This window comes from Cupressus sempervirens, chromosome 11 (genome assembly GCF_028749045.1).
Source record: "Cupressus sempervirens isolate cs-2001-9-10 chromosome 11, ASM2874904v1, whole genome shotgun sequence".
Taxonomy (NCBI): domain Eukaryota; kingdom Viridiplantae; phylum Streptophyta; class Pinopsida; order Cupressales; family Cupressaceae; genus Cupressus; species Cupressus sempervirens.
Genome location: NC_143128.1, coordinates 182,313,939 through 182,602,296, shown reverse-complemented (window position 1 = coordinate 182,602,296; position 288,358 = coordinate 182,313,939). Strand labels below are relative to the sequence as shown.

General features: G+C 35.3%; 1 protein-coding gene across 1 annotated transcript; it reads left to right on the top strand.

Moving 5' to 3' along the window:
* The first annotated feature begins 138,987 nt into the window (after positions 1–138,987).
* AIR9 (Outer arm dynein light chain 1 protein) lies at positions 138,988–270,167 on the top strand. Its single transcript, XM_089808599.1, has 39 exons — positions 138,988–139,380; positions 139,479–139,528; positions 139,918–141,645; positions 142,076–142,147; positions 178,140–178,205; positions 178,511–178,582; positions 178,706–178,771; positions 178,929–178,991; positions 179,090–179,155; positions 179,470–179,569; positions 179,878–179,979; positions 204,465–204,697; positions 204,824–204,938; positions 208,720–208,840; positions 208,919–209,094; positions 209,573–209,708; positions 223,523–223,623; positions 223,723–223,770; positions 230,898–231,085; positions 231,315–231,432; positions 232,931–233,058; positions 233,190–233,358; positions 233,494–233,612; positions 233,758–233,926; positions 236,204–236,288; positions 236,404–236,477; positions 254,777–254,896; positions 255,020–255,215; positions 255,379–255,500; positions 255,619–255,826; positions 255,937–256,010; positions 256,252–256,390; positions 256,494–256,672; positions 257,370–257,525; positions 258,800–258,931; positions 260,611–260,669; positions 260,775–260,807; positions 261,002–261,139; positions 269,513–270,167. Exons 3-39 carry the CDS (start codon positions 140,617–140,619, stop codon positions 269,681–269,683), a joined length of 5,343 nt encoding a protein of 1,780 aa, XP_089664725.1. The 5' UTR covers positions 138,988–139,380; positions 139,479–139,528; positions 139,918–140,616; the 3' UTR covers positions 269,684–270,167.
* Positions 270,168–288,358: the final 18,191 nt, after the last annotated feature.

Genomic DNA, 288,358 nt, shown 5'->3' with positions numbered 1-288,358 from the left:
AAACTTAGATGAACAATTGGTAGGATTTAAAGCTTATCCCAGATTTTACATGACATCATATTTGGTGTACTTATTGGAGGAAAGAACAACTGACTATATAGGACTGTACAAGAAGGGGAGCATGCAAGATGCCAATGCTTGGCCCTGTATATGAGCAATGTTAGTATGCTAATAGAAACCAAATTTAAATAAAGCTTCTACAAACTAAACAAAATTCATAAACTTCAAGATAGACTAAGATGAGCTCTCAATTGAGAATATGAGCCATTAATGGACTCTCTCAATAAGAAGCTCTCTTGTTGAGTAGCTTTATCTAAATGGATAGGATGTATGCTCAATATGCTTCCAAAGGCTTCAATGGATGATTGTGGATTTTTGGTATGGATAGATGGCTTTAGTATGGATTTGGCTCTCAAAATAACATTATAACTTTACTTCATGGATTGTGTTATTTTGCAAAGGGGAAGGATCAAATTTATAGGCAAGAGGCTTAAGGGTTTGAGGGCTAAGATGCAAGGATGGGAAAAAGCTTATGGAGGGCTCAGATTGCATGAGAGGAGAGCACATGGATTGTGCTTCCTTATAGCCAATCAAGGAGTGACACATGTCACATGGTGAGAGGATGGAGGAAAGGGGAAGGATGAGTCAACAAAGGAGGCTCAAGGGATAAAATCTTCATAAAGACCCTCATAATGACTTGTAAGAGCAATAAAAGGGCTTGTAAGAGTCATTTATGACCTAGTGGACTTCATAAAGTTTTATGGTTGAGATATTTTGAGGGTGATGAGAGCAATTTTGATTTGGACTTGATTAGGAAAGTTTTAAGCTTGTTTAGGCTTGTGCAAATGATTAGAGGATGGATTAGGATGGTTTAGGATTAGCTTAGGGATAGGCAAGTGGATGGCATTTAATGAGGGTGGGTGAAGGAGGAGATATTTGTTAACTTTGGCTTGGGTTAGTAAGTTTTTAACCCATGTTTAGGGAATGTGACAAGGTTAGGAGGGGATTAGGATTAGGTTTAAAGACATCTTCTAGAAGAGTCTAGATTTTGGATGAGGATAAAGACTTTCTAGAATAGTCTAGAATTTCCTAGGATGAGGATGAAGACTTTCTAGAAGAGTCTAGAACTTCTTAGGATGAGGATAAATTAGATTTTTAGGAAATAAATAAAGTTTTATTTATTTCAAGGGTTTGGGTTGAGGAGATATTTATTAAAACTTTTTTAATAAACATGAGGATTAATATTTAATTTTAATTAAATATTTTGAGTTGGGGTTAGGGGTAGGAAATGATGAGATTATCCTTTAATCGAAATTAAAGAAGGATTAGAAGATTTTGGAAGAGGTTATTGGTCATAAGGAAATTGGCCAAGTTTTGGGCAAAAAATAATTTTTTTATTTATTTTAGGATTTTTGGTCAATTTATTAATTAAATAATTAATAAATAAGGAAATAATGTTTAAATAAGATTTAAACATTTTTGGGAGGGATTCCTTAATTAAATATTTTTAATTAAGATAAAGGGATTTAATGGCATAAAAATTAATTAATTAATTAATGATGATGTCATCAGGACTTTTTCAGAAAATAAAAATACTTTATTTTCTAAAGGTTTTTAGGTGTCTACATTTTGCCCCTCTTTGATGTGATGCCGCAAGTGGCATGGCATCAAAGATAAGAAAATAAGATGCCCAAGGCTAGAGCAGAAGAGGAGAGAATGGACTGTGAGATGCCCCCTCAAGAAGGTAGCGAGGAGAGAAAGCGAGGCTCGATGGCTTCTTGAAAAGTACAAGAATCCGAGATGAGAAAGGAGACTCAAATTGGCAAAGAGAAGGGGTTGAATTAGCTCAAACTCTCACTATGGGAGAATGATAAAGGGAGAATCAGATGCACAAGAGGAAGCAAGCTTAAGACCTTAGGGAAGGTGGAGGATGAAGGAGCAGGGCGCTATAAAAAGGAATCCAGGATAGGGAGATGGATGAGGGGATTATAAAGCTGATGCAACAGGATTTCAAAGAGTCAGATTAGTGGAAGATGGGTTTCGGAGATCCCTAGGACTAGGATTGTGGATCTCGAAAGGTGAGGCTTGGTGGATTGATTTGGATTGGTGGATCCCTAAGACTAGGATTCTGGAACCCTAAAGCTAAAGGTGAGGAGTGATTCAAAGAGATATTGATGCATAAGCTAGGGTAGGAGAGACGGATGCTGGATGTGGATGGGGGATAATGGAGATGAAGGAAACCCATTGAAGCTTTTTGAGCGGGGGGATACTTCAAAGAGAAGTACCACCATGTAGTTGAGCACTAGATTTGCTATAGGACTGTTGGTTAATTGCCAAGGTTACCAAGAACATCAAGGCCTTTTCACCAACCGTCCAAAGGATTGACAAACTAACTCAAAACAAACACGCAAGGATTGCCCCAACATCACACATGAATCCTAGAGGAAGCAGCGTGGAAACGACATTGGAGAACCCACAAGCAGAAAAAAAAAACAAACGAAAGACCTGATCAAGACCTTACGCTCTAATTGCCCCATTCGCAACATACCATGATATGGAAGATCGTGGCAACCTTGAGGAGGGAACAAGGAGATTGCTTGGAAAAGATACTTCAAGACCCAAAAGGGAAGATCCCAAATCAAAAGAAAGTGAAAATCCAAAAGAGAACAGTTTGCCAACGAGATGGGTAGGACGAGGTACTAACGGACCAAGATCAGACATGAGGAAAGCTATATCCTGCAAGGACCTATCGGAGAGCACCTAAGCTGGTGGATTTGGATAAGTGATGCGTCTGGAAAGCTGAACTAAGAAAGATAACACTTTGGTGATAGGAAATCTAGCTAAAGGATGCATTGGAATATCTAACCAAGATGTGCGATGGGTGCAAGATGCTGATCAAGGACGAACTGACATGAACGCTGGATAGATGCAATGGTACTAAGCTAAAGAGGATGTACAAGCTGACAGACCAAGATATTTACAAGTGAGCTAATCAAGATATGGTACAAGCTAACAAACCAAGATAGTTACAAGCAGGCAAAAGCTCAGGATGATAGGATAGCGGGATGGTTCAATGTTGTGCAAGATGCGAAAGCTAAGGGTGGGGTGATAGCAAAAGATATGGATTTGGCAGGATGCATCCAATGATGATGAGAGATTTTGTGACCAAGGATAGCTAGAGGAGCAGGATGAGATGGCTGGATAGGATGGTAGATAGCTAGGATTATGATGGATATAAAGAGATGACATTGGGTTTGCATGAGGATAGCCTAGAGCTAGATACCAATGACAAGGGAGGATGGACAAGACAAGATCTCCAAGGAATATAGTGCCCCCAATCAGAAGATAACATGCGGAAGGTCTTATGATGGATGTGATAGGATTGAAGCTAGGATGGAAAAGCTGAAGGCGCTGGGGAGATGGATGATAACTAGGATGATGGGGTGAGGTTGCAGAAGATAAGTGGATAGTGATAGATAAAAGCTGGAGGATGAAAGATAGGCGGATAGTGATAGATAAAAGCTGGAGGATGAAAGATAGGTGGATAAATTGGAAGATGGAGCTGGATGGTAAGATGTGACCAAAAGCATGAGGATGATCAACTAAGCTGGGATGGCGAGATTACGCATGACACTTGTTTGCCAAGTTTTCATCATGGTACTTGTCCAAGGCGCTTGATTGCCAAGTTTTCACCAGTGGACGCTTTATTTTTCTTTTCTTTTTTGACTTTTTGACTTTGGACTTAGCTAGAATGATTTTGACTTTCTTCAGCTATTTTGGCTTTTTTGGGATTTTTCACTGGCTGTTGGAATGTTCAATTTTGTTGCTAGCTGTTGGTACACCGGATGTGTGATTTATGCAATAGATCAGATTAGATGGGATTGATGGTAGGAGATGGAGGGATGAAAATTCTGGAAAGGAGCATGAGATGGGGATGCTTGCAAGAGCAACATTGGCACATGTTGGGACGGGTGTGAAAAGAGCATATGGGGGATAGATGGTAGATGCAGGCGTGATGGAGGATTTGTGGAAGCGTGCTTGGGGATATAGGCACCCAAGATGGAGTTAGGAGATGGGGGACATGAGTCACTAGATGGGGGATTAGCAATGGTGGATGCCATTATGCATTGGGTTTCAACTTTTTTCTTGGGGATCCACATGGTTTTGGATTTTCTTTTCATAGGCTTTTGCATTGTTTTGCATTCTTTGATTGGATTTTGCCTTTTTGGAGTATGTCTTTTAGAATAGACATATGATTGCCTAGGATGTGGATTTTTAGCTTTATGCATTTTGAAGTTGGCATTCACATTGCTGTGGTAACCTTTGGGAAGATGGTTAGGTGAAGCTTTGTGAGATGGAGAGGATATGAAAGAGCATGTAGGGGGATGATGATGGATGATGTGCCCTGATATGTGCCTTTGTTGATCTTGCATAGGAATGGATGGAATAGGATTTTTATGATGGCTAATAGGAGGATGGAGGATGGTAGATTTTGGGACATAGGGACCCAAAATGGATTTAGCGGATGAAGGGAGGATATGGTAGGTTGTTTTGGGTTGCAAAGATGGTGGAGGGGGGATGACATAAGATTTCTTGAAGGAGTGATGGGAGGCTGGCATGGTGGGCTTGGAGATAGGCTTGGTTTGGGGGTGTGGTGTACCAACACCTTTAGATGGTGAGCCTTTGGATACATATCCAAGACCATGAAATTCTAGATTTTTTTTTGCAATAATAGGCTCTCTGATTCCTTGCTCTTGTGGTCCTAAACCTTGACCTTGATAATGCCATCGATTGAGCATTTGAACAAGCTGAGGAAACTTTTTGCTTGCAGAAAATGGTAGAAGTGATTTATTAGGTGTATTGCAATGGGGAGATACTATTCTTAATTCTTCTGCTGAGAGAGGGCCACCGTGGATGAATGTAAGTGAACCAAGAGGGTAGATTATAGATGGCAGAATAGCTTGGATAGGTGGTAAGATGGAAGCATGGAGCGGGGGAGATGGAAGGATAGGATCTTGATGTAGCTGGTGGGATGACAAGATATCTTGTAGTGGAGGAGATATGGCTCGAGGTTTTGGAGATGGAGGAGATGGTGACTGCACTATGGATGGAAGACATGGTATGATGATATCTTCATTTATGCTTTGGGGGATGTCAACATGCTTTTGGGCAGGATCTTGATAGGATTGGTTTGGAGTGGATGGTGCGATAGGAGGTGAAGGGATGGATTCTTCAAATGCAGTGGATGGATAGATGGGAGATTCAGTAGTGGAGATGGGTGAGTAGAATATGGATGCATAAGGGTCATTACGAGAGATTTGGGAAATGCTTGGAGGCGATGTGGATAGGATTTGGAGGGATTTGATAGGTGGTGGGATTTTGATGCTTGCGGGAAGTGGAAGGATTTTAAGAAATTTGATGGATGGTATGGGGATGATAGCTATGGGAGATGGAGGTGATATTATAGATGGGGAAGCTTCATCACTGACTACTTCACATGGTTGGATTAGATGACATTGCTTATCGACTATTGGAGGCAACTTTTCTTGTATTTCCTCTAGGAGATTCCTTGGAGACTCGTGTGTCGAAGGTGGAGGTGGATTGATAGGAATAGCTAGTGTGATGGGGGTGGAAGATTGGAAGCTTGGTTGATGGGGTGATGGAGGGGAAGCTGGAATATCAGATGGCATGACTAGATAGTTTGGAATAACTCTTGGATTTTGGGGGATGCTTGGGGGAATGTTTCTAAGGCTTTCAATATACCCGTCATAGTCAAAAAGATTTTCATCATCATTGGAATAGGAGGTGGCGGGAGCAAGGACAATGCGACCAAACACATCATGATAGGATTGGTACTTCATGCTTTGATGATGAGTTTGATGGGGATGGGGTCTTGCATATGGATGAACACAAAAGCTCATGGTTGGATTTGGATTAAGCATAGATTTTGGATTGGCTGATGAAAGATTTCCTAGGGAGAGTCAAAGATGCATGACAGACCTAAGGAGGATTGGCTGGAGATTTTTGGCTTTCCTGTGGATGGAAGACTTCAAGGGCATGTTGTCAAAAGGTGATAGTTTTGCTTTCCTATGCGCTATATTTGGTGGTGGCTGTGTTAACTCAAGGATAGACTAATGATCCTATGGGCATGACACGAGATTGACCACTTGTGGATCCCAACCTTTAGCTCAAGGTGATGAGGGATACAAGTGACAAAGCTGGATTACCCTAGACAATGCTCTGTCAAAGGGATAACCTTGGTGAGATTGGTTGATTGGTAGGATTGATTGGATAGCAAAATCTAGCAAAGTGACAACAACTCTTTAAAGGCTTGGGTAATTTTGGATTGGGTTGCTAGCTGGCTGGGGGGATGATTTGGATGGACTTTGGATTTGGGATTGTTCTAAGGCAAAGAACTAGATAGATTTGGTTGCATCGGGGGAGCTTGGATGATTTTCTGATAAGGCAGTGACTACGCTAAGTATGCCCTAAGCTAGGATTGACCAAGTTTGGCAAACATTCATTCAACAAATAAAAGATCAAGCAATAGATAGAAACAACCAGATAGAAGTTTTTGATTCTCAGAAAGTGATACTTGCGCCAAGGAGTGTGTATGTTCTACAAATGTTTCGATCAGTCACCTCAAACACATTAACATCCTAGATGGTTGTCTACAAGGTTGACAGTTGGTTTAGCTAAGGAGTCCTCGATATACCCAAGGTACGTGAGGCCCAAATCCGTAGATGAGACCAAAAATATGTCACATAGCCGAGAGGAGCGGTAACCCACTTCTCCTCTTTCACTTCTCAAGGGTATAAAGTTCCTTGAGGCTTAGCCCGAGTGACAACATCTTGATCCCAAGAGAGGTGTCTTTCGATTCACCTCCCAATTCTTATACTCCGCCAGAATGCTGGAGTTGAGGTCATCCAAGGGGTGATGAAATCCCCAAGCAGGCCTTCTAAAAAGAAACAAGGTTTTGGATCCTAATCTTATGCACCCAAGATGGCCTCGAAAGACGACAAGGGGAGAGAAGACTTGGATGACCTTGGGCTAAAAAACACGCTTGTTCTTTTACCAACTGACTCTTATGTGTGCTAATTTAGACTTTGCAAGCACTCATGTTTAAGAGACAATGTTCAATTCCAACTTGAAGCGCCAACAAAAGTAAATCGATCGAAGAATGCAAACAATAAGAAGAGTTAGGGTCAACAAAAGCAAACTCGCGTGCCCAGAGGCCCTCCACGTCAAGTATCGATTAATTTTCTTTAAGGCATTCAAGATTGAGTGTGAGTTTGTTTTAAGCCCAAAGCAAAGATGTGTGAGACTCGATTTGTCAAGCGCGCGCCCGGAGGCCCTCCACATCAAGAGTTTGTTCAATTTTAATGTCCAAATGAAGTGTTAGCGAGACTAATGAGCATTCAAGAAATTTTCTAACTTAGAAAAACCACTAAAAACCCAAGTGAGTGGAGTTTAATTTGCGTGGATCACTTAACACCCTCTTAGGTGGACCCATCCCCATAGATGGCGCTGAAATTGCAACCAATGGTCAAATTGATGGGTGATTAAAGAGGGTGAGTCCAACGACAAACTCACTCAAAGCAGTTTTATTTGTTTTTATAACTTAGAAGATTTCAAAAATGTGGATTCTTTTTATGCCCCAAAAGATGATTATTTGAGCTATGGCATTCAAGATTGGATTTGTTTTTTTAATCATGCATTCATAAAAAAAAAACCTTGATTTTAATCCATGGCACTCAAGAGTGATTTTAGCAACATGCATTCAAAGACAAGTGATTAAACATTCAAGTTTTTTCCTTTGAGCATTCAAGATTGAGATTTTGTGTGTTGTTTTAAGAACTTTGAAGTGCTTTGTTTTAACCTTAGATCATTCAAGATTGTTTTGGACTCAAAAGTGAAAATGAATCTTTGGACTTTGCTTTTCATTCAAGATTTTGTGTTCTAGTTTGCATGTTTTAAGCCCAAAAATGATATTCCTAGATTGTTTTGATGCATAAAAAAACTAAGAAACATTCAATATTTTGCAACAAGACATTTGTTTGGAACAAATAACAAATCTTTTTAGGACAATTTTGGCAACCATTTAGGACTCTTAGTTTTCATGAGATTTTTAAAAGAACTTTAACATATTTGCAAAAGAGGTTCATTTTATCCTTGATTGATGCTTTGAGTCTGATTTAGATTTTAGTGTGCACTTAGTGTTGATTTTGAACCTTTTGAAATGGAAACTTGAAGTTCTTTTTAAATTCCCAAAAATTAAGTGTTCCTAACTTTGCATGAATGCATCTAAAACCTTGATGTTGCAAGGATGCAAATGATTGGATTGGTTTAGTTTCACTTTAAAAGATTTTTTCTTTTTTGCAAATTTTTAATTTTTTAATGGATTTAAGTATGATTTGGGGGTTCATTTTAAGCACTAAAAAGAAGTGTGTATGATTTTGCTTCCTTAAAAAAAAATGGCCAAGATCTCCCACAAGAAGAAGAAGAAGAAGTAGATGGAATAAGAAGAACATAGACAAGAAGAGGAAGAAGAATTCCAAGTGCTTTGTCCACCTATAAGCTTGAAAAATCTGCAAATACTATGAGATAGACTATGAGTTCCTTTGTCTTCTTCATGCTCATGTGGACCTACAAAACCAATTTATACAATCCTACCAATCACAAAAACAAGCAAAATTAGCCAAAATCAGCAAATGACATACAAAACTTGACTAAAAAAGCTAATGAAGATGACCCATGCGGGGTCCCACCGGGCGTGCCAAAATGTATATGAGCAATGTTAGTATGCTAATAGAAACCAAATTTAAATAAAGCTTCTACAAACTAAACAAAATTCATAAACTTCAAGATAGACTAAGATGAGATCTCAATTGAGAATATGAGCCATTAATGGACTCTCTCAATAAGAAGCTCTCTTGTTGAGTAGCTTTATCTAAATGGATAGGATGTATGCTCAATATGCTTCCAAAGGCTTCAATGGATGATTGTGGATTTTTGGTATGGATAGATGGCTTTAGTATGGATTTGGCTCTCAAAATAACATTATAACTTTACTTCATGGATTGTGTTATTTTGCAAAGGGGAAGGATCCAATTTATAGGCAAGAGGCTTGAGGGTTTGAGGGCTAAGATGCAAGGATGGGAAAAAGCTTATGGAGGGCTCAGATTGCATGAGAGGAGAGCACATGGATTGTGCTTCTTTATAGCCAATCAAGGAGTGACACATGTCACATGGTGAGAGGATGGAGGAAAGGGGAAGGATGAGTCAACAAAGGAGGCTCAAGGGATAAAATCTTCATAAAGACCCTCATAATGACTTGTAAGAGCAATAAAAGGGCTTGTAAGAGTCATTTATGACCTAGTGGACTTCATAAAGTTTTATGGTTGAGATATTTTGAGGGTGATGAGAGCAATTTCGACTTGGACTTGATTAGGAAAGTTTTAAGCTTTTTTAGGCTTGTGCAAATGATTAGAGGATGGATTAGGATGGTTTAAGATTAGCTTAGGGATAGGCAAGTGGATGGCATTTAATGAGGGTGGGTGAAGGAGGAGATATTTGTTAACCTTGGCTTGGGTTAGTAAGTTTTTAACCCATGTTTAGGGAATGTGACAAGGTTAGGAGGGGATTAGGATTAGGTTTAAAGACATCTTCTAGAAGAGTCTAGATTTTGGATGAGGATAAAGACTTTCTAGAATAGTCTAGAATTTCCTAGGATGAGGATGAAGACTTTCTAGAAGAGTCTAGAACTTCTTAGGATGAGGATAAATTAGATTTTTAGGAAATAAATAAAGTTTTATTTATTTCAAGGGTTTGGGTTGAGGAGATATTTATTAAAACTTTTTTAATAAACATGAGGATTAATATTTAATTTTAATTAAATATTTTGAGTTGGGGTTAGGGGTAGGAAATGATGAGATTAGCCTTTAATCGAAATTAAAGAAGGATTAGAAGATTTTGGAAGAGGTTATTGGTCATAAGGAAATTGGCCAAGTTTTGGGCAAAAAATAAATTTTTTATTTATTTTAGGATTTTTGGTCAATTTATTAATTAAATAATTAATAAATAAGGAAATAATGTTTAAATAAGATTTAAACATTTTTGGGAGGGATTCCTTAATTAAATATTTTTAATTAAGATAAAGGGATTTAATGGCATAAAAATTAATTAATTAATTAATGATGATGTCATCAGGACTTTTTCAGAAAATAAAAATACTTTATTTTCTAAAGGTTTTTAGGTGTCTACAGGCCCTATGTAGTATACCCCGAATTGGTGAAGAAGAATCTCTCAGATTAGAGAAAGGAATACTCGATAGTAAATGATACCTTCATTTTTGCAATCATCTAATTCATAGAGGGTGATTATGCTAAGAGGATGTCAGTAGAGGCAGCAACAAGGATTGAAGAAATCAGTGCCTACTACATCTAGTTCAAGGCATTCAATTACATAAGGGTAGCTGGTACAATGGTGAATCCAAAGAAACTCCTAAGATATCCATCGGCCATCGGATAGGCTCATCTTATTGGACATTATGAGACAACTCACATCTACATATGACAAAGTGAGAAAACAACAAAAGAAGACATGGGTTACTATAGGTGCATTTTAAGTAAAGTAGAAGTAGGATATCATGACTTTTGATTTAGAGTGGGATCAATACCCCTTGAAATATTACAACTCCCCTCATCCCTATTTTGATAATATTGGCAAAGTTTGACATTTGGCAAGAAAGCAGTTTGTGTACAAAGATGTCATTAAAGATCATTAGATGAACATAATAGATGACTATGATATTTGAATTAGGGATTATTGTATGATGACTCTATATCTGGCATGAAGCGCCTTAAAGATAAAGCTCCTACTCAAGGTTGTTCAACAAGACACTCAAGATGTCTTGGATCCCTTGTATGATAGAGACAAGATATATGACATGCTAATTATGAATGTGGAGATTGATGGGGATAAAAATATAGATATAAGTCACAAGGCAAGGCATATAATCCAATTGATAAGAGAATGGAACAAGAAGCCCTTTAAACTAGATCCAATTCCACAGATTGTCACCTTTCAAGCCACAACATGCTCAGTTAAGGGTAAAGGTCCAAAAGTTGTAATATTAACTTTCCTTGCATAATCTCCAGTAAGGTCAAAAATGGTATATCAACATGATAGGGATGTTAGCTACTTTAGAGTAGATAAAGGAAAGAACAAGAGGAAAATACATTCCCTAAATAAAGTTGAGCCCAAAGCTAAAGAACCTCAAAAAGAAGAGGTAGCTCAAGCCCAAGATATAGCCCAAGCACCTGAGGGTGAAGAGCCTCAAAATAAAGAAGCAACTCTAGCTCAAGATACTATACAAGTGCCACTACCTGAAAAAGAATAGGAATAGGAACCAAAGTAGGAAGCACAAGAGGTGTCACCACCTACTCAAGAGGAAGAAGTCTTGCCTTCAGTTGCTAAGAAAGCTAGGGTTGAACCTATGGTGAGAAGGACAAGAAGGAAAAAGATACAAAATAAGGTTATTCTTATTCCCTTAGTGCTTGAAACCATCCCTAAGGCAGATGGTGAAGAAGAAGAAGAAGATAATCTCCCTTTGATTCAAAGGACTTGGTTAGCCAAGGCTACAATAGAAGAGAGAAGAAGAAGCTCTCCTATAATGTTGCCATCTATTCCCAAGGAACCTATTCAAGTTACCATTTTTTAAGATGAGCAACAATAGTGGATTGATGAGTAGGAAGAGCAAGAAACAAATGTCTTCAACATATTTAATTTTGACTTTATGCCTATAGGAACTAAAATGTTGGGTGATAAGATGTGAGATGCACCTACAAACCAACCTTTGGGAGAGGATTGGAACCAAATGCTAGCTTGATCACAAGGATTTCTAGGTACATCACCCACATCATTTTAGGACTTTTCATTCTTAGACAAAGGTTCAACCACTCCTCTTCTTCCTATAAATGAAGAACAAGAACAAGTAGTACATGGAGAAGAGCCAGAAAAAAGGCCATTTGATGAAGTATTAGAGGAGGGGTAGATACATGAAGAACCTCATCAAAATTCTAACGATACAAAGGCAAGAACTGGGGCTACAATAAATACAAAGACTCTGAATGTAGATATCTCTCAGAAGGAGAAGACTTTGGAAAGGAGTGATAAGGGAAAAGGGTTTGCAAATAAAACTCCCTCTTCATCTAAATACATATCTCCTATGGGCACTACACCATCTTGGTTAAAGAGGGAAGTTATGGTTAGACAAAAGAGGCAACTAAACCTGAATAAAGAGGAGAGTGGGGATGAGCTAGTGGAAGCCATCAAGAAGCTTAAGCCACCTATGAGTAATGTGCAACCACTAGCTTTTGTAATGAAGAACTCTAATTAGGATTTATTTGCACATGTTTTCATCCCTCCACCACATTCTGAAATTAAGGATTTGACTCCTAATGACTACCAGATCAAGGACGTTCTCTTAGGAAAGCCCACACTAGACACTGCTAAAGTTTTGATTACTATGGGCATAAAGGAGGTTTTTAAGTAGGTGGATAGATATGAGTTAGAATTGGTAACATTGAGGAAGAAAAATGGGCTCTTGAGAGGCTATTTAAATGAAGTTGTGCACCCCATTGACCTAGATAACCCAGAGATCACTCTTGCTGCAAAATTAGAGAGGAAAGATAAAGAAAGTGTACAGTTAGATTCATTTTTGCGTACATGTTATAAATTGCGTGATAATTTTGAAGATAAAGGTGTACAAATTATACAAGCTAATTTGAACCTATTACACCATGTTCAAGCTAATACAAATAAATTGGTATCCATAGTGGACCAGGATTTTGGGTTGATGGATGAGGTACATACCTGGGGAGAAGACCTTCAAGAATTTCAAACAATAAAAGGTCAAAGGTATCATACACTCACAAAGGTGTATACAGTGGATGAGATTGATAAACTGGAAGATTGGATTGTAAAGATAGCTGCTAGGAATAAGGTAATGGAAGAATTCCATGAAGATATTAAGAATTTGAAAGATCAAACACAAGAGGAGATTTTGAAAGCTAAGAAATATTATAGCGATGCCTGCCCTAATAGTTTTGAAGATGAGTCAAGCACTAAATTCATTCCAGTAAAATTAGTCATTCAAAAGTTTTGACAAACCTCTAAATATTTTTTGTCAAAAGAAGATATCAGACAATCATTTAAGATTGAAGAGGTAATGTTGGATTTAGACACTAAACTAGATAATTTTGTGGATATTTGTAGGGAGATTAGTAACTACTGATAAATAGCTAAAGATAAGTATAAAGAATTTGATTTTTTGGAAGCTTCTCAAGTGATGGAGATTATAAAGAAATTCAAGAGTAAACATCCAGACATAGCTCTAGTATAAAGGGCAAGAAAACCCAAAAGCTAGAAATTCAATTTTGACACTTGGGAAAATTTTGGATTTTGAACCTACCACCAAGGTGTACTATTTTAGAGGTGCATTATTAGTTAACTACTAGTTCCAAATTTAGAGCTTTCCATGCACCAAAAATGCATTTTGATGGAAGTTCAACTCCCAAAAATGTCTAGAGAAGGTTAAGTTTCCATTTTTAGAGTCTCCAATGACTCTCAGATCCTCTTATAGCTTCCCTCTTCTTATCTACTACTTCTTTCTTTTTTTTTAGACATGTAAAGGCTCATGCACCCATTAATTAATATAAACAAAGGTGAAGTCCTACTTAGCACCATTTAGAGAGTCAATTTGTACATAATTAGATTTGTTTTATTAGTTTAGAAGCATATGTTTGCATTAAGATATCTCTCACTCTCAACACAAATTGAGAAGATGATTTCTTATAAATTCAAGAATGTCACATGTATTCCAGGTCATTATTTTGATGCAGTAATATATGCTATTGGTGCTCTCATTCTAATTGTACTTATTCTTGTTGGAGTGTGTTATTTTTTGTGGATTCTTGTTCATGATAACAATGGAGCCAATAGTTTTGTTGTATTGATTTGATTGTACGATCTTTTAGTTTTGATGTTTTTCGTATGTTGACAAATTTCACTGATGTACCAAGTTAGAGAAGAGATCACCCTATTTTTCCTAGATAGCTTCTTGTCTCACATGAGCACACTTTTTGTGGCCTTGCAATTTGATGAGAAGTGAAACATCTTTCAATTTTTACTAAGTTCCCATCGATGATTGCATCAGTGGATTTGATGAAGCATTGTTCCTATTTTCATTGGTTTCCTAGCTAATCTTTTCAATGATTTAACTCACAGATGTTTTCTTATTGTGGTTTATGTCCATTAGGAATTTCTCTTTCATGTTATTTTCTTACATCTATCGTTACCTTATCTTTGTTATTTTCTTTATTAACCCTTGGTTAAATTAGGAATTCATAGAGTTGCATTTTTAAATTGCATTAATTTAAAAATAATAATTACCAAAAATATATCTCTTTCGTGGTTAATTTTGAAATAGCAAGTAGATTGAAATCTTATTCAGAATTAGTTAGAACTAGCAAAGGCCTCCCTATGAACAAATAGACTTATCTTTAATTGAGCAGATTCTAATAAGTCGCAAGATTACCTAGAACCTTGGAGTTGATCTCAGATTATCTTTTCAAGAGAGGAGTTTGAAAGGATTCTTGTTGTTAAGCATCATGTAAAATGACAGCTCAAGAGGACCATGCAAGGGTAGTTGTGTTAAGTTTGGTAATGATGGACCATGTCTTGTGAAAGGTAAAGGATTAATGCAATTTTTTGATAAGATCAAATGCAATAATATTTATTAAGTTGAAGAGCTTAACCATAACTTGTTAAGTATTTCACAGATAAGCAAATTAGGATACAAAGTTGAGTTCCATCATAGAAATGTCAAGATATTTGATGTTGATGGTGAACTAATTGGAAATGGTGATCAAACAAGAGGTAACTTGTTCTATCTAAATTTATGTGATGAGAAATGTGTGTTTGCATAATATTAGGATACATGGTTATGACACAAGAGGTTATGTTATGTAAATTTTGACAATTTGGTTAGTATTAGCAAAATGAAAAGAGTAAAAGGATTGTCAAAACTGAAGAAACCTAATAATCCTATGTGTAAACAATGTTAATTGGAAAAAATGACAAAGTCTAGTTTCAAGAGTGAGACATATTCATCTAAAGATAATTTGGAATTGGTTCTTACTGACCTTTGTGGACCTATTGGTTTACAAAGCTATTGAGGAGACAAATATTCATCCTATTTGTTGATGACTACTCTAGAATGATGAATGCAATGTTTCTTAAGGAAAAATCTGATGCTTTTTAGGTTTTTAAGTGGTATTTGGCTAGAGCTGAAAAGGAGATAGGAAAGAGTTTGAAGTTCTTGAGATATGATAGAGGTGGAGAATTAATTTTTGTTGAATTTAACATATTCTACAATGATAGAGGAATAAAAAGGTAGATGTCAGCACCTAGGACCCCTCCTCAAAATGGAATAGCTAAAAGGAGAAATTGATCAATCTTGGAATGTGCTAGAACACTGATGATGGAGAATTTTTTATTATAGAAATATTGGAGAGAAGTTGTAAGTACAATAGTTTATACTTTGAATGGAGTGCAAGTCAAGAAAGGTACTAATGTTACACCTTTTGAATTGTGGTATGAATATGCACCTAATGCAAAGCATTTTAAAGTTTCTGGTATCAAATTCTATATACTAAAGGATAATAGAAATGGAAAACTTGATGTTAAAAGTGATGAAGGCATATTCCTAGGTTTTTCCACTAAGAGAAAAGCTTTTACATGTTTGAACTCTAACATTAACAAAGTTGTGGAAAGGGCAAATGTGAAAGTTGATGAATATGCAAGAGATAATGAAGTTGAATGGAAGATAGAACCTGAATACTATAGTACATTCATATATGTGAATGAAGGTGATCGCAACACCCCACCTAAGAAAGAGAACAAAGCTGCAAATAAACAAAAAATTGAGAATGTTGAGCCATAATAGCAAGTTGTTGAGCAGTAGACTATGGGTGTCAAGTAATAGAAAAATGATGCTAAGTCATAGATAGAAGGAGCCAGACATTAGGAAGATAATGTTGAGCAAGCTAAACATGAACTTAAACCTAAACCTGAAAGAAAAAATGAGCTTGAAATCACTTTTCAAGATGAACCTATAGAAGAAGAAAGAAGTAAAGAATCTATACTAGAGAAATATGTGAGAAGACATCATGCACCTAAGAAAATCATTGGAGATAAAGAATCTAGTGTTATGATAAGGAAAATACTCAGAAGTGAGACATGTTTACTTAGTGAGTTTGAACCTAAGTTAGTAAAGGATGATTTGGAGACTAAATTCAAGAAATTAATGAAGAAAATGAGTAGATTGAAAAGAACAAAATATAGACACTGGTACCTAGATTGAAAGACAAAAATATTATTTGAATAAAGTGGGTATTCAAGAACAAGCTGAATGGAAAAGGTGAAGTCACAAGGAACAAGGCTAGACTAGTATGCAAAGGATATGTACAAGAAGAAGGAATTAACTATGGGGGAACATTTTACTTTGTTACAAGACTAGGAGTTAGAACACTACTTGCATATTATTCTTATAAAGGGTTTAAGGTATACCAAATGGATGTCAAATCTATATTTCTAAATGGAATACTTAAAGAAGAAGTATACATAGAGTAGCCATAAGGATTTTTTGACCCCAGTAAGAAGAATATGGTATTAAGTTGCACAAGGCTCTATATAGTTTGAAATAAGCCCCTAGAGCATTGTATGAAAGACTACATAATTATTTGGTAAAGATTGATTTTTCTAGAACTAATGAGAACAACAATCTATACTTGAATACTAGCAATAAAAATGAGGTACTATAATCTGAAATATTTGTTGATGATATCATATTTTGAGGCAAGGAAGCATTATGAAAACCATTTGCAGATAAGATGAAGGAATTTTAAATGTCTATGTTTGGTGAGATCAAATTATTTTTTGGTTTATAAGTATATCAAATGAAGCACCTTATCTTCATTACTCAATCTAAATACATCAAGGAGATACTGAAAACTTTTAGAATGGAAGATTCAAGACTAGTTAGTATACCTATAGCCACTGGAAATAAGTTATCAAAGAATGATGATTCTATTGATGTGAACTAGACATTGTATAGATCAATGATTGGAAAACTACAATATGTTACTAATAGTTGACTAGATATTGCATTATTAGTTGGGATAGTTACAAGATTTTTTGCAAGTCCAAGAAAAACCACATGATGGCAGTAAAAATGATACTGGGATAGCTGAAAGGAACAAAAGACTATGGATTGTATAATAAGAAGAATGATAATTTTGAACTAAAGGTGTTCATTGATTCTGATTAGCAGGAAATGTTGATGACAAAAAAAGTAAAAGTGGAGGAGCATTATTTCTAAGAAAGATACTAGTTTCTTAGACAAGAAACAAGCATAACAACATTTCTCAATCAATAGTTGAAGTTGAGTATGTAGCAACAACAATGAATTGTTCAAATATCATATGGATAAAGCAATTGTTGAAAGGTATGAAGGAAGAGATCACTGATCTAGCTATTATCTATTGTGGTAATACTTGTGCTATAAACATATCAAAGAATCTTGTAATACACGCAAAGACTAAGCATATTATTATCAAGTATTATTACTTGAGAGAGCTAGTTCAAGACAAAGAAGTGAGATTGGAGTATGTGAACACTAAGGAGAAAATAGATGATATTTTCACTAAATCTTTACCTAAGGAGGCTCATTAATAGCTAAGAGGTAAATTAGGGGTGGTTCCCCTAAATAGGGCTACTTAAGTTGAAATGGTACTTTTCATTAAATGGGTTGATCGAATTATTTAATAAGTTGATGTAGATAGTCCTATGTTAGGAATTGCCTAAGGTAGTAGTTGAGAAAGAAGGATAAAATCATGTTATAGGTCATATTTAGATGACAAATGAGGAATTTAGTACTAACATGAAGATATCTACATGAAAAGATGTATGAGATAGATAAAATGTCTTTGGTATTGTTGTCAAAGAGGGAGAAGATGTAATTTAGTTACCTATGTAGTAATTAGTAAGAGGGATAATGTATGAAAGGTGTTGCTAGCAATACAAAAGAATCTACTGATTTCATGATCTGATATGATAAAGAGAGCTTATGAGTCGATAATGAAACTAAAAGAAAAATATTGTTGGACATAGAGATGTGAATCAAAGTGAAACTAAGGATATTAATGAAGATCTGAAACTATACAAAGAGGGAGTTTTCTCGATGTAGCACATATTTTGGATTTCATGGTAACTAGAGGTGTTTCCATCAATGCAAAGAGAGAGATTGTTGGAAATTTCAATTGAAACAATTGTTATGTTGTCATTTATGTCAAACCTTATTAGCAAGACAATTTTCTATCTAATTTGAGTGTCATATCTAGATGATTGATAAACAGGATTTGAGAAGTTGGTCATAACAAATACACCTAGAGGAAAGGTTAAGTTATGAGATGAAACTACAAATGGGCAAGACTTTGAAAAGATAAAGTGATTGTTTAATCATATTACAAGTAAAGAAGACAGTTATGTTGAATCCTTGAAGAAGTGGTCAAATATTGGCCAAATGCATAGGCTTGACCAAGAAATAAGATTAAGGAACTTGTAATATATGTCAAATGATGCTAGTATCAACCGAGCATCAATATAAGCTAAGAAGAAGTAGTGTTGAAAAGGAATTAGTATTGAGTGAGTATCAATATATGTGTCAATATAAAAGGTTAGTAGTGACTGAATAACCTAGTGATGATCGAGTGTTAGAAAATAGTGTTGGCCAAGGGACATCATTTTAACAATTTGTGAGAAATCATAATTTCCAACTGACAGAGTTAGTTTCTTGGAATATGTAAAGTGTGTTGAAGATAAGGATGGATGACCCAAAACATTTAAATCAAGGGAACCCATGTTTGCATGTTTCTATGCAAGGACTCAAGGAGAAATTTGGAAAAGTTTCTAGAAGATGAATAAGAAGGTGGATAGATTCATTGTATTTGTCAAATATGATCATAACTCTAAGATCTGCAGTGGTGTTTAAATGGCAAAAGATCAAAATTACCTATTTAAGGAGGTAAAAGGGCTAACCTAGTAAGGTTGGAGTAGTTGTTGATGCTATTGATTGGAAAACTTAAGCAAAAGGCTAAGAAGAGTTGAGAAGAGGTGAAGTGTGATTGCTTGAAGGATTTCCAAGAGAGTCAGAGGCTAAGATGACAATGAAGGCCATTCAGTGAATCGATATTTGAACTAAACTAAGATCTAAAATTGCAAAGTGAGTTATATTTGGCAGATCAAAACTTGTTGTTACTTTCTAGCCATTGTATCAGTGTTGAAATCCTTTAATCAAGGTTGAACTAATAGTCATATGTAAATCCTTTAATAAAGGTGGCATCCTAATGGAATGTTCTAAAGTCCTCTAATGGCCACACCTAATATGGTGATTAAATCCTTTAACAAGGTCATATTTAATAGTGTGTTTTGTAACATTTAACAAGGTTGGCTCCTAATAGAGCTCACTTTAGAAGACTAAAAAGATTGATGACATGTTAGTGGTGTTTTTTTCCAAATTAGGTTACCATGTTAAATCGTAATGTCAAACTAGTGTGTATGTTATCTATGATGATTTATTGCTAATGTTTACATTCTACAAGTATGTTATATTTAGGATAGTAGATTGCTAGTTTACATTACTAAAGTTCTACTATAGAGGTCAAGCTAACAGATGATCAGATCTAAAGTAGTTTAAGTGTTTATTTGTTCAATTGATACATTTGGACCTTGGATAATTGATTCACCCCACCCCCCCCCCCCCCCCCCCCAACCTTCTCAATATTCTAAACATTCTAATATAGTAAAATATGAAAGATGAATATACACATCCTATAAGAGGAGTGGAAACTATTGTTGTGTGGAGCCTAATCAGACTCAGAGGTTTATTTGGTGCAGTCTCCCCCTAGATTATTTTCATGGAAGTAGACTCTTGTACTCATATTCAAATAGAGTACCATGAAGAAGTCTCAAATGAAAACCAAGATGATTTTAAGAATAAGAGGAAGCATCAAAAGGAAAATCATGATGTAGGGCACCCCCTTTTTTTTTTTTGTAGTTGTTAAGGGTTATTTAAGAGGTTTTGTGTGTTTAATAAGATCCAATGGTCCTTGTAATTCAACTAGTCCTCATATGTTTGTAAAAGAGCCAAAATTGCTCATTAGGTCCTAGAGTTGTCAAAAGTTTCTCAATAGGTCAAAATTTGATAGGGTGGGAAGCTAAGGTACTTGGGTAACTATTAGGTCCTAGGAATCCTAACTAGGGTCCTGGAATAGTCCTAGATGGACCCATTTGATCAAAAGATGTAAAGAGCAAAAGTTGCTCAAAAGTTGCAAAGTTGCTCAAAAATTTGCTTGAGCAACTTTTGCCTCGATTATTTGAGCATGGGACTCATATTTTGGAAGTTTAGAATGTTTCCATTCAAATTACACATGAGTGAGCCTATTGTATAGACAATTTACTATGGTTTCCATCATTTTTGAAAAGTTTAATGCCCTAGAATGGTTGTGTACAAATTGGGATAGATGATCTGACTTCTAATTTTATTATAGTAGTTTTTTATCTTTCTTTTAAATATACAAACTTGGTCTAAAGTTAAAAGGTTGGTGAGTTGTGGAAGTTTTATTAGTGACTAGTCTGTGATTTCCATTCATAGGGTTGTTGTCACATTAATGGCTCCTGACCTAATCATCCATGGTGAAAATTTTTTGAAACTTTGTGGGATGATAGATTAGAGTCTGTACATATGGTTTTTTATTTCCTTTGCATTTTTTTGAATATTTTTCAAGTTATGAAGTGATGCCCTAGGTTGACTACTAGGAGTAGGTGAGCTAGGATAGTGTGAAGATATTATTGCATAGCACACCCATGATCAGACTTGGCCAATCCACTATCATGTTTAGAGGCCCTAGGAAGTTATCTTGATATAACAAGTGGTTGAAATGGTTGTTTTCAATTTTGAAAGGATCTAGAGGTTTTTTGGAGAAAATTGGTCGAGAGGCCTAAAAGATAGCCTAGAAACTAGGGCTCGAGGGTGAACATGGTCGTGAGTGTTTTGAGGTTCTGTGAATTTGGATTCTAAAATTTCTAGGTGATATATTTTCAAAATCATAAGGTCCTTCATGGGGCTATTTGGAAGAATTCTGAGAAATGAAATAAAGCAGTGTTACAAGACCTAAAGTAAATAGGCCTAATTAGCCCTATTTGAAGATAGTGAGTTTTAATGGTTGTTGATGTGACTAGAGGTGTTTGGCTAGGTCAAGAAGGATATGAATGGTATCTACATTTTTAGTAGAAACCAAGGAAGTAAGAGAGACATATCCTGAGCAAGGGTTAGGGTTTTGACAGAAGGAAGGGCTAGTAGGATTAGTGCCTTAATAAGGGAGATTAAATCTACACCAACCCAACTATACATAGGAAGCAAGTTGGGGTAAGAATCTTGGATGCTAAGATTGGTCGAAAGATCAATAAAATAGGAGTCACTAGATGGTTCAAGGATTAATCCTTAATTAGGAGTGGTTAAGTGTTAGAGCCCTAATCCCTCTGCATTAGAGTGGTATCAGAGCCAACTTTCAATTCGGTGTATGTTATACATGGAAGATAACCAAGAGGTTGACAATATTCCACCCAAGGCAATGAGAAAGGGTGTCATAGTGGATTTGGTCAAGGATCTATTGGCCAAGGCTAATCAAGCAGAGACAAAAAGTAAAAAGAAAATCATGGAATGGGGAGATGAGAGTGAGGAAGAAGATAAAATTCTAACAAGGGAGACATTTAATAATGGAAAGGATCTAGAGATGGAGAAGGAGAAAAGGGTATACTTGGATGCCTTTAAGTCTCTCAAAAAAGAAAGTATGGAGCATATTCCTTACTACATTGGTAGCTTGAATGGAGAGGAATTGTTAGATTAGTTGGAGGCCATAGCTAATTAGTTTGATTACAAAAAAGTATAAGAGGAGAAAAGGGTCAACTATGCCAAGGCTAGACTCAAGGAATCAACATTAGTTTGGTGGAATATGATGCAAGATGATAAAATAGTAGTAGGGAAGAAGAAGATAATATCTTGGGATAGGATGAAGATTAGGTTGAGGGAATGATTCCTACCACAGACTATGAGATATAGATATATTAGAAGTTGTGGAACCTAAGGAAAAGGGATCTCATAGTGAGTGCTTACATTGAAGAGTTCAACAAACTAAGCCTAAGAGAAACAAGACAAGAAGAGGAAGTGGAAAGAGTGGAAAGGTACCTCAATGGTCTAATACAAGGGATTCAAGATGAGATTATCATGATGGCTCTTGACAGTATACATAAGTAATTTTAGCTAGCCTTAAGGGAAGAAGAGAAGGCTAGGAGAATACATGATTCACAACAAACGGGCAAAGGTAATAGAGGTTTTAGAGGTAGGGGAAAATTTGGCAGAGGACCAGGACCTAGTAGGCCTAAAGAGACTCAAACAAATGACACCAATGGAGGTAATCATAACAAGGGCACATTATAGAGAGGGGAATATAGAGGAAGAGGACCACCTAGAGGTAGGTTTCAGTCCTAAGGTAGAGGCAATTAAATATTCACTGGTAGGTGTTATAATTGCAATCAAGTAGGTCACACCATGGGCAGATTTCCTAAGAAGGGTTCCACCTCATCCATGGGGGAAAGGAGAACACAATTAGTACAAGAAAATGACACCCAAAGTGTCACATCACCTATTTCCAAAGTTGGACTAGTATTGGATGGTGAGAATTTAATGTTGAGAAAGACTTTGTTGAAGGTCCCTAGTGTAGTAGAACCACCTTAGAGAAAGTGCTTGTTTAAGACCACTTGTAGGTCACATGGGAAGATCTGTAGAGTGATAGTGGACTCTAGTTCCACTAAAAATATAGTATCAATAGAGATGGTAGATAAATTGAACCTCAAGAGGGTACCCCACACCACTCCCTATAAGGTGTCTTGGTTGAACAAAGGACCAACAAATAGTGGTGGATGAACAAACATTTGTGGAGTTTGAAATAAGGGAATATAAGGACAAGGTGTTATGTGACATAATTCATATGGATTCTTGTCATCTCTTAGGTTGTCCATGGTGGTATGATTTGAAGGCTATACATGATGGGGAGAAGAATAGTTATGTGATCACCAAGTAGGGCAAGAAGTTTCAGATGGACCCTTTGACTGAACGTAAGGAAGAGAAACATGTGGGGACAAGTGTAATTTTATTGAGTGGAAAGGAGTTCCTAAAGGCTATGAAGAAGGAGAAAGGAGTTTGTTATGCAATAGTGGTAAGACATAGGGAAGAAACTAAGGAGTTTGTTATGCAATAGTGGTAAGACATAGGGAAGAAACTAAGCAGAATGTCCATGTACCTCAAGAAGTGATGCAGTTGTTGAAGTACCATGAAATAGTGGACAATGGGCTACCTAGTGCATTACCACCTATGAGAGAGGTAAAGCATCAAATAGACTTGATACCAGTAGCAAATATACCTAACAAGGTAGCCTACAAGATGACTCCAAATCAGAATGTTGAAATTGCAAAATAAATACAAGATTTGTTGGAAAAAGGCCTTATAAGGAATATCTTAACCCCTTGTGGTGTACCAACTTTCCTTGTACCTAAGAAAGATGGCAAATGGAGAATGTGTATTGACTCTAGAGCAATGCCCCAGATTGAGGACTTTCTGGATAAGTTGGGAGGATCTTGCTACTTCTCTAAGGTGGATTTGGAATCAAGGTATCACCAAATTAAAGTTAGGCATGGTGATGAATGGAAGACAAACTTTAAGACAAATGAAGGGTTGTATGAGTGGCTAGTAATGCCCTTTGGCTTGATAAATTCACTAAGTACCTTCATGAGGCTGATGAATGTAGTGCTAGAAGACTTCATAGGTAATTTTTTAATTATGTATTTGGATGACATTTTGATTTTTAGCAGGTCCAAAGAGGAGCATATGAAGAACTTGGAGATGGAATTGAGGAGGCTACATCAAGAGAAGTTGATTATTAATCAAGAAAAGTGTGAGTTTCTAAAAACTAAACGAGTATATCTTAGGTTTTTTGTTTCCAATGGGGGTATTAAGATGGATACTGATAAGTTCAAGTCTATATTGGACTAACCAACACATAAATGTATAGGAGATGTTAGGATTTTTCATGGGTTGGCATCCTACTATACTAATTTTTTGAGAGGGTTCAGTCATATATGTGCACCCATACTTAACACTATCAAAGGAGGTATAAAATGTTAGTTCAAGTGGACAGAGGTAGAAAATAAGGGGTTTGAACTATTAAAAAAAGGATTGCAACCTTACCTACCCTAAGGTTTCTAAACTTCAATCATCTCTTTGTTGTAGAGTGCGATGCCCATAAACTAGCCATTGGGGTAGTACTTGTAGACACCTAAAAACCTTTAGAAAATAAAGTACTTTTATTTTTTGAAAAATTCATGATGACATCGTCATTTATTAATTAATTAATTATTTAATTTATTTATTTATTTTTATGCCATTAAATCCCTTTATCTTAATTAAAAATATTTAATTAAGGAATCCCTCCCAAAAATGTTTAAATCTTATTTAAACATTATTTCCTTATTTATTAATTATTTAATTAATAAATTGACCAAAAAATCCAAAATAAATAAAAAATTTATTTTTTGCCCAAAACTTGGCCAATTTCCTTAAGACCACTAACCTCTTCCGAAATCTGCTAATCCTTCTTTAAATTTGATTAAAGGCTAATCCCATCATTTCCTACCCCTAATCCCAACTCAAAATATTTAATTAAGATTAAATATTAATCCTCATGTTTATTAAAAAAGTTTTAATAAATATCTCCTCAACCCAAACCCTTGAAATAAATAAAACTTTATTTATTTCCTAAAAATATAATTTATCCTCATCCTAAGAAGTTCTAGACTCTTCCAGAAAGTCTTCATCCTCATCCTAGGAAGTTCTAGACTATTCTAGAAAGTCTTTATCCTCATCCAAAGTCTAGACTCTCCTAGAAGATGTCTTTAAACCTAATCCTAATCCCCTCCTAACCTTGTCACATTCCCTAAACATGGGTTAAAACTTACTAACCCAAGCCAAAGTTAACAAATATCTCCTCCTTCACCCACCCTCATTAAATGCCATCAACTTGCCTATCCCTAAGCTAATCCTAAACCATCCTAATTCATCCTCTAATCATTTTCACAATCCTAAGAAAGCTTAAAACCCTCCTAAACAAGCCCAAGTCGAAATTGCTCTCATCTCCCTCAAAATATCTCAACCATAAAACTTTATGAAGTCCACTAGGCCATAAATGACTCTTCCAAGCCCTTTTATTGCTCTTACAAGTCATTATGAGGGTCTTTATGAAGATTTTATCCCTTGAGCCTCCTTTGTTGACTCATCCTTCCCCTTTCCTCCATCCTCTCACCCTGTGACATGTGTCACTCCCTGATTGGTTGTAAGGAAGCACAATCCATGTGCTCTCTTCTCATGCAATCTGAGCCCTCCATGAGCTTTTTCCCATCCTTGCATCTTAGCCCTCAATCCCTCAAGCCTCTTGCCTATAAATTGAATCCTTCCCCTTTGCAAAACAACACAATCCATGAAGTAAAGTCATAATTCCATTTTAAGAAGCCATTTTACATCAAAGCCATACACTCACACCCAAATTCCAACTCCATTTGAAGCCCTTTTTGAAGCATAAGCTTGAGCATACATCCTATCTATTTAGACAAAGCTACTCAACAAGAGAGATTCTCATTGAGAGAGCCCATTAATGGCTCATATTCTCAATTGAGAGCTCATCTTAGTCTATCTTGAAGTTTATGAATTTTGTTTAGTTTGTAGAAGCTTTATTTAAATTTAGTTTCTATTAGCATACTAACATTGCTCATATACAGTACTAAGTCAACAAGGACACCCTATAGCATTCTTTTTTGAAAAGTTGAATGAGGAAAAACAAAGATACTCCACTTATGACCTTGATTTATATGCAATAGTCCAAGCCTTGAAAAAGTGCAGACACTACCTCCTACTAAGGGAATTTGTAGTGTATATAGACAATCATGCCCTTAGCTTCTTGAATAGGTAGGAGAAGTTAAATCAGAGACACCTCAAGTGGTTGAAATAATTTTAGGCATTTCCCTTTGTGATCAAGCACAAGAAAGGTGTGAGAAACAAAGTTGTAGATGCTCTCAATAGGGGAGTACTAGCTATACAGGAGATACAATTGCGTAGTGTGGGAATGGATTATCTAAGAGACCTCTACAAAGGGGATAAAGACTTCAAAGACACCTATGAGGTATGTGAAAAATTTAATCAAGGTTTTAGAGTTGATTTATTGATTACATATTGCAGGAAGCTTTTCTATTTAAAGGACACTTATTGTGTATTCCCCAATGTTCCATGAGGGAGAATATAATCAAAGAAAAGCATCAAGGTAGTTTAGAGGGACATTTTGGGGTAGAAAGGACACTTGAACAAGTCACTAGGTAATATCATTGGACCAAGTTGTAGTCTAATGTAAGGAGGTTTGTGGAGAAATGTCAATTGTGTTAAAGGGACAAGGGACATAGTAGCCATGCAAGGTTATATCAACTCCTAACTATACCACAAAGGCCATGGGAGTGTTTGAGTATGGATTTTGTTTTAGGACTCCCTAAAAATACCTAGAGGTCAAGAAACTATATTTTTTATTGTGGATCATTTTATAAAAATGGCACACTCCATCCCTTGCAAGAAAAAAATTGATGCTTCACATATTATAGCTATCCTATTCTTCAGGGATATAGTGAGAATCCATGGGTTGCCACTCAACATAGTGAGTGATAGGGACGAAAAATTTGTAGGTCACTTTAGGAGGACCCTTTGGAACATGCTAGGGATAAATTTGTCTTTTTCTTTAGTTTACCACCCTTAGTCTGATTGGAAAACTGAGGTAGTGAACAGGTCTTTGGGAAATCCATTAAGGTGTTTGACCAAGCAGCATGGTCAATCATGGGATCAAATAAAGGGAAGGAAAAAATATGCCTATAATGACTCCATTAATAGGAGTACTAGAAAGATCCCATTTTAAATAGTTTATGGGACTCACCCGAGAGGCATTTTGTAGTTGAGGGATCTTAGTCTACATGACAAGAGGAGTGCTCAAGGAGAGTCCTTTGCAGAACAGATGAAAGAGCTTCATGAACAAGTTAGAAGGACTTTGCAACACCAACTAAAAAAGTACAAAACTAGAGAAGATTAAAAAAAAAAAGAGGAGGGATCTATAGTTTAAGGTGGGAGATTCGGTGCTTGCCTACCTTAGGAAGGAGAGATTACCCAAGGGGAAGCCAACTAAGCTACTGATGAAGAACATAAGACCTCTGAAAATCTTACATAAGTTTGGGAACAAAACCTATTAAGTGTAACTTAATCCTGACTGAGGGATCTCACCCATTTTTAATGTGTGTGGTCTATTTCCTTATAAAGGCACTCATTCTGATACTAGTCAACACACCATTGTAGACTTGGAGGTAACTGATTAAGTTCAAGACTTGTCCAATCCCCAACCTTTGCAATTTGATGGCATAGTGGACTCCAAGGTGATTAAGAAGACTAGGAAGGGAACCTACAAGACCTATTTGGTGAAATGGAGGGGACTACAAGATGTTGAAGCCACTTGGATGACTGAGGCAGATATTCTAAAGCATGGGGTCACCATTGAAGATCTCCTAACTCAAGGGACTCAAGTTATTTGTCCCAAGGGAATATGTTGTATGGCACACCCTTATTTTTTGGTTTTTTGAGTTTTTAAGGGTTAGTTCAGATTTTTTGTGTGTTTAATAAGTTCTAATGGTCCTTAGAATTCAATTAGTCCCAATATGTTTGTAAAAGAGCCAAAATTGCTCATTAGGTCCTAGAGTTGTCAAAAGTTGCTCAATGGGTCAAAATTTTCTAGGGATGGGCAACTGAGGTATTAGAGTAACTAATATGTCCTAGGGATCATAACTAGGGTCCTATAATAGTTGCAGATAGACCCATTTGATTAAAAGATGTAAAGAGAAAAAATTGCTCAAAAGTTGCAAAGATGCTTAAGCAACTTTTGCAATTTTTGAAAAAAGTTTCAAATGATATTTTGGGAAGTTGTAACCACCTGTGCTAGGTATTTTAGCATGGGAAGCATATTTTGGAAGGTTAGAATGTTTCTAGTTAGATTACACACATGTAAGCCTATTATACGGACAATTTATTGTGTTTTCATTATTTCTACATAGTTTAATGCCCTAGTATAGATGTGTATGAATTGGGATAGATGATCTTACTTCTAGTCTTTGTAGAGTATTGTTTCATATTTATTTTTCATATGCAAAATTACTCTAAAGTTACAAGGTTGGTGAATTGTGGAAGTGTTATTGGTGACTAGTTTGTGCTTTCCATTCACAGGGCTGATGTCACATTAATGGCTCTAACCTAGTCATCCATAGTGGAAAATGTTTGAAACCTTGTGCGATGATAGGTTAGACTCTGTACATATGGATTTTTCTTTCCTTTTCATTTTTCTAACTAGTTTTCAAGCTATTAAGTGATGCCCTAGGATGACTTCTGGGAGTAGGTGAGCTAGGACAGTCTGAAGATGTTATTATGGAGCACACACATGATCAAACTAGGCCAATCCAATGGCATGTTTAGAATCCCTAGGAATTTACTTTGATAGAACAAGTGATTGGAAAGGTTTATTTGAAGTTTGAAAGGATTTGAAGGTCTTTTGGTGAAACTAGTCCAAAGGCCTAAAAGATAGCCTAGAAACTAGGGCTCGAGGGTGAACAGGGTTGTGGGTGTTTTGAGGTTCTTTAAATTTGGATTCTAGAAGTGTTAGGTGATAGATTTTAGAATCCTAAGGTATTTCATGGGGATATTTGGAATAATTTGGATAAATAGAATACAACAGTGTTACTAGACCTAAAGCAAATAGGCCTAATTAGCCCTATTTGAAGATAGTGAGTTTTAATGGTTGTTGATGTGACCAAACGTGTTAGGATAGGTCAAGAAGGATATGAAGGGTATCTAAAACTTTAGTAGAAACCAAGGAAGTGAGAGAGAAATATCCCAAGAAAGGGTTAGGGTTTTGAAGGAAGGAAGGACTAGTAGGACTAGTGCCTTAATAAGGGAGATTAAGTCTACACCGACCCAACTATACCTAGGAGGCAAGTTGAGGTAAGAGTCTTGGAGGCTTAGATTGGTGGAAAGATCAAGAAAATAGGATCCATTAGATGGTTTAAAAATTAGATTCTTAATTAGGAGTGGTTAAGTATTAGAGCCCTAGTCCCTCTACATCAAATCAAAACCTCAACAAAAGGAAATAACCATATTGGGTTGGAAGTGTGATTGATTAAAAAAGTGCCTCAAGATGTTGCTTCAGTTTGGAATTAGCCATGAATTCTTGGTTAAGAAGGAAACAAACTTTAGTAGCACAAAATTCTATAGAAGAAGAATACATTGCATCCTTTGTGGGAGCTAGAGAAGTAGTATGACTTAGAAAGTTGATTATGGGACTATTTGGTTAAGAATTGAAGCCAACCATTATCTACTGTGACAATCAAAGTTGTATCAAGCTCTCAAAAAATCCTGTGTTCCATAATTGATCCAAGCATATAGAGATTCTTTATCACTATGTGAGGGATATGGTTGAAAGGAATGCAATATAGATGTATTATAATAGTGCAAGTGATCAAACAACTAACATTCTCACCAAACCTCTCTCTAGAGTTAAAGTGGAGCACTTCATAAAGGAACTTGGTATGGTTTAAAAGTGATTTATTGAGACTAAGTCTCAAAAGTGTATTATTTGTGCTATTATATATTTATATATTTTTAAATGCGTTTAATGTGTAAACTCTTTTGTCATATGTGTGATTCAATGACATTATGGTCCCCCTGTGTACATTACTAAAAGGTGATGGTCTTTCTGATAATGTGCATTTGTATTCAATATTGTAAGGTGGTGACTTTACTATGTTCTATCATGAAGAATATCATGTTGGCTCGACATTCATGGAAAAGTATTGATAAATAACATTTCTTGGACTTATTGATAGATATCATGCTAACTTGATATCAATTGTATATCAATATGTTCTTTGTGATATAATCACAATGGGTATTATGTGGCATGATATCTATGGACATGTCATGATATGTTATGGCATACATCACATACCATAAGAAGGATATATAAATTTTAAATGAATTGAAGTTTTATATATTCCTTGATATCACGTGTTGGGTGATATATAAACTTGTTTGCACTTAGTTATCTTCCCTAGCCAAGAGGGAGTGTTAAATTATGGTAGTGTCAGTTAGAATTCAAGGACGAGCCTAGAAATTATATGAATGTGCATTTATATTAGTTGACCATGTGAATTGATATGAATACATATACGTGAACATATCAAAATATTCTTTCCATCAGCAAAATCATCCTTGTAATTAGCATTATTTTTCATATCATTCTAAGTCTAAAATTTGAATAATCTCTCTTGAATCCAACACTATTATTTTGCTAAATTGATCAAGAATTGATCAAATTTGTGGTCCTTAATTTGTACATATCAGTGACTATTTATATATCTAATAACACTAAATTAATATATATGCTTATTTGGTAAACTATAAATACTTGATTAGTATCTAGGTTTTTGGAAATAACAAATCAGCATGTCTCTTTAAATTGAATAGACATGTTCACCCTTGTTATGAACATTAGTGGGTGTGTATATATGAACAAAGTCAAAAGATAAGAACCGTCAAAATAAATAAATAGTTCTATCTCTACATATCATGCTCCAAATTATACCAGTAATAAAATCATTAAGACCTACCTTTCAAATCTAAATATTTATTTGGTGCATATACATTATAAATTGTATTCATTTGCAAACAAAGTAGAACATATTAGTAATATGAAAATAAGTAATATCACAGCCTGATATAAGTTTACTAGTAATTTACAATATGACCTATTAAATTGATTTTCAAAGCTTCTTCAAGTTCGATATCTTGGTTATTTTTTATGGGATTTTCATATGATTGTTTAATAATATAGTGATATGTGTTAATACTATATTATCATAATACTATATTGTTAAATAAGGTTAGTATTGTTATTATTTTCTTTGTTTCCTTTCAAGGGAAAGTTTGGTATATAATGATTGTTAATTAATAAATCTTGTAAACTAGTTAATAATTATTAAACTCGTTCAGAAGGAAAATAATTAATAGTTATTTTTAAGTGTGGATAAGATGTCTTCATAGGTTGAGGACTTATTCTCAAGAATTTGAATTAGTTTGTAGCCAAGAGGAGAGTATATAAGGGAGTTAGAGAAGACCTACGGTCAAATTTGAGTTTCCCCTAAGGTTTGGAAGGCAATTATGATCAGTTGGAGGGCTTTTAGGAGTAGTTTTGATGAGTCATAGGGTTGTTAGTGATTTGGAGAGGATTTTTCATACATTTCACTTTATTTTGGGAGAGTGGTGTGGCCTATTTTTTGGGTCATTTTTTTTGCATTTGACTCCAATTGGTTGAGAGATGTCTTTAATGAGTTCATGCTTTCGGAAAAGAATATACTTAGTGATTTTGTTCAATCCTAGATCTTTACTATTTTGAGTATTGTAGCTCACTTGTTGTAGATATGGTTATATATATTGAGAGCCATAGTTTTACATTCAAACCTTCTCATAAATTGCAAGGATAGTGAACTTAGCACATGATTGATAGAGACTGTAAGTAAAATTTATTTTTACCTTTCATTTTATCTCATAGGATTACCTTCTTTTTTTATTTTTAAGTGTGTTGTTATAGGTTATTGTTAGCCCCAATATATATTATAATTGACAGTGGAAGATTATTAGTTGATCATGTTATGAATGTATGCAGAAGAGGCATGTCAGTTGTTATATTGTCATTGATGTCAAAGTCCTAGTTGGCTAGACATTATGCTAACTCGAGAAAGTACCATATCATTAGATTGATGAAGAGGATTTGAAGAAAGTATGATGAAGTGAGAATTTATATGTAAGGTATTCGATGGGTATTTGAAGGACCTAGACAATGATTATGTAATATTAGTTTGATTATTTTACAATCATGTATTATTGAGAATTATTTAAGATTACAAGCTTAAATGAGTCACAAGGTAAATGAAGGGAGACGGTAGTCACTGAGTGACTACAATATTTCCTAAGTGATTGTAAAGAAGAAGAAAGAACACAATATTGCCCAAGAAAGTTGGTATTAACTGAGTTATATGTTGCCTAAGTAAATGTAATGTTTACTAAGTAACAACTAGATGAACAAGTTTGAGAAATTGGAATTTGAGGTCAATTTTTGTTAGAAATTTAGAAAGTTTGAGAAGGTATAATTCAAGATTCAAAGTTTGTTGCAAGATCTATGATGGATAAAGTTCAAGAAGGATCTAACAAAGGAAAATGAAGAAGAATAAGGATAAACACAAAGTTCTATGTAAAGTTATATTTTCTATGTGTCTAAATTCTTTGTAAAAAGGAATTTAGTTGTAAATCTAAGACTGATGATTTAGATTAAGTGGAAAAAGATGGAAGGATATAGAAGAATTGTGGAATCTATTTAAGGAGGATAATGAGAGATTCTAGGTTGTTGAGTTGATAAAGAGTTTTTGTTGGTTCAAAGAGGTTGATAATTTCATTATGATGTTGTTCATGAGTTGATAAAGTCAAACAAGATCTGATTGATAGATGTAGTGAAGAGAAAAGTTGTTGAAGGAGAAGAAATGTTGAGCCAAGTAAACCAAGAAGAGAATAGAGAAGATAAGAAGAGTTTGTGGTAGAAAAAATCAATCAAGTGAGTAAAAGAGAGAGAAAGAGAAAAGATTTGATGCAGGAGCATCCTAGGTTGCCTTATTATTCTACTCATTTTTGTTCATTCTGCAAGTTGTTGCCTAGCAAATCCTTCATCTGCCTAGCAATCCTTCATGTGACTAGTAGTTCCTTCATGTGCCTAGCAGTCCTTCATGTGCCTAGCAATTCCTTCATGTGCCTAGCAATCCTTCATGTGACTATTAGTCCTTCATGTGCCTAGCAGTTCCTTCATGTGTCGAGCAATTTCTTCATGTGCCTAGCAATCCTTCATGTGTCGAGTTACTATAGCAATTCCTTCATGTGCCAAGTTACCCAGTGTATTTTGAGTGACTCTTCATGTTTTGAGTTACCAAGTGTATGTTGAGTGTTTCTTCATGTGCTAAGTTACCTAGTGTATACCGATTGTCAGCATTTGGAAGTGATTTATGCGAGCTAACTTGCGACATTTATTTTTTATCGTGACATTTATGTTAAGATGTTTTCTTGGGATGTGTCTAAACTATTGTTGGGTCAGCGCTCCTCTTATGTAATGTTCTAGAATAATCTGTAAGCCATTTTGGCAAGTATATATAGAGTGTTTAGGCTTAGAGTTAGGCACATTTTTGGGGAACAAATGGCAGAGTAGAACTGAAAGTGCAAATTTGCAGTTGGTTCTTTGAATGTGAATGTATTTGTAATTGGCCATAACTTAGAAGGCCTTACAGTTGGGCATGTATGAAAATATTTTGATAAATCAATAAAATTATTTCTCTCTACTTCCTCCTTTGGTTGTTGTTCCTTGTGTTTGCTTCCATTTTGTTCACTCTTGCAAGGTGGTTTGGATAGTTGGGTAAGCCTTTGGCCCTAGTTATTCATCCTTGCCTTTGGCCCTAGTTATTCAATTTTTTTCCTATGTCAGTTGGTATCAAAGCTTGAGGTTCATCCTTGTGGAGATTGGATTGCGTAGAACCTTGATTTATATTTGGTTGTAGGGTTACAGATCTGTGGATTTGACCTATAACTTGTAGAGGGTTATGATCTTATAGGAACTTGATTTGTTAAGATGGTTCATGGTAGAAGAAATTTCGATGATGGTATATTGGATCAATTGAGACAAATTGTAGCTAGATTAGATGCTATGGAGACAACCTAGAAGAGAGGAGCACATCTTGATGATGTGAGTGATGATGAAGCAGTAGCACCAATCCATAATCCAAAACCTAAAGAAGATCAAGATGAGGAAAGATTGTTGTGAGTGTTGTCTAGGGAAAATTCAAACCCTGTAGAAGTTGTTCCTTATGATGGAAAATTGGATACCAATGTTGTTTAGGATTGGATCTTTGATATGGAGAAGTTCTTTGAGTATGAAAACACTCCTGATAATAGAAAGGTGAAGATTGCAGTCACTAGGTTGAAAGGTCATGCATCACTATGGTGGGAACATTTTCAAACTAATAGACAAAGGAGAGGAAAGGAAAAGATCATAACTTGGCCAAAGATGGTGAATAAGGTAAAGAAAAAATTCCTCCCTATTGATTACCAAGTTAGCTTGTTGAGAAAGATGCAAAATTTGAAACAAAAAGACATGACTATGAAAGAATATACCAAGGAATTCTATAGATTGGACATCAGATCTGGACATGTGGATGATGATGTTGAGAAAATTGCAAGGTGCATTAATGGATTGAGATTTAGAATTCAAGATGAAATAAGTTTTGTGAAGTTGGAAAGTGTAGAAGAAGCATATCAATATGCCTTGAAATTTGAGGAGATCTTGACAAAGAAGCGTGAACAAAGACAAAGAGGTAGAGGTGGTAGATTCTAGAGACGAAGAGGTAGATCTTATGGAGAAAGTGGCAAATTTGATAGTTCTATGCAAGATAAAGGTAAATCTAAATGGAAGAATGATGAAAAAGGTAAGACTGAATAGAAAAGCGGTAATTCTGACCAAGGAGGCACTAATTCTTACCGAGGAAGAGGTAATTCTTCTTCTAGAGGTGGATTTCATGGTAATTGTTTTAGATGTGGTAAAGAGGGACATAGATCTTTTGAATGTAGATCCTTTAAAAGTAGGCAAGGTAACAAAAATGTTGTGATTCAAGGAGATGATGAGGGTTCACCAAGTAGACCTGAGACTAGAGAAAATCTAATGGTGAGAGGAACCTTATGTAATAAGGGAAGTGATGAGGAACCTATTTTAAGGAGAAGTCTTTTCAAGACAAGATGTAAGATGGCTGGAAAATGCTATAAAGTGATCATTGATAGTGAAAGTTCTACAAATTTGGCATCAAAAGAGCTAGTTACCAAGTTGCAATTGCAAGACTGAAACATCTCAAACCTTATCATGTTTCATGGATCAAAGATGAGCATAAGATATTGGTAAGTGAGCATTGCCTTGTGAAGTTCAAAATTGAACATTACTTTGATGAAGTTTTCTGTGATATTATGCCCATGGATTGTTGTCATATTTTTTTGGGTAGACCTTGGCAATATGATAGATATGTTGTACATGATGGAAGATTGAATCAACATACTCTTTGGGTAAATGGGAAGAAACAAACATTGCTGCCTTTGATTGAAAGTCTAGATAAGGTTAGTTGCACTACAATAAAATTTTGCATGGTTAATGGGAAATAATTTGAAAAGGAAGTGAAGAAGAATCAAGTCTATTTTTCCATAGTTCCCAGAGGACCGAATGTTTGTAGTGATGACCAAGTAGCAGAAGCTAGTAATGAGTGAGTGACAGCAAATAGTGATAGCCAATACCAATAGAAATTACAGAATTGTTGAATGAGTATAAAGACATTATTGTTTATGATATTCATAAAGGTTTACCTCTAGTAATAAGTATAAGTCATTATATGGATCTAATTCCGGAAGCTAGTTTGCCAAACAAAGTGCCATATAGACTAACACCTACAAAGAATGAGGAACTTAATAGCCAAGTGCATGAGTTGTTGCAGAAAGGTTTGATAAAAGAAACCTTGAGTCCATGTGTTGTACCTACTATATTAGTACCTAAAAAGAATGGAGAATGGAGAATGTGTACTAATTCCAGAGCCATTAACAAGATAAAAGTGAAATATAGGTTTCCTATGCCAAGGATGATGACATAATGGATTGCTTGAGTGGAGCAAAGTATTTTACCAAGATTGATTTGAAGAGTGGCTATCATCATATTAGAATTAGAGAAGGTGATGAATGGAAGACTACTTTCAAGACAAAATATGGTTTGTATGAATGGTTGGTTATGCCTTTTTGTTTGACTAATGTACCTAGTACTTTCATGAGGTTGATGAATGAAGTTCTGAAAAGATTTTTGGGTAAGCTTGTGATTGTTTATTTGGATGATATTCTGATATTTAGTAAGACTAAGGAAGAACATCTTGAGCATATTAGACAATCATTGCAAAGATTAAAAGAGGAAAAGTTCCTAATTAATTGAAAAGGTGTTCTTTTATGCAAAAGGAGATTGTTTATTTGGAAGTTGTGATTTTAGCTAATGGATTGAAGATGGATCCTAAGAAGGTTAAAGCAATTTTGGAATGTCCTACACCTAAGAATTTGGGTGAGGTAAGATCATTTCATGGTTTGGCTAGTTTTTATAGAAAGTTTATAAAGAATTTCAGTGTTGTTTGTAATGCTATGATTGAGACAATGAGGGGAGATAAAAAGGAATTCAAGTGGACACATGGAGCTGATAAGAGTTTTGAGACTTTGAAACAAAAGGTTGTTTAATTACTTGTATTGGATTTGATTAATTTCAACAAAGTATTTCAAGTTGAATGTGATGCAAGTGGTAATGCAATAGGAGTTTTATTAAGTCAAGAAGGTAAACTCGTTGCTTTCTTAGTGAAAATTTAAATGATTCTAAAAGGAAATATTCTATATATGATCAAGAATTTTATGCTATTGTTCAAGTTTTGAAGAAGTGGAGACATTATATGATTCCTAAGGAGTTTGTGTTGTATGTTGATCATAAAGCTTTACAATACTTGGGAAGTCAACATAAATTGAATCAGAGACATATGAAGTGGGTTGAGTACTTAAAAAGTTTCACATTTTTTATCAAGCATAAGAGAGGACTTACTAATAAAGTTGTTGATGCATTGAGTAGAAGACATTCTCTGTTGACTAAAATGAAGGTTGAAGTTCTTGGTTTTGATGAAATGAAAGAGTTGTATGATGCTAATCTTGATTTTTCTGAGGCATGGAGAGATTGCAAAGCACCAAATCTGATAGATCACATAAGTAAGTATGATGAATATTTCATTCAAGAAGGTATGATGTTCAAAGGCATTCAGCTGTGTATTCCTAGAAATTCTATGAGGTTGAATCTGATTAAGGAAAAGCATAGTGGTGGATTAGCTGGACATTTTGGAATTGATAAGACATTGAGTTTGTTGAAAGAGAAGTATTATTAGCCATAAATGTATAAGGATGTTCAGAAATTTCTAAAGAGTTGTGGAATTTGTCGAGTTGCAAAAGGGGTGAGTCAAAATAACAGTTTGTATACACCTATTACTGTTCCTAAAAAAACCTTGGAGTGACATTAGATTTTGTTCTTGGATTACCTAAGACAGTGAAGGGATATGATTCCATATTTGTTGTAGTGGATAGATTTTCTAAGATGGTACATTTTATACCATGTAAGAAGACATCAGATGTTGAGCATGTTGCTAAAATTTTCTTTAAAGAGATTGTGAGATTGCATGGATTACCAAGAAGTATTATTTCTGACAAAGATAGTAAGTTTGTTGGTTACTTTTGGAAGACTTTGTGGAAGAAGATGGGTACTGAATTAAAGTTTAGTTCTGCATTCCATCCACAAATAGATGGATAGACAAAGTTTTTGAATAGAAGCTTGGGCAATTTGCTAACATGTTTAATTGGGAATAAGCCAAGTAATTGGGAGATGGTATTGGCACAAGCTGAATTTGCATATAATAATTCTATGAATAGGAGTACAGGGAAGACACCTTTTGAGATTATTACTAGAATGCATCCTAGAGGTGTATCAAATTTGAGACATGTTGTTGGTAAAGAAAAGAGAAGCACTGCAAGAGAAAATTTTGTTGATTTTATGGAGTCTTTGCATAAGGAAGTGAAGTTGAGGTTGGAACAAAGTAATCAGAAATATAAAGAGAATGTTGATCATTTTAGAAGACATCATGATTTTCAAGTTGGTGATGAGGTGATGGTTCATCTAAAGAAAGGAAGATTCCCAATTGGAACATATAGTAAGATGAAGATGAAAAAATTTGGACCTTGTAAGATCTTGAAGAAGTTTGACAATAGTAATGCTTATGAAGTTGAGTCACCTAATGACATGGATATATCTCCTATATTCAATATTGCTAATTTGTATAAGTATCATGAGTTAGAGGATGAATTTTTTTGTATTAGATGATTATCCTAAGAAGCAAATTGAAGAAGTTGAACAGATATTGGATCAAAGAGTTGGCAAGAGCACAAGAGGAAAAGATTACTGTGAATATTTGGTGAAGTGGAAGAACAGACCTATTGAAGGTGCTTCATGGATCTCTCAATTTGAGTTGGATTCAACTCAAGTTGTGACATCTCAATGATTTTAGAGAATCATTTCTTTCAACCCCAGTTGTTTGATGCAGGAGCATCCTGGGTTGCCTTGTTATCCTACTCATTTTTGTTCATTCTACAAGTTGGTGCCTGGAAAATTCTTCATATGCCTAGTACTCCTTCATGTGCCTAGCAGTTCCTTCATGTTCCTAGCAGTCCTTCATGTGCCTAGTAGTTCCTTCATGTGCCTAATAGTCCTTCATGTGCCTAGCAGTCCTTCATGTGCCAAGTTACCCAGTGTATGCAGAGTGACTCTTCATATGCCAAGTTACCTAGTGTATGCCGAGTGACTCTTCATGTTCCAAGTTACCCAATGTATGTCGAGTGTTTCTTCATGTGCTGATTTACCCAGTGTATTCTGTGTCAGTATTTGGATGTGATTTATGCAAGCCAACTTGCAGGATTTATTTTTGATCTTGACATTTATGTTAAGATCTTTTCTTGGGACATGTCCAGACCGTTGTTGGGTCAGCCCTCTTCTTATGTAATATTCTAGAATAATTTGTAAGTTATTTTGGCAAGTGTATATAGAGTGTTTAGGCTTTGAGTTAGGAAATTTTTTGGGATTAGATGGCAGAGCATAACTAAAAGTGCAAATTTGTAGGTGGATCTTTGAATGTGAATGTATTTGTAATTGGTTGTAAACCAGAAGGCCTTACAGCTAAGCATGTATGAAGATATTTTGATGAATCAATAAAAGTATTTCACTCTTCTTCCTCCTTTGGTTGTTGTTCCTTGTGTTTGCTTCCGTTGTGTTAACTCTTGTAGGGTGGTTTAGATAGTTGGGTGAGCCTTTGGCCCTAGTTATTCATCCTTTGCCTACATCAAAGATAGAGAAAGAGAAAGAATAGAGATCTGAACAAGTAAAGGCAATTGCTATTCTTAATAGACTAGTTTGCACTATTACTGTTTAACCATTGTAAAAAAAAATATCAGAAGCACCAAGTAGACCTAACAAGTCTATGAAATATTATATGGTAACATTGATTAGTGGTGTTTGTAAGTCCTTTAAATCAGGCCACTCTTTTTAGTCCTAGATAGGGAGTGATAAGGTCTAGATGATCTTTTGGTGAAATTCACTAACAAGGTCACTTTAACAAAGTATATGTAACCTTTAACAAGGTAGTATCCTAATAGAGATCACTTCAAAATAGTGAAGTTTTTGGGTTTTCGGTCCCAGACAGTTTTTCCCTTAAAAGGGTTTCCACATTAAAAATCTTGGTGTTAATTGTTTAAATGTTATTTGCATTGCAAGTTGACTTACATGTTTTTACAATTTACTACAACTTGGTAATAACTAAGTTATCACTAGGTAATAATTAGAAATTTACTAACAGTCAAGAATATAAGGAACAGTTTGATAACAGTTTGGATTAAAGTTTTTGAAAGAAATGATTAAAGGCTCTACCAAGTGATTGGATGTATTTAATTTATTATTTCTTATGTTTATGTTTCTTTATTGGTGTTGATATGTTTGAAGGGAATATGAGATAACTGGACATAACTGATTCACCCCCACCCCCATTTGAGTTATCTAACAATTTGGTATTAGAGAAAGAGTGCTTGAAGAAAGAAGTTTAAAGAAGCATGAACTAGATATCAAGATGTATAAGAGAGAGCAACTAAAGATGAACAAGAATAACTTTTCCTCATTGCAAGACTAAATGAAGCTACATCTATCAAGTATTGGAGATAATGTCACACACTAGTAGTAAAATGAATAAGTTACACATGTTGGTCCCCTATCTATGGATAAAATGAATAAAAAGAGGAATCATAATAGTATGATGATTGATATTGAATTTTCTCTTAATGATGTTGAACTTGATCATGTCAAGAACTATGTCAATGTAAAGAAAATCTGGGATAAATTGAAGCTTGTCTATGGAGGAGATGACACTGTAAGAAGAGCTAAAGTTGAAAGATTGAGAGGTAAGTATGGTGATATGATAATGAAAGAAGGAGATAATGTTGCACAATATGTAAACTAAATCAAAGATGTTGTAAGTGCAATTAGAGTTGTTGGAGGTGCCATCTTAGATTATGAAATTATAAATAAAGTCTTGAAAACTCTTTTGCCTATTTATGCTATCAAAGTTTCTACTATTCAAGAAGTAAGGGCTATGCCTCTAAATGATCTTAGACTTGATGGTCTAGTTGGTTGGTTGACTACATTTAAGTTGAGCAATTATAATAATAGTATGGTTATAATGGGAAATTCTTTTAAATCTTCACTAACCATCACCAATCCAAGGAAAGAGAATAAAACCAAAGAAGAAAGTGAATCTAAAAATGAAGATGATTTGGATGATATTGAAGCATTTCTTGCAAGAAGGCTATCAAGAGGAAAAGGAAAATACAAAGGTGAACTTCCCTTGATCTATTTCAAATGTAATGAGGTTGGTCAATTTGCTACTAAATGTCCTAATCGAGGTAAATTTGATAGAAATAGTAGAAATGACAAGAAAATTTACAAGTATAGGAAGACTAGGGATTAAAAAGATAAAGGAAAGAAGTCATGCTACATTACTGAAGAAGAGCATACTGAGACAAGTTCTAATGATGACAAGGGAGTAGTTGAAATTTTCTTTTTGCAATCAAGGAAGAGCCAAATGGTGAAAGGTATGAGAATGAAATCAACCTTATTTCACATGTTACTAAGAATGACTCATGGATTATTAATAGTGGTTATTCCCATCATATGACTGGTGATCTAAGTAATTTTGAAAATTTTGAAGAAATTAATGATGGTGGAACTGTTAAAATTGGTACTAATGTTTTATACTTGGTAAAATGTAAAGGATCACTAATGTTGAATGATAAAATTAGACGTGATGATGCATATTGTGTCCAAGGACTTCATTATAATCTTTTGAGTGTTGCTTAGTTGAATAACTTGGGTCATAAGCTAGAATTTCAGAAAATGAATGTCAAGATCTTGATGATAAAGGTAATCTAAATGGAATAGGAGTGCAAACTAAAGGTAAATTATTATACCTTTATCCTACAATTAATACATGTTTTTTTTCTAGAAACAAGGATGTGTGGTTATGGTATAAAAAGTTATGTCATGTTAACTTTCAAAAAATGGTAAAAATTAGTGGAAAGAAAAGAGTAAGAGGCTTGCAAAATCTACAAAAAATTGAAAAATACTATGTGTAAAGAATGTCATCTCGGTAAGATGACAAAGTCAAGTTTTTTTTAGAAAGATGCATATGTCCAATGATATTATATAATTAGTGCATACTAATTTATGTGGTATAATTGGAGTTGACAATTGCTATAGTGATAGATACCTTATATCATTTATGGATGACTATTCAAGGATGATGATTATAAAGTTCATGAAAGTGAAATCACATGTTTTTGATATGTTTAAGTGGTGCAAAGAAAGAGTTGAAAAGGAAAATGGTAAACCTTTGAAATTTCTAAGATCCAATGAAGGAGGTGCATTTATGTATGTTGAATTCACTAACTTTTATGCTGAGAATGGTATAAAAAGATAGTTATTTGCATTGAAGAGACCACAAAAGAATGACATTGTTGAAAGGAGAAATAGGTCTATCATGGATTGTGCAAGGAGACCGATGATTGAGAAGGAGGTCTCTCTGGTATTCTAAAGAGAATTAATCACTATTGTTGTTTACACTCTTAACCAAGTTCAAATGAAGAAAGGAACAAATAGGATACCCTACGAGTTGTGGTATGGTCATACACTGAATGTAAGCTATTTCAAAATATTTAGAAGTAGATGTTATATTCACAAGGATCAATGCTAGGAATGGTAAACTTGATGTTGGATTTTCATCTAAGATAAAATATTACAAATGTTTGAACAAGGTTACTAACAAGATGATTGAAAGTGTGAATGCAAGATTTGATGAGTTTTCACAGAGAAATTATTTGAAAAGAAAGAAAGAACCTAAAGATTATAATAAGTTTGTTTATACCTATGTAGATGCACCAAATACTCTACCTGAGTTATAGCACAAGCCTACCGAGCATCAAATAGTAGCACCCGAGTATCAAACAATGGTTACTAAGCCTTAGACAATTATACCCAAGCACCAGATAATATGACTTGAATAGGAAGATGATGTCATGACCCCACATTTAAGGATATATGCATATTTGAATAACATATTATATAATGATAATAATTAAGAATAATAATAAATATTATAATTACATTATAAACCAATGAAGATTATAATTATCACATTTGAATATATATAATATTGATAATTGATTAATAAACTAATCAATCTAATATTATATATATAAATAATAATACATGAATTAATATAAATGATAATACAATATGGTATTATATTTGCATAATATGTTATAATAACACACAAATATTATATAACATATTTAATGATATCAAATACCCTATAAAAATATATCAATTATTCAATTTACATAACTATGATTACAAAGCACATTTAAATCCTTATTGAGTAAAATTATATTAAAAAAATAAATATATACACTATCATCAGTTATCCACAAAGGATAAATATATATCCTACTTAATCATTTGATGATAAATATAAAATTATATTATCATTATGATATTACATTTAAATATAATTTAATAAACATTTATATACTTAAAACTAACCCATACCTATCATCTAGTTATTAACAAGATATTAATGTTCTTAGCTGTGTTTTCTGGGTAGATTGTGTTACAATTTTTGCATCTACCCAAAAAACACAGCTAAGAATTCTAATGGATTGTGGAAAACTACTATCTACAAGATATTAATGCGCAAAACCATTTTGCATTAGGTCAAACATATTATCAAGTCAACCACCACTCATGCAAGGGTCACGTCACATCGAGTATGGAGGCATATGTATAAATGGATTTAATGTGGAGCGATGAAAAAGGAGGGTAGAACGCAGACTATCTTATTAATTCAATCTCCCATAACCCAAGTGTAGTGAATCCATCGAGGACTCCACCTCCTTTCATCAAGTTTGGACAGACACAGGACGGGGACACTGCAGATTCACCATCACTGTAAAGAAGGAAGAACATATTAAATTCGTTGATAAGTGAATGGAATTGGGTCAACGTTAAGGTGTGAAGGTCATAAAATATTTTGCTCGGCATCAGGAGGTGGGCATGGGGAAGAACGAACCAATCCTCAGTCAACTGTACTCGGAACAATACAGAGCAGCATCAGACTTGTAAGTGCTTGCAGCGCCAATGTACATGAGCATCTTAGTCAATTAAGTGCAACTTTGTGCATGACAGGGCCGGTACCAAGACTTTATTAAACAAACACATTGGATCTTCAAAATTGTCAACGATCATATGCAAAAGGGATTAGCACCTTGAAGTATATACATAAATAAAGATTAGGAAGGAGTTATTATTCATTAAGGAAAGAATATTACAGTTAATTTATCAAAAGAGATACAATTATTAATAAGAGAGATATATAGAATTGATATACGATTAGGGGAGATTTCCAATTATATATATATCTTATTTCACATACAAATTATCAATACGTATATTTCAAGAGTAAATCAAAAGATAAATTTAATAGATTTCTAACTATAAACAATATTAAGAACAATTGAAAGACGTCCAAAAATGAAAAAAAAAAGAGGGTCATTACAATTGGTATCGGAGCATGATCTTGCCATCCTAAAAATGACAAGAGGAGCAAAGATGAGTGAGCAATTATCTAATGAAATTAGAAATGTTATGGAACAGACAAACCAAACCCTAGCAGAACAAATAGAAAGATCAAATCAAGCCTTGCAAAACATGGGAAATTCCATAAACAATCTAAGAAACAATAATGCTAGTAGAAGAGACGTAAGTTCAAACCACTCAGAAAATAATGGAGCTTCATCATCTCAAGTGCCTAAACCCCCTTTCTTACCTTAGGAGGACCCCTCGATGGAAGGAGAGGGACGAACAACCAATAATGCTATCGATAATGCAAGAGCTTATGCTAGTCTTGAGCCATACATCAAAGAGCTAGTAACATTTAGAGAATTCTATGAAGCCAACAAGCAAGAAATGTCCAGGAGAGGAAGAAGACCACAAAATCAAGATCTTAAAAGCAACGTAAATAAAGTAACACTCCAAAATTTTGATTGATCAGAAAAACCACTGCACGCGCTTGACTACAAAAATTGAACACTTATCTTACCCTTAGCCCAATGACAGAAGAGGATGCACTTCAATTGCAATCCTTCACTTAGAAGGCATGGCACATGGTTGGTGGCATCATGGCCTTGTTACTCAAGGACACCAAAATGTTACTTCTTATGAAGAATTCTCTCAAAAACTCATTAAAAGGTTTTATAGAAAGCACCCTCAAGAAGACTTTAGAAAGCTAACTCAAATCAAGCAATAAGGATTAGTTGAAGGTTATATAACCGAATTCCAAAAACTCTCAGTCAGAGTTACAGGAGTAGATGATGACAAACTCACTTACTTGTTCGTGGAAGGATTAAAAGATTCACTAAGAGGGTTGGTTAGTGCTCTTAGACCAACATCTTTGGATGATGCCATTGAAACAGCTTTGAGATTAGAAATTTCATCATCAAGTTGTAGACCTTCAAACAACCATAGCAAACCATTCCATGGTACAAGTGAAAAGCATAAGCAAGAAACCCCAAAAAGAAAATGTTTTCACTGTGGTGAGGACTTTGAAAAGGGTCACCTTTGCCAAGATGAGAAAGCTCAAAAACAACGAGAAGACTTAAGAAGGAAGAATTTATGCTTCAAATGCAAGGAATCATGGGAACTAGGACATAAATGTGGGAAGAAAAACCAAGTTCATAGAATAGAGGAAATACTCAACCCAAAATTAGAAGGGATAACACCGAAGAAGATGAGATATGATCAAGGGAACAGATGGAGCTTCGAGGAAGTTCAACCATAGTAAAATATGAAAGTGTAAATTTTCTTAATTATTGCACTCATAAAAATGTAAAGTTGATTATTTTTTTAAAAATGATTTAGGGATTTCAAGTAGCTTTCCTATGGAATCTACAATCAAGGAAGTCTATAAGACACCTTATTGTAGTACTAGTTAAGGGAAAGACTATATAGAAACCCTATTGTATATAACTTTCCTATGGGGTCTGCAATTAAGGGAGGTCTGTCAAGACACCTTATTGTAGTATCAGTTAAGGGAAAGGCCATATTTAACTTTCCTATGGGGTCTGCAATTAAGGGAGGTCTGTCAAGACACCTTATTGTAGTATCAGTTAATGGAAAGGCCATATTTAACTTTCCTATGGTGTCTACAATTAAAGGAGGTTTGTTAAGACACTTTATTGTAGTATCAGTTAAGGGAAAGACCATATTTAACTTTCCTATGGGATCTGCAATTAAGGGAGGTCTGTCAAGACACCTTATTGTAGTATCAGTTAAGGGAAAGGCCATATTTAACTTTCCTATGGGGTCTACAATTAAGGGAGGTCTATCAAGACACCTTATTTTAGTATCAGTTAAGGGAAAGGCCACATTTAACTTTCCTATGGAGTTTGCAATTAAGGAAGGTCTGTAAAGACACCTTATTGTAGTACTAGTTAAGGGAAAGACTATAAGGGCATCTATCCTTCTTATGGAGTCTACAATTAGGGAAGAGCTACTATGATACCCTATTGTAGTACTAGTTAAGGGGAAGATAGTAAGGAAACCCTACCACTTTCCTATGGAGTCTGCAATCAGGGGAGAACACTCTATTGTAGTACTAGTTAAGGGGAAGATAGTAAGGGCACCCTACCAACTTTCCTATGGAGTCTGCAATCAAGGGAGAGTAGTTAGGACACCCTTTTGTAGTGCTAGTTAAGGGAAAGATAGTAATGGCTCCTTTTTAGAAGAACCTTTCTAGCCAAACAAGCAATCTGCTAAGTAGACCACCTCGTGTGGATGCCTAACACCTACCACCGAGGCCAAGGGGGCCCAAGTTCCACTCTTGGTCTTATCATGGATTTGGCTTGGATTAACTTATTATCATTCAAATTTCTTTGAAGTTTATATATATGCATGTACTGATGCTTATTTTGTGGTTGCAGGGTTTACAAGCCTAATGAAGAAGTATAGTCATTGTGCATTATTAATTTTAGGATCTAATCAAGGTTATGTATGATTTGTCTACATCGTGTCTACTTCGTGTCTTCATGCATCAATGTGTATGCTTCGTGTTTTCTTCGTGTCTTCATACATTCATATGTATACTTTGCATTCAAATGCATACTACATGTGTGACTCTTTATAGAATAGAATGAAGTAATCTATAAGTAAAAATTTGAATGGGATCTAGTAGTCAATTTTGTTATATAAGGTGAAACAAATATGAAAATGATTATTGCTTAAGGACAAGAAAATTCGAGAGGGGTGAACTTGTCATGACCCCACATTTAAGGATATATGCATATTTGAATAACATATTATATAATGATAATAATTAAGAATAATAATAAATATTATAATTACATTATAAACCAATGAAGATTATAATTATCACATTTGAATATATATAATATTGACAATTGATTAATAAACTAATCAATATAATATTATATATATAAATAATAATACATGAATTAATATAAATGATAATACAATATGGTATTATATTTGCATAATATGTTATAATAACACACAAATATTATATAACATATTTAATGATATCAAATACCCTATAAAAATATATCAATTATTCAATATACATAACTATGATTACAAAGCACATTTAAATCCTTACTGAGTAAAATTATATAAAATAAATAAATATATACACTATCATCAGTTATCCACAAAGGATAAATATGTATCCTACTTAATCATTTGATGATAAATACAAAATTATATTATCATTATGATATTACATTTAAATATAATTCAATAAACATTTATATACTTAAAACTAACCCATACCTATCACCTAGTTATTAACAAGATATTAATGTGCAAAACCATTTTGCATTAGGTCAAACATATTATCAAGTCAACCATTGCTCATGCAAGGGTCACGTCACATCAAGTATGGAGGCATATGTATAAAGGGATTTAATGTGGAGCGATGAAAAAGGAGGGTAGAATGCAGAATATCTTATTAATTCAATCTCTCATAACCCAAGTGTAGTGAATCCACTGAGGACTCCACCTCATTTCATCAGGTTTGGACAGACACAGGACAGGGACACTGCAGATTCACCATCACTGTGAAGAAGGAAGAACATATTAAATTCACTGATAAGTGGATGGAATCGGGTCAATGTTAAGGTGTGAAGGTCATAACGTATTTCGCTTGGCGTCAAGAGGTGGGCACAGGGAAGAAGGAACCAATCCTCAGTCAACTATACTCGGGACAATACAGAGCAGCATCAGACTTGTAAGTGCTTGCAATGCCAATGTACATGAGCATCTTAGTCAGTTAAGTGCAACTTTGTGCATGACAGGGCCGGTACCAAGACTTTATTAAACAAACGCATTGGATCTTCAAAATTGTCAATGATCATATACAAAAGGGATTAGCACCTTGAAGTATATACATAAATAAAGATTAGGAAGGAGTTATTATTCATTAAGGAAAGAATATTACAGTTAATTTATCAAAGGAGATACAATTATTAATAAGAGAGATATATAGAATTGATATACGATTAGGGGAGATTTCCAATTATAAATATATCTTATTTCACATACAAATTATCAATACGTATATTTCAAGAGTAAATCAAAAGACGAATTTAATAGATTTCTAACTATAAACAATATTAAGAACAATTGAAGGATGTCCAAAAACAAAACAAAAAAGAGGATCATTACAGATGAACCCTTACTGAGTGAATAGAATGCTAAGAATTAGAGAATTGAAACCTATATTGACAAAATATGTGAGAAAGAACCATTCACCTAAAAAAATAAATGGAGATAGTTGTTTTGGAGTACAAACAAGAAGCAAACTAAGAGAAGGTACATGTTTAATAGAAAATTTTGAGTCTAGATTAGTTAAAGTTGCATTGGATGATGAATATTAAATTAATACATTGAATGAAGAGATTGATCAAACTAAAAAGAATAATACATGGACACATGTACCAAGACCAATTGATAAGAATGTGATTAGAAAAAAGTGAATTCCTTGAAACAAGTTAAATGAGAATGGAGAAGTGGTGAGAAATAAAGCTAGATTGGTCTACAAAGGTTATCCACTATTGTAAAATATAATTGGAATAATTGTCATATTTCCATTGATGTCAAACCTTACTAATGAAGATAGTTACTACCTTAGTAGAGTTTCATAGCATTTGATTAATGAAGAGGATTTGAAAAGAAGAGATAACAATAAGACCTAGTGGAAAGTTTAAGTTATGTGGAACTATAATAGGCACTTGATTAGTTGGCACATTAGAAAGATAATGTGTCATTTAATCATTACACTAATTGGAGAAGATAGTTGTGATGAAATCTAAGAGAGATGATCAAAGGAAGACTAATTGCATAGGCTAAATAGAGCAACAAAGTAGAAGATTAAGGAACTTATAGTTGAAGTCAAGTTGTGGTAATGTCAATCGAGTGACAGTAGAAGATGAGAAAATATAGTGTTGATTGAGTATCATAAAAGAAAAGGTATGCCAAGAAAGATATTTAGTATTGAATGAGGTGTGTAGTTGTTGGAATTACAATAGGAAAGGTAAACTCTAAGAGGGGGTTGAATTAGTGCTTTAAACTTTAACCCATAAAAATATTCACCACACATCCATCTCACATATTCAATAAATAAACTAAAATACCATGTAAAGCATATACATCTAAAGTATGTAAACAAGTAAGCATTCACACATATATGACACAAGATATGATTACCCAAAAACCCTCCAATGAGAAGGTAAAACTGGGGTGGGGATGACACCCACAAATCTTCGCTATTGTAGTAATAAAGTGTATCTAATGAAAGTTACAATGTTTGATCATGAAACATGATCTACCCTATGAAAGGCCTACCCTATTAAAGGCTTACAAAGACTGTTCGGTCTTACCCTATTAAAGGATTTCAACACCCCATTAGAAGTGTGCCTAGTTAAAGGACTTCAACTTACAATTAAGTAAGCACCTTGTCAGAGGATTTCAATACAGCCTATTAGGACTACTTTATTAAGACATTTAACTAATTCACCTATTAGAATGTCTCAGCAATGATTTAGTAATTAGCACTCTATTGCTTGATGTCAGATCACCTATATACTGATGTGTACTTGATCCTTCTTGATCAAATGTCTCTCTATTGTTCATTGTTTCCTTCCCCTCTTCTCCTTTAATAGATTTCATAGTGTAATTCAAATCATAATTCCTTTGTCACCATGAATGTCCTATTTCTGCATGCAAACTTTCCTTCTCTCTCCTTGATCATTCAGTTATTCCCTCATTACAAGTTTAGGGTTTGTCCTCCTTAAGAAGACCTAAGTGGCTTAGGGTTAGGTATGAATCAATGGTTGTGATTCATCCACATTGCCTCTTAAAACTTCCCTTTACTTAATTGGATGCATATAATACATAGGGATTCCCACTTAGGATTCATCCTTATCAACAAAATATCATAATTCGATCCTTAAGTCAGCCCATAAATGGTTTAGATAGTAGTTTGTGCCAATCCAAACAACTATAACAAAACTATGTTACTTAGCATCTAAAGTCCCTAGTGATTGGCACTAACTATGACTTTAATACTATCACTCGATATCTAAATGACTCAGCATGCACTACTTGCTTGGCTCTTGAATCACTCGGCACATACTGTCTGCTTGGCACTTGAGTGACTCAGTATATGAGTGACTTGGCACTCACTATTTACTCGGCATGCTCTAACTTATATGGTGTGTTCAACATATGTTACTTGTTTGACATGAACTAAGTGACTTAAGTGTATAGACACTCACTTATCAAAACCAATCTGAGATTAACAAGTGATGACTGAGGTTGAGGAACATAGTATTAACTAAGTTTCATCATTCAATAGTTTTTGAAAGAATTCATATTCCCATCTAACATGGTTGAATTTTTGGATTAGTCAAAGCATGTAAAGGATAAGGATTGATGACCTAGAGAATTTATTGCATGATAAATCATGTTTGAGCATTTCAAGGCATGGACTTAAAGAGAAGTTTTGAGAAGTATCTAGAAGGAGAAGTAGGAAATGAAATGATGGAAGGATTTGATAAATCTAACCTAACCCTAAGATCAATGGTAATGTTTAAATGGAAAAATAGCATAGCTACCTATTTAAGGAGCCATAAGGGTTAACCTAGAGAGGTTAGCAGTTGTTGGTTCTATTAATTAGAAAACTTGAGTAGAAGTTTATAAAGAGAAGAGAAGAAGTGAAGAGTGTTTATGTAAAGGGTTTCCAAGAAAATCAATGATGGAGGTATTAATGGAGGCCAGTTAGTGGATCAGCAAATGAGCTATATTGTGATTTGTATTTGCAAAGTGAGTTGTATTTTTTAGATCAACCTTTTGTTACTTTCTAACCATTATATTAGTTAAAATCCTTTAATTAAGGTTGACCTAACAGTCATTTTTAAATCCTTTAATCAAGGTGACATTCTAATGAAATATTCTTAAGCCCTCTAACTAGGTCACTCCTAATAGGGTGATTAAATCCTTTAATAGGGTCACACCTAACAGTGTGTATTGTAAGATTTAATAGGGTTGGTTCTTAACTAAGCTCTCTTTAGAAGAGTGAAAATTCGGTACCATCTTAATCATGATTTTTCCAAAAAATTGGGTTTTCACATTAAATCCTAGTGTTATACTTGTGTGAATTTTGTTTGAGATGTTTTATTGTTTAATATTTTACATTCTACAAATCAATTACTATTGAACCAGTGAACTACACATTATTGTTACTATTAAGATTATATAGAGACCAAGTGGATTAATGAATTAATTTGAGTTGAAAAAAGTGATTAAATTTTTATTTGGAACATCTGGACCTAAGGATAACTGATTCACCCCCCCCCCCCCCCCTCCAGTTATTCTAAAACCATTCTAACAATTACCACTAGAGCTTGTGGTGCTTGTCAAGAAGGCTTGAAGGGACTTAAAGCTAAAGATCAAGATGCTTAGAAAGGAGCTATCCAAGTTGAACAAGGATAACTCCCTTGCATGGAAAAGGTTGATGAAGTTGCACATTGTTGGAATTGGAGACTCGACAATATGCTTCCTAGAACATAACTACATAGTAGTACTGGCACCTATGATAGCCGAGGAGATAAAGAAGAAGCAAGAACATAATCATGCAATGTTGGAGATTATGTCTTCCCTAAGTTACTAAGAGTTTGATGATATAAATGAATGCACTACTGCAAAGCAAATATGGGACAAACTAGTAAAGATCCATGGTAGAGACAAGAATTTACTAAGACCTAAGTCAGAAAGATTGAGAGGCAAGTTTGATGATATGAAGATGAAAGAAGTTGGGAACATTGTGCAATACTATGGCTGAATCAAAGAAGTGGTGAGTATAATTAGAGGAGTTGAAGGAAAAATTAGTGATGAAACTGTGATCGGCAAGGTACTAAGAACCCTACTTCCTATTTATGCTATTAGAGTTTCTCCAATACAAGAACCAAGTTGTTTTTCTGGTAATTATCTGACCTTAGTTTTCTTGTGAGGCTTACTACCTTTGAATTGTCAAATTTTGATAATTTTACTATTGCTACCATTGAATCTAATTTCAATTCACAATTAGTTCCACATAAGTCTAAGAAGAAGAAGGGAAAGTATGAGGATAGTGATAGTGAATCATCTAATGATGTCTTGAGGATCTTGAAGCATTAATGGCTAGAAGGCTACCAAGAGGCAAAGGAAAATTCAAAGGTAAACTTCCTATAATCTTTTTTTCATGCAATAAAGTTGGTCATATTGTTGCAAGATGTCTTGAAAGGGATGGTAGGGATGAAAGGAAAGACAAAAAGTGTCAAGGAAGAAGAGATGGAAGAGACAACAAAGGATACAAAGACTACAGAGGAAAAGATAATTAATCTTGTTACATTTTTGAAGAAGAGATTGATAGTGATCCTGATAGTCATGATGAAGAAGTTGTTTATGTTACAATGAAAGATGATTCTAATGAAGATGATAGAATTTTACTTATTCCATTTTTGAGCAAAGGGGATAGATGGATAATTGATAGTGGTTGATTAGATCACATGGCTAGGGATAAACTTAAGTTTAAAACCTTAGAAAACTATAAAGAAAGTTGTGTTAAATTTGGTAATGATGCATCATGTCTTGTGAAAGATAAAGGATCAATAAGATTGATTAATAAGATCAAATATGATAATGCTTATTGGGTTGAAGGACTAAATTACAATATTTTGAGTGTTGCATAGTTGAACAGTTCAGGTTACATAGTTGAGTTTCAACACAAGAAGGCTGAGATCTATGATGGTTCTAGAGAACTTATTAGAAGTGAAGAACAAACAAGAGGTGACTTTTTCTACCTAGATTTATCTTATGATACATTCTTGTTTTCACAATATGAAGACATTCGGCTATGGAATAAGAGGTTATATCATGTGAATTTTGATAATTTGTAAGAATTAGTAAGATGAAAAGAGTAAGAGGATTACCAAGATTCAAGAAACCTAATAATGTAATTTATAAGAAATGTCAATTGGGTAAAATGACAAAGTCTAGTTTCAAGAGCAAGACCTATGCATCTAATGATATATTGGAGTTGGTTCATACTGACCTTTGTTGACCTATTGGAGTGCAAGCTATTGTAGCGATAAATATTTTATTTTATTTGTTGATGATTACTCTAGAATTACGAGTATGATGTTTCTAAAAGAAAAATATAATGCATTTTAATTATTTAAGTGGTATTTGGCTATAGTTGAAAAGGGAATAGGAAAAATATTGAAGTTTCTGAGATATGAAAGAGGAGGTGAATTAATATATAAAGAATTCAACATATTCAGGAATGATAGATGAATCAAGAGATAGATGTCAGCATTGGGGACCCTTCTACAGAATGTTATAGCTGAAAAAAAGGAATAGATCAATCATGGACTATGCTAGGACATTAATGATGGAGAAGAATATTTCATAAAAGTAATAGATAGAAGTTGTAAGTATAGTTGTTTATACTTTGAACTGAGTACAAGTCAAGAAAGGAACAAATTTTGCACCTTTTGAGTTATGGTATGGATATGCACCTAATGTAAAGTAAAAAGTATTTGGAAGAAAATGTTATCTATTGAAACACAATAGACATATAAAACTTGATACTAAAATTAATGAAGGCATATTCTTAGGATACTCCACTAAAATAATAGTGTATCATTGTTTTAATTCTAACACTAACAAAGTTGTGGAAAGTGTAAATATTAGAGTTGATCAATATGCAAAGAAAAATGAAGTTGAATGCAAGAAAGAACCTAGAGACTATAGGAATTTTGTATATGTCTATGAAGGAAAGTCTAGTACCCTACCTAAGCCTAAAAAGAAAGTTGCTAAGTAGCAATAATCAGTAAATGTTGAGTCGTAACAACAGATTATTGAGCATCAGGCAATTGGAGTTGAGCATTAGGAAATGATTGTTGAACAACTAGAAGAAGAAGTTGAGATATATGAAGTGCTACCTGTAGTGAATCTACAAGATGAACCCAAAGAGAAACAACAAGAAGTAAGAAGACCAAAGCCTACCCTAGAAAAGTATGTAAGAAGAAATCATGCATCAGATCAAATCATTAGAGACAAAGATTTAGGAGCTATGACAAGAAAAAGACTAAGGAATGATACATGCTTATTGTGTGAGTATGAGCCTAGATCAATCAAGGATACACTTGAGAATGAAGATTAGATTGCAGCAATAAATGAAGAGATTGAGAAAAATGAAAAGAACAAGATATGGACACTAGTACCCAGACCAAAGTATAAGAATGTTATTGGTACAAAGTGGGTATCTAGAAACAAATTGAATGAGAAAGGTGAAGTCACGAGAAATAAAGAAAGACTAGTTTGCAAGGGATATACACAAGAAGAAGGAATAGACTATGGGGAGACATTTTCCCCAGTTGCAAGATAAGGAGTGAGAAATTTATTTGCATATGCCACTTTCAAAGGATTCAAAGTGTACCAAATTGATGTCAAATCTACATTTTTTAATGGAATACTAGAGGAAGAAGTCTAGATTGAACAACTTGAAGGATTTGTTTATCCAAGCAAGAGTAATATGGTATTAAACTATACAAAGAACTATATGGATTGAAATAAGCCTCTAGAGCATGGTATGAAAGGTTACACACATATCTGGTGAAGATTTCTTTTTCAAGGACTAATGACAATAGTAATCTATACTTGAAGACTGAAGCTGGAAAAGGGATACTGTTAGCTAAAATATTTGTGGATGATATCATATTTGGAGGAAAATATTCATTATGAAAATCATTTGCTAATGAAATGAAGAAAGGTTTTGAGATGTATGTGTTTGGAGAGATCAAATTCTTTGTTGGTTTGCAAGTATATCAAATGAAGAAAGGCATATACATTACACAATCAAAGAGGAGATATTGAAGACCTTTGGAATGAAAGACTCAAGACTCATTAGTACACCTATGGTTACTAGACATAAACTTTCAAAGAGTGATCATACTACATATGTGAGTCAAACCTTATATAGATCAATAATTGAAAAGTCGCAATATGTTGTTTATAGTAAGTCAAATATTGCACTAGCAGTTGGGATTGTTGCTAGATTTTTTGCAACTCCAAAAGAGAATAATATAATGGTTGTAAAAAGAATATTGAGATATCTAAAAGGAAGAGAGGATTATGTTTTGTATTACAAGAAAAATGAGAAGTTTGAATTGAAAGTCTACACGTGTCATTTGGGAAGGAAATGTTGATGAGAAAAAGTACAAGTGGTGGAGATTTCTTTCTATGAAAGAGATTGGTTTCATGGACAAGCAAAAAATTGAACTGCATTTTTCAATCTACATCAAAAGCTTAATATGTAGCAACAACAGTTCATTAGTCTAACATAGTTTGGATCAAGAAATTATTAAAAGGGATGAAGGAAGAGATCATTGAACTAGTTGTCATACTTTTTGATTATACAAGTGTTATAAACATATCTAAGAACCATGTGATTCACACCAAGATCAAGTACACTTTATCAAGTATAATTACTTGAGAGATTTGGTACAAGACAAAGAAGTAAGATTGGAGTATGTGAATACAAAGAAAATGATTGTTGAAAAATTCACAAAAGGACTACCTAAGGATGCTCATAAATACCTAAGAGGTAAATTGGGAATCATTCCCTTAGCTGAAGCTACCTAAGCTAAGATGGATCTCTACATCAAATATTTTGATCAAGAATATCATACAATTTGATGTAGAAGGTCACACTTTAGGAATTTCCTAAAGCTTGTGAGAAGATTATGAGGAGTTTGAGATGCAAAGGTGACAAAGTTATAGTCATAAGAAATATGATAGAGGAAGAATCTAGTTCAGAGAGATGACATAGAGTTATCTACATGATAAAGATGCATGAGATATATTAAGTTGTCTTTGGCATTGTTGTCAAAGAGGGAGAGTTTATGTAGTTACCATGGGAAGCATGAGTAAAGGGAGAAGTTATACATGAAAGAGGGAGAGTGTATCAGCAGTTACATATACTAAACAATAAAATATCTATCCAAGAGGGAGTTGACATTTATATATCAGAGCTACAAAGGTGAGAATCTGAACGAAACTAAAAGATGAAATCAGGGAGATTATTGGGTCATGGGATAAGAATCATAATGAAACTAAGGATATTAATGAAGATTTATTACCAAACATAGAGGGAGTTGAAAGAATCAAATCAAGTGGATACTTGAATGACTTTTTAGGTTATATGGAAACTTGAGGTGTTGCCATCAATGTCAAAGAGGGAGATTGTTGGAAACTACAATTGGAATAATTGTTATGTCGTTTGATGTTAAACCTTATTGGTGAGACAAATTCTACCTTAATAGAGTGTCATATCATTTTATTAATAAAGAAGATTTGAAAAGAAGAGATAATAAGAAAACCTAGTGGAAAGGTTGATTTATGTGGAACTACAATGGGCACTTGATTAGTTGGCACATTGGCAAGATAATGTGTTGTTTAACCATTACACTAAGTGGAGAAGATAGTTGTGTTAAAGTCTAGAAGACATGACTAAAGGAAGACCAAATTCATAAGCTAAAACAAGTAATAGAGTAGAAGATTAAGGAACTTATACTTGAATTCAAGTTGTGCTATTATTGACCAAGTGATAGTAGAAGCCAAGCAAATATAGTGTTGACTGAGTATCAAAAAAGATAGAGTATGCCAAGAAAGACAGATAGTATTGACCAAGTTGTATTGTGATGACTTAAGTCGAGGAATATTGTATTGACTAAGTGTCAGCATTTGATAGTTTGTGAAGGAATTTAGATTCCCAGCCAACACGGTTCAATTTGTAGATTAGTCAAAGTGCATGAAGGATAAGAATTGATGACCTAGAGAATTTAATGCATGATAAATCATGTTTGAGTGTTCCTAGGTATGAGTTCATAGAGAAGTTTTGAGAAGTATCTAGAATGAGAAGGAGGAAATGAAACTATAGCAAGATTTGATGAATTTGACCTAACCCTAAGATCAACAGTGATGTTTAAATAGAAAAATATCATAGCTACCTATTTAAGGAGGCATAAGGATTAATCTAGAGAGGTTTAGCAATTGTTGATTCTATTGATTGGTGAACTGAGCAGAAGGTTGTAAAGATAAGATAAGAGGTGAATTGTCATTAATTTAATGGTTTTGGAGAAAATTAGTAATGGAGATGTTAATGGAGGTCGGTTAGTGGATCAACAAATGAGCTAAATTGTGATATGTATTTGTAAAGTGAGCTGTATTTATTAGATCAACCTATTATTACTTTCTAACCATTTTATCAATTAAAATCCTTTAATTAAGGTTGACCTAATAGTCATTTGTAAATCCTTTAATCAAGGTGACATTCTAATGGAATGTTCTAAAGCCCTCTAATCAGGTCACTCCTACCAGGGTGATTAAATCCTTTAACAAGGTCACACCTAACAGTGTGTATTGTAACCTTTAATAGTGTTGGCTCTTAATTGAGATGCTTTATTGTTTAATATTTTATATTCTACAAGTTGGTTACTATTGAACCACTAGACTACATGTCATTTTTATTGTTAAGATGATATAAAGACCAAGTGGATTAATGAATAAATTTGAGTTGATAAAAGTGGTTAAAATTTCATCTAGAACATTTGAACCTAATGATAAATGATTCAACCCCCCTCTTAGTTATTATAAAATCATTTTAACAATGCACAAGAAGAAGGAATTGACTATGGTGAGAATTTTGCACCTATTGCAAGATTGGAAGGTGTAAGAACTACATTAGCTTATACTACAATTAGGAAATTTAAGGTATATCAAATGGATGTTAAATCTGCATTTCTGAATAGAATACTTGAAGAGGAAGTATACATTGAACAACTAAAGGATCTATTGAAACTAGAAAGGACATGGTCTACAAGTTTAGCAAAACATTGTATGGATTGAAACAAGCCTAAGGAGCATGGTATGAAAGGTTAAACTCTTATCCTATTAAGATAGAATTTTCTAGAATGGGTGAAAATAGTAATCTGTGTTTGAAAAATGAAACACAAGACATGGTGTTGATTGCTAAAATATATGTTGATGATATAATACTTGGGGGAAATTATATGTTGAGTAATTAATTTTCTGATCAAATGAGTACTAAATTTGAAATATCAAGGTTTGGAGATATTTTAAAAAAATCATTCGATTACAAGTCTGTTAAACACCATGAAGCATTTATGTTACTCAATCCAATTATGTAAAGGAAATATTGAAAACATTTGAGATGGATGAGTCTAAACTAGTTGGTACACCTATGGTGTTTAGAGTAAAATTGTCAAAGGAAGACACTACTAGTGAAGTTTATCAAACACAATACAAATCTATGATTGGAAAGCTAAAATATGGTGTACATAGTAGACCAGATATTACACTAGTTGTTGGAATTTTTGCAAGGTTTTCATCTAATCCAATGGAAACACATATGACTGTTGTGAAAAGGATATTTAGATATCTCAAAGGAACTAAAGATTATGGCCTATGGTACAAACAAGAGGATGACATTAATCTTAAAGTCTACAAGATATTGATTGGGCAAGAAATGTTGATGACAGAAAAAGCACAAGTGAAGGAGATTTATTTTTAGGAGAAAACTTGATTACATGGATAAGAAAGAAAAAAAATTGTATATCACAGTCTACTGCTGAAGTTGAATATGTTATTGTTGAAATCAATTGTTCAAATATTGTATGAATTAAACAATTGTTGGAAGGAATGCAAGAAGAATTAATCGAGCCTATCACTATTTGTTGTGATAACACAAATGCTACAAATATTTCAAAAAACCAAGTGATGCATGTAAAGACAAAGCACATATCTATCAAGTATCATTACTTGAGGGAGAAAGTATAAGAAAAGAAAGTGAGGCTTGAGTATGTAAAGCCTAAAGAATAAATTGTTGAGATATTTACCAAGCCTTTGCCTAAGGATGATTTTGAGTATCTAAGAGGTAAACTAGGGGTCCTATGCCTATCCAAAATTTACTAGGTGAAGGTACAAGGTACATAAATTCATGGATAATTTCAAATATCTTTTTGGAGTTGATGCAGAAGTGTTCACACTTTAGGAGCATTTCTGAAGTTGTGAAGTTAACAGTGATGAATCTGATGTAATCTATACATGCAAGGTATAAAGGTAACTACAAGGTTTTATAAGTTTCGTGATGAAATTTATAATGACCTTTGGCATTTTTGTCAAAGGGAGAGAATATAGTAAATGTGAGAAGTATATAAATGAAGGAGAAACAGTGAGAAAAAAATGAAGAGAGAAAAGATAAGCAAAATAGAAGGAGAGAATAATGCTACAGAGATGGAGATGGCAGAAGACTGAACCTAAAATAAGAGATCATAATCAAAGGGGGGGTAATGTTGAAAGAAGTTGAAGTTTTTTGCTGATGAAGTTATAGACTTAGTACTAGTTTGAAGAACCAAAATTGAAAAGTTGTATTGTTGACAATGCATACATTTAATTATCTTATGTAATGTTTTGTAATGTAAAATCTTATGTTATATTTTGCCAACAATGCCAAAGGGGGATATTGTTAGCCCTAACTAATATTGTAATTGATAGTGGGAGATTTTTAGGTGATGATGCTATAATGTATGTAAAAGAGTCATATCAGTTGTTATATTGTCGTTGATGTGAAAGCCTTAGTTGTCTAGACATTATGCTAACTTGGGAAAGTACCATATCATTAGATTGATGAAAGTATGATGAAGTCAGAGTTTATATGTAAGGTATTCAATGGCTACTTGAGTTATTTGGAAAATGATTATGTAATATTGTTGTAATTATTTTACAATCATGTATTGTTGAGAAGTATTGAGGATTACAAGATTAACAGAGTTCACAAGGTTCATGAAGGGAGACTATATTCATCGAGTGACTAAAGTATTTCCTAAGGGATTTCTAATAAGGAGGAAGAATGAAGTACTATCCAAGAAAGTTAGTATTAATTGAGTTATATGTTACCAAGTAAATATAATGTTTATCGATAATTATGTGTTCAAAGAATGAGTGACAAGAAGAAGAGATGGCGATGAACAACGAAGCTTGGAGTGCGTTGCAGGAAAATGGCGTGCACCTATTGTGCTAGGGAACGTAGGCCTGACCTATGTTCTTCCCTGGTCCCTAAGGTCGGTCCTCTGGTGTGAGGGTTGCTATGTGCTACAGTTTGGGTGCACATTTCTACACTAAATCTTCTTTTTTTTGGTCATGGGTGAGTGCATGTAGCTGCTTTGGCCTTTGTTGCATCTGTGGGTAGGGTCGGTGGTGGTGAGGGGTTAAGGGGATTTTTCGCTATCTTTCCCTCTTCCTTTGCTTAATCGAGGTTGGGGTGAATGGGGGATTTCAGTGTCACCTCTCCCCTGCCTTCTGGTGGAGAGTTGGAGATGGGTGAGCCAGCTTTAGGGTTGCGTGCAAGTAGTATGGCTCAGAAGGGTAAACCCCAATTAGGGGAAGGAGAAACCTCCTCAAATGGGAGGTTTCGATTACAAAAAACTAATGGATGTTTGCAAAAAATTGAGGTCCAACCAATCTTGGTTATTAAACCTGAACGGATTTTAGAGGATGTCGAGTATTGGAGCAATCATGCTCTTATTTGCAAATTTTTGGGCCTTCGCCTTTCACTGCCTGTGTTAGATTCCTAGGCTCGTCATGTGTGGAACCCAAAGGGAGATATGGAGATTTTGTTAGTGACTAACAATTACTTTATGGTCATTTTCTCATGCATGTTGGATAGGAATAAGGCCTTTGAAGGTGGCCCTTATTTATTTAACCAGGTGGGGCTATTCATCAAGCCTTGGCACATGGACTTTAACTCTGTCGAGGAAATCCCCTCTCGGGTCCTAGTATGGGTTCGCTTGCTGAGACTTCCTTTGGAATTCTAGAGGGAAGACATTCTTCACTCAATCGCTATGCTTCTTGGAAAACCTGTGGGAGTGACTACACAGACTCAAGATCGAAAGGTAATTTCTTTTGCTCATATTTGTGTAGAAGTTGATTTAAATAATCCATTGCTAGATTCTACAGAGATATGTTTGGGTTCTTTTTCCTAGATTCAACAGTTGGATTACGAGATCCTACCATTTAGATGCAAAATTTGCCATGAATATGGGCATCTTCTTTGCAAATTCCCCAGGTACAAGAACCCTTCTTTGGATGCTCCTGGTACCCCTAGAGAGGATAAGGGAAAGGCCAAGGTATCTAATGGACCCATTGATAGTGAGGGATTTACTCAGATTAAATCCCATAATAAGGGCAAAGGTAAGAAGAGAACTTGGACAGAGAGGCAGACTGATGGCACATTTAACAGGTTTGAGGCTCTTAGAGATATGGTCCAAGAGGAAGGCATCCCGGTTGAGCTCTCTTCTGAGGCCAAAGGTCAACATGAGAATCAAGAAGGAGATATGCAGAGAGAGGATCAGATTCTAGTTGTAGGGGACCTATAAGTCGAGCAATTGGATATTGATTTGCCCCCTCTCATTCAGGATATCAGGGATCTTTGTGGATCACAGGATTTGCAGGGACCAGTCTTGGTAGCCACTGACTCCCGTAGGTCTAAGGGGACATCAGACTTTGCAAAAAGTAATAAGGCTCCTATTGTTTTAGGCATTCAGCAAAAACCCTTCAAGAAGGGGCCTTTAGACAAACCAGTTAAAAGTGGTAGAAAGACTGATCAAAAGAAAGTGAAGATAATGGGGGAAATTTTGGTCGAGTCTAGGTCTGTGAAACCTATTGATTCTCATTTTTCTCAACCCCATAAATGATTGTACTATCATGGAATGTAAGGGGGTTGAACAGCATCCCTAGAAAAAAGGTTGTTCGCAGATTAATTGAGTCTCAGTCTCCTTATATGGTCTTCATTCAAGAAACTAAACTTTCATTGGATGGATTGGCTAATTGTGTTGCATATATCTAGCCTCAGGGCTCTTCGCAGGGGGTGGTTGTCACGAATAGTTCAAGAGGGATGACGTGCTTATGGGACCCAAGGAAAGTCTCCCCATTATGGTGGATCTCCAGTTGGTCTTCCATTTCTTTGGTTGCCACTAGCTTTGAGAATGGAGAAAGATGCTTCTTATCCAAAATTTATGCTCCTATAGAATTTCCAGGTAAATCCTGGTTATGGACTCATATTAGATTCATCAGATCTCTGGAACCTTATCTCCCATGGATTATGGCAGGAGATTTTAATGCAGTTATTAGCCTGGAGGAAAAAAGAGGAGGGTTAGCTAGGCTGGACCAATCCTCAAATTTGCTCAGAGATATGATTGGCTCATTGCTTCTCATTGATGTGGAGCTATTTAATGCTATATTTACTTGGAATAATTGCAGATGTGGGGGTGAGGCTATCTCGGACAGGCTTGACAAATTTTTGGTTTCTTGTTATTGGATGGACAACAAGTGGATCATCAGTTCTAAGATTCTTGACTGGAGGGGATCGAATCATTGGCCCATTAAGCTTTGCATCACTTCATACAAAGTCACCAAGAATCCCTCTTTCAAATCCTAGCTGATGTGGCTCAGAGACTTGTCTTTACCTAATCTTATGGTGGATTGGTGGTATGAGGGGATGCCAAATCATGGTACAACCATGTATACTTTTAGTAAGAGGCTTCAACATGTGAAATATAGGCTTAAGAGATGGAATAAATAGTGCTTTGGGTATCTACATGTCCAAAAGACTACTGCTCAAACCAAGCTTGATAAGATTACCAGTCAAATTTGGGACCAAGGGTTGAATTCTAAGATGAATGAAGTAGAGTCCCTAGCTCTTAAGGAGTTGTAAGAATGGGAGCTTCAGGATGAGATTTTATGGAAACAAAAATCTCATATTGACTGGCTCCCAGAAGGGGATAGGAACACTACCTTTTTCCACAACTCTGTCAAGGCACAAAGGCATGGGAACTCTATCTCCTCTCTTGTCTTAGAGGATGGTATTCAAATTTTTTCTTGTGAAGATATTTCTAGGGAAGCAGTCAATTACTTCTCTGATCTTTTTTCTAGAGAGGATCCTTGTGCTGGGATTGAAGAGCATGATATATTGGATTGTATCCCTCACCTAGTCTCTATAGAGATGAATTCCGCCCTCTTAAGACCTATCTTGCTTCCAGAAGTGGAGAAAATTGTGTTTAATATGAAGAAAGGTAAGGCCCCTGGTCCAGACAGGTTTTTGATTGAGTTTATCCAAGAGTTCTAGGAGATAATAAAATATGATCTCCTAGATGTGGTCCAAGAATCATACAGGAATAAACAGATGCTGAAGTTTTTTAATTCTACCTTCTTGGCTCTCATACCTAAGAAGGAAGGGGCTAACTGACTAGATCAATTCAAGCCTATAGCATTATGCAATGTTGTCTACAAGATCATCACCAAATTGATTGTTGAGAGGCTCAAGCCATTTCTTGGTTTTTTGATCTCTGCTAAACAGGGTGGCTTTGTGGATGGAAGACAAATTTTGGATGGAATTGTGATAGCAATGGAGGCGGTCCTCTCTATGGCTACTTCTAAGGAGAAAGCTATGTTCATTAAATTGGACATGGCCAAGGCTTACGATTGAGTGAGTAGGGAGTTCTTATACAAAATTATTTTGACTTTTGGGTTTGCCGTGGAGTGGGTCAAATGGGCTCTTAGCTATGTGACATCACCCTCCTACTCAGTTCTCATTAATGGAGAGCCTTCAGAGCTATTTGGTGCCTCTCAGGAACTTCGGCAAGGTGACCCCCTTTCTCCCTACTTGTTCATTATCACGGCAAAATGTCTTGGCAGATTTTTAAAAGCTCAAGTGTGGCAGGGTTTTATCCAAGGTTGGATTTGGATAGGAACCGTCCTTCATATTCTCATCTTCAGTTTGTGGATGATACCGAATTGATGGGCATGGCTAGAATCACTAAGGCAGTGAATATTAGGAAAGCTTTGGAAATCTATCTGAAAGCCTCAAGACAGAGAATTAATGACGAAAAGTCTTCTATTTATTTCGTTAATACTCCTTAGCTTATTTAGAACAAGATTGCATGAATTCTTAGATTCCAAATTGGTTCCCTTCCTCTAATGTATCTTGGGGTTCCTTTGGTCTTAGGTGCTCAACGGATGGCTTACTGGCAAGTGATTTTGGATAAATTCAGGAGTAAGGTTAGTCACTGGACCTATAGATGGTTATCTTCAGCTAGGAGAGTGGTGCTGCTAAAGACTGTTGTATTCAAGTTCCCCCGTCTAATTTTGTGAGGGAATTTGATGCCTTATCTTGTCAATTCCTTTGGTCTGGTAGCCTTCTATCCTTGAAGTGGAGCCTGGTCAAGTGGGAGTATGTGTGTGGGCTGAAACATGCAGGTGGCCTTGGGCTTCACTCAATGGCTCTTGTTGTCATGGCCTTGCTTGCCAAATTATATTGGCGATGGTGTAACAATCTAGATCAAGATTGGGCTAAGACTCTTTCCCATAAGTACTTTCCTAGTGTGGATTGCTCTGAGGTGCCACGTCTTCCTTTGGTGGGTAAAGGCTCCTATATTTGGGATACTCTTAAGAAGGGAGCCCAACTAGTTAAGGAGGGGCTCTTTTGGATTTGTAATAGGGGCTCAGATACTTTGTTCTGGCAGGACTCATGGGATGGCTATCCCCCCATTCTTTCCAGTTGTCCCCAGCTTCTCCCCCTTTCCCAAACTTTCATTGATGCAAGTTGGCTTAAGGTGGAACATTTTAAGATTGTTAGGTGCTTGAGGCAGGTTGAGATGACTTTCTGGAAGGATTCTAAAGAGTGGCCAATGGGTGGCTCTGATGAGGATCAAGCCCTTCTCTCTAGAGTTCTAGAGGATAGGTTTTGCAGCTCTCTCAATGGGAGGGATAGCTTGTCTTAGAGTCCTAGTCCAAAAGGTAAATTTACAGTGGCTCAAGGCTATGCTATTCTTTACAGGAACTTACATGGTCTGGTTGAAGTGAACTGGTGGAAGAAGGTTTGGAATAGCTTTTCACGGCCCAAGTGTAACTTTTTCTTATGGTCATTGGCTCAGAAGAAATGTCTCACTTGGGAGAATCTTCGCAAACAAGGTTTTCAGGGACCTTCAGTTTGCGTTCTATGTATGCACAATGAAGAGTGTGTCTCCCACTTGTTTTTTCTCTGCCATTTTTCAAGAGAGTTATGGCATAGATGGTGGGAGGCTTAGTTTCATGGTTGTATTCATGCTTCTTCTGTTATTGAGTTCTGGGAAAGTTTGGGCAGACCTCTAGTGAAGACCTCCTTACAAATTGCTTGGTTGGTGGGTCCGATCTTCATTCATTGGAACCTCTGGCTAGAAAGGAATCACAGAATCTTTTGCAATTCCAAATTAGGAAGTTTCCAATTGTGGAAGTTGATTCTTAATAAGCTCCAACAGATAATCTATGCAAAGTGTGATATGTCTATTAATATAGATCCTTGGGATCAAGTTATTGTAAAGAATTTGAACCTGAGTGATAACTGGAGAGGATGTACTCCCAGTAAAAGACCAAGCCATGGTAAGCAACCGATGTGTTAGGATGGGAGGTGGTCTCCTCCCCTAACTGGATTCTTGAAGATCAATATAGATAGGTCTTCTCGAGGGAACCCGGGTCATGCTGGTATTGGGGCTATTGGTAGAGGTAATGATGGTGGTGCAATTTTTCTCCTCTTTGTTTATATGGGTCAACATTCTAATAATCTAATGGAGGCCCTAGCTATTAAAGTTGCTATTGAGTGTGGATGTTCATTAGGGTGGCAGAATATCATCTGCGAGTCTAACTCTCAGATTATTGTGGATATGCTAAATAACCAGAGGTTGGAAGATGTTAGTTGGCAACTTGCCTCTCTGGCTAGACAAATTCTTGGTATATGTAGTTCCTTGGACTCGGTCTCCTTTTGTCATATCCCTCACGAATGGAATAGAGTGGCAGATTGTCTAGCAAAGTGGGCTTCAGAGAAGGTGGAAAGATGAGTTATTAATGGTAGGGATGAGCTACCTTCTGAGTATTGTGAGATCATTGATCAGATGTTATTAGAGGACAGGAATATGTAATGCCTTTTTGGGCTTTGGCCTTTTCCCTATAACTTTTCTTTGAGTGAATAAATTTTTACCCCTCTTTTTCAATATATATATATATATATATATATATATATATATATAATGTTTATTGAGTAACAGCCAGATGGGCAATTTTGAGAAATTGGAATTTGAGGCCAATTTTTGTTGGAAATTTGGAAAGTTCAAGAAGGTCTAATGCGAGAGTCAAAGTTTGTTGCAAGAAATACAATAGAGAAAATTCAAGAAGGATCTAACAAAGGAAATTGAAGAAGGATAAGGATGGACACAAAGTTCTATGTAAAGTTATATTTTCTATGTGTCTAAATTCATTATAAGAAGGAATTTAGTTGTAAACCTAAGAATTGAAGATTCTGATTCAACATCAAAAGATGGAAGGATCTAGAAGCATTGTAAAATTTATCTAACAAGGAGGATGAGACAGTTTAGGATGCTAAATTGATAAAGAGTTGTTGGTTCAAAGAGGTTGATAATTTCATGGTGATGTTGTTCATGAGTTGATGAAGTCAAACAAGATCCAATTGAAGGATACTGTGAAGAGAAAATTTGTTGAAGGAGAAGTGTTGACCCAAGTGAACCAAGAAGATCAAAGAGAAGATAAGAAAAAGAGTTGAGTAAAAGACTAAGAAAGAGAAAGAATAGAGATCTAAACAAGAAAAGGTAGTTATTGTTCTTAATATACCACTTTACACTATTATTATTTAACCATTGTAGCAAAAAACTTAGAAGCAACAAGTGGACCTACCAGGTCTGTGAAATCCTATGTGGTAACATTGATTAGCGATGTTTGTAAGTCCTTTAAACCAAGCCACTCTTTTTAGTCCTAGATAGGAAGTGATAAGGTCTAGATGATCTTTTGTAAATACTCTAACAATGACACTTTAACAAAGTGTATGTAACCTTTAACAAGGTAATCTCCTAATAGAGATCACTTCAGAAGAGTGAAAGTTTTGGGTTGCCCGTCCTAGGTGGTTTTCCTTTTAACAAGATTTCCACGTTAAAAATATTGGTGTTAATTGTGTGAATGTTATTTGTGTTTCAAGTTATTTTACATGTTTTTATAGTTTAATAAAACTTGGCAATAACTAAGTTATCACTAGGCAATAGTTAAAATTTATTGGCAGTCAGTAACACAAGGAATAGTTTGATAACAGTTTGGATTAAAGTGTTTGAAAGAAATGATTAAATACTCTACCAAGTGATTGGATGTATTGAAGTTATTGTTGTTTATTTTTTGACTTTTTTGGTGTTGAAATGTTTGAAGGGACTATGAGATATTTGGACATAATTGATTCACACCCCCCCCCCACTAGTTACCTAACAGTTATAGATAGAGTTGGGAGAATTAATTTTAACCTAACAGTTATAGATAGAGTTGGGAGAATTAATTTTAACTTGCTATAGTGAAGAGTTTATTTCTTCCTCTCTTATTTCACGAAATTTAGACATGTTTGGAAAATATTTATGGATGGACATGAAGTTGTGATTAGTGTCATTTCTAGATGCATGTGAGGGTTATTCAATTAATTATTGGTTTTTGCAACTTTAAGTCTTGGTTTATCACCTCCTATAGGAATAAGTTTCAGTTCAAGCTATTTGAAGTTAAATTTTACTTCTTACCCTTTCCCTTCTAAAAGTTTTATTTTTAGGTGATGCTTAAGGAATTTAGCCTTCTTTAGATGTTTATTTCAGTTATAGGTTACCCACGGCCTTTAAATAATCCCATGTTTCTCCAAATTATGTCTACTTTGTAAAGATTAGCATAGGGTAAAAATATGGGAGATAATAATATTTGGCATGCCCAGTGGGACCAACCAAGATATTTTTCTATATTCTCCAACATTCATGAAAATTCTACTTTTATACCTCTTCACCAACCCTATCAACAAGCTAAGTATGTTAACCACCCTCTCACTATTGTTGAAATATCATGGCAATGTACTTATCAACAACCATAAGAGAATTCATAGATTCCTTTCTATCATGTTCCAAACATTATCTTGGATGATATTCTAAAAAAATTTAAAAATAATTGATAGTTGTGGAAAAAGACTAAGAGTATAACATGTTGCAAGAGGGGATTTCTTATCAAGCTCAAATTCTTTAGCAAGAGGTGGAGGCCCAAAGATTTTCACATGATTTACTTTCCAATTATGTTATAGATAAGGAGGAGAAAATAGGGATATTGATAGAACAAGTACAAGATCTTGAATCTCAATTAGTTACTTGTAACCTAAGGCATCCTGCAATTCAAGAGGTTTCTAAGCTCAAGATTCCAATTTTACAAAATTATAAGCCTCTAATAGATTTGGGAAATTTTTTATGAGATATCATGATTGAACATGAACACCTGGATTTCATTCCCCATCTCATGAAAATTCTACTTTAATACCTCCTCACCAACCCTATCAATAAGCTACATATGTTAACCACCCTCTTGCTCTTGTTGAAATATCATGAAAACATGCTTATCAACAACCACAAGAGAATTCATAGATTCTTTACTAGCATGTTCCAAACATTATCTTTGATGATATTCTATAAAAAATTGAGAACAAATAATGGTTGTAGAAAAAGACTAAGAGTATAGCATGTTGCAAGAGGGGATTTCTTATCAAGCTTAGGTTCATTAGCGAGAGGTGGAGGCCCAAAGATGTGCACATGATTTACTTTCCAACTATGTTATAGATAAGGAGGATTAAATTGAGATATTGATAGAACAAGTACAAGAACTTGAATCTCAAATAGTTTCTTGTGTCCTAAGGCATCCTAAAATTTAGGAGGTTTTCAAGCCTGAGATTCCAATTTTTTATAATTATAAGCCTCTAATAGATTTGGGACAATGTTTATGAGAGATAATGATTGAAAATGAGAAATAGAACCAGTTATTAAATTCTCAAAATATAGTTTAACTAAGATATGAGGGTATTCAACTATCGTTGAAGCCTTCATGGACCATGTATCTTGGTTATCAGATGCCAAATCTTATGAATGTTACTAAAATTAGGATTGTTCAAGATCATAAAATAGGAAAAGAGGTTGTTTTTTATTCATAATCGGTAGAACAAGTAGAAAAGGTTCAAGGGAAAATCCATCTAAGTCAAGAAGAATCAAGCATGTTTACTGAACTTCCTACATATATTGAGAATGATGGTGAAGATACCTAATTGGCTACAGGAGAGGATAATGAGGAGGAAAAAAGGATCATGGTTTTCTTTGAAGAACTACCTTCTTTTTTTGAGAAGGATGAGGAGAGATGTTATTTCAACCACATTAATGCAATAACAAAATTTTAATGAGATGGAAGCTGACCAGGGCCTTGATGATTATTTTGATAGTATTATAAAAGTTTTCTATGAAAACCTTGAAGTTGAAAATTTAGAGTATATGCCTATCAAATAAGGCATTAATTTTTATAGTGTTTTTCCTAATGATTATGAACATGAACACTAGTTGGAGCCATTTCTCAAGAACATTTAGTGGTTTGATAGTTGTGAAGAGATTCTAATTGTCTTAATAGAAGAAGAGGATCCTTTGACTATAGAGGAAGAGTTTATATGGTTATTAATCATGCTTGGTTGCCATTATGAATTACGAACAAAGAGAAACACCATAGACACGATAATAAGCTCTAAATTTGTGCTTTCAAGAGGCTTCCCAATCATGTATTTGGCCCAGTTCAAGAAAAGTAAAGAGGCATCATTCATACTAGAACTTAAACATGAATATTCCAATGAAGAAGATCAAATGCAAAATGCTGATTTAGTTCAAGATGATGATACTTTCAATCAGTAACGAGAAGTAAGTCCCAATATTTTCATTCCTTGGGAAATTCTACAAAAAATGATTAAATGTTTCTCATTTCCCCATACTATAGTATTGGCCTTTAAGCATGTTTATCATTTCAATTTTAGGAAGAAAGGAAACTATTTTAGATGACTAGTGAATGGATTTTTTTATCATCTTTTTTCTATTGGTTAGGCTAGGGTAGATTTGTTGTCTATCTATCCATAAGTGTTCTCAAGAATAGTTACTTAGTTTTAGTAATTGTTTTCCCATTTTTCAATAAGTTTTCTAACTCCGAGGTCTTTATGCATTACAGAGAAGAGTTTTAATACTATCAATATGATAAGAGTCATGCTTTGAAGTAGTTCTAGTGTCTGCAACCATAGTACAATTATTGCTCTATGATATGCATACATGTGTGATATGTGATGATAAATTTTTGCTATTACGCACTACAAAGCATACACATATACACAACCATTAAGGAAAGGTTATCCTACATCTATAGACCAAGTTTCAAGATTTAGTTATGTTCCCATATCTGAATACATGCCCAATGGACTATTTTGGGCTACTAGTCTTGATATCTAGTATGCAAACACCATTGCATCTTACTAGAATGCTACCTAGTTTTGACCCTATAGGATCAATCAAGTAGATATTTTTGTTATTAAGGAGAGGTACATTCAAAACCACTAATACTACAAGCCTTTTTCCAATACATTCATTGATGTGATGCATGTAAATATTTAATTTTATGAAGGAAAGAGAAAAAAAGATGAAATTAAAATCATACATTAGCCAAACTCTTTTATGAAAATGTAAATTTTTATTCATCAAGTGTTATGTTGCTCCACACAAGATGTAAAACTAGGTAAAAAAAGATAATAATAAAATTTGTGTATGAATTTCAAAGCTTAAATATATATGTGTGAAGAATATAAAAGCATGATAGAAGAATAGGCCAATCATTACCTAAATGACTAACAGTTACATTGGTTGTCTTGGTCATATGTGTCCTCACTATTTCAAATGTCTCACAGTCCTTTTCTTCTTTCCATTTCTAGATTCCTAAATATGACAAAAAAAAAGAGGGGGGTTAAATCAAATAGATCTAAGATATGGCCAACATATCCTCCTACCATACCTCACCCATGTATTCAAACCATAAATCCCAAAAATAAGATTGATTACTAACTACTTAGTGACATAGAGTATGCCAATGAGCTAGCAAAGGAAGAACAAAGTTCAATGAACATATGATAGCAAGCCATTCATGAAGTTAGAAGCAATAACTTTGGAAGAAAAAATTATTATAAGGATCATAGAAGGTCAAGATGGTGACCATATACAAAATTAGTGGATTCTTAGTATGTTGAAGCTAAGAGATGGGCAATATTACTTGACCCTGGACTATTAGGAAAATATTCTTACAGGTGATTCAAAGTCATGCTCATGAAATTCATCAACATGTTGATAGTTAAAGTTTTATACTAATGAAGCTTATGTTTCTTATTATCAATGTAGTAAAAGAATGTCAATCTCAAGGGAATTGTTAAGAACAAAAAATAGTCACACTTGTAAGAATAAACAAAACAAATAGGGCATTTCCAAAAAATAGCTTCCCATTATCCTTAACAATGACATGAAAAACATAGCCATAGCTATGAGCAAAGGAATTAAAAGAATTTATGTTTCTCTTTCCATAGTTTTATAAAAATCTTTCAAAGTACAAGTGAAAAAATGAGATGGACAAGAAAATCTCATGGTTTTTACAAATTAAAAGGAAACTCTTCCAGCTTCAAATAAAAATGATAGAGAAACCAAGCAAGAATTCACCAGGATTACATCTTGCAACCTAAATAAAGAACAACAATCAAAATAAACTAGTTTGAACTTCATTTCAACATCGATGGCAACTAGAAGGGTTTCTCGAAACCTCAAATATTTTTCTCCAAATTTTCAAATTAAAAATGAACACATTTTTGGGTATTGGGTTATAATATGCCCTATTAAAATGATTTTCAAACCCTCTTCAAGTCTTATACCTTAAACCTTGGTTATTTTTTGTGGGATTTTCATGACTTTGTTTAATGATATAGTGATATGTGTTAATAACATATAATTATCATATTACTATATTATTAAATAAAGTTAGTATTGCTATTATTTTCTTTGTTTCCTTTCAAGGACAAGTATGGTCATTTAATGATTGTTAATTGATAAATCTTGTAAAGAAGTTAATAATTGCTAAACTCATTCAAATGGAAAATAATCTATAGCTCTTTTTAAGTATGGATAAGATGTATTTGTGAGCTAAGGACTTATTATTGGGAAGTTGAATTAATTTGTGAATAAGAGGAGGGTATATAGAGGAGTTAGAGAAGCCTTAGGGTCAAATTTGACTTTACCATAAGGGTTGGAAGGAACTTATGATCACTTGAAGTTCTTTTAGAACTATTTTTTATGAGTCATAGTTGTTAGTGATTTAGACATAATTTTTCATGCATTTGACTTCAATTTGGGAGAGAGGAGTGGCCTATTTTTGGGGCTATTTTCTTACATATTGTCCAAGCCAGTTGAGAGATATATTTAGTATTTTTTTCACTCACTTTGTAGTGAGTTCATACTTTTGGTAAAGAAGACACTTAGTGATTTTTGTTCAATCCTTGGTCTTTATTGTTTTTATTATTAAATCTTAATTTTTACATATGTAGTTATATATTTTGGGAGCCATTATTTTACATTCAAACCTTCTCATACATTGTAGAGATAGTGTATTTAGCACATGATTGATAGAAATTGTTAGTGAAAGTAATTTTTTTATTTCATTTCTATCTCATAGAAGTACCTTCTCTATGGTTTATAGGTTTTTTATTGTAGCTCATAGATAGATTAAGGAGAATTCATTTTGATTTGTTACAGTGGAGAGTTAATTTATTCCTCTCTTATTTCATGAGTTTTTAGGCCCTTTTTTGAAATATTTATTACATGCATGAAATTGTTATTAGTATTATTTCTAGATGTATGGTGAATTATCCAAATAATTACTGATTTTTGCAACTTTAAGTTTCCTAGATCACCTCATGTGGCAATAGGTTGCAGGTCAAGTTATTTTAAGTTTGAGTTTACTTCTTACCCTTTCCCTTCTAAAATTTTTTGTTTTAGTGATAATTAAGGAATCCAACCTTTTTTGGACATTTATTCTAGTTATAGGTTACCTACAACCTTGAAATAATCCCATGGTTCTCCAAATTGTGTCTATTTTTTTGAAAATTAGCATAGGGTGAAAATATTTGAGATAACAATAAATAAGATTCAATTCAATTTTTTACTACTAATAAAGGTCTCAGTGGCATGTGTTGTCTAGTGTAGAGCCTAATCAGTCCCCAAGTGGGAGATTATTAGTTTTTGGTGGCTAATTAAGGAAGTATTGTACATACTTCATAATTCTTTGGGGTTTTGGGCCGACATGTAATAATTAATTATAACCCTAAAATGGTGAAAATACTTGTATAAAAGTGCTCAGGGTTTGATATATTTTATGATGTGTAATGAAAAATTGCTTCTTGTAGTGGTATTGAGTTGTAAGGGATTACAGATTGTAATCAGGTTGTAATCATTGAATCGGACTTGCTATTTGGTGGACATAGCCCAAGGGTTTGGGTGAACCATGTTAAATCTTGGTGTCTTGTGTTCTCTTCTATGCAATCTATTATTTTCTGATATTGTTTATATTTGCATGTAATTGTTATTTCTATCTAAGGTTAATACTAACAACCTAGAGGAATTAACTTGGGAACTAATAATTCCTCCTAATAAGGTTTACATTGGGAAGAAAATATCCCTCAAAGTTAGGAAGATGTTGATTGATCTGTTAAAAAGGCACAAATATATTTTTATTTGGTCATATGATGACTAGAAGGCATACAAAGAAGACCTATTTCATTATGTTATTCCACTGAAGGAAATTGCTAAGATATTTAGATAGAAGTAGAGACCCATCAACCCAAGCCTTGCACCCAAAATATATGAGAAATTGCTGAGTCTTAGAGATGCTAGAGTCACCAAGCCTATTAGACACTCATTGTGGGGTATCAAATTGAATACCAATCAAAAAAAAAATGGAGATATAAGAGTATGTGTAGATTTTAGTTTCTCTTCTTTAAAGGGTGATTATAGATTTCCTAACATGGATTTAACTAGATTGAGTTTATGTCTATGATGGATAGTTTTTCTATATATAATCAAGTGGTTTTGAAAGAATCGAACAATATAAATATTCTTTCACCCCACCATGAGGTACTTATGTGAATAGAAAAATGCCTTTTGGACCAACAAATGTAAGGGAAACTTTTTAAAGGGTTGTGGATGTATCCTTCATAGAATTTATTGATGATTTCCTTGTGATTTATCAAGATGACATTACTTCATACTCAAGGGAATATAAACATTGTGAGCATCTGGAGAAGTTTTTTGTTAGAGATCTGGAGAAGGAAATGTTCTTTTTGAGTAACTAATGCAAACTTTATTGGACAATTAGTTTTCAAAAAAGGAGTTTTTGGTCCCTAAATCACGTTGTCTATTAGTTTCAAGAACTTATTCATTTACAAGGTAGGATTATTCAGTCATCACTATGATTGAGTCATCCTATATAGGCCAAGCTAAGGAGTGAAGACTTGCAAATATTTCAAGTTATGTGCCAAGAAATTATTATTGTCAAGTGAGATGATGGTCATTGAGTATTCCAATGATTGCCAAGTTTTTCAAGGATAGTATTTGACATCGAGTGGTATAGAGGTCAAGTAATTAAATTTATGTTGAGCATAATTAAGGCTGAGGGAAAGCATGAAGGAATAGTTTATGCCAACAGTCAGTGTTATGTAAGTGTCAAGTAACATAGCTTAACATTTTGGTTTAGAATGGCACGAAATATTATGTTAACCATTTTTATAAAGTGGGAAGCATGTTTTGAAGATCGAGGAGGTAATCAAGGAGGTGATTATGCATTCAAAGGAAGATCAATAATCCTTAAATGAGGCAATCCATCAATCAAAAAAATGCAAGGACTAAGCGGCAAAAGGGTTGATTCTAGATTGTTGATTTGGATCTAGAATGTTTACCTAAAAATTTATTTAAGGAGGATCTATAACCTAATTCATGTTTATGAGAGTGTGTGTATGAAGATTTTGATTGTATGAAAAGTTTTAGAGGTGAATCAAAGTGTTAAGACAATACAGACCAAGTAGTGCAATGAAGAGTTTTGAGCAAAGACAGAGAAGATCTATCATAGTAAGGTGATATTATATTGCATAGAGGATATTTTTTTATCAAGCATTGAAGTGCTAACTAAGGATAGGGTACTAAACATTATAACATGTGTTTTAGGGTTTAAATCTCTTAATAAAGTAGCTTTAACAAGATTATGTAAATATCCTAATTGAATATGCATTAGTTGTAATGTAATAATACTTTAACTAAGGTAGAACCCAACGGTTATTTTAGCCTTTAACAGGGTAGAGCCCTCACAAGGTAGATCATTAGAAGTGATCAAATCATTGTAGCTTTAACATGCACAACTTTATTGCTGCAATAGTGAAGATTTTGTGGGTGTCATCCCCACCATAGTTTTACCTTCACCTTGGAGGGTTTTTGCATTACCAAATCCATGTGTTAATGTGTTATGTATTTATGAAGTTACATTCATGCAGTTAGAAGGTAAATCTAATATTATGTTTATGTAAATTTTTATATTGATGTAAGAGGAATATTTAAATGAGAATTTATGTGATAATAGAAAATATGTTTCATGTTTGAAGTGAAAGAAGTTTTATACATCCTGATTCAACCACCACCCTCCCCTCTAGCATTTCAATTTTCCTATGATTTCCAACAATTGGTATCAAAGCAATGTACTCTTGGTAGAAGTATAACCACTTGAGAGTTTAAGATCTTGAAGATGGAAGCCTACAAACTGGGAAAGATCATTAAGAATCAGAAGACTGGTGCTCAATTTACTTATGAAAAAGTCAAGGATACAAAGGAGACATTAAGGAAATCCTTGGAAAGAAGGAAACATATGGCAATACTACAAAATGACACCCAATACAAAGAAGATATTGTTGAAGAACTATTTAATGAAGCAAGTTCTAGTGAATCTAATGCAATAATGGTAGATCTATTCGAGAGAAATAAAATTCTAAATGAGGAAGTTAGATCATTGAAAGAGAACGTGCAATTCAAGCAGTACAGCTATGTGAAGTGGCTAAACAAAAGAAAAAGGATGAGGAAGATAAAGCAAAGGCTAAAGATGACAAGGGAATGGATGATGAAGATAAGAGATAGTTGGTTAAAAGACTTGATGAAAGGATCAATGAAGTGTAGAAGCTGACCCATATTCAGTTTGATATGCTTAATCAGTTACTAAGTGCAAATGATGAGATTGCAAGAAAAGATCTAGAGATTACAAATCTGAAATCTAAGAATGGTAGGCTGACAAATGAGTTGAAATCTAAAAATGAATTTGTTGAGAGGTTGAAAAAACCTAAAGAGGCAATGAGATACCTTAATGAATAGATGAATGCACCAAGGAGACCTTTTGACAACTCTAGACTAGGCTATGTTGAGTTCCTATCAAGTGTCAGGCAAGGAGAATCATCAAAACAAGGAGAATAAAGGAGTGTGAATAAAAATTCAAAGAACAAGAAGCCCACATGCTATCACTATAGAAAACTGGGCCATACAATAATTGTTTGTAGGAGCGAGATTGGTAAGCCAAACTCTAAACCTAAATTCAATGGTTATTATTTCACTTGCAACAAACAAGGTCATCAAGTGCATGAGTGTAGATAAAAAATCAATAAAGAGCCAACAACTTCTAGGTTTGAAGGTTACTATTACACATTTTAGAAGTATGGTCATAAGGCACAAGATTTCATATCTAAAGAAAAGAATAATTGGACACCTAAAGGTTAAGGCAAAGTACCTAAGTAACATAATACCATAAATTTGTGTTGGAAATTTTTTTAGTGAGTTGAGTGGCTTTATTAGGCATTGATAGATTGGTATTTTGGGGAAATGAAAACCCCACTCTAACAAGTGGTATTAGAGTTTGATCACAAGTTTCAATCCTTAGACCCTCAAGTAACATTAAGGGGGAGATTATTGGAAATTTTTTTAGTACTCCCCTTGAGATTTGTAATAAGGGCTTAACCACTTCATGTGTACTATAAGTTGAGTAGTTTTATTGGGCATTGATAGATTGGTCTTTTGGTGCAACAAAAACCCCAATCTAACAATTTAGATTACAATACTTGGGTAAATTGTCAATATTGTGGAAAGTATGGACACATTGTAGCAAATTGTGCTAGGATACATCTTAGAGGAATATTTGGTAATTGGAAAATATTTTGGACAAGTATGCTTCAACTGTCAGAAGATTGGTCATCTAAGCAAGGATTGTATGAACCGAGTGTAAGGGTTTCATAATAGATGAAGATAATCACACCACTGTCTTTCTCAAGGGTATCATATCTATTCTGAAGACTACCTATTCCATCAAGAAATACACTTGAATTGCCAACCCAAGGACATAAGACTTGAAATGGGTCAGCACAATATGTGCACCAAGTTCCTTTAAGAGTTTTAACACCTATGTTGCAAGTAAGTAAAACGCACGAAAGGAATCTATACTACTATGATAGAATAGAAAACACACTTGAACTTAACAATAGATAACTGTAGAAAGCTTTGAAAAATGAATTCTAAAATAGTTTACAACTCTAAACATCCACTATGATCATTTTTTGCAAGTGTTGCAAGAACTTTCACAGTAACAATGTTGTAGGACTAATAAACTAAATCTATCTTAAAAATAAGAAATTGCAAGGAATGAATCTACTCCACCTAAATCTATTCCACCTCCCAAGTGGGACCCCTTGTTGGCTTCAACTAACTAAGAACACAATAGGTATTCCAAAATCACTCTTTCATTAAAATCCTTCTTTGATTACATTAACTGAATAATTCATGAAGAACAAAAAAAGAGTAACTTTTGAATCTTAAACCAACATTGTTTTCTTTCTCATTTTCCATCCTACTAAGGCAATCCAAAAATCCATTATATAGAGGATTGGATACTTATTAAAAGCATGACATAAAATTCTTGAACAAACATTTCCATAAAAGAAGGTGAAAGATCAACCATAACATAGAGTATTTATTAAGCAACAAAATAACAGCTTGTAGGAAATATAGCAAGTCAGGTCTTTCTAGATTTTTTGGAACAGTAACTCCTCTGCAACCACGGCTTATCTGTAGAAACTAAACTGCACTTCCCTTGCCATGATCAATCTCCATCATCTTCTTCCTTTAATGCAATAGTGACCACCCTTTTGCACTGCTCTTCACTTCCTGAAAGTTAGAAACATCTAGAACACGTATGCAAGATAACATCACTACTCTTATTCAGATATTATAACATAGCTTTAAATATTTATATGAAATATTGCATTCTATGTATAATATTAAGAAAAGTATGTCATACACGCTACCCATAGGTTTAATAACTTTTATTTGTCTATGGCATGAGTTCACAAGATATTTAAACAAATGTTTTTAGACAAAGCACACAAAGAGTAAGTCTAAACTATAAAAACTATATCAAAATTGAGATATTAAATTGCCTATCATCTGCCCCCCACTATTCAAATGCTTGTCCTCAAGCGTTATACTTCTTTTCCATAGCTCTAAAATCTCCCACTGTAGTTTTCCCTTGCTTCCTACTTTTGAAAGTATAGAAGAATCCTCTGGTATGCTTCCATGTTCACCCAAGTGTTCCTCAACCAATGGATCCATTCTGGTAGCATTATTATCATAAAGAGGCCAAAGAAGTGTAGGAGGCTGAAAATTCAATGGAATCCATAAATCCTATCTGATTTTTCTTCCCAATTGTAGATCTTAGCCACCCTATTAACAACTGCCTCATAATTGACAGGGCTATGTGGTTCTGTCATTTTAAAGGCTTCTGGAAATCAGTTCCAAAGCCCTGCAATAGCTCATTGTTGTGTAAAGTTTGGAAGTGTTTGGTACTCTCTATACACCTTTTCTCTTTCTCCAAACACTTTCTCTTTGATCTCTAGTTTCAATCTTCCACAGGTTAATCTGAACTAGTCTCTTAGAAGATCATTAGGCTTACGTGAGTCAGCCCGTAGTGGTAATGGTTCAGATTTCTCAAGATCTCTATAGGTATCCAACTATCTAGGACATTAAAGCTCTGAGGTGAACATCTCTTATGTAAAGTAGAGGATTCCAGTCTGTCTCATGTGGAATTATGAAATTATGTAAATAAAGTTCACACAACAAATTCTTCTGTCATTAAGGAAAAGTTTGATACACATTGTAGAAATCTTTGGCATTTTTAAATTCACAATCAACATCCCTTATTTTCATCATTAGTTGAAATAGAAGAAACTATTCCTTTAAACAAACGGAATACACCCTGGGTGGTGGCCTACAAGTCATCATCTGGTCAGCTAACTTTAAAGCTTTATTCATTTGTTGTTTCTATTTCTCAAGCTACTCTTTTACTGACTCAATTTCCTCATCTATATCAAATATTACTTTCGACATTTGGTTCCTTTCTTGCTTTCACAAGGCCTTTTGAAAAATGAAATGATTGTACAAACCAAATAATATAGATTGAACTATTGATGAAGGGAATTCCTAATCCATAGATTTCTTCTTTTTCTCCTTAGCAACTTGCTGAAAGAAATGGGTACACCAAAAGGATCTATAAGGTATAAGAGAAACATTAGAATATTTAGGGATTGGTGGCATGGTAGCTTGATCATTGTTAGGGGCTTTTTCTAGGATAGCAGTGGGGTTCAATTCACACATTTCCTTACTCCCTTATGGCATTTCATTAACAGGCTCATTTTCATTTGTTTCTATATTTTGGGGTTCCATTTGCACAGGAGTCATCTGGAATATTCTCAACTACTGATTTTGTATGAGATTTTGAAATTGGGGAATTTAGGTTTTTAGTGGAAATTGGGGATACTCAACCTTGCATACAAGGGCTTCTATGCATAGGAACCTCTTTAGCTTCGACCATTTTGTGGGTCCACTTTGGTTTAGGCATGACTAGGGTAGACGTTGCAAGAGTGGTTGTTGCTGCAAGAATATACCTTTTTCTCTTTATTACTTTAACAGAAAGGTTTTAGGCTTCCTTTTCAAGATTATGGCTCTCTTTACCAACCTTATGCTTGCCTTTTTCTCTTGAAGAGCTAGGTAAATCACCTTCTGAAATAGGCTCAACAGGTTTATCAGAAGAGGGTAATGCTGGTTCTTTTTCTATTTTAGTTGGATTTTGACTAGGCTCTGCTATTACTTCCTCATTTTCTAAATTTTGTGGAACAGGGTTGGCTTGAGGCTACAAGGTTTTAAATTCAACAAAGTTTGCCCATGACATAGGGGAGGAATCCCTAGAGATCTTTCAACTAAAAGTTTGATGAGGGCATAATGAGAAATAGAATTTGCATTTCCTTTATGAGTTTTGTCATCACTAATACACAACATATTATAAAGGAAATTGGGGACATTGACTTAAATATTATTCTTATACAACTAAGCAACTTAAAATGGTGAGCATGCAATTTTGAAAACCTTCCTTCACAGGTCAAATACCTGACGATATGGGTTACCAATTATGGATATGGAGCTAGAAGAGAGAGTTTTTTACACCCTTGCTTTGAAATGTCTAGTTAAGGGTCACCTAGCCGAAAGAACTATGCCCATGATAACTTGGCATCATGTTCATTCGGATAATGCTCCCCATGTGTTGGTAGTCCTATGACTTTTTTTATCCTCTCCTCAGTAGAAATCACTCTTAATCCCCATACTGTGGCTTCCCCTTCATCAAATGTTCTCATAAACTCCATTTCTACTTCTTCATTAAGCTCAGTTAACTACAGGAAGTAGCCAAGCCATCCACAAGCATGAAATCATTGGACTACTACGTCTGCAAGTAAAATACTATAAACAACAAGCTCATACCTTCACAACTATCCTCCCATCTTCAAAATGCTTAGTCTAAAAATTTTCTATTCTCACCACCATGGTAAATTGTATCCCCTTGAACACTTTTGCAAATACCCTCTTCTCAAAATTTCAAATTGATTTTTCTGAGAAATGTCAATACCTTATTCTCTTAACAAGACTTCGTTAGTTTGGCATGTAAAATAATGATGCAATTAATTATGAAGGACATCAAGTTTTAACTGGAAGTGCTTTCATAATAAATCATAGTCCTTTTTCAGTCATGTCAATCACAAAAAATCTTTCCCAAAATTGTAATGAAAAGGTATGACAAATACAAAAAGATTTTTTTAACAAAACTAAAATTAGACCACCACCAAAGTACAACCCATAATATGGACATGACTAAGGTAATTTGGAGATGACATTTGGAAATTAATACACATTCTCAACTCCCCACTAAATTTTGATAAGTAACCACTCTTAAAAAATTTGGCATAGGAATGAAAGATTGGCTTAAGGCTTAAACAATACATTTAATGTAGTATTATATATAAATATTGAAACTAATGTGCTAAAAATGAATAAAGAGTGAACAAATGTTGTACCTAAAATTTGAGAGCATACTTCTTCATGCAAACTGATGAGGTGGCAAAGTCTAATGACCGCAGAAATGGTGTTGATGGTATGGTTTATTGAAAGAAGTAAAAATAGAATTGATGGGTGACGTGGAGTGTGAGTGGATGATAGATAAAGAAATGAGATGAGTTGACATGAAGAAAAGAGAAAAAATGAATGAAAGAATAGATCTTGTATTAGATGAGGTTTTATTATGAGTGCTTAATGAGGGTTTGTCATGGTATGGTTGTAGGAAAAAGGTTTTCACCTTCTGTTGTAGGAACTATGTCCGCTGGGAAACTATTTAGTTGGAATTGCTATAGGAACTCATCTTTGGTCTATGGTTTATGATCGAGCCGCAACCTATGGTTGTTTACAAGTAATTTGAACTGGACAATATCAATGGTTGTCAGTTGGATTACTCCATTGTCGAATACATACTGAATTTCATAAGGCCCTAGCCACTCAGTCTGCAACTTCCATGGATTCTCTTTGAAACAAGAATCATATAGGAGAGCCTAATCTCCCACTTGGAATTGTTTATTATTGATATTTGCATCATGCCACTTCTTTCATTGTTGTTGAACGATCTCTATTTTTTCCAATGTTGTCTTTCGCATTTCATCTAGTGAGTTCAAGTGTAGAAGTTTCTCTTGTTGTGCTACAAGAAGACTAATGTTTAATTCCAAGGTAGTACATAGGGTTTTATGTTCAAATCCAATAGGCAACATTTTTGGTTTTCTATACACAAGTTCAAATGGAGTAAATCCAGTTTTTTTCTTCCATGTAGTTTGGTATGCCCATATAGCTTCAGTTAACTTGCTGCTCCAATCCTTCCTATGTATTTATATTGTCTTGGTCAAAATGGCTTCAATTTCTTTGTTGGTGACCTCTACTTGCCCATTTGCCTAAGGGTGATAAGGACTAGATTTCCAGTGCCTTATGTTGTATTCTTTCATAACTTCAGTGATCAAGTTTGATGTGAACTAAGTGCCTTGATCAATGAAAAGTTCTGTGGGAACTCCATAGCATGTGAATATTTCTTCATATAAGAATTCAGCTACTTTCTCATCTCTTGCATTTCTCATTGCCTTGACCTCCACCCATTTAGTTAAATAATCTGTGCATACTAAGATGTAGCATTTTCCATTTGATGGTGGGTCAATTGGACCTATAAAGTCCATAACCCACTTGTCAAAGGGTGTTACAATAATATGTGGATTGAGCGGCATCTCATCTAACTTGGTTGGTCGGCCCATCCTCTAGCATTTGTCACACTTGGTGGTACAATTTTTTGCATCCTTATGTAATGTTGGCTAATAATATCCAGTAGTAAGTACCTTGAGTGTTGTTCTTTTTCCTACAAAATGGCCTCCACATGGTTCATCGTGATAGGCATGCCGTATGTCATATATCTCATCCTCTCTGACAAATCTTCTCATGACCTGATTGGGTCTAGTTTAGAAGAGATTGTTATCTATCCATGAATAATAAAAACTTTTTTCTACTAGCTTCCTTCTATCCTTGTGAGAGAAGTGTGGGGGCATTCTATTTGGAGCAAGATAGTTTGCTATGTCTGAATAACATGGTGTATGAGTTGTTATATGGAACAAGTGCTCATCTAGAAAGGTATCTTCAATTAGAGTCAGATCTTCATTAGCAATGTGCAATCTAGAAAAATAATCAGCAACTATGTTGGACTTGCCTACCTTATCAACAATGGTAATATCAAACTCCTACAACAACAAGAGCCATCTTGCCAATCTACCCGTTACAGCAGGTTTGTTCATTAAGTACCTTATAGCTTATTGGTCAATATGAACAAAAATAGGATATCCAGTTACATAATGTCTAAATTTATTCAATGCATAGACTACAGCTAAAAGTTCTTTCTCAATTACTATGTAATTCAATTTAGGACCATGGAGGCTTTTACTAATATAGTAGATGGCATTTTCAAGATTAGCAAGCTTTTGTCCTAATACAACACCTACATCATAGTCTGATGCATCAATATGGATATGAAATGGAATTGACCAATCAAGTCCCTTCAAAATTGGTGTCGTAGTGAAGAGTTTCTTAAGCTACAGGAAGGCTTCATGACATGCGGGTGTCTAATTGCATTCAACTTCTTCAGTCAACAGTGTATACAAAGGACTAGCTATTTTACTGAAATCTTTAATGAAATTCTTACAATAGCTAGCATGACCTAAAAATATTTTAAATCCTTTGGTTTGTAGGTATGGGCAATGTTATAATTACCTCTATCTTAGCTAAATCCACTTGTATTCCTGCAGTTGATATAAAATGACCAAGTACCATTCCTTCCTGCATGAGCATGAAACATTTCTCACTATTGAGGGATAGATTGTGTTCTTTGCACCATACAAAAACCTTTTCTAGATTCATCAAGGCTTTCTCAAAGGTGACTCCAAACATTTTGAAATCATCTATATATATTTCCATGCAATCATGTGAGATATCAGCAAAAATGTTGATCGCAACTTTTAGAAATGTTGCGGGAGCATTACACAAGCCAAATGGCAAGATAGAATATGCAAAAGTACCCCATGGGCATGTAAATGTGGTTTTATCTTGATCTTCAAGAGCTATACTTATCTGATTATAACCACTATACCCATCAAGAAAAGAAAAGTATTTCTTACTAGCCAGAGTGTCCAGAACTCGATCAATGAAGGGTAAAGGAAAGTGATCCTTCTTGGTTGCCTTATTCAATTCTCTATAATCTACACAAATCCACCATTTTCCTCCCTTTTTAGGTACTATAACTAGAGGTGAGACCCATCTACTATCAAATATAGGGTATATAAAACTAACATCAAGCAACTTTTTCAGTTTAGTTTTAACTATTTCTCTAAGTGTTGGATTAATCCTCCTCTAGGGTTGACAAAGTGGCATGCACCCTTCATTGATATATATATTCTATGAGTGCATAATGTAGGACTTAACCCTTTCATTACCCCATAGTCCCATGCAAAATCCTTTTCATGTTTTTGAAGCTCTATTAACTATTTCATTTGTTTGAGAGGTAGTTTGTGATTGTCATGGAGATTATGACCTTTTGACAACTCAACAGTAGTTGTGAGATCGACCATAGCAGCTTCAGAGATTGGACTTGTATCTAGTTCACATGGTAAAAGTTGATGGATAATTTTTGGATTCTTAGGCAAAAAATAATTCTCATTAAATTCCACATATGTAGTTAGTTCCAACACAAAACTATTAGATACATCTTTTTCTACTACACAAGTATTATTAAGAATACTCTAGATTACTGAATCCTCCTACTATAGCTTTAGAAAATATTGTCAATGTAACATCATAAGTTGCGTTATAGAGTTTAACTCTTCTTCTCCATCCTCTAAATCTGGCCATATGGATGTACTTAAATTTACTTGTGGTTGTGCTGGGGGATACATGTCAAATTATTTTTTTACCTGTCCATCTGATATGGTCATACTCCCTGGCCTACAACTTATATTTGCATCAGCTATAGCTAACCATGGTCATCCTAGAATAGCAAGGTAACTAGATAAATTAACTTTTGGGGACAGAATCATGAAATCTGTAGGGTACTCTAGAGAGTATAGGGTTACTACTATGTCTTCTATCATCCCATTAGGAGTGACAGTAGAACTATCTGCAAGCTACAGAATTGTTGGGGTAGCTCTTAACCCTTCTATATTTATCTTTTTCATAGTATCCTTAGTCATAATATTTATAGCAGCACCAAAATCAATCAAAGCATTTTTAACAAACTGGCCATTTATAATCATATTCATAACTGGACTTCCTGGATTAGAATATTTAGGAATAATCAACTTTCCTAACATAATATCAGCCAATTGTCCTACAACATGAACTATGGTTGGGTCTATTTTCTTTCTCCCTAGCTTTTTTAGACAGGCTTTTCTAATGGCTTTTCCATAAATTGGAACATCTTTAATGGCTTGGAATAAAGGAATTTGCACATGCATGTTCTTTAGTTTGAGTTTGAGTTGAGATAGTTAAATTGGTTGGGTCAACCATTTATGGCTAAGAAGTTGCAAGTTCTGATGCTAGAGGAGTATCTAGTATTTTAGTTATGAGAGGTGGTTTAGGCATCGGTAGGGTCGTACCAGATCTCAAATGTATATCTACAACATTTAGAGCATAAGCAGGGTATTGTTGAGCATCAGCAGAGTACATGGGTTGTTCTGGTTGTTGCTTATTTGAATTTGGCTAAGCTTGTGTAGGCAAGTGAGTCTACTTTTGAGGTCTAGAACTTGTAGGTGGTGGCATTAGTGCACATTGTTGGACCGGAGGTGGTAATTGTGGATTACCAGTATTTTGGTTAGGCCATTGCTAAGGTCCTTTCCATTGGTTTGTAGGGTGTCCTTTCCATTGGTTTGTAGGGTGCCAATTCCCTAGGGGTGGTTGCCATTAGTTCTACTAATTCTACCATTGATTATTTTGTTGGTTAACCCACTGGTTGTTTTTTTGGTTTGGCTAGGAAGGTTGGAAGTTTTGAGGCCATTGAGGTTGTTGTGGATTATTTTGCCAAGCATTATTCCAATTAGGTTGACTATATTGTGGAGGACCTTAGGTACTACAGTTTTGCCATTGATTACCATATAGATTTGAATTTTGTAAAGGGTCTTGAGGCATAACTTGACGTGAGGCCCATGGTCGGTGCTGAGTGTATACGAGGATCAGTAATGCAAAGAACACTAAATATCAAATCAAAAGTATTCACAAAACTAAATAAATGTAACTTCAAGATAGACTAATATGAGCTCTTAATTGAGAATATGAGCCATTAATGGGCTCTCTCAATGAGAAGCTCTTTTGTTGAGTAGCTTTATCTAATTAGATAGGATGTATGCTTGATTCTCCAAAGGCTTCAATGGTATTCTTGATGGATTTTGGCTTGGGTGAATGGATTTGATGTAAAATGGCTTCTCAAAAATGGCATTATGGCTTTACTTCATGATCAAAATGGCATTACTTTGTTACTATGGGTGATTGTGTTAAAATGGCTTGCGAGAGGATTCCTTAAATAGGCAAAGGGCTTAAGGGATCAAGGGCTAGGATGCAAGGATGGGAGAAAGTTTATGGAAGATTTAGATTGAATGAGAGGAGAGCACATGGATTGTGCTTCCTTACAGCCAATCAGGGAGTGACACATGTCACAAGGCCATTGGTTAGAGCAAGAGGGGTTGAGGGGTCAAAAAAGGAGGCTCAAAGCTCATAAAGACCCTCATAATGGTTTGTAAGAGCAATAAATGGACTTGTAAGAGTCATTTATGGCTTTGTGGGCTTCATAAAGTTTTATGGTTGAGATATTTGTGAGAGAGTTGAGATATTTTGACTTGGGTTGGATTAAGAAAGTCTTAAGCTTGACTTAGGAATGTGCAAATGATTAAGGCTTGAATTAGGCTTGGGTTAAGATTAGATTAGGCTTGTTAGAGATAGGCAAGTGGATGACTTTTAATGAGGGTGGGTGAAGGAGGAGATATTTGTTGGCTTTGGCTTGGGTTAGCAAGTCTTAACCCATGTTTAGGGAATGTGACAAGGTTAGGGGGGGATTAGGATTAGGGTCAAAGATAAGGATTGACATCTTCTAGAAGAGTCTAGGCTTTGGATGAGGATGAAGACTTTCTAGAAGAGTCTAGAACTTCCTAGGATGAGGATAAATAGGGTTTTTAGGAAATAAATAAAGTTTTATTTATTTCAAGGGTTTGGGTTGAGGAGATATTTATTAAAATATTTTTAATAAACATGAGGATTAATATTTAATCTTAATTAAATATTTTGAGTTGGAATTAGGGGTAGGAAATGATGGGATTAGCCTTTAACCAAAATTAAAGGATTAGAAGATTTTGGAAGAGGTTAGTGGTCTTAAGGAAATTGGCCAAGTTTTGGGCAAAAAATAAATAAATTATTTATTTTGAGATTTTTGGTCAATTTATTAATTAAATAATTAATAAATAAGGAAATAATGTTTAAATAAGATTTAAACATTTTTGGGAGGGATTCTTTAATTAAATATTTTTAATTAAGATAAAGGGATTTAATGGCATAAAAATTAATTAATTAATGATGATGTCATTAGGGACTTTTTCATAAAATAAAAATACTTTATTTTCTAAAGGATTTTTAGGTGTCTACACTGAGAAATGAAGAATACTTGCTCATCCTCTCCTTCTATCTTGGTGTACTTAGTTGGAAGATGTCGGTTCTTCACACTAGAGACCAATTTGCATTACAATCTTTCTTTTGCTTTCAACAATGTGGAAAGTACTTAGCTAATTGTACTTTAGCCTCTAAATGCTCCTTCTTTGTAGTCATTATGTCAAGATGTGTAGTGACATCATTTATGATGTCCTGCTTGAAATCTGAGAGTAGATTAGATATCTTGAGCTTTGAAATATAGTGACTAATTCCTTTAGTGACTATGGACCGGTGTCCTCTGCCTTTCTTCATAGTTGACCTTGAGTAGTTAAGACATATTTTCTTGAGGTCATCCCAAGAAGATTGATATACGTCAACACAAGCCATTAGGTCTAGTGCTTCTCAATAATTATCATTCACCCCTCTCAAGAAGCCTAGCTTTTGTGTATCCTTTGCCAATACATGCTGGGGGTTCTTCTGTAGCGTATAAAAGAAATGTGAAACATAGTCCTCCAATGTTTCATCCTCCTTTTGTGATATTCTAAACATATCATCTCCTCTTGAATCATTTGTCTTGAAATACTCTTTGTATTTCTCTAGAAATAGAGTTTCAATTTCATCCTAGGTACCTGCTGCATTGGCTCCTAAACCCATGAACCATCGTAAAGTTGATTCTTTCAATGTTGTTGGAAACAACTTAAGCTTATGGGCATCAATATTATATTCAAAGCTATGACAAAGTATGTCAAACTCAAACGAGAAAGTATCAGGATCTTTAGTTGCAAGGCCATAGAACTTTGGAAGAGTAGTTGCAGGTATATTTTTGAGATTAGCATTAGTTATGAGGCTTGGGAGAGGAAATAGAAAAGTAGGTTGTGTCATTATTGGAGGTATTTGATTATGGGGTTGCTATTGAAAAGGAACACTAGCTACTAGATTGTTAACAACAGGTGGATTTGGACCAACACTATCAAGAAAGCTGGCCAAAATTTTAGAAAAAGGTTGAAGACCAATTGTATCCAAGGGTTCTGCTCTAGAGGAAGATCCTGTAGGAAAAATAGGGCTTGCATCCTCAAAAGGAAACTCAACTTCTTCTTTAATTTCTTCATTCAAATTAATAGACTCCCATGGAAGAAATCTCCCATATTCATCTCGTTGTCTTCCTCTTTGATGCATGCAATTGAATTAGTGACTTGTTAATCAAGCCCACGACTGTGCAATTTTTAGCTAACAAACTAATTTGAAAATAAAGGACTCATAAAGGTTCCTAGTTTGACACCATCCCTAGCAATGAGGCCAAAAATGTAAGGGTTTCATAATAGATGAAGATAATCACACCATTGTCTTTCTCAAGGATACTATATTTGTTCTGAAGACTACCTATTCCATCATGAAATAAAATTGAATTGTCAATCCAAGGATGTAAGGCTTGAAATGGGTCAGCACAGTATGTGCACTAAGTTCCTTTAAGAGTCTTAACACTTATGCTACAGGAATGTAAAATGGATGAAAAGAATCTATACTACTATGAAAATATAGAAAACACACTCAAACTTAACAATAGATAACTATAGAGATCTTTGGAAAATGAATTATAAACTAGTTAACAAATCTAAACATCCACCATGATTATTTTCCACAAGTGCTACAGGAACTTTCACAGTAAAAATGCTATAGAAATAATATAGTAAATCTATCTTAAAAATAGGAAATTGTATGGAATGAATCTACTCTACCTAAATCTATTCCACCTCCCAAGTGGGCCCCCTTGGTTGGCTTCAACTAACTAAGAACACAATAGGTATTCAAAAATCACTCTCTCATTAAAATCCTTCTTTGATTACATTAACTGAATAATTCATGAAGAACAGAAAAAGAGTATCTTCTTAATCTTAAACTAGCATTATTTTCTTTCTCATTTTCCATCCCACTAAGATGATTCAAAAATCCATTATATAGAGGATTGGATGCTTACTAAAAACATGACATAAAAGTCTTGAACAAACATTGCCAGAAAAGAAGGCGGAAGATCAACCATAACATAGTGTATTTAATAATCAACAAAATAACAGCTCACAGGAAATATAGCAAATCAAGTCTTCTTGGATTTTCTAGAATAGTAACACCTCTACAAGTGTGGCTTATCCATAGGAACTAAACTACACTTCCCTTGCCATGATCGGTCCCCATCATCTTCTTCCTTTAATGCAATAATCATCACCCTTTTGTGCTACTCTTCACTTCCTGAAACTTAGAAACATTCAGAACACATATGCAAGATAACATTCCTACTCTTATTCAGATATTAGAACATAGCTTAAAATATTTATATGAAATATTGCATTCTATGTATAATATTAAGCAAAGTATGTCATACACGCTACCCATAGGTTTAATAAGATCTAATTATCTCTGGCATAAGTTCACAAGGTATTTAAACAAATGTTTTGGAAATGTTTTTAGACAAAGCACACAAAGAGTAAGTCTAAACTCTAAAAACTATATCAAAATTGAGACATTAAATTGCCTCATCATCGAGTACCAACACCAAGTGTTGAAGTAAATAATGGAAAGGAAAAGTTCAATTCTCAAGAAATAAGGAATGAAATGAATCAAACATGGAGAAAGGAGTTAGATGGAGGCAGTAGTGCAAATGGAGAAGTTGTGATCACCAAATACAATAGATTAGGTGACTCCCCCACCTTAAACTAGATGATAAGGTACATATGGAACTATGTTTCAAATTGATAGATCATACATTAGTTCCTCATATTGTATGCATGTAAGTTTGAATCCACATGATAGATGCACAACGAAAAATCTAATGTTTCAAAAGAGAAGTGACTTTTGGTACCCAATTGAAAATTTGGTAGAGACAGAGTATCAAGTTTGAAAGTTAGGATGAACCGAGTCTTGATAGTGACTAAGGGAAGTTGAAGGATGTGCGTGTGTCGAGTTTCATTGAGTAAGCTAAGACAATTGTTATGCACTCAATTTAAACCTAATAAATGTATGGAGCATTTATGTTCGAAATGATTGAAAAGATCATGAGGAAAGTTGTTGGAATGATCATATGGAACTGGTAAAGAATGTTCTCAATCATTGTTTTGTCATTGATGTCAAACTTGCTACTTGCAGGAATGACAATTGCTTTAGTGATCCAAATACTATCAATGAGTTGATTGACAAGAAGGAGGCAAACAATAAGATGTAACTAGAACACCAAGAGAAAGGTTGAAGCTATGATGTTTTAATGAAGTACAAGGATCATTCAAGCCATTGATGAAATAAGTGTGTTGATGACATACTATAAGACACAGAGAATGGGCACACTAAAACATATCAAAGATGTAAGGTTTTAGCTAAGTCTTTTGTAAAGCCCAACCAAGATCATTAGAGAGAGGGAGCCGAGCAAAGCTAGTAGGTGTCGAACAAATTCCTAGTTGAAGCTGAGCAAGTAAACTTCAGATGCTGAGCAAGTTAAACTTCAGATGCTGAGTGATACAGAGTTTATCAAGTGTTGAGTGATATCAAGTGCCAAGAAAATACAAGTTCCAAGTGATATCAAGTGTCGAGCAAATACAAGTGTCGAGCAGATATAAGTGTCGAGTAACACAAAGGTGTCGAGCACCAGTAAAACCAACAGTGCCGAGTAACACAGAGGTGTCGAGCACCAGTAAATCAATAATGCCAAGTTGCTGCATTATTTTGAAAATTGAAGAGATCTAAGCCGACAAGGTTGTTATCTAGAAGTTTGTGAATTAAATGGAAGCTGGTGGCACAGAACACCATATAGAACGTTTTTTAAAGATATAACTGACGAAGTTTTTGGATAAGAGCAAGATATGGGGTAGATATATTGTATCCTACCTAATCCATTAGAAACCCTAAAATTGGAGAGGGAGAATCGAGCGGCAAAGGCAAATTAGATTTCTATTTAAGGATTCATAAGTTCATGAAGGAGAGAGAGAGAGGCGATCAAGCATGAAAGCATAAAATGTTGAAGGAGATGCTAAGGAGGAAAGAGAGCATAGTTACTTTGTTTCAATAAGAAGACCTCAGATATGGATGCATTGGTATGATGAGTAAGAAGACTTAAGAAGACGAAGCTTGAGAGAAAGACAAGCAGTCAAAGCTGAAGTGATTGAAGCCAAGCAAAAGATTGAACTGAAAGTGTGATTTGAAATTTGCAAAGTATGTTGTAAGTTGTATCAGATCAAAAAGCCATTATCGTTACTCTCTAGCAATTGTAACAATTATTTTAAATCCTATGGACTTAGGTTGGTTTAATAGCCATGAGATAAATCCTTTAATAGGGTGACATTCCAAGTGAATGTTCTAAAGTCCTTTAACCAGGCCCGTTCCTAACAATTTGGTGAAATCCTCTAATAAGGTCACATTTAACAGTGTGTTGTAAGCCTTTAACAGGGCAGGCTTTTAACAGGGCATCACTTTAGAAGAGTGAAAATCAAGTAGCATGTTACTGGTGGTTTTTTCCAAATTGGGTTTCCACGTAAATCATTGTGTCGTGTGTTGATCTTGCATGTTTTATCTCTGCATGTTCATTTACTATAACTTGCTAATATGGTTGATTTAAGTTTGGATGGATGAAAAGTGTATGGATTCATTAAAAGTAGTAAAAAAGTATTATTAGGGCATTTTGACCTTGAATAATTGATTCCCCCCCCCCCCCCCTCTCTTAGTTATTCTAAAGAATTCTAACAATTTAATGGAGACTTAATTTGACTATTTGAACTTATATAGCAGATTTTGAAGCTCATTTCAACTCACCAAGTTTTTGAATTTATAAAGCGAAGAACTTAGGAAATTGCAAAGATAATTTGTGTAAAGTTTCAAAGAGATTAAATTTCATATTGTTGGCTTAACAAGTAAGTTATACAAATTTATTTGAGCTAATTTGTGAAGTTGTTTGATTTAGAAACCCTAGATTGTGAAGATGGCATCATCTATATCTGCTAGTGAGAGAATGAGGCATTAAGGGTAGAAATGCATAGATTTTTCATAATGATGTATGTCCTCTACTAAAGTTTAAGGCATACCCAAACATTGCATTAATAGGAGATTCTTTAGGGGCATTGTTTGCAATTACACCTATAGTGATCATGGTACACGATGTTAGGTCGTGTTATAAGTGCAAGATTGGAGAGATCAGAGATTTTGAGCTAAGAAATGCCTACGATAAGTTATGTGAAAATGGAAAATTGAAAGATGAGAACAAGGTCATGACCAAGAAAGGGTTAACTCTTGCCCTATAATTTCCAAATATAATTAAGGTTGAATGGATAAAGATTGTGTTGAACTAAATACATGACATGAAATTGTGGTTGGAGGATGGACCAGTCAAAATCACAAAGTCAATCATTCATCACGTGACTAGGTACCCTACTTTGGACAAAGTAAAGACCATTTGATGTCAAGGTAGAGATGTAATTGAAAACCTTGAAAAGGAAAAATGGAAAGGTAGAGGCATGTTGATCAACACCATAGAAGGCTCTATGATCAAGTTTTTTGTTCAAGTTATTGTGCACAAATTTTATCAAATGAGTTGACTGAACAATTGTGTTGTGTGTAGCTATTGACATGGGCTACAAACTTTTCAAGAAGGATCATAGTTATGATCTAGTGGAGTTTCAACTAATCCAACTAGCAGAGGACCTAGGAGCAATAAGCAAGGTGAAGAATACATCATGTAAGTTTGATTCTCTCATTTTATGCATATTCTTATATGTACAAAATTAATTTCCCACTATTGGATATGTAGTTTGTGATAACAAGAGACCAGTAACCGAGTAGGTAAATAAGTTTATCAATAAGATAGGAGATAGTTTTGAAACCATAATGGATGGTTATTTTGAGGATTTCAATTAGAAAATGAATAACATATTTATAATCCCTAAGTCAATCATGGATTAATATTATGATCATATATTTTTTATTGTGGATATTGATTGCACATGTGTTCAAGATGTAATACCTAGAGTGGCATGGCTAAGACCTCTACACTATGAGCTAAATATGATGAGGTTTCAACTACCATCATAGAAGTATTATCTAAAGAAATTGGCAAGAATGTCAAACCCTTTGGCACATACGAGGCAGCTAAGATAAAAATAATGGTGCAAAAAAAGGTTCCCAAAATGGATAGAAAAAGAAAGAAAATGATTCAAGATTTAGAAGGTAAGCTTGGAGAAGCACCACTACAGATGATAGAGGGTAAAGGTGAAGCCCTCAATAGTGAAGAAGGAGATGAAGGTGATGAAGACAAAGAACATGAAGGTAAAGGAAAAGAACTAGTTGTTGTCGAGCCCAAGATAATCAAAGCTGAGGAGATTGTTGCGTTTGAGCCTAAGGTGAAGAAAAAATTGAAAAAGGTGGCTACCCAACCCACAACTACACCTCAAAGGATCACTAGGAAAAGATATAAGACAGAAAGTCCTAAATTTATCAAGCCACTAAAGAAAGGAATTGTAAAGATCACAAGGCCAATCAAGGGAAAAATTTCTAGGAAGAGGACATCAGATGCAACAAGGGCCGAGAAAATCTAGCAAAAGAAGAACTCGAGAAGAAAATTGGTAGTCAAACTAATGATGATGAGGATGAGGATGAGGCATAATAGATCGAGTCTAATGACTTGAGTCAACCCCAAATTTTTCCAAGAGCCTCAAGATATTAACAAGGTATGTGAAAACTTGAGAATTTTATCAAGTTTAGTGAGATTTAAGTATATTAAATATGAAAGTTTGGAAAAGATTGATAAAAAAAAGGTTGAACAAGTTGTTATTGACATGATGGTGAATTTTAAAGTATGCATCAATAGAACTACGTTAGGGTTTACTTGAAGAGTTATCTAATAAGATAGATGTTAAATGGAAATGTGCATTAACTATAGAAAGATAAATGAGAGAAGCTACAATAGCCCAAGTGATGCCTGATTTAGGAAAACAACACATGCCAACAGCTATAAAGGATTATGCTAATAAGATTGTTTCAAAGAGAAGGGCATATAAGATTTTAGAAAGTAAAATAGAAGTTGGACATGAGACTAAGACAATAAGCAAGAATTTTTTTGGTCTTATGCCTACAAATAAGGAGAAAGAAGACAAGGACGAGAAGGATGCTAGGGAATTAGAGTTAGAAAATAAGGAAGACACCTATGATGATGTCAAACGGTTGTTTGAAACAATATATAAGATGGCACAAGAGAGAAAAAAGAAGATAGAGGTAGTCACTATAGAAGATGAAACTCCAAATAATACATTGTTAGATGTGACTACTACTGAACAAGAGTAAGAAAAGACTAAGTTAACCAAGGAAGAAAAGGAGTAAGCTCCCAAATCAATTAAAGATGCATTGTGTTGGCTTGGTTTTCACCAAGTAGAAATCCTTAAAATTCTTTGTGAAAATCTGATTTGTCCCATATAAGCAATTAGGGTTAGAATTATCTTGACAAATTGTACCTTGAGAAAATCCATCATTTTTTATACCCCAAAATGAGTCATGCCCTAGGTTCCTTTTTTTAAAATGTTTTTCAACCACACATTTTCAAATTAAGGTGGGAAATTTCAAAAGCCCTAATATCTTTTTTTTTAATTTCTTATTCTAAGGTTTTCTATGGTCTTTTCAAAAAAAAAGTGTGAATTTATTGTTCTTCCCTAGCTCGTAACTCAATTTCAACCCGAAGTTATGTTTTGGTTATCCTACACCTTGCATTTTCCTAGTTCGTAACCTTTAGGGTGAGTTACTATTTTAGCTATTGATTTCCTTCAAGATCAATGGGTGTCACATTCTCGCAGATTAAAGATGCAAAGATTTTAACAAAAGAAAGAACGCGACAAAATGACACCTATCCTTGTGGGTCCCCAACACATGAAATGAGAAGAAATATCCCCAACCATTGATTAGAATAAAGATCAAGGGCTCTCATGTTTTCACAAATTCAAGATACAAGCAGTTTAAAAGTGCAACAATGTGACAAACTAACAAGCGTCCTTGTGGGCCCATTCTACATTTCAAAATAGCTTGAACAAAGTGCATCTTTACATCCGTTGATTCAAATGGAGATCAAAAATTATATTAATTTTTCAAAATTGAAGTACTCAAGTTTTAACCAAAGTGAGGTTGTGACATGTTGACACGTGGAATTTGTGGGACTAGACTAAGCTATGAGTTGCCAAAGGTTTTTGTCATCAAATGCTACAACCTGGCGTGTATTGATTTGCTTTATGTAATAGGTGTGGCAAGTATTAATGTTCTTTCCCAGCTGTCAAATCTTCAGTTGATCAATGGTTATCACATTCTTGCAATATAAAGTTGTTCAAGATTTAGCTAAAGAAAGAATGTGAGAAGTCGCCATGTATCCATGTGGACCACACTTTTCATATAGTTGTGGGTAGAAAATCTTGACCATCTGTTGCTTAAAGATCAAGGGTTGTCATATTCTCTCATAATGAAGATACAAGGTTGTTAGCCCAAGTGAGAATGTGAGGAGGTGATGCATGTCTCAAAGGGCCAAGCTCTTGATAGGAATAGGAATAATAGAAAGGAGTTTTCTTGACCGTAAGATTTTAAATAATCAACAATGTTCATATTCTTGCATAATAAAAGTGCTTGAGATTTAGCTAAAGAAAGAATACGAGGTGTCGACATGTGTCCAACTTGCCAAAAGCAGATACAATTGTTAAGTTTGAATCATGACCATAGGATTATACCCAGATCAACGACAAGCTAGCTCGATGATGAATGTGTTTTGTGTGTTTTGGTAAGGTGAAAAGGTAGAGAAGTATGCTCTTTTCACTTTTGGGAAAATTAGAAACTTGGACCCTTGAATCTGAACAAAATCTGAGTCAACCTTTATCGGGCCTACCAGAGTGATCCAACCTTCAGGAATGACCTAAGTGATCTTACACCTTTTTCTACTGATTTCAACTCAATGTAATAAAGAAGCTTTTTAGAGTGAAAGACTCCAAAGCCATGTTAATTTCTTCCTCATGATTCTTGATATCACATATCATGAGGAGGCTCTATCTATTGTACTGAGTGACATTGCTCCTAGTCTTGCTAGCCTTCTGTGTGCACCTTTAGATGTTGGTGTGGTTGAGAGGCCTTAACCTCACTCACAAAGCCACTAGGGATTAATGTAAATGAAAGCCTATTAAAAACTTGTGGTCAGTTACTACCTAGGTCACCTCCGAAAGGGGGCATAATCTTACACAAGGAGGGGGAAGAATCTCTCTTGTAGATCCTCACCATAGGCATGTACCTGGACATTAGAAGGTGGTATATGACATTGGGCCCTATCTCAAGGGTAACCTTTGACCATTTATATTATTGAGTCCTTGTAATACACCAAAAATATGGGCACCTTCTCATGGGATGACATGACTATTTAAGGTGAACACATGCATATAAGATGTGAGACAAAGGTTTTGCTTCCTCTACCATTTTCAAGTATAGGGATAAAGTGTTCTTTTTTAGTCAAAATTTGTCCAAACTATCCAAAACAAAAGGTCAAGACTCCCTCATCCCTTTGAGTTACTTTTTCCTTGGTTGGATTGTTTACAACTATTGCTTGTATCTCCCTATCTATTTTTCTTACAAATGAGTCTAAAGAATCAACTGTTATACTTGCAAATCATTCAAAACTATGTCAATCTGAAAATAATGTTTGAACTTGTCTAAAAACTAGAAATGTTGTCTAAAACTTTTCTAAAACTTGTCAAAACTTATCAAAATTTGGTCCAAACTAAGAAGTGTGTCCTTTACTCACCTAGTTTGTTACAAAATTTCACACAAGCCAAGACCTCAGGATCTTGCAGTCTCCATTTTCTCACACCACTCTCTATACTTGTTCGCATGGGAAGCTCTATTTTCTTGCATGAGCTTGTGCAAGAACACTATCAAAATAGGTCCAAATTTGGTTAAATTGTTCAGTTTTTCACTTCCTCGAGTAGTTTTCTACAAGCCTTCACACAAGACAAGAATTTGGGATTTATTGTTCCCTTTCCTCATGTTGGTCTCTATACTTCCTCGCATGGGTCTACTTGGATCCTTGTAAGAGATTTTGTCCTAAAACTGTTAAAAATTGTTTAAATATGTCTACCAAGTCCATTTTCTCACCTTAGAAGGCATTTACTCTTATGATTAGTGTTATTTACTTTCCCCAAAGAGCATTTCTTCATGCAAGCCTATCAGAAATTATCACAAATAATGAGCTTTTCTCAGCTTCTTCATCAAAACTTTGTCCATATATGGGATTTATTTAGGTACACCACTATGCTTCTCTATTTACAATAGTCAAGAAATTAAACAAAATTCTTGGTTGAATACTTGTGATCCACGTACAAACTAGTCTTGTCACTATGTTGTCTCATTTGTTCTACTATATTGTCATACCTTACATCACAATAGTCAATCTCTCAATTGTTCTAGCCACTTCTCTAACTACTCGTACTCTAGTATACCTTATGTTTACTATCACTTACCTACTTTGAGATGAATTCCTAAGTGTGGTCCTTGTTTAAAATTGGTAATATGTCATTGTTTATGATTGTTGCAACTAGGAGTGGAAACATGTTTCATTCCCATTGACCTAGAAGAGGTAGAGGTAGAGGTAGGAATCATGGTAGAGGTTCTTCCCAGTTCTATACATAGTCTGACTATAGTGGAGGACCCTCACGATCTCCTTCACCTGCTACATTTGAGGAAGGATCACATTGATCTCTATCCCCTATTGGTCCACCTTATGTCAAATGCGTCTTTTAAATAAACTTACAAGTTAGGAATCCACTATCTCAAGAAAATCTAGACACTGATAGGTCATCTCGTGAACCTAATTTTGATAACACAAACATGACACCTACATCTTCAAACAAAAATATTGAACCTTTATACAAGTGACCTATACATTTTAGACAGATTGAAAACTTGGATACTAATAAGATGGCAGACCAAGCCCAAGAAACTGGTGAAAATGTAAGGAGAGAAAACATAAATAAATTTCAAAGAACACAAAAAGTTCAAGAGTCATCACACCTACACAAACAACTATGGGCCTACACAAACAAAAATGGTGTTATTAAATAAATACCCCTAGAAGACAGAAAAATGTCACAAAGAAAAAAACTTCCAAAAGATGATGGAAATCTTACTCAATGATGAGAAAGAGAAATGTTTTCTTGAAAAGGAGCTAAGCTACCTCAAGACTACAATGTTGAAACTATTGTCATGAGAGAAGAGGAATCTAAAACCTCTAAATAAAAAAAACAACTCCAAGCCATGCAAGAGAAATTGGCACAAATAATGAAAGAAAAAGACAAACCTTCTAAATAATACACACTAGATGTTATTTGTCCATTTTCTTTTGACAAGAATGTGTACATGCCTCCTTTTCCTATAGGAGTTGAGTTGCCTAAATATAACAAGTACATAGGTACATTTGATCCCTAAGATCACTTGAGGGAGTTTGGTTCCTTGTCGATGGACTTCATACATGATCAAACATAAATCGTGCACTTATTCTAACGTAGTCTGGGTGGTTCTCATGATTACCTACTAGAATCATAACTTTTGATGAGATTTCCAACATGTCCATACAATAGTACTCGCATAACATCCAACATCTAGTTAACATAAGAGATATTTGTAACCTCAAATAGAGAGTTGGAGAATATTTCTTAACATTCCTCCAAAGATGGAGACAACTATATACCAAATACTCACATAAAATACCAAAAATTGAGAAACATAACATATTCATGGATAACCTCTTACCTGATTTTGGATACAGTCTACAACTTCAAGGTCCACATATCTTCAAATAAATGATCACACAAGTTATCCGCATAGAGGAATTTATGGTTAAGAAAGGTGAGTTAACCCTTCAAAAAGACACCAAACAAGGGCCCAACTCTAGCAAAGACAAGTCCAAGTACATTAACAAAAGCTAAGATATGGTACATGATGGAGTGGTAGACAATATCACTCCTAAGGCTCATAAGAAAGCTTTAAATCTCACAAATAGCATACATGCATCCAAAGCCACTGAGAAGGCTACTACAAACAATAGAACATTTGAAAACAATGTTAAGAACACATCTTGGATTTCTAGACCCAACATGAATACACACCTCTGGGTGAACCTCTTGAAGTAGTCTACAAGACTCTTCTTCATAATTAGATTCTCACTCCTATGGACAATTCTCATCCATATGATCCACAACCAAAACCTACATGGTGGAATGAAAATGCATACTATGAATATCATCAAAACAAAGGTCATAAAGCCAATAACTATATTAATCTGAGACATAAGATCCAAGACCTCATTGATGGTGGTGACATAGTTGTGGGAGGACATAACGAAAACTTACATCATTGATTTTTTTAAAGAACCATTTCCTCCATATGAAAAAGGAGAAAGCTCAAAACCAAAAAACAACAACAAGGTCAACTACAAATATACCAGTGATGACAATGTAATCAATATGGTTGAACCTTTAGACCCTAAATATTATGATGTAATCATAATCAAATGGGAAAGTGATAATGTAAAACCCAAAACTCCATTAGAGGTGCTACATCTTTCAAATCTGATCAAGAACAATCATAGTTTTGTGCTAATGTTGTCATACAATCCCATGCTAAGATAGTGCTCAAAGGTCCTATGCCTTCTGCTCCTAAAACTGAATGACATAAAGATAAGTTTTTTGTTGGTCCAACCAACAAGAAAACAAAACTTGCAACATCTTCTACTGCAAACTATAACATACTCGAACAACTACAACATACTAATACTTAGATAACTATTTTTAAACTACTTAAAATTTCACCTGCTCATAAGTAGATTCTTGACAAAGCTCTTGTTGAGGTGAGTGTTCCTAACAATCTTGATCTCGAACAATTTCAATCCATGGTAGGTCACTTGACTTCACCTCACTATATATCTTTCTCTGAAGAAGACAATCATCCTTTGAGTCATCCTCACAATCAACCACTGCATATCGAAGTCATGATTCATCATAAACACATCCGTCATGTGCTTATAGACAATGGTGCTAGTCTTAATAATTGTTTTGCTTCTTTTCTTATACAACTGGGTTACAATGAAGAGTCTATTGATTCTCACAAAAAGATTACCATTAGAGCATATGATGAGGTAGAATGAAAATTCAAAGGTCTTGTTGTGTTACCTCTCCAAGTAGGACCTATAGAATGAGATGTTATCTTTTAGGTCCTTGATATTCCTCTAGCATACAACATATTGTTAGGAAGGCCTTGGATTCATGAAATGCAAGTAATACCTTTGACATACTAGCAATACGTGAAGCTCCCATTCCAAGGATTTGAGGTCACTATACTTGCCAACACTAATTACACAAGTAACATGCTCATGTTTGCTGAAAGTTTTGTTCCTACCAATAGAGAGTCTATTGACAATCATGTCAATGAGCTCAAAGAAATGGAGAAGACTCTTAAGCTAAAAGAAACTGAAATGGGAGAATATTAAATTGAACTAGTTTTGTCTCTAACATCTCTTCCTGAATCTCCCTGTCATTATTGGAGACCATCTGAAATGAAGAGACCATTTGTTGTATCACCTAAGACTATATTCAATGGTGCCTATGTATAAGCCACTATATCTTTAGAAGATGAAGATGAAAATAAGGCCATTGTTGCTTAGCTATACAAAGAAGAGGTTCCAGCTGATTTCACAGTCCAATCTCATGAGATAACTCCAAAAAAATATGGACAAGGCCTTAAATTGATAAATAGCTTAACTAAAAAGGTAATGGCTCTATAGGATGCAACAACAAAGGACTGATAGATCTAATCTAAGCAACATATAGACAACCTCGTGACACTGTGAGTCTAGGCTTCAAGAAAGTTCCCTTACATTTGGGGATCGAACAATCCATTTGAACATGAGTATCACACTGAGTCTAATAATCAAGCAGAAAGTTATGATGATGAGGATACCTTTCCTTATTCTATTACATTGGATCTTTCAACATTCTTTGCAGAGCCTGATGACTTTGTACCATGTGTCAGTACTATTGAAATTGATAGTGATTCTACTAAGAATAATATTGATACTTTTCTAACTCAAAAGGAATGGGGTGAGTCTAGTCATGCTCTTATTGTTGAGAGATTTGGTCAAAAGCAAGATGTACTAAAAGAAAACCCATGAGTGTTGGGGAATACTTTAATTTGATTCCATGTAGCACTGGTTCTCAAGAGTGTGAATTTGATTGCCTCTCAGATTCAACTTTCGATAAGGATGTCAAAAAAGTTCACGCATATAAAAACCAAATCAATGTAGGAGAGCAGTCTAGGGTTTGGTCTAATGAGTCTGATCCTACTAATTTTGACGTGTCTTCGATTGATGGCATTAGGACTCAAAGGAATTCAAACATGCCTCTAGACAAAATCATTCTAAGTCTTGACTTACTTGTCCACACATTTTATGATTATGCTATGAACACAATTGAACTCACCACTTCTCTTTCACTCACTTATCCTGAGCTAATAGATTGGAACTCAAACACTACATCTAGCAAAGTCCCCACATTCCAAAAATGACTACGCTCTGGCTTGCTATCTACACATTGAATCGATAATATCTTCCACCAATGAGCACAATGTCAACATGATTGAAGCTAACATCAAATATGTTATTCATACAATCAAAAGAAAAAAGAATAAGCGCTCTAATGGTGAAAAGCACATTGTGATAGTATTAGAGCCAAAAATAGTAAAAAGAAAAAACGTATCAAAAAGTGAAAAAATCTCTTAAACACCTAAGAATGAGATATTTGATGCACTTCCAAGTCACTTTTAGGAGTGATAATCAATGTTGGTAAAACCAACAAAACTAATAAATCTGGGTACTGAGGAACATTCACATATCATACATCTTGCACAATCATTATCTGTTGAGGAAAAAGAAGAATTCACTACTTTCTTCGAGGAAAAGAAGATCAACTTTGCATGGACATACTCTAATATGCTAGGTTTATATCCTAATATTATTATGCATCATTTTTTCATCACACCAAGGGTGAAACTTGTTAAACAAAAACTCAAAAAGATACACCCTCATGTGGCACTTCTTGTTAAAGCTAAATTGGAAAAACTATTGAAAGTTGGTTTCATTCATGCCATTGATTATGTTGAATGGATATTAAATACAGTTTCAATCTCAAAACATGACAAATATATCAAAGTATGCACTAATTTATGGAATCTCAACAAAGCATGCCCCTAGGATGATTTTCCACTACCTAACATTGAAATGATAGTGGACATGATGACTAGGTATAAAATGTAATCACTAATGGATGGTTTCTCTAGATATAACCAAATCAAGATTGTGCCAGAAGATTAAGAGAAGATAACCTTCACCTATGTGTGGGGGACCTTTTGCTAGAATGTAATGTCATTTGGCTTAAAGAATGCTAGTGCAACATATCAATGTGCAATCACAACAATATTCCATGATATGATGCACACAAAAATAGAAGACTATGTTGATGATACTCTAGCTAAGAGTATGTAAAGAAGTACTCATCTATAATATTTGGAACCTATCTTAGATCGCATGGAAAAAATTAGTCTCAAACTAAATCCTAATAAGTGTTCTTTTGGTGTCACATCAGGGAAACTACTAGGGTACATTGTGCCTACAAAGGGTATAGAAGTGGATTCCAAAAGATTCAAGTTATAATGTCAATGCCTCCACCTTGAAACATCACCCAAATGAGAGGGCTATAGGGAAGACTTTAGTCTATTCATCGGTTTATATCACAATTAGCAGATAAATCACAAACCTTCACTACAACTTTGCATAAGGGTGTGAAGTACAACTGGAACATAGATTATGATCAAAGATTAACACAGATCAAGCAATATCTTGCTAATCTGTATACTGATGCCTCTCATTCATGGGAAGCCACTCATTTTGTACATCTCTACAACAAACTCATCTCTAGGTATCTTACTGGCTTAAGAAGATAACAACAATAAGGAGTGAGTTATTTATTACCTCAGTCCTACATTGATCTCATATGAGATGAATTACAACATCATCAAGAAGGCTTTCTTGGAAGTTTTTTTTGCTTCTCAAAAGTTGAGACACTACATGCTTTCTCATACTACAATATTGATTGCAAAGATTGATATATTAAAGTATTTTCTTGGCAAAGATACTCTGGCAAGAAGGTTGGCAAAATGCATTATGCTCCTGAGTGAGTTTGACATTGAGTACGTAGAACACAAATCCATCAAGGGACAAGCAATCATTTATTAATTAGTAGAAGTAGTGTTGCAAAATCACCAACCACTAAATGTTGAATTTCTTGACGAGTCTATTCTACTACTGACATGCCAAACATGGGTTATGTTCTTTGACAGATCATTCACACAAAAAGGATCTAGTGTTGGACTTTTATCGATCACTCCACAAATATATTCTTCACCCAAGGCATACAAGATTCTTTTACCTTGTATAAACAAGATTGTCGAATATGAAGCCTTAATCATTAATGAGATGAAATTTTTTGTTGAATGGAGGGTAGACGAACTGAACATCTTTGGTAATTCACAATTGGTGATCAACCAGGTTAATGATATCTATCAGATAAAAGATGAAAAACTAATGCCTTACAAGATAATGGTTGATGATCTAAAAAAATACATTGCACATGTTACTTTCTATCATATTCCTTGAGCAGATAATAAGGAAGCTGATGTAATGGCTAGCTAGCTTCTATGTTACAAATGCCAGAAAATGACTTTTGACAAGAGTTCATGTTGGAGACATTATCCTACCCTGCCTATAACTCACTTGAACCTTGAATGATTTGTTTTGATATAGGATATGATTCATCTCGCTACCACCATATATACTCCTACTTACATGACCAAATTGTTTCAGATACTCTGACCTAGAATGAGAAATGCCACCTTATCTTAAATGTTTAACAGTATGTCATCATCGCTAACGACTTATTTAGGAGAGGTCTCAACAGTACACTCCTTAGGTGTCTAGAACCTGAAGTGTCAAAACATGCTTTAATTGAGGTCCATGAAGGCATTTGTGGATCACACTCAAATGGCCTAACACTAGCTTGCAAACTTATTAGATTTGGTTACTATTGGCCAGAAATGAAGAAAGAGACAATCAAATATGCCAAGTATTGCAAGAAATGCCAACTCCATGACAATCTGATTCATGCTCCATTTAGGGAGCTAATCTCATTCATCACACTTTGGCCATTCCACCAATGGGCCTTTGATTTGGTGGGTCAGATTCCTCCTTCCTCCTCAAATGGACACAAGTTCATCATAACATCTACAAACTACTTCAAAAAGTGGGCAGAGGCAGTACCTCGAGCTGAGGCTAATGAAAAAATTGTAGCTATGTTTATCTCAACTACATCATTTGTAGGTATGGTGTACCATCATCAATTGTTACTAACAATGGAGGAAAATTCAAAAACAAAGATCTGAAAGAGTTATGTTTAAAGTTCAAAAGCATGCAACATTGGTCTTCCACCTACTACCCCAAGGGTAACAAACAAGTGAAAGCATCCAATAAGGCTATTCTCAAAATCCTACATCGCACAATTAACAAATCTAGAAGGGACGGGCACCTTCAAATCAATATGACACTATGGGCCTATAGAACAAGTATCAAAACTCCTACTAGAATAATGCCCTTTTCTTTAGTATATGGAGCAGATGTTGTGCTTCTAATTGAAGTCAAGATTCCTACTATGTGAGTCTCTTCGAAGGGCCTCATTACTAACGATGACTATAGAATATCTCCACTACAAGAGCTAGAATTACTGCATGAATGTCAAAAAGTGGTATTCGATCATCTACAACCTTACGAAAAGAGGATGTCTAAGACTACAACAAGAAACTTAAACCACAACACTTCTATGTGGGTGACCTCAATTTGAGGGAGAACCCTAAGAATCAACATTGGGTACGTAAGGGAAAGTTTGAGCCAAATTGACTTGGTCCATACATCGTCAATGTAGTGTTTGGATCAGGCACTTATATGAGGAGAACTACTCAAGAAGCCAATCAACACCCTTCATTTGAAAAGGTTCTACACTGATATGATTTGAAGCTCATTGTACATATCAAAATGTCCCGAAAAAAGTCTAAAACTCGAAAAATGTCCAAAAAAAAATATTATCTTGGTGAAAACCTAGCTGTTGGAAATATGATTGAAAAGCTCATTGTTGTTGAAGATCAACAAGGGAGATTGTTGTAAAAGAATGTTTTCAATCATTGTTTTGCCATTGATGTCAAACCTACTATTTGTAGGGATGATATTTGCTTATAAGATCCAAGCACTATCACTTAGTTGATTAATGAAGAGGATTTATCAACGAGATGTAACAAGAGCACCTAAAGGAAAGGTTGAGTTATGATGTTGTAATGAAGTGCAAGGATCAGTTAAGGTAATGGTTAAGTAATTTATTGATGACATACTCAAAGATATAGAGGTTGGTCACACTTAGATACATTGGAAGAAGAAGTTGTAACAAGGTTGATTGCAAAGCTTTAACTAAGATCATCGGTAGGTGTCAAGCAAATTCTTAGTAGATGTTGAGTAACAAACATTTCTAGTATGTGCCAAGCGATCTTCAAGTTCCGAGTGAAGATCAAGTGTTGAGCATCAAAAAAAATTCAGTTGGTGCCAACCATCAAGACAAACATAGTTGATGCTGAGTAACACAATATGTGTTGAGCACTAGTATTTCAATAATGCCAAGCTACTGCGTTATTTCAAATGATGAAGATTCACCAAATCTAAGCTGACATAGTGGTTGAATTGAATTTCATGAACGAGTTGGAAGATAAGGATGATGAGTTGTTGGCACAAAATCTTATGTAAACCATTTTTGGGCGAATTCTAAAGGATTATTCAAGAAGTTTCTAGAGGAAATCGAATATGGGTTAGATACAATGAATCCTACCTAATCCATGCGAGTTGAAATTGAAAAATGGAACAATCGAGCGAGAAAAGGAACTCCAAGAATTCTATTTAAGAAGTTATAAACCAAAAAGCAAAGAGCTGCTGATATTGTTGTTGTTGAAGTGCCAAATCTGCAAAGTGGTTGAAAGGGTGTCAAGAAGGAGACATCTAGGAGAAGGAAGAGCACAAAGGCTCTGCTTCTACGATTGGTCATGAAGAGATGATTGCACTGGTACATTGAGTATGAAGACTCAAGGAGACAAAGTTTGAAAGAAAAGGCAAGCTATTAAGAGTTACAAAGATTGAAGGCCAGGCAAGGGCATGAGCTGAGAAGTGATCTGAGATCTGCAAGATAAGTTGCATGTTGTACTAAGGTCAAGATTTTTCTAATACTCTCTAGCAATTATATTAGATCTGAAAATCCTATGGACTTAGGTTGGCCTAACAACCATTTGTAAATCCTTTAATAGGGTGGTATTCCAAGTGAATGTTCTAAAGTCCTCTAACCAAGACCATTTCTAACAAGGTGGTTAAATCCTCTACCAAGGTCACATTTAATAGTGTGTTGTAAGCCTTTAACAGGGCAGGCCTTTCACAGGGCATCACTTCAGAAGGGTGAAAATTGAGTAGCATGTTATTGGTGGTTTTTCCCAAATTGGGTTTCCACATAAATCACTATGTCATGTGTTGATTTCTTGTGTGTTATACTTGCATGTTGACTTATAGTAACTTGTTGATTAGTAAAGTTAAAGCTTGGATGAATGAATGGTTGAATTGGTTCACTACACTTAGTGAAAAGTTTGAATAGAACATTTGGACCTTGAATAACTTATTCACCCACCACACCCCCCCCCCCCCAGTTATTATAAGCAATTCTAACACTAACAATAGGCACCTTGATAATACCAAAAATTTGAAAAATTTAAAATTTAAAAAAAAAAAAAAAAAAGTATAAAAAAGAAAAAGAAATCTGCCATTGATGAAAACTTGGTAAACAAGCATCATGGTAGCAAAAATAGAATCTCTACCAAGAAGGTGAAAACCTGATAAATAGGTGCCTCTTGTTTCAAATGCTCCATCTTGTAGCACATCTTTTGGCTTCTATAGAATTGCTTTCCTACTTTCAATTCTTCATTTTCCTGCTTTAGTTTACTACTTTTGCTCATGCATACACTCTCAATTATCTTCAAGATGCTACTCGTACCTGCATGGGTTGAAATTGATCATATTCTATGGGAAACACCCTATGATTTTAGAGGATCTCTTTTGTATCAGTTACTAGTTGTCCTGACTATTTTTGTCTATTGTCACTTAGTCTACTGATGAGATTCCTCTTGAAGAAGAACTATTTTGTATCACTCACTAGTTGTCCTAACTATGTATGTCTATTGTCTCTTAGTTTACTGGTGAAATTTCTCTCGAAGAAAACCTCTCTAACATCAGTCACTAGTTTTCGTAATTGTGTATGTCTACTATTTTCCATCTATTGAAGAGATTTCCAATGAATGTTCTAAAATTCAACATTCGACATCAACCCTCTGATGCTAAAACTGTTTGAGCTATGTCAAGCTTTTCTTTATGTATTTTTCTTTCACTTTGTCATTCCCCTTTGAACAAATTTGGGATTTCTAATTTTACTAGAGGAGTAAGGACTAGGGGCATGATTTTTTCTTTATTTTTATATTTTTTGGTTTCATCCTAATATCTGAAGGATCCATATAAAAGGGGTGTCCACTATAAGAGTCCATATATTGTATTGGATGACCATGTGTACCTTGACTCATTTTATATGGAAAATTTGGTGACATTGGTTCTTATCCTTGACTGTTTGAGTGAATTTTGTATGCTACAGTAAAACACTAATATGTGTCTTGTAAAGTGAATGTACGGGTCACTGTGAGTATGCTTTGCACAGTTTTGTTTCATGCTAAGAATACAAAGTCATTGTGGATATAATGCATACCAATTACTTAGCATGAGAAGGATGTCTCATGTGTCTAGTTTTCTTGTACATAAGAAACATTATGGTCATCCTAGCATTTATTCTCTAATGCTTATGTTTGCTTGCTAAATTAATAGGAAAAGATGTTCTAGTCATTCTTGCTTCTTGTGCCTTAACGCTTACATCTTATGCTAACAAAACTATTACTATTGTCATATTCATATTCTCATGATTGTAATGTGAAGTAAGGGTTGTATGATATTTGGTGGCCTTAAAAAAATTCTCTATGATGAAAACTATATCTTATGAGTTCAATAACCAATCCTAGGGTTTGCATCTAGCATAGGACTATATTTCATACTACACTTGCATTATAGCATGATCTCGATTACTTATTTAATTACATTCCTCAACTTGAGAGGTAGAAGACTTCTTACATGTATCTTGTTTCATCTCGACTACAAAAGCATTCGACCCCACAATTGATCTATATGAATCTGAAGAAGCAATGGTCATGAGCAACAAATGTGAAACCTGCATGGGATGTTAGTATGTATCCATTTTTGCATTATCACAACATTCATTTATATTTCAACATAGTCAAATCATGTCATACACATACATCACATATCTATATCTAATCCATCACATATGCATCCTACATCACATCTCATCTATGTTATGCATGCATACATCATAAAGGAACAAAATGTGACACATGTAATGATATCAAAAGAGAGCTCTCATATAGATATATATGTATGTGTGTGTGTATTATATATGTACATATATAATACATATACATACACACACATGTATATATATATATATATATATATATCAAATGATTCAAAATGTGACATGATACAAAAGGGTGCTACTCGAGTACTATAAAAAACAATGTCTCAAAATGATACAAAAAAGTGAGATGATGACACATCTCATACACATGATCTACATCAAAAATGTCAAAGGAGAGTGAGATAAATGCAACCTTCCCCATCATCCCCTAGGGGGGAGAAGGAGGAGAAGCATTTGCTCTAGCAAATGGTCGAGCACCCTCTAATGCTCTAGCATACTCGAAGAAGTGGGGCACCTACTCTGCAGCCTCTAGTACCACTCAAGGTATGAAACATAATATTATGTTGCCCGTGTTGTCTGTGTGTGGTCCTCATCGCATTTTCCCTCCACCTCATCTCAGAGCTCCCAAATCTCTCGATCACACTCTGCCAAGTGTGCATCCCACACTACCACCTAAATCTACATCTCTCCTAGCTATCATTGTGCTATCCTCACTCTATCTTGAGATCTTCACAGAGCATCCTATCTTTGTGCTAACATATCTCCACCCTGTGGTCCAAGAGTAGGTTGATCCTAGATTCCTCATCACCATCCCCTGCTCTCCTTACTCTACCTACTATGGAAATTGATCCTCCACCCTCTTCCTCTGCGAATTGCCACCAATGGAACCCAAGATTCCTATATATGGTATATTCGCGTATTCATGAAACTTTAATGTAGAGTGCAAATAAAATGACAATGAACTAGACTAAACCCAAGAAATCATTGTCAAAATGTAAACTCTACGAATGTCTCATGTTTCCCTGACTACAACTACTAAGAATGCTCTCAGACTAGCATCTCAATGATAGTTCTAGAATGAGATTATGATTGAAATGCAGATCTACTAGTATGCATACAAGATCTAAGATGAAAATGCAAATTATATGCGAGTAACAACTCTTAGAATACTATCAAAATGGACATGCAATGAGCTAAACATGTGTTAAAATGATACTAAATAACATGAAAACAAAGCTAAAATGCTATCAAACTGACATAAACTTGCTAGAATAACAATGCTCATATGCTCAATATGACAACTCTAAATATGCCTATAATGCAGATGTCTAAAACTTGGGTCCTTTTGCTCTTGAGTTCTCCTTCTATTTATAGGATTTTAGAAGGGGTTGAGGTAAGAATCTGGGTTTTACCTTTGACTAGTGAACGGATGTGAAATTGAAAGCATCTCATAAGAGATAAGAGGAAGAGTCCAAAAGACTTGATTTTGAGGATAAATAAGGATTTTTCCAATTCTTTTAAATGTAAAAGGAGGATTTTCATTTTTGTGAAGATAAATGGATTTATTGATTTAATAAAGTTCCATTTATTTTCAAAATTTTGTCTTTTTCCTTCTCCCTTTTGAATTTCATTTTATGATTTTGAATTATTTTTCTCCTCTTTTTGAAGTTGGTTTAGGTCTTATTAATTTGATAGATGATTTAATCGATTAATGACCTGATGTAATCCTTAATATAAAAATTTGTTATGTTCCTCTCAATTTGAGTTGTTAGATCGATATTTGTGGTGTTTTAAGTCTTTGCCAATTTTGGGTGTCTACAAATGCCCCTCTTTGAGCATTCTACGGTGTTTTAAGTCTTTGCCCTTTTGGGTGTCTACAAAAGATTGTCTTGATTTTCTGATTTTAGGCCAAATTTTGATGATAGAATGTTTGTTCAATGATATTTTGATGTTTCACAGGTTGATATGATGTCTGGTTGTCATTGATTTTGTTATCTAATTGCCATTGATTTTGTTGATTGATGTTGTGATGTTTCTACTTAGATACTGTAGTTTTGGTTGATTTAATGTTTGGAATTTTGGCTAGGGTAGAACATTTTTTATCTTTCAAAAAAATTTGATGCCACGATTTAGATGCCCCAGTTTGATATGGATATTTTGCCCCCTTAGAAATGAAATTGGAAAAGAAATGAATGTGCAAAAATATATGAAAATTCCAATTTTATTTCTAAAATGTGAATAATTGAGATATTAAGATGACCAACTTGGTTTAAAACAATACCCAATTCATGAAAGTGAGCAAAAAAAGGTACAATGTTGGGTAAATAGAGCAAAAAGGTGATATAAATGCTCCTAAGGAGGGTTAAATAGGTTAGAAGGCCTTTTACCGTTGTCATTTCACACTCCACTTTGACATTTGGCAATTTGGAGCTCTAAGCTAGCAAGGATGGTGGTTCCTTTACGAGAGCATAGATTCAAGAGGGGTTATAGGTACGAGCGTCCAGCTGACTACAATGCCCTGATAAGTCATCGAGATCCTCCATTGTTAAGATTTTTGCATGTGTACCTTTTTTTTTTGAATTTTGCACAAATTGTTGTGGTAAATGTGGTAGTTTAGCCTTTTTAGGACATTTACAATTTCTTTTAGCACATTTGAAATATTATAGCGCTTTCAAATGATGTTTTAGTGCATACAATTAACAATTCAGTGCATATGAAACCTTAGCATAGGAGAAAAATAGCACATTCATTAGGAAAATAACACACATGTAGCCTTAAATAGCACATCCAGATATTTAGGCACATTTGTTCTATTTTGTAGCGCATATGCATTATGTTTTAATGTTTTTGTTTCAAATAGCACTTAGGCATTGTCAAATAGCACATATGAGCATAGGGATAGCACTTAGCCATCCTATAGTGCATCCGATATATAGAATAGCACTCTTGAGGCTTGCTATAACACATGTGGCAATTTTAGCACTTCCATTGTGTTTTGGAGTGCATTTGTCCCATGAAATAATGCAAATTGATTTTGAAGTGCATGTACTTGTTAAAATGGTGCTAATGAGGGCTTGAAGGGAAAAAATTGACTGTGAAGCCCTGATTTAGCATAAGATGATGCAAAATACTAGATTTTAGGTCTATTGGGTAGTGATTTGTCACAAACAAACAAAAAATAGCAATCAGGTAGCTGAAAAGTGATGTCATAGGATCAATTTGACAAAAGTGAGATAAAGAATGATGCCCCAGTTCAAGATACATAGTAGGGAAACAAACATGTCCAACTTAGGATAGAGAAGGATAATGTAACAAGTCCAAGATAAAACTAGTAGCAGATTAGTTAGATATTGAGAGTAGATTCATGTAGGATGATCACTTAGGATGAAAATTGACATTGTTGTTTGTTTGATGAAAATAGGTACATGAGCAAAAGCTCATGGTGTGAGGATTATATCCATGGCCCCTAGAGGCAATAGGTAGATTGTCAGTCGAGGAATGGCAGGTGATTGACAGATGTGGGTTCAACTATTTGTTATAGATGCCCCAGTTTCGAGTGAACATAGGGCTATTGATAGTTGTGGTCCAACGATGGCACTCAGACCACAACAACTTTCATTTGCCTATGGGTGAGATGATTGTGATGTTGAAGGATGTGTACCAATTGTTGTGGATCTCGACAATGGGAGATTTAGTGTACTACGATTAGATCGCAAATGGTACTGCCTTTAGAGATTTACTTGGAGATGACATCATTGGGGATGATAGCGTGTCATGGTTCTAGATGCTGCAGTATGAGCCATTGTCAGCAGTTTTGGCTGGATTGATAGGAGGGTTTTTGTTGCCAGACTGACGAGGGTGAGGATGCCTAGTTGGATGGGGCTGGTTGATATAGGATATGATTGATCAGCCATGGAATGGGAAAGTTGCATTTTGGCCCACTCCCACCTGCACTAGGATCTATCCTCATCTAACAAGGTGGAATAAGGACCTGTGTGTCCATTTGTCGGGGCCCTGCTACTATTGTTGTTGCACTACTTATATGGGTGCTACCATACCTACGAGATCCATAAAATCATGGAAAATGATGACTAGAAAAATGCTCCCTATACTCAAAGTCATCCATTTATTTGTAATCATAAGCAAGTAATCCCAATGGGTAAGTGTTAGGCTCCACACATCTATCATAGATTGCCTAAGATCTAACCTCATCGACCAACCCTTCTTCAACTCCTTGATGAAGCGGGCATATGCACAGTACTCATGTGAAATGTTCTGAGGGTGGCCATACTGCCTCCATGCCTGTGTCAATGGGAATATCTTGATCACCTAAATAGATCAACCAATCAACAGTTGTGAGGCAAACATGTAGCCCAATTGTGCCAGGCATCATCCCAAGCCTCTACTTCCCTTAAGGTCTCCATACTACTGACACTAGATCATCTAGTTGAGATCTCCACTGCTTAGTCTTATCCATCATGGGTTGGGTCATTTGTCCCATGCCCACACCTATAACACATAAATACCGATCGCCATGCTCTTCACCTCTTTATAAGAGATCTCATGCATCTCATGGAACATATGTGCCAACATACACTAACCCCATCTAAAATGAGCAAGTTGTTTTATCATCCTTTGTAATATGCAGCCCCATCCACACTCTAACCTGGTATAGCATCAGGTAACAACCAAGGAAAGCATCCAATACCACTACCAATCTATGGGTTGCACCATATTGTTATACTAGCTCCTCTAGGGGATGGCTCTACCCATGATGATGTCATCCTAAAATATAGCTCTCAATGTCAACGTAATAGGACTCGGTTGTGTATCATACTCAATATGAGGACCATGGAATGGGATTCGTTGAATCCTGTAGATGTGCTCTAGTGTGATCATCATCTCCCTAGGTGGTAGGTGGTAGGTGTTCATCTCTTAATGGAAATGCTCCACTAGTTCTATCAATAATCTGTGATTCACCTAAATGCCATGGATATCACATAAATGAGTGAGACCCAATAGGTCGATATGCATCAACTCTATGACATCCAACTATCTCACTAAGGCCCCAATGGTCAGATAATGTGATTAGAGACCAACATCTGGGAAATCCACCTATAACCATGCAAACAACATGATGATATTAGTACTCCATGCTATCCAAATCTATTCAAAATAATGCACTGCTACTATAACATGCATCCTACAATTTCCTACGATGTTGTCTGATATACTAATACAATGAAAATCTACTCCTAGATATACATATTCTACCCTCTATTTTGAGGCGAGAAAACAATTTTAAGAAATTTGATGTCGAGTTTCGTGGTAGTAAGTAGACTAACACATGCGATACTTGGCTCTCGTGTGAGCTTTTGCATAGCCTCGAGCGATATACCCTTTGTTCAAGGGCCGACAAAACACATGTTTAAAAACATATAAAATGACAAAATTTTGACCAAAATGCATCAAACTCCTATTCAAAAAGAGTTTTATCACTGCTTACAGGTGGTCCATAGTCTATCAGTCGATTGTGTCTCTTGGATTGCTTGAATCGATGAGAACTCATGGGGACCACCATTTTCACCTTAGAGCTCATTCTCTAGAAAAGATAAATGATTTGAAAATGATCCTTTAGAGCCTTATATAAGTTTTGACCTAGTTTGCCAAAGTGCTTAAATTGGTGTGAAAATCACCCCTTGGCTAATTGAACCGCTTTGAACTCATTTTCAGGATTGAAATCAAAATTTGACACACTTGAACAACTTAAAATTGCATTTTAAATTTTTGGGGCCGATGCGATCAAATTCTTGTGCAGTCTATCTTTCTAATACAATACAAATCTTAGAACAACGTCAACTCAACATTTGCTTAAAAGTTTCAACTTTTTCATCAAAGTCAACTTTGGTCAACCAAGGTCAAATGGAACTTTGAATCACTTTGAATCGACTCAAAATCTTGTACGCACTCTTTTGATCTATTCTACATTCTTCTAAACCTCTGATCATGTCAAAATCTTCAAATCTACTAACAACCCTTCATCATTGTTATGATGTGTTATCTTTGGATTTCGCTCCTAAGGAGGCAAGATGATTACATCGTTGAATCAATCAAATCTTGCTTCAACCTAATATGAACTTAATGCCCTCAATGCTAGAGGCATCTCATCACTAGGGGTATCTTTGTTCCCTCTATATGAAATCATGTGATATTTATCTTATTTACCGATCAACTGATCAAACTTATAATATTACTTATCATAGCTCGATGGACAAGTATTTGGGTGTCTTGTCTAGACTAATGAGGGTTAAGTCTCATTCTAAGGATAATCCTACAACTCGTGATAGGTCTTGTTATCTCTTTTATGGACCAGTATTAAGGTGTTCTATCTAGATGCTAGAGGATTAAGCTTCATTCTGAAGATAATCCTAAGCTTTCTTTCAATTATTGTTTAATGGACAAGTATCGAGGCATTGTAACCTTGACTCCGGAGGATTAAGCCTCATTCTAGGGACAATCCTATGAATCATAATTGATCTTGTCATATTTTAATGGATAGGTATCAAAGAATTCTAACCCTTACTCCCAAGGATTGAGTCCTGTTCTAGGAATGATCCTATGAATCATGACAATCTTTATTCCCTTGGACCGGTATTTAGGTGTTCTATCTGGACTCTGAACTATTAAGCTTCATTCTGGAGATAACCCTAATAAATCTCATCAATTGGTTTTCATATCATCAATCTTGTAACCCATCTTAGTTCTTATTCTATGCTTTAGACTTTCAACTTCTTTGAATCAATGCGCTGCTCATAGAATAATTCAAAGAGGGACAAATGTAATACCTCAAAATTGACACATTGACATTATGAACCAATTTTGGTGCATCAATTCCTTGATCAATTAAGTCCTATTGAACAAGGAATTTCTTAGTTTGATTGTCTTTACTTGACCTAAGTGTCAAATGCAGAAAACCCCTAATCTGCATTAATCACATACTTTATTTAATTTCTAATTATCAACTAAAATTGGCTAAATTAATCTTTTGATCAAATTAATTTAATTACAAGGTCCTAGCACTTTAATTAAATTAAATTCACCCCCTTTAGCTAATACACATAAAAATGGAATTAAATATATTTGATCTAATTAAATACCCTCACTCCAATTGTGAATTTAATTATTCAATTAATTAGAATATTTAGTTATGAGGTCATATTTAATTGAATAAATCAACATTCCTTCCTAATTCATCTCATTCAACTCCTTCAAAAATGGAAGACTCAATTTCTCCTCTAATATAAACCATTCATCTGGTTTGATCGTGATCGTTGATTGGTTCTGAGATTCTATAAAAGAGACCCTTTGCCTCTCATTTAAAGAGGATTTACCTCTCATTTGAAGAGGATGCAATTGACGAGTATCGAAATGTTGCTGAATTGAGCACTCAAGCATATTTGCACTCACAACTCCATTGCTTTCATACACTTTTTCATATAGATTATAATGCATCCATTTAGAGTTATTTCCTTATCTCAATATTAGATTAATTCATATCTTTTCATATAAAATCTAAAAAAATAGATTAATCTTGCATTTGTAGTCATTTAAATCCTTCATTCTTTCTGGTTTGGTTACTAAACTCTCAATTTTGAGAGTGCATAGGAAAACCTCCTTTAATTAGAAGGCAACAGATTGCCTTGTGTAGATATTCAAGATGAGTAATATCATGTTCATTGCTAGATGAACCTGACAAATAATGATCATGTTGAAGTGTGTGGTTAATTCGAAGGCCCATACTTAACACTCACAGTTATATAGTATGGTTTGGGTGTTATTGTGGCTTCTTTGTTGGGGTTTTATGGAGGAGATATTACTTGGCACAGTTTGCATCTAGAGGTATGTGTGGAAGGACATGATACAAGTTATGATTTGTATGGTTTCTCTTTGATCTTGGTTATTTTCCTAGATGTTCAGTTTCACTTACATTAGATTGGTTGGAGATTGTGATCACCGGTTTGTGTTCGTGTAATTCATGTGAGAGATGACATGGTCATATATTTATCTCTTTCCTCTATTGGTTGTGGAGAACTTGGGATATTATTGGAGACTTCTTATGTGAATTGTTATTACAAGTTATTGGTTTTGCATTTTGGATGTCCTTGATACCACATGGATTCACTTCTATGAGATATTGTGAGAACATTGATTATAGATTTAACATTTTCTTTTGCAATTGGATCTTCTTGGTGTATAAGTAGCAAGTATTGATCTTGAGACTTGTGATTCCATGTTATAGATTGGATATGTTGATGATATGAGATTCACTTGGCATACCTTTGGAGGTATGGATAGTTGTATGGGTTGGCACTTGTTGTAGGTGTTATTTCAACTACGGATACATGTGATTACCTTTGAATTAGATTTTTTGTGCTTGGAATTTCAGTTGGTACAGGATTTTATGATTCTTATGTGATAGGTTGGGTGGCTTTCTCTTTGGATGGACTCTATGTATGTCTAGTAGTGGCATAATAGGAGGTGGGATCATTCATGTGAGATGTTGGATACTTTTATTTTGTTGTACGTACCACGATAGAACAGATGGTGTACTTTGATCTATGATGGTGGATGTGCTAGGAGAGATTGTTCCCTTTTTCATTTATGTGGCTATTGGTTGACCTTATGCAATCTATACAACAACTAGGAGATTGTTGAGATAATTGGTGTTGTGCACATTGCATAATATTGTTATATTTTATTATTTTATTTTATAATATATTGTTGCACCTATGAGCAACTAGATGGACATGCAACATGTAGAGATTCTCATGGGATATTCTTGTTGAGTTGTATTGGCATATTGTGCTAATACTTATTGTAATTATTTAATATTGGGGAAAATAATTAAATGCCCAATATTAAATCTGGGTCAATGGGGGTTTAGTAGCACATGGTTTTAGCACATCATTTGTGTAATACCACTTGGTGGTTTTGTGGGAGCTTGGTACTATAAAAACAACCACAAGGGTAGTTGTAGAGGCAAGGAAAAAAGGAAAAAAGAAAAGAAGGGAATGTTGAGCAAGACAAGGTGAGACAGGTTAGCCAAGGGAGCATTTGTGAAGGTTAAAAGCATGACATGGGATGTGTGTATTCATGTTTGTTCACATGGATTGCTTGGTTGTGGCTATGGCTTGTATTGCAATGGTGTTTTTTTGAATAATACATGGTGATGAATGCTTTTGGAGGCTGGGTTTTTACCCTTGATGAGGGTTTCTTAGGGTATATTTTATGTCATATTTTTGTGGGTATGTTGTTTATTCTCTTGCATGTGAATTTGAAGTGCTTATTTATTTCAAATTTATTATGGGTATGTTGAAATGGTAATATTTTTGGTTGTGAGTTTCCTTACAGGAAGGATATGCATTGGGCCAAGATGGATGGTCAAATTATTTCCAGGATTTTGCTTAAATTTGAGAAGGTATATGATAGAATTGAATGGAGATTTGTGCTTTAAATGTTGAAGGATTTCGGGTTTCCACCTCACATCTATAATTAGGTCAAGGACTCTTCAACAATCATTGAAGTTGATGGTGAACTATCAAACCTTATCCCTCTGATAAGGTCCAATTGATGGAGATGCCCCTTGGCACCTTCTCTCTTTTTAATTTTTTTATGCTTTATCCTATATTCTAAAGAGCTCTAAAATTTCCCCTCTCTCTAAAGGCATGACCCTTCCCAATAATCAATATCTCTTGATTGATCAATTTGCTGATGATATTGCTCTATTTATTGAATTGAATGATAATACTCTAAATAGGTTATAATTGTTTTTCCTAACCTTAGGTGCTAAAATTACTCTAAATAAGTCTACCATAATGGGATTGCTTGGCACTCCTCCAAATTGGCTCAAAAATAGAGGGTGGCAATAGCAGGTCCCTGACACCATTGTGAGATATTTGAGTATTCCCTTTGCTTTAAATCCTTCAAATAAGGAAATATAGAATTATATTTTCAAATAGATTGAAAAGAAACGTCTAAAAAGACAATCTTGTAAGCTATCCATTTTTGATATTTTTTTTCAAAAAGTGTTCTCCTTACATGTTGCCTATTATGCTTCCACTTGTTTTTTATCCAATTACCAAAATAATAAGTTGGATTATTTTTAAAGAGAATTCATATGGTCAAATGGTATGGATAGTAGGAAGAGACACAATGTAAAATGAGAATGGTGTTTCTCTCCAAAAAATATTGGGGGGTGGGTGGGTCTTAAGGATCTAAAAATGCAAGGAATTGCCCTTAATTCTAAATGGGTAATCGATGTTTTAAATGGTAATGAGACCTAGATGATATTGAAGAGAAATAATATAATCATGCCGTATATAAAAAGGGACAAAAATTGGAAGAACACTTCATTATTGGACATTATGTTTGGGAATTTTGAAATCAAAGTTTTTGGGTCCAATGAATTTTCTACTGTCTGGAAGGCAAGGTGTCAAGTCAGACCATTGAATTGCACATAATTTGTTGTTGGAATAAATCCTTCATATGTTATGCTAGATATATCTATTTGATGGGGCATTTATCTAAACAATAAACCCCTTGCATTAACTCAATACTATTCGACTAAAAGATGACACAATATGGACATTTCTCTTATCCAAGATATGGTGATTAACAAGTGACTAGAGTCTGGGGATGAACTCAATTCTAAATATAATATTCCTAATTCACCAAAAATACATAAACTCTCATTTCTAAATCAATGGTTGTATCCTTCTATAATAAACAATGAATTCCCAATTGTGTCTTGATCAAGTAAAGGGGATAAATGACAATGGTTTGAGTAGTTGTTCCCGTAAGCAAATTTATAATATGCTTAAACATAACGAAGATATTATTATTAGAATCAATCAAGCCCAAGGCTTTAATTGGTTGAACTCTACTTTGACTTTTTCTTTGAATTATTTTGGTACTCTCATGTTGAGCCTAAGATAGTTTACTTTAGATGTATATTACTTATTAGAAAACTTGCTATTGGGTTTGTTCTCTCTTCTTGTGGTCTACAACCTATTTCTCGCTCTTTATGAAACTGTCATGAAATGTTTGAACGCCTTTTTTTAACTACACTTTTTCTAGAAGGATATGATCTATATTTTTTGGGCATCCCATTACGTGGAATAACAAAAGTGTTACATCTTGGCATAAATACTTGTTGGCTCTATACCTAAATTTGATTTAAAGTTGAATAGATTTTGGTTTGTGCTGACATATGAAATTTTGTGAGTCATTTGCAAGTAGATGAAAGGGGATATTTCCCAAAATAAAAAGTGGGAATTTATCAAGTTTAACTTTAAACTCACATGTCACAACCCTGATGAAATCTTTGAAGATAGATTCTTATCTATTCTTAGAGATGGAGCTATGATAATTTTCAAAAATATATACACATGAGTATACCCTGATGGAGGGAAACTAGATTAAGGCTATTAACATGCTAGCCTTGCAACTCAAGAGGATAAAGATAACTCAAAAATCAATGATCTAACAACACAAGATACTAATAGCACCATATAAGAAGAAAACAAGAATGAGACTGCCAATACTTAGAGAAGTCATTTTGATGGTTGGGACAATGCAGAAGGATAAGACTATGTTGATGGTTGGCATAATGATGATGGACGGAATAATGTTGATAATGTAATCCACAATGATGATGGATATAATTAAATGCAAAAAAAGTCTTATAGTCTCACTTTAAAAAAAAAAAAAAAAAAACTCTAAATATGTAATATGTCTATGGCTCTCTAAGTGTCAACACAATATAGTATGTATCATTAACTTCTCTCTATTATATTGTACTTCTTTTCATGTTGATAAACTATCTCAATAAAAATAAAAATAAAAATATTTCTTATAGGTAAAGGGGAATTACAATGGAAGAACCTTAATGATTGACTATAACAAGGCAACAATGGTGCAATGGTGGATGGCTTCATATATTGAATTGTGTAGGGTTTTGACAATAAGTTGACAAGGATTTAACAAAGTAATGTAATAGATAAAATCAAACATGTTTTCTATCCAACTTAAATGATCGAAAAAAGGGTATTGAGAAGGGTCTTTGTTCAAGTGTAAGAGATGATGTAGTGGTGGCAAGGAATGGTAGGGGATGGAAGAAATCTTGAAAAATATTTCAAACTTGTGTGAGTTTATTTCGATCAATAGAGATTCAACTTTCAATAGATTGGAAAAAAAAATCTAGCAGCCCAAACCTTAAAAAGTTGTGGTGAATGATTCTAGACTGGAAAGAAAAAATATTTTGTATGTTAGAGCTTCCTCGTTATTAGTCAACACTAAAAAATTATTTAATCCATTTCTTTCTTAAAAGAGAGGGCTTTTATTTTGAAATAGATGGGTGATTGGCCATCTCTGAGTGAAGTTAGAAAATTGTGTGAGGATTAATGAGGGAGAAATTACATTCTAAAAGTTATGGCTAGTGGGTTTTTTTGGCGACCCATTCCTCTAAACATGATAATAAATGGATTCTTAATGGAGGTCTTTACTCAATAAGTGAAAACGGGTTCTATGTTAGAAGATGGACCCCAAACTTTGATCCCTTTAAAGATAAGATCAAAGAACTTCCTTTTTGTATTGAGCTCCATTATTTGTCACATGAATATTGGGATATGGAGTCACTTAATATGATAGGTGGTAGTTTGGGAACTTTTGTTTTATTAGAGGAAGCAATAGATAAAAAATATTTCTTTGTCCACCCAAGGGCCATGGTTAAAATGCAAGAATGTTACCAAATCCCTAATTATAAAGTGTTGGGTTTTGATAGGGATGAAGGGAGACAACCCTGTGCAATAGATAAGGGAGACAAGGATGAACTCATTGAAACTGATAGAAATAGAGAATATTTAGATAAAGGTAAAGGTTTATAAATCAATAGAATGATTGACGAGATCATTAAAAGCATTGAAAATCATGGTGAAAAAGGGGTAATGAACTCTCTCCTTTCAGAGGAGCCAATGTCGTTAGAATCACCGTTGTCATTACACCAAAAGATCAAGCTATCAATGAATGCCACAAAAACTAGAGACAAGGATCAACGGGAGGTGGTTAAGAACATGTCACGAATTCATCAATCTATGCTAAATGATACCTTCACTAAGAGGGACAGAGGCACCAACCTCCCAACAATCCCCCTGCTTTAGCATGACTTGGGGGATTTGAACTTGTAACCCAACACTCTAATACCACTTGTGGGAATCACCATTATCGTTGCACCAAAAGCTCAAGTTGTTAGTAAACATCACAACAACTAGAGACAAGGATCCACAAGAGGTAGTTAAGAACGTATCACAAATCCATCAGTTTATGTTGAATGATACCTTCACCTAGAGGGACAAAGGCACCAACCTCCCAACAAATGTTTGCAATTTTTTGAGAGACACCAGTCATGTGTTACGTGACTGGGTGAGTGACCAGATGAAGGATATTATAAAAATCTTTTCTCTAGAAGGAAATGATAGATTTGTGACCCAAGAAGATTTTAGCTCTTAAGTTATGATTTAGAGACACCCTTCTCTTTATCCTAGGAAGTAAATGACACTGGGCCCAAGGATCAAATAAATGTAGATGATCCAAAGGATAATGATATCCTAGAAACTTTAGAAAATTTTAATAAGAATTATGGTCAATAAATCCAATCCTATAATGAAGGGGCTTCAAAAGAGACCTTTTTAAAAAACAGTCATTCATGATGCATTTTAAACAACTAACTCTATCTTGGATGAAGGTGGACATCAACCGTGGTTTGTCAAGGGTGTAAAACCAATAGAAAATTTGAATCCATCCTTCATAGTGATATTTGTGTGTCCTCTCCTGTAAAGGAATGTAATGTTAGTGATGCAAAACCTATTTTCAAGGATATCAAAATATCTCCAATCAAGAATTTGGAAAACTTGTTTGAGAGTGTTAGGAACAATGGAGTCAATATGGTTGGTGTAGAGTTTCATTATGGGTTCCAAGAGGATCTAGTATCTTTTACATGACTTTTAGCCTTATGATGCAATACAAGGATGGTGAATCCACAAAGGAGATGACCAAACCCCCAACTAAGAGTCACATAACAAAAAGAGAATAGATATTTAGCTTAAAATAACTCCTTTATTAATATAAGATCCAATTAAATGAAATGAGCATAAAACATGTCCATTTATAAGGCCTTCCTGGTCACAACCAATACAAATACTCTAAATACAAACCAACTTTATCAGCAAGCCTCTTTAAGACAATCATTTTATTCCTTCTATATCTCTCCCCTTTCAAGATACATCTTACATTACATAAATAACCAACATGATATTAAAGTCAGCTCAAAGATCATAATTTCCTAAAATAGGAAACATGTTGCAAAATGTTGGTTTGACCCCTTAAATTAAATGAGAAAACACATAATTAACCAAAAGAGAATTAGCGACCTTGGATATAGGTTTGTACATGATGCAAACCCACATGAAAACATATGAATCCTTGCAATCAAAGATGATCATTGCATAGGAAAATTACCATGCATTGCCTGATGAGCCAATGAAGAGCATGTCACCTAATAAAATGAATTAGATCCCCATGTACATAAAACATAAAGATTTTTGACCTTGGGAAGATGATCTATGATAGGTCATCATTGAGATACCAAACCCACACAAACTGAAACATGTGATCACATTATCACACCCACGAACACGTAGGTTGAAATGGGAAATAGGAAATATAACAAACTTTTTGGGGTTCATGCAAGATTACTAGCAACCCAAGGGTTCTCTTGCACTAGACACCTAAGGTGTTGTATAAGGACTTTATGAAGATATGATATGATTTAGAACATAAATCCCATGTTCATTCGTAACCCATATATATTCAATATAAAAAAATAACTGAATTCTTCCCAACCTTACTATTGCAACACATTCATTTTAAGTCAACAACAAATCTGTTGCAGCTATTATAATCAAACAAATTACTTCTATCAAAAACTTTTAAGTGATCATTACCAACAATCTTATTCTCTTCAACTTTTTAATTTAACATAGAATTAGGCAACTACTGCAAACAAATATCATATTGATTGGCATTTGTAACTATCTTATCCATAGGTTTTGCAAAATTTGGATTAAGTCTTAGCAATACTCAAGTCCTTTGTATTACTTCCTTCTTCATCCTTAAAAGGAATTAGAATAAACTTTTTGACATAATTCTTAATAGTAATAATGTTCCTTCTATAATCATCCATGGCTCCTTTGCCATATTGCAAAGGTTTACAAAGTAAATACGTGACAAGCACTCATGTTAATCACATAACACAAAATTTCATCCTTGTAAGGTCCAATATTGAAATTGACCAAATATTTTTATCTAACCTATACCTAATGATCATCTTGAAACCAACTAACCCCATGAGGACATGGATGTTTAAATCTCTTTAATCCAAGTCTTAGTACCATTTATTTTTAGACAAGGTCATTAGTACTATCATCATTCCATGATGAATTTACAATATTTTCCTACTGACTTGCAAATAGTTATAAATAAGTTTATCCTCTGAATTAATTATGATTTATGTTTAGCCAACACGATGCTTCTAATAATAAGATAATATCCAGTACCTTATGAAGCCATATCAATTTTAGGTTCCTTCACACTTTGATCTTCTTGTGCTAGTAGGTTCCAGCTTATCAAAACCTCTTCAAGGACACTTAAAAGCTTGATGTCCCTCATTTTTGCACTTTAAATGAATACCCTCGAATATGTTATTGTTAAACCTCTTTCTTGGAACTTTTTTGACGAAGTTCAATTGCAATCATTTATTTCCCTTTATCCAAATCAATCGATTGTTTATCACTACCATCAAGGTTGCCTTGTTTTCCATTTAACTCATCTTCTACCTTTAGAGCATACTAATAAGCATCTTCAATTGAAATAATCCTCAACATGCTTAACTCATCTTGAATATTAGGTCCCAAACCATTTACATACCTCACAACCCTTTTCCTAGAAAACTTGCAATGTCTAGATCTGATTCACATCTTGCAAAACTCCTCAGCATACTCTTTAATTGATAAGTCCTTTTGCCTCAAATTCCACAACTTTTTGGATAGCTCAAATTCATAGTTCTTAGTTATAAACTTAGCTTTAAGTCTAGATATTGTAACTTTTCATCTACTATTCTTAAGTTCATCGTTATCCTCTCTATCTTTTTATAATCTTTTCCACCACAATGCAATGCGACCCTTCAACTTAGTTGTGCTAACTTGACCCTTTGTAGGTCTCTAACATTGTCTAGCTCAAAATAGTCTTCAAGTTCATTAATCCAATCAATCAAATCCTCTAGATGCAATGTACTAGAGAAATTAGAAACTTCTATTCTACGACTCTTATAAACTTATGCTATAACTCGAAATAATCTTTCCTCCTTTGCCAAAATCTCTATTTCATGTGCTTCAATATCTTCAACAACTTTTTTAGACTCATCCATTGTCTCAAGAGTCCTTCTCAATCCATTCAAGACATTACGAATCTCAATTCTCATTTTAGCTTTGAATTCCTCTAACCTCCTAGGATTCATCCTTCTAGGTAACATACTTAATCAATTCCTTGGTACAACTACCCCAACTTCAATGATCTATTTCCCACACTTCCAATTTGCCACAAATTCAATATTCAATTCACTAACATGAACAATAACAACTCTATTAGGCCTGTAACTAGTTCAATAGTCTGCCTTATGCAAGTCTTTTATGATTGTAAGCCAACACCATGATCTTCTACCACATAACTAAGATATTCAAAGCTTGACAAATCACTAATTCAAGATCTAACCTTGCTCTAGTAACATTTGATGTAGTACAAGGTTGGTGAATCCCCAAAGGAGATGACCAGACACTAAACTAAGAGTCATAGAATAGTCCTTCATCAATAGAAGATCCCATTGCATCAAATGAACATTAAACATGTCAAGTTGTAAGGCCTACCTGGTTACGAACAATACAAATACTCTAAATATAGACTAACTCTATCAAAATTCCTTTTCTTGATGATCTTCTTCTTCCTTATATCTCTCTCTCTCCTTTCAAGATACATATTATATTACATAAATAGCCATCATGACACACGTGTCAACTCAAAGATCATAAATTTATAAAACATAAGATGTGTTACAAAATATAGGACTTACCCCTTAAATTAAATGAGCAAAAACATAATTAAGCATAAGAGTATTAGTGACCTCATACCCATGCATGATCCACAAACCCACATGAAAAGCCACAAATCATCACAATCAAAGACAATCATCTTGTAAGAAAATTACCACACATCGCTTGATGAGCCAATGAAAAACATGTCGCCCACAGAAATGAATTAGATTTGCTTACACAAAACATAAAGATACACAACCTTGGGAAGATGATCTATGATAGGTCCTTGTTGAGAAACCAAACCCGCATAATTTGGAACATGTGATCAAATGATCACATCCATGACCACCCATACTGGAACATGAAAACATGAAATACAACAACTATTTTTCATTGATGCAAGATTGCCAATGACCCAAGGATGATCTCGCATCACTTTATAGGGATTTCTTAATCATTGTTCTTATGTTTCCTTCTAATTAATACTCTACAAAACTAAATTGTGAAATTTAAATAATAATTTCTATCAGACTTCGTAGTTGTATTGAACATCTTTATCTTCATTTGTTATTCTCCAATCCTACCATATCTTGATTTGATATCCCAAGACACATTCCTAAAGAATTTCTATAAATGTACATAAAAAATAACAAATGGTTTTTTTTGTTTTTTTTTTGTAGTAAAATGTTTAGTAAGTGATATACGTGGTCTTTGAAAGGTATTTACTCACAATCAAGAGTTTATTCCTATCAAATCCACCCATTCAAAAGTGTCATTTCTAGTTAGTAAATAAACACAATTTTTAATTATTACATTTTAGATAATCTTATCCCACAAACATGAGTGGAATGTATTACCCACACTAAGTGCAATTTCTAATATTTCCCACTTCAAGCAAAATATAAATGTTTATTATATGGTATGCTCCATAAATGTGTCTTTTATAAAAAATAGATATTGAAGGGATCTCACTCTTGAAGTAAATAAGTATTTACTATTTACACTTACTTAAGTTTACTTAGGTTAATGCATTATTTATTTATTTTGCATTATTTTATTTGTGAGACACTTAGGAGCATGTGCACTCTTGTGAGTTGTCATGATGACATCACAGGAATTCGCACCTCTTTTAAGCACATGTTATCTACAACACAGGAATCTTCTACACAGCTATGACACTTTTTCATTCTTATCCATTCATCTAGAATGTTGGATAAGGTGCTTAGTTGTCTTATCTCCTGGTTGTTTCTAGAGACATTCTAGGTGCTTCCTGAGAGGCCTTTATATACAGGCACTCCTAGTGTGTTTGAATATCACATTCTAAACAGAGCAATGTATTCGGACATACTCTGATTAATTGATCATATCCATTTTTGGTCTACTATGTGCTTGTGTTTGAGTTCTTAGTTCCTGGGTGAATTTTTCCCTTAGGCAAATTCTTACACTCACTATTAGCTAAAGCAATCAATATAGAAGAAATTCTTTTTTTTCTTCCAAGTTTTGACTTAGGTTACCTATTTTATGCTTGTCAAAGAATTTGTTGTCTTAAAGTGTGTATTCTATAAAGTTATTTTTATCGTAAAATTTTTTAAGATCTTTTATTATTATTTTAGATTCAATAGTATTTGTGAAAAATATATCTTATATTGTACACACAATTTCCTACAAGGAACCAAGCATACGGGGTAAAGTTTGAATCACCTTACTCTATTATAGTAACACAAATCCTCTTAAATTTATAAATAAAGATTATTTCTAACACTCACGTACCTTTTTTTACTTATCATAATTACTATATCTCTTTAAATTATAACCATTGCCCAACATCATTATTTTCACCTAGTATCCTCCTCCTCTTGACAATTTGTATTTGAAGAGTCAAAGGACCATCCTGAAAGAACTTATACATAAATAAATGTGTATACCAAGCAACTAATTATATATTTTAAAAAAAGATGTCCTTGTAAGTGACTCAAGTGGTCCTCGAAAGTTTCTTATCATAATCACTTACCTATTCCTAATTAATAAGTATATTGGAAACGATATTTATATGTAGTAAATTAATTTAAAAAATTGTTACTCTTTTTCAATAATCTTCATTGCATACTTACCTAAAGGGGAATACATTACCCTAATCAACACAAGGGTAAAATCCAATTCTTCAAGTGTGGATTAAACAAAGTGCCTAATATTAATGGTATAACATATCGTTATTTATCTTGTAAGAAGTGGATTCTTATTAAAGGGATCTCACTAGATCTTTCTAACTATAAAGATTTGTATAGAAGAAATCATTTACCATAATGTCAAGGTTCATACTGAGTTAAAGGTTTCATGTTCAAATGTTAAGACGAATATTTCTTAACATATTTATCATTTTGAGGTGGTACATTGCATTGCATGCCACATTTCCCTTCCCCTTCAACTCCTTTCTCCATCTCTTTTTACTCTCCTTGGGTTTGTGACATACTATCTTTTCTACTTGTGAGCTCTTTATCATCTCAACAATGGAACACAAAGTGTGATTCAAAGTTTGCTGACAGAAGAATAATTACACGTAATCAAATCTATAAACAATGAAAAGAATAATAAACTAGTTTTACAAGAAATTTCTCTTGTTTTAGTAATTTGTAATATAAGTTACTTTTATCTTTGAAAGGACAAAGATCTCTATATTCCTTGTTGAGATTTAATCATGTCTTTTTAAAGATGTTTCTTCTATCTGGATTGAGGGTAATCCATCTTGTCGAGCCAAGGATTAAAGGACACCCATTCTACCAAACTCGGTCAAGGCATGATCTTAGTCTCATCCCTTTTTTACTTCAAAGCCTTTTATTCAATAAGACTATATCCTTGATGGGCTCATTAAGAACCTTTCAATGTCACTAGAAACTAAGGACCCATTGACTTTACATATATAAGATAAAGATTTTGTTATAAAAGCTTTGTACTTATCTTTGAATTACATTTGATTGGAGTACATACACTACATTCATTATAGTTTACACAAGTGCACCAACCCTCCAAGAGCAATATAAGTTATATTATCATTATTCAACATTTTTATATTGAATAACCTTGTATTAGCTTTGATATGCTCTCACTAGCAATTTGTTGATGACTCTATTATTATGGGAGAAGCCTCGGTTAGAAATGCAAGAAATCTCAAAAAAGTCTTGGAGGATTATGGGAAAGCTTCTGGACAAACTATTAATTGGAGCAAAAGTGTGATATACTTTATTAATGTTAATGAGCCTAGGAAAAATAAAATTAAAAAGATTATTGGCTGTGAGATTGGCTCTCTCCTTGGTTCCTATTTGGGGTTACCTCTAGGTTTGGACCCGCCTGATAGCTTTTGGAGTTCTTTGATTGACGAAATTCACATGAAACTTGCTGGCTAGAAAGGCTCCCTCCTTAGCCAGGCTAGAAAGGTTATTGTTCTGAAATCTATCGTCCAAAGTGTCCCACTTTATGGTTTGAGTGTTTTCAAAATTCCAAAGAAGTTTGCTTTGGCTATTGAAAAAATTCTGAAGATCTTTTTGTGGACAGGTATGGAGATTAAAAAAGGTTACCTTTGATTGCTTGGGAGAAAGTTTGTGTGCCCCTTAATAAGAGTGGGCTTGGTTTGAGAAGAGTTACAACTATGAATGAATTTTTATTGGCCAAACTTTTATGGAGATGGCACAAAGAGGAAGGGGAATGGAAGAATATTTGGGCTGACAACACAATAGGGTTAACATTGATTTTAATCAATTCCTTCATAATGATTTGGGGCAAGGGGAATCCATGATCTGGAAAAATGCTCATAAATTCAAACACGTAATAAGGAAAGGGGTCAGATGGAAGGTGGGCAATGGAAGAACAATTCTTTTTGGGAAGGTACTTGGATTTTGGATCATCCACTTTGTGAGGATCCAATGTGGAATAATTATATGGAGCAGTGCAAGAATATTTTTGTTATTTCTGTGGTGGATTATTGGAGAAATGAGATGTGGGTGGACCTCAATAGGGTGAATGAAAACATGGTTAACCTTAATAAGAGTCTAAATGCTGTCTTTTTAAGTCAAAAGGAGGATGAACTTATATGGAAGCCTGATCCCAGTGGAATTTTCTCTATTTCCTCAGCCTATGCTAACTATTTTGATATGCATCAAGTACCTTGTTGGGCTAAGGCTTGGGCGAAAGATTTAACACCTAAAATGAATATTTTCTTTTGGATTCTTTTGCATGATAAGATCTTGACTTTAGACAATTTACAGAAGAAAGGATTCATCATTATTAATAGGTGTGTTCTCTGCGAGAATGATTGTGAATTGATCAACCATATTACTTAGCATTGCCCTTTTACCCAAATGCTATGGGATAAGGTGTGTAACTTGCTGAATATGGTTTGGGTCTTTCCAACCACTATTCAAATGTTATTTTCTAGCTGGAAACCCCCTTCCAAGAATGTTTTGATTTTGAGACTGTGGGATGTTATTCTTCATCATCTTCGTTGGGGCATTTGGAAGGCGTGCAATGACAGGGTCTTTAGATGTGTGGAATCCAGTGCAGATCAATTTTTTTACAAAATAAAGGCTCTAATTATAGAGAATATCAAAGCTATTGGTTATGGACAATAACCTCACAATGATTGGGAAGATAGGATGATCTAAAATGGAACCTTGGGAGCTTGTGTAGGACAAGCAGGTTCCTAATCCGAGGGATAATGTTAGATGGGATAGCCCACCGGTGGATTGGTTCAAGCTAAAATTTGATGGGGCCTCTAAAGGGAACCCAAACATTGTTGGCTGTGGATTTGTTATTAGGAACTCTTATGGTGAAAAAGTGGGATGTATGGCTATTCCTATTGGGTGTCAAACTAATCATGTGACTGAAGCTTGTGCCACACTTCGTGGTCTTATTTATGCTAAGAGTCTGAATTTGAGGAAGGTTTGGGTGGAAGGAAACTCTCTCAATATCATTAACTGTCTTAATAATATTACTAAATCTTCATGGACTATTAGCAATATTATTCTCCAGGCTAGTAATATTATCAAATCTTTCGATATATGTATTGTTACCCATAACTTTAGGGAAGCTAACCGTGCTGCTGATTAGGCTGCTAACATGGCATGCTTAAGTGAGAAAAAAGTTATTTGGGATAATAATGATCCATTACTTGCTAATGGTTGCCAATTTATCAATTATGATAAAATGATGTATAGGCAAAAATGTTTTAATAATGATTATGTCAGAGATTTGTAATTATGTGTTTATCACAATTGAGTTATGGTGGGTGATGATTTTTCGAATGCTAAGCTTTATTTCACATGGATTATGGGTTGTCATTTCCAATATTTCCTTCGAATGCGAATTTCATTCTGGTGATAGTGTGTATAGGGTTTTAAAGAGAAAGCTCTCCATCGACATTACAAGGAAGAATATGGGAGGTAAAAGGAAGAGAGTGGAACCTGTAAGTTGTAAGGAATGGATGAAGAAAGAGGAGGTTTGGGACATTTTAAGGCACAAATTTTTTACTGGATTTATGGAAAGGCTCAAAGGTAACAATCCTGTCATAACACATCAATTCATAAAAATATAGCGAGACAGATCTATTTTGGTTGGAAACCAGAGAATGGAGGTGACTAAAGAGGTAATTGCAGAAGCCATGGGGTTGGATATGGATGTCATTAACTTCTATCGTGATAGGAAGTTGTTAGACATGGCTATTGATGAATTCGTGGAGTCAGAAAAAGAGCGAAGCCAACTGGTGAAAATTGGTAACTCATATTACAACCCTGCTTCTGTTTCTCGACCTCAGAGATTTGTATTGTTTGTTATAATGGAATACCTTACTCTGGATGGCTGATTTACAAAGCTCTATGGTTATCATTTTATGTTAGTTAATCACTTTAGGCATGATGTTAGGATCAATTTCCCCTTTTACTTGAGGCAATCTTTGAGTTTCTCTATCTAAGCTATACAAAATGATCCGAATGGGGAACACGTGTGTCATGAGGATCTTATGGTTCTCATAATGAATGTTTTGAAATAAAAAAAGGCTAATAAACCTAGGGGCAATTTGAAGGCAATGAAATATGATACAGAGGGCAGTCTCCCAGAGAAAGGTTATGATTTAGACACTAAAGATGATGTAGAGGGAAGTAATAAGAATTTGAAAGGGGGTATTAGGAGTAGTCTTTAGAAGAAGAAGAATATTGTTGTAGGGAGTGACTTTGACTGTGAAAGTGATTTTGTTGAGGAAATGGTGAGAGATTATAAGAAGAGAAGCAGAGGTAAGGGTAAGGGCATTAAGGGTAATATTGATGATATGACTTTGTCTCCATCAGATGATGAACTTCTTCCCTACATAATGGAGAGGAAGCAAAAATCTATGAGATTGCAAGAGGAGAAGACCCATAATACTATGAAGAATGCAGTGCTGGAAAGAGAGGATTATGGGGATTAGGAGCAAAATTTGGATTTTGACAGGGCTGAGGGAGAGATTGGCTCTACCAAAGGCTTGTTAGGAAATCCTGGGTCCATTCTGAAGGAGATTGGCATTCTAAAACAACAAATGCAGTTAATTGGGAAGGAGGTTGAGCAGGTAAGCAATCTGGCCAAAGGGGAGTGCACTTTGGGTCAACATATTGACTGACTTTCTGAGGTAATTGGTAATGCTGAAGAGGTTAAAAAACTTATGAGCAAGATTCCACAGATTGAAGCTAATAATAGGGTGTTGGAGAAGGCCAATAGTGATAATCAGAAGAAGTTGACTAGACTGGAGACCAAGCTGAACAATATTGAAAAGATGATCAAGCAAATGGTAGATAATAATAGTAATTCCTTAAAAACCATGGCAGATAATATGAGTAGTCTCCTTAAAAAGCTTGAGCAAGAAAAAGGATAGGATTCCCCTTCTGTGGTTGATAACCAAGGTCCTAGCAAACGTACTCGGGCTCACCCCAAGAAGAATGAGGATATGAACAAGATTGAAGAGGTGAAGGCCACTGCAGAGAATATGCACATTCTAGCAAACTAGGCTGTTGACCTGATAAATACTATATAGTTGTTCGGGTGCTAGTCTTTTGCTATCTTTTTGTTGTTCTTTTTAACTTTGTTTTTGGCTGGCCTCCTGTTTCTATGTTTCTCTCTACTCTGTTAAGAGGTCTATTTTATTTTGATCTTTTCTTTAAACTATGTTGCTAGCTTTAGGCTTTTCTTTCATAACTCTCATTGTTTTGTAAAAGGTTTCAGGTCCTTTAAAACCTATTTTAACTTAATCAAAACCTTGTATCAAAAGTGTTGAATATTATCGACATTGCAAAAACTCATTTTCATATTCCTAAAATAAGGTGATAGTGTATTTTTGATAAGCATTAAAAAAATACATGCTAGAAAACATTTTTATTGGCACAATATAGAGATTTTTAGGGTCGAAGTTTTTAGTAAGATTTATAATTTATCATTAGAAAGAACACAATATTTCAACATCAAATGATCACACTTTGATTGTTATGGAGGGGATGAGTATAAATATTTTTAATACCAACATAATATATCCTCTTCAATTTTTAGCATCAACAAGTTGAATCAATTTCATGATTTGTCATTAAAAGAAGATGCCATCACATAAAATATCAAATAATCTCTTCATAAAATAATTAAAGAAATGGTGATAAAAATCTCTACGCAAATACAACTAGGGCTATTCTCCTCACAAAATGATACAATGTTAAAAACACAAGACAACATAACACTTTTGCATTTTTATAATACCATGGAAGTAGGTCATAAGAATCAAACCGTTATACATATTTGGTTAATATTGATATCACTTCAATGTTTGTAGCTATTGTGAATATGGTAGAATTGGATAAACACTACATTTCCACTTTATGCAGGAGGCTCTTTAAACAAGACTATCTAAATTTTTTGGAAAAAGTTTGAGTCAATATTAGTGAAGACCATTCCATTCCTAAGCCTTGCAATTATGATATCAATCTAAATAGTAAGAAGATTGTCCCATTATATCCTATTATTACAACTCTGAATCCTCAAAGACTCAAGAAATGACTACTGACAGTGAGAAGAACTCTAGATTTTTTGTTTTATTTCTTACATGTTTGCTATCCTTTGTGCATTGACTAGATCAATCACTTCATTGAAGTCAATTAGGTAGGAGTTTGGGAAAATTAAGACAATATTAGTTTGGAATTGTTGAAACCTCGTGACTGTTACGATGATATCTCTGACTCAGGCAGAGCTTCGTCTCCTTAATTCTGGCTTATTACTTGATAATTTAGGGCCCGTTTGTTTGTTAGAATAGGAATAGGAAATGTATTATCTATTTCATACCCCAAATCAGAATAGGGAATAGGCAAACATATTCCAATTTTGCCCCTAAAATGAGCATATGTCCATTCCAAAAAATAGTTGTTATTGGAATAGGCCATTCCTATTACCAATCTGATTTTAAAAATAAAATTTTAAAAAATGGTTAATTTTTTTAAATTTTTTTTTTTTTTCAACATTTTTTCTTAATAAATTTTTATTATTATATCTATTTGTTAAAAAAATAATAATAATTTATAATTCTCATTAACTTCAATGAATAAAATAAAAATGAAAATAAATGGACCATTTACCATTATTGAAAAAATTAACCAAAAAATAATAAATTAAAATAACAAAATTAAAGGGAAATATTATTAAAAATAGAAAACTTAACCTTATTCTTATTCCATTTTTGTATAACCAAACAATGGATTAACATATTCCTAATCGAATTCCAAGTGAATCAACAAGATTGGAATTGCCCTTTTCTATTCCCATTCCCCATTTCCATTCCCATTCTATTTTTCTATTCTAATTTTCAATTCCTATGCCAGAAAACAAATGAGCCTTAGATATTCATTGGACTAAGTTGGTTTGTAACTCTCAGAAGTAAAATATGCTTTCTATTAACAATAAGACATTTGTGTTAGAGTTTCCTTTCTGTATATGTACTGATTTCTTGAATTTCTATTATTAGATTGTAGGATATTTTTAGATGACAGCACAATATCCTCAATATCCTGAATAAATTATCCTTAAATTAGTAAAGGGTGAAATTATCATATTGTAAAGTGAATATGCAAAATAAATCCATCCCAATTGTTCTAACTTACATTTATTGATAGTTTAGGGCTAATCTTTACAATCATTTATTTGTTGGATTTATAATTAATAATTCCTTTCCCAAGGCTTAATGATTTTATCGACAAATTAGATGTGTCTAGAATAGTTAAAGCTATCTAATACAATAGAAGGTTTTGAACAAAAAATTATTTACAAAACCAAAGTTTGATAAGAGATGAATTCGAGTGAATCACTACTCGTGAAACATGGGTCAATGAGTTTGACTCAAAAACTACATAGTCAAATCCTGATAACAATATCACAATTTGACTTACTGTGGAAAACATCTCCTCCTTATCAATCGATGAGCTTAAGGGGCTTTCTAGTGAATGATTCATAAAACACAACACTTGGTGAAAGTTTTGCAAATGAGTTGCAAGAAGAGTGGGTTTAGCCATGGAGGAAACTTCGTAATTAAGCACACTCAAATAGGAGTAGTACTGAGATGGATGACCGGTGCTTCAACTATGTGAGCATCGCCTAGATCCAATGAGTGCTAAGTATTCCATTTATTGTCATGAGAGATGGATTCATGTGAATCAATACTCATGAAACATGGGTTAATGAGGTTGACTCAAAAATTACACAATTAAATCCTGATAACAATATCACATTTTGATTTGTTGTGAAAAGTATCTCCCACTCATCAATAAAATATTTGTAAAAGAAGAATGCAAATCAATATGTAAAATAACCAAACAAGGTATTTATTCGTTGAGTAGAGATGAAAAGTATTAATATGAGCTTCAACTTTTTAGCTATCAAAATACTAAAAAATAAAAATAATCAAACCACAATGAAAATCATGAAAAAAAAGGCATTTACTTGGTGTAAATTGTTATAAAATTGTTAATTTATTAATATGATAGATTAAAATAAAAATATAAAATAATTATTGTTAGTATACTGCTTATATATATATATATATATATATATATATATATATATATATATACATTTCTCTTCCTTTTAATTCATTGTTTTGAACACAAAATTATAAAAAATAAAATGTTTGATTGTTTGATTGCTTAATTTATCTTTTGTTGATGGGATTGACATTTAAAACATATAATAATATAACATTCATCATTTTATAAAATTATTTTTAAATGAATTTATTAATAATTATAAATAATTACAAATATATATCAAATATTAGCATCTACAAAATTGAATCAACCTAAAAACTTATTCAATTAGCAGAAAAAATTGTAATTGGTTGATAGATTTAATTCTATAATTCATAGTATTAATAAGCTATATTAAATTGGGGCGGGGGCCCTAGCTCGGTTGGCTAAATCTTCCCTGTTGCAGGGGGTTGGTCACGGGTTCTAGTCTCCCCCGTCCTCGTGGTACCGGTGGGCGTGTCGCGCCAGCGCTACAGGTCACATTAAAAAGTTTACCAGGCGCACTACAGTTTATAGGGGGGTCATGTTGCACCGATTCCTACAGTCTAAAAAAAAAAAATATATATATTAAATTGATAGCAAATATTTTGCAAAAGTAATATTATAATTAAATTTATTACATATTTTAAAAAATTCATCACAATGCCAAAGGGTTGTAGCTCAATTCGTTGGGCACAATTGGTGAGGATGATGGTACGATTGACATTGCCATCCACCAAGGTTTAAACTCCCGGAGGTGCGTTTGGGCCAGGTTCGACCCCTGGGTGACTTTGACAGACTGAATCCCCCTGCACGTGGTTGCTTAGCCAAAGGACAACTTTTGGTTTAGATATACGCTTACTCATAATGTTGTAATCAGCTATGTAATGGCAGAGATGCCGATATCTATGTACTCCGGTTGTTTCCATAAAAAAAAAAAAAAAAAATCATCACAAAACTATATAGAGTATTTATATATAATTTATAAGTTTATTTTAATGAAAAAGTTGATTTTTAAAAAAAATTAATTTAAGTTTATTTATTATTCATTTATTATTATTGTTAAGATTAATTATTATTATGTGTTAATCTAGATAGACCTTCTCTAGAGGAGACTACTATTTACCTATTCGTTGGCTCTTGTTATTTAATATTTTACTATGTATTATGTTTTATCATTATATTTTTTAACATATACACATAGATTTACTACTAATGTATTATTTCACTAACAATGTTTTTCCTAAATTATTTACTACTACTTTGTGACACAACAAGTAGAAATTAATGACTTCTTCCAAATACACTTCTAAATATGAATGAATGTTGAATGAAAGATTTTAATGAAGTCTATGAGACCAAAGCAATCTAAGGGTCTCGTCTCTTAATCTTGATTAAATGGTCTCTTTTTTTGTAAATTTTGATAGTCACATTTAGGTGTTTCTTTTCTTCAAATATATAGTTCAAATTATCTTCCTCTAAAATCTTTGTATACTAGAATATAATGTAGCACACTTGAAATACAACTAAATTTTAGACTTATCCAAAAGTTGGAAGAAAATGTTTGAAATTTATTTTCGTTTTAAAAGGAAGCCCTAATCTAGGCTTAAAAAGAGCAAAAACGTGGATGAATGGCCACACTAGCGTTCCACTTTCCAAATACACTTTTAAATATGAATGAATGTTGAATGAAAGATTTTAATAATGTCTGTGAGACCAAAGTAATCTATGGGCCTCATCTCTTAATCTTGATTAAATGGTCTCTTTGTTTGTGAATTTTGATAGTCACATTTAGGTGTTTCTTTTATATAGTTCAAATTGTCTTCCTCTAAAATCTTTGTATACCAGAATCTAATGTAGCACACTTAAAACACAGCTAAATTTAGACTTATCCAAAAGTTGGAAAAAAATATTTTAGAATTTATTTCCGTTTTAAAAGGAAGCCCTAATCTAAGCTTAGAAAGAGCAAAAACGTGGATGAATGGCCACGCCAGTTTTCAGTGCTAACTTTGTCGGGACTTATTAAATCCTAAATCTCGCTGCCGCTCCAGCTAATTTATAGGAGACCCGAAAAATAAGTACAGCTAAATCCCAGATGTCTGCTTTGGATTCCAAAAGGCCGTTTCCCTCCAATTTAACTACTACTTTAGGCTTTTTCAGCTAAGCCCACGGTCACATTAACGCGACCTCACCAGCTGACCAAACAACCGACCGGTAAACTAATTGAATTACAATCTGATAAGCCTAACTACCAGACATCAGTCTTCAGCTTTAATACACCCGGCATTATTTTCACTGCATCCCGCGCAGGCCCATTTTGGCTTAGCGGGGGATAAATTCTCACGGGCAGTGGTCACATTGTGACCGGGGCCTCAGATGTCGAAGGTATTTTGTTGACAGGTAACTGTAGACAGTCGTAGCAAGAACAATAGTAGATAGATGTAGCCCAGGCTCTGTAAGGTACAAGACACCACATACATTGCTTGCTATTTTTGCACCTTTTCTAACAAACAAACCCCACAGAAATCCTACTATTTGAGCTCTGGAAATTCTTGCTTTGGCTATCAGATCCATGGATCTCGGCACATTCTCATCACATTCTGCTGCATTTTGAGCATTCTCTTCAAAATAAGCTCCTTTGGGGCCCAATCGCGGTATCTAAGTCTGCGGTAAGGTATCTGGCTTGTTTGTACCAGTTTAGAGTCGTTTGGCGGTTTGTTTTTTTTCACTGCATTATGCTGATTTCGTGTTGTTGCTGTTTCGACAGCGGGCGGAACTTATATGAAAGGTTTACAGGGAGTTTTCTGCAACTTTGCGGTAAGTTGATGTTCTACTCAGATTTTGAGTTTTTGAAAATGAATTTCACAACAGTCCGAGTTTAAAATTGCCGTTTTGGGATCTGGAAAGAGGCTTTTGATTTAGCCTTTTACGGTACTCATGATTTGTATAGTGATTTGGCGGTTTGAATGCGGATACGGAGTGTTCTGAGCTTTGAATTTGTGATTTTAGATCTGTCTATGATCGTTTTTCATCAATCTAACGGCATTCTTTGTTTCTGAAGTGATATCAAGAGTTTGAATACGTTTCTTGACAGCCATCTGAACTTAAAACCTTGACTTTTTGATCTGATTAATACTGTCTTGGGCAATATTAGATCATTTTGATACTCTGTACTGATCTAGAGCTTCTGATTGTGTTTTCCGCAGCATTCGGAGTTTGTCGTGTGAAATTTTGTATTGTAAACGGTGCATTTTCAGCAATCCCTTCTTCAGTTGCAGTAAGGAGCCTTGTTATTTTGGATCTCGTCATTACGCAGAATAATCAAAAGCCGTCTTTGACGTCTAGGCGAAATTTTTATCTGGAATCGAGCTCCAACTCAAGAATTTTGTAGTGCTCATGTCTGTAAATCACGAGCGCGAAGCTTCAAAATTGTACAACATAATCCGATCATCAAGCTCCGAGATATTTGAAATCATTTTGAGCATCTTGCAACTCATCAGGCTTCCGGATAAGCTATATTCAGCATTGTGATCTGTCTTGGGTTTAGAGCTTTAAATCGAGGCATTACCAGCGCCTTCCCTTTTAAATCCTGAGCTTAAGCTCGAAGACAATTCTATTTACGGTACTTCTAGTCTCAAGAAGTGCTGAAGGTCAAATATTTACATTGTTTACAGCATTCCGTTCTGAGATTCCGTTGGAGTTGGGAGCTCCTGGAAGATATTGTTATTCACGGAAGACTTCGTCTTACACTTTGGAGCGCAAACATTTAGATCATTTACATCATTTCGACATTTGAGCTTCTGTTGTAGTTAGAAGCTCCTAACATTTGAAGACTTTTACAGCATGGAGTAGAATTAAGAGGTTATTAAAAATAATTTCCTGTTAGCACAACTCGGCTCGGCAAAATGGACGATCCTAATGCTTCAGGTGTTCGTGAAAATCTCCCAGCAGGAAACGAGGACAAAGAGAAGCAGGACTTGTGTTCTGATCTCTCAGGTGGTGCCAACTCAGTGAAATCTCTTGCAGCTGGAAAACCGCGGAAAATAGCCCCCAAACCCTCAAATGCTGCCCCGAAAAGCCTGAAAACCAGTACGCCTGTGTCAAAACTCTCCACTCCCTCAAAGACACCGGTCATATTGCGAGGATCCACGAACAAATCTGCAGCTATAAGCCCTGGCACACGATGCTCACCAACCACAGAAGCCAAAACCAAGAAGATTGATAACAATGGAAAATTAATGGAAAATGGCACCATTTCAAGCTCGAAAACTGCAGTTGTATCAAATTCTGTTAAGAGACGGAATAGCTTGGGGGCATCCACACCAGGAATTGCAGAACGGCGGTCAAGCATTGGCGCTCCTATTGGTAGTACTACTCCCCGGCAGCGTCTCATGTCTACTCCCGGAAAGCCAAGTATGTTAAATGTTGAAACTCGCCGAGCTTCTCTGTCAAGTGTTTCTGCCCGCCCAGTCATGAATTCTACTCCCACAGAGCTCAGAAAACCCTCTCTAGGTTCCAAGACTTCTCCTTCCACCACTTCTTCAATATCTCCTACAACTGTCGGGCCCACGAAGTCTGCAACACCACCAGCTAGATCTTTGAAGTCAACAGAGGCTGGTCGCCACACTAAACCATCTGTTGTTTCCTCTCGTGGCACAGTGTCTCCTAGTTTGTCCGGCGCCACGAAAAAGAAGACTGCTGCTTCATCTCTGATAGAAGCTAGAACGCGAACTTCAACCTCTTTGGATGGAGGAATTAACAGCGCGAGAAAACCGGCGTCGTCTCTTGTTAGCGGCACAAAGAATGCATCTTCATCTCTGTCTACGGACAGAATATCAAGCCTTTCCAACCGCCGAAAATCATTGACTCCAGATAGTAAGGATTCTCGGCTCATCCCTCTTCCGCAAGTTGAAGTCAAGGCTGGAGATGATGTGGTATGTATGGTTTCTTAATTATTATTATATTTTTAACTATGGACAGTTATTTGTTCGGTTCGAACGATGCTGAATTGTAAGTGGTTTACTGCACAACATTCTATTTCCTAGTGGAAGCTGGTGTGCAGCCGATTTTTTTGTTTCATAAAATCCATTCATAGATTCAATACTATATAAAGAAAATACAGATTCCATTTGTTTTGAGAATTATCCTTTCCAGAGAAGTTTTGCGCAGGATCCCAAGGTCATCATGTCTGTTGAGCCTGAAATGTCAATCATCTAATCTCAAATGTAGTATTCTTCATGAGTACGGGACTTGAAATGTCAAATGAATAATTGTAAATGCAGCCACTTCAAAAGCTTCTTTAAAAATGAAGTCAAACAATGGAAACTAGAAAAATTAATTGTACATGTTCTGCTTATGCCACAGAGGTTAGATTTGCGTGGTCAGAAAGTACGCAGCCTTGACTCCAGCGTGCTGAATTTATCCCCAAATTTAGAGGTAACCATTAAATTTCTGCCTGCTTTACGGGATTCATGTTTTTTGGATTCAATTTATAGTTCATGGCTGATGTTCTTTGGTACCTATAGATGTCGCTTTTTAATTTTTCCTTCAGATCCGGGGCCTATAGTTTTTCATTATAGACTGGTGGAAATGGTCTTCTGTATTTAAATGTGTAATGAATTAATATTTAATTTGCTGAATAAAATGACTAATCATAAACCTGAAGCATATGCACGTGTGCACTATTGCAAGATTTTTGGTTATATAGAGGCAGAAACAACACAAAAGCATAAACCGGAGACATCACAATCTTCTAGCGTGTAGCCCCTAACACAAAATCTCCTTTAGACTGTACATTTTGCATCCTTATATAATTATATTGTAGACGGTTCAACTATCAGGCCACATGCTCTGGCCGTCTGAGGTTTGACGTTGGTTATGATTTAGGCATGGTTAGGCCATTTAATTTAATGTGTCTAATGTGGTGTTTGAGCTATTTTGACATGGATATAAATTATTAAGTTATAAACTAGACAAAAGACTCGAAGCACAACAGTCAGTATATTGGTATTTATAAGCAGGAAACATACTATAAAAGCAGAACATTTTTTTCGGTTTAAAAATTGTTGTTCATTTTCTTATGAAAGGGGCATTTAGCTTTTTGGTTTTTGCTGAATTTGTTCTAAATTCCAACCACAATTATTTTTCCACGAATAGAAATGATTGTGGAGTAGTTTTTTCGTAATTGTACTTCAATGCAGAGGTTTACTCGTTTGTGATGTTTCTAATTGATGAGAAAGAGAGTTGTAGACTTAAAAACCTCAGGCTAATGTGACTAATAAATTTGTTGAATTAAAATGATCAGCTTCCAATTCAAGTTTCAGAACAGTGGAAGTTGCATTTTCTGCAAAATAATGCAAATTGGGTGAAAAGTAATTTGCATTTCTACAGTTTTTTGAAAGTATGTCTCAGTTCAATTTGTTTGCTTGTCACAGGAAGCTTTCTGTGGGGTTTTGGTTTGCCTTTTGGGAACACAAATTTAACCAGTTTATTTACACCTTTAGTTCAAATATGTTTCAATTCATCATCACATTTTTTAACTGTCAATTAGAATTTTTTTTATGGTTAATGAGCCGAAGCTGAGATTAATTATTATTATTTGTTAAGCACAAGTAGTCTCGAGCGCAAGATGTCACAGATAAGAGGCTCACAACTTTATTATTGTGCTCTAGGTTGTTGCCTGTCAACGAGACATTTGTTACACCTCTTGTCTGGATGGTTATATATTCACTGCTCGTGCAGCATTAATTGAAGTTACTTGGGTGTTGGAGATGTTTATATTATTAACCAAAATAGATGTAAATTGAATAACACAAGATCTTTCGATACTTAGTTTTTTACTGGTATAGGTACCTACTAGCAAGACTGGTTCTCCTAGTTCATACAGACACATGCAACTATGAGATATACACACCATAAATTTAGGCACATTTTTGTAAACAACATATTATCTTGGAGACTTGAAGAAACCTGTTGTAGAAAATCACTTGAATCCCTTGAGTTTGTGGCTCCAAGGATCAGCTGATAGAATATTGCATTGCAAGGAGAAAGCTAATTCATATTCAACGATTTCATCTAGATCGAAATGGGAGACTCATCAAACAAGGAAGAGATGTCTTGTAGAAACATGCCTCAATAAGGTGAATATAGAAGACATAATATTTTTTGCAAAGAATCACCAGAAGCTCTCGAAGAAGCAACTCTAATTTAGCAACAAGTACATGAGAGATGTCCTTAATTGCAGGTGAGATATAAGGAGGAGAAGAGGCATTCGTAGTAGTATCATCTATATGAAAGATTCTCCAAGAAAGCATCACTTTAAGATGAAAAACTGAGGTATCCATATAGCTGCTAAATGAAGGTCCAAGCAGATAAAGGGCACTTTTTCTCCAGCTGATGCAAAATAAACTTGAAAAATAGTAAAACATATTAGTTCGTAGACCATGCCATTGTTGATAAACCCCACACACTTTTGTTCAGTCGCTTGGCTTAAGAAAAGTCCAATGGGATAAGGTCTGTACCACTTTAAGATGAAAAACTGAGGTATCCATATAGCTGCTAAATGAAGGTCCAAGCAGCTAAAGGGCACTTTTTCTCAAGCTGATGCAAAATAAACTTAAAAAATAGTAATACATATTAGTTCGTAGACCATGCCATTGTTGATAAACCCCACACACTTTTGTTTACAGGGACTTGGCTCAAGAAATGTCCAATGGGATAAGGTCTGTAAATCTTGCAAAATGTAATTATCTTACATTCCTTGATTTTAGGACAAATAGACTTTGAATTTATGTTGACAGTACAATGATGGAATTTAATGCTAAATCTATAATGACCCCTTGATTACAAAATGTTTGCATATAAGGCCCCCAAGACTAGTACATGAAATGGACATTTTATAAGTTGAGTCTGATCATCAACAACCCTCAAATTGTTCAATTTAAATACCCCAGTAATTGATACAAAACCCCCTAGTGAGCACAAAGTTGACACTTTATTTAAATGGTAATTGATTGTTGTATTTACAATGGAGAAGAAAGTTCCATTTAAAGGACTTACAATGATGATTTTCCTATATGAAATAATTGCAAACTGAAACAAGATAAAAATAGCTAATTGTAGAATGGTTATCAATGCACATTATAGAGAACAATATAGTATGGATTCAATTGTACCAAAATGACATTCATTACTAGTACTAGAATACCAAAATGGTGAGGAAATGTTATTACTTTATTGATTACCAAAAAGTATGAGTACACCATCCATATTCCAAAGTTCTTATATAATGGTCGATTGGATGGGAAAGCCAACGGACACATTCCCTCGCTTCCTAACTATACCCAAACCCAACAAAGCTTAACTTGTTCTAATTACAACATTACTTTATTACGTACTACATTTATCCCCCCAAGAAAGAAAAAAAGTAGTTTTCCCGATGACTACCCGACAAAACTAGAAAGAAAATCAGACTTCAAGAAGTAGGTTGTGAAGACATCCGTGGAATCAAGGCTCATTCACGGAGGCGTAGGAGGTCCCATTCAGCAGCCTTCTACTTGGCACAAACTCCTTGTAATACACGCAATGCATCCATCTTTTTTGCCTTTGCTATTGCTAATTTCTCTTCCAAGGCAGCTTTTTCAACCCTCCACTTTTCTTCTAGAGCAGCCTTTTCTACCTTCTACTCCCTTGCCACTCGTCTAGTCTATTCCTTTTCTTGCTGAAGTTCCAAGCATGTCCTTCTAAATGCAACCTTCATTTCTGCAAGTGTGTGCATGAGGGGTGATTGTTCCTTTGCTAGAGGTATAGTGTATTGGGCTGTCCAATTTTCAACTAATTCCTCCTACCTGTACCCACTCTGCTGAAATAGAACCCAATCTGTATGGCATTTCCCCTTCATGAATGCTACTAAGGATTCCGCTGCTCTGACTATTGCCTCCAGGTTACAACTCTTAGCCTATTGTATAATTTCCTTGGTAGTATGTTCCATAACCTGTAACTCTTTGACAAATCTTTCTACTCTGTCTTCCAATGAGAGTGTTTTGGCAAGTCCCACTTGCTCATTTTGCATTTTTGTTACCTTTTCCCCTTCTATCTCCAAGGGGGCCAGCAAGAGTGGAGGTACCATCCCCACTTCTTCAAGCAATTTATCTACCTCCTTTAGTATCATATCCTCAACTAATGTATCCTTCTTAACTTGTGTATCTTCATCTTCAATTCTAGGTTCTCCCCCGTGCTTCTCATTTTGTGCATCCATTTTTCCTACAGCCATCCTCTCCCCATTAATGCATCATACCCTTTCTTCTCTAGGGTAATCATGTAATATCCCCATTTCCAAGATAAATTTAAATAATAATAGAATTAAAATAAGATTAAATAAACAAACAAATAAATCTTAATTATGATAGTAATAATAATTGTGTTGACGAAGTCAAAGAAATACTAATAACATCTTATAAGAATATTAGTATCCAAATAATTATTTAATAAATAATTATATTATATGATAAAATATATCATATATGTCAATTATATAGTTATAATTGAATAATATACTATCAATAATCAAGATTGTAAAAAATACATAGTTATATGTTATAATATTATTATATTAAATGATAATTAATAAGACTATGAATAGTCACAACCATTCATTTCTATGCTATATATATATAGGAAAATGGATGGAAAAAGGGGAGGAATATCATATTACAAAGAATATTTTTTATATTACACTTGGATGTAGAGAGAATAAAAAGAAGAGCATGAAAATCATCCTTTCAAAACCGATTGAATCAGAGGGTGTGAAGAGAACATATCAACAGTTGAAGGAAGAATACAAATTAACTCATCATTGACTCGGCAAATAAATACATGAGCAGATATTTACCATGAGTAATGAATCACTAACTATGTGGCCTTGTGAAATCATTGTCATTTGGCAGAAGAGAAGTTGTTGATGGAAAAAGGATGATCAACATACTCTATCTTCACCGTGAATCATCTTGTGAGAATATGTAAGGTATAATTTGCAGCTACAATGGAGGAATCATCTGATTGGAGAAGAGGGAATCAAATAATTATCCTAGAATACCTAGTCAGCAATTTTGGCCATGTTCAAACAACAACATTTGGGGAGAAAGACTAGAACATGAACGTAACATCAACTTAGACTAGATACACAGAGTTATATAAATAAATAAATACAATCTGTTTGGTATACTTATCTATTTTCTATATGGGAAGAATCAAAGAATAATTAATAAGAAGATATATAGAAGGCATGAGAATAATATACAATCCTTATCACACCTATACAACCGGTTAGCACAAACTCATCACATAAAAATAGAGATTAGATTGGAGGCGGCATAGAACATTGCGGAGGAAGCAACAACGAATAAGGGAGATGACCAGAGGGCTCTGGAGGTATTCTGGCCAGAGGAAACAACTTAAATTAGTTAATCATTCCTAGTAGTAAACAACTATTTTGGAGAATAATGTGATTGTAGAAAAAGTATCAACATCGAACCAACAATTCTTATTTTCTAGTGATACCTATATCTCTTGAAGCGGAGCAACATCCAATCTTGAATCATTGGAGCGAGGACACATGATATCTATCAATGATTTGGACAGAAAGAAGAACTTTGCATAATAGTGTGTAACTAGATTAGAATTATGTGGTCTCTATAAATAGATAAACACTCAAGTTATATAATCACCCAGTCATTGAGGATTATAAGGAAAGATTGCAAAGGATCATATCTGCCTTGTATGCCTGCAAATGATATTTTGAATATAGAATTACAATCTCAAGTCAAGGAAGAGTTCAAGATAATATTATTATAGTATAATGTCACAATTGAGAAATCTATCATTATCATCTTGTATCCTCAATACCAAATATCATAGTTCATAGAAAGAATAATTTTTTTTTGGACAATAATATTGTTGGTAAATAATTGAGGATGAAGGATAAGCTCCACAAATACTTAAAAGATATAATTCTTCAAGTCAAGCTATTGACAAGAAAGGAGTATTTTATATTCCGATTGATGGAATCAGTCCCAAATCTCATAAGCTTGGACAAGGGGACATTACAAATCACCACAAGTCCAAGAAGAATTGTTGTGTACCAATTACTACCTTTTGTCCCATCAGAGTTCCTATCGGCTTGATTCCATGTTGGTCTACACCCATTAGTTGGAATGTGGGTGGCCAGAGTGTAGGTCTCCCCATTGCCTTCCAAGTCTCCTCAAGTAGGACGTTCATGTCCGAACCTCCATTGACGATAGTATATGATAGTTCACATCCCATTATCTCCATTTTGTACCACTGTAGGTGTCCTTCCCATTCCTATGGTGAATAGGGTGTTAGTTTCTTTTCCTTCTTGTGCTTCCTCTTTCTTCTCCTTTTTGGAGGGTACTCCTTTGATACTTGCTCCTTGTGTTATTGCTACCCACAATTGAGTTGGCGTTTCTAATATATCCACAATTTTCACGGAAACAGTTGTCTCCAGTACTTTTTTTATGATGTTGGGTACATGCTGGGTGGGTGGGAGTTTGGCAATACTTGCTTTTCCTTCCTTTGCCATGTTACCTCGAATGTCCTGTTTGGGTTTTCCAAATCTTTCTTTCTTCGTAGCTACATCAGGATATGTAATTTTCTTGGCTTGCATTCTTGTGATGGCCAATACCTCGCTTCTTGTTTTTGCAATGTCCAACATGTTCACCCCTTTTTGTCTAAGGCAATTGACATCCTCATGATTTCCTGGTCCACATCATTTACACAACATTCCTCTATTCTATCCACCATTTTGGCAATCCCGAGCAAAATGCCCCCACTTGTTGCATTGCCTACATTGAATCATGGGCTTCCTTTGGAATCGTATTTGATTGCTCTCCTGCGTGTGTTATTATTGCTGTTGTTATTGCTTCCTTCCCTATTGTTTCTATACCCTCCAGGTGAGGCTTTCGTAATTGTGTTTCGTGAAGGGGTGGAAGGCAGTGTGGATTGTTCTCCTTGGGCAAAGAATACTTGCGCATTCTGTACCTTCAGATTGTAGGGACAATCTTTAATTGTGTGGCCCAACACTAGACAAATGTCACAAAATGCTTTGTGTGGACATGTTCCTTTTGTGTGTCCTTCCTTTTTGCAATCCGTACACCACAGCTCCCTCTCCTCTCTTTTCTCCTCCTTAACTTCCTGTTGGTTCTTCAATAGCCTCATCATGTCGTTCGTCAAGGCTTGGATGGTTTTAGATTCATCCCCGCTCTCCTATGAACTTTCACTCCCACTTCTATGTCTCTTGTCTTTGGAAGTTTTGTTCTCACTCTCTATATCCATTGCGTGGGTGCAAGCATCAATAAAGGATGATGGTGGTTTATCTTCATTTTTCTTCTTAAGGGCAGAGTTAACCCTTTGATAAACCACCTCTTTTTTAATTCGTTGGCAGGTTTGTTGTCAAGCTATATGCTCTAACAAATTCATTTTTCCCTTGCTGTCTATTATAAGTTTTTGTGGCTATCTCGTCATTGTCCTGTAGAAGTCTAAATTCCTAATCAAAAGCGATATAGAGGTTCTTCCATGCGATCTTCTTCGCAACCTCCAAGTCTGTATCCCAATCAATAGCTTTACCTCTTAGTGTGGTAGGGAATGCTTTTAACCATTCATTCGCATCATTTTCTCCATTAGCCTACCATATGGTTATACATGTTTTACAATGACGTGCGAGGTCCTCAGATCCTTCCCCTTTAAATATATGGAGTTTTTGTTTGTCTAACACCATTCTTCTTCCGCTCTTCCCTCCTACTGGGACTCTCCCGTCGGGATGCTCCCTCCTACCAGGACGATCCCTCCTGCCAGGACGCTTCCTCCTGTCGGGCTAGATTCTTGGGTTTCTGGTCCACTAATAAATCCTTCCCCTTGTGATTCTCCTTCTGTCTGGTTGGAGCTTTGTTCCTATTCATGATCTCTTTGTGCAGGGGTTTCAGGATTCTTCCACCCTTCTTTCTCGATGCTTTCGAAAAAGCCAAGTTGGCTATACCTTCTATTGTGTTTTCAATCAACTTTTCTTCGATTTGATTTGCACTTTGAGAGTGGTTCACCAATCCCCTTAAGTGGCGACGTCTTTTACATATGTTGTGTACAACCAAGGAAAGGGGTATGGTAGAGTCAGATGAATTGTAATCCTTGGGTAACCATCTTTGGTCTTCTTCCCTATAATGAATTCATGAGAAAATAAAATGTATTTTACTCTTGTATTCAATACACATTGCCATTTGTATTATTATTTCATTTATTTAATTAATCAGGTAGAGAAGTAAGCATTTGGCATCATTGCCTTAAAAGGAATTAAGTTAGAATTTTGTGATTCATGCCCTTGGACCCCAATAAAGGCAAGAAGAGGCCACAAGGTGGTCAAGACCAAGTGAGCTTTAAGGATCCTAGAACAAAGAGAACACATAAGAAGATTTGTTTTTTTTTTTTTTTTTAGATTGCAGGAATCGGTGCAACACGACCCCCCTATAAACTACAGTGCGCTTGGTAAACTTTTTAACGTGACCGGTAGCATTGGCGCGACACGCCCACCGGTACCACGAGGACGGGGGAGACTAGAACTTGTGACCAACCCCTTGCAACAGGGAAGATTTAGCCAACCGAGCTAGGGCCCCCGCCCCTGGAACACATAAGAAGATTATAAGAAATTGCAAGAAACTATTTGCTCCTTGATGAATTGTACCTCGCCAACCAAGAAAAACAATTATCCATACAAATGACATTAGACGAGGAGTACGAAGAAGGAATTCGTGAACTTATGAACACTCCACCACATTGAAAATCTTCCCATCTCAAGGCAACATACAATTGGAGGATTTTAATTGAAGACCCTTGGACAAAGGAAGTACAAGAACAATTAGAGCTTGAAATTACTTGAAGTGTTGGGGACTCTGGAGGTGGACATATAGAGGATGCATGCATGGTCAAGAGTGCATAGAAAGCATCAAAATATAGCAATTGAAACAATCCACCCAGGTCCAACATACAATGGAGTAATCGGATGAGAAAGATGATGACTCCTTTGACAAGTTCAAATGTGGAACAATATGCTGAATTTCATAGGAAATAGGTTACTAGATCTTATGAGGCACCAGAAGATGTGCAAGACTATTTGGGTAGCAAGTGGTCAGGTTGACAAGAAGTATTGGTTGAGACTGTTCCTTGTCGATGCTCTCTTTGTGTGGGGGTTTCAGGATTCTTCCACACTTCCTTCGTTCCCAATGTTTCAGAAATAGCCAAGTTGGCTATACCTTCTATGGTGTTTTCAATCTACCTTTCTTCGATTTGATTTGTACTTTGAGAGTGGTTCACCAATCCCCTTAAGTGGTGACGTCTTTCCTCTTGTTGGTGGAGATGTAAAGTCCGCAGGGTGGCTTCCCACTCAGTTTCTTCTTCTGGCACTCGCTTGGGATATTTATTTGGAAGAAGGGGCATGAATTGTTTTAGCGTCTGGTTATTTTCCTTGGATTGTCACACTCCTCCAGTTCTCATGAACTTCTTTCGGCGAACTGATGGAGCACTTGTTGTCTTCTTTGCTCTCTTTTTGTTCCGACTCTTTCTTCCTCTATGCATACCAAATTTCTTGCCAATAGCTGAGGAATTTGTCCAAGTAGATCGTACATCACTGGTGATATGAAAGGTTCATCTCTCTAGAACCGCCCTCTCTCTCTCTCTCTCTCTCTCTCTCTCTCTCTCGCTTCCCTTTGCATGTACTTGGTCAACTGGAATTTCTTAGGCCACCACCGGATCTCATGTCGCCTTATCTTCTCTTCTTATTTCCTCCTCTTCTTCGTCACTTTTTGTTACTTGTATTCATGCTAGGAATGGTCTTCCCCTCACTCCATCCTATGTAGTCAATGACCTCTAGGTCCAGACTTTAGGCAGTGATGCCAAAATATAGAACAATATGAATGCACAATATAGAGAACAATATAGCATGGATTCAATTGTACCAACATGACATTCATTGCTAGTACCAGAATACCAAAATGGCGAGGAAATGTTGTTACTTTATTGATTACCAAAAAGCATGAGTACATCATCCATATGCCAAAGTTCTTATATAATGGTTGGTTGGTTGGGGAAACCAACAGACACATCCCCTCGCTTCCTAACTACCCAAACCCTACAAAGCTTAACTAGTTCTAATTTTAACATTATTTTATTACATACTACACTAACTAAAGTACATTAAGTAACCATTAAATAAGAAATATACCAATTTTATGCTAATACCTTTCCTTAATACTCATTCTATCAACTACACCAAGTCATGCCCTAAATTTTACAAACTTGTTAGGGCTTAGAGACTTGGTGAGGATATTTGGAATCTAGTTCTTAGTTGGAACATATTGCAATATCATAGTTCCATATTCAAATAGCATAGTTACATGTTTGGTTCACTCATGGAGGATTGGATTCTTGGTAAGTTTAACACCCCTTGATTGTCACAAAACAAGTGTAAAGGTCTTGCTTGAGACATTTTCATGTTAGAAGGCATCCTTTGTTGCCATACAATCTGACATGTTGCTTTAACAATTACCCAATAGTTAGCTTTGGTTGAGGAAAGAGCTACCACTTGCTGCTTCTTACTAGTCCATGTGATTGCACTTGTACCAAGGCTAAAGATATACCCAAAAGTAGACTTCTTGTCAAGAACAAAACCTGCCCAATCAAAGCCTGTAATACCAATCAACCAAGGATCTTTGCTTCTTTTGTAAATCATGCCAAAGTTTGGTGTCCCTTTCACATATCTCAGTGTTGGACCAACCGCCAACGTTCTCCTTCGGGATTCATGACATGGCTTAACTGCCTTCTATGTTCTATAGACCTAGTGGTTGTATCGGGCATTGAAGGTCAATCTTTTGGCGCAACCACAACCCGAGCTTGTAACAAGTGGTATCAGAGCTTGGTCAAAGGGTCAAATCTCTTTGGCAAACGTTGAGGGGGGGATTGTTGGACTAACCACCACCATTCCCCTTCGGTAGTTGTAACATGACTTAATTGCCTCTTGTGCTCTATAAGTTTAGTGGTTGTATCGAGCATTGAGTGGTCGATCTTTTGGTGCAAACCTAGCTTGGAACACTCAATACACGCTTTGTTGCAGTTAAATATTCTACAATAGGGGCTATCATGATCACAACAAACTTTGAAGCGAAATATGTAGCTCACAACAAACTTAGATTAAGTCTAGTGGCTATAAGATAGATGAGGCTGCTTACTACTTGCTTGAAAGATGACTCATTCACCACAAATGAATTTGATTTGGCTGATAGTTTCATCCCTTTCTCCATAGGTGTAAATGAAGGCTTGCAATTAGCCATCCTAAACTTGTCTAGCAAACTCTGTTAATTCTGTGACTTGCAATCATACTGATCTGATACCAGATCAGTCTGATCTGATATAGCATGATAAATACTAATCTAAAGTCATTGCATTATCTTCTTAAGGATATCGACGCCAATCCTTGTATGTTAGTTTAAATCTAACTAAAATTCCTTTGATTTAGTTCGTGGTTAAACTTGTTAATTACATGGAAAGTCACTGACTTCTAGACATTCGACAAAGAAGACTTTGGAAGGGACATGTCCTTTCATGTCCCTTGATTTCTATATTAAGGGTATGGTTGAAGTCTAAGAGCACACAAGAAAACAATAAAGTTTGCTCCTTAGTCAATACTGCCCGAATACAACTTGCAGAAGGAAAAGATAGTTCCAGATTTATATTTCTATATTCATTCAAGGTAGTACTTTGAAGTTATCTACCGCAAGATCAAAGGAGGCATAGGAGGTATAATCTAAGTTTGATTAAGTCAAAATAATTTGTAAAAACTTTACATGGTATCAAAGCTCTGGTAGTCGAACCTAGGCTTTGCAATTAAGTAATCAGACCTTATATATATCTAGCATCATTCTCCTATCTTCAATGGCATACACAATCAGACTTGAAGATAGGTTTGATGGGAAAGAACACTTTGATGCCTGAAAATTCATAATCATGATGATTCTTGAAGAAAATGATGTAAAACAATTTGTTGATTTAATGTTGAATCTCATAAAACTATTTGGAGTAAAGGAAATAGAAAAGCCATTCAAATCATATTAGATAGAGTGAAAAATGATATTGTACTTATGCTAACGAAACATTCGACAACATTTGATATGATGAATGCATTACTAAATGCATATGAGGTCAACAATGCAACCAGAGTTCTCGCATTGAAAAGGCAACTAAATCACATACAAATAAAGAAAGGAGAATCAATGAATTCTTACTTCCTAAGGGTTGCCAGCCTAAGAGATGAACTTTCAAGTATAGGAACCATCATTAGTGACACAGAATTAACACTGATGGCTATTGATGGATTACCAGATTCATGGGAAACTTTTGCAGAAAGAGTAAGTGCCAGAGATAAACATCCTAACTTCAATAGACTTAAGGGAGATTGTCTTCAAGAAGAATCCAAAAAACTAAAGAACGAAGGGAAATTGAAAATAGAAGATGATGAACTTCATGTTCTTAATACAAACTCCTATAAGGGCAAGAAGAAACATTTCAAGAAGAAAAGGGGAAATCAGAAAAATGACAAACCTAAGAAAGATCTATCCAAAATAAAGTGTTTTAGATGTGAAAAGTTTGGACACTACAGATCTAATTGTCCTGAAAATTCTAAACAACAAATGAACTGTACAAATGTCACTAGGGAAGAAGATAACTATGACCTTGAGAATCGTGTATTGTATTCATCACTATTAGATGAAGTCTCAAATAAAGCATGGGTGGTTAATAGTGGATCATCTAAACATATTATAGGATACAAAGAAGCACTAGAGTCTATATCAGAAAAGGTGAATGGCGAAGTCACCATCGGTGATAGTTTAGCACACTCCGTTAAAGGAATTGGAAATTGCACCTTAAAACTAAAATCAAGAAATTCTCTTCTTCTCAAAGGAGTACTCTTTGTACCAGGAATAAAAAGAAGTCTAATCTCAGTTACAACACTTGAAGATGATGGACATAATGTTGCATTCATGGACGGTATAGTAATAACCTGGGCAAAGAACTTCTCAATTAAGAAAGCGAAGTTGATTGGTTAGAGAAAAGGGTATTTGTAGGAATTAAATTCAGAACCTAGTCGACTTATTCAAGCTTTAATTCATGAAGTTGCAGACATAAATGAAATATGACACAGAAGGTTAGGACATCTAAATTTCAAAACCTTATCAACTATGGAAAAGAGGGTTACTGGTTTACCTAAACTAAATAAAGACCACTCAAGCATATGCAAAGGGTGTGCTCTGGGTAAGAACACCAGAAGTCCATTTCATGATAGCACTAGAAAAACCAATAATGTTTTGGAATTAATTCATTCAGAGTTATGTGGACCTACGTCTATTCCTTCTCTTGGAGAATTGTGGTAATATATTTTGTTCATAGATGACTTCTCTAGGAAAACATGTTTTTACTTCTTAAAGTGCAAAGAATCAAAAGAACTCCTAAAGAGATTTAAAGAATTCAAAACATTAATTGAAAACTTATTAGGACAAAAAATTAAAACCCTTAGAACTGATAATGGAGGGGAATTCACCTTAGATTTGTTTAAAAGATTTTGTAAAGAAACAGGATTAAGAGGGAGTATAACATTCCTTATAATCTATAACAAAACGGGGTAGCAGAAAGAAAGAATAGGACAATTATAGAAGCTGTTAGAGCTATGATATTTTATTAGAATTTAGAATATTTTCTTTGGGCAGAAGCCTCTTGTATTGCTGTTTATATTCAAAATAGAAGCCCTCACTCCTACCTTAGAGATAAAACTCCTAAATAAGTCTTTACTAAAATTAAACCCAATATAAGTCATCTTAGGATTTTTGGGTGCCTTGTATATATCCATATTCCTAAAGAAAAGAGAAATAAGTTTGAACCCTTCGGAAGAAAGGTGCTTTTGTAGGGTATAGTGAAACATCTAAAGCATATAGGATTTTCATACTTGGACAGAAAAATATTGAACTTAGTAGGGATGTTATTTTTGAAGAAGATCTAGCATTCAAAAGAGCTCAAAGTTTTGAAGAACCCTCTCCTTTACTTAGTTTTGAAACAAATACTGAGTGTGAGTCTCAGAGGGAGAACATGGAAGAAATTGAAGATGAAATTCAAAACCTAAATCTTGGAGAAACTCAGAATTAAAAGAAAAGACCACTTTGGGCCATTAAAATAGTCGAGGAAGCACAAGACTTTGCTGCAACTTTTGGAACAGTTAGAGAAAGCAAAAAACCCAAATTTTTTTCTAGTTATACAACAAACATGAATGATTTGTCCAAAATAGAACCAATCAATCCTTCAAATGCTATTAAACACACAGCTTGGAAAGAGGTTATGGTAGAAGAATACCAATCTATTATGAAGAATGATGTTTGTGAAATTGTTCCAAAACCTAAAGGAAAATCTTTTGTTTCTTCCAAGTGGATATTTAAAATAAAGCATGCTACTGACGATAGCATTGAGAAATATAAAGCCAGATTTATAGTCAGAGGATTCTCTTAGAAAGAAAGGATTGATTATGAAGAAACTTTTGCTTCTGTTGCTAGATATACCTCTGTAAGAGCAGTTCTAGCCATTGTAGTATCAAAGGGATGGAATGTACATCAGATGGATGTGAAAACAACATTACTAAATGGAAAGATTACAGAAGAAGTATACTTGGAGCAACTTGAAGGATTTGAAACTCACGATCCTAACGTTTTTTTTTGCAGACTCAAGAAAGCTCTCAATGGGCTTAAGCAGGCTCCAAGGGCTTGGTATGAAAGAATTGATAAATATCTCACCGGCTTAGGATTCTCTAAAAAATGAAGCCGATCCAAAATTATATTATAAAAGGGATAAAGATGATATGGTAATTCTGATATTTTATGTTAATGGTTTACTAATAACAGGTGATGATCATCTCATAGATCAATGCAAGAAAGATTGAAATAGAGAATTCGAGATGAAAGACTTGGGACTCCTTCATTACTTCCTAGGATTGGAAGTGCGACATAATTTAGACAGCATTATACTTAATCAAGGGAAGTATACATAAGATATTTTGAAGAGATTTGGAATGTGGAATTGTAAGTCTATGTCTTCTCCAATGGAGACTAATCTATATAAACTTAAAGAAGCAGCAATAGAATCACCTTTCATAGATTCTACTCTTTACAGATAGATGATTGGGTCTCTTATGTACTTGGTAAATACAAGACTTGATATTTTCTATGTTGTTTATGCCTTAAGTCAGTTTATGTGTGAGCCAAAGGAGATTCACCTAGTTGCAGTAAAACACATTATGAGATTCTTACAAGGCACTCTTAATCTTGGGCTCACATATGAAGAAGTTAACTTAGATTTACATGGATTCACTGACTTAGATTGGGGTGGAAGTGTTAAAGACAAAAAAGGTACTTCAGGATGTTATTTCAATTTAGGATGAGCAATGATATTTTGGATATGCAGAAAACAGTCTTCAGTAGCACAAAGCTCCATAGAAGCCGAATACATTGCAGCAACAATGGCCTCCCGAGAAGCAGTTTGGTTGAGGAAGTTACTTGTGGGATTATTTGGTCAACTCATGAATCCTACAATTATTCATTGTGATAATCAGAGTTCCATCAAGCTTTTGGTGAATCTAGTTTTTCATGATAGGTCCAAGCATATTGAAATTCCTTACCATAATGTAAGAGATGGTAGATAGGAATATTGTAAAATTAGAATACATTTGCATTGTAGATCAGACAACAGACATTCTCACCAAACCTCTCTTTAGAGTGAAGATAGATCACTTCAAGAAAAGACTTGGTATGGTTGAATTGTAATCCATTTGTATTCTTTAAATTATTAATAAAGTAGTTTCAATGTCAGGCTATTGATTGTTATGGGCTCCACCATTTGTATTCATTATTTAAGAGGTGACAATCTTTGAGATAATGAATACTTGTATAAAAGACATTATGAGAGATGACGATCTCTTAAATAATCTGCTAAACAATAGAGTTCTACTGTAGGATCTAGATGAGTTCAAGATGACATTGTGATGTAGACATTGCTATGTTTATAAGTCACAATTTGGATAAAGGAAGAATTTTATTATTCTTCGAAGTTTGTCTTGTGTTCTGGTAGATCTTAACTTAGGATCATGTTGTGATATAGGAATACCAGTATCTATGAGTCACAACTTGGATAAATGAAGAACTTAATTATTCTTCAGATTTATCCTCTATATTGTATTCTTTGCAAATACTGTTATTACTAGTAGCAGTGATTTGTCATATCACAGGTTTAGTAATATGACATTGTATCATGTGTTCTATGATAACACATGCTAAGAAGATTTAGATAGATATAGAGTATCAATTCTTGCTTGTTCATCTTCATTGATGTTGCTAGTCAGTATGATTAACAAGTTAAGAGGGAGTGTTAATTTTGTAACTTGCAATCATACTAATCTGATAACAGATTGGTTTGATCTCATATAGCATGATAAATACTAATCTAAAGTCATTGCATTATCCTCTTAAGGATATCGGCGCCAAACCTTGTATGTTAATTTAAATCTAACTAAAACTCCTTTGATTTAGTTTGTGGTTAAACTTGTTAATTACATGGAAAGTTGTCGACTTCTAGAGATTAGGCAAAGAAGACTTTGGAAGGGACATGTCGTTTCTAAGGACACGTCCCTTGATTTCTATATTTATTAAGGGTATGGTTGAAGTCTAATAGCACACAAGAGAACAATAAAGTCTGCTCCTTAGTCAATACTACCCGAATACAACTTGCAGGAGGAAAAGATAGTTCTAGATTTATATTTCTATATTCATTCAAGACAATACTTTGAAGTTATCTACAACAAGATCAAAGGAGGCATAGGAGGTATAATCTAAGTTTGATTAAGTCAAAAGAATTTGTAGAAACTTTACAAACTCTTGGCATACTTCGATTGAGAAAGGAAAATGTTTCCACCTGTCTACCAAACCTCTACACCGAGACAATAATGCCAAAGTTCAAAATCCATCATATCAAATGCTTGACACACATTCAATTTGATCTGCTCGAGTAACTTTGCCCAATTACTAGTACTAATAACATCATCAGCATAGATGACAAGAAAAATAATATCATTGTAAGTTCTTTAGACATACAAGTTTGGATTTGAAGGATTTTATGAAAATTTCTATGCAGCCAACTAGACATCAATTTTGATGCACCAAGTCTCGTGGGTGTTAATTTCAGATCCAAAATATTATAAATGCAATAATCAGAACCTTTAACATCAAAGCACAACAAAATGAGAAACAATTGTACCTTGGGAAAACTCTCCTACTTGTGGGTGTTAAATTTAGAACTAGAATATTATAAATGTGATAATCAGAGCCTTTAATTGTCATGCTCAAAATACGGGGCACAAACACACGATTTCTTTTTTTTTTAAAAGGTTAATCGCACTATCAAGTTTGATATGATTGTTTTCACAAGTTAAGGCATACGTACATGAAAGACAACAACAGGTTCCCCTAACATAACTTTAAGATTACTTCTCGATTTTGAAAATAACATGTAGGAAAAGATCGTTTAATTAAACTTTCATTATTAGATCGAATAATTAAATTAAACAATCTATTATCAATTAATTAAAAGATTCAATACACTATCATCTTTACTTATAAACTATTGATGAACAAAACATTTGAATCATTCCGATAACATCTTAAATAAATACAGATCTGATTATTTTGACATATTAAAAACTAACTAAATTCAATATATGATATACTAATAATAATTATAATTACTATCATTAAAATAAGTAGAATTATTAACATCACTAAATAACTCATATTTAAAAACATATAATTAACTTTTAACTAATACTTAAATCAATATTTAAACACACACTAACACACACTAACACACACTAGCACCTAAACTAAAACTAAAATTATAGTGGAGTAAACTTTATTACTAACACTACTTTTAAAAAAATTTCATCCTCAACTACATTAATAAAAAAAAAAAGAACCAAAACTAAAATTAACAAAATTAAAAATATACTAACTACTGTAATGCCCAGCCAAGGGATCTAAAGAATTGACCTAAAATTTCACTAAGTTTGGTAGCATTTTTTTTAAAATTTTAAAAGCATGAAAGCTAAACCATTTACAACATTCACGCAATAGCGAAAGCAATAGCAAACATTCAACTGAAAATAAACATAAACATACACTACAGGTTACATTCTTAAGGATCTCTTAATGTTGAATCATATCTAAATTAACTATTATTAATGAATCCATGTAATACTACATCCACATAAAATAATAATGAAAAGTCCATTGTTCATAATTTACATTTCCGAATGCTCAATCATCCACTGCACATGTCACAGGGTATGAAAGGCTTAAAAGAATATACATCTGTGAAAATAAAGTACATCATCATCCTAATTCTAATCCATGATGCAACAAAGTAAATGAAACCAAATACCATACATGATACATCATCATAGAAGATATAAACATCCATCGTAAAAGATAACCATATATCATAAAATACAATTAACTAAGTGCACGGTTCCTCCCAACCGTAAATAGTATCATTAGACCATCGTGGGTCCTAGCCATCCTTCCGTGCGTAACATCCCAAATCACCGAAGAGATCATCGGTAGTATCATAGTAGGAATGTCACTCTTAAAACATACTACATCATATGCAGAAAGTAATCTAACATGCAAAGTAAAGCATAAGATAAAATCATCTAACATATGCAAATCATCAATGTGAGGATACATGTCCACCATCATAATCCATGAAGACAGATGCCAACAAAGAATCCATCAGCCACGGTGTCTCAGACGGATCTCAAATGATAAGAGTGGAAAGCACTACCACCCGACCGTGTGGAACCTAAATGGTCCACTCCTGCTGCGTTGAGGAGATAATCTCAAGTCTCAAAAACAGGATATCAAATCACATAGCACAAACACCTTCTAAGTCCAGGAATCCTAAAAGTATACTAACTCAAAAGTTCCAATCACAAACCGACATCTAATCCTAGAGGCACAACAATAAGTACACCACCAGAGGTACACAAAATTTACAGAGGAGACTCAGGCTACATACTAGGGATTGTCATCACATGGCTACTTGAATTACCCTGGACTGGTCTCTCATTAGACCCTGGACCCTCAAGCGTTGAGTTACTTTGGACTGGTTACTCTGAACTACAGACCCTCAACGTGGCACATGTGGAAACCAAAAAGCCCTCTCAAGAAGACGAGGCACTCATCCCATTCCCATCCTTAGTTTATACAAGCACTCAAGGCATGGGTGGATCAAATATCTCTAACTTATCTTTTTAGTGTGTTTCCCCCCATAAATTTTAATTACTAGATTATCACTTATTACATAACTTGCATTAGGTTACCCTGGTACTGACCACTTTGGGTCCCGAACCCTTATGCAAGCCACTCCCACAGTCATGTACCTAGACAACCTCTCCTAAGCACATAAATCCACAGTTGTGTCCCATACCACAACACTCATAAAGATCAAACTCGGTTCCTTAACAGGCAACTTGATAATAAGATGGTTCTCCCATCCAAGAACACATAAAAGCTCCACAAAATAAACCTCATAAATATAATCTCCAATATGAATCACAATATCCATTGGTTCTCAACAAGCAACCAAAAGGTATCTCAAAGTAATATTGAATGAAAACTCCAAAATGGTTGAGTCAAAACATGTCACAACATGACATCATCAAGAAATAAATCAACACTTTAGTCCCATCATGGCGATTGGAAAGTAATCCAAGGATAATTGATCGATGACTCAAAAATGCTTAAGTCAAGTGTCTCAGATACATATAACTCAGCTTCACTCAAGAAGACTGATGAGCAATAACAATCAGTAAATACAAACATCTTATAGAGCATACCATCACATAACTATGGTTGGGTTTTAAAAAATCAAGACCAAATAACATCAACATGCCTTCACATTCGCATAACTCCCAAGCCTCTGGTAAACATTCTAACTGGTCAACACTCTAGGACCACCCAAACCCCAAACATGGATAGCATAAAGAACAAGATACAAACACATATTTTAGTTTATTTTTGCAATCACATGGTTAAGCCAAATATGAGGTTTCAGTTTTTGTTTCAAGTATACTTCAATTATATAAGATTCTACGTTTAATTTCCAACTCAACCTTTTTTTTTTTTTTTTTTGAATAAAACATAGAATTATCCCTTCATTATTTTAAAACAATTTTCTAAAATAGTCAAAGATAATTATTAACTTACTTAAATCATTGAACTAGTTCCTATTAACTTTTAGATAAAATCATTCACATTATTCAAAACATAATACTTATCAACTTTCTAATAATTAGTTTACAATTTTCTTTAAACACTTCAAGGACAATAATCCTCATTGATTTCAAGTAAATCAATCTCATTAATAATTCAATTATTTAATTCCACTTATTAATATCTCTTTTCTTTTAATTTTCCCTCATTTAAAAATTCATTTACTTAAATTGACTAATAATTAATTACACTCCTACTGTTAACTAATCTTAATTTAATTTAATTTAATTAGATTAGATAATAAATCATACAAAACTAATGCATATTAATAAGATTCTACTTTTATTCGAACCCAAAACCAAATCAATTTCTAAATCTTGATTATAAATTTCTTAGATCTATGTTGGTTTAGTTTTTAATTCGTTCCATGCTTTGATAGATTATTTTTATGAAGTTTAAGCACAAAGAACTCTTGGTTATGGGAAAATGGTGGAATGACTGTCATTGAATAAAACAGTCCTAGTATGAGGGCCATATCTCCCTAATGAACTTTTGGATTGAGCCGAATTTGAAATATGTTGGAGAGGGCCAAGTTGCGCCAAATCTGACCAGAGCGATCGAATAAATTTGGTCTAGATAAAAAGTTATGAATGTCTGAGTTCGGGTCTATGTAAGGGGCAGCGACAGGGCAGTTTGTGATGAATTTCTTTTATAAATAAAACTAGGGTTTCCTAATGTTTCTTTGCAACCAAATAAAAATTAACATACATATTTAGATTCCAATTTCAAGATTGAAGATTCATTCATGGAGTATATTCAAACACATAACAGACATGATGAAGACAGGAAGAGAAAGAGTGCAAATGGAATATGCTAATTTGCTATGCCTCAAAAGTCCATAAAAAAATTCCTTCCTTCTCCAACATTTGCCATTCCTCCCAGAATCAACCAACCGAAACCCCCAAGTGACTAGAAGTGCTTGTAGAAGCATATGAGCATGAAGAAGCACATGAGGATCTCGAATGCATGTAAGCTTTTTTTTGTACATATACACTAGGAGAGTCTCTATTTAAAGCCCTCTAAGATGCATCTAGAATGTCTCTAGAAACAATTAGAAGATAAGTCTTCTCCAACCTTCTAGATAAGTCATAAGGTTGTAGACACCATGTGCTCAAATAATATGCAAACTTCTAAGTGTAGACAACTTGTGCATACTTAGAGTGCAAACTTCTGTGTTGTCTACATGACAACTCTCGAGAATTTGCAAACTCCTATGTGAACAAGTATTAAAATAATGCACATTATTTAATATAATATTTACTTTATTCTTTCCAATTTAATTTATTTATTTATTAAATCTCATGCACTAACTTTAATAATTCCACTTGTTTTTATCTTAATATATTTATATTTTAATCACATGAAATCTAAATTTTTTTAATAATTTTAATATATTTTCCACTTTTAAATTCATTTCCAAAACTTAATTGCTAAAATATTTATTAACTTAAATAAATATTATCACATTCCAACTTTAAAATTATAACTTTTATCTCCAAATTTAATTATTTTATTTAATTAATTTTTTAATTAATTAAATAAAATAAATATTAAAATGCCATATTAATTTTTCATTAAAGTAAACCATTAATTAAATCTTTTAATTAGGCTTAATTAATAGAAAATACATCAAAGACTTATAAAATAAAATACGAAAACCCACTATAGCAAAACACATACAAAATCAAACCAAAAGGGTCAATATCACGAATTACATCATCTGACGCATTCAGAGGGTACTCAACTCAGATACTTGTCTTAATTTCCAATTAGAACAAATGGCTTAAAGGGTTGGGATTTGGACTTGAGAATTTATCTCCCCTCTCTTACCATTGAGATAATGCGATAGGGTACGCTCATTCTGGCAATTCAGGGAAGTCGATACTCGGTACTTGCAACTTGCATAAAAACCATGCATGTACAAGCACAATATATACTAAACTAAACAGATAATGGCAAGAAGTGGTTCATCGTGTAGAGCCCAACTAGCAGGTGACTACGACTCTCTTCCTTAACCACATCAGAAACGCCATCCAAGAACAAACACACACACCATACACATGCAAGTATGGGGTAAGTATCCATAAGAAAACACATGTGATAATAAACCATCTAATCTAATCATCATCAATAATTGAAAGCAATGTAATAATCATCATGCATACATGAAATGTAGAGTCTAAGTAATCTCTTCACATATCAATTGAATCCATAGCACAAAATTTGATAGTCTCAAAACAATGCTGCTTACCATCAACATAAAACTAGCCCTAAAAGAGTTCGACAATGATAAGAAAAATGCGACCTAGGGGCAGGCACTACAACTACTTTAGCTAATACTAATTTCTAACTTTGCAAATTACTAACTAAACTAATTTATTAAATCTTAAAACAAATTCATAATTAAAACATTCAATGGGAAAATTACTAACTAAATTTTTTTTATCCAATCTAAAAACTTTTATTTTAAACTACTTACTAATCTAAACTAAGTTATAACTAAAAATATTTACTAACACTAATAAACAAAAATACTAATCCTATCATTACTAACTTTACAAGCTAACAATAACCCTACTAATCAACTCCCTACCTACACGTGGGAAGCACTTCCCAAGACTTGGGTGACTTTCCAAGTGGGAAGACCCAGCGTGTGACCCAAGGCTGCCCACCTAAAACTTGCAGAAAATTGCATGAAGGAGGATGGTGGTAAAAAAAGTAAAGGTGGATAAAGTTTTTTAAACAGAACTATTACCTTGCATGGGCTTTAAAGCCACTTCCACTTGCATCTATCTTGTCAAACACGTGGGTGAGTGTGGGCTACATTTTGCATGGGGTACAAGGTTAAGTCTTTATTAACACCTAACTTTGGTTACAAACTCAAACTTCCCTTCTATCCCCATTCGCTAGTACACTGTCCTGATAGACCCCCACTTAATAGCACTGACCATAGCCTTTTTCCTAAGGACATTTGAAATCATGCGCCCACTTAAGAGGGAAGTGTGAATGTTTAAAAGTTAGTTAGGTGACTTAGGATATTTAAGGGATCCCTTTTTTTTTGCATTGTCTAATCTTTTTTTTTTGTTGTTTGATTAATTAATTAATATTTATACAAAGTATATGGATTTTTTAATAGAGAATCTTCCAAAGCATATTCTCTGTTTCAAGGGGGATTTTTTTTTCTTTCTCTCATACAAAATTTAGAGAGTTTTTACTCTTTGGGGGCAAATTTTTTTTTCAAGTCCTTATTTATGCTAAGTACGGATTTTACAAGCAATTTTTTTTTAATTTTATAACAAGGGGGTATATTTTTTTTGAATGGGTTTAAAACATAGAGTTCGCTAGTTTGTTTTCACAATAATGTAAGAGCAATTTTATCTCCTATTGAGCACGAAAACGAATCAAGTTCCCAACATAACATAATTTTTGCCTAAACATATTTGCACTTGAAATTTGCATAATTGAACATCATTATTTTATCTCATTTTTGATATACATACATATAACTGAGAATATGAAAATCTCATAAGCAATGATATTACTCAATCATTATTTTATTGACCACCTGATTCAAGGGCTCCACCGGGAAAGAACCAGGAAGAAAACCCGACGTCATTGCCACTTCAACAATAAGTTAAAATACATTTTACACAAGATTTCAATCCCGAGGAGAAATCTCCTCAACATAACTGAATTCAATAACAAGTTGAAATTTCTTTCTTGGCCCTTAACAAGGGATCCATTTCGAATTCTGCAATACATCACGGTGATCGTGGAGAGAAAGAAAACTGACTAGGAGACAACCAATCATAACATGAAGACAAAATCAAACATTCACTCCCATCCCGGGTTTTCACAACAAGTTCGACATTGAACCAAACTTGGGAGAAGGTGGATTTTTCCAACAGGAGATGTCAGACACGACACCAAACCAGGTGCCCTATCGGGGCTATAACTCAAGAACTTTCGTTCTTCCATTCTTACATTCCAAAACTCATACGTGGTTTGTGCTGACGAGTAGGGGCCCATAAAGACTTTCTCTCTCTCTCTCTGAGAAGAGACTCTACACTGTTGGAGTCCAACTGAAGACCTTCCCCCATACATGGCCACTTTTGCCCTATTTGAGGGTGAGTAATGCCAATACACCCATACAATCCCTTTGAAAATTCAAAACAAAACACAAGGTCAAGACATCTAAGAAAACCAATTTTAAATCCCTCCCAACATACTCAACACACACACAAACATACATAAGCAATAAAATTGAAACATGAAACACAACACGATAAAAAAAGGTGAAGTATTCCTACCTTCAAAAATCAGGTTATGGCAAATGAACAAGTTTGAGATGAGCTTGCTTTCCTCTCTTTCTCCTTCAATTCTGAAAATCCCTCTAAAACTAGAGGTTGGGTGAACAACCCAAACCCGTTCAAAATTTCCTCTAAATAAGATCCTAAACTCAACCACCTCTAAAAACAATAACTCCCCCCCCACTTGCCCAAAAGTTCTAGAGGCTTCTAACACAACTAGACCTAAAGCTAACCTCAAGGTGGAGTTAAAAGTCATCTAACTCATGATGGAAACAATCAATTTTCGCAACAAAGCAAAAATTGGGTTTTGGAGTGACCATAAAAGTCAACAAAAGGGGCTTGGAGGGTACCCATACACCTTGGGTACTTAGATTTCATGATTTTAGGCCTTAGGGATTAATTTGGGACCTAACAAATGCTAGGAATTTTTAGGAATTATTAACAACCTTCTAAAAAGCAGATTAAACACTAATCCAGATTAGGGGTAATTAATCTCGATTATAAGTTGATTAGCAATAACGTCACTAACTTAGTCCGACTTAGATTTTAAGGTTACTTGGTTAACCCTACTAGCATTCAGGAATGCATATACAATTCATGAGTGTTAAGCAACACTATAAAAACATTGTTACGAAACATTAACATTCACTAATTACAAAATGATACATTCATACATCTCATGACACAAATAAAATACAAACAACGTGGTTTCCACAAATGGCACATAGGGTTCAGTTTCGTTTCTCCATTAGGTTTGTCAGCTAAGATATCCTACACACTCATTGCACACATCAGTAGCTCAAGAAAATCTTATGCACATATGTATATAACGTATTAGGGAAATTTCATAAATTGAAATTCATCTTTCAAATAATTAGTTGTTTATCTCCTTCTACTCATATTCTCAATCATTAAGATTGCATAATCAAAGTGTTAATTCTGCATTCACTTACTTCATCAAAATACATGTTCATAAAACATTAAATGATGAAATCAAATATCTGAAAGTACAACATCACACAACATGAAATAACATAATATGTCGAGATACGAGTATCAAAATAATAATGTATCACTATGCTACGATGGGTCGGGGCAAGGCCTCACATTAACATCCAAGCACAAGAAAACTATGCACAATTTGACCCTGAGAAATCTCTCCTACTCGAGGGAAAAACCCAATTGCACCCAAAAGATGATGCCTTTATATATATCTCAAAACATTGCAATATAGTCGCTTATGTTTGAAGTCTTTACATTTTTCAATCAATAAGCCCGACTATAGAAATATCTCCTCACAATCTCTGATATGTCAAACTGATTACAAGGAATAAATCATACATAAAACCAAGATGATCATACACATATCATATCTCTTTCACCATAATATATATATTTTCTGGGAGTAGATGAAAACATTACTCTCAACACTCAACACTCCGCACAAACAACTCTTGATAGATCTAAAGACAAGCAACTCTCAATCATAAGTAAAAAGCAAAAATAATGATCGTGTAGAGAGATTGGAAAAACTTGCACTTCTCAATATAAATAAAATAAGCAACAAAATAAACAATGTCCCATATTATGAATGGTTGCCCATATATTCCTCACAATGTTGGTTCCAAAGACACCTAGTATTTGAAAAGCATGAACCAATATTCCACAAAGTAGAATATAAGACAAAGAAATATGAATTGTTGCAACTCAGTGCCAAGTAAATCCTTGATACCGAGTCACATTGATGCTATGTCATCTCATAGGTAGTGCAAAGTTATCCGTTTTCAGCATAGAATAGAACAAGATTGTAGACGTTGAGCACTTCGACATGCGATGACAGTTTTAGTAAGAAGGAGCTCTCTTAAATCTGCCTTAAATATTAAAAGGGGGCCTCTTGAGGCCATAAAGAGCCTTGGCCAGTTTGCATACTTGGTGCTCTTTGCTTGCAACTTTGAAACCAAGATGTTGCGACATATAGACCTCTTCCTTTAGATCACTATTGAGTAAGGCACTCTTCATGTCCATTTTATGTATTGTCCAACCATTGTGTTGCAATGGCTAGAACCAATCAAATGGTTCTAATCTTTGTTGTAGGAGCAAAGGTTTGCTCATAGTCGATGCCTTCTTTTTGCTAGAAGCCCTTAGCTACTAATTCTTAGCTGCTAATTGAGCCTTGTACTATTGAAGAGTTCCATTAGCTTTGTACTTTGCTTTATAGACCTATTTGCAACTGATTGGCTTCTTTTATGATTGGAGATTTTACAAAATCCAAGTGTTGTTTTTTGTAAAGACTAATACTCAAATTCCATAGCCTTTTCCCTTTCAAGTATTCCATTTGCCTCTGAATAAGTTTGGGGCTCATAAGCACTATGGGTGTTGCCCATAAGAGAAAAATTGATTGTGTTCTTGTTCTTGCCTCTATATGATCTACCCTCAATAAGCTCATCATCATGAACATCGTTGATAAACTTTTCCCACTGCTTAGGCTAGAGAGCATACCCATCTTCCAATTTAGGATGACTATCAGGGCTTGGGCTGCTTAGAATGAAATCATATGGATGCTGATTTAGGTTATTCCTAGGGAAATGTTGCGGTAGAAAGAATGTCATGCCTAGGAGATTACACTAGTCCAAGTTTAGAATCTTTAGAGTCCCTCTCTTCAAGTGAAGTAAATGCAAGCCTAATATGCAAATTTCTTTTCTTTGTAGGCTAATCTTTAAGGTTTCAGATAGAAGAGAGCATAAGGGCCCCACCTTTTTCATTAAAAACTTCTCTACTGAATGTGGGATGGTCAATACTGACATCAATCAACCAATATGCCTTATGATTCTAATTATTGGAATTGAGTTTGCTACTCTTTGAATTTGGAATGCAAGCATATGTTTTTGAACCAAAAACCTTCAGATGAATAATATTTGGCCTCCTCCCAGACCATGCTTCCTCTAGGGTCTTCATCTTTATAGCTTGTGTGGAAGATCAATTCAGAAGTTATACATTAGTATACATTGCCTTTGTTAATGTTTTAGACCAAGAATGAAAATAAGCAGCAAAATATCGAAAAAAAAGCAATAATGAACACTAAGACAACAATTTATCTTGGGGAAGTCCTCTTAACTTGAGGGGAGAAAGCCAACCACACAGTAAAATCATTTTTTATTGAATAATCAGAAGTCCGAAATACTATATGCCCACACACAAGGGTCAAAACTGAGGTCATATTCAGAACCACAAGATGTCAATGTATAACACATATGAATTACTTGTGAAGAACATATAAAATTGCCTTGACCCTTCATTATCTTGCCTTTACAAAGTGAAGACCCCTTTGTTGCCTTGACCTTTCACTGTCTTGACTCTTCAATGTCCACAAGAAACACTGAACTGAAAGAAAACAGTTTTGAAACCATTCAATTGGTTCTATTTGATCCACATCCTAGAAAGAGCCCAATTATGTGGAAAAGTGGACTGGACCTACAACCTAATAACTGTCATTGATTTATAATTAAAGAAGTCATGACAGCCCCTCAAATTATTTTTCCCTAAAAGAAATTGTGAAGCTGAATATTTGTTTTTCGAGATTGTCTTTCTCAATGGTAATTCCATTTATGTCTTGAGATTCTCCTTCTCCATGAACATTTCGTCCTGTCAATCTGGTGATTGTTACTGCAGCTTTGAAAGATATCTTCAGGGCTGTCCCCTAGAGATACATGCCATTGAAATTATGTACCATGATATAATTTTGTAATGGTTGTAATGTTTTACTGTTTCTATATGGAGAAACTGTATTGAATATCTCACAACTCCATTGATGAGAGGCAAGTAATGGCCTTGCATCCACACAAAATTTAACATCGCTTGCCTCATTCGCTATAATTTTGGTGATATTAGAAGCCAAAATTAGTACAGAAATGAGAAACGATATTTTGTCTTGAGCAGTCAGACTGCTGCGAAATGAAGATCACTAGGGTTTTCTCTCAAGTACACTAGGAAATGAATCTTAATACCTCTGCTGTTATCGCAAGGAACTTGTTACTAAATTTGACTGTTGCTTTAACCTTGCCCATAAACATTGAGAAAAATCTTAGTCATAAGTTCAACCTTAAAAAATCCTTTATATTTTGCAAAATTGATTCCCAGATATGGAAGCCTAAGCTTCTACCTTAAATACAAGATATTTTCATTTAAACAAAACAACATTGGTTCCTTGTCATGGAAAGATGGTACTAGATCAAACTAAGTTGCTTGGGGCACCTTTCTTTGTTGAACGCTCTTTACTAAAGGTGTCTCCAACAAAATCTTTTGTAAGAAAATGTTATAGCAAAATCTTCATTTCCAACCTCATATCCACGAGAATTCTCTCTAGGTTTTGGACCATTCCTCAGCTGACTTTTTCTAATCCTTCCATAGATTCTTCTTAGCAATTTCCTCAATTCACAACTGCCACTTTCGTTTGTTAAAGTTGTAGCTTCAGTCGGATTGATTCGATCTGATATTCATTATTATTATTGTTAATCACCATTTCATATATATACTTATCCATGTTAATAATAATATATATATATATATATATATATATATATATATATATATATATATTATATATATATATATATATATATATATATATATATATATATATATATATATATAATATAATAATATATTATATATATGGTTATTTACATTACTAATATAAATAATATCTTTAACTAGTATTGATTAACCGTAGAGACATGTCTCTTAATAAGCCTTCAAATTGCATTCGGAAAACAATCAATACAATGGCAATTGTTAGTACAAGTGCAGTGATCTTAGAAAACATGGTATCAGAGCAAGATTGCGAATGTAAGAAAGTGATTAATGAAATGGATCTTAGACGACAGTAATATCAATCATTGAATAACAATGGTGAAAATTCACGATAGAAGTAATTGCAGAGATTCGTGTGCAGACAACACCTAGCAAAACTAATGTTGCATACATGATGAGGAAATTATATTGCTAGATTGGTGCTCTACTTAGGAGAGACTACAGATCTATGATACTTGTGATATCTGGTTATAGGGATGTAGATATATTGGGAAAATTTTGTAGTCAATACGCAGTGAGGATAAACATCAAATATCAAGAGACATTAGACATCACAAAGAAGAAAAGTCCAAACAAGGCGGACCCATTGCTAATCTAACAGAATTGTAAGAAGGGACTAATTAGCAACGAATACCAAAGATGATCTGTACCCATTGGTGAAGTCGAGGAGTAAAATGATAGGGTTATTTCCACGTTTGCATACACGGTGGGGAACATAAAATACGTAGTGCGTGCAAATGCTTTCACTGTTCGACTGCTGATGTGGAACCAAAGTAGATTTAACTTAAATATTATTGTTCCTTTTATGTTATCATGAAAGGATTCAAATCGTTTATAATGGAATAGACTGGAAAAGGCAAACCATCAACCCATTCGTAATCAAGGGAAGACAACCAATGGATGGGCAGTATAAAATATTAAAGGGCATTTAAACATAAATAAGTTTGAATGCCATCATTTACAGACAGAATGAACCAGAGTCAATCACCATTTAAGAAGACGTACGATCTGATTGGAGAGGACGACATTAAAATAAGGGAAGGAGTTAAGTTGCCGAACCCTAAAAGGAAGAATGAGAATTAAAATTTACTTCATACAAAACCTCCATCTCGTAAATCAATATCATTCCGTGCCTAGTTCATGTGTCACATTAAAAAGGACCTACACAAACGTCATCAAATAGAATCAAAGATCCCACGTCAACAAGAAAAGGTAATAACATAAAATCCATACGCATCATGCTTTATATAAGAAGAATATATAATTTTCACAAGATAGTTAAAGCTCATGCAAAAGCACCAAATAAGGAGGATAAAACTTGAAACTAAAGGGATTGCATAAGAAGAGGTGATTAGGAAAGACATGTTAGTCGCTCCGTAGATACAACTTGCAGTATGTCTAAAGGTAGTGATTAGACATTGATGAGTTTGAATTTACCTAAGGGCATCCACAAAGGGAAAGACTCGGGTGGTAATCCCATGTAAGGAGGTGAGACAGATGCTATTGAAAGATACTTGAAAGAGGTAAGTACAAGTCACAGGTATGTGAGGGACCCACCTATTAAGGTACTTTAATGTGATTTTAATATTAAGACTATGAATATAAATGCAAAGGTCTTGTTATATTCTAATACAGTGTAATATTAAATAAATATATGAGAGAATCAGATAATATAATTTATATTGGATATTGTGATTATTTAAATATATATTTATATAATATTAGAGCTTTATGAATTCTCATTTTATAAATGTGAAATTCTTTTCTCAAAATTATATTATAAGAGCTATGTTCCTTGATCTTTTCTTTCGAGAATGTTATTGTAGGAAGAGCGAGATTGAGATTTAGGGGGAGCCATGACATTTCATTAGAGGCAACCTTGAAAGAGAGGGAGTAGACTGAGGATGTTTTTCAATTAACCTTCAGTTATCTCCGTCTTATTGATTGATAGAGAGTAAACAATGTTGAGATGGATTCTCTAGTGTTGATAGCATAATTTTAGTGCTAAGGAAGGAAGTATGAAATGGGAATGTAAATTCAATGAATAAAAATGTACATTTACTATCAAAATAAGATATATATTTTAACCACCACCTTTTTTGAGAGAAAACTTACTAAGGAAAGGGGTCATCACAGTGGTAGCTAAGATAGTATATATGTGATTCAGTTGAACAATGTTTTGTCAGTAGGGTGCATATACATTGAGATCACAAATAGATTACAAGCTTACTCCTAAAGTAAATTGTTAAAATTTTTCGGAATCCATAAATGAAATGAGTGGAAATTATACATTGTAGGGGGAATAATAATATTCAATGTTTTCACTATCTAGCTAGCTCATCAAGGTCTTGAGCTCATTTTGAATAGCAAGGGCAACACAAATCACATTGGATAAGTGGATCAAGCATTGTCTAAAATCATCTCGAATAGACAACCCGACAATTGAAGGGTGTCTCGGATGGGAAGAAATCTTTGGGTCACACATAACATGAGAGCACGGATATGGGTTGATTTAGATCCAATATTTGGATCAGCTCTTTACTTGTAGAAAGGGTAGATCTTAGATTTGGGGAAATCAACATGAGAGATGGTGTCAAAAGGAATCCATATTTGATTTGATGCAAAATTGTTCAACAATATAGAATAAGTGAGAATTTTACATTGTGGGGGGAATAATAGTCAATGTTCCATTCCCACTTGAACCTTATTTAGAGGGGAGATGTTCCATTCTCAAATAATCTAAGAAGACAATTTTTGAATCTTCATGTATAGATAAGTATTCTTATCTTTTACATTTATCTACTCTTTGTAGCCTCTCTTTTATTTGTAATTTTATACATACTATAAGGGTTTTTTGCCTTGATTTTTTCCTTTATGTTTGAGGATATTCTTATAGGAAAAGAAGGTTGGTACTTTACATATGCCACCAAATATTGTGCAGACTCAATCTAATGATAGTAGCTCCATAAAACCTTGATGGTCAAGATGGATAAAGTGAGGCTCTTGAAGCAAACATCTTTGATGATGGAGATTATGAGATCCTTCTACATTAAGAGGGAGTATGACATTTCTTCTAAGGCAACGCAGAAGCTTAGAAGATTGATACTCAAAGAGAGTCTAGAAATACATGTGTGACTACATGATTTTGATGGGCCTACTTCTATGTATATCATGAGGAAGTGATGACTTATCACCAGAAAATCAGAAAATTGACATCAGATTCAGAGTGAGTCTAACAAGAATCCTTGGGGGAAGAGAGCCTCTAAGGGAGTAACTATTGGACTTGACTTCCCAGGATCATTGTTCAGAGGGAGAATTTTTGAGGTGCAATCCTTTATGAATGATATCTTCTCTACGAGGAGAAGTTCTAAGTGAAATTCTTTGTAATACATTCTTCTTTGTGAGAGAGAATTGAGGTGAAAGCCTTTGCACCACCCTTTGACTTGGTTTGTGGTGGTTACTATTTCACATATGATATGTAATGAAAGGTGACGATCTTTCATTGACATATATAAATAGAAGGTAACCATTGTAAGGTGACGATCTTATAAATGGTAGATCTGTTATCATGATAGACTTCATTAAGTTATTGTCTCAGAGTGCTGGAAGTCATAATAACAAACAAATAGAAATTAACCATTGTAAAGTGGCGATCTTATAAATGGTAGATCTATTATCATGGTTCTTTGGGCTGGATTTTGCTGGACACCATGATAACCAACTCATCATGGTTATTTGGGCTAGATTTTGCTAGACACCATGATAATTAACTTGTTATGGTTCTTTGGGTTGGATCTTGCCGGACACCATGACAGTTACTATTATAGACCACACTTAAGGTGGTGTTTAAGCTATATTAAAGTTATGAAAAATTGTTTCAATTGTGTGTTATGAAAGGTGTGAAATTTAGCCTCATAGGGAATTGAATATCATACTGAGATGATATCTCTTCATATACTTGAGAGCATAATGTGTTCTACAAATCCTTCTTAACTAAGAGGGAGTGTTAAAGTTGCAGCTTCAATCGAATTGATTTGATATAATATTCATTATTATTATTGGTAATCATCATTTCCTATATATACTTATTCATGTTAATAATATATATATATATATATGATTGTATATAATACGTATATATATTATAGTATGTAATATATATATATATATATATATATATATATATATATATATATATATATATATATATATATATATGTGTTGTTATACATATTATATAATAAAATATTATATATATGGTTATTTATATTACTAATATAAATAATATGTTTAACTAGTGTGTCTCTTCCTCTTGAGTCTTATATTTAATAAGCCTTCAAATTGCATTTGGAAAACAATCAATACAATGGCAATTGTTAGTACATTTGCAGCGATCTTAGAAAACAACATCATTGATATTCTCAATTATTTCTATTATCCAAAACTTTTCATTGTCTGTTCCCCATTGTTGTGGATAGCATTGATAGTTGAAAAATATGCTAATTCTATGAAAAACTCTGATATTGTTGGAGCTTCTCCCATGAGAGCGGAGAAGGTATGATACGTCTGTTATGATCCTAACTGCTCACTGCTGGAAGTAAGCTGCTAGTGCTATGAGTTGATTTTGACAAAACTGAAATTTCTAGAGTTGCAAAGCTACTGAAAATTTGAAATTTTTAGAAAATTCAATCCGAAGCTTTGGTAGAAACAATTATGTATTTGGTTGAAATAAAACTCAATCCATAGCTGCCAAAAAATCAAAATAAAACTTTGGCTTCTGACTTGGCCAAATACTGTCATCATACATGGAAGAGGAGGTTCTTTTCAAAAAATTCTTCATTACACTCTAAAAGTCCATTTATAACATTTTATCCACTTGAGCTCTATCACTTTTTGTGTGTAATACTAACTAGCTTTCTTACATAAAGTTACACTCCCTAAACCTGAAATTAGTAGATCTACAAGGTTGGGCTCCACTGACCAACAAAAGACAAGACTGAGCAAATGAAAGATCACTGATGGATCTCTGCCGCTAATCTGCTGTAGCTTTATTATATTTTTTCTTTTTAATTTTCTTTTTCCTGTTTATTAAAGTTTTCTTGCAGAACTAGACGGAAATGCAGAAGAGTTTGTTTGTTTTTGCGTTTTTGATGATTATTCAACATAGAAACGAGAAGGAGCAAATGATATGAAAAGAGTTTGAAAATAAATAACAATATGCAGCAAAATCAGAATTGATACAAATCGTACCAGGTAGATCTCTGAATTATAGAGCCAAATAAAGGATCCAGTACATTTTCCCTAACAATGACGCCAAACTGGCTGATGGAAAGGACTGTGAACATGCAAACGCCTGCTGCTGATTATTCGACTCTCTATATTTCAAAGTGCTGCAAATGACGGCTACTGCTGCAAGGCTCACTTTCCCATGTACCAATAATCGTACCCAGCTAAACAATACTGCAGACCCAAGCTGAAATGGTGTCCTCCTTCCCTGATAACAGCTGATACCATTGAAAATTCCAAGACCAAATACTGCTGAGGGTTACGTCCCAGCCAGTAAATACCCAATGCTGTTGAGGGTTACGTCCCAGCCAGCAATTACCCTGGGGTTTGCGTCCCAGAATGCAAATCGCTCAAGCAGAGCAAATCTGAAAAGAAGTGTTTGAAAAATATGTATAATGATGAGAAATGGCGCCCATCTCCTTATAACCCCTTGCAAAGCAATTCGAACCCTAAAGTGACCCCCAATTGGCGTTGGCTATAAAAATGAATTAAATTTTATTTTAAAGTGACCATGTCACTAGAAAATGACCTTTTCCACCATAGTAATAAATCCGCTCACCGAATTGCCCTGAGACCAAAGAGGAAGATTTAGAGAATTTCAAGACCTTTCCAACGAGCTATCATAACATGGGATACACATCCAGATGAGGCCAAAATTCCCTTATTACTCCAAAATGGCTATTAACTTAGCCTTATTTAAATATTAAACGCTAACTTAGGAAATATTAAAAATATAACCCAAATAGCCACAAATTGCCCAACTGACATCACAAACCATAAAATCATCCTGTCACCTGTCTGTGATTGAAGTCGGAAATCAAGGATCCACTGGCAGTCTCATCCCTAAAATCTAGGGATGCTCCTAAAATTTAGGAAACAAGCCCTATCCTTCTGAAACTGAACCCAAAGGGTCATCTCATGGAAACCCAGCCCTGGGCATGATCATACCTCCTAAAAAGTAGGAATGAACCCCATAAATGTAGGAACTGCCTCCTAAAAACAAGGAACGTCACCCAACTGATCAATACCCACCAGAAAACCAAGTCCCCAACACTGAATAACCATACTGGGTCTCTATCCAACCCTGTCAGCCTACAAGGCTCCATAATAAGCTGACTCACATGTCTCTGTTAGACTGAGCTAGAGTGGGGACATGACAGCAAACTCTTGTGGACTGCGTTCAAGTTGACCCATTATATCCACATCCCAGAAGAGCCTAGTTACATAAAATATAACAAAACCACTACCTGACAATCAATATTAGCATAAATTTAAAATGTACATTCACAAAACCTCAAATCAGTGGATCTGCAAGGCTGGGCTCCATTGACCAACAAAGCAAATCAATCTCTGATGTACTTGCAAGTTGCCTCATTAGAACAAAATCCTTGAAGAGCCAAATTACATAAAATATGAAAGGTGGAATGAGCCCACTACCTAGCAATCCTTATCAGCATTAATATTAAACAAAATGTCATAATTTCTTTTCATAAGATATATCTAATTAATGGTTGTAGGATATAGTTGTTGTTAGATTCCATAAATAAAGCCAAAGGCATTATTCAAGTGTACTTCATGAAGGGTCTGAAAAATATATGAATAAATGATTATCTTTTTTAATCCCATGGACTAACAGAATACATTTACTCTGACCGATTAATGAGATATGAATATTTCTATAATAATTGCAGTTTTTCTTTCTAGTTTGGTTTAAGTTTTTAGTTTGACTGTGAAGCTGCATGAGCTAAAGTCTTGTTTTATGCAATTGTTCAGTTTGTTTATCTGAGGGATAATAAGTTGTCAACATTGACCGGCATTGAGATTCTCAAGAAGGTGAAGGTGAGTCACAATAAAGGAACAAATCATGCTTGCATTGTTGAATCTTTACAGAAGAATCAACTGGGATTAGACTATTCCTTTCTAAAATTCTATAGATAGATTGCTGCCTTCTTTATGCATTTAAGAGGAATGCTTTTACAAAGGCATTGCAATGGCATTGCAATGCACTAAAGTAGCTAGGCACTAGTCATATAGTGGCATGCTAAGTTTTGGTGACTCTTGTTGGGACTGGTATGGCATATCCATTCCTACAGATATTCTGTTATAGGGGTATACTCATTCTTCTATATTACCTTCACTCCCAGGTTTTGGATCTGAGCTTTAATGAATTTAAGGGACCTGGATTTGAGCCTCTTGGAAATTGCAAAGGTCTCCAGGTTTGTCAGCTCTACAGTTCTCATAGCCTGTTGACATTCTTGTGCCAGCAAATTTAACTCGAAATTTAATAGGTGAGATTGAAATTGAAATTTAACTTGCTTTTATATATTTATTTGTAGCAGCAATTATATTTAGCAGGCAATCAGATTACTTCACTCACTGGGCTTCCAGAACTTCCAAATTTAGAGGTATTTACATTTTAATGTATTTTTCATGTGTTTGCATGCATGCAAACTATTTTCTTTCTTTAAAAGACTTTCTAGGCTTGATTTGTAACCCTTTTTCAAAGTTACCATTTTGTGTAAAATATCGCAATCCATCTTATTTCTCGATTTGATCTGTTAGTTTCTTTCAGTTGCACAAAATAAGTTGAAATCACTTGCAATGGCAAAACAGCCTAGGCTTCAGGTGTGTAATCTAAAATTGCCACCAATTTGAAACAAGGTTTAGTTTTAACATGGAGATTGCATTTTTGCTTGAATCTTAATTTGTTTTTGTCATCAAAGGTTTTGGCAGCAAGCAAAAATAAAATATCAACTCTGAAGGGCTTTCCATATTTACCTGTTCTTGAGGTAGGTTGCTTTACCTCTTTTGCTAAAGCCTAATTTCAACATAATTTTTCTTTTTTCCTTTCCTTGGTTACATTCTCCAATACCTGAAATCTAATCTTAGCTGCTAGTTCTTTTCGAAGACATGATTCTTAGCATTGTTTCTATTGTTCAGTCTATCCTTTTTTCTTTTAAGTATCAATAAGTGTTATTAACACGGAGTAAATTTTTGATTGTGTTTCTTAGCAGTGTTTGTGTAATTTAGTTTATCTTCAGTTTTTTTAGTATCAACAAGTGTTATGAACATGTAAGTTTTATACATCATTTTATTACTGTAGCACCTGCGTTTGGAGGAAAATCCTATTTTAGAAATGCCTCACCTGGAAGCAGCTGCCATATTGCTGGTTGGACCAACTCTCAAGAAGTTTAATGACAGAGGTATTGTGTAGATATGTAAATTCTATGCATACTCGCTGCAAAAAAATCTGCGGGCTAGAAATGCTAAGGATTCCCACAAGAAGCAGAGTACTAGTTTCTTGCTTTTTTTGGTCTTTTATGGAATCTATTTGCCAATTATTGTTATGCTAGAAGTATCTATTTGCCAATTAATCATTTATGCTAGACGTATCTATGTGCCAATTAATCTTTTATGTTAGAAGTATCTATTTGCCAATTATTGTTTCTGGGTTTGTACACTTGATATATCTAGTGTCCTAGATTAATTCTAATGTAAGAATTTCCTGTAGACCTCTCTGTTGATGAGCAAAAGCTTGCAAAGCTCTACCCTCCTCACACTGCTTTATGCATCAGAGACGGCTGGGACTTCTGTGGTCCTGATGAGGCTGCTGGTGAGCACTTGTTTCATCCCTCAACATTTTACATCTGAGTGTAAACAAACTGTATTAATTATAAATTCATCATTTTTGTATCCGGTTTCTTTCTACATGTTAGTGTGGTGGTATTGTTGTATGTATTTATTTGTATCTTTTGAATTTCAAACTGTATGGTCCAACTTATCTTGTTCCATTTTATATTTCTTTCACATGGTGGAAGCAAATAATGTGTTCATTCTCATGATTACAACTACACAAGGCTTTAGTATGCGCATTCTATTCTTAGTAGTGCACTGAATTGAATGGAAAATCTCCAGAAGCATGTTTCTGAAAATTTAGTCAAGTGATCTAGATCAACCGACAGCAACAGTATCTGTTAAGCTCGATGATTTCTTACAATTACATGTTGGATTGTTGTCAGGAATTAGTTCTTAAGCTAGTCATGTACCAAAATAGTTCACTGCTCCCTGGAAAGGTGTCTTCGGACATAGCAATGTATTCTGCACACTTCTTTTACATTAGGGCACCTGCTGTATTGAGTATGGGAATGACAGTAGATGCCCTCCTCAAGGATGGGGATTCCTATGCATGTCCCAAAACATGAAACTAAATATTAATGTTAATTTTATAGGATCGATTTCTGCAAATGTTATACCACTCCTGATTATTTGTGTGCTCCAAATGCAGATTTGAATGTTATTTAAATATCCGTAGAAGAGACATGTCTCTATGGTAATAAATTAATCATTAATTAGACAATATTTAAATATTAATATATAACATCTCTCTCTCTCTCTCTCTCTCTCTCTCTCTCTCTCTGTATATATATATATATATATATATATATATATATAATTAGATACATGAGGGTTTGTCTAATTGATGATTGATGATTAACCTATAAACATAGAAGGATAATCTCTAGGTCAATTCAATCTGACCAAAGCTACAACATTAACACTTCCTTTTAGTTAGAGAGAATTTTTATAGATTACATTATGCTCTCAAATGTATAGAGAGATATCATCTCAATATGATATTCTTGGAATGACATATTTAAGGATATCGACATATATCCATCAAGTTAGATGTTATCTTTTGATATCATGTGAAGTATGATTTAACAAGAAATATCAATCATATGATATTTATCATGCTTGTATTCTTTTGGTATGTGCATTGGCATCATGTTCATGATGCCTACCAAAAGAATATGTAATATCCTAGAAAGCATATGTGTTATCTGATCTCCGCCACACTCTAGGACAGCAATTGAATGTAGTCTATCAGATAACAATCATAATCTCAGCAACTAAAAGTAATATACTAGAAAGGATATGTGTTATCCGATCTCGAGTACACTTCGGGACAGCAATTGAATGTAGTCTATTACATTACAATCTTGATCTTAGAGACAATATATACTTCATTAACACAAGTATCATGATCTCTGACGCATTTTGGGACATGAATTTAATGTAGTATATCATGATACATTTATTATCATGGTCTTTGGCATATTTCGGGACAACAGCTTAATGTATTTTATCATGATAATAGATCAAAATCTCAAGCATAACAATTCAATGTAGTATCATGATCTCCAACACATTTCGGGACAACAACTTAGTGTAGTCTTTTGTGACAATAGATCAAGCCATTGTTAAGATTGCCACCTTACAATAGCGACCTCACAACACAAACATTGATGAAAGATCCTCACCTCATGATGTTTTCCAACAGAATCGTGTAGTAACTGACATGATATCCACCATGAACCAAGTCAGAAGGTGGATCCACCATAATTGCTCCTAGAGGGTGGAACAAGGGTTTTCACCTCAAACTTCTCACTCTTAATAATATTTTTCCATCCAAGGCTGCTTTTGATGGGATGGCAGACTTCCTCTGAATTTGATATCAACGTTTTGACCTCTTGACAACAAGTTGTGTCATGCATACCTAGTTCAACAAGTATCCTAATAGCATAAGGCCTTCGAGCCAAGGTGGTCTCTAATGAATTGTCATACGCCCTCTAGATCACAACTTCCTTGGAGCTACTGTCATAAGATTGAGTCTACACAATATTCGGTAGCATGGGTAAACTCCTAACCTTCTTTTCCTGCAAGAACATCCTCGGACAGAAAGGAAAAGATCAAGGCAAATAACTCTTATAGTATGTATAGAATTACAAATAAGAGAGAGACTACAATGGGTAGATAAATGTAACACTCAAGGATAAGAAATACTTATCTGCACATGAAGGTTCATAGACATTAAATTAGAAGTTGCCTTCTTAGATTATTTGAGAATAAAATATCTTTCCTCTTAAAGATGGTTCAAGTGGGAATGGAACATTGATTATCATTATCCCCCCACAATGTAAAATTCCCATTCATTGCATTTTATAGAGTCAGTACATTTGTTTTGGGAGTGAGCCTACAATCCGTCTGCGAACTCAACATATATGGACATGATCGTTTCCTTTGTAGTAGGCCCATAGGAACTCATATTAACTTATCTTAGTCTCTGCTCGATTCATTGACCAACACTAGATAACAAAAGGACTAGTATTCAAAGATTGATCAACCAATGTCTTGTTCACCGTGATGTTGAGGTAAAATGAGATGCCATAGTAGTATGTTGTAAAATTTTTAATAATATAAGTTTGTTTCTTATCTTATTTTCTTGTTAAATTTTTCCTTACCAAGTAAAAATTGATGGAAACTGATCTTGCTCTTATTCCCAAAGGAGTCATATTGTTGGCTGATGGGAAATCACACTTAGTGAACTTTAGCAAATTGGGAACTTGTTGGAGTTAGTTACTTTTCAAATTGTCATGTCCCTTGTGTGAAATTCTAATTGTGATATCCCATCCTTTTCACATCAATTTTGTGAAGTATTTGGGAGACAAAATTGCAATGATGAATCAAATAATCATTTGGCTTCTACTTCCGATTACTTGATTAAGAAACTAGGTGACAACCGCAAAAAGTATATATATATTGTTTTGCTTTTAAATTTAATTTGGCGCAATGTGTGGACCTTTGACAAGCATTTGAATTAAATTGTGGCATCATTACCTTTGTTGGGTTTTTCACTATAAGTGAATAGAAATAGGCCTAGGTTTTTTCATTGAATGTTTGGCGAAGTATCAACAATGTTTATTGTTATTATTCTGGCAACAAAAGGTAGTGAAAGTCTATCGAATGTTGGACTTCAGACATATTACAAGAAGATGAACATACTTTTGGCAGGTGTTCAATATTATTATTGTACATAAGTCATGCAACAATGCTATGGAAGGAGTAATTGGGTAAAATCATCAAACATCATTTACAGCTTCAGAATTTAAGAGATACGACATGCGTTTGATAGTATTCATATTGAAAATAAAATCAAATTCCGTATGGCAGAATGCATTTAGATAATTCTTTCCCACTAGTATTTACATATGCACAGTTAACTCCTGAGATACATAAATCTTTTCTTAATATGATAAAGAAGATATAGTGGCAGCAGTCAAAGATATTGAGTTGATTAAAGGCAACGATAATTTATTACTGCAGAAGCTTGTGTAATAAACGACATTACTTCTTCAAAATAATTGACAGGCAAGCATGACAAGTTGACTATTGGTGACCCATTCTCAAGGCAAGAAGTTTCCATTAACAATAAATTAAGTGGCAGCAATCAGATTTTTTTTCTCAAATAGGAATGATGGTCAAAGAATAATGTGTTAAAATAAAATATAAAACAAATGGGTGCAATTTTCTTAGGCAAGGAACATGCATGATTAAGGAAGAATTGCAATGATACAAGCCAAATACAAATGGTGCAATTAGTAAAGTAGGGGAGGCATTGATAGCCACGAGACGTGACTCTTAAGAAGTAATTTATCATTCCATTTTGTAAGATATCAGAAGACTGTCAGGAATAAAGGGCCAATATAAGGTCTAATAGATATACATGCTGTGCATTACATTTTAAATCAGTTGTGTTATATCTGTACATATATATTCATATTTATTTCTAAACCATTTGTAGTTAGTGCACTTCTAGTCATCCTTTAATCTTTCACTATTGCCCCTTAAGAGGATAGGATTGTGTTGTGTAGTGAGAGGCGGAGTGAATCCTCACAAGGCAGGTGAATCCCAAGATGGGATATGGACAAGGTCTTGAAGACTTTAAAGAGCTCACTTGTAGATTAGTGTCCAAGTGCCCTATGACAAGTAAATCCCCACCCTCCTTAGGGTTGATGTTTAGGACAGAAGTAATGAATTGGGGCTTAAGTATGTTTATTATCAAATGTATTATGAATCATTAAATGTTTAATCTAATTTAAATATGGAGTAAGGTATGTTTATGAGAAGAACCTCCTTATAGCAATATCGTGAGAATGCTCGAAATAACAGAATACAAAGTGATAGCAGAACTCAGAATAAATCTACTGATCGTAGGCCACTTCGAGGGGGTAACCTCCTTTGAGCAAGCTCAATACAATAAATTCGTCCGTGCCCATCAAGGGCCTCAACCTATTCTTATATACTGGGTACGATCTAGAAAAGTAATACTACCTATGCATGTGGGATAATAAAATAAACTCACGGGACGACTTACAAAGCATATGCGTCCAACAACTCTACTCTAACAAAATAAACAGAAGGAACACACAGGTTCCTAACATCCCCTCTCCCTTAGAAAAAAGCTTTGTCCTCAAAGCTTAAGGTGTGGAAATTGTTGTTGAATCTGAAGAAGGGGTTCCCAGGTAGCATCCTCAATGATTGCCACCGGCTCCAGGATAATGGATCCTTCCGTATCCATTTCAGGGAGAGTAGTTTGTGCTCTGACAGTGGTACCCAAAACTTTCTTTAGACAAGAAACATGAAAAACTGGATGAATGCGGGAAGAAGGAGGAAGTTCCAGTTTATAAGCAACTGAACCAATCTTCTGCAGAACCTGATAAGGCCCATAAAATTTTGGGGCCAGCTTATGACGCCCTTTCAGCTTTAGGGAGGATTGTTTGTATGGCTGTAGACGAAGAAAAACCATATCCCCAACTTGAAATGAGCGCTCAGAACGGTGTTGATCTGCTTGCTGTTTCATCCGATTACGGGCCATGTGAAGATTATCCTGTAAGGTACGAAGAATCTGATCCCTGCTGCGGAGAACTATGTCAACTGCCTGGACTGGTGAGCTGTTGGGAGTGTAGGGAAGGAGCACTGGAGGTGCCTGACCATAGACTGCTTCATATGGAGTCATTTTAGAGGCAGTGTGGTAAGAGGTATTGTACCACCATTCAGCTAAAGGGAGCCACTTGGCCCACTGATGTTGCTGTTCGGAAGTGAAGCAACGAAGATAAGTTTCCAAGCATTTATTGACAATTTCCGTTTGACCATCAGTTTGTGGGTGATAGCCCGAACTCATCTTCAGTTTGGTGCCAGTTTTCTGAAACAGTTCAGTCCAAAAATGACTGGTAAAAGTTGCATCACGATCAGAGACAATAGAAGAAGGGAGTCCATGAAGACGAAATATCTGGTCCATGAAGATTTGTGCAACAGAGGAGGCAGTATAGGGGTGGCTGAGGGCACAAAAATGACTATATTTCGAGAGACGATCAACCACAACCAAGATCACTGTCTTGCCACCGGATTTAGAAGCCCTTCAATGAAATCCATAGAAATATCAGTCCAAATCCGTGTAGGGATGGGCAATGGTTCGAGCAAGCCAGGAAGGAGGGTCGTTTCACCCTTGTGGCGTTGGCAAGTATCACATTCAGCCACCATCTGTTGAATCGTCTGTTTCATTCCTTTCCAAAAGAAGTTTCTCCTTGCTCACTCATAAGTTTTGAGGAAGCCTGAGTGCCCTGCTGAAGGAGAAGCATGGAGTTCATAAAAAATAGCCTGATGTAGAGCTGGGTTCTGAGGAAGCACTAGCCGACCCTTGTATTGAAGAGAAGCACCATCCCAAGAGTAATGTGGTATAGCAGAAGGATTATTGGCTAGCTGGTGAATGATTTGAGATAAAGAAGAGTCACTGTCATAGCCCTGCTAAACAGACGCTAACCAATTGGGAATGGGCTTAGAAATAGCGGAAAGGGAAGCTTGATTATCAAATGTGCGAGAAAGAGCATCTGCCACAATATTCTCCTTACCCTTCTTGTAGGTGATCTCATAATCATACCCCATGAGTTTGCTGACCCATTTCTGTTGTGTAGGAGAGGATACCCGTTGTTCCAGGAAGTATTTCAAACTTTGGTGATCGGTTCTGATGCAAAAATGACTCCCTAAGAGGTATGGCCGCCATTTCTGTACAGCATGCAAAATAGCCATCATTTCTTTTTCATAAGTAGAGAGGGCTAGATTCTTACCAGAGAGGGCTTTGCTAGTGAACGCAATAGGATGGTCATCTTGCAGGAGAACAGCACCCAATCCATTGCCGCAAGCATCACTCTCAATAGTGAAGGGTTTGGAAAAATCTGGCATCGCGAGAACAGGTGTACTGCACATAGCCTGTTTCAGTTGTTCAAATGCAGTCTCAACAACAGGGGTCCAGGAGAAGGCATCCTTTTTTAACAGAGCTGTCAATGGTGCTGCAATTTTCCCGTAATCTTTGACAAACTTGCGGTAGTAGCCAGTCAACCCCAAAAAACCCCGAAGGCTCTTGAGAGTTTTAGGATGCGGCCAAGTTTTCATGGCATCTATTTTTGTAGGATCCACCCGCACTCCATGGTGTGCAACAATATGCCCGAGATACTCCACTTCCTCCTGGCCAAACACACATTTAGATAGTTTTGCACAGAGTTGATGATCAGAGAGAAGTTGCAAGACAAGCTCCAGATGATGGAGATGCTCAGCCCAAGTTTTGCTATATATGAGGATATCATCAAAGAAGACTAGAATGAATTTCCGGAGGTATGGTCGAAATATGTTATTCATAACTGCCTGAAATGTTGAAGGAGCATTCGTGAGGCCAAAGGGCATGACTAAAAATTCATCGTGACCATCATGTGTGCGGAAGGCAGTTTTAGGTATATCCTCCTCATTAACCCGAATTTGATGATACCCAGAACGAAGATCTAACTTGGAGAAAAAATGAGCCCCATGAAGTTCATCAAGAAGTTCATCAACAACTGGAATGGGAAACTTGTCCTTTATAGTGAGATGATTAAGTGCTCGGAAATCAATGCAGAGTCGCCATGACCCATCTTTTTTGCGAACAAGCAGAACTGGAGAAGAAAAGGAACTGGTACTAGGGCGAATAATACCTTGCTTCAGTAAGTCACGGACAAGTATCTCGATTTCGGTCTTCTGATGAAATGGGTAGCGGTAGGGCCTGATGTTGGGCGGAACACTGCCAGGAAGGAGCTGAATACGGTGGTCCTCTGGACGAGAAGGAGGTAATCCCACAGGTTCAGCAAATATACCAGAATACTTGTCCAAAATGTGTTGGAGATCGGCAGGAGTGCTAGAGACTGCTGATGGCTGCATCTGAATGGAATGGAGCTGAGCGATGACACCATGTGAATTCTTCTTAAGAAGTTTTTCCATACGGTGTGAACTGATGATGCTGAGAGACCCTGGTTGTAAGCCTTTCAAAGTGTGTTGGTGCCCCTTGGCTGAAAACTGCATCCAAAGTTCAGCAAAATCCCAGAGAATGGGGCCAAGAGTGCGTAACCATTGGGCACCCAAAACCACATCACAGCCACCTAAGGGTAAGGCAAACATGTCAGAGCGCATGTTATAATCTCCAATAGAGAGACGCACATTGCGACATTTCCCTTTACAAGGTAAAGTGCCCCCATTGGCAATCATGACTTCAAAGCTAGAGCAGGGATGGATAAAGCAATCAGCCTGTTTGGCTATTCGTGGATCAATGAAGTTATGAGTGCTACCAGAATCAATGAGTATAGTAAGAGGGATCTTCTTGAAGAAACCCTGGACCCGCATGGTTTGTGGAGTAGTGACTCCTGCCAAAGCATGGACAGATATCTCTGGTGGAGCTTCTGGGGAAGGAGGTTCAGGCTGGTGAGGCTCAACCTCAGCATCCACTGTTTCCTGAGCATCTACATATTCTTCCAGTTCCGGTGGAGAATCCACATCCAAGAGATAGAGCTTTTGCTGAACACATCTATGGCCCCGAGACCATTTCTCATCACAATTATAACAAAGCCCTTTGTCTCGCCTAACTCGCATCTCTGTTTCAGACAAGTGCTTGATCGGAGTAGTTCTGGGAGCTGGTATGACTGGAGGGTTGTGAGAACCTGTATTTCTGAATGGAACAAAATTAGATCTGGAGCGTTGTAGAGCACTAATCTTGTCTTCCGCTAACTTAGCCAACCCAAGGGCTTCCATCATTGTAGTAGGTCGAAACATTTTGACTTCTGAGCGAAGTGCATCCTTCAGACCACTGACAAAACAACTACGGAAGAATTCATCAGACAAGCCCTCTGTGTGATTAGCTAATTTTTCAAACTCTGTCTGGTATTCTCTTACAGTGCCTGTTTGACGCAGTTTAGTGAGTGCTCCTGTGAAATCATCAAAGGAACTAGGGCCAAAGCGCTCCAAAATGAGGGTGCACAATTCGCTCCACGTTGGGCCTACATTAGCCTTGATGTACCAACGGAACCATTGAAGAGCTTCATGTTCCAAATGAAAAGATGCAAGGGAGACTTTGTGGTTATCCAAAGTATTATGCAAGCTGAAATACTGCTCTGCCCTATAGATCCATCCAGTCGGATCAGAACCATCGAAGCGTGGAAAATCAAGCTTTGGTCCACGGAAATTGCCAGAAGAGGACCCAGTATCTCCTGAATGGTTTCGGCTCATGGCTGACTGCTGAAAGTTAAGACCCAGAATTTTGTCATCCAGATCTTGAAGTCTGGTTTTGAGGGATGCAATTTCCTCTTCCATGATTTTTGCTCCTGTACGCGTAACAACCATAAAACAAGGTTTTTTTTTTTTTTGAAATGGGTAGAAGATGAGAAACAAAAACTTTTTTAGTTACAGCAAAATGAGGAATTGAATCTTGTGGCTTAGTTTGGTGGCGATTGGATGAGAGGTGAAAAAGATAGGGCAAACCCTAAAATTAGATAAATGAGGGATTTAGGGCTTTGATATGTAAAATTTGGGGTTGGGTCGCCAAGGAAGGAAGTATGCGAAATGATATTGCAGACATTCTGCGGAAGTATGAGCAGAAACAGAAAGCAAACAAGGAAGCTACGACTAAAAAACAGAAAAATTTTTACTCTTTTTTTTTTTTGTTTTTTTTGTTTTTTTTGTTTTAGCACAGTCGACTTAGAAAAATTCACCCACAGACAGAACAACTGAAAAGAGTTATTGCAATAACAAGAGATATTAGAAGTGAGAGGAACCTGAAGGCCACGACAGAAAAAAATTTGATGTAATTTCCACCCAGCGAGCCCAAGAGAGTGCTCTGATACCAGATGAGAAGAACCTCCTTATAGCAATATCGTGAGAATGCTCGAAATAACAGAATACAAAGTGATAGCAGAACTCAGAATAAATCTACTGATCGTAGGCCACTTCGAGGGGGTAACCTCCTTTGAGCAAGCTCAATACAATAAATTCGTCCGTGCCCATCAAGGGCCTCAACCTATTCTTATATACTGGGTACGATCTAGAAAAGTAATACTACCTATGCATGTGGGATAATAAAATAAACTCACGGGACGACTTACAAAGCATATGCGTCCAACAACTCTACTCTAACAAAATAAACAGAAGGAACACACAGGTTCCTAACAGTTTATTATCAATGGGACTTGGCAGCCTCCTTGTAAGGGACTATAAAGGTTAAGATTCCATTTCCAAGCACAATCCAAACCCTAGTTGGGAATTTTAGGGTAAATCAAGTAAATTCCCCTAGTAGGAAATGTTACAAAAGTACACTTTGGATGTAGCTGCTTGGTGGTCTCGGTGATTGCTTCAACATTTTTGTCACTTAAAATATTAAATAAATTGGTTGTTTATGAACACTTGTGAGATAAATGTAATGAGGCTTGAAATGGTTCAATGCATGTGTGGTAGAAGCTCGAGCAACCTTTGAGAAGGTTGGTTTAATTTTATTATTTTTGTTAATTTTCTCTATCAGATTTATTGCTTTAATACACTGATTGTTTTCAATAGCTGTTCAAGCTTTAAGAAGAATATATATATATATATATATATATATATATATATATATATATATATATATATATATATATATATATATATATATATATATATATATATATATATATATATATATATAAAGTACTTATAAACTTGTTTAACTATCTAACCGTAACAATTTGTAGAACTCACTACAAATGTCACTTCAATGCTAGGTCAAACAGTACAATTGAATCGAAAGGCATCGATCAGAAGTTTAAGGGCGACTTGATTTTTGAACAAGAAAGGTGACCTGAAATAACACTATTCCAAATGCGTACAGTCACTGCAGATTCCAAGTACGCTCAGTAAAAGTGTTTGCTACAGCTATGTTTAATGTTGAGCGTTCAATGACATTGTAATAGATTGGGTTCCATGCTCACACTGCGCACTAAGGAATTTGATAAAATGTGTTTTTTCTGGACATAACTCAGCCCGTGCAAATGTATTAAATAGAAGTGAACATAAAATGAGTCACGTCCACGAATGGACATGTGTTCCTACATGGGAGACACGTCCATTCGTTGATGTGTCTCCTCCAAGTACACTCCACTTAACAAAGGCGCAGGAGCAAATATTAACATGACCCACATCATCTTGATATGTCAAATCATGGGGTTCACCAAGTCATAGTCAACAAGATGAAACATTATGAGCAAGAGGTAAAACATGCCCGATCGAGCTTATTGAAATGATTTGACAATTATAAAAAAAGTTATATATATATATATATATATATATATATATATATATATATATATATATATATATATAAACGAAACTTTAAATTATAATAATTGTTATTATTATATAATATTATTGATATATATTATAATGAGATTTATATATTACTATATATATAATATATATATCTATATCTATATTTATATATTGGTTGGAAACTTGCAAAATTTGCCTAGTTTTCTAATGGGAATTTTGACTTTTTTTCAAGCATCAGGGCTTGTTTTCTGGTAGATGTTTAGGGTTTTCTTCAACTTTGCAAACTTCTAGTTTTTGTGACTGCTTTTAGTATTTGATGACCTTTTCAGCTATCTAATGTCATCCTCTCTGTGAGTTAGATTATGTGGCATCCTCTTCAACTTTTTGTATGGAACAAAATCTTCTCCTATCTTAATCTTATGTTTTTAGTTTGGAACCAAATCTTCTCCTTGTGAGCCAGATTGTGTAGCATTCTCCTCAACTTGATGTGGTCTTCACTTCAGACAAGTGTTCAATTGTTGAATGTGAAACTTGCACTATTGTGGGTGTTGGCATTAGGGATCATGGTTTGTACGTACTTATGGATTCAAACGATTCTCTTGAGAATGCCTTTCTAAGTTTGTAGTTAAATCATCTTCCATCAATAGTCTCTGTCATGAATAGTATGGTCGCTTGAACATTTAGTATCTAGTTGAACTTGTTTGTGTAACACCCCGCTCGATAACCTAAGAGAAATAACCTAACATGATTCAATGTTTATCGAATTATTTTTTTAAAGTTTAAAAAACATCAAAGTAACAATGCGGAAGCAATATACAAATACACAACAATCACACATATGCAATTACAATATGGATTTCATTCTTCAAGGGTTACTTCGCGTTGAGTCACATTTAAGAAAGTTTTTAACAATTGGTTTAAATCTTCAGTGCATGTTCATGAATCATAAGGAAATAACAGATATATCATCTCATAAGCAAATGCATAAGTACAATTGATATAATGAAAATACATCCAATGAATAACATCCACTACACATGTCACAGGGTATGCGAGAATAGATACAAATACATCGGAATACAAGATACATGATAACATACATACATCAACTGAATAGAAGTCTCCAAGATAGAAATAAGAATGATAATAGTACAATTGCATCCATGGACATCCAACATTTGTCAAACTGAGGGGGACCCAAATGGTAAGAAGACACTACCTCTTAACTGCGTGGTCACCTAGTTAGGCTTCCACTCCCACCGTGCAGGGAAGATAATGAACGATCCACAAATGGCTAATCAAACTATAAAACAATCCTAGGCAAGGAATCTTGATAGCCACATCTACCTCAAGCGTAACACAAACTACTCAAGAAGAAGATATAATCAAAATCAAAAGGACACTCATTTCAATACCAATATCACACATTGAGTCAACATCCAAATACCAAATACAATACAATATCAAATCAAGATAATGTCAATGAAAGATATCCACCTTAAGTCAAAGGCCACATGTCCAAGAATAACAATCAACAGATAACAACTGTCATCAATAAAAGTAAACCACCAGTCACCAACTCCACCAATAAAAACACCACCAATGAATAACTGACATTCATCAATAAAAGTCAACTGTCAACAATAACTGACATCCAATCAATAAGTAATAACTCACAATAAATACACCATCAAAAGTATCATCCAACAAGTACACCACCAGAGGCAAATATAAAGAAAACGTGAAGGAGACCCAGGCTGCATATGAGGGAGTGTCATCACATGGTTAAACTACTTGAGTTACCCTGGACTGGTCTCTCATTAGACCCTAGACCCTCAAGCGTTGAGTTACCTTGGATTGGTCACTCTGGACCCCAAACCCTCAACATGACACATGCAGAACCAGAATACCTTCTCATGAAGACGAGGAAAATTCATCATACCTCTCACTAGGTATCATCCCATTCCCATCCTTAGCCTATACAAGCACTGAAGACATGGGTGAGGCAATATCTTTAACTTATCTTTTTAATGTGTGTCTAAATATTTTAAATTACTATATTATCACCTATTATACAACTTACAATGAGTTACCTTGGCACCCACTTTGGGCCCCGACCCCCATTGCAAGCCACTCCCATAGACGTGCACCTAGACTACCTTTCCAAAACTCACAAATCACAATTGTTTCCCAAACCACAAAACAAATACTGATCGAATTTGGTTCCTTAATAGGCAACCCGAAAATAACATTGGTTATCAAAATCCAAGTCATCATAAATGCTCATCAAAAGATCTCATAAAATAAATCTCAATTCAATCATAAAGTACATCATGACATCTAGTCAAATAATCATTACAGAATCTCTAAAATGAATTTGGTGCACATCCTAACTTGGCCAACTAAATAGCCACAAAGAAAACCATCACAAAATTAAACATCACAAGACTATAAATAGAATATAAGAAAAGACCTAGTTTTCAGCCGTATGATTTAATTCCATCAATAAGTTTTTCTTTTCAAAATCTACGACATAATTCTTTATTGAAAAATTAATACAATAAATTAACAGGTATTATGCAAGCACTTAAGAAGACACAAAGTAGACAGATATTTCAGTAAAATTCTACAATGGGTTTTCAAACTCTACCTCAAAACCATAGCTAAAATTCGAGACAATCTGTGAACTCATGCAAATCCAAACCCTCTGAAATTTTCAACAATTCTTTTGCTCCAATTCCAAATTTTGCTCTCCAAAACCTGTCTCTCAAATGAACTACCAACCCCCTTATAAAAAACCATAACCTAACTAGGGTTTCTGATCTCCAATATTTTAAAAACCACTAACTTTATTAAATAATAATATTTTTTATTATTTAATCATTTCATGCACACTTAAAAGAACTTTTTAATTAAAATAATCTATTATTTTCTTTTTCTCCACTTTATTAAATAGTGCAAGCACTATTTAAAACGTAGTTTATTATTAAAATTAATAATAATTAAAGTTCATTATTAAATGCAACTCTAATTTAATTATTATTAATTAAATAGTTATAATAAAACAATATCAAATCTTTAATCTTTTAATATTTTATTTCTCGTTTTAATGCAACTTCTTAAATTAAATCTTTTAAACTGAAGCACACATTTGATTAATTAAATATCATCATATTTTAATTTTTCTTTGACCAATTTTTCAAATTAGACTTTCAAATTAAGTCTTTTAAATTAAAGCACATATTTTATTTTTTTAATTAATTAAATATTCTCATATTCTTATATTTTCTTTTTAATCAAATAATATTTAATAATTTTCAATATTATATGATTAACTCAAATATTATAATTAAATCATTTACCAAACAAATCACATAGGCAAATCCACATAAAAGCAACATTACCAAAACTGACCAAGACTCAAAATTAAACAACACAGACAAAGACAAACTCATGGATTTATAAAGGGTGGAAAGTCAGTTACGAGTTCTTGCAGGACAAGTATTTAGGCTATGATTGGGATTGGACCTGATCATTATCTCGTCATTCTTACCATTGAGTTATTGCGATATGGCACGCTCATCTTGGCAATTCAAGGAAGTTGATGCTTGGTACTTGCAAATTTGTATAAAATACGAGCATGTGCATGTGCATATATATCTAAGCTAAATAGACAATGGTTGGGAGTGGTACATCATGTAGATCTCGACCAGTAGGTGACTACGACTCCCTCCCTCAACCATATTAGGCACGCTAAACATAAATGTAAAACAGACACAGATACCATACACATGCAAGTATGGGGTAAATATAATAGTAAATTCTAAATATAAATAACATCATATTCTAACATAAATATCTCATCATCGTGAGGACATAATAAACATTTTTCTAAGACAGACCATATGACATCATCATAAACACCATATGACATCATCATAAAAATAATTTCATTAACTAACTAAGAGCAATTAAAGCATCATCACTGCAAGTAGGAAATTGTTATAACCTAACATAATCAATTACTCAACATATCAAAGTATTGCATTTCAAATATCAAATAAGGGCTAACACATCTATAGAAGAGTCATATAGAATTTTAACAATTTAGTCTACAATGATAGCAAAGGAGGGGTATAACAGTTTGGAAGGATCTAGTTCTTGGCTTACTTGGGATGTAGACTCAACATTATCGAGTTTGTGGAGCTTGGCAAAAAAGGAAGCAACATTGGACACTATTCAAGGATGTTGACTCATGGTGAGCCTCAATTGGTGTTGTAGTTGGTTCACCCTGATGTATGTGGTCCAATAAATAAATCTTCTGTTATTGGTGCCAAGTATTTCTTGCTTTTTGTTGATGATTTCAATTGTAAAATGTGGGTGTACTTTATTAAACAAAATAAGATGCTTTTAGTATATTCAAGAAGTTTGAAGCCCTAGTAGAAAAAGAGCCTAGCTGTTCCATAGTCACTCTTTAGGTCAAATAATGGGGAGCGGTGTTTCTTCTAATGCTTTCTTCTACTTCTGTGATACCTATGACATCAAATGCTAATTAACCACCTATGACACTCAACAAAACTGTGTTATTGAATGTTGAAACTGCACTATAATTGAATTATATGAAATTGCATAATTAAAGCATCTAATTAATTTCATTAAAATAATCTATTTAAATTGTGCATTTGCACAATAGTAAAAGATTACTACAAGAACGATGTAAATATTTGCAGCGCAATCACATCACAAGGAAATATCATCAAGGTTGCATCCATTAGGATGACTTATAGAAATCAAATGGGAGAGGCACTACATTTCAGATTTGTCAAAGAGCAAAGAGAGTATCTTCTAATTTAGGGTTGTATGAACCAATGCCCATACCTTCCAGGCAATGGGAGAGTGTGAGCATGGATTTTGTACTTGGCCTTCCAATGACTCCAAGGGGTTTTGATAGTGTCTTTGTCATTATTGACAAATTTAGTAAGATGACCCATTTTGTGCCTTGTACATGTACCAATGATGCATCTCATGTAGCAGTTTTGTTTTTCAAGGAGGTTGTTAAAATACATGGTTTGTCTTTATCCATTATCATTGATATAGACTTTGAATTAGTTGGCCATTTCTGATGCACATTGTAGAGAAAACTTGGCACACAACTATCCTTCTCATCTGTCTACCATCCTCAAACTGATGGTGAGACAGAGGTGGTTAATAGGTTTTTAGGCAATTTGTTGAGATACCTAACCAAGGAACATGGCATGGCTTGGGATTGGGTCATTAGTCAAGTAGAATTTGCATTCAATGACTTTGTCAACAAGAGCACAGGGAGGAGTCCTTTTGAAATAGTCTATGGCTATCATCCTAGGGGATTGTTGGAACTCAAAGATTTGCCGGGAATTGAGAAGAGGAGTGCCCAAGGAGAAGACTTTCTTACTGCCATCAAGGAAGTACATGAACAGGTGAGGAAAACTTTAGAGGAGAACACCTTGAAATATAAAAACAGGGTTGATCAAAGGAGAAGGGAATTCCAAATTAGAAAAGGAGATTTGGTCATGACATTCCTCAAGAAGGAGAGGTTACCTAAAGGACAACCCATTAAGTTATTGAAGGAGAGGTTGCCTAAAGTACAACCCATTAAGTTATTAATGAAGAAGATAGGGTCTTGCAAGGTGTTTCATAAATTTGGGCTTAAAACCTATGAAATTGAACCACCCAAAGGTTTGGGAATTTCCCCCATCTTCAATGTTGTAGACTTGTTCCCTTACAGGCCACTACGAGTTACAAATTGTGAAGATCAGTTGGAGAAAATAGAAGATGACGTGGAACGGGTCATGGACCTTCCACATATCAAGCCAATGCAATTGGAAATTATTCTTGACACAAAGATCATCAAACAAACCAGGAGGGGTACCTATAATGAATACTTGGTGAAATGGGCAAGACTTTTAGAATTAGAGGTAGTTTCGATGAACAAAGCAACTATCATCAAATATGGTACCTCTCTGCAACAACTTGAAACTCAGGGACTTGAGTTTTGTTTGTCTCGAGGAGTATGGTGTAGGCGCACACTTCTACATCATGGGTGATTAAGGATCAACTCAATTTTATCTTTCTTACACTGTAATTAGACATTTTGCCACACTTTGTAACTTGTTTATGACCCATTTCTTGTAATGGCCCCATTATGCACAGTTGAGCAACAATGGTCAACTTTGGTCAAACCATGATTAGAAGGGTTCTAGGATGTTAGGAAGTCATTTTTGATTGATATGTAATGTTTTAGATTGATTAGGAAGCCAAGTTGCACAATTGAGCCTAAAATGCAAAAAGTTGTCATTTTGTTACAAAACTTTGTCAACTTTTGCAAATTGACCTTTCAAGACTTTCTGTTTCGGCTGGTTGTGAAATTACGCTCAACTATTTGACTGACGTCATCGTATCCTCGTAACAATTAGCAAACAAACTATCAGAACCCCTAGGAAGCTATGCCTTCGACCTGATTGGAACAATTGAACAAGGCATGATTTAAGCCTTTTGATCGATGAATGATGTAACTTGGGTGGTTGAATGCAGTTTGAAGGAGCTTGGTGCTGATCAATACAGTTTCTATTGGATTATCTTGCATTGAATGTGTTGGTGTAGATATTTGTGCATTGTGTTCCTTAATTTTTGAACATGTAATGGTAGATGTGAGTTAGTCCTTCATTGAAACTGATTTGAACTCATTTGAGTTAGTCCTTCATTGAAACTGATTTGAGTTAGTCCTTCATTGAAACTGATTTGAACTCATTTGATCAATCAAAGAAGTTATAAGGGGTTCTGTGCAAACTAGTCTGAGAGTCTATATACAACGAGGGTTTCACAAACAAATGAATTATGCTTGATATTTGATGCAGAACATCTTACAAATCAACCAATAAGTTGGATACATGCTGATCCCTTCAAAATCTATTAAATAAATTCCATAATTTTGAGGCATCTTATGAGGTAAAACTAAATATATTTCAACCCAAGTTAATGCATACTTCACCATTCACATGGTTTGACTTCTATTCGAGAGTATATTATTCATAACTTTTAATCTTGAACTTTTCTTGCCAAAACCTTTGATGAAAGTTTTCCAAATTAGGAATAATAAAACATATCCAAAGCTGAGCCAAAAATAATAAATCCATTACAAGTTATAGTCTCTGCATGTAGACCCATTTTATCTATCATAAATCAAAAGTAAAACCAGTTACCTTGCCTAGGGAATCCAATAACTTCCTCAAAATGACTCCAAATGAAACCAAACCAATTTCACATTTATCCTCTATGAATCTATTTTCATAATATGTAAGCCATTAATTCTTACAACTCATACATCGTTTTAGAAGCACATATCATTGTCAGCAACTTCAATGGAGATCCTTAATGACCAGTCTTTACTCAATTACACATAACTTACACAAATCTGAATGAAAATGACTCAAACCAATTGGAAACGCAAGCTAGTTCACATATCTTTCTAATTAATATAAATAGAATTCCTGTTTCATCCAAATGTGTCCGTACCAAATATTGCAATCCGACTGTAGTTGGGCATCCTCAAATCTGCAAATAACCACTTTTACCAAAATGATCGTAACTTCTTCAAAACTTAATGAAATTGCTCCAAACCAAAAAGAGAAAGAATATTATTCATCCTACTATTCAAATCTACAGAATATACATGGATTCCAGGCTGTAAATGGTCGTACAAGACCTGAAATCGACACAAAAACAGTTAACACCAATCAAAATAACAAGTTCTTAAGAAATCAATTGATTCAAAATAATCTCTTCTTCTCATTTATTCATCTCTCTTTGGAACAGCCAATACAATGCTTTTATAGTGGTTGTGGTGGTTTACAACTTTCCAACCACCATTTAAACCAACCCATTACATTCTTTTAACCCTTTTGCATTTTTGACAACATTTTATGAACTTTATGCACGTTTGCATTACAAATTTCATATAAATCCAACCTAGACCAAAATTATGACTCAAATGAATTTAGATGGATACAAATAGATCCATTCACCTATTAAATAAACATTTTGACATTATTGATCATTTTAAGACCTCCTTTTACAATCTTGACAACTTATTACAAATGGCTTCTCTAGCCTTTACATCTTGACTTAAAAGACTCAAATACATTATAAATGGCTCAAATGAATTTAAATATATCACATAAGATATATTATCCTCCTTGTGTTCTTGTTTCTTAGGTGCTCTTGCACCAATATTCCACCATATAAAACTCAAGTTTCTTGTGGGGATGATAGGTTATCCATTGTGCCATAGAATGCATTTGGTTTTGAATTAGTACCCACAAACCTTGAATTTTGTCATGATGGCCTAGGCTTGGCATTCAATGGTGACAAGCCAGACTTGAAGGGAAAATTGATGTTGTAGAACCTTATAAGATGGTTAAAGCTGAAATGATGTTCTTAGTCATGGGGGAAGACTGAATCAAATGGCGTTTTGCACTGACCAATCCATCTAATAGTTGCTTTATCAAACCCTCACCAATTAAGGGTTTGTAAGTCAGTTTGGCTCATTTTTGGTTAACATGGAAGATGATAAAACCCAATGCCCAATTTGTGAAGTTTCTTAGTTCCTCTAGAAGGGTATCTAAATGCCAAATGTGTTTAGAGGGCTATTGGGGTGGATTTGGAGTAAAACTAAATTTACCCAATTTTGAGGCCTAATTGTTTTAGGTGTGTTTTAGGCCTAATTGTACTAAGTTAGTGTGTGCGCTTTTGTGTATGTTGCCAATTGAACCAGAATGAGCAGAATGTTGGCATGGAGTATGAGGGACACCCACACACTCTACGCACACTCTAGATGCTTGTTGAAAGATCCTAATTTGCAAGTGAGGAGAATTACCTAAGAAAGACTTTTAGGGGGGAAGGGTTTCTTATAAGGGATGTTGAACCCAACTTGTAGACCAGATTGCTCTAGTGAAGAGAGGGCCTTAAAGGGTTGCCTAGGAGCAAGGTTGAAGAGAAGACTCAACCTTGGAAGGGTTTGAGTGAATAGGACCAAGTTTGGTGCCTAGATAAGATAAGATAAGATTATTAATGTCCAACAGAAGACCACAAAGGGTCTATGGGACTAAGAGTTACAACCATGAAGCTGACAGTAGCAAGAGCACCAAATGGTGTCAGAGAAAAGTGAAACAAGAAACAAGAAACAAGAATACAAATCGAGAGATTAACCTTAAGAATTCTTGAGGAATACTGTGGCACTTTGCATCACTTTTTGATCTTCCTCCAAGGAAGAAGCCCATTTGCCGTAAATGGGTGTATAATGTCAATTACAAAGCTAACGAAACACTTGACAAGTATTAAGCTTGTCTTGTTGCTAGGGGATTTTTAGGAGACTTCTGCTCCTATAGCCAAAATGAGTACCGTATGGCTCATACTTGCCTTAGTTGGTCGGTTTGGTTGGAAAGTACATCAGATAGATGTTAGCAGTACCAACCTCAATGATGGGTTTTAGGAATAAGTCGAAATGGTGCAATCTCTTGTTTTCAAGGTTGCTAGAAAAGCACTAGGTGTGTAGATTGGTGAAAGCACTCTGCGCCTTGAAACAAGCTTCTCGGGCTTGGTACATCACAATCGACAAGTACCCTACAAATAATGGATTTTAGAGGTGCCCATCTGATCTTCATCTTTTGTCAAAAACACTGATGGTAGTATTCTTCTTTTTGTCTATTTTAATGACCTGATTATCATTGGTATTTTGACATTTTTAATCAGTTAGATCAAATAGAGTTTGTGTCAATCCTTTGACATGATAGATTGGGGATTCTGCACTATAGTTTAGGTGTTGAAGTTTGGGAGATTGAAGGATGTATCTTCTTATCTAAGTTTGAGTATGCTCACAGTTTGCTGGACATGTTTTGGATGCAAGATTGCAAATTTTCATCCACACCTATGGAGAAAGAGCTGAAGTTGACAGCCAAATCAGACTCACAAGTGGTGAGTGAACCAACATTCAAGTAATTGGTGGGCAGCCTCATCTACCTTATTGCTACAAGGCCTAATTTCAGTTTTGTCGCGAGTTACATTTCATGCCTCATGAGAGCCTCCAAGGATAATCATTGGGTAGAAATGAAGTGTGTGTTGTGTTATGTGAAGGGCATTTTTATTTATTTTGGGCTTCTGTACAATAGAAGTCACAATCGTAGACTTATTACTTTTACAGACTTAGATTGGGTAGGTTCCATTGATGACAAAAAATCAACATTTCGGTAGGTACTTAGTTTAGGATATGGTGCAATCACATGGTCTAGTAAGAAGCCATGAGCAATGACTCATTCCTTGACAAAAAATGAGTTTTGAGGAACCTTTAAAACAGCTTGTGTGGCAGTTTGGCTTTAGAGGATGCTTTCAAACATATGTAGATGTCTCTAGCAGATCCTACTCCTCTTTACTGTGACGATCAAGGGGTGCTCAAACTAGCCAAGAATCCAGTCTTTCGCGAGAGAAATGAGCATGTTGACCTTCATGTATTTTGATTGGGCAAAGTGGTTAAATATTGATCAATTTAATAAATGAATGTTTCAACTCTAAATGAGATAGTAGACAATCTCACCAAGTCTTCGATCTTGGACAAGTTTGGAGAATTCAAGGGGCTACTTCATTTAGTAGATAGACTGACCATTAAGGGAGGGTATTAGAATAATATCCTATGTTGCTGGATTCGTCCCTTGCTGCCCGGATTCGGGTCCGGGTCCGCATGGGTTCGGATTTGTCCTTGGGTTCACTGTGGGTCCGGGCAAGGTCCTTAGTTTTGACTGTGGATTCGTCTGGGTCCTTGCTGGAGCGAGCCTAGACGAACCCACAACGAACTCGGGGCTAAAACAACTTTAAAGAGTGTGTTTTTTAAATTGTTTTCTTATGTAACTCTCAAAGGAACTTAATAAAAAACATTTCACTCATCTAATCCCTTATGTCAAGGAGGAGGACGATGATATAGTAGCATATGGCACTAGTGGAACCAGTTTGGGTTCCGATGATGAAGATCTAGATATAGTTGCAGTTGGGGATGAAGCCATTGATCCCTCATTTTATGATGATCCATTTGACCCTTGAACGACATTTGATACTATGATTATTGATAAACTACTAAACATTTGTCATCTATCATCATGTTTCAAACTTTATTATTTGATGAGCTAGTCTTTGTTTTGCAATTTAGTAATTCAATGTATTATTTGATGAACTAGTCTATGTTTTGCAATTTAGTAATTCAATGTATAATTTTCTTTACAATCATGAAGATAGATTAATGAGCGAGTATTTAATGTTTTTAGATTTAGGTAAAAACAGGTTTTGAAGGGACCTGAAACCCTTTGGCATTTGGCATTGATCAATGATCAAGCAACAATTGTTCATATTGTGAAATGGCTTTGTTTTACAACTATGCATGTTTCTCTTCTGTGTGTGTGTGTCTATATATATATATATATATACTCATGAACCCACCCACGAACCCAAATGGGGGAAAAAAAATTGCCCGAACCCCAAACCCGAACCCGAATCGGCAACTTAGATAATATCATTATTATTTCTTATTCAATGGTCAATACTGTTACTTGTGTAAATATTAAATATTTTCTATTTTGCAATTGTTTCTTTAAAGAAACACTGTCTTTTGAAATTCTATAGATGATTGTTTGATCATTCTTTTAATTCATTCAATTATTTTACCATAACATTGACATCTAAGACTGAGTAAACTTGAGTCATGTGAATAAGTGGGAACTAGCAAATGCAGTGGGTACCAAACCCCATTCACACTAACATCAAATTATCAGCATTTTCCGAGAATGGAATAGAGTTAATGCTAGAAAGATTTGAATAGAAGATTTTTAATGTTCAAGGCCAAGGATAGCCTATGGGACAAAGAACACCATATTGGTCTTTTCAAGTGTTGATCTTTTTGCTATTTAATTTGATGATAAACTCTTCTGTTTCAAGACTTGGTTAGGATGTCATTATAAGCTTCACATGCTAAAATAAACTGTTTTTTTAAAAGTTTTTAGTTTCGATTTGAATCCCACAATTGTGCAAAAGACACAAAAGCTCTCTTCCCATTCTTCTTTTGGCCTCTTCCATCTACTTGTTCCACACGAAAGACAATGTAAACTAGTCCTTAATTGAGCAACGCAAATCTTTTCTCTGGAAGGAATATTTGTTGGGTTCTGCCCCTCTACAGGCCTTCTTCTGATGATCATATGTGGGGTTATATTCATCAAGGTAAGTGGGCATCCTAAAAGTTTTCCATTTCTATCTTAGTTGCAACAGGCTTCTTAATAACTAATGTTTTTAACAGGGTTTTTATGCCTTCTAGCAATTGAATGTCCAACTGAACTAATGCAGTGCTATTCATCATGCATTTAGACCAATTGTAAAACTTGAAAATCATGTCAAACTTTAAAGGTTGAAGGTTTTTATATCTATTTACTTCATAAGAAAGATTTTTAAACACTAGTAAAATTTATTCCAAATAATAAACTGTCAATAATTATAATTTAATACTGTTTTAAGATATTTTATCAACTGAAAATTAGTAAAATTTTAGTGACCTGGTTAAAATTATGTCGTAACATTTTACATGCTTAAGTATTGTTGCCAAGTCCGCTTTTTAGATTTTGTAAAATATTCTCCTTTTGGAATTGTTCTACAGTCAACGCTTTTTTTTCGTAATCTAATTTGTACATACAATTATTTTATTATGAAACATTGTATACCAATGATATAATATATAATATTCTTTTTGGCTAATTCTGGATTCTGAATATTAAGGCTGATACTGAGATCTATTGAAATGTCTTACAACCTGATTTTCCACGACAAAATTAATTCAGTATCCCATGATCAGTGTTCATTGTTAGACTAATAGAACAAATTTGAGATTACAATGAATTTTTAAACATCAGTATTTGCTAAATACTCATTGAAAACCAAAATGTTTAAGACTGTGGTCAGAATATGAGCTAGAGACTGTGGACTAATGTTTGGTTCACTCGCCCTTTCTCTGAGCTGCGGAGACATGCTTATGTTGGTTCTGTATTAGTTGATTATTATAATTCCTAGAGTCTCTCAGCTCCCTTCCCTTCTTTGCAATCGAACGATTATAAATGGTTGTGTTGTGCATGATCTCAGATTGTCTTGTTCCACTATAATGATGGCTATATTGAAAGTTGCAAGACAAGAGTGGTCAACATCTTGCGCCAGCAAAATTCTATGACATTTGTTGACTTGTGAAATTTATTCATGCCAGTTCTGCTCTGGCATGTGTCACAAATGTCTTCTAATGTCTTGTGATAATTTTACCTGATTGCAAACTCTTTCCTGAAGATAATAGCCAGTATAAAAGTGTCTTGTGATAATTTTACCTAATTGCAAACTCTTTCCTGAAGATAATAGCCAGTATAAAAGTGTTCTCTGTTAGAGAATGCATTTTTGGTTGTGATTTTTAAATAGCTGTTGCATGACTTCAATTGCTTTCAAATCTGTTTTTCTCTCTGCATTTTCTGCAATCCCTAGTTTAATAGTGTTTATTTTCAACAGATTCAACTATGCAGTTCCTTGTTGATCAATGGAGAGATCATTTGCCTCCGGGGTACCTGCTCAAGAAAGCCTCAATTGATCAGCCATTTGAGGAGGATGCCTGCAGCTGCCATTTTGTTTTTAAAAAAGATCGGAGCATATATGATGAGACTGAGTTGGTTCTAAAATATCAGTGGTTTATTGGAGACAAGACACCAACAAATTTTGAGATTATTGAAGGTGCAGTGACTGAGGTAAGAAAAAACTAACTCATTGTTATAGTTTTTTATGTCATTTGTTTATTGTTTATGCCTGAAGTGGGGAAAATTTGCAAAAAATTAACCAGGCTTACATGTTTGTACATTCTCTTATTTTACTAGGTTTATTGGCCAAAACATGGGGAGATCGATAAATTCTTGAAAGTGGAGTGCACTCCAGTTTTGAGGGGGACAGAATATCCACCCATTTTTGCCGTGTCTTCAGCAATTGCTACTGGTTGGTGTTTGCCATTTTCACCAGTGAAACACTCATAAAATGATTGTTGAGAGTTCTGTGGTTATGCAAGGTTTTTGAAATTGCTTAGTCTTCACTTGTTTTTTAAATAACATTTGACAGCGAGGCTCTTTATTCAGATAGTGTTTATTTTATTGCAATACAAGTAGCGTGGAAGTAAAACAGATACACTGAAAATAATGTCTCAGGAATGACTGGTGAAAAAAATGTATCATCTATTCTCAGCTCCTGCTGTCTTCTTTCTTGTAAACATGGTGAGCATGTCTATTTCACTCGAGAGGAGGTCCATAAGGCTAGTATATTGTTATGCTTAAGTGCCAAGTTTACACTCAGATGCAGGAAAATTTGATTATTAAATAAAACTTTGTAACTGGTCATGTAATTGAAGATGATGTAAGAAACCTAACACAGAAAAATAAGAGATAGAGAAAAATGAGTATCATATCAATTGTCATGCTTTGGACTTTTGATTAGCATAGATGAGTTTGCAAGGATAAGGATAATTGCTTCCTATACTATTCAAAACATTTAAAATTCAATAATTGGTTATATTTCTGATATTTACTATTTTTTTGATTTTTCTGAAACGACACAACTGTAACAGCAACTGAACTTGCAATATAAATGCTCACAAAAATCCTCAAAGTACCCTAAATTACACTTAGATATGATTTGCATCATTTTGGCAACAGCAAGTTAGTTTCAGTATGTGAAAATGATTGCAAGTCTAATATACATTCTGGAAACAAGTTTCAGAATTAGGACTTAACATCTCAAGTAATCAAATCACGAGACTTATGCAATATTGCTGCTGTTAGGACTCTTAAAATGTTTTTCTATGAATCACAAAGTGAGGTACAACACTATAAATGTCTGTTATAACCTTTTAATGATTATAACACTTTAAATGACTGATACGACCCTCCAAAATGCTGGTGCAACACCCTAGACAACTGCTACAATGCTGGAAATGAATGCTGGCAGTTACGAAAGGGTTTAAAATAATGTGCTAGCCTCCCAATTCTTTGCAACCCTAATTCCACCTCCAAAAGGTTGTCCAAAGTGTTGGCTAATTTTTTTTGTAAGTCACTATGACCATAACTTACAAAACTGTGACTTTAGGCGATTTCTCATGAGATTTCTCTCTCCTTAGTGACAGGGGAGGCTCCCTTCTTAACATATGTGGCTTCAACAGGAACTTAACTGAAATTACAAAAATGGTGGTTGTCTTAATCGATTCCTCTTTTTTAAGGAATGATTTGCATACAGCTACTACTTTCTAACTCAACAAAAAATGCCTTACTGCTATGATAATACTGGTGATCCTAGAATTGACGTAAGAACAAACCAGGGGTAGCAGTTTACTTTTTTTGATTTTGTGAAACAAAAGCAGGAACGTAAAGTCTCCTATGCTTGTTTCGTGAGGATTCAAACAAACAAACTAGTCAGACACAAAGTCTCTTACTGGATACTCTAAAATTTAATAAAAAACACTTACAATTGAAGCCCAAAGTCTTCAACTCTAAGTAATTGCAGCCACTACTATCTATCACAAATTATCCTTCTGTAGCACAAAGTCTTCAACAGTTCAAATTAACTTTGAATGCAATGTGCAGCTCGAAGTCTGCATATGGAATCCAAATCCCTCTTGAATCAAGGCATTAAAGCTCACAATCAAGTGCTTGCAGTCAGAGAAGAAAAACTCATTCTGACAAGCATTTACGGGGATTAACTTGACAAAAACCTTCAAAGAGAACACACAAACAGTATTACGTAAAGTACAATTCAAGGATGATGAGCTGCCTTTACAACACCTTATGAATGCGATGAAACATAGAGGATACACCTACGAATCCATGAGAAAGTTCTGTAGGTTCGCCATAATTTTGTGATGTCAAAAATTGAGGACAACACAAAGGCAAAGCACCCATAATAAGTAGTTAAACTTAAAAATGATTGAAAATGTTGATTGCTTCCATCCAATATGATTCACCCTTCAAAACTATGTAAATCACCTCTCAAATTGGTTAGCAATGTTCTCAATGCTGGCTACCCTCAGTTAAATATTGGCTTGCCTATCTAGAAAAGGTATGGCTGCCTGCAAATCTTGCGAATAATGTTTGTAATAAACAATTCCTGAATTTTGCCAATAGAAAAATATAATGACCTCCCACAGTGGTGCACAAGTTGGATAATGAAATCAACTCTAAACTATGATTTAGAGTCTGTCGGGATGAGCTACATGTATAATAGTATTGGATCTTAGATTGCTTGCATTTTGTTATTTTGACCTTGTAGCCTTCCAACCTTTTCATTTTCTTGTATTATGTATATGCATATTGGTAATGAGAAGTCAAGTTGAAATTATTAGACATTGAGAGTTCATTAATTTGTGCTAGCTTTGTTAAATCCTGAATTTTCAATTCACCTCTAGTGTTTCACACTTAGATACCAGATGCTTTCCTGGACCCCGTGGATGCAGATACAGATGCATTCTGGTATGGATGTGGAGGTGGGTTCTTTCTTGGTGCGCACAAGAAGTGCATCGCTGTGGATGCACATCAGTGCATCCATAGAGCGTCCACAGGGCGTTGATGCGCTTCTTGTAGGCACCAAGAGAGCATCTGTGAGTATCCGGATGCATGCAGGGCCTGGGAGGCCAAAAGTTTTTTTTCTTCTTTCATTTTTCACTTAAAAAAGTTTAAACAGATGTTTACTCTCTACAAGCTGATGCTTAGACTATCTCTTGATGAATCATCCACCCTCTGATCAGGTGCTGCTGGAGTCACATGGACTTTTAAATCTGCCACAGAGAGTTCCATTTCTAGTGTATTAGTATGCATGCCCAAAATTGTAGATGACCTTGATATTCAGAACCTGAGATGATTGCATGCAAAAAAAATTCAGCTATTTACTTTGCTAGGTTCAATTCATCAGGGTTTGCAGATGTATGGGTGGGGAGAATGCATTTTGAAAAGATCCTTGCCAAGGTTAGTTCGGTGGTCACTTGTGCATGCTTTATCATTGATAGCATTGCAGATTTTTGCTGCCCATGCCAGAATTTGAATCGAATTATTGACATTAACAATCAGATCATGACAATCAGGGATCAGAAGAGTCTTGTAAAGCTGAATGAATTGGTTTAAGTTCCCCGAGCTTGTTCGGTCCTATATTTTGCAGTACTTGGGCATTTTATTCGGCAAATTTCTTGCATCATAAGCACTTCATCTATTCTTTACAAATTAATGGACTCTCAATGTTTAAAACAGACTGCGTATGGGTTCATTGGTTATGGCCTTCATAACATCTTAATCTGTATGAACAAGCAAGTCTATCATTATATTAGATACTAAAAACAAAGAGAGTGTGTATGTGGTGTGATTAACATCAATATATTTTCATCATTCTTTCATGTATTATATACAAATATCACTATCAGTACAACATACCCTAGATGATTACTATCAAACTGTATCTTTTCTAACATTTGAGATTTGTGTGAGCTTTATGAATATTTGCAGTATTGTGAATAATCTGTAATTTGTTTTCCACATTTCTCCTGTGCCACGCTCTACAATAAAACTTATTTTGCTGGCATGCAGCTTCCTAGTTTACTTCAGTTTTTCAATTTTTTTTTTCTTTTTCAGATTGCTCAGCATTGCTTGACCACATTACATGCTATTTCCAGGGCTTATTTGTTACAAAAATCACGCAATCCAATATTTGCTGATGTTGGCTAATCAATCAACTGCATTTATTGCAGGGACTGGATGTCCAAAAGTGCTGAATTTGAGAGTAGAGGGTGAACTTATTGAAGGTAATTTGATTAGAGGCTTTGCTGAAATGGCATGGTGTGGTGGAACTCCGGGTAAAGGTGTAGCCAGGTGAGGATGAATTTCATCATTGACTGCCAGACCTATTATTTGGTTAAGTATTTGATTGAAAATTGTTTTGGTGGATAGTTGGCTTAGACGCAGATGGAACAGCAGTCCTGTTGTTATCGTTGGCGCTGAGGAAGAAGAATATCGATTGACTTTGGATGATGTTGATTCCAGTCTTGTGTTTATGTATACACCTGTTACTGAAGAAGGTGCAAAAGGAGAGCCACAGTATGCCATGACGGATTACGTCAGAGCAGGTAGATGTAAATATAGATTTGTAGTCGATGTCCTTCATATTTTCCTGACAGAGCGAATCTTTGTATGGAGTAAGGGGGAGTGACTATTATGATGGATTTTTGTTTGTTGTTTACTGGGTCCTTGAAGCTTCTGCCTGGTCAGTATGATTGCTTTAGGTTGCATAGCAAGTGTCAAGCTAGCTGGAAGTTTTACTTATTATTGTGAAGTTACTAGTTCTTATTTAATGGAGTAGGCAATAGTTCGTGGACTAATGCACTTGAAACTTAGCAGCAAATTCATTAATTGGCAACTGAGTTTGATTGTGCAAATGTTTTTATGCCATGAAATTAAGAATTAATCTTTTAATTATTTCGTTGTTGTTCTAAGGACTCTTGGACATTAGTTGTTTATGGATGTACACTCTTTGAAATGATGCTATGCTTGATTGAATTTAAGATCAGACAACTAATGCTATTTTCATCTCCACTTTTGTCACAGCATTTCCTTCTGTCACTAATCTGCAAGTTGTTGGGGATCTTGTTGATGGTAAGACAATTAAAGGTATTGGGACATACTTTGGAGGGAATGAAGGACCAAGCAAGTTTGAATGGCTACGAGAAGAAAAAGACTCTGGGTATGTGTTATGGTAATCACTTTTGATTTGATGGTTGTTTTTGAAAGTTTAGGTAATTTGTCTGGAGCAGAAAGCTTGTAAGTTTCTGATACATATATCATCAAATTTTCAATCAATGTAATGTGGAAAATGCCTTGGGATATGATTCACAATTCTTGTTGAACTTAAATCAGTTTTACAGATATCCTACAAGTAAGCTTTTACAAAGTTATAAATTCTTTGCAGATATAACTACATAATTTCTGTAAGCTGTTTTATTTGATCAACCAATACAGCATTTACAAAGGTCATCACAGTTTTTAAATTGTGTTCTAGGTTTGATCTTGCTATAATTATTACCTGCTTTTATAAGTTGTGTTTCTTGATGCATAGTGCAGTTTTGGTAGCATACTTTTAATACCATTTATATGTGTTGTGTGTGTGTACTTAAATTAGTTATTCTAATAAAATACTTACCTAACATTTGGTCCTATGTTTGAGGGTTAATAAATGTAGGTCCTAGGATGATTAATTGTATCACATTAATAAAATATTTGTTATGTGTAAGGGTTTTCCATGCTTTTCCACGAAGAGGTACAAGCTATTACGAGGTAATTGGTAAATATTTGTTTGATATTAACATAGACCGAGAGGTCAATGTATAAAAGAGAATAAAACAATGTTTCCTTAGGAAACAATTGTAAAGAATAGAAATATTCTATTCTAGCTAAAAGAAAGCTAAGGAAAGCTAACAAATAACTACAGACTAACAAATACTAAAAACATTCTAATATTTACAATAGAATACAAATAGATAACCATTAAGTAATAATAGAAGCTATCTATTATTGTAATACCCTCCCTTAATGGTTAATCTATCCGGAGCACAAAGCTGTCAAAAAGCATAAAAGGCAGATTCTATCTGCTTAGAGTGCTCTGCACTGTTCACTATGGGCTGCGAACCAGATTGCTTAGGTAGGGTAGCTAAGTGCTTCCAACATTCAAGCTTCATGTGCCCATACTGGTGGCAATAGTTGCATTGAATGTTCTTTTTCGTCGAGCCTTATAAAGTTGGAGCAGAGGACCTCTGCTGAGAACCAGAACCTTCTTATCGTTGTCGTGATATTCGAAGATGGCTAGCATCCGTTGTTTCCACGTGCCAAAATTGCGATTGTTCAACTTCTGATTTCCCTCAAGCAAAATATTAGTCAGAGGTGCCATAGCACGTTTTTCAATGAAAAAGTGTAAAAATTTGTGAAGATACGTACTTTGAGGCAAAAACACAGAAGATCGAGAAAAAATGAAGAGGTACCTAGAAGAGAGCTGGAAAATCCTAGAAGGAATTTGTTGTCGGATTTTGGATCTGCTAGCCCAAAAATTGAGGCACGAAGATCGAGGCACCCAGAAAATAGACAACGCAGTTGAGCTCTCGAAAAACCCACCAAGAATTTGTAATTTTTTTTTTTGATTTGGTACCAAAATTTAGTATTTCGAACAAAAACGACTCTTTCTGTAAAAGAGCTTAGGAAAATGGCAAATTTGCAGAGAAAATTATAGAATTTGGGCATGAATATCCAACAGAGGTTTGTGAAAAAACCTAGCGGCTTCCAAATAGGCAAAAAATGACCACTTAATTTTTTTTTTGAAAAAATGGGCCCACAAAACAGACGTGTCATTTTCAGAGAAGTTTGGACGCGAGGGGCAGAAAAATTAGGGTTTGAGTTGCAGAGAAATGATGCCCAACAAACCTCCACGCGAAGAGCAGAGAATGACCCTCGATTTTTAGAGGGTTTCGTTGCACTAGTTGCAAATAGAAGGGTGTGAGTTTGCACACTAGAAAAAATCGTGGGAGTTGTAGACAAAATGGAGCAATTTTTTTTGGTAGAAAACCCTAGTCAAACCCGAGGTATTGGAAGCAAATATGTATGAAAATAATTTCGAAAATAAAAGGCAGATAATTTTAACCAAGAAATTATAATTATTTTCGATTTTTTTGAAGTATTGGCTCTGATACCATATTACGAAGTAATTGGTAAATATTTGCTTAATATTAACAGAGACTGAGAGGTTAATAAATACAAAAGAATAAAGTAATGTTTCCTTAGGAAACAATCGTAAAGAATAGAAATATTCTATTCTAGCTAAAAGAAAGCTAAAGAAAGCAAATAGATAACTACAAACTAACTAATATTAGAAACATTCTAATATTTACAATAGATTACAAATAGAAAACCATTAAGTTATTAACTAATAATAGAAGTTATCTATTATCGTAATATAAGCTTATGTCTCATACCTTCTAAGAATAATGTAAAAGAATGTCCTCGTTTCATATCTATCATCTCACTTATATAAATACATGTTGTCTCTTCTTTTACAGGTTGTAGTAGAATTGTCCTTCATAGTATATTCTATTCGTAAAAGTGTGCTTAAATAAGTAAAAATGTGGCCAACCAATGTAACGCCCCACTAAGGAACCCTTGGAACAAAAGGGTTAAATATGTACTTAACAATTTGTTTTGAAACACAAAGTAAGTGTCATGTAACAATGGGCATCACACAACCTTAAAATATCTACAATATACAACATGAAAGAGACTACACCGTGATTGTCACATAATCATGCACAAGTAGAAGTTTAACAAGCATTTCCAATGGTTCCAAGACAACTTAGGCACATACTTAGAATAGATAACACACATTCATGAGACTATCCTACAAGGATCTGGACAACATCTACAAATCACAAGAAGCTTAGTCGAAAACTCGCGACTATACAAAAAGGAGACTAATCCATCCTTAAAATCCATCTCACTGGCATTCATTCTAATTCCAAAGGAAATGTTCCTAATATGGTTAAACATACATATTAAGTACCATCTAATCATAAGCATACACAATAAAACAAGCAATGATCCCCAAATGATTGTGCACAAGAGGACTCAACAAGAAAAGAAAAACACAACCAATGCACCACATAAGAACCATGGTGGTTCCTGAAATTTGACACTGCCAATTCACCACATAAGAACTGTGTTGATTCCTAAAATTTGGCTACATTTGAAATTTTGTAAAAACTATCAAAATCTAGGATCTTTATCTTAACTACTATGAAATTGAAACCACTCTCAAACATGCTGGTCCTGAAAATTGTGCGGACAAGGCCTAAAGGACATCTAAGAACCCTCGGGATAATAACCCAAAAGTATAAGCAATTTACCCAAATTCCAAAGCTGATTGGAAGACCAAACTAGGTGGAGACAATAAAAAGCAGCTAAAGATGTCGGTTGAGGCTATCGAGATGTCGATTCACAATGCAGAGACACAATCTACATATACGTTGATCTACGCAAGCATCGATTCATGAATTTAGCCAAAAATTTTAGAGGGTAAAAGCCAAAACCTTAAGCTAACACCAACACAGGACTGGAAAACATCTAGCTTCACACTAGGGACCATCAAATATTTTACTCAATCACATCACTAATACATCAACTGAATGCAAAATGGAAACTAAGCTAAAAGCAGGAACACCACATAAACATAAGCATATATCAATACTACTAGAAATGAATGAGATAGGAATGAGCACTCAAGATCCAAGTCATTGTAGTTGGAGGAAGTCCCTCACCTGTATGTTGGTCCCCAACAGTGGTAAAGTGAAATGCCACCCTGCCATGTGGAACCCTCAGGCACACCCCATCTTGATTGTAGAGATAGTACCTTGAACGCAAACACAAGACAAACAGGCAAGGAGTGGCCCATGCACACACCAAGCAAATGCATAGTCTCATAGGACAATTCAAAGGTCCAATGCAATATTCAAGTACATAATGCAATACACATAGATGTAGAAAACAAAGATGCACGAAGATTATGCAACATGCGGACCAAGATCCAAGTACAACCAAGAAACCACATCAATCCTAACATGTAGGGACTCGAGGCAGAGTGTCATTACTTGGCTCATCATAGCCCAAGTAGCTTTGAGTCTAAGGTCAACATCCACAAACCGACAAACATTAGTATGTATCTCAGGTCAATGCCCTATAAACATAAATGGATTTACACCTAGGGAACACCCTTAATTTGCGAAGTATTCACATTAACTCTTTTCTTTTTATTATGTCTTTTATCCCAATACAATTTATTATGTTATCACTTATCAAGAACTCCTTAGTGTTGCCCGTACCAACCACTCATGAGTCAAAATCCATGGAAGGAGCCACTCCACACCATTACCTAAACACTAGGCTCTTCTCGTACTACAATAACGCACGAAACAAGTAATGCAATATGACAAAATTTGTAGAAGACTCAAGTCAAACCACTATACATGGTGAGCTCTATTGGACTCAATACCAAGAGCATTGGTCACTTGGACCTTGGTAGAGGAGTGTAGCTCAACTACATGCCTGAATGCAGTCTCAACACTCTACACCCACATATCACATGTGAGCTCAACATCAAGCATAAAAGGTGCTAATACAATAGGCAACACAATATTGTTTAAGATAATGACACGAGGATATGTCAACTCCCAAAATTTTGAAAATATGTATCAAATAAAAGAAAAACCAAGCCAAATGTCAAGTCGTTCAATTAGCCACTTTGCCAAGAGCACAAATTCCAATGGAATCCATCAATCATCTCATTAAATTGAGAGGAAGGCTCAAAACGCCTAGAAGCAACAAAATACTCAAGTTCTGACAAAATCTGACGAAGTGCAAAAATCATGATTTTGACATTAAAGGGCCAAGTTTGGATTGCCATAACAAATATTGTCCTCTATCCATTCTAATGGCAGATGCCTAAAGTAGTAATGGGATACTACTAAATTTCACTTCCCAGTCACCCCAAACATGGTGACACAACTTTGGGTAGCATGCAAAATGGTGTGCCTTTGAAATAACCCAAAATAAAAATAAAGCTACTTAAAACCCATTGGTTGAAATCCACTAAAAACACAAATCTACTATAACATCTCTTTTCTGGGCACACACAGAAATATGAGCATCATAACAACTTAAAAATCCCATTTCTCAAAATGGAAAATACATAGATGCTCAGATAAACCAAACCGGGTAAAGAAAATATACAAGATCGTGGTGGAATACTAGTTATCAACCTACTAAACTATTAAAACAAGTTTCATTTATTTCAATGAAGTAAATTAAAAATGGTGAGATGTCCTACCTCACACCTTGCTAGCTGGGTTCAGATTCGTACTAGGTTTACGGTGGGTTTGGGTAGGGTCCATGCCACGGGCTGTGGTTCCGCGCAGGGTCCTTAGTGGTCCTCCCAAGTTCAGGCAGGGTATGCACGACAGGGTACAACTCATATATATTTATATATATACCATTTGATTTTAAATTATATCAAATTGCAGTTTATTAATGGTATTGTTATACCATTTTGGCTGATTGCATCTTATATTATTTAAAATTTTCAAGTAGAATTGTTGTTGTCAGCTTTCCATGCTTGTAACTCATTAGCTTGTCATACCACAATAATATAAGATGCAATCAGCCAAAATGGTATAACAGTACCATTACTAACCTGCAATTTGATATAATTTAAAATTAAAAGGTACAACTCATGCAAATATTTCTCTCCCTCTCCCTCCCCCCCTCTCTCTATATTCAAGCCCACCATTAATAAAATAAAATGTGACACTAAATCAATAGCAATTGAATTAATCCAAATCCAACACAAAGCTGATATAAAATATCACACCAAATTGAAATATATATTGAATAATTGGAAACCACATTGGCATTTAAACCTAGTCCTAAATATTATTATTCTTATAAATAAACAAATACACACACGCACACACAAACACACACTCTCACAAACTCCCCCACGAACCCAAATGAAAATTTGTTTTATTGCTTGAACCCACGAATCTGAATCCGAAGCTGACACCAAACTCGAATCAACAATGTAGAGAAATACCCAAAATGAGGAAAAAAATGTACAAAACTCCATGCGAATGGATGAAAGTTGAAACCTTCGGCAAAGTGGAGCAATCCCCGCACGAACCCAATGAGCTGCTCCATGCACAAATCTTTCAAGCAGATCACACCCAACAAGCAAAAGAGTGATTTTCTCCAAGCAAGTTTGGAGTAAAATCCAGATTTCTCACAAAGAGCAAAATTGAAAAGTGAGTGAATAGGAGTCAGGACTCACTTTTTCTACATAAAGGTATATTCCAAATATGACTTTTTAAAAACAAGTCACTTAAATATTTAAGCGAACTAGTGACTTCACCCTGAATATCATCTTAATCAATTCCAAATAATTGGAATCCAACTACAACAAATTAGCCTGTAAATAAAATATTCAATTCTCCATACACAATAAATCAACATTTTATGTAAACATTTTCCACAACAACTGCAGAGCTGTATATGCAGAGATACGTTCAGGGATCTAACACAATATGCATATGAAATCCAGATTTACCAACATGTATCGAAGGGTATGATATATCATTAAAGGGTACACCATCCATACAAGGACGATATTGACTCAAATATGAAAGACCAGTGAAACTATTTCCTGTGTCACTGCTGGGGCTATAAACACTCAAATCCTGCAACTCAGGTGGAATGTGTTTGGTATTTGTTCACCAGAACTTGTAAATATCAAGCGTAGCTGCTCATAGTATAAATAGCCATAGCACATGATAGCAAACAATGAAGGAGAGCTATACATCATGTAGATCTCAAGAATGATTGATTATGATTTCGTCTCACTTTGTACAAACACATCATAAATAATTCATAGCAATTATGTGAGTATAGTGGTAAACATTACCTCATTTAATATGGCATTGCATTTAAAATTAAACATTTCATTTAAATAGAAAACCATTAAATAATCATTTCTAGCAAAATGAGCCTATATTAGTGCAGTTCTCCATAATAAATACCTACCAACATATAAGGCACAACATAGTAGGAATCAATGATATCATCATGCTAATATGATCAAATAGTAATAACAACATGATGTAACATTTAAATCAGCAATGATATTGGTAATCAAACTCATGCATGGTAATCAATGGATCACACAGTGCAACCACCTGACCACATCATCTGGATAATCACAAAATAACAACATCATGTTAAAATCATAGTCCAACCCACTCGCACATACTTCAATGGAACCATCATTCACATCATAAGTCACATACCATCATTACCACAATAACAATCTCAGAATGAACACAAGAACAAACTAAACTGAGTGCATCTCACTATGCCAAAATAAAATCATAACATGGGAATAATCACCGAATGACTTAAATGAGTCAAGCTGAGATCAAACACCAAGAACACAATGAGTCCTCACAACTCTGAATAAAGGCCTCAAAAGGTCTAGCTTCAGAAATCAGTTATAGAACCAGCCAGAGTACAATGGTTCTCACAACCAGGCATAAGATTATAAACAACTTGCCAATGCCGCAACATAAATCAGATCACCCTGAAGGTCAAACCTCACAAGTTTCCAACATGATCACCCAAAATAAGCATATAAAATCAAAGTCACATTCATCAGGATGTCATGCAGAAGCAACCGAGAGAGGCACTACAACCAAGGCTTTGGTAAGTCAAGTTGTTGATATTTATACTATGAAGTTTTATTCAATGCCTCACAACGGATATTGTGTACTATTTATGTCCTTAACCAACTCAAGATATTATTCTAATAATATGCTTCCCTAAAGTTTGGTCATATGCTTGAGGGTGAATATATTTAGGTCCTAGGATGATTAAGTTTGTCATATTAATACAATATTTGTTATGTGTAAGGGTTTTCCATGCTTTGCCTTGAAGAGCTGCAAGCTTATGGCTCATACGTTTTGAGCATTGCATACAAGAACCCCCTCATCTCATATCTCTCCTCACTTATTTAAAAATCTGTCAGCTCTTCTTTTACATGTTGCAGTAGAATTGGCCTTCATAGTATACTCTATTCTTTCTCTTGTATTAGATCACAAAACATTTTAGAATCTGAGTTTTTTTACTTGGGAACGATTGGCATTCAATCTATGGAATAATAAAAGAATATTACAAGGTTTGGGCAAGTAATTATAACATATTTCTAGCAAGTAGTTCAAGTTGCAGTTCTCAGAGAAGTTGTCTCTTGGAATTGAGATCCTGCAAGCTTTGAATATCTTTTAAGCATTGAAAATAATAATTTAATACACTCATACACACAAATTACCAGTAATTAAGATGTCCTTGATCAGTGATAGGAATTAAATTTTTTCTGCCGTAAATATTTGAGAATATGAATTTTGTATTAAACATTACCACCTAGGACACATCCTGACATTCCTTATACAGCTGGAACATGAAGATGCTGAAGGATGTACCTTGCCATTCCATATGTCAACATGGTAAGGGATGTCCTCAAAACGGGAACTCCCATGTCTGCCTCTCAAACAAGGGGAATACACCAGTGTGCCCCACAGTTATAATGTCAAAGTTCGAAGTATGTAATTCTTCAAAAGAATATGAAGGCCAGTAATGGACCATATGGTATTTTTCACATTGTAATTCTTCAAAAAGAATACAAAGGCCAGTAATAGACCACATTGGGCTTTTCACATTTTTACGAGGAACCAAATCCTAACATAAGGTAAAAAAAAACCTTTCTTGCTTACAGCAGAAATGAACAAGTGGTCTGTGGAAACATTGACAACAGCAGAGAAGCAAGGTTTTCTTGTAGATTTCAAATGTTGAGCTGTGAAATTGTATGTCATGTTGAATTATCAGCAACAGTTGCAACGTTAATACTTGGGCCTTTCTATTTAGGGATTCCATTATGCTCATTTGTAAGTAGGTCACTGGGTCCTTCCATATTCCTGGATGGACCCAAATTGAACAGGTCCAGGTTTGCATCCTGCGACGTGTTTAATTAAAATAACTTTCATGTTTCTTTTTAATGCTCACTATTGTATCTTATTATATCTCTATAAATATTAGAATGTTTCTAATATTTAGGTGTAGTCTAGAATAGAATGTTTCTATTCTATTCTACTCTCCTCTTTGTATATATAGATCAGTTTGATCTTTGATTAATTCATTCAAGTATTCCGCCATTTACATTTGTAACATGATATCAGAGCTAGGGTTTAAACCCTCTGTGCAAATCGACTGAAAAATTGTGTCCTCAGCTACTGGCGTTCTTGGAAAATCGTGGATTTGTTTTCTGCTAACTTTTTTTTCTTGGAAACCCGTGGCTTAGTCTGTAAATCACAAATTTGAAGGTCGTTTTTTCAAATCTGGAGGTCGTTTTTTCAAATCTGTTCACACCCAGATCTCAAAAAGTGGGTTTGTTTGGTTTTTTTTTTCAAAAACGGGTCTGTCTATCCCTGTTGGATATTCTGCTCGCGTTTTAGCTGCTGGGTTTTGTTGTTTTACCAGCAAACATCATTTTTCTGTCTTTTTGACCTCTTTGGCCGCTGACTGTTATTCTGCTCGAAACCCTAGTTTTTTTTACTTAGGAAAAATTTTCTGATTACATATTCTTGGTGGGTTTTTTGAAATCTCAAATGGGTCTTCATTAGATTTTTGTGGGTGACTCATTTTTTGTGCCTCGATTTTTGAGCCAGCGGATTCGGATTCCAACAACATTTTATTTTTGGGTTTTTCGAGCTCTTTTTTGGGTACTCCAATTTTTTTAGGTCTTTCATTTTCTCACCTCGAAGTTTGTGCCATTTGAAATATTCACATATTATAAGCATCTGTATTAGCAGCATTAGAAGTCAGACTCAATTAAACAGCAAGCCAATGCTGCCCAACACTCAGAGCAGAAAGAATCTATCTACCATGCCTTTATGGCTATCATACCTGCAGATCATGTGAAATCTTCTGCCTGGTACATCGATTCTGGTGCCTCCCGACATTTTACTCATAGGTGTGATTGGTTTGTTGAATTCACTCCTTATTCTGACTCAGTAATCTTTGGAGGCGGCGAAGAATACAATATTGTCGGCAAGGGCAATGTTCAGATTCAGTCTGGAGGAAGAAAACTCATGTTTCTCAATGTATGTTATGTTCCTAGCATGAAACATAATCTTCTGTCTGTTAGTCAGATTATGAAGCACTCTCCTCAGTTTGATGTCGTTTTTAGTGGAAATAAGTGTTCGATTATTGATCGTGCTTCTCGCACTACCCTTGCTTTCGGTCTTGAGGATCATGGTATTTATAGGCTTGTAGATTCATGCAATTCCCTTGAGCATGCCTTCATCGCCGAATTATCCACTTTCAGCAGTCTCTGGCATCAGTGATACGGTCATCTGAACATTCAATATCTAGCACAACTTGCTTGGGATAATTTAGTCCATGGCCTACCTAATATTCAGACCCAAAACCATTGCGTTTGTGGAGCTTGCCAAGCAGGGAAGCAACATAGGACACCATTTAAGAATGGTGAATCATGGCGGGCATACAGAGTACTCCAGCTAGTCCATGCTGATGTATGTGGTCCTATAAATACTCCTTCTATTACTAGGAACAGGTATTTTTTACTCTTTGTGGATGATTTCAGTCGCAAAATGTGGGTATATTTTCTTAAGCAAAAATCAGATGCCTTTCTTGTATTTCAGCAGTTTAAAGCTCTAGTAGAAAAAGAGTCTGGTTCCTCCATCCGTACTCTTAGGACCGATAATGGGGGGGAATTCTGTTCTTCTGCTTTCTCTGCCTTCTGTGCTACTCATGGCATTAGACGTCAGTTCACCACACCTCACACGCCTCAACAAAATGGTGTTGTAGAGTGTCGAAACGATACCATCATAGAAATGGCTAGGGCTATGCTAGAACATAGAAATGTTCCTAGAAAATATTGGGCAGAAGCAGTATCCACATCTGTCTACATTCTTAATCGGTCACCCACCCTTGCAGTTAATCATAAGACTGGTGAGGAAGCCTGGTCTGGTCGCAAACCTAGGATCAACCATTCGAAAGTTTTTGGCTCTCTGGCATATGTATGGATTCCTGATGCCAAACGCACTAAGTTGGATTCCAAAAGCCAAAAACTTATGTTTACAGGATACAGTCACACACATAATGCCTACAGACTGATTGATGTAAATACTGATCGTTTAATCTTCAGTCGTGATGTTGTGTTTGATGAGGAATTTGGACCATTTCCGCTCTCTGACTCCCCACCACATTCCGAGATTCAGTCTTCAGCAATCTTTGACTTGGGTTCTTCTATTTTATATGAGTCATCTAATGCTACTGATACACTACCTCAGTCACTTCCAGATAATACAACTCTAGCTCCTGCTTCTCATCCAGCTATTCCGACAGCATTTGATATTGGCTCCTTGACTCTTCGGCCAAAATGGTGGGCTCAAATGATTAGTGATCTTCGTCCTGATGAACTCATTGAGGGTAGAACCTCCAGAAATAAGAGCCTTCAACACAACACAGTTAATATAGCTCTTATGGCCAACATCCACAGTATCCCTGAGCCCCAGATATATGCAGAGGCCAAAGGAATTCCAAAATGGGAACAAGCAATGGATGCTGAGCTTGAGAGTCTTCAAAAGAACCACACTTGGGTTCTTTCAGAGCTCCCTCTTGGGAAGAAACCCATTAGCTGTAAATGGGTCTATAAGGTCAAGTACCATGCAAATGGTACCTTGGACAAATACAAAGCCAGACTTGTTGCTCGAGGATTCACCCAGCGCGAAGGCATTGATTATGAGGAAACATTTGCACCGACAGCCAAGATGAGCACTATTCACATTCTTCTTGCAATTGCAGCTCAGTATGGTTGGAAAGTTCATCTGGATGTGAAGAGCGCCTTTCTCACTGGTGAATTACAGGAAGAAGTCTACATGACGCAGCCCCCAGGTTTTAAGGTTGCTGGTTCAGAACACAAAGTATGTAGACTCCAAAAGGCCCTCTATGGCCTTAAACAGGCCCCTAGGGCTTGGTACATAAAGATTGATCATTACTTGGTTGCTCAAGGATTTCAGCGTAGTCCGTCAGACAGTAATCTATATATTAAACACTTTGGTAATGATATTCTTTTTCTTGTTGTCTATGTGGATGATTTGATCATTACTGGAAATTTAGAACATTTGATTTCAGAAATCAAATAGGATCTATGTAGAACTTTTGATATGACAAATCTTGGATTGCTTTATTATTGTTTAGGTATTGAGGTTTGGTAGAGTGACAACAGTATTTTTTTGTCTCAGTCCAAGTGTGCCAGAAGTTTGCTTGATAGGATTCGAATGCAGGATTGCAAATCTGCCTCCACTCCTATGGAGACTGATCTGAAATTGTCCGCACAATCTGTTTCTCCTCCTGTAGATGAAACACTCTTTAGGCAGCTAGTAGGTAGTCTTATCTACCTTACTACTACTAGACTTGATCTCAGTTTTGCAGTGAGCTACATCTCACGGTTCATGACAAACCCCAAGACTAATCATTGGATTGTAGCGAAACGTGTGTTACGCTATGTACATGGTACTTAAGATTATGGTCTTCTTTACACAAGGAGTACTACTCCTCAGCTCAGTGGATTCACCGATTCCGATTGGGCAGGCTTAGTTGATGACAGGAAATCTACTTCTGGCTATGTGTTTAGTATCGGATCTGCAGCAGTTACTTGGACTAGTAAGAAGCAACAGGCACATGCACTCTCCTCTACAGAAGCATAATATAGAGGAGCTGTCAAGGCAGCTTGTGAAGCAGTTTGGCTTCGACAGATGCTTGCAAATATGCATATTCCTCAAGCAGGTCCGACTTCTTTGTTTTCAGACAATCAGGGCGTACTCAAACTTGCCAAGAACCCAGTGTTTCATGAACAAACCAAGCACATAGAGCTTCATTGCCATTACATCCGACAATTAGTAGAAGATAGATCTATTCAGTTACGCTATGTTCCTACCTCAGAGCAATCAGCAGATATTTTCACAAAACCCCTTGGCCCTGACAAGTTTGTTAAATTCAGGAGATCTATTGGTGTAGTAAATAGATTGAGCATTAAGGGGGGGTATTAAAATAACTTTCATGTTTCTTTTTAATGCTCACTATTGTATCTTATTATATCTCTGTAAATATTAGAATGTTTCTAATATTTAGGTGTAGTCTAGAATATAATGTTTCTATTCTATTCTACTCTCCTCTTTGTATATATAGATCAGTTTGATCTTTGATTAATTCATTCAAGTATTCCGCCATTTACATTTGTAACAGTGTTCAGCTTGGTATGCCCATAGCACATCGTGTTCCCGTGCATTTGGTCTTAGTATATCTGACTGAATGCAAAAGCCTGGTTATGTGGCCTGAGTACCCAGGGCAAACCCTTGTGACCCCAGATGACTTGATAAAAGAAGAATAAAATAAGACTCAGAAAAAATAGCTGCATTCTCAATTCTGTCTATATTTATGCAGATTAGGGTTATATATTTATGAAGGCACTATGAGCAAATCCAGCTATACAGAACTCCGAAAAAAATCATTAAATCCAAAGCCAAACATGAACCAGCAATATGGAAAAACATATTGTTTTTACTGATTTGAAATTCCTTTTTCATTTGATATATTCTGAATAGGGTGCTTGACCTGATGTGTTCTGAAATTTTGTTGGGTCTTCCCACACTTCTGTACCTTTTTCATACCATCTTTCCCATTCTTGAAACTTTGGGTAAAAGTGCTAGCAAGCAAAATTCCCTGTACTTCAAATAATTTAAATATCCTTACAAAGTGATGGCAATGAAAAATTATGTTTATAAGTAGACATTACTTGCTCTTTCTGTCTTTAATGAGCATAAGGATTTATTCATTTTCCTGCAGAAAATTCACACTTGTGTCAAGAGGAGCTGCAGAATATACTTTGACTGAAGAGGATGTTGGTCACAGAATGGTGTTTGTCTATACGCCTGTCAACTTGGAGGGTAAATATCTAGATTGTCACTATTGATTTTTTCCCGGTTTGTGAAGTTCTTTTCCTCTTTAAGTCAAAAGCATAATTTTCTGAGTGTCAATAAATGCAGGCCAAGAAGGAACATCTGCCACTACCACTACAGGGAAGGTATCACATGGTATGTCTGGTTAATATAAATTTTAATTTGTTAACTTTGATATTAAAGTAAAGCACTTTGAGAATGAAAATACGTTTCATACTCTCTTATAATAATGCTCCTTGTCTGTAGTACAGAGCACCTTGTGGACTTTTAAATTTTGAATTATGAAGTATAATATTCAACAATGACCAAGGTATTCATTTTGCCTTTTCAATTTAATCACACAGCCAGCTTAAATCATATACCAAGAAATGACTCAATATGCCGTGATCTGAATTCGAGTACAGATTCAATAACGTGAAGTTTTCTAGTTCCATGTTATGTGTTTAACAGTCAACTTCTCGTAATTCCCTTATTGGAAGAAAATGCAACAAGCAATGAATTTTTGAGCATTAGTGCCTTTTTGAATAAATTTGTGCACTTCCTTATGTTATAAAGCCAAATACCAAATCACTGGAAACAATAAATGGAGTAAGTCGAAGACATCTGAGAACAAAGAAGTAAATTGTGGAGCATGTTTTCTTCTGAATTTCTTTGTATGTAATGATTCTAGGTATAGGTACATACACATTTTTGATGACAACCTACTACATAAAATCTTAAATTAAGACAACTGGACAAAGCTTGATTAATTTATTAAAAAATCTAGTAGCCAGATATACATCCTCTAAACATGCTAAGAAACATTTCTATGTTCTATAGATCAATTGTACCAACAAATTATATTAGTCATCTCAAAAATAAAATTTAAGATTAGTCTTTGGTAGGTACTAGGTGTCATCTCATGTAGGCTGGTACATGCAAGTTGGATGCTGATCTTTATTCATACAAGACAGTTCGTTTTATAGCAAGGTATTGCAAATGACAACACAAAGGAAATATAAAATCAAATACTAATCAGTCTGATATGTAATTCTCTTCTATGCCTCTAGTCTGGACAAGAATTATGAAACATGATGGCAGTGTTAATGTATGGAGAAAGAGGGTTGGGGAAACTTCAGTATAGGAAACATCCTGTGACTTCTGTGATTGAGAAAACCCACAAACACACCAGCTCAACGAGGGCTTGAACTTGTGTGGCAATTGTAACAATGCCACCTCAATACCAATGCGATTGATGACATAGTTGTGAGAATTGATAAGTAGGATATGTTTCCACAACAGTCAAATTGTTTCATTCATTTTGAGGAGAGATGGGTTCTTGTGAACCACTACTCATGAAACATGGAGTCAATGAGTTTGACTTAAAAACTACATAGTTGAGCGGAACACTTAGCACCGTGGTGCTTCATCCTTGTGAGCATCACCTAGATGCAATGAGTGCTAAGTGTTCCATTCATTCTCAGGAGAGATGAGTTCTTGTGAACCACTACTCATGAAACATGGACTCAATGAGTTTGACTCAGAAACAACACAGATGAATCCTGAAAAGACTATGTGAGGATGTCAAGTATATGGGAAGTGTTTCATTTGTTCGAGATTCCAAGTTGGAGATATTTTGATGAGTGGCTTCTTTGTTAAGGAGAACTATATGTTGCACAATTTCTAAGGGTAATTATTTCAGTTTTGGACATACTGGAAAAGTTATGTTTAACATGCAGAGAATTTTGGCAACCTGTCGTTAGGTGTTTGGGTAAAGGACAAGTACACTATATAGAGGTAGTCTCTGAACAAGGACACAAACGGGGTAATGTGTGAAGGTGTGGATGCAAATCTGAAGTTGCTTGAGGCCAAGAAACAAATGGGATATGCAGACTGTGATGCTCTCGGTTAGATGTTAGGTTGGCTAGCCCAACTATTTGAATTTTAGTTAAAAAATAAAGAAAATATTATATATATATATATAATTTTTTTTTAAAAGTTAAGAATCGAGTTACTAAATAATTGTAATAGTGGTTCCCTTTGAGTCAATCTAGTCTAAAGTTTGGTGGTTATTTCTTGGGCTGACTTTGTGGCGGTTTCTCTAGAGGTTGACTTTGGAATAATTTGTATATAAATTGGAGGAATTGGATACATGTTTAACAAAAATGGACCAGTCTAACTGGACATTGTTGAACAGGGTCTTGCAGTCCTCAGTGATTACCTTAGTTGAACATAGATTAATGGAGCATCTATACGGGGAGGTGAGACTTCTCGTTCCCTCTTGCCTTAGTGAGATTATCAAAATAATAGCTCCTACTACACCTTATAATGATAGCGTTTTGAAGGTCGTCATGCAACTGAATGTGGACAACTTAGAAGGACTACATGATGTCCAACATCCTACCTTTGGTACGAGGGCTAAAATCTTGAAACTTATGGCAAAAACCAGATTTAATATCGTAATGTTGGATCTTGATTGGAAAGAGATGATCCTACAATATATACAATGTTTTTTATTAGGGAATACGGGAAACATCAAGGAGATAATGTGAGAGCTTGCATAAAAACAACCATATCACTAATCGTAGATGAGGATGATGACATATGTAAACAATTACAATCAGATTTAATGGCTATATGGAGAAGGGAGAATTGAATCTCACCCATGGCTTGCAAGCTTGTGGAGGAATTGATTGAACATAAATTTGACATGTTCCAAGAACTTATGACTGAACATGAGCTAAGATCAGGAGGCATACAGGTTGCAAGATCTTCGAATTCAAGTAGGAACCAAATGAGGATAGAGCTGCTTTGTTTCACTTGCAATTGTGCTTGGTCTCTTGGTCAATTTGTTGGAGGATCAAGGAAGAAGAGTTGGCCCAAGAAGTGCACGTCAGCATTGAGGAAGTTGGGGACTCTATAGTCTAGCATCAATAGATGCTGGAGCAACCTAGGCTTGCTGGCAATCCTGCATGATGGTGTCATTTGACCTTGGAGTTGGAGGACTCGGTCAAAGAATGAAGTGTGACTTGGTCAATATTGAGTTGGTTTGGTTGTTGTGTTAACCAAGGGACTCGGTCAATGAAGATGTTCGGTGATGCTTGGGGCACTTGGTAGATACTAGGAGCTCGGTTTGCACTGTGAGCTGGGCAGTAGTGTTGCTCGAGTCAGCTTGATCAGTGAAGGAACTCGGTTATGTATGGTGGAATGCTGACACTTGGCATGGTTTTCTTTGGCACTTGGTTTGGTCTTGGTTCCTGTGGTGCTCGAGTTGTTAGTGAGCCGACTTTTGGCATTCAATTTGTGTATGAGTGTTTAATTTGTGTTGCAGCCGACTTGTGGCTTATGCAAACATTTAATGTTAGGGTTTATTTTAATTTGTAATGGGCTAGGCTGACTTGTGGCTTAGTTGGGTATAAGTAGGGGTGTTTTATGGAGTCTTAGGAAGAGGTTCATCCAGCTTGGAGAAGAAGATGAAGTGTAGGAGTGAACTTTGAGAAGGGCTAGTAACTGAGGCTTGGCAAATCAGGAGATTGCTTGGTGGGCTTGTGAGCACAAGTTGAGATTTCTTTGGGGTTTTCTACCAGAGTGTGGATTTGGACTAGCTGGGATTGGTATTGTGAGTTGTTTCTTGTGAGATCTTGCATAATTGTTTTGTAATTGCTTTTTGTATTTGGCCCTAACCTAGAAGGCCATATAGTTCAGCACATTGAGGGTAAACAGTTGTTTATGAATAAAGAGTTGCATTTGGTATCAGATTGTGTATTTGTGTTGTGTTTCCATTGTGTGGTTATTTGCAGGGATTTGGATTACCTCTAACAGGGGTACCCGTGGATTCTCGCTGCATCACAACATAATCAAAACCATTAGATGGAACCAGCTATGGATAACGGCTACTCCAGCCTCTTAGGTAGTGACTTGGAAGTTAAGAAATATTTTGATGTTCCTAATGAAGGAAATAAATTTTTCTTTGATTACGAATCATTCAAGATTGATGACATAATAGAAGATGAGGTTGTGCATTTTGAGGTAAAGGATAATTAGTTAATGAATCTGAAATAAGTGCAGAAAATGATGAAATTACTTCCAACCAAAGGACTGTCCAAACTTTTACACATGAGCTAAATCATGGTGATGACACTATAGTGGCTGATTTGAATGATTAATTCAGATTTTTTGGCTTAGTGGAAGAAATTGGAGCATACAATTTGGAGGATAAGCTGGAAGTCTCAGACGATTTGGTCAGTACAATCTCAGTACATTTTGAAACACCCATATAAACATTGAAGAAACCTTGTGGGTATTTCAAATTGAGGAAAATAATAGATGGATTGTGAGTGGAATCAGATTGTGTATTTGTGTTGTGTTTCCATTGTGTGGTTATTTGCAGGGATTTGGATTACCTCTAACAGGGGTACCCGTGGATTCTCGCTGCATCACAACATAATCAAAACCATTAGATGGAACCAGCTATGGATAACGGCTACTCCAGCCTCTTAGGTAGTGACTTGGAAGTTAAGAAATATTTTGATGTTCCTAATGAAGGAAATAAATTTTTCTTTGATTACGAATCATTCAAGATTGATGACATAATAGAAGATGAGGTTGTGCATTTTGAGGTAAAGGATAATTAGTTAATGAATCTGAAATAAGTGCAGAAAATGATGAAATTACTTCCAACCAAAGGACTGTCCAAACTTTTACACATGAGCTAAATCATGGTGATGACACTATAGTGGCTGATTTGAATGATTAATTCAGATTTTTTGGCTTAGTGGAAGAAATTGGAGCATACAATTTGGAGGATAAGCTGGAAGTCTCAGACGATTTGGTCAGTACAATCTCAGTACATTTTGAAACACCCATATAAACATTGAAGAAACCTTGTGGGTATTTCAAATTGAGGAAAATAATAGATGGATTGTGAGTGGAATCAGTAACAAATACCTTCACACTCTTAGAAAGGCTGTAGAAAGAATAAAATCAGATTACTTGAAGCTGCTACAAGATAGAAATATGGCCATCACACATGCAAAAGATAAAGAGGAGGAGGTAGATGAGCTATGTCTACAATTGAGTATGGCACAATATTCATTGTACAAGTCTGAAAATCAGATTTCTATGCAAGCTACTCGCAAGGAAGATGATCCTAATTCAAAAACTCAGGAGATCCTATAAATTGTAGAAGGAATCGACACTGTTTCTCGAGATGAAAGTAAGCACATCATTTCCACCCCTCTTTATCTAGATGAGGCATATTATGCTAATAATGATCAAAGGGACCAACAATAAGTCAGATTTGAGAATTCTGATTTTTACAATAGTAGCTCTATGCCTTCATGTTATCAAGATGTAGTGATGTTTCTGCAAAATGATGGGAATAAATCAAGTGGTTCTAGTTTTGACATTTTGCGTGAGGGTGATCATTTGATTGATAACAGTCACGGTGAATCAAAAATTTCAGAGTTGTGCTTAATGCATACTGACACCTATTGGGTGAATTACTCATTCCGATGGTTGTATAGGAAAATGGTAGGATGATACACATCTGTTTCTACTTCCAGGTTATATGGTTAGACTAGTTTGGGATCTAGGTGTTGACATGTTAAAAACTCTTCTTTTCAAGGATCACGATGAGTGGGTTCGCAACTTGGGGCATAGAGTTGCCATCTTCAGAGAAATGCAACATGAAGGTGAAGAAAAGTTTTTAAAGATGATGTGGGATCTAGGGATCTTATGGATGGATGACTTGCACTTGGACCCCTTGTTCCAAAAATGATAGGATTTTATGTCATTTGTACCAGATTGGGCAGTAGAGCAACTTGCTGATTGATATGAGATCCTGGTATTGATTGCTTAAGGACAAGCAATCTCAAGGAGGGAGGATTGTAATGTCCCCTTTTTTTGGGACATTAGAAAATTAATAGGCCAACCCAATTATATATTAAAGTTGACTTATTGAGAGTTAATGCAGAATTATAAAAGGTCAATTTAGTCTTATAAAAGGGGGTTTATAAGAGATGAATTGGCAAGAAGACAAGGAGACAGAAACGGGAAGCTGAAAGGTCAGAGGGCTGCTCCTTGAAAAGAACGGAGGTGAGCTTAATTTAGCATTTTAGGATATTGATTTTGGTTCTGAGTTTCGCTTGGAGAAATCTGTGAAGTGTTCAGCTTCATGTTAGAAGCTGAGGACAGAAACCTTCAGGTTCTACTCAGCGAATCGGATGTAAATCCAGTTTAGCATTGGAGGTGAATTCAAGACGGAGTTCACGTTGGAGGTACAAGTTCATTTCTATATGTTATCCTAGTCTGGCTGTTACTGCTGTTTGGAAGATTGGATTCTATGTTACGTTATTGTATTGCTGGTTTGTAATGCAATAACAAATTCTGAAGTTCTTATTTTGAACATTTTCTGGTCATTACTGGTTAATATATAACTTATTTGCATTAAGTTATCTATTACAGTTTGAGAATTATTTCAGGGAGTTTCTGGGAAGAATATCTGGGTGGGATATACAAATCTGGCATTATCTGAATTGAAATTTGTTGCCAAGGTCTGAGTATTGGTGTTACTGGTGTAACAATATTTGTTGTTTGATTGTATAGTTTCCTGTATGGCATATTTCATCATCTCTTTCCATGATCTATGATTAATAGAGATATTCATTAGCCAGTTCACCAAGACCAGATTTTGTTCAATATCTTAGAACGCTTAGTTGATTTTATGATTGCTCTCTTATAGGTTTCCTTCAGAAATTACTAGAATTGTGCATACTAATAACTTTCTTAAATGCTCTAAATGGAGAGATTCCAGTGTGTGTGAAAGTCAAGAACTTATGAAGCAAAAACATAATGAGAACAGAGTATAACCCAAGAAATTACTTGGGAGAATCATTTTGGGAGGAGATATTATTCAGCACATAGCTCCAATTTTTTTTCGATGTGAACATTATGGTTTAGAATTTAATATATTTTTTGAATAGCAGAATAGTTAGATATAAAATCTTCAACTGTTTCTCTGCCGTGGCTGCAGTTAGAATCTTCATCTTCATTGGATTGTGAAACTTGCCCCCAGAAAATATTAAAGACATTATTTGGTAAAAATTATTTCAGGCTGCAATTTCTAATTGTTATGGGCAATGAATTATTCTCAGTTGAAGGCCTTTAACTGTGATAATACTATATAATCCTAATTTTTGTTTGGTGGATAAATAGTTCTTGCTGATTTGCAACTGTTGTTTATTTGCTTATTTGTGAGTTGATTTCTCATTCTGTTTGTTCAGCTCCACCAAGGGTCACTCAATTGCGAATTGTAGGAGATGTGAGGGAGGGTAATAAGGTTGCAATAAGTGCTGTTGTCCGTGGTGGGGTAGAAGGTGCCAGTAGAGTGCAATGGTTCAAAACTACTGTTGCTGACGTAGAACCTGATGAAAGTGGCATGGAGGCCATAAGCACATCAAGAATTGCTAAGGTTGGAAATCATTGCACCTATTGTTTAAATTTAGATGTGCTGTCTATTTTCAAAACTATATTGATTTCTTTGGAAAATTTTGAATTTTGAATTCATTTCATGTTAAAACAGTGTTGAACAAACATGTCAGAATTATGATTTCTGATGTAAAAATGAATATTAGAATGCTCATATATATGGTCACATTTCATAATTTGAAGTGATCTTATGCTTGATTTATTCAATGTAGACATTTCGTATTCCACTTGCTGCTGCTGGCTACTATCTACTTGCAAAATACACTCCCGTAGCTCAAGATGGTGAATGTGGTGAACCAGCACTGATTATCTCAGACAAGCGAGTGGAAAGTGAGAATCTAGCTTATACCATTGTTATTGTTTCAATTGCAATTTATTCATTATTGAAAGTTTATCCAGCAGGACAGTGAAAAATCTGGGCACATTTATGCATCTTTTCAGGCATTTAGTTTCTGTTTTGAATGTTTATTTTTACCTTAGTAATTTGAAAAGATTTGTTTGATGTTAATCCTATTAATCTCTAGTATTAATGTATGTATTTCATTGAGTGCTCCTTGCTAAGGGTACACTCATCAGCATAAAGGTTACAAAATATAAGTTCAGTGTTCATAATCTTTAAATTTCTTTTATCCACAGTTTGATGCCTTTCCTTTCACCTCCTTGTTTGGTGCAGTTTCTGTTGCCTATTTTGCTACCTCCCTCTCCAAATCAGCTATCTCATCAGTAGTAAACATTGGATTGACATTTGTAGAAATACAATTTGAATATGCATGGATGTCATTGAGTTCAAGCTCCACATGTGTCTCTTGGCTCCACACCTTTGGATTATCATTAAACTGAAGTGTGAACCACACAAAAACAAAGTTTTGCATGCACTTTCTAATGAGCTCCTTTATATGAATGGCCTTAGAAATACTTCAATGTGCTCACAATCTGAAACACTCTATGGCTGGGGCAAAATGTAAATGATTAGTTTTCAAGATTGGGTTTGTGCCAGAATCTCCCCACCACAAATTTACAAGGACAAGCACAACAATTATAACATTGTAAGAATTTTAGTAAACTTAAACGTTCAAGGTAAATAGTGAATTAAAATTTAACATACATGTATTTTGCCTACCTGCAAATTGACTCTTCATTGAATGCGTTGAGGCAGAGAAAGCAAACTCCCCTCGATGCCTTTATAAATATGCAACTCAATATATTTGATGTCTCTATAGTTTTCACTGGGGACCATCATCACCATAAATTGTTGACGTGATCCATAACTGCCTCATCTACTCCAAATGAAGTAGAGAAGAATTCTTTTGGGTGCAATAGCAGGCAACGTCATGAATATGCTAGTGAAGTCGCCTATTGTACATCCAATGAATAATATGCCAAATGGGTTCATATTTATTTTTATTTGACTCATATGAATGTTGGATTTTTTCCTCAGCCTTGTCCATGGCCTCTCATAGATATTCCATAGAGTTTTTCTCTTCATCCACTATCACCAAGGCCTTTGATACCTAGAAGTTGAAACAAGAAAACATATAAAATTGAAATATAATGTGCTATAGCAGAACATAGTCATCCCAGATTCCGACTCATTTAATCAGAGTTTAAGAAACATCTGACATTTTTCTGCATTATGTAGTATCTTTTGTAGAGGCTTACTCTACCATTGGGGATTTTCCAGCCACTAGATTTTTTTTAATCATGTTCATATAGTAAAAAGAATTTATACTCGTGTTTGAAGTCTTATTATTAAAAGGACAATGCAAAATAATGCAATTTCATTTGTGATACAGCTATTTATCATCCTACTTTGTTTTCTAACTTACAGCATTGCCACCAAGTTTGAACTTCCTTTCTATTACTGGTGACTTTTCTGAAGGGGAGATTTTGACAGCCACTTATGGCTATATTGGAGGGCACGAAGGCAGTAGTGATTACAATTGGTATTTGCATGAGGTATTTAATACATTTTCCCTTTTATTAGTGTTTTATGAAATGCATCTTGGAATAAACAATAAATTAAATAATGCCTTAAAATTGATCTTAATCACTTGGATTTCACTTTGCTGCTGTTTCTATGTAAGCAGAGTGAGAATGAATTAGGGACATTAATTCCTGAAGCAACAGGTCAGCTCCAGTATCAAATAACCAAAGATGCTGTACATAAATTCATATCCTTCAAGTGTTTACCTGTTCGGGATGATGGTGTCATAGGAGAAGTACGGACTACCATGAGCCATGAGCGTGTCAAACCAGGTTTTATATTCCTCTTAACTGAGGAAATGTAGTCGATAAACATTTTTCTTGACAGCAAATTCCTTGAGGATTCACAGCTGGAGCTGTAATCATTTGATTAATCCCTTTTTGACATCATGATTTTAACATCTGTAGGTTCTCCAAGGATACTCTCCTTGAAGATTGTAGGAGATTGTGTTGAGGGAGCTGAGTTACATCTTGACAAAAGATATTGGGGAGGAGAGGAAGGGGATTCAAAATTGCAATGGTTCCTGGTATTGTATACATTTATTTTTTCAAGTAAATTGATTTCATATTTTATTTTCTTTTTAGCTCATGCCTGGAATTGTGGGTGGCACTCTACCCTCAAATTTGTGGGACCCATTATTTAATGTCTTGATGTGTTTTGATGCTTGGCAGACTGACCCAGATGGCACACAACATGAAATCAAGGGTGCTACTAGCACTTCATATACTGTTCGTAAAGAGGATATAGATGGCCTGCTTTGTGTTTCATGTGAACCGATGCGTATGGATGGGGCAAGAGGCCCTATCACACTATCTCAATGTGTGGGACCTGTCTTACCTGGTAAGTTTTTATGTTTCTCTTTACCTCAAAATACATATGCTAAATTCTCAGGTATTTGCCTTCTGCAGACACTTACACATGGCCTTCAGGCTGCTATCCCTGAAATGTGTCTCTTGCCATCCTGCTGTTTATGTCGCAGAAACATTGTGGAACATAAGAAGCGAATTAGATCTATTTAATGTATTTGGAGATTGCCATTTTAGTTTCTGTTTCTTAAGGATTTCTAAGTACTTTGAAAGAGAAAGTGTAGTATTTTGGGTCTCTCTCTACACACACACACACACACACACACATTAATATTGCTGTCTGTACTCCCTCCCTAAAAATGGGCTTTGGGTTGCCGTCCCCCAAATGTGTCCCTTGCTGTCCTGCTGTTCATGTCCCAGAAACACCATGGAACGTAGGAAGTGTGTCAAATCTTTTTAATGAATTTTAAGATTGTCGTTTTAGTATCTGTTTCTCAAGGTTTCTAAAGCACATCGAATGAGAAACTTTCCAGTATTTTGTTGTGATATATATTTATTAAAACAAAGCATATCAAAATCAAAATATTTGTGTTTTTAGCTATCAGTCCAACTTTGATCTTTAATCTATATTTAAGGATTTGGTAGCAAACTCAACATCATTGATCAGTAATGTGAGGAGTATGACATTAGGTTTCATATGGTTAGAAGGTATCCTGTATTGATTTAATCTTGCAAATTTGTAGTATGTGTTTTCCTTGTTTTCTTATATAAAATGGTATGACAAAAGACATCATCACTGCTGTTGATATGAATTGTTTGATTTTCGAGAAGTCTTATATTAATGTTGGAAATGAGATTTACTAATGTGTCTTAAGTTGTTTTTTGTTTAGTTGTAACATTTAATCGTGTTTGATGCTATTCATTAGGCTGTGCATTGCAACATGTTTATTTTTTATCGGTAATCGGTTTTGACTGGAGCTTTGAACCAGTGGGGCCACATTGAGGGATCCCATCCTTGTGGAGGTATTCTATATATCTTAAATCATCAATGCACGGTTAGTATTCTGTGTAGTATTGGGTCATCCATCGAACCAGCATCAGGTTCTGGTTTGCCACCATCTAGCTATCCTTCCACCTCAACAACAATGACCCCACTCGTTCCCTCTTCCTTCTCTCTTTTTTCCTCCTTTCTTTCCTGCTTACCTTCTTAACCCAGCCACCTTGTCTCCTCCGACTTCCATCATGCATGTTTTTCAATCTTCTCACCACCACCTATCCATCTCAGCTTCATTCTGCCCGCCTCAACATCTCCCCCAACTCCTTTTCACCATCGCTATACCTCGTCAGCACACTACCTTTCTGCACAATTGCTACCCCAGCCAGGTTACTCTGTCTGCTAATCCTACTCGCTCCTCATCTTCCAATTACTTCCACCAAGTCATCTTTTTTCCACCCAAGCTTACATTTTCCACATCTATGCCACACTATGCTTGTCGCATCCTTCCTCCCTCTCTGTGTCACCACCAACTTCCCTTCTATCCTCCATGTCACCTCCGTTCTTCTGCCATTCCTCATCATCTACCTCAACTCCCTGCCACCGTCTTATTCTTCCTGCTTCAGCTATCATCTTCCACACCTCCCTGCCACCTCAGCACCCTGGCCACTTTTCTACATACTTGCTTCCTCCTTATCCCATCCTCTATCCTCATTGATCGTCTCCCAATTCCATTCGCTGCAGCATCTTTCGATGTATGTCAACACCCTTCTTCACTCATTTCATCCATTAAACCTGGTCAATACCCACGCTCGTTGAGCCCAATAACCATGTCTACCTTTGTGCAGCTCTTTCCTCTGCGGGTTTCGAACTTGGAATGCTCCTCTTAACAGCGGTTTGCAACACTGTTGCGCGGTCATGTCCTGTGCATTGCAATATGTTGCAATGCACACTGGCAACATATTACTTTTGGCAACCCTTCTCTGCTTATCACATCTTGACAAACACAACAACCCTGCAAATTATGAGTGTTATAAAGAAAATGTGTTAAATGAATCCATGCCTTTGATTTGGTAACTTAGATTTGATTCTATCTCTAAAAGTTCCAAAATATGCTGGCTATTGCTATGTCAGCATAATTGCAGTTGTTAGAATGTCTACTTTCACCTAATGAAATTGAGATCTAGGTTACAATTTCATGCTGAATGTGGTCGTTAGCTTAGTCTAAGTATAAATAAGTTAACATTTGACTGCAGCTGTATAATACTAAAGATGTGCTTTACGTAAAACTCATCACCTAGGAGTTTTATGCTGCAGGCACCCCTTGTTGTGAGTCACTTCAGTTGCATGGTGAACCTGTAGAAGGAGAATGCCTTAGCTTTTCGGTAGTTTATAAAGGAGGGTAAGAATCATGAAATCTGCTATGAATCTGTTTGCATGCTAATCTGTTATATCCTAAATATAATTGCTATAGATTATATCTAAATTTGTAAATATGATACTGCTTTTTATTGCAGGGAGAAAGGAGATTGTATTCATGAGTGGGTTCGACAGAATAGTACTGGAGGCTTAGACAAACTAAGCAATGATGGTGAGCCACTTTCACTAAGATTTGAATTTGCTTCAAATAAACATTTAATGGGCATTACCACAATTAATATTGAAAAGAATTGCTTTGAGGGATCCATGCACATAAATTTTTTTCCCATAGGGAAGAAGCCTGTCTAAGAAAACAAGGAATAGCTTAGATACCTCTCCCCCAAATAGAGAGAGAAAGGACCTCAAGAGTAAGGAAAGACCAGGTATGCACTCCACAAGATGAAGCCTCCCACACCCCCAACAAAGTTAACAAATAAGATAACTTTATTTATGTGAATGTTTTGGTACACATAATATGCTTGGTCCTTTGATGATGGATTGAGATATATGAGTTTTGAGTAGCACATTGATTCTCTTAAAATATGACTTGTTGTCTGTATGACTGATGGTTGTTTAGAGTGTATACCAAACTCAATGAAAAGATTTTCAAACCAAAAATCCCCAGTTTTGGTACTCAGCTTCGCCAGAAGATAGATCAGTAACAAATTGCTTCTTGCTCACTAACAAACAAGATTGGAATGAAGTGCAAAGCTATAACTTGAAGTAGACTTGCGATCCAAAAATTTACTTACATAATCTGAATTTGGGTAGCCCACCAAGTTGAAATCAATGCTTTTTGTGTAGTTAATCCCAAAATTTTGAGTACCTTGGTTGTAGCAGAGAATTGCTTGGCTACTTTCCAGTGCAATCCATGGGGCTCACTTATGAATTGAGAGACCATGCCCACAACATCTGAAATGTCTTGTGCGAGTCAAAAGATGAGATTCCCGACAAGTTGTTGCTGCAAAGTACCATCAATCAGTGTGAAGAAACACTACGCCTCAAGTTTGACTCTAGAAAGAAAGGGAGTTGGAGTAGGCCTGGAGTCACCAATGTGAAACCTTGAGAGTAATTCGAGAGCACATGTGGATTGTATATTGTGGTCTTGGAAGCAGAGGAACATTTCTCAATCTCAAGAAAATAGTGCAACAAGCGTAGGTCAATCATCAAAAACTTGTCATGCAAGCTAGTTTTCACAACAGATGAGGAACTTCGTGTGATTAGTAGGTCTCAACATAGAGAACCATAAGGAGGGAATTATCTTGATGCAAAATGTAACGGTTTGGATCCAAATGGCAATAAGATAACCAAGTGCGAGAAAGAAAGAATCCACCTTGGCATAACAAACCAAGGGGTCTGTTTTTCGGCTACATATATAAAACAAAAGCCTACAAATTGGAGAAAATTCTTGGACAAAAACTTGTGGTTGTGCAAAATATTTCCTCCTTAAGGTCTTTGTGAATAAACAACAATCTTCAACGTGTTTGGTGAGCCTCCTATTCTTGCATTAGAGCAAAATGAGTGTGAGTAGAATGTATTTCATCTTGGCTATAAGTGCAAATGAGGATTAGGGATAGAGTGAGAAAAGATAAACACATACATACATACTATTACAAAGTAATTGGTAAATATTTGCTTTGTTATAAACAGAGACCGGGAGGTTTGTATATGCAAAAAAATAAAGCAACGTTTCCTTAGGAAACGATCGTAAAGAATAGAAACATTCTATACTAGCTAAAAGAAAGCTAACACATAACTACAAACTAACTAATATTAAAAACATTCTAATATTTACAATAGATTACAAATAGATAACCATTAACTAATAATAGAAGCTTATCTATTATCATAATACACACACACATATATATGTATGTATACATGTATATATGTGTGTGTGTATATATATATATATATATACATATATATATATATATATATATATATATATACACACACACACATATACATGTGTATATATATATGTGAGATTGATGATCTTCTCTCCTAATTGCAATTGTAGAATTAGTGTGCATCTCATTGATAACAACTAAATCGAGAGTAAACTCAACCCACATGCTTGAAATTCTGTGGAAGATTTTATAAAATAATAGGAGATTAGTTGATAATCGGGGAACACAATTGTAGTACATAATAAATTAATGCTATAGTTAGAGCTAGTTAACCTTTGTTGGGAAAGGGTAGTTAGGAAGTGAGGGGATGCGTCCATTGGTTTTCCCAACCAACCTACCATTATATGAGAACTTTGGAATATGGACGATGTACTCATGTTTTTGGTAATTAATAAAGTAATAATGTTTCCTCACCATCTTGGTATTTTGGTACTAGTAATGAATGTCATGATGGTACAGTTGAATTTATGCTATATTGCTATGTTAATAACTATTCTACAGTTTGGCGTCGTTGCTTAAGTTATGACCTAGAGGTCATTGAGTGGACAGGATGGAGTGATGGGAAGACCATTCCTACTATGAATACAATTAACAAACAGTGACGGAGAAGCAAAGGAAATAACAAGACAAGATCAGGTGATATGAGATTGGGTGGTGACCTGGGAAGTTTCAGTCGACCAAAATATGCAAAGAGAGACCTGAGAGAGAGCAGCTCCAAAGAGCACTGTACAGAATGAACTTTTGGTACCACCAACAATGTACGATCTACTTGGATAGATTCCTCGGCTATTGGCAAGAAATTTGGCACGCGTTGAGGAAGAAAGGGTTGAAACGAAAAGAGAGCAGAGAAGACAACAAGTGCTCTAATAGTTTGCCAGAAGAAGTTCACGGAAACTAGAGGAGCGCGACAATCCAAGGAAGATAATCAGACACAAACAATTCATGCCCTTGCTTCCAAATAAATATCCTAGGCGAGTGTCAGAAGAAGAAACTGAGGGAAAGATGCCTTGTGGACTTTGCGTCTCCATCAGCAAGAGGAAAGACATTGTCACTTAAGTGGATTGGTGAACCACTCTCGAAGTGCAAATCAAATCGAAGAAAGGTTGATTGGAAACATAATAGAAGGTATAGCCAACTTGGCTATTTCAGAAGCATTGGAAAGGAAGGGTGGAAGAATTCTGAAATCCCCACATGAAGAGAGCATCGACAGGAACAAAGCTCCAACCAAATAGAAGGAGAATCACTTGGGGAAGGAGATATTATTGGACCCCAAGAATCTCGCTTGACAAGAGGGAGTATCTTGAGAGGAGGGAGTGTCCCAATAGGAGGGTGCGTCCAGGTAAGAGGAAGTGTCCCGGCAGGAGGGAAGTGCGGAAGGATAATTGCGTTAGACAAACAAAAACTACCTAGATTTACTGGGGAAGGATCTGAGGACCCCGCACGTCATTGTAAATTTGGCAGGCCAATGGAGAAAATGATGCAGATGAATAGTTAAAAGCGTTCCTTGCCATGCTAAGAGGTATGGCTATTGATTGGTATATAGACTTGGACATTGCGAAGAAGACCACATGGAAGGACCTCTATACTACCTTTGAGGAGGAATTTAGACTTCTATGGGACAATGATAAGATAGTCACATAAATTTATAATACACGGCAAGGGAAAAATGAATTTGTCAAAGCATATAGCAGGAGACTCAAGGAATTGATAGGGAAGTTGAACAACAAACCAGCTAATGGATTAAAAAAGAGGTGCTTTGTCGAAGGGTTAACTCCATCCCTAAGAAGAAAAATGAATATAGTACCATCATCATGCTTTGTCGATGCTTGCACCCGGCAAATGGATATAGAGAGTGAGATCAAAACTTCCAAAGCCAAGAGACATGGAAGGGGGAGTGAAAGTTTAGAGGAGAGCAGCTATGAATCTAAAACCATCCAAGCCTTGAGGAAAGACATGATGAGGCTAATGAAGGAAGTAACTAGAAGTAAGGAGGAGAAAAGAGAGGGGAGGGAACTGTGGTGTACAAATTGTGAAAAGGAAGGACATACAAAAGGGACATGCCCATGCAAAGCGTTCTGTGACATCTGTGAGGTGTTAGGCCACACAATTAAGCACTGTCCCTACAATCTAAAGGCATAGAATGCACGAGTATTACCCAAGGAGAACAATCCACACCTCCTTCCACCTCTCCATGAAACACAAATATGGAAGCCTCATCTTGAGGGTATAGAAATAATAGGCAAGGAATCAATAACAACAATAATAACACACCTAGGAGAGCAATCCAGTATGATTCCAAAAGAAGACCCATGATTCAATGTAGGCGATGCAATCAGTGGGGACATTTTTCTCGCAATTGCTAGAATGAGGGAGGATAGAACAGATGAATGTTGTGTAAATGGTGCAGACTGTGTAATCATGAGGACGCTAATTGCCCTAGACAAAAAGGGGTGAACATGTTGGACATTGCAAAACTGGGAAGCGAAGTATTGGCCATCACGAGAATGTAGGCTAGGAAACTTGCATATCCCAATGCAGCTATAGAGAAAGAAGATAGGACATTCAAGATAACATGGTAGATGAAGGGAGAGCTAGTATGACCAAACTTCCACCCACTCGACCTGTACCAAATATCATAAAACAAGTACTGGACACTATCGTCCTTGTGAAAATTGCTGATCTATTAGAAAGGCTACCTCAGTTGAGGGTAGCAGTAACACAAGGAGCAAGTATCAAAGGAGTACCTTCCAAGGAGGAGGAGAAAGAGGAAGGACATACAAAAGGGACATGCCCATGCAAAGTGTTTTGTGACATCCGTGAGGTGTTAGGCCACACAATTAAGGACTGTCCCTACAATCTAAAGGCATAGAATGCACAAGTATTACCCAAGGAGAACAATCCACATCGCCTTCCACCTCTCCATGAAACACAAATATGGAAGCCTCATCTTGAGGGTATAGATATAATAGGCAGGGAAGCAATAATGACAATAATAACACACCTAGGAGAGCAATCCAGTACGATTCCAAAGGAAGACCCATGATTCAATGTAGGCGATGCAACAAATGGAGGCATCTTGCTCGCGATTGCTAGAATGAGGGAGGATAGAACAGATGAATGTTGTGTAAATGGTGCGGACTGCATAATCATGAGGATGCCAATTGCACTAGACAAAAAGGGGTGAACATGTTGGACATTGCAAAACTGGGAAGTGAAGTATTGGCCATCATGAGAATGTAGGCCAGGAAACTTGCATATCCTGATGCAGCTACAGAGAAGGAAGATAGGACATTCAAGACAACATGGCAGATGAAGGGAGAGCTAGTGTGACCAAACTTCCACCCACCCGACCTATACCGAATATCATAAAACAAGTACTGGACACCACCGTCCTTGTGAAAATTGCTGATCTATTAGAAAGGCTAACTCAGTTGAGGGTAGCAGTAACACAAGGAGCAAGTATCAAAGGAGTACCTTCCAAGGAGGAGGAGACAGAGGAAGCGCAAGCTAGAAAAGAGGCTAACACCTTGTTCACCATAGGGATGGGGAGAACAACTGCATTGATAGAAATGGAGATAATGGGATGTCAACTATCTATAACTATCGTGGATGAAGGTTCGGGTATGAACGTCCTACCTGAGGAGACTTGGAAGGCACTAGGGAAATGTACACTTTGGCCATGCACATTCGAAACAGTGGGTGTAGACCATCATGTAATCGTGCTGATAGAAACTCTAATGGGACAAATGGTAGTAATCGGCACACAACAATTCTTATTGGACTTTGTGGTGATTACCCTTGAAAAGAAAAGGTATGATGCATTGTTGGGGAAAGGATGGCTAATCACAACAAAGGCCACCAATTGTTGGAAGAAAAATACCCTTTCCCTATAAGTAGATGACCAAAAATACACAATTGATTTGAGGTACTAGTTAGTTAGCCAGGAACTTGCATCCGACTTCAAGGCTGAGGGAGAAGACAAGGAAGTAGTGGAATCAGATGGAGTTCTCAGAAGATGAGACACACTCCCTCAACAATCTGTTTCACTGGCAGATAGGAGACTATGAAGTATTCCATCCAGAGTGTAGTATGTTGGAAATCCAAGAATCTAAATTAGAAGAAAGGTACCTAGAAGGTTATGAGGAGTACAGGGAGGAATACGAGGAGGCTAAGCTGCAAACAATAAACTTAGGGGAGGACCAACCCAAGGAATTCTCATAGGGGATGACTAGGATCTGGTGTTGAAGGTGGCATCTCTTAAGATTTTCCTTGAATATAAGGACGTATTTGCATGGACGTACAAGGACTTGAAAGGAGTGCCACCAAAACTATGCGTGCATCAGATATTGCTGATACTAGGAGCAAGACCAGTGCACAAATAACCGTACTAGATGAATAAGAACTATGTAGCCAAGGTTTAGGAAGAAATCACAAAAATGCTTGAGGTGTGAATAATATTCAAGGTACAAACCAGTGAGTGGGTATCCCCTATAGTCATATCACGGAAGAAGGATGGGAACGAAATTCGAATATGCGTCGACTTTAGATGCTTGAATGCGGTAACTATAAAAGACCCCTTCCCAATCCTGTTTTTTGATAGTATCCTAAAAGAGGTGGCCGACCATGAAATGTACTCTTTCATGGATGGGTTTTCAAGATACAATCAAATCAACATTGCTAAGGAGGATAAGATGAAAACTACATTTGTAGTCGAAGATGGGGTGTATGCCTACAACAGGATGTCATTCGTGCTGTGCTATGCACCAACCACCTTTTAAAGGATCATATTACATATCTTGGACACTATGTCTGTAGGGAATTTCAAAGCCTTCCTAGATGATTGGTCAATCTACCGTGGGAAAGAGCACCACCTCAAGGTCATTAGCGAATGCGTGGATCGATGTCGAAGGGCAAGGCTAACTTCGAATCCCAAGAAATGCAGATTCAAGGTTCCACAAGGCAGAGTTCTTGGCCATATAGTATGGAAGGAAGGGTTGAAAACAAATCCCGACAAGAGTAGGGTCATTCTAGACACGGGATCTTCATCGGATGTAACTGGTGTCAAGTCTTTGGGGCATGTGGGGTACTATAGGACATTTATAAAAGGATTTGTGGAAGTGGCTTTACCCTTTGAAAAACTAACCAGAAAAGGAAAACGGTTTTGTTGGGAGGAAGAATAGGAGGCCTTTCAACAGTTAAAAAAGAGACTCGTGGGTGCTCCGATCCTCATATACCTTGAGTGGAACAAGGAATTCCACGTCCATGTGGAGAAATCTAATTATGCAATAGGTGCCACTCTGGCACAAATGGGGAAGGATGGATTGAACCATCTAGTATACTTTGTAAGCAAGCTACTATCAAAAGCAGAGTGGAATTATAGCACCACCGAAAGGGAAGCTTTAGGTATGGTCTATGTAGTTCAAAAATTTGGACATTACTTATTAGCTACTCATTTTACATTTTTTGTTAATCATCAAGCACTCATGTATCTGGTGAACAAGCCTATGATTCAGGGGAGAGTAAGTAGATGGCTAATCCTTCTGCAAGAGTTCACTTTTAAAATCATAGTCTGCCTAGGGAAAAGTCATGTAATCGCAAACCAACTGTCAAGAATCAAGTTTGGAGAAGCCCCTAGAAGTGGAGTAAATGAGGACTTTCCAGATGCACATTTATTTCAAATTGCCTTACTACCCCAGTGGTACAAAGGGATCGGGCAGTACCTGTCAACTGCTACCTTTTCGAAGGAGATGCCAATGGCGGAGAGGAGAAAAATTGCACTCAAAAGGACATTCCAGTTGATTGACGGATTGTTGTATAAGATGGGGCCGAATGAAGTATTAAGGAGATGCATCACAGAGGAAGAAATTTCGGGAGTTTTGAGAGGATCTCATGAAGGGTCAACAGGATGCCACATGGGACTTGATGAGATAGCTCGAAAGGTGTTGTTGGTTGGACTCTAGTGGTCCACACTTTATGCATATGCTCGAGAATGGGTCTTGAGCTATGATAGGTGTGACACAGGCAAACCCCTAAAAAGAGATTTCATGCCATTGTTTCCATCACAACCACAAGAATTATTCGAACGATGGGGGATGGACTTTGTAGGGTCCTTGCTTGCTATTAGTAACCACAGATGCAAATTCATAGAGGTGGCAATGGAATATCTTACAAAATGAGCAGAGGCATGAGTACTCGCAGACAACACAACTCTCAGTTAGGGCAAATTTATCTAGTAACAAGGCTCGGTAAACCACTACAGTTGACGAGTGATGGAGGGGTCCACTTTGTGAATTGGGCAATCTAAACAATGACAAGTGAGTACAAAATTTCCCATTCTTTTTCTAGTTCGTACTATCCAAGGGCAAATGGTCAAGCAAAGGCTACAAACAATATAATTGTAACAATTTTATACAAGACATTTAGAGTTGAAAAGGGAGATTGGGAGGAAAGGCTTCTAGAAACTCTATGGGCTTACAAGACTACCTACAAGGCCACCAGGGGAGAAACTCGCTTTCACTTAATGTATGGGTAAGAAGGTGTGATGCCAATAGAATATGTAGTATCGAGTCCCTAAGAATATAGTTGAACAAAGACTAGGAGATGTGGACAGTTTACGCGAAAGATTCAATGCTTTAATAAAACTGGATGAAAGGAGGACACTAGCTCAATGGGCGAGTGAGGTGGCACAAGGGAGACAAATTCTAGCATGATAAGCAATTGAAGAGGATAAATTTTAGACCAGGCCTACTGGTACTCAAGTATAATGATAAGAACAAAATAAAGCTGGGTAAGTTTAAAGTTTGATGGCTGGGGCCATACAAGATATTGAAAGTAACAGAAAATGGAGCCCTAAAATTATCAACTTTGGATAATAATCCGTTGAAAGACCTAGTTAATGGGTCTAAGTTAAAATTGTATATGGAAAGAAATGGGTCCTTTTCCACTTTATAAACACAAAAGAAGAAGATGACAAGAAATAATTAAAAGAATGATTAAGAGAAAGCGAAGAAGGAATAAAAGAACATACCAAAAGGGGACCAATTAAACCAACCCATATTAATTATCCTTTATATGAGCAAAGATATAAGGGAAACATGGGAAGCAGTAGTCGCATTCACGTATATCATAATCGAAGGGTTGAAACCTCTTCCACACACAGAATAGGTGAAAGTGGACATGTGCGAACAAGCCAAGTGAAACCAAGCACTAGGGTTTGCGATGGAGTACATAGCCATGTAGTACGGGCATGAGATTGCATTAGCGTACGAGGCCAAGTACGAGTGTGGGAGCTGGATGTACGTGCGAGTGTTGGAATAGGGAAAGTACGGAGTGGACTAACCAAAATAGAAAGCATCGTACACGACGTTCGAGTAACTGAAGGTGAAGTCATTGTGTAGGGTCCTAATGCATGGAGAAGAGAGAGGGCAGTCAGAATTCTTTGTGCATGAAGAAGAGAGAGGATCACCGAATGACAAAGAAGGGTACACACAAAGAACAATCTAACATGATTTAGAAGAGTGGGAATAGCAGATAAGTAGCATCACCTTCGTAGGTTGTACTGGTCAAGTACCATCACGTACCAAAGCAAATGTTTGGTGTGAGTACGAAACAGGAGGTCGTACGGGTCAAGTACGAGCAACATATCCTTGAAGAGGAGTCAGACCAAGAAGCAATCAAGGAGAGCCATGTAGAAGAGAATGGTTGGAACATAAACATAATTAAAGTCGCCTGTGGCTTTGCTAAGTACCTTAAAATGGTAAAGATAAGCGTTGGCAACGCTAACAAAGGGAAAATCATCGATTCCAAGAAGAGAAATTCAGTTTTGTAGGTGAGGAAGGTGAAGAAGATGGCAAGCAAGAAGGATAAAGGGAAAATTGCTAAAAAGACTATGGTTGCCAATATCACTTATGAAAGTGTAATTGTAAGTCAGTGTTGCACCTAGTGGGAAAACGTAGAAGACTTTCACACTCTGAAAGAAGTGCTATGCAGAGCATAGGTAGACAAAATAATTTCTATGCCCATTTTTGATTTGAAGGAGTTTGAATCAATATTACGAACCATGCTGGCTGGCTATGATAAGAAAGCTCATAAATCCATTCCAGTATTCACACCAAGATTTGAGAATCTCCTACTTGACTAAAAAGATAAATAGGGTTTTTGGACTTCCCAACTGAGGACAGGAATCGACAAAAACCCTAATGACAATTGAGGAAAAAAAGAAGTGGCTGGCATTAATGTACATGAATGATCTAATGAAATAGGAGTGGGAGAGCATTCTCAACAAAAAAGAATAGTTGGGGTCTTAAGAAAATTTATGAGCTAATGAGGGATGACGATGAATTGTGGACTTGATAAAAAGAAATCTTACAATTGGAAGTTGCACAATAGACATTGCTATGTGGATGTTACCTGTGATGGATGGATTGAATAAGGGATGAGTGTACAACTGGGCTCAGTTTCTCTCAGAGAGATTACAAGAGTTCATGGAATTGAAGCATAAAGTATTCTACATGCCACACCATGCCATAGCCTCATTCTTCGAAGCAGCTTGAACACAAGCGACCGTTGAACAAAGAGGGGCATTGTTCCCAACAAATAGAGTGAAACCATAACGAAGTAGCCATGACATATTGGGTTCACATGGACACTTTTAGAATAGGGTCAGGTGGGGTAGAGCCAAGGAAAGAGAGACCAAGAGAGACAATGGTACAAGAAGCATCTACTCAAAGGTCAAGTTAGGAGGCGATTGGAGAGGACAATGTAGAGGAGGATGAGACTAGTACTGACACATCTCAGATTCCCAGAATGAAGAAATTCATTTGAGCCACTTGAAGGGCACGCTTGGAGATATCACTTTTCTACCAACAGGTAGAGTACCGTTACCAAGTGGGGTACCTAGCGGAGATTAGGGGTGCTAAAGTTAGGAGTACAGAGGACACTCGTTTAGTTAAACAATAGGAAGAGCGCTGTACTCAATCTGGTCATACCAAAGGGGAGGACACCCCTACGCAAGCCCATACTACGGAAGAAGGCATCCATAGTACATTGTAAAGATACATACTATGACTTCCATACAAATTGGAGGCTACTTCAGTAGAGTGGGTATAGGCATGATGAAATAGCTAAAGATTGGACAACTCGATACACCATACCTCTAGCCAAGGAACAACCACCTCTCATACACACACTTGCAGAAATGGAGGTAGCATTTAGAAGGACATACTTGGAACTTCAATAGGGAAAGGAATTGACAAGACGACTGGAAGGGGAGTGGAAGGTAGAAAAAGCTGCTCTAGAAGAAAAGTGGAAGGTAGAAAAAGCTGCTCTGCAAGAAAAATGGAAGATAGAGAAAGCTCTCGCGGAAGAGAAATTAGCAACAACAGAGGTAGAAAAGATGGATGCACTACATGTATTGCAGAGAGTTTATGCCAAGCAAAAGGTTGCTAAATGAGATCTCCTACGTCTCTGTGAATGAGCCTTGAGTCTAGGGATGTCCTCACAACCTACCTCTTGAAGTCTTATTTCCTTTTTGAGACTGGTAGTTGTCTTTCGAACGACTTCTTTTCTGGGGTGGATAAATGTAGTACATAATAAATGAATGCTGTAGTTAGTGCTAGTAGAGCTGTACCACATTTTTAATTGTGCCATCTCTCACATGAATAAACCTTGTGCCACACACCTCAACGAAAGTGTCATCATCCATTAAAATAATTGACATAGAAAAAAGGCTCCAAAGATCTGATCTATTCCCAAGATGAAGCTTTGTGATTCACATCACTTGAATCAAGAATGCGAATGGAAAGTGTAGAAGTAATTGATACAAGTGCCTCATCATTTTCTTTTGTTTTTGTCTTTTGCCTTGTTGGACCCCTTTATGTGAACTTTTCTTGAATGATTTAGACACATTGATCTTAATCTTGTCTAGAATGTGTGTCAAGTGATCTATCTCTTTCTTCAAACGTTTATACTCATCATGACCAAGCCTTTTACAATCAACACATGTGCCTTCTCATTCTTGGGCTACTTGTCTTTTCAAGAAAAAATTTTCATTGGTTGATTTTGAGGCTATGAATTTTACTTTATCTTTTCCTTACCATTTATTTGTTTCATGTCCTTATTACCCATAACCTTTTTCTTCTTTTTTGTTTCTTATCCTTATTTCTTTTTCCTTTATGTGCTTTTGTAGGCAATTGATGAGGGAGATGGGAAAGTCCCAATGATTTCAATTCTATGAAGAAATCTTGTCAAGATTGCTTGAGATTTAACTAATGTTCTTGTTTTCCAAGAGATGGCCTCTCATAGGATCTCAACTCCCAAACAAACTTTTCGATTTATTCTAGATTTCTTGTGCAAAACTTAGAGATTCAATATGAAAGAGGATATTTGTAGTCTAGATACAATGCCTATTGTTATGTTTGATAATATTGGTTATTCATCAATGTATTGATTGTCGCCAATGCAATAATTATCCGTATTAAGTTAGATGTCACTCTCAGGTAATTGTGCTGGTTGATGGTTGTTTTGGGTCTTTTACATATGTTGTGTACAACCAAGGAAGGGGGTATGGAAGAGTCAGATGAATTGTAATCCTTGGCTAACCATCTTTGGTCTTCTTCCTTGTAATGAACTCATAAGCAAATAAAGATATATTTTACTGTTGTATATGATACACATTGCCATTTGTATTATTATTTCATTTTGTTTAATTAACCAGTTAGAGAAGTAAACATTTGGTGTCATTAACTTAAAAGAAATCAAGTTAGAATTACATGATTCATGCCCTTGGATCCCAATAAAGGCAAGAAGAGGCCACAAGGTGGTCAAGACCAAGTGAGCTTTAAGGATTCTAAAACAAAGAGAACATAGAAGAAGATTATGAGAAATTGCAAGAAACTGTTTGCTTCCTAAAGAATTGTACCTCACCAACCAAGAAAGACAATTATACGTCAGATGAAGAGTACGAAGAAGGAAATCTTGAACTAATGAACACTCCACATTGAAAATCTTTCCATCTGAAGGCAACATATAATTGGAGGACTTGAATTGAAGACCCCTAGACAAAGGAAGTACAAGAACGATTAGAGCTTGAAATTACTTGAAGTGTTGGGGACTTTGGAAGTGGACATATAGAGGATGCGTGCATGGTCAAAAGCGCATGGAAAGCATCAAAATACAACAATTGAAACAATCCACCTAGGTCCAACATACAAGGGAGCAAGCAAACGAGAAAGACGATGACTCCTCTGACAAGTTCAAATGTGGAACAATATGCTGAATTTCACAGGGAACAAGTTAGAAAATCGTATGAGGCACTAGAAGATTTACGAGACTATTTGGGTAGCAAGTGGTCATTTTGATGAGAAGTATTGCTTGAGACTGTTTCCAACAACACTACAGGGTACAACCATCAACTAGTTCACAAATTTGGATGCTTCATCCATAGCCTCTTGGGATGCACCTACGAGTGCGTTCGAGGCTGAGTTTAAATTACTATGAGATTGTCTCCAAAATTTCTAATACAAAACAAGGGAAAAATGAGAATGTGTGGGCTTACAATTTTAGGTTCAAGGAATTGCTAGCCAAGTTGGAGAATCAACTAGCTGATGGGTTGAAACAAATTGTGGACGTATTGAAGATGCGTGTATGGTCAAGAGTGCAGGGAAAACATCAAAATGTAGTGATTGAACAATCCACTCAAGTTCAACACACAAGGGAGGAAATAGGCGAGAAAAATGGTAACTTTTTTGACAAGTTAAAATGTGGATGGACAAAAAATGCTGAATTTCATAGGGAATGGGTCAGAAGATCCTATGAGGCACTAGAAGATGTATGTAATAACCACCCCTTTTTTGTTTTTGAGGAGACTTGCAGATTACTAATTATTATCAATTAGAGTGTTATTTTCAACATGGCATTTTGACAAACACTTAGCAAACATACAATGATAATTATGCAAAGTCTAGAACCTTCTTATTTGCTGGTAAAATATTGATTTTGCAATAGAAATGTTTACATACAATTGCCTTATAGGCTGCGACAAATATTCAGACTGATATTTAACAATTACAATGCTTAAAATGAACAGTATGATGAAAGGAACTTGGAAGTAGTGATCTGCAGATGAAATGACAGCGTCCCAACTTTTAACCGGCAAGAGTGGGCAAGAAAACTCAATGCAACACTGTTCATGCACTGTAGCAGCACTATTCACGACACTAGCAATTTCACTGTTCACGTGCACTGTAGCAAAACACTGTTCATGCGCACTGTAGCAAAACACTGTTCACACGCACTGTAGCAAAAACACTATTCATGCACACTGTAGCAAAATCACTCTTCATGGGCACTGTAGCAAAAACACTATTCACACACACTGTAGCAAAAACACTATTCACGGCTGCATAACCTGAACTTCAGAGCTCTTAAATCATGTGTAAAATCACCAGTAATTCCCATTGTGTTTCCTGAATGAAAACACTCAATAATCCTCCTGACTGTGTCTTTCAACAACAAAAGGAATGCTAGCAAAGAGGGGTTTCATCCTCCAAGCCCAACAATTAGATTTTCCAGAAATCCAATAGCATAATATTAATATCATCCAAGCATGCCCCAACTTATTCCAACCAAGAGAATATAAAGTCCCCCAAGAAGTCGACTACATTTGCATAAGCAATGTGGGATAAATGGGAAATACCTTTTTAAAACAACTTTATAATAAAGTGACTTAATTGATAAGTCTTTCATTTAATTATCACTTTATAATAAAGTAAATTAACTTTGGCATTAAAATCATATAAGAGTCAAACTCAGAATACCATGTATGATAGCTCATCGAGAAGAGCTCAACCAAATCTACCAAGCCAAACACTTGAAATTTCCATATCATTTGACTCCCATTGACTTACTAAAGTTAGTAACTCCTGAAAATATTGCCAAATGAGCTCCCTAATCACTTCATTAGCCTATGGAAGCTCTTGTCATAGGCTAATCTATTGACCCTAATGATCACATTAAGTAGGGGACATTACAATGTATGAGACTATGTGGGTTGTAAGTGGTCAGGTTAACAAGAAGTATTGGTTGAGAGTGTTTCTAGGAATGCTACAGGGTACAACCATTAACTAGTTCACAAAATTGGATGCTTCATTCATAGCCTCTTGGGACACTCAGGAGGGCATTAGAGGGTGAGTTTAAATGACAATGAGATTGTCTCCAAAATTTATAATACCAAACAAGGGAAAAATGAGAACATATAGGCTTACAATTATAGGTTGAAGAAATTGTTAGCCAATTTGGAGAGTCAACTAGGTGGCAGATTGAAGAAGAGGTGGTTCATTAATAGGTTGATTCCCTTATTGAGCAAGAAGAAGAAAATGGTGCCTCCATTGTATGTTGATGCCTACAATTGGATAATGGACGTTGAAAGTGAACACAAGACATCCTCTTGAGGAAAGAGGAAGACACATGATGAGGATAGCATGGGGGTAGTAGTGATGATGAATCAACAATACTCCAAGCTTTATAATAGGATATGATGAGAATAATGAAGGAATTGAAGGTCAAGAAAGGAAACAATAAAGAAAGTAATGAAGTACAGTGTCTTGAGTGCGGAATTGAGGGGCACATGGAATGTATTTGTCGTAAAATGATGTTTTTTGAGATTTTCCAAGTGATGGATCATTCATAAAGGACTGTCCATACAATCTAAAGACTAGAAGTACACAAGTTCTCTTCACCCAAGCAAAGTTCACTACTCCGAAAAACAAAATTAATCACTAGATGGTTATGAAAATTAATGAGGGTGGAATCAAGTACAATACAACTCCTAAGGACATCCTATTGTACAATGTTGGCAATGTAGTGAAAGGGGACACTTTGTGAGAGAGTGGAAAAATATGAATGGCAACATACAATTACTGTGCAAATGGTGCAATCTCATTGAGTATGAAGACATCAATTGCTTGGAGCAAGAGGGCATTATTATGTTGGACATGGTGAACAAGATGAGGCATTTCTGGCAATCAAGAGAGCACAAATGAAGAAGGTGACGTATGTGAGACCTCATATGAAAAAGGAACAACTTTGAGAAGCTAGAGAAGAAGTAGAATGAGTGCAAACCAATAAACCAATAACCTCCAACAAAACTGTAAGTAAGCCATTGCAATTGGAGTGAGGGAAGAACATAGTTTGGTAGGTGTTACAAACAATCACACCTATCAAGGTGGAAGACCTTTAAACTATGCCACATTTGAGAGGGGCAATTACCAACATGGTCGGTGATGACACACACTTAGCTGAACCAATTTAAGCCACAAGGGGAACTAACGACAAAGTTACCCCTTGAAGACAATTGGGTCACTGACTCTATGTTGCTGAAGATTGAAGGAAGTCAACCATTATCAAAATAGAAATAGTGGGGAGGAAGTTGACAAATACCATCATCGATGGGAGCTTGAGAGAGTCAATGTGCCGCCAAAGGAAACTTGGAAGGGCTTTGGGAAGCCAACACTTTGGCTGTGAACCTTCCACTTGGTAGGGGCCTACCAACATGGAATTAAGTTGTTTAGGACATTGATGTCATAAAAGGTAACAACTGGACCACAATGCTTTTTCTTGTATTTTGTAGTTATCCTATTGGAAAATAAGGCATATCGCACACTTCTAAGGAGAGTTTGGCTGATCATTGCCAAGCCAACTCAAAGTTGGAAGTAGAATGATATCTCTATTGAGAGTGAAGGGAGGAAGAATGTCATCAATCTACAAGCTTGAGCGATAAGCAAGGAACTGACATTCTTTGAATCAGAGTTTGAAGATGGATAGTTAGGCATAGACAAAGGAAGGGAAGTCATGGAAAAGAGTGATGAATAGGTGCTCGAGCAGGTGCTCGAGCTAGAATTGTATTTTGAAGATGAGACAAATTTGCTGAAAGGACAATTTCATTGGTAAATGGAGGACTACGAGGTATTCTTACCAACGTATGATTTTCTTAAAGCTACAACTCTTAGTACAGAGAGTCAATGAAAGCATGTAAAGCTATGGACGATACATCTCATAGTCTAGAGATGGAAATTGGAAAGAAAAAAATAATGAAGACTGTGGAAAAGCCATTGTTTAATTTGTCGATATAGAGGGTATTGTCTAACTCACACTCTTCTTTAGTTTATAAATTTATCTCTCGACGGGAGTATGTTTTGTTCTTTGCAGAAGCAGTGGAAGCGACCTTGACAAGAACTCGACTGTGGGAAGAAGAGAAAACATCGCACCAGTCTATACAAAACATGTCATTTTATGAACTCGGTTGTCATAATATTGAGAAATATTGAAAGATCAGATCATGAATTAGATCTGGAACTTTCAGCAGTATTGTTCCTGAGTTTTTTTTCACTCTTTTGAGTTTGTAAAGGTGTTGCAATAGTATCCTTTTATCTGCACTATTATTGTCGTTGTTTGTATTGTAAAAACAATTCAAAACAACTCAAACACAATACAAAAAAAAGAAAAGGCCAGCAGAAGCAAGGCTACATTTTACACAAACCTGGAAGAAGCAATTAAAATTCGAGACTTATCCATCAAAAGAAAAACCTAAAGGTTTTGTATCACCTACACACTTAAAGCATCCTCATAAAGATGAATGGCATAAGAAGGAATTCCAAGGAAGAATATCTGTTCAGTCGATTTATCAAATGGCTGCAATAACTTTATAGGTTGCTAAAAGAATTTGCTAGAATAGATCTAATAAAATACCTCGTGATGAAATCAATAAATTTATTCAAATGGCCCCAATAACTTAATTTTGAAGTACATTTGTTGCTGCTCTCGGTCTATATTTTAAATTAAAATTATTTCTGCTGCATGTACTTGTGCCTTTTTAATCTGATTTATTTCAATTCTCTTTTTATCTTTTTTTCAAATAGATTTTCCAGCTATTCTCCTTCTGCCCTCTACAAATGAGCCAATCTCCTCTTTTATATACCCTTACATGATAGTGTGTCATACCTCTTTATTGTGCAAAACTCATAATCTTTTAGCTGCAAAAACTAAATACAAGCTAGTAGAGTGAAAATATATATAGACTAGGAAGGTACATGGTTTGATTTGGCAAATACTTAACAACCTTGAGAGTACTAAAAGTTACAAAAAACATATTGCAAAACTCAATTACAAACAATATGGAGAGCATACCAAAAGTGTCCATAGACTAAAATACAAGCTAGGAGAATGAGTATATATAGACTAAATGAGAGGGTGGAGGTGGTAATACAACCAATATGAAGAGGATACCAGAAGTATCCGTGAATAATAAATGTAACTTCCATGGAAGATATCAAACCTCACACGACTCACACTATTAACAAGCAAGCTTAAATAAAAATTGTAGGAAGAAACTGGATAATAGGAAAATACATATCCACTACGGAAATAAAAATCAACACTTATTTAGATTTCTTTAGTATATAGAAACTATTGTTCTCTTAGTTTCCTATGCTAGAACTAATTTTAACAAGTTTTGAATTGTAGTTTCTTGTGGTAACAAAAATTACTAATAACTATTATGCAGAGATGCTGGAGTTGTCATGTGAAGATGTTGGCAATCGCATTGAGCTTATTTTTACACCTGTGCGAAAAGATGGTTTAATAGGACCATCTCAAAGGGTTGTATCTGATGTCATTTTGGATGGTACATGATGCTCATCACTCTAACAAGTTCTTTTTAAAGTGGGAATGAAATTTTATTTGCACTCTGGTATGCAGAAGAACTATATAAGCTTTATTGTTTATGCTATAACTTTGGCATTGCCAGCGGAGCCAGTGGGCCATGGCCTCACAATTCCAGATTGTTGTGAAGACAAAGAGGTGGTCCCCCAAAAATCATATTATGGTGGTAGGGAAGGTGGCGGACAATATACGTGGTATCGATTCTCACAGGAACTGGATGAGGAGGAGCTACTGGATGCTTGTGATGCTTCCGAGAATGTTAATGTTCTTGCAACCTCCAGGTGTGTAATTTATTCTTTAAAGCTGTTGACTGGTAATGACAAAAGAATTATGCCCACTTCTGGTTGGTGATTTGACTGGTCAGAATTTTCTAATGAAATGCCAGTTCTATTGATGGTTATGAAGTTCATCTGTTATAGCGGTAAATATTGTTTTCCATGATAGGACTTATACTCCAAAGCTCGAAGATGTGGGAGCTTATCTGGCAGTGCGTTGGATACCTTCTAGAAAGGATGGTAGACTTGGAAGAGCTTTGGTTGCAAGAAGCAGGCTTCCAGTTACACCAGGTTGAGCTTACTTCTAATAATTATGATTTCATTGCTTATTATTTATCTCTGAAATTGCATACTTTGGATTTGATATTAGAACTGGAGAGACACTGTATTTAATATCTCTCTGTGGCAGCTCCTCCATCTGTCCGCAATGTTTGCATCAAGGAATCATCATCTGATGTGTATGTTGGAGAAGGGGAATATTATGGAGGATTGGAGGGAAGCAGCGAGTTCAGTTGGTATAGAGAAACTGAAGATGGAACCACATCTGAAATTCAAGGAGCAAAGACCAAATGCTATGAAGCTACAGATGATGACTATACATGCCGTTTATTATTTGGGTAAAGTTCTCTTCGGTTTAATTTTATTTGTTTTATTTAAATAACATTGTATCTTAACAATGAAAAATGTACAATATTAAATATTATAACAATGTGTTCCATATTTGCAGCTATACACCTGTCCGCTCAGATGGTGTCATGGGTGAACTTTGTCTCTCAGAACCTGGCAATATCATCCTTCCAGGTATGCATATGCAATCTCCTTGCTTGTATGCTGTATTTTTTATTGTACGCTCCAAAGATTTGGTGTAATGATGGAGAGGAAACAAATGGCTAACAAGTACTTCTTGAGGCTTTTTCCTCCTTTCCATTTCTGAATGTTGGATTCACATATTGTCTTAATGGTGCATGCAATCAAAAGAACTCCTTCCCATGTTGAATTCCAAAAATCTAAAAGTGTCTAATTGAATGATGTTATCTTTCAGAGATACCGAAAGTACAGAAGCTTGTTCTGACAGGTAAGGCAGTAGAGGGGGAGATATTAACAGCTGTTGAAGTCATACCAAAAGGGGAGTCACAGCAACGCATTTGGGAGAAGTACAAGAAAGAAGTTAAATATCAATGGTATGTCCTATAATTTTCCTTTGGCTAGTTCCTATTTATAAGAAGAGAGATTGATATATCTGCATCTATTAATTTTTGTGATTGTTATTTTTCCATTAACCAGGTCACGTTCTCAATCTGGAGACACTCAGACATTTGAACCTTTGAATTCACAACGTTCGTGCTCATATAAAGTTCGTCTCGAGGATGTTGGGTGTTGGTTGCAATGTGATTGTGTTGTATCAGATATATTCAACAGGTTTTCTGAACATGTCTCAGCCATCAGTGGCCCTGTTTCGGCAGGTGAGTTTTTGAATATCTGCATAAGTATGCATTTATTCTTGAATTTTGGTTCATTCGGTTTTTTTTGCAACCTCAATATTTTTTTTCTTCCTTTGTGATTGATCTAGAGTGTTATTTCTTACATAGAAATTATACTCTGGAGCTATAATTGTTTGGAACTTAGGACTCAATTGTTTAGTTTCTAGACCCTAATAATGCAGGTAGGAATACTTGTTGTGGTTGAAATTTATCTCATCTTTGCCATAAATGCCCCACAAGATCACAACATTAGGTACTTTTTTCCTTGGGCTCAAATTAGCACAAGGACTATAAAGAACCTAGAAGACGAAAGAAAAGCAACCCAAAAATTTTCTTAAAAACATTTACATTTTAATTAAGAAAATCCCATATATTGACATTGTTTATTTAGAGTTTTCTTTTTGATATTTTTTTCTTGGAAAGTTGTAGATTAAGGGAAATAATGTTTATACTCCAAAAGTTTTGATTCTCGATCATTTATTCACATTATATTTAATTCCACAACAAATCTAATGCAAAAATTTATCAATAACAAATGTGGAAACTTGGGGCTTGTCCATTTATAATGTAATTCTTATTAATATATGTCTGCTAACCTTTTTATTTTTATTTTTGGAAAAATGATGATACCAATGATTGATAGTATCTAAATAGCACTCAACTGAATGCTATTTTACAGGTACACCACGAGTGGATAAGCTGGAGATTGAAGGTAGAGGATATCATACAAATTTATATGCTGTTCGAGGCATTTACAGTGGAGGAAAGGAGGGCAAAAGTAAAATTCAGTGGTTGAGATCCATGGTTGGAAGTCCAGATCTTATTTCCATCCCTGGTATGGCATCTCACATAGAATTCAATGAATCAGAAAGCTCGACTTTTGTATATTAATTCCATGAATTCTGGAGCATACATTATCTGGTTTTATTAATTCGATTACTGTGGTTGACATAAATGTATGCTGGATAATCAGGAGAATTGTAAATAATTAGCTTATAATTGCTAGATATATGTCAGCTTAAGCTTTTTCCGAAAATACTCACGTTTATTGTCTTTTATGTCAGAAAAGTCCTTTGTTGAAGCTCTTGCTTGTCTAGTTTTTCATAGGAATATTTTAGCTCCCTTCTGAAACTATAATCTCCTGCATTAGCAAATAGTAAGCTTTGTCCAGTCTGTTCTATTACATGCAGGAATGGTGCACTTTAATTTGCAGACCTGGACCAGTTAGTTCCTTTTAAGTCTATTTATGGCTATACCATGATGAAAAATCCAATTGTATGATCTGCAATTTATTGAACCAGTGGTTCTCATTCAATCATAATTCTGTGTTCAAGTCTTGTGAAGTAATGGCATTCAGAGTCATCTATGATGTTTTTACTATAAATTTATGTTTAGGAAATTCAAATTACTGAAAACTATTTGCACTAAAAAAAAATGAAATGTTGTAAATTTTCTGCTTTCAAGACATGGGAAATGTCAAATTAGTGAATTTATGCCTGCACATTTCCACTTTGTTTGCTTCTAATGTCAGTGCTTTCAAGAAATTATGTAACAGATTGGAGTGTATGTTGTAGTTTTTCAAATGTATTTAAAGGCGCATGGTTAGCTTTGGAGGTTCTGTATAACACCTGGAAAGAGAACCAATCCAACTTTTGCACCTTAGATTCAATTAACATAATTCCTGGAAATTGCATTCAAGAGAGAAGAGAGAGCATAGAAGTGAATAGAGTTATTAGAACGTTACGATAGTAATGAATCCAAAACCATAATCTATGATTAATCATAATTATAGAAGTTAATATGTGAATGAAAAAGCTGCATTTCACCCCGACCCTGTCCCCTGGGTCCTGGGATCTCACTTGGACTCGTAGTGACCCATCCCCATGGAATACTACTCGCTACTATTTGTTATATCGCTGGCATTGTGGTCTTTTTCTATCATTTCCACTTTCCTCTGTTAAAGATGAGAATTCTGTTGTCAGAATTTCATTTTTTATGGCATAAATGTGTCATGGATGTGTTTCTTGGCATCTTCATAGGTGTTGTATAGAAATTTGATGAGCAAAATTACTATTAGAGCTCGAATGCTGATATGTGATTAATACACAGGTGAAGTAGGTCGCATGTATGAGGCAAATGTAGATGATGTTGGCTACAGACTTGTAGCTGTTTACACTCCTGTCAGGGAGGATGGTGTAGAAGGAGTTCCTGTTTCAACATCAACTGAACCTATTGCTGTTGGTAAGATTTCCCAAATGTTGTTTGACACATACCAATATAGAATCATATGAAAGTTGAAGAATTTATTCTGTGGTCTAGTTCTGTAAGTTTACTGATGATACAATTTACTGCATATGGATAGGGCTATAGCCTTTTGATTGGCAATAACATTCTGTTTAGAAATTACTCAATGACAAATTAGATATCTTGTGTTATATTTCTCCTTATTGTGCATGCTTTGATGTCATTCCCTTATCAACCACAAATTAATTTGTGCATGGCCAGTACTACTTTAGTGTTGGATTTGAATATATTGTAAAGGGTCTTCTCTTGACAATCTTAATATCTTAAAGAAAATAAACAACAGCTCAGTGGGGCAAAATATGGGTGTTTGATATTCATGGCAGTAGCATTCATGGGCATCCTCTTAATTCTTTCCTGCAGTGAGCCTTGGATAGTATCCGTATGGACCCACTTCTACACTTTCCTGATTTAGCCTAGCCTACTTGTAGGGTTTGTTTGCTTAAATAAAATCCTAGTTTAGGGAGGCATATAAAGGGAGAGAGAGGCATTTAAAGTGATATGTAGACTATCCAACTGTAATTTAGGTTCATTGGCGGAAAGAAAATTTGATTGTAAAAGACCCAAAGTGCAATGTATTGATGTAAATACTGAGAATAAAGGGTTAGGCTAGTATGTGCCCATCAAATGAGGCTTGACTTCTGGTGTTTCATTAAAACTTGCTTATGTCTCATCACCACATGAAGTAAAACAGGCAACTCAGATAGGAATTAAAGACATCAGGTGTCTACTCTGGCCCATGTCAAATGAGAAGCAAGTGGGTCTTCCAGGTAGAAATGGTATGTAATCTCAACTAGCTCCCCTTTGTAAGAGATCTGGAACTTGGAAGGAACATTCTTGGTAGTGTTGAAGACGATAACCATAGCCAAGTTTGAGTGATAGCTGCTTAAGCATGCAAAATTGAGCAAGGGCATGAAATTTTGTTTTCAAGCCCCCATCAGATTGATAGAGCAGGAAAACATCATTGGCAAGGAGGAGTAGAACAATCAAATCAAAACATGATGTGACAAAAATCCGTCATCAACATTGGCATAGTATCTGAAGAAATCCTTAAGATTCTGAGTGCAAAGACCACCAAGAGCAGGAGAGAGAGGGCTCCCACCTTTTGACTTCAATTTTACAAATAATAAGAATAAAGTGAAGAAAAGGATCTGTGTCACATATCACTTAATTTTGGTTCCAAATAGTTTTACTGTTGAAAGTGGAGATAGGTATATTTGACATCAGTACTCACTTTCATACACCCAACCAACAAACATGTATCAACATATAAGTACAGAAAACATCTGGCTAAAAATGCAATGGTAATGGTTCTTTGTGTACTGATAACATTATCTTGACATTCATAGTTCCATTTTATTGGAATACTTCCTTGAAGGTGTTGTGAACTGTAGCAGAGAAAATGTTTTTGATTTTGAAGAATATGCAATTGCTACTGACATGCTTCTCAGCTAGGCTTTTCATATAAAGAAAATGAAAAATTGTTGTTTGCAATTTATTTACCTCTGTTCATTCACAACTCTATACATTCAGTCATGATGCCTTGGCTTCCAGATTTCCTTTCTTGTAGTTGTACGTGCTTCTTTTGGAAAATTTAATGTTCTTTATTCTTTTTACAGAGCCTGAAGTTCTGAAAGAGGTTAAGCAGAAGCTAGATCTTGGGGCAGTTAAGTTTGAGGTAATTTTCACTAATTGTTTTTATTTTCTGTGATATGTTTGTTTTGTTAACATTACTTCCACCTTAAGAGTTGATGTGCACAATCTAACATGTATTCAACTGTAGGCTTTACGGGACAGAGACCGTTCACCAATGAAGGTATTGGAGCTTTGTTTACAATATTTAAACCTTCTATACTTTAAATCTGGTCTAAACTCTAAACTGTCATGCTGTCTATAGAAAAATAGTCTTCTGATGACATAAGCAACTGATGACTTATTCTAGATAGTCACAGTGGGTTTAATGGTCTCTGACATCACAACCTAAACCAAATTGGGTACCTTATCATGCAGTCACAAACACAAGGATTGGCAAGTTTGGAAAGGCGTATTCTAGATGTTAACAGAAAGCGCATTAAGGTTGTTAAACCTGGATCAAAAACTTCTTTTCCAAACACAGAGATTCGTGGCACATATGCCCCGCCTTTCCATGTAAGTATTTTGTGGCTAGGTTTATCTACATGATAGCTTTGAGCTGAACTCATGAAAGTAAACATGCTTCTCCATAAAACTCACAGTATGATCTTCTTAAATTATTTTCACTTTTCTATGGTTAGTTGTTTGTGGGATAAATAATGTTACAACCATTAATTAGAAAACACGAGGATGTAAAGATTTGGGCTACTTATTGTCATCCTTTTATCTGTTTCTTGTTCTAAGCATATTTATTCTCTATTTATAAATTATATATTCATCTTCAAGTAATTCGACTTGAGAAATTTTATGTAGAACAAACTTTATTATTAGAAAAATGCATGTAGCATGAACATTCTTTTTCCCCATGTGCATATTTGCTTTTGCCTCAAAAACATAACTTTTATTTTCAAAGAAATGCAACTTATGTTTCCTCAGTGCACAAAAGATAAACATCAATCGAGCATTATGATCACAGTGAAAATCTTTCCTTATATGTGCAAGGACAGAAAGCACCTATGCCTCTACTCCAATGGGTTCTGAATTCATGTTCTTCTGAAACCGCTGTTTGCTCATCCAGGCAAGGAAACAAAGTGCTCAGGTCTCTGTCAAAATTGCTAGTAAATCACATCCTTTTGAAACTAATAGAGCTTAGCTTGTAAAATTCAAATTCTAATCTCATTGAATAATTTGCAACCTTCTCATACCAAGTGGAGAAGTATTTTCTTGGAAATTAGCTTGCATCATGGTCTCCAAAGAAACAAACTACAATGAATTGATCTGTAGCAATTGACTCTTGCAGCTCTCCCTAACCATATAAGCACCGATAGATAGATGAGATCCTCACCAAGAGAGAGGGGGGTAGTAAAAGATAACTCTAATAGGCTGGTAGTTATGCTCCACAGATATCTAGCTAATAAGCACTTACCAGAAGGAGTTGTCAAGTAGCATCTCTTTTTGAGAGTGCAGAAACATCTGCAATGCCCATCTCATTGATTATGTTTTGACAGCTAAACTTTGATGCATTTGTAGCTAATCCTACAGATTGTTTGAGCTGGTTCGTGCTTTTTAAATAATTTGATTAGTCAGTTGCCATCCCACCTTAGGATGCCTGACTTGCCAGTGGTTGTTCATTTAGTAGTTGGCTCTCTGCCTGAATAATATTGCATCCATTATCTTACAGTTGAAGCAGTTTGTGGTCTTCCATTTCCAGTCCTCTGATGTTTCATTCAGAAAACATCAATATAAATTTAAAATCAAAGGGAAAAGCAATCGCGAAATAGAAAAGAAGAAATTTTGATTCTCTAAAGAAAAAAGTAGTTCCAAACATCTAATTTACCCCAGACATCATCAAAATCCTTAATATTCAACATCCCTCGTCATCTTCTAAATATGTGGACAGTTGAAACACGGACTTATGATTGCACTTTATTTCATATGTCTACTAGTGATACTAGTGATCTGATCCCTCATCATCAACTAAATTTTTGATTCTCTAAAGAAAAAAGTAGTTCCAAACATCTAATTTACCCCAGACATCATCAAAATCCTTAATATTCACCATCCCTCATCATCTTCTAAATATGTGGACAGTTGAAACACGGACTTATGATTGCACTTTATTACATATGTCTACTAGTGATCTGATCCCTCATCATCAACTAAATATGTGGACTGTTGAAACATGAGGTTACCTCAGAAGCCGATGTGGGCTTCTTGACAGCAGTGGTGGAAGCAGAAGTGGACGGATGCAAATTCTAGAGTGGAGGTAGGCATAAGCTGGCTGGAAGCCGCTCCCAGCTAGCCGGAGGTGGGTGGAAGCCATTCCGCCTGCATTCGGGCGCCTCCAACAGCACACACTAATTTCCTATGTTCCCCCGAGTTTCCGGTACGGGGACGACGGAGGACAGCGGGACAGGTTTCTGGGATGACAAATTTTTTTGGCGATTATGGGGGGGGAGGGGGGGTGGGGGAGCGACGGCTATATATATATATATATATATATATATATATATATATATATATATATATATATATATATATATATATATATATATATATATATATATAGGAAATTTTAAAATATACATTGAAATTTGCAAATATACATGTCATTCATATGAAACTAAGCGCAAAGCATGTCATTTAAATATTATAGAACCATAACATACAACATTTGAATGCCATCTAGGAAATAATATCCAATTTTAGTACCCAAATGTCAAAATGCATATCAATATCAGTGAACACTGAACACTGAACAATGAACATTAACAATTGTTAATATCATAATGTCCTAATGATAAGGATGATAAATCTGAAAATCAAAATCAAAATATGCCCAAAGGTAGAGGGCTGCCATAAAGTAACAAGTATCAATGTATCATAATCATGTTCATGTTCAATATAAAAAACAAGACATAGAAAAATGAAGCAGACTACTTGTCCTATTCTGCCTCTATTCCCATGGCATCAAAATCAGAGTCCTCACCATCATCCTTCACAGGAAGCGTAGTCTCATCTAATGGAACCCCAACCAATCTTGGTGTTGTGTTATCCTCATCTATCTGGGCCACATCCTTAGGCTCAACATCCCATTGCAAAGCTGGTGTCTGCCTATACTCTGGAGTCTGACAATCGGCAAGTCGAAGAGCATGATGCATTGTTATTAGCTTGTCCGCTCTTTTAGAGGTAAGTCTATTCCTCTTGATAGAGTGGATATATGAATATGTGGACCACTTCCTCTTTGTAGCTGAGGAACTAGCGACCTGTGCAAGGAGACGACTGACAAGTATTTTGAACTTAAGTGTATCTCTCCCATGCCAGGTCCACCATCCAATAAGATCTTTTTGTGCCAAAACAACTCTATCCAACCTTGCTTGTGGCTTACTCAAGTTTGGGCCACGAAGGTTGGTGAAGTCAAGGAACTGTGCATGAAGAGTAGAGGCATCTTGAGCTGAATACATTTTATTAATTGCTCTTGTGAAGCCATCCAAAACTTTAGGATCATAACATGGGAGACCCCTTCCACCCAACTGTGCGTGCCATTTGGGATTTAGAGCAAAGGCTGCCATATGAAGCGGGGTATTCATCATGTTCCACCTTTGCGTCATAATAGGCCTAATATGCTCCTCATAAAACTCCAATGTAGGATCCTTTGTTGCAACAATTCTCTTCATCTTCCCCAACATGCTGTCAACAGTCTCATAGATCTTTCCCAAACTAGGAGCGTCAGTATAAACATATCTAATGACATCTACAATGGGTGCTATGATAGAGCAAATATACTTGCAAGATGCACATAAAAATAAAAATCAGAATTAGAATTTTAAGAATTTTAAGACTGTTAGTAGGAAAATCAGCAAGCAAAAGACTAATAGTAAATTTAAAAATCAGCAACTTACTTCATTGTGGACCACCAACTCTCATCAAGGATCCTTTGCCTCACCAGTTTTCCTTCAGAGGACTTAGAATTAGACCATCGTCCCTACTCTGGATTCACCACCATCAATTGAAAGGCCTCATACACCTCAATCATCCTCTCCATCAAGATGAAATATGTGCAATACCTATAGCAACAATTATAAATTAAAATATTAATAAATTAAAAATTTAAACTTAAACATTAATGATTAAAATCTAAAACTAAAAGCATCACATGTAAGTAAACTTATAAATAATTTTTTATTTATTTTTAAATAACTTAAAACAAACTAAAAGTAAACTATAATTAAAATTGACATACCTTGTCTTAGCTGGTTTGAGAAACTCCTTTTTAGAGAAGGACCTGAATAGAGTAAGTGAAGTGTGGTGGTTGCAAATAAACATTTGCACTTCTCTAACTTCTAACACCGCCTGTTTCACCCATTCAATCTTCCTTATGTCCATCAATGCATTGTTCAGGGAATGAACACAACAAGGGGTCCAAAAGATGTGCTTATAAGCACCCTCTATCATCAAACCAGCTGATTTGCACACAGGTGCAGAATTTGTGATAACCTATACAACACTAGATGACCCAATCTCCTCTATGGCATCTCTCAAAATGGTGAACTGGAATTTCACATCCTTATTCTTTCTTGAGCAATCTATAGCTTTCAAAAAATAAGAGCCAGCAGGGGATGTGACAATGGTATTGATGAGTGGCCGATGTCTAACATCGGTCCACCCATCCATCACAATAGAGCAGCCCGTCTTAATCCAAGTGCGTTTCATATCCTCAAATAACAAAGCAACCTTTGAGTACTCTTCCTCTAGGATGGTGGTTCATAGCTTATGCTCACCAGGGGGTACAAATGAGGAAGTCATGCTCAAAATATCTTTCACCATTTGTTTATAATAAGTGGAATGGGCTGCATTATACGGGATACCATTAGCAACAAAGAATCTACCAATGGATGCCTCGCACTTTTCCTTTGCCTGTGCATTAAACATACTTTCCATTGAGCCTTTCTCACCACTACTCATCTTTCTCTTCCCTCTAGACTTAGTAGGGCTGCCACTAGTACCAATGGCGGATGACATATGCCTAGATGATTGTGAGGGAATAGATGGTGATGTCACTATCAAATTTTGCCTCTCCATTTCAGCCTCTAAGTGCAATCTTTGGCATTTTAATTTTTGTTCATCAGTCAAGTTAGGACAAGCTTTGACTCCTTAGCATGAAACAACTAAAAAGTGTGACTTCACTCTTGTATAGCTGCCCCTAAAATCATCAAGACAAACATGGCAATCCCACACTCTAGTCCCTTCCGAATTCTTTTTATCTTTTGGTTGAGGTGTGACATATTGGAGAAGAGGTTTTTTCCTATTGAAAGGACTTTTTGCAAAATTCTTCATAATGGTGGCAGAGCATTTAAACAAATCAGCTTTAGGATTGGGTTTTTTCCCAGTCTCACCACTAGCAACATCAACCCCAACTACATTTTTTTTTTCACTACTACTACTCGTACTCCCATTGCTGCTCATTGTGCTTTGTTTTGACTCTTGAGGTTTAAATATGCAATAGATATATGAGCTGAAACAATGAAAAAATAATTAAAAAATCAGACTTTGCAAGCTGCAAATCTATTTAAAAAATGATAGATGGACGCATAAAGAGTTTCAAACTTTACTTGGTGCACAAATAGAAGATCAAACCCTTGGTCAAGCTCTGGGAAGCAAAAATATCACCTCCTCTTCTTGTAAAATGAAAAGTCCAACCAATTGCAACACAAAATTAAAACCAAACAAATGAGAAAACAACTAAAATGTGTTGAGTTTAAACCTTTTAGGGCATGTGGATCCCATAGGATACTTTAGCCTCGTGGATCTTTCATTTCATTTCATTTCATTTCATTTCATTTCATTTCATTTCATTTCTGATGTGACCTGATGATTCATACAACTTCGTAATGTTCGTTTATGAAACTCAAAAACTGATTTGATACCCCTCTTCTCTCCGATTGATGTGGTATTTGTAAGTTCCACGCCTATTCAAATAGTCGTGTCCCCTTGGTTAGTTGATGTGTAGAGGTGATCGGCCATTTAATAAGATGTGAGTGTGCTTATCAAGTGGGGGCTTAATATTGTTTATTTAGGATTTCCTATTTACTTCTTATATCACCCCTTTTATAATAATGTGATATTAATAATGATTGGTTTATTAATATAAATCCAATAATTAGTTAGTTGTTCTAAATATCTTTTAGGAGTATATATAGTAGATTAGTTTTGATTAATTTCTTGTATAGTAACTTTAATTATTATTAGTTGTAGTTTCAATTTATAATATGACGTCTTTAATCCAATTTATATTATTTATTATTTATCAAATGTTTAGTATTAATCCAATTATTAGATATAAGATTTTATCATTAAAGGGGATATTACATGTGAATATCATTACATAACTCAGATATCGAGAAGGATTCCTCCTAGTTAAGAGGGAGTGTTAATGTGAATTATAGCTATGGTCAGATTCCTTTAGACCGACATAAATAACATAAAGGTTGTGATACTATAATTATTGATAAATAATAATTATATTATCATATAATTATATATTAATTATATAGGTTATATTATAATAATTAATTATATATTAGTATAATTATATGAATTAATTATGTGAGACCTATGTAATTAATTGGGCCAACTTGGAAGAATGGTGACCCTTGGTGAAGGGGCATTGCCGATAGATGTCAAGGAAGATTACATCTTCCTCTCTTGGCATCCAATATAGACACAATCGTACAACGGACTGAATAATCTGCATTACTTAGAAGAGTTGTGCTTGGGGGAGACAATAACCATTTGTTGTCTATGGTTGTGAGGGCAACAATGATGTGTATCGTTGTCTTTGGTTAATTGAGCACCAAAACAACTTTAGTATCTTGGGTACATCTACAAGGGTACAGCCATGACCTAACAAACAAAATGACATACAACAACATATCAAATCAGACTTCGACATCACCACAGGACATGACTAAATTGGAAATCCCTATCTTTCTTGTGTTGGAAATTTGTTCAGTGCTCCCCTCGGGATGCATGACAAGGGCTTAACCGCCTCTTGTGTACTATAAGTTGAGTGGTTGTATCGGGCATTGACAGATCGGTCTTTTGGTGCAACGACAATCCCACTCTAACAAGTGGTATCAGAACTTGGTCACAAGTTCGAATCATCAGACCCTCAGGTAATACTAAGGGGGAGATTGTCGGAAATTTGTTTAGTGCTCCCCTCGGGATTTGTGACAAGGGCTTAACCGCCTCCTGTGTACTATAAGTTGAGTGGTTGTATCGGGCATTGACAGATCAGTCTTTTGGTGCAATGGCAACCCCACTCAATCTTGATTTGAAGTCCATAAATCTCACTAAAGATAATAATTTGATATTTTGAATAAATAATTTAATAATATTAAAATAAAAATTTCTGAGCAAAATGATGAATGTTTCGTTACATAGCCTGGAAACTTGCAACTGGACACATTAATTTATAACTTGGGCTTGGTAACTTGGCTAATTATTCGAATTCTAAAATAACATAAATTCTTGCAAAATACAGTTATGCACCATGTGAAATGAATCTATAGAACACTGGGGAAGTGTTTTCTATTAGATTTAGAAATAAAAAAGAGTAAAATTGTAATCTAATTTTGATATAGAGTCAATTTTAGAAGTTAGTTATATTAAAGAAGAATTGAAACTAAATGAGCCTTACTATGATGACATTTGCCCTGAATTGAAAACATATCAATTGCTTATCACCTCTGCTTTAATTTAAATGTGGACGAAGACAGTGGTAATTTATAAAAAAAAGTGAGTTGTACCTCAGATTGTGTGAGTTATACATTTTCATAGTTGACAGTCATCGATGATGTCATCTGTGTGATTTTAATAGTTTGTGACATCAACTTGTTGGGAGTTGAGATGGCTGTTTTATTTCAAAAGATGCATCTGTTCAGGAAACTGCTACCATCCCAATTAAGGATCTCAAACCAGGCTGTTAAATCATGTCACAAATCGCAAAGGGATATGTTGGACATATCAATAATCTTACCCTCAGTGTTACTCCTCGAGAGTCTTCGAACCCACAATCCTTATCTGACACCACTTACTGGTTGTTATGCTGGCCGTTCCTCCCAACAGATACATCTATTCAAGAAATTGCTACCATCCCAATCAAAGATCTTAGAGGAGGCTGCTAAGTAATATCACGAATCCTGAGAAAAAAATATACACAACACTTACCAACATAACCCATCATAAAAAAATGCTGTTTTTAAAAATATGCAAATTGAAACTAATGCATCGATAGAGAAAAAAAAAAAGTACATACAGTTGAAGATTTTGAAATATAATGATTTCATCCATTTTATTCTGACATCACTCCTCTGGCCCCTTGTATAGACCTCCCGCAATGTAGAAATGGTTAAATAATTTTTATTATTTTATGTAAAGAAAAGAACAAGAGTTACTGGGAGTTTGAAAATGGAACCGTGCATTATACATGTAAGTTATTTTATGGGAAAGAAACATGCAGGAAGCCAGTCATTGAAATGCTTTATCGAGGAAAGTGTACTAAAGTCTTTTCACATATGATCTTTAAGCAAGAAACATATAAGCCGATGGTATGAGATCATTAATAGCCAAACAATATAGCTTCAATATGCATGTTGAGCAGCATATAATTGCATACAATACAAGATATTGAGGGTGGGGTTTGATGAGGACTTGAAGATCTATTTCTAATGATGGGGACATTTATTGAAATAAAAAATAATTTGCTATAAGGGCACATTTATTGAAATAAAAAATAATTTGCTATAAGGATAATTGGAACCTTTTTCAAAAGAATAGCACCTCTTATTTTTCAGGAATGCAAATATAATTTAAGCATGATCTGTGCAGGTTGAAACTTTTCGAAATGATCAGCATCGGTTGAAGATTGTAATTGACAGTGAGAACGAAGTTGATTTGATGGTGCAAACGAGACATATGCGTGACATAATTGTTCTTGTCATAAGAGGACTGGCTCAGAGGTTCAACAGCACTTCTTTGAACTCTCTTCTCAAGATGTAACACACAGTTCCTCACTTACCTCTTATTATCTGTTATCATCAAGCACTATTGTATATTAATGATTTTCACCCAAGGTTTATCTCACGTTCCTGCCTGTTTTGGAGAAGAGCTATGTTGTAATTAGTGTACCAATAGAATGGATGGTGTTAAATAATGTAGAAGGTTTTTGTATCAGAGGATTTTCTGCTGATTGCATACAAGATTTTCTGTTGTAAATTATCTTTCTCAGGCTGTCCTGAAAAATACCATTTGTATCATTCAGTCCTGAGTAAAATGTCTCGTTGTTTGCAGTCAATGAGAGAGTTGTAAAGTCATAAAAACTTTGTTTACTTGTCACATGGCAAAATGGATTTTATTTCTCCGGGAAAGACTATAACGAAGATTCCTACTCTGTAAATCTCTTTGCTATCAGTGCAAGGTGATATGTTTAATAGCTTGGTATTTTATTTGAATTTAGCATTTGCCATTATTGGTGTTACAGGAACTGTATAGAGCCCTTGTAATTTTGCATTAACTGTCTTTTTGGGTAAAATGCTGTTTTTGTAATGATTTATATAACCTGGAAGCTTAAGAAAGTTATTTTTAATTATAAACACTTGATCTAGTTACATGTAAAGGATGCATGTTTTTGTTGTTTTCAATACAGACGCGAAAAGTTAACCTCCAGGAAAGATAAAGTGATTCTAAATTTCTGATTTGACTAAAGTTGTAATATTGTTTTCATTTTTTATTCGAGGAGGAATTGATTTGGAGCAAAAAAACCCATTTTAATAGATCCAATCGCAAGCCTCAGAAATCTTTTGGCCATACAGGTCGTCTGCCTTCATGCATTGTAGTTGGTTTTAAAATTCAAATTCATGACCATTGTCCATGTTTCTAATGATTCAATAATATGTCTACACTTAGGAGAGTTGTCCATGGTTGTATAGTTGTTCTTATATGAATTGAACATTAAATTGTAGTAGTTGAACATAACTAGCTACTTATTTATAGAGAAATATTAGTGAAGTATGCCAAAAGGTATTATGTATGTTTACATTTCCGTAATTTAATTATTATATTATTAGTAGAATTAAATATTATAATAACTTTTAATTTATTAAGATATAATATTATAATGATTTTATATTTCTATCAAATTCTTTAAAAAGAGAAAAATTAATACTACATTATTATAATATATAATAATATTTTTATATTATATTTATAATTATAATATTATATCATTATACTTAACTATATTTTCATTTTAGATTTATCATTATAATATTTATTTTAGATTTATCATTATGTCATCATTATAATATTAAATATTTGTAATTAATATTAAATAAAAATATTATGTAATATCATTATAATATTTATTGAAGTGCAAAGGATCGTTGCAAATGCATTTTACTGTTAAAGATAAAGAATGTTTCAATCACATTAGTGTTATTCTTCTCTAGATCTTGCTTTGTAATTATTGATTTCGATACTTGCAAGAATGAATTCATTTGATGTAAATAATATATGATAGGGTATGTGGGTGAATGGTCATGAACATTCACCGATATATCTTAACATGGATTAGTTAATAACAATTGCTGATGCAAATTGGTTAACATTAGACCAATTCATTATTGTATATAACTCACACATAATACTTGCATGAACGATAATGTCAAATAAGGATCGACATTTGCAGTCAAACCTATAATCATATGAGATAAACAATGGTCAACATCTATAACCATGTCGATAACCATGTGAACTTTTATCAATGAAATATCTATGAGTGCATCAATTGTATTCATAAAACAATATTAGAATAGCATCGAACTTATGTAATGACAATATGTATATATACATATCAATATGTAAGTTATATTGATATGCATACAATTTAGATTTATTATTCATAGTGTTTGTTTGACCGAAGCTACATACTTTAACACTCCCTCTTAGCTAGGGAAGACAAAATGTATATTTCAATAAGTTCACCCTTTTTTTTTTTGAAGAGTGATATCACCTATCTTGTGACAAAAAAATATAATATGCTTAAGAACATCAAGTCACATGATATTCTTCTTATATGTATATCTAAGTTATGGTAAGTGCATTGACATTAAGTCTCATGATGTCTATCATAACACATCATGACGTCTCACCATGATTATCTCATAAAAAAACATAATGATTTGCAATAGGTATCACGTCTCATGATATCTATCGAAATGCTCAAGAGATACTAAGTATGCCATATTTAGATATCATCTCACTCATGATATCAAGGAGTATATTGAACATTAAGTCAGTATGATATTCATATATCTTGGTTATGGTATGTGCACTGACATCATGTCACATGATGTCTATCATAACACATCATGGCATATCCATATATATTATGTCACATAATATCTACCATGATTATCTCATAAAGAACATATTGATGCACAAACTATATCAAGTTAGCATGATATCTATCAATAAGTCCATGGGATATTAACTATCAAGACATTTCCATGAATATCAAGTCAACATGACATTTGTCGTGATAGTAGACATCGTAAAGTCGTTACCTTACAATGTTGACTACAAGTGTACATTATTAGAGATATTGTCACCTTTTAGTAATGTACATAGGGGGCCCATAAAGTCATGGAGTCACACACATGACAATAAAATATTTTACATAGAGTTACCACATATTCTCTCATGTGCTGTTGTCATGTCATCACACACACGACATACAAAGTTTACATGAAATCACCACGGAGATTCTCACATGGTGTTGTCATGACATCCAAAATATCAAATGGTGGATCTACCATATCTAATCCCAAGGGGTGGAACAAGGGTTTTACTTTAAGCTTCTCTCTCACAAAGAAAAATCCAATAAAGTACATTTTTAAGAAATCACTAATGCCAAGACTCCCTCTTAGAAAATGCTTTATTCTTCATAACTCTCAAGCTAGTCTCCAAATGTACAAACTTTACTTTGGTATGAGACTTGGTGATAATATTGGCCATTCATACTTGAGTGATAATGTACCTTGTCTAGAAACCATCTCCATGGTCTACTCCCTCTGAATCACTATGCTCAAAGATCCACTTGGTAGATTTTCTAACGACTCTTGTTGTTTTGATCACAACATTATTAATAGTAGTTTCTTGTATGCTAATGTACTTGTCTGATTCTTAGTAACATGAGTGAATGTAATAAGCTTTGGATTTATCCTCAAGCTTGGTGACACCAAACATTCATGATAATGTGGCTTCTATTTGAAGCTCTAGGTACATGCATCAACCTCTTGACTTTCTTGTCCATGGTTGCCTTAGACCTTTTCTGAATGTGACATCAACCATCTAATAGATCATCAGACTCCCTCTGAATCTAATGTTTAACTTCAATTCAACTTAATAACTTGAAGTATCAAGTTTTCTTTCCCTTGAATGCAATTTCTTATGCTTCTTGATCCATCCTCTTATGTTGGCACATCATAGAGCTAGTCTAGAGTTGGGTCATAAGACTATAGTGTGATTCTTTTCTTGCTATCTTGCTAGTTACAAGCAAAGCACCAAGAATGTCACAACCATGTATTGTATATCTACCATCTGGTCCTTCTTGATTGCTATAATTTCCTTGTCACTAGAGAGGTCATCTTGACATGATCTTCTTCCTCTGAAAATATAATCCTTGATAGTCAATTAAAGTAGTTCCTTTAGATAATCCCTCTCTCGCAGAAGCATCTCTTGCTCCAAGAGTGTCATTAGGTCTGAATTGTATCTAATGACTCATGAAGGATGAATCATCATTCTCCACTACTGTTATAGAGAGTGTCTCTCACCAGGTCTTTATCTGAATACAATTTCAATCTAGATACGTATCTTGTACACAATTGCTTTTAAACATTTAAACTTTCAAACTTGTTGGCTTCATAATTTTCCATCTTCTCACTTTGTTTGTTATGCACGTGCTAAGCATTACTCAGACAAATGCAGTATCGATAGTGAATGCAAAACACTCAACATCAACTGCTATTGCTTCCAAAATTATAAAATCTCTTGATAGCCTATATTTCTCTACGGTGAAAAAACATTAATGTTCTCCACACAAATTCAAAAAATATGAATAGTACCATCTTGGTAAGGTCGACACAACTTAGATTATTGTGAGAGATCTCTCGTTTGAATTGCAACCTTTCTTGGTAATACCTCTGCAGTTGTCTTTCATTAGCAATTGCGGAGTTGGATGATGCTAAAGGAGAATAGAGGCAACTTCAAACCCCTGCTGAAAATATTTAACTTTACAATGGTTATATCAATTTCAAGCCATTGTAAATTTTCTCATATTATGAGAATCTGCAACTGTTAGAATGAAATTTTGTCTTGTAATACATCAATTTGGTTTTATTGACAAGCTTAGGAAGTTCTAAGTTTAATTGACTTCGTTGTTCCAATATTACTACCCAATATGATTTCATAGTTTTTTTCCAAATGTCATGAATTCTATTGATCGTGCTACCCAAAAGAATTTCCCCTTGATTCCTCTTAATGCATGATGATTCCAAAGGGAATGCATTTACCAAATGTCAAATTCAATATCTGCAACAGTATATCAGTCAATCTTGACTAATATGACAACGTATACTAATGATCTCGATCTGCATACAATGTAGATCTATCATGCTTTGTGTATTGACCATATATATTTGCTTCCGATTAAGTTTCCTTTATTAATGCTAACAGATCTCTAAATTTTAACTAGCAGGAATCTTCCTTTAAGCGATAAAGTTCTGTTCAAAGGAACACGGCTCTGATACCATGTTGAAGTGCAAATGATCGTTGCAAATGTATTTCACTACTAAAGATAAAGAATGTTTCAATCACACAATTGTTATTGTTCTCTAGATCTTGCTTTGTATTTATTGATTTTGATACTAGCAAGAATGAATTCATTTGATATAAATAATCTATGATTAGGTATGTGGGAGAATGGTCATGACCAGTCACCCATATATCTTAACATGGATTAGTTAACAATAACAATTGCTAATGTAGATTGGTTAACATTACACCAATTCATTATTGTGTATAACTCACACATAATACTTGCATGAACGATAATGTGAAATAAGGATCGACATTTGCAGTCAAACCTGTAATAATATGAGATAAACAATAGTTGACATCTACAACCATGCCGATAACCATTTGAACTATTATCAATGAAAAATATATATGATTGCATCAATTGTATTTAGAAAACAATATTAGAATAGCATCAAACTTATGTAATGACAATATGTATATATACATATCAATATGTAAGTCATATTGATATGCATATAGTTCAGATTTATCATTTATAGTGTTTGTTTGACCGAAGCTACATACTTTAACAATATTTTTATTTATTATTATATTATATTGTTATCTATCTTGGGTGAAAAATAGATTGTATTTTTTGCTTTGGAAAAATGTATTTTTATAATTAAAATAATACATAAAAAATGATAACAAGACTTTTACTTATACATTTAAGTCTAAACATGTTAAATTAAATCTTTTTAGTATTTATTGAGAACATTTTTGCATCTATATGTGAATATAATACATTTAATACATCTTTGACAAGACTTGGAATTATATCTTTGTTGCCAAGTTTTAGTCTTACCCTTAAAAGCTTAAAGTTATTGGTTTTCAAATGAGTTTGTGTTTAGGGTGATGTCTAAGTATCCTTTAGGTTACTTACTTCTTATCTTCCCTGAGTCCCTCACTTTCTTTGTTTTCTAGATCTCCCTTGCATTACCTATACCTATTTCTACTATGCAAGGTTTTTGTTTTTTCTGATGCACATGAAGTCTAAAGATCTAGGTATGGTTGGGATGTGCTCTGGCGTCCTCCTGATGAGAAGTAAGTTCTCCATGTTCTACCATTTGATATCTTGTTCCATCATTCTTTTTCATATGGATTTCGAGCAATTGAGCTAGTCTTCCCTTCAACGAACAAAATCAAGTGCGTATTCGAAGAATGAAGCCATGGTAGTGATTAACAAGTTGTGTAAATGAATATGTCATGATGGAAAGACCCATGAGGCTGTGAACCAATTCTAGGAAGAAGCTCATTCATGTTGCAAAGGTAGATTCCACCTTTAGAAAGAAAAGAGCAGATCTATAAGTGTTCTGTTGCGCACTAATGGAAGCGAAGCTATTTTTCTCTACTTCTAAGGCCACAATGATTTGTGAGATAGCCAAGGCTTTACATACAAGAAGTAAAGACACAATGTTGAAAGAACTGTTGCGAGCTCTTCATTTGTGAGGCATGCTCGAGACCTAGCTTTGAGGCCATAAGATTGAGGTTAAGGGTAAAGTGTTGTTAGCTAAACTCCAGTTCGAGAAATGTTTCTGAGAAAGGGGTTTTCTGTCCCAAGGTAATGAGAAAGGCTACTTATTTGAAGGCTTTGGGAATAGAAACACAAGTGACTTTAAAGTACAAATATTCTTCGGAGATGCTTGAAAGATACTTCCAGAAAAGTCAGTAGTGAGAATGCAACCTTGATACAAAGGAAATGCAGTGTTTAATGCTTAAGGCACAAAGTGAAAGAATAAAATGCGCAAGCTAACAAAGGATTACTCCCCATGCTACGATTTTGAATAAAGCAAAAGTTGGTTTGCAGAAAAGCTAAGTTTCTCTTTCACCCCCATAGAACTTAGACTTGTTTTATTAAGTGATTTTTGGTAATAGTACTTTACTCTAAGTAAATAAAATTTTGTGTGTAAATTAACATAAAGTTTAAATAGCCATTGTTCATCAAATTAAATGCAAACCCCACCGTTATAATCATTGGCCATACTTAATTTCATTTATGCGGTGCTAACATTCTAATTCCTATACCTATTTCACTTGTGTATTAAAATGACTATTTATCGAGAATTGTATCCTGTGTAATCATAGAAAATGGCAATCAGAGCTACTGGTATGATAAGTTAATAGGCCTGGAGAGTGAATTAAAAGAGCTAACAAATATATCTTTCAAATTCTACGATTTGGGTGATCTTCATAGAAGACTCAATTCTCAACCTATTCACCCAATCACTCAAAAGCTTAAAGAGAGTAGACTAGTTGAGGCAACAAGTTTTCTAATGACAGTACATGCACCTGAGCTTGTGAGGGACTATATTGAGAGATAGAACCAGGAAATAAAGTAGATTTTGTTTCTTGACCAATCTATCCTAATCTCGATCAATAAGGCACTGATGCAGTCCGCGTTCGAAATTCTCATGAAGGGGCATTATTGTGATGTTGATTTCAGCTCTTCGACATCTATATTCAGTGAGAAGAAGACCCTCAGATAGGAAGACATACAAAGGACATGATTCGAGACTACTTGCTCAAAGAAGAGCAAAATTCGCAAGACCCTGTTCGACACAAATTTGAAAGGAGAGATAGAGGATATCCTCATGCTTCTCCTTAGACTAAAAGGAAAAGAAGAGATCTTGGAGTTCATCGAGCACCATTTCTTCCTAGTGCATGCTATATTTTTTGAGGATATGCAAATTGAATGGGCACATATTATCTGCGATGAGCTTTCTTCGTGGTTGAATTTGGCCAAAGGATTTAAGCAATTTTACATGTCCTCCTATCTAATATATGCCTTGGCTACTCACCACTTATGGCTTGACCTGCCTAGCATCCAGAACTACGATGAGCATACTAAAGTATATGAGTTCTATCCACATCTGTAGTTGCAAAAAAGTTATGAGGAGTATGTGGCTATAAATGATGCCTTCACAATGAGGCTATGCCAAGAATTGCAAGGATGCCCTGAAAGGAGATTTTCACTAGAGCCAATTTCGGCCATCATCCAATTTGGATGCTCATTCATCTAGTTTTCAAGTTTCTCTTATTGTGGATAGGAGCTTACGATGGCTTTCCTAAGAGGCTTCCAAGGTATCCAGAAGACAAGGTTGTTCTAGTTGAATTATGTTGACAAATCCTTGATCTAATGTAAAGAAGATAGCCGAGATCCCCTTCCCTATAGTGGTTGGACCTTATTCATGTGCTTCTAGATCCGATGCTTGGAATCTGGTGAAGAGTTTTGAGAGAAAAATTAAATTGATAGACTATGAGGTACTTAGGCCTCAATATTATCTAGTCAATTTTGTAAGGGATCACTTGAAGTTGGGATATGCATATAGGCATGTTCTAGATATTGAAGACTTCTAGTCTGGGTGTCTCAATGAGTACCAAACCTAGGATAAATTTTAATCATAATCAACAATTAATGAGATTAAATTGTATAATGATTATGTTGATGTTTCTGACCTTGCACATGATGGAGCCTACATGCATAACACATCCTACGAGAAGATCAAAGGTACCCCAATTTTGTCTACCCCACCTTTAGGTCCAGTCATAGACACTATGGAGGTTCTTATGCAGGGAATAATCAAAAGAAAAAATAAGTGGGTGAAGTGGACTCGAGCGAGGAAGAAGAGGACCGAGAGCACTAGTTCTATGGGTGGAGTATCTTTTAGAGCCATGTATTAAACTGCAACAATGACCACCACAACTACTAATTCAATGTCTGCATGCCCATTACAGTCCATTGGTTAAGGTGGAGACCAACCTCCAGAGAAGAATGTGCCAATCACTCTTACCTATGGAGCTGGCTCTCTTTCAAACACCAAGAAAGTTGGGGAGAAGGAGGATGACAAGGATAAAGGGAAAGAACAAGAAAAATTAGTTGCCAAGCCATCTTCCCCTATCCAAGTCATCAATTTGGACAATGACACCAACCCCATGGATGACCAAGAACAATATGCATCTCAGCAAGGGGATACCTTAGCCCTCTCAATGACTAAGGTCACTGCCTTCACTAGTGCTTCTCAGAGAAAAAACTCTCTTAATTCTGAGGAAGCTACTTGATCCCACTACCTTACATTCAGCTATCAATATGTTCTCTATAGAGTCATGGATCTAAGAGACCATTGATAGGAAGAAGAGGAGATATGAAGAAGCATCTGCATTGAAGAACTTGATCACACAAGTCACCTCTTCTCAGTCATCCAGGAAGACAAGGAAGCAAAAGACAATTGTTGCATTGGCTACTGATTCAACTACTAGCCACATGTTGGTAGAGATTATTGAGCCACAAAAGGAACACAGATTTCATGAGCTTTCCAAAGATGAATTCCAGAGCAGAATAGTGGATCTTGGTATCCCTGTTCATGACTCCATGGTGAACATGTGGAAGTCCAACAATGAGAGAATTGAAGATAAGTTGGAAGATCTTAGAGCAAAAAAGGAAATCTTGAATGCCTTGAACAAAGAATTAGTCAAGTACATAAGGTCTACACTCAAGAATACTTCATCAAGTCAATTTGACCTGAATGCAAAGGAGGACAAGAATCTACTCCTAAAGTTACAACAAGAAAGGCAATTCAGGCATATTTTCCGAGCATGGGTAGACCTGATGAAAGCTGAAGGTCCCCCATTAGTTGAAAACTTGGAAAGTCTAGTGTTGGATGCTCACAAGCTCAAGGAGGCAACTTCCAATCATTAGACCACCATACAAAAGGCAACAGACAAATTAACAGAGTAGTTGGCCCTTCTACAAGAAGTTATGGACATGAAGACTAATGTTGCCTTTACTCATGGGATCCTCAAGATGGGCAAGGAGTCACTGTTTCACTAGAAACAATCCTTGGATTTTGTTATAGAAAACTCTATGAGGTCCGCAAATGAGCTCAAGGATGTACATGAGTTGGTGCAAAAGGTCATTGAGAAATTATTTCAATATTTGAAGATATTGCACATAGAGTCCTTTGTGTCCACTAATGGAAAGCTTGTGAATATTGAGAGGATGAAATCAAAGTTGTTGGCATTTGTTGGTGAAGCTGTTGACCCAATCAAATTCCAAATGTCCATGATCTAGGAACTCTCAGTAGTAGACACAATCATAAGGAGATAATCATAGAAGTTCCAGTCGAGGGTTGCCAGAATAGATGAATTGACTGAGATGCATGACTATTGGATGGTTTGAGCTGGCAACATCATCATTCCAGATGTCAAAGAACTTGAGAAAGTAACTGAAGCCATGAAAGCTTGTAGAGCCAAAGTAGTTACTCCCAAGAGAGCATGATGTTTTGATGCTCTTCTAGACATCTATCATTCTCCCTCTTCTCTTTCTTTTTGTAGCCATTCATGGCATTTTGTTAGTCTCTATAATGGACAATGATTCAAGCTTGTCCTATTTTTAGTTTATTTTGTTTAGAGATGCTTTGCGAAGAAACCATCTAGTGTAACTGACCATTTTTTAGAAGGCCTATAAATGCAACTTTTTGAGAATTTAATAGGATCGACATAATTACTTTTGGGCAAACCCCTATAGCTAGGACTACTGCGTGTGGCTTTGAGTCCATTTCTAGTTTTCCTATTCATTTAGTTTTAGTATAGTGTATGGAATAAATGTGCTATTGTTGAGAATTGAATGAATGTAAATGAACTTGGTTTTGTTTCCTTTGTTCAATAGATTGTATGCCTTATTTTCTTCAGCATAAGCATCTCTTTTGTTCTCTTTGTTGTATGCCATAGTTTGTGTGTTTAGTGTAGTTCATTGCATAAGGAGGCCTAAAACTGGTGGATGGATTAGCTGAGGGATAGATAATCTGGTTATTGTCAAAACATTAGCTAGTTGTGTAATTTGGGAATTACCTATTTCACTAGCTCTTCCTTTCCTCCTATTGTCGTAGTTAGTTATGCATGTTTCCATTTATTACATTTAGGTTAGAATAGATTGCATGTTTTCAGTTAGTCCCCCTTTGAATTTCTTAAGTTCCTTAAAGTGTTGAGAAACTTGGTATTTTCTTGTTCTTCTCTCTAGTTAAGAGCATACCCCAAAAACTTGAAAAACAAAATTCATTGCATATCTTGCATTCAAAAGGGAGTTGTACCTTTCAATTAAGGAGTCCTTGATAGATTACTACATTGACCCATTCTGTTGTTAACTTATTTGTTCTCCACAAGCCATTGGGCTGTTTAAGTCAAGGTATGAACCAAAAAGATAAGGAGACAAACTGTTAATCAACAATCTTAGAATTTGTGTGCAATACTTTCTATGAAAATATTTGAACTACATTTCAATTGAATAAATTTGAGCTTGGAAATCATAATGGAGACAAATAAGCTTGAAAACTTGGGCTATAATAAAGGCTATATTTATTAAAACACCATCCTTCCTAGAGTTTGATTGATTTCTTTGTTGTTTTTGTAACTAATGTAATGGTAGCTTTCCATAGTTTTTAAATTTTTTATAAGTGGTTGGTTGTTTTTGTATTTAAAAATAATAAAATTGTTAAGTGGTTTGGTTGTTTTGTTAATTTGTCTTGGTATTCTACTCTTCTATGCACAATGAGTGACATCGCTTCTAAAGTAAGTTGAATATACATATTTACAATGGTCATAGTGGAATATAAGATGTAAAGTTTGTAGATGCAAAAATAAGAGGACATAAATATTCTAATTGATGTTTTTGTGTATGATATTAAGCTATTGAATGTTAAAGGTTGTAGATGTGAATAATGGGAAAGAACAAGGAAATATTCCAATTGACGTTTGTGCACGCAATAACAACAACTTGATTAAAGGAATGATAATATTCTACACAACTAGGACTATTTAGATGGTGCAAACCCTTTAGGAAAGCTTAATGAACTTATGTATCCTACGAATTTACTATTATATGGTAGGATGTATATTTTAGTAAATTGCAACTATTGGGTAAAACTAAAGCTTGAAATTATGACGATGTATAAGAAGAGAAAAAAGGTGGTTGTTATCGACAAAGTATAACACAAGTCGACAAGATTAATTAATATTTGAAAGGTTGCGTGATAGTTGAGTCACCCAACCTTATTGAACTATGATCATCATTATTGTACTCATGATTATATAATCTGCTTATCTGAATAAAGTACTACCTTGTTCTGTGTCATATTCTAGTCTTTGAATGCATTAACTACTTGTTTACTCTATATGATAAACATTTGGCTTTGTTGCTTGCCAAACTTGGTATTAAAGATGTGTTTTGAAGATTGATGTTGAATTTACTTAATAAGGATCGAAATAAAAGAACAGAAAATGATGATGTATGCACATCACATGAAGCACTAATTCACACACAAGCAAAATGAAGGTATAGACTTCAACAACTTGCTGATGGGTATTGAGGGGGTGTCATTGAAGGTGACCACGGTGCCATGGGAGCACTGATCGACAAAGTGGATTCACCTCCCATCCATGAGAGGACTTGATAGAAGAGACAAGGGAAGAGTTTCAAAGATTGAGGTTGATTAGAGAATCAAGAGAGGAATTCTCAAAGTTGTATATGCCAAGGGTAAGGAATCTAGATGAAAGAAAAATAACTAGCACGACTCGAGGTCCTAAAGGAGCACGAGTTTTGGGTGAACTCTTCATTCTCAACACACCAAACAAATAGATACAATTCGACAATCGAACAATTCGATTGTTAGAACTCGTCACACTAGCACAATGTAATGCAATTGTATAGAGTAATGTAGTTGTGTAGAACAAAATGGGTATGCAAGACAACATAGGAACACAGAACAATGCAGGTATGCATATGAAAACAAGTGCGCAACAAGCACAAAAGTCAAGTGGAACCAATTAGAAGCTAATGATTATAGGGCCAAAGGAGAAATTGCCTAAATTTACTAGTGACGAGATGGTTGACCTAGTTTGACACTGTAAAATATGTGAAATGATGTGGACTGCGAATGACATAACCGATGAAGCTAACTGGATCCATCAATTTCTAGCTACCCTAAGAGGCATAGAAATCGATTGGTTTTCAAACATCAACCAGAAATTGGCCACATGGGCGAAACTCAAGAACACATTTACAAAAGAATTCTGACTACTAAGGGATGACAGTGAGATCATAACAGAAATATATGATACAAAACAAGGGAAGAATGAGACAGTCTATGGATATGCAAGGAGAGAAAAGGAACTGATGGGAATGATGGAAAATCCACTAGCTAGTGGGTTGAAGAAATGATGGTTTATTGAAGGGCTATGACCAAAATTGTGAATGAAGATGAAAATAGTACCTCCGACATTGCACATTGATGCATATAACTAGACAATGGACTTAGAGAGAGAACACAAAATCAGGAAAAAGAAGAAAGACAAATCTTCAAAGTTGGAAGACTCGTCCTCCGAAAGTAGTGATGAAGAATTGAATAAAAAGGTTTGAGCATTACTAAAAGATATGCTGCTTATGATGAGAGAATTTAAAAACAAGAAGAACCCTAGCCAAAACATAGAAGGGGAACTATGATGTACGAACTCCAAGGAGGAATGCCACACAAAGGGTTCTTGCCCCAAGAACTAGTTTGGTGATATCTGCCAGATTGTTAGATATTCCACCAAAGAATGTCCCTTCAATATGAAAAAAAAGGTCACCAGAAAGTGCTACTCATGAAAGAAGTGTCCACCTCGGTAGCTATGGGAACAAATACAAACAATGACGTGACAACTTTAGGAGGGTATCGAAACAACAACTAACGCGAAAGAGGAGGCAACAACAATAACGAGGGCTGTAGCTTGATACAATATGGTCCAACTAGACGACCAATGATACAATGTTTTGCATGTGCAATCTATGAGGCCACTTCATTAAAGATTATACTATGAAGGGAACACCACAAATATTGTGCAAATAGTGTGGTCATAGAGACCACAATGACTCAAAATGCCCTAAGCCTAAGGTGAACTTGTTGACTATAGAAAAATGCGAGGAAGAAATATTAACAGTCATTCATGCACAAGTGAAAAAATGACATACCCAAACCCTAAAGAGGAGAAGAAAAGGGTGCAATAAGCAAAATAAGTAATACAAAAAAGAAACAGTGACTAAAAGAACACAAAAGAATGAAACCACAGGTAGCTCAAGGAGGAACCATGTAGAACAAAACATTATATGATAGGTCATGCGAATAGAGGTTCCTATGAAATTAAATGACCTTTTTGCAATGCCTCAGTTACATACAACAATCTTAAACATGACACCATCCCCAAAGATAGTGGACAAGCTAGGGAAGAATACCCATGGTGGAAGAAAAGCTTCGACAACATACCCAATGCTACTCACACTGAACATAGAGAGATACCCTATGGTAGTGGAGATGGGTATCCTTAGAACCATCCTAATAGAAACCATTGTAGACAAAGGGTCATGCGTAAATGTATTACTTGAAGAGACATGGAAGAATTTAAGACAATAAACTCTATGGTTTCCTATTTTCCAATTGCTTAGTGTTGACCAACACAAAATCAAACCTGTTGGGACTTTAATGGCACAAATCTTAACAATCAGGAAACCACCCTTCCTACTCGACTTTTTGGTCATTCCATTGAAAAGAAAGGGCTACGATACCATCCTCAGAAGGGGCTTGCTAGTAAATGTAAAGGTGAAGCATGAATTGAAAAGAAACACTCTTTGAATGGAAAGAGGTTATCATAGGTTCATAATTGACCCACACACCCAGATGGTGGGAGAAGATGTGGCATCATTAGATTCCGAAGGTGAAGAAGGAGACAACGGAGGATAAAAAAAGGATGGAACCCAATGATGAATAAATTTTGAAACTAGAGGGGGGATTCAACAATGATGACTTGGACTCATTGAATGGCCTACTCCATTGGAAAATGGAGGACTATGAACTCTTCTTGAGTTGTCATATGTTAGGGGTTGAAAAATGAAGTAAGTTAGATGAAAAGAACAAATCTTTGATAGAATACAGAGAAGTCAAGGAAGGAGGGGCACCAATAGATGAAACACCTATTCGTATATTCAACGACAATAAACCTATTAAATATGAAGAACCCACAATGAAGACTATGAACTTAAGAGACGAGGCCAATCCTAATTGTTTTTTTTGTGGGAGATGACTAGAATCCTATACTGAAAGCAATGGCCTTCAAAATATTCATGGAGTACAAGGATGTTTTCGCATGGATGTACGAAGACCTAAAGGGAGTGCCACCAAAATTATGTGTCCACTAGATCGCATTGGTACAAGGAGAGGTTCCTATATAGAAGCAACCATACTAGATGAATAAAAAATATGCTGCACATTTCAACAATGAGATTAACCTAATGCTCAATGAAGGCATTATCTTTCGAGTACATACAAGCGAGTGGGTGTCTCAAATTGTAATCTCACTAAAAAAGGATACAACTCGAATAAGAATATGCATGGATTTTAAATGCGATAACATTTAAGGACCCATTTCCAATACCATTCACTAATAGCATTTTGGAAGAAATTTTCTAGATATAATTAGATATCCATCGTAGAATAGGACAAGCTAAAAACAATCTTTGTAGTGGAAGATGGAGTGTACGCTTATAAACATATGATGTTCAGTCTGTGCCACACCCCGACAACATTTCAAAGGATTACCCTACACATATTTGACAAGATGCTCAAAGCTTTCTTGGACGATTGGACAATTTTCAGTGCGAAGGATAAACATTTGACCGCACTCAAGGAGTGTATGGAGAGATGCAAACACACATGATTAGCATTAAATCCCAAGATATGCAGATTCATGGTGCCTCAAGGAAAACTTTTGGGACACATCGTGTGTAAGGAAGGCTTGAAGAAAATTTCAGAAAAAGTCTGAGTGATAATGGAAATGCCACTATTGAGGGAGTTGACTAAAGTAAAATCATTCCTGGGATCTATCAAGTAATATAGGATGTTCATTATTTTTTTTTCCAAAGTGTTTTACCCTCTTGACAAACTAACTTGCAAGGGGGAATCCTACAAGGGGGAAGCAAAATAGTATGAATTTTTCCAGGAGTTGAAAACAAGACTGATTGCAACACCTATTTTGGCTTACCCAAATAGGGACAAGGAGTTCCACATACATATTGATGCATCAAATTTCACAATCAGAGCAACACTCGCATAGACAGGTGATCATGGATTAGATCATTTGGTGTACTTTGCAAGTAGACCCTTGTTGAAAGAAGAAATGAACTACAAAATGATTGAGAGAAGCTCTCAAAATGGTGTATGCAATGTAGAAGTTTAGATACGACTTATTGGAAACCCCATTCATTTTCTACATAGACTATCATAATTTGCTATATATTGTGAATAAAGCAATCATTTAGGGGAAGATAAGTAGATGGTTACTTCTACTATAAGAATTCATATTTAAGATTATAGTACGACCCAAAAAAATCCATGTAAGCACATACCACCTCTCTAGAATCAAGTGAGGGGAACTATCTGAGGGAGTAAATGATGACTTACCCAACACACAATTATTTCAGATCGTGATACTTCCATCTTGGCACATAAGTATCAAAGAGTATCTTTCAACTGGTTGGTTCCTTAGAGAAATGCAACTAAACAAGAAAAGGAAACTCATACTAAGAAGTCAAACATTTCAGTTGATCAATGGGATGCTATACATGATGGGACTCGACCAAATCCTGCAATGATGTGTTCTCAAAGAAGAGATACCTAGAGTATCAAAAGAGACACACGAAGGGCCAACATGCAGACATATGGGGCTAAACACTACTGCACGCAAAATACTTCTCACAAGATTGTGGTGGCCTACTATGCACAATGGTCCTAGGGAGTGGGTTGTTGGATGTGATACATGTCAAAGATCCAGGAAGCCACTAAAGAGGGATTTTATGCCCCTAAACCCTTAACAAGCAGAATAACTTTTTGAATGGTGGGGACTAGACTTTATCAAACCATTGAAGGTAAGAAAAGCCCACAGATGTCGATACATCATGGTAGCAATGAAGTACCTCATAAAGTTTTTAGAGACACAAGCCTTACTAGACAACTCTACACTAAGTACGGTAAAATTCATCTATGAATAAATCATTACAAGGTACGACATACCAATCCAACTAAAAAGCTATTGTGGATGACACTTTGTCAACCATGTCATTAGACTAATGATGATAAAATTTAAAATCTATCATTCGCTGTTGAGCCCATACTTATCGAGAGGGAATGGACTTGCAAAATCAACAAACAAAATCTTGGTTTCAATTATCTATAAATCATGTAGTGTTGAAGGTGAAAATTAGCAAGAGAATTTTCCATTGACATTATGGGCTTACCGTACCTCCTACAAGATCACCATGGGACACACCACATTTCAGTTAATGTATGGTTAGGAGGCTATAGTACCAATAGAGTTTATGGTACCAAGCTTACAAACAACAATCAAAAACAAGTTGGGAGACATAGAGAGTCTAAGGGAGAGGTTATATAAACTGAATAAGCTCAAAAAATGGAGACTACAAGCACAATGGGATACATAGATTTCATAGCTGAGCCACAAGGTTTGGTACTAAAAGCATTTAAAGCTAAATAATTCCAACTAGGACAACTAGTATTGAAATAATTCCAACTAGGCCAACTGGTATTGGAATATAACGGGTGTAATGAGATCAAACCTGATAAATTCAAAGTGAAGTGGGTTAGACCATATAGGATTTGTGAAGTTGGTGATAACATAGCGATCAAACTTTAGATGTTGGATAGGAAGGAATTGATCGAACTAGTAAATGATTCGAAGTTAAAGATTTACCATCAAAGGAATGAAGCTCAAGGAGATGATGACACTTGAATGAACAATTTAGATAAAATATGAATATTTAATAATAATAAAAAATTAAAATAATAGTAATAAATAAATATAAAGATAAGAACAATAATAATAAGAAAGACATAATTATATGAAGCTAGCATGGAAAGAGAGCGAGGAAAAGATAAACAAAAAAAGAGTACAAAACATCTAGATTATGTTAAGGAGATTAATTTAAGAATAAAAATAAGTAGGCACCATATGACCATGCTTTGAGCTACCTACCATATGGACATGAAGACACCTCACATGCATTTAAAGAATACATCTTAACACCATATGACACCAAGTGAAGTCAAAGCCAAAAAACAAGGATACATCATAGGAAAATTTGAAGAAACCACACTCCAGAACACTGTACAGTAATGGGCGCACAATACAAAGACACCACACAACCCTTCAAAATATTGTGTGAAATTTCTAGACATTGTATGGTCACAAGGGAAAAGACATGCCATACGGCCAAAACGAGAGAGTGTACCAGATGAAAACAAGATGTGATGCCATAGAGAGTACAATCATTATTGTATGAACTTGAAACATTACATTGTAGTAAACATAGATAATATAAACCGAACAAATCGTATGACACAACATAGGGGAAATAATAAAATATCCTATGACTCTATTTGGGAGAATGGACTATGGTGTGTTTTGGTTGTCTATTGTTCATTAGGCATTCTCAGATCCTTAGATCACTTCAATATCACATAGACATTCAAGCACAAAATTAGGAAGCAACATAGAGGCATGAGGAAAGGCATACTGTATGACTACACAAGCATGTACCATGAAGACCATATGATATTGATTGCAGACAAATAATCAACTATAATAATAGATTATATTCTCGCAAGAGGGGAGAAGCCCACCAAATCTTGCAGGAAGCAAGTCCATCAAACTCAGAGACATATCGCTGAATTGCAAAGATGTGGTTATCCCAGACTTTTTTATGACTATACAAAAAATTTA

Excerpts from the sequence above, each read along its gene's own strand:
- AIR9 (XM_089808599.1), top strand. The coding sequence starts at position 140,617 with ATGGACGATCCTAATGCTTCAGGTGTTCGTGAAAATCTCCCAGCAGGA. Across the intron at positions 179,980-204,464 it reads TGGTCCTGATGAGGCTGCTG|ATTCAACTATGCAGTTCCTT; the intron begins GTGAGCACTTGT and ends TATTTTCAACAG. Across the intron at positions 236,289-236,403 it reads TCGGTAGTTTATAAAGGAGG|GGAGAAAGGAGATTGTATTC; the intron begins GTAAGAATCATG and ends TTTTTATTGCAG.